At 46.5% G+C, this 288358-nt stretch overlaps 1 protein-coding gene across 2 annotated transcripts; it reads right to left on the reverse strand.

The window, feature by feature from the left end:
* Positions 1 to 45887: 45887 nt before the first annotated feature.
* On the reverse strand, positions 45888 to 235568 carry CHODL (chondrolectin). Of its 2 annotated transcripts, XM_075333063.1 has the most exons (7): positions 235121 to 235568; positions 96515 to 96827; positions 74755 to 74912; positions 62535 to 62582; positions 55756 to 55839; positions 55291 to 55393; positions 45888 to 46074 (listed from the first exon to the last, which is right to left on the reverse strand). In XM_075333063.1, the coding sequence occupies exons 1-7, from the start codon at positions 235209 to 235211 to the stop codon at positions 45990 to 45992; spliced, it is 882 nt and encodes a 293-aa protein (XP_075189178.1). In that variant the 5' UTR covers positions 235212 to 235568; the 3' UTR covers positions 45888 to 45989. The 2 variants fall into 2 exon arrangements, with proteins under 2 accessions (XP_075189178.1, XP_075189179.1); XM_075333064.1 differs by lacking the exon at positions 62535 to 62582 and having other exon boundaries at positions 235121 to 235539.
* Between the last annotated feature and the right edge of the window lie 52790 nt (positions 235569 to 288358).

Genomic DNA, 288358 nt, shown 5'->3' on the forward strand with positions numbered 1-288358 from the left:
GAGAGGTTCCCTTTAAATATCCGGTTGATGCAGATCCCATCTATTATGAGAATTGGGCTCGCTTAGCGCCTTGTCAGGATTGGTCAATCTTTTATTTGTATAGGAGCTTTGACAACTGACGAGAGTGCTGGTTCCGTGGCATATCCCATATGGTATAAATGTCCTTTAAAAGTCTGACATAAGTGTGCAAGATATTATCCAGCCATACTAATAGACTCTCAAGGGAATTTAGTGGAAAATAGGCTTCTTTATATTAAGTTATGTTATGTCTATCAGAGTCCATAGACAAGGTGGACAAGGAACCACTGAGAATGTAGGAAGACTTCAACATCAGTGCTTGAAAAAGTATTAATATCCCTTGAGCTCTTTCACCTTTTTTCACAGTACATCCACAAACTTAAAGATATTTTATTGGGATTCTAATGGATATACCAACACTACGCTGAGGACCAGAAAAAATTCCCATAAAAAAATAACCTTTACTATATCATTTAAAAAAGTATAAAATTTACCAAAAAGTTTAACACTCACCCTAAAGGCTACTTTACACACTGCAATATCGGTCCCGATATCGCTAGTGTGGGTACCCGCCCCCATCTGTTGCGCGACACGGGCAAATCGCTGCCCGTGTCGCACAACAGCCGTCACACATACATACCTGTCCGGCAACGTCGCTGTGACGGGCGAACCGCCTCCTTTCTAAGGGGGCGGTCCGTGCGGCGTCACAGCGACGTCACTGAACCGCCGCCCAATAGCAGTGGAGGGGCGGAGCTGAGCGGGACGTAACATCCCGCCCACCTCCTTCCTTCCTCATAGCTTCCTCGTTCCTGCAGCGTCACACGCAGCGATGTGTGCTGCCGCAGGAACGAGGAACAACCTCGTTACTGCTGCAGTAACGAGATTTGAGAATGGACCCCCATGTCGCCGATTAGTGATTTTGCACGTTTTTGCAACGATGCAAAATCGCTTATCAGTGTCACACGCAACGGCATCGCTAATGCGGCCGGATGTGCGTCACGAATTCCGTGACCCCAACGACTCCGCATTAGCGATGTCGCAGCGTGTAAAGCCCGCTTAATAGTGTAAGGGCAACAAAACAGGTAAATACCAAAAGGAGAGAGGGAGACTATCCCTCATCTACCCCTAATCCTTGCCATACCTATAAATGGAGAGTATGACGCCCTAGGGCTGTGGCGCCCCCATTCACCGACGGGAGACAATAGAGTAACCCTAGATTGCCCTACACTGCACTAATAGTGTAGATTGTCAACATAATAGTATGACTTATCTGGCAGAGGTGCATCAGATCCTCATGATCAGACGTCGACTCGATGCGTTTCTCCCTGTTAACTTCACAGGGTTCATCAGGGGACAGCTACAGATAATTTCCAGGACTAAAGATACCACATCTATTTTAATTCACGTTTGGTGCACATATTAGTGTAGTGTAGGGCAATCTAGAGTTACTCTAGGGTGTCCCGTCGGTGAATGGGGGCGCCACAACCCTAGGGTGTCATACCCTCCATTGATAGGTAGGGCAAAGATTAGGGTAAGTGAGGGATAGTCTCCCACCCTCCTTTTTGTATTTACCTATTTTGTTGCCCTTACTTTATTAGGGGGAGTGTTACACTTTTTGGTAAATTTTATACCTTTTAAAATCATATTAAAGGTTATGTTTTATGGGAATTTTTTCTTTTGGTCCTTATCATATTGGTTCCCTGTAAAATTAGCTGCGGCTTTTGTCTACTCTTGTAATAACTAATTGTGAAGTGTAAAGGAAATAATACATGGATTTCTAAATATTTTTAAAAATTTAAATTTGAAAATTGTATTAAGCCCCTCTGAGTTAATACTTATGTAGGACCACCTGTCGCTGTGATTACTGCTGCAAGTCTTTTGGGAATGTCTCCAATAGCTTTGTAGATCTAGAGGATGAAATTTTCGCCCATTCTTCTTTAGAAAATCGCTCTAGCTCTGTGAGATTGGATAGAGAACGTCTTTGAACAGCAATTTCCAAGTCTTACAGAGAGGCATGAGTGAACCCAAACAGTAAAGTATGGTATTCTTACCGGACACTGGCTGTCCAGGGTTCAAACTTATAAAAAAGTCCCTGTCTGAGTTTGTAGTTCGAGTGCTGTTCGAATGCTAATAAAGTTTGTTGAAAGTCTGCATCACAGCCAATCAACAAGCATTATTGCATGTGGAAGACGAATGTACATGTCGCGGGTGGAGGAGGGGACGCTGCGCTCTCCCACTGCTCGGGTCCGGCTGCCGCTGCTGCTGCGGCCTGCTGCTGCTGCTCGGTGGCTCGAGCGATGGGCCGGATCCCGGGGACTCGAGCGGCGCTCCTCGCCCGTGAGTGAAAGGGGTTTGGTTTTTGGGATAGTTTATTGTCCGTGACGCCACCCACGGTTGTGGTGATTGTAGGAACACCACCGCTGCTCTGTATGGGAATCCCGGGAGCGGTGACAGGGAGCAGCAAAGTTGTTAGTTCTCCCCTCCGTGGGTAGGGGGTGGTTGTCCCGGGGACCAGTGTTGAGTTGTAGGATGAGGGATGGCGAGGCCGGTGCAGGGCTTGGTGGGGTGCAGGGACAGCGTTGTGCCTCACGTCACTGTGGTACTCACTCAGCCTGAGACGGTGACACAGTTCTCGGTAAAACACACGGCTGGAAAGACGGTTCCCATGGACGGCTGCTGTTGCTTTTCCCCGGTAGTTGACGGTGACGGTCCCTTTTCCCGCACCTACGTTTATGTTGGTAGCGATGGGTTCCCACCGGTAACCCGCTCCCCAGCTTGGATATGTGCCGGAGGAGCCCCTCTTTGCCCGCAGGCGCTGGCCCTGAGAAACTGGTGCCTTGGCGGTGGCGGTGTCTCTCTCTAACGGTTGGACTGTTGCCTTCAATCGGGACTTGGTTGTTGGGAGACCCAGAGGTCCCCTTCACTGACGGATTTGGCAAATTCACGGTGACTCCTAGCCTTGCCGGGATCCGAAAGGCCCCTGCCAATGGTGCTGGCTTCTATTCGTATACCGCTCCGGTACCGCCGGGCCACCACCCGTCCCCGGTCCTTTTGGCAACCTCCAAGTAGCCTCTCCTGCAGACAGTCACCACCGTCTGCTGACCTTGCTGTTCTCAGTCCGGGGCACACACCCGGACCAACTTCAGGCTCTCTCAACTGTCACTTTCTCTGTCACTACTCACACTGTCCTCCTTCTCCTTCCTCTCTTGTTCCTCTACCACTTCACTGTTTACTCCTTCACTTCCCTAGCTGAACTCGACTGCCTGGTTTTTCCCGCCTCCAGGGCTGTGAACTCCTCGGTGGGCGGAGCCAACCGCCTGGCCCACCCCCTGGTGTGGAAATCAGCCCCTGGAGGAAGGCAACAAGGATTTGTGTAGCTTTGGTGTACCTATCCGGGGTGTAGGGTGTGATGGTGTTATGACCTGTGACCCCTGGCTTGCCCAGGGCGTCACATACACTTCTGTGAACAATATTGATAAAAAAAATAGACAAAAATTGATTTGGATTCACGCCTATTTTTGATAAACAGCGTAGATAAAGCAGACAGCTGTAGGCTGCAACTCTCAGCTGTCTACTTTACCTTACAGGTTATTAAAAATAGAGAGGATCGCACTCCATTTTTTTAAAGTTATTTATTTAAATAACATTAAAAAGTGACATGGGGTTCTCTCTATTTTTGATAATCTAGTAAGGTAAAGCAGACAGGTGGGGACTGGTATTATCAGACTGGGAAGGTCCATGGTTACTGGACCCTTTTCCAGCCTGCAGCCATTCAATATAAATCTTGAAAGTTCTGACATAATCAAAAGTATAATGTCCCACGAGATCCATCGATTATTATGGAGCTAGTGACAGAATCCCTTAAATTGCTATATAACAAAGTATTACTTAAAGATCAAAAATGCTGCGGAGTATGTTGGAGCTATAACAATAATTTATTATTGAGGCCATTGAGGTCTTACGCAGGGCAGATCAAAGTATTACAATGCGCCTACGCAGGACCTCAATACCATCACGTGTGCATGACGTAGGACGCATCATGCACCCCGACTTCAGAAGAAGAAGGACAAAGATGGGTGAAAGGAGGCACCGGCACCGGAGAATGGAGCCACCCATCTGACCAGTCTACACCGCGCCGACCGTTTAGGTATGTATTATAAAGTCATTGTTATGTTCTACACAGCGGCCTGGGCTCTTATAGACAGTATGTTAGAATGCTGTATATAAGAGCCCTGTGGTGGTGGCCGCAGCTTAGAGGCCCCAAATCTGGTGACATGTTCCCTTTAATAACTAAAAAAAATTGCAAAAGGGAAAACAATTCCCTTTAAAGGAAATCTTGACTGTTTAGTGAATAAATGTGTTTCTTTTCTTTTCATTTCTTATTAATGACCTGTAGATTAATCCCTTGTAATCTGGGAACTAAATCCTGGGTAGTCAGTATAAATAGGGCACGTTTTTCTCGAGTAGGTGAAAAAAGTGTTTTTTCTTTTTTCTTTAAACTTGTGCAGGTTATTATGATTGCACTTATCTTCATTTTACAGTCTACAAAGTCTGCTGATAATGTCTTTTTATTGATATTCTGAGCCATAGACATACATCACGTATAATCTTCATGGCTCATTATAGTTTTCCAATGTGTCCATACACAGGATGGCTGTCATTGGTTTTTAAAAAGGTTGTGCAGAAAAAAGAAAGATTAAAACATCAGATTAGAGAGCTCTGGACACAAGGATGTGGTTAACGCTTTACTAATTTTGCAATAATGATACCAAGGATTCGCTTAACAACATCTTGTAAAACCAATCTAATAAATCAATGACAACTAATAAACAGAGAAAATAGTCAGTGAAGTTATAAAATGACCAGAACTCTGTAGACTAGAGCTGTTCAACGAGTCTTTGATAGTGGAAACCAAACCAAATCAACTTTCTGTCTTTCTCTGGATCAATACAATCTGTCTAATCTTAAGGGTACTTTACACGCTGGGATATTAGTACCGATATCGCTAGCGAGCGTACCCACCCCCGTCGGTTGTGCGTCACGGGCAAATAGCTGCATGTGGCGCACAACATTGCTAACACCCGTCACACTGACTTACCTTCCCTGTGACGTCGCTCTGGCCGGCAATCCGCTTCCTTTCTAAGGGGGCGGTTCGTGCGGCGTCACAGCGACGTCACACGGCAGCCATCCAATAGCAGAGGAGGGGCGGAGATGAGTGGCCGAAACATGCCGCCCACCTCCTTCCTTCCTCCTTGGCAGCGGCCACAGGTAAGGAGATGTTCGTCATTCCTGCAGTGTCACACATAGCGATGCGTGCTGCCGCAGGAACGAGGAACAACATTGCTACTTACCAGACAACGATTTTTGGTAAATGAGCAACCTCTCATATACCAACAACTTTTGTCTCTTTTGTGATCGTTTAAGGTCGCTCCTGCCTGTCACATGCTGCGATGTCGCTAATGACGCCGGATTTGTGTCACAAACACTGTGACCCCCAACGATATATCGTTAGCGATGTCCCAGCATGTAAATGGCCCTTTACTTTTAATCATGTCTTCAGTGCACCAGGTTCCCTTTCATTGTTACCCAATCTCTCTGCCACTGCTTAAAGGGAACCTGTCATCAAGTTTTCCCAATATAAAGTACAGCCAGCACCTTTAAGCCGTCTTTTATAGCATTCCAGTATGCTGTATAAATGCCTACAAGACTAGGCGCTAAAAAAGACCTTTTATTATCTCACAAATGGTGGGTCTGGTCTAGTGTGCATCTCTGGTTTTGATCCTCTATACTTACGATTGTCACGTGACGTCCGGCTTTGTGTGAATGATGCATCTTATGTCTGTAAGGGGGTGTAAGGCTCTGGCCACCCCAGACCTGCAAATCTTTCATGCATAGGGTGTACTGTGATGTTATATATTGGTGAAATGTGTGTGCGGCCACTAGTTGGCCATGTTGGGGTGGCAGCTCCTCCTGGTACTCAGGGCTAGAGTGAATTAATGACAGGGAGGAGTCCAGCTAACAAAAGGGAGAGGGACACATGAAGAGGCAGGAGAGTCACATTAGGCTGACCCGCTGGGTCGAATCTTGGTGCCGGACCCGTGGGGCCCTAGTGAAAGTGGGCTGTTAACCACGTCCCAAGTAAGGGAAGTCCAGATGACCTAGATGGTGGTCAACACCTGACAGATATTCAACGAACCCCCTTAATAAGCGGAAGATCAGTGGGCTCCCATGGCAGGAGTAGGCCCTGACAAACTGGATGCAGAGGAGTGCTGTCCCTAAAGAGTCCCATCCTAGCTTATAGCCGAAAATCCCTATGGGTGGGATGACAGGATATTGAGAGGACTATTTGAGTCTGCTTGACAGAGTGAAAATGAGAGAGGGGATGAGGGGCTCAGAGGCCCAAATAGCAGGGAAGTGGCTGACCGGTAAATTTAGAGTGACTCTGGTGGCTATCAATAACCCCGTCGGGGGACCGGAGTGTACAGCAAAGAATTATGGCAAATTACTTGTGTGACCCCAGTAACTAAGGAAGGATGTACTCGCCGAAGGCGTGATGGAAGATGTGATTATGTTTTGTACATTAAAGAACAGTTGCTGGTTAGACAGAACTGTGTCTCTGTGTGGTGCTTGAAGGTACTGGGACCTGCAGCAACTGGCATCTGGGAAGCGGTCATGAAGAGAGAACAAGTCATATCTCAGGGCTGCGCTGTGGCGGAAGAGCAGAATCTGTTGCGACAACCCCGGCACCCGAATGTGCCTTTAATACGTCATGCACACAGTGTCCCCCATCGCACTCCTGCGCAGGTACACCTCTCTTTGCCCTGTCGAGGGCAGAGCAAAGTATGGTAGTGCACTTGCAGCAGGAAAGGCCGATGAGCACCGATGGCCACCAGCTATAGTGAGTAGAGTTGAGCGCGGTTCGAGGTTCTCCAGTTCGCGGCTCGAGTGATTTTGGGGGCTGTTCTAGATAGATAGATGTTCTTTTTGCTAAAGCTCGATAGTTCTAGATACGTTTGAGAACGGTTCTAGCAGCAAAAAGACCAGCTAATTACTAGCTGGCTTTCTGCTGTAATAGTGTAAGTCACTCTGTGACTCACACTATTATGACATTTCAGTGTATAGTGTGCGGGAACAGCGCATTCAGATCACTGCTGTATGGATAATCCATTTTTTTTTTTTTCCTTGTCTTCCTTCCCTAAGCGCGCGCGTGTAGTGGGGCGGGCCAGCATGTCAGTCAATCCCAGACACACACACAGCTAAGTGGACTTTTAGCCAGAGAAGCAACGGCATGTGTGATAGGATGTCCATGTCACATGTCCCTGCATTATAAAAATGGACATATTCCTCCAGCACGCCATTATCTGCCTTCTGAGTCCTTGGTGTCAGTCACCGCTGACGCAGCTCCTGTCTCCGATACTGCTGTGTACGCGCTATACACAGCGCTGTACAGAATAGGGATAGCACTTTCTATCAGTCCTTTTAAGGGCTAATACCGGCAGGGTCAGAGCCATAGGTGATAGTCAGGTCCGTGAAAACAGATTTTAACAGCTACACAAGATGACAGCGTCTGTGTAGCTAAGGTCAGGGATTTCCTCGCTGCATTTCCCCATTAGGAGGGATAGAAAGGCAGGCTTCCTTTCCTCTACCCAGACCCACAACCCTGCCACTGTACCCTCCTGCCCTTTGCACACTCAAACTCATTGTTACTAAGCCATTATACTAGCAAACACTGAGTGAACTTAGTGGCATCCTAAACGTGGCTGTTGGACTTCTGTATTGTCCCACTAGTTCAAAGATATTTGCAGCACGTCTGCCTGCATTGCACACTCAAACTCATTATTACTAAGCCATTATACTAGCAAACACTGAGTGAACTTAGTGGCATCCTAAACGTGGCTGTTGGACTTTTGTATTGTCCCACTAGTTCAAAGATATTTGCAGCACCTCTGCCTGCATTGCACACTGAAACTCATTGTTACTAAGCCATTATACTAGCAAACACTGCTGCCAGTTTAAGGGCCGTAGATGCATTGTCAGGGATAATTATTGTTGTTTATTCTGCTGTTAATAAAGCCAGACCACCGCTGAAATCTACACCACCTCTCAATTTTTACTACCACATTTTAAGTGCACAATCTTGTCGCTACCAAAATGAGTGGCAAAATGACAGATGCTGGTGGAAAGGGGAAGAGGCGTGTGGGAAAAGGAAAAAAAGGGTTTGTCCGTGGGGAAGGTGGCAAAGCTCCATTAACATCTGCTGAAGATAGACCATCTTCCAGCAAAAGTAAGATGTCTACTACTTACCGTGGACAATCCGATGTGCTCCCTTTTTTACGGACACGAACAACTGGAACAAAGGTAGATGGCCAAAAAAGGAAAATGCTTGAATGGATCTCAAGTGGTCCAACAAGTGCCCTCTCCGCCACCTCAACTACCGCATCCAAAAAACACCAGTCCTCTCAGTTGTCATCCCAATCAAACTTGCTTTCTCCCAGCTCTGAAGTCTCCATCCGCCCTGCACAGTATGGTGGAACTGAGATGGCTGAGTCTGCAGAGCTGTTCAGTCACACTATAGCCTGGGAATCAGAGGTCTGCTCCCAAGCTACAGTGAGTACAGACCAGGAAATGGTCTGCAGTGATGCCCAGAACCTTTGTGACTGATTCAGGCCGTGAGGACCAAGTTTCTGAGCATAATGTTGACTCTTTTTCACCAACTGTAACACCTGTGGTTATAGACAATGAGGAACATACAGATGACGATGAGACGCAGATACCAGATTGGGATGACAACTTAAATATTCGGTCAGGGCAAGAAGAGGCTCGGTCTGAGGGTGAGGGGAGTGCAAACACAACAATTGATGAGGAAGTTCTAGATCCCACCTACTGTCAACCCAACGTCAGGCACTCGAGGAGGTCAACAGAGGCGGTGGAGGAGGATGCAACTGACGACGAAGTTACCTTGCGCCTTCCTGGACAGAGTAGGAGTACTGGCAGCACGTCTACAACTGCATCCTCAGCCACCACTCTACCTCTGAGCACTAGTCGGGGTGGATCAGCAGGTCGCATGCCCTCTAAGCCTTGCCTAGCCTGGTCCTTTTTTGACATAGCAAAAGATCGCCCAAATTATGTGATCTGTAAAATTTGTCATGATTCTGTTAGTAGAGGTCAAAACCTCAGCAGTTTGACAACTTCTTCCATGAATCGTCACATGAATAAATATCATATGTCCCGGTGGGAAGCTCACCGTGCTGTAATGCGGCCTAGCGGAGCGAACCATCCACCGCCTGCCCCTTCTAGTGCATCCGCGCGCTCTTCATCTTCTAGGACTGTGGGGACAGCTGTCACACCTGGTTTTCCATGCACAACTTCTACCACTGTAACCGCAACAGGCAGTTTGCTTGGTAGGTCGTCAGTTGGTTTGGAAGGGGAAACAAGTACGTGTGTACAGCTCTCTCAGACATCGATAGCACCAACGTTGGATGAAGGCGACATCATGTCTCCACCTGCACTTTCCTCACAAAGCTGCATTTTTCCAGGGACACCCTACTCAACACCATCTACACACAGCAGCCAGATCTCTGTCCCTCAGATATGGACAAATAAAAGGCCATTTCCTGTGACCCATGACAAAGCTAAGAGGTTGACTTTATCCCTCTGTAAGCTCTTGGCTACCGAAATGCTGCCTTTCCGCCTGGTGGACACACAGGATTTTAGAGACTTTATGTCTGTCGCTGTGCCCCAGTACCAGATGCCCAGTCGCCACTACTTCTCTAAGAAAGGTGTGCCCGCGCTACACCAGCATGTCGCACACAACATCACCGCTTCCTTGATAAACTCTGTGTGTGAACGGGTGCATTTCACCACCGATACTTGGACCAGTAAGCATGGACAGGGACGTTACATGTCGCTGACTGGGCACTGGGTAACTATGGTGATAGATGGTGAAGGGTCTGCTGCACAAGTCTTGCCGTCCCCACGACTTGTGTGTCAATCCTCTGTCTGTCCATGTTCCGCCACTGCTTCTGCCTCCTCCACCTAATCTGGGTCCTCCACCTCCGCCCCAAGCCTGCCTGGTCAGGCCACCAGTGTTCGCACTGTGCAGAAGGAATCACGCACCCCTCATTACTATGCTGGCAGCAGAGCGCAACGGCATCAGGCGGTCTTTAGCTTGACATGTCTTGGAAATAGGAGTCACACAGCGGCCGAGTTGTGGGCAGCTCTGGAGACTGAGTTTAATAAATGGTTGTCTCCACTCAACCTGCAGCCTGGTAAGGCCGTGTGCGACAATGCTGCAAACCTGGGTGCGGCCCTTCACCTGGGCAAGGTGACACACGTGCCTTGTATGGCTCACGTGTTGAACCTTGTTGTCCAGCAATTTTTAAACACACTATCCCGGCCTAGATGGCCTTCTGAAGAGGGCACAAAAACTGTCTGCTCACTTCCGCCGTTCAACCGCCGCAGCTGAGCGACTTGCATCGCTCCAGAAGTCTTTCGGCCTGCCGGGTCATCGCCTGAAATCCGATGTGCCGACACGCTGGAATTCGACTCTCCACATGTTACAGTGACTGTGGCAGCACCGCCGAGCTCTGGTGCAATACGTCATGACGTATAGCCTGGGCCAACGAGATGCAGAGGTGGGGCAGATCACCCTGATGGAGTGGTCTCAGATCAAGGACCTATGCACCCTTCTGCACAGTTTCGACATGGCGACGAATATGTTTAGCGCTGACAATGCCATTATCAGCATGACAATTCCAGTCATTTACATGCTGGAGCGCATGCTCAACACTATTCGGAGTCAGGGGGTGAGACAACAGGAAGGGGAGGAACTACAGGAGGATTCATATGCGCAAGACACAACAACATCTCCAAGGTCCAGACGTTCATCATCACCAACGCGGCAGGCATGGGACCATGGGGGACAGGGATCAACAAGGGCGCATGGTAGCAGGCGAAATGTTGAGGAAGGGGCAGGAGAACATGAAGAAATGGAGGACGAACTGTCCATGGACATGGAAGACTCAGCGGATGAGGGAGACCTTGGTCAAATTTCAGTTGAAAGAGGTTGGGGGGAGATGTCAGAGGAAGAAAGAACGGTTAGCACCTCTATGCCACAAACACAGCGTGGACTTGGTCCACATGGCTGCGCAAGACACATGAGCGCCTTCTTGCTGCACTACCTCCAACATGACCCTCGTATTGTCAAAATTAGAAGTGATGATGACTACTGGCTTGCCACACTATTAGATCCCCGGTACAAGTCCAAATTTTGTGACATAATTCCAGCCATAGAAAGGGACGCACGTATGCAGGAGTATCAGCAGAAGCTGTTACTCGATCTTAGCTCGGCTTTTCCACCAAACAACCATGCAGGTGCAGGAAGTGAATATCCAGTTGTAACTTGACAAACATGGGACAGTCTCGTCATCTTCAACAGTGTACCCGTACCAGTAGCACCGTATCTGGTGCTGGTAACAGCAATTTTATTGAATCTTTTCATAATTTTTTTAGACCGTCCTTTGCAAGGCCACCAGAGACAACAAGTCTGACACATAGTCAACGTCTGGAGAGGATGATACAGGAGTATCTCCAAATGAACATTGATGCCATGACTTTGCAAATGGAGCCTTGCTCATTTTGGGCTTCAAATCTTGAAAAATGGCCAGAGGTCTCCAGTTACACCTTGGAGATTTTGTCGTGTCCAGCTGCCAGCGTTGTCTCTGAACGTGTCTTCAGTGCTGCTGGGTGTGTGCTGACAGAGAAGCGCACGCGTCTGTTCAGTGACAATGTGGACAGACTGACTTTCATCAAAATGAACAAGTCATGGATCCACAAGGAATTTACTACCCCTGTGTCATCCTGGGGAGAGTAAATGCTTGTGGATTTGGAATGTGCTTGATGCAAATCAAAACATCCTGTTTGCAACTAGGGCACAAGTGCTGCCACTGATGGGGTGTCTGTGTGGCCCAATTTTTGGAAAAAAATGGAGACTCCGCTTGGAGTAACCCTTGCTTACATTGTTTTTAAAAATGATCCAAGATGAACAAGTCATGGTTCAGCAAATACTTTATGTACCTACCCCGGTGTCATCCTGGGGACGGTTAATTATGGCGTATTTTTGAATGTGCTTGATGCAAATCTAGCTGTGAAGTGTACAACTGGGGCCCAACTGCTGCCACTGAAGGGGTGGGTGTGTGTGGGGCCCAATTTTTGGAAAAAATGGAGACTCCGCTTGGAGTAACCCTTGCTTGCTGTGTTTTTTAAAAGGAGCCAAGATGAACAGAGCTGGGATCAGGAAAGACTTTGCTACCTACCCTGGTGTCATCCTGGGGACGGTTAAGGATGGCGTATTTTTGAATGTGCTTGATGCAAATCTAGCTGTGAAGTATACAACTGGGGCACAAGTGCTGCCACTGAAGGGGTGGGTGTCTGTGTGGCCCAATTTTTGGAAAAAAGGGAGACTACGCTTGGAGTCACCTTGCGGTGTTTTACATGATTTTAGAAGGGCGTGCCATGCCTATATCTGTGTTTCCTCCTCTTTTTCCTTCTCCAGCTCTTTTGTTTTCGCATGAGTATATGTCCTTGTCACTTTCCGATGTGTTTGTGTTGTGTTGTGAGTTGTTTGTCACCTTTTGGACACCTTTGAGGGTGTTTTCTAGGTGTTTTTATGTGTTTGTGAATGCCTGCCATTGTTTCCTATGCGGCTCGAGTTCGGTTCGTCGAGCATTCAACGAACTGAACTCGAACGGGACCTCCGTTCGATGAACCAAACTCGAGCCGAACCACGACCGATTCGCTCATCTCTAATAGCAAGCACATTCTCTTTACGGTGCTTTTCTCTTACATCGGCAGAGCAGAGAGAAGTGCACCTGCCAGGAGCACGATGGAGGACACTGTGTGGATGACATAGGATGCGTCATCAACACCAAGCAGGGAAAGAGTATGGCGACTATATTTGAAGAGAAGATCCAAGATCAAGATCAGACACTCCCATCAGAATGGATCACATCGGCTGTGGGTATAAAATAAAAGGTCTTTTTTGTGCCTTGTAGGACTAGGAAGATATGAGGTCATGGGTTGTATTAATCACCTAGGCAGGTTAACAATGCTAATTTTTTCATTTACAATAGTCCTTATGCTCCTCCAGTCAACGGATATTAACAATAGTTCTTAGGTGTATTAAAAATGTATTTTTATTTCCACAAGTCCATCTAAGACATAGTAGCCCTGATGCATTTCCGGCGCAAAATAGCGCCTTTAATCATAGGAATCATCCTTTGATTAAGGGTGCTCTTTTGCACCGGACACGCATCAGGGCTAATATGTTTGGATGGACTTGTATCTCATGTTGAAATAAAGAAGAAATTTTAAAATACATTTTTGGATGTGCCAATCCTCATTTCCCTGCATTTCAGTCCACCTGGCGGACTTTTCCATCGCAGGACTCCATGAATGCATGGCGACTCATATTGTTGGGCGTGTTCAGCTTTCCTCTGTCTCCCGTTTTGCACTAATAGTCCTTAGGATAGTTCCTCAAATCCACATGACAGATATCACCACCATAGCATGTGTATCCAGCTCCAATCTCTATAGTCCATTCATGGGTACCAAGAACTTGCCAAAGCAACAGATCCTCGCCTCTCCACATCACAGCACTAATTGACTAACCAAGCATGTGGCTCACTCTTCACCTATCCTGGGATCAGTCCCCTGGTGTTTGAAGAGGTGATTATGTGACGCCCTGGCAAAACCAGGTAGTCACAAATAGGCCCTTGCACAACACCGTTCCCTCATTAGGAAACACACAGCCAACCAGCAGTGCAGGAAAAGGATAAAGACCACCAGCCGGGTGGGGGACCAGAACGCAACCGGCCGCGGCACCGGCCACCATGGTTTACCAAAGACTTGTATGTGTTTCTAACTGTGAGTACACCAGCACCCCCTGCGGTTGCCATTACCTGCACGCACAAACCGGGTCCCGGGGCCACCATCCCTGCCCACGGAGGGGTTAACAACTTGCTGCACAACATCTCCCCTGGGTGCCCTGTAGCAGCAGCAGTGGTGTCCCACCTCACCACACACCGTGGGTGGCGTCACGAACTTAATACGGCCCAGCCCGTACATATACGTTTATTCGGCGTGTCCGCGAGACCCCCGGGTCCAGAGACCCTCGAGCCACCTCCCCTGAAGGCCCGGACCCGAGCAGCGCTGGCTGCTGGCACGGGGATAGCACACCCCGAAACTTGGCGTCACAAACAGGATACTTACCCATCCACTTAACTTGTGGAATTGCGCCTTGTATTGGACAGTCAGCGGTGATCCATTGCTAAATATTCAGAAATCGCCATTTTGGTCTCCATTTTGGCGCGAAAAACTACAGCTCAGCATCTTCTTCCCCGAGAAAATGGCGCAAAAGCCGAAGCCCCGCCCCCTGGGAACGCGGCCGGAAAGCGAGCCCGGAAGTCGCAAAATAAAACTTACAGGCTTGAAAAGGAAGTGCCAGCAAAATACCAAGGGGGGGGGGGGGTGGATGAAGATTCTGCAGCATGTGACCGAGCAGATAAAGGGCAGGGACTCCAGGACCCTGCCACCCTTTTTGTTCCTGGATACCATCAGAGCAACATGGCCGACCCGTCTGGCAAGCCCGGAGTGCTGGAGCCCGTGCCCGAAACAGCGGCCTGGGTAGAAGCCCAGACGGAACGCATGTGCCGCCGGATCCAGGTGCAGGCGCGCTATATCTTGCAGCTATGGACGGCCAAGAGGGCGGAGCTTGCTGCAGCCGTGCAAGCTCGAGAAGTGGAGGCAACCTTGGAGGAGCGGGAAAGTGAGCCATGCACCTATGTCCCTCGGGGTCGGCCGACCAGGCTGAGGGTCCCGGCCTGCCCCTGCCCGCCACGCTGCCTCTCTCACCGCCCGCACCTGCCGCTGACACCCCACTCGGACCGCTGACACCAACACCAGCAGCGGTGCTCGTCCCGTCGGCCCGCGAGGACCCACCCGAGAAAGCCGCCAGCAGCCAGCCAGTCACTACCCTGGCACCCATACCGGCTCCACTGCAGACCAGCATCCGGAAGGTGCCCTGTCTCACTTTGGACCCACTACCGACCCCGGAAGAGGCCGCGCTTCAGATGACAATGGCCCCGGCAGTCCACCCGGCCAATGCGGAGGTGGTTTCCAACCGGAAGCCAGCACAGCGGGCAACGCTGACCGCTCCCAGGTTCCAGGCCTCTGCTGAGGCGCCGCGGGGTTGCAGCTGCCAAGCAGCCGAGCAGGCCAAGACACAGCAGGGTCCCTCGTTTCCAAAGGTGTCGGTCGTAGCCGGCACGGAGGGACTCCGGCAGGGCCCTACCCCCGCGCAGAGTAAACCGGAGCAGGCCACAGACGCTCCATACTGGGAGCGGCAGCAGCGCCAGCTGGGCAGGGAAATAGCCGCACGTGAGAAGAGGAAGGCGGAGGTCCTGTCCTGGACCCACACCGAGAAGGACAACCTGCAAAATGCTACCTTCCGGGTGAGGGGCCCGACATATGAAGGCGAAGTCTGGCACTTTGACCCCCGGAGAGGATGGGGGTTCATATACGAGCCGAGCATGGAGGCGGAGATATTTGTATCTCGGAGGGATCTATACCCGCACCTGCCCGTCGGCCATCCTGACCGGGACCTGGAGCCCGGGGAGCTGGTCACCTACACATGGCACTGCGGCCAGAAGGGGGGGGGCTTTGCCCTGGATGTTAGAAGAAGGATGACCATGGGAGCCCAGCTGCACGTCCACCCCTCTCCGCCACTCTCCAGTCCCGAATATGAAGAATGTTAAGCAGTGGTAGTGGTTCCCGGCTACCCACAGTTCAGTTCCCCGTTGGGATAGTGTGTCTTTAAAATTTCCTGCTTTATAAGTTAAAACAAAGACAATGGCTGAGAACTTGCAGGCCAACCCATAAACTTTTGGGCCTTGTAAATAACCCCCGATCTACCTTCTCACCAAGCCGCAGTCTCCGGAGAGGCTGATTGAAGGATGGGCCTGCGGTAGAGTAGGCCGAGGCCCAGTCACCATTGGGACCGGTGACTATCCTCCGGGTCAGGGATCCCCTGGACGTGGGGCCCTTGAAAAGGACTGCCGGGTAAGGAACTTTTTACCCGGCCCGTTTGGGCAACACCCGGACCTATCCTGGACTTGGGCAAGGGGTGCCAACCTGTGTTTTAGTGGTGGCACCAGAGATAGGTTGTTTTGGGTGGGTGAGGTGGGAAGGACCCAGTCCGTCCCGTTCCGGTTGTTTTATATGTGCAAAGTTTACGTAATATGCCTCCCGTAAGAAACACAAAAATATTCTTGAAATGTAAATATGTTATTCTATTTGTTAAATGTTTTACCCGTTTTATCTCTTTGCAGTTAAAATAAACCGGTGGTGGTCGGACAGCCCGCGGATGGTCTGTGTTTAACAAAGGGGGAGTGTGACGCCCTGGCAAAACCAGGTAGTCACATATAGGCCCCTGCACAACACCGTTCCCTCATTAGGAAACACACAGCCAACCAGAAAACCCTAGTCACCCCCCCTTAGGGAAAGATAGACACCAGTGGGCGTGACCAGGTGGTTGGAACACGCCCACCCAGGGGTCTAGACAGCCCGGGGCGGGAAAACAAGGAGAAAGTGTTTAGAGTTCAAGCTGGAGAGGAGTGTGGGCTGGAGCTAGGGGTAGCTCCAGCAGTGAAGTCCAAGTTGAACGATACCAGGGTAGGAGCCCTGGTGTCACTGGTTACGAGGCAGACGGTGGTCTCTGTCAGCAGGAGATGGGAAGACGTCTCGGCAGAACCGAGGTGGACTGGGATAGGGTTGTAGCCCGCCGGTACCGACACGGGGAACCGACCTGGAAACCATAGCACAAAGGGGGGTACTCGGACCCTGAAACCAGAAACAAGCGGACTGGTTAATTAACCGATTGAGGCCAGGACTAGAGGTTCTGTCCCACCCAAAGTCCCTCATAGAAGACAACAGCCCACCGATAAGGGATAAGGAGGTCACCGCTAGGGCCCAAAGATCCCACGGGCCAGCGTCTGTGGGCACGGCTCCTTAGGCCACATCCAGCCGGGAGCGGACTCCTACGTTTTATACTAGGAAGTCATTTCTACTTAAAAGCAGTGCAGGAAAAGGATAGAGACTGGAACTGCAACAACACCCCACACCCCAGTTAGGCATATCAGTCACACACAAATCCTTGTTGCCTCCCTCCTGGGGCTGATGTCCACACCAGGTGGGGTGGAGCCAGGCGGTTGGCCCCACCCACTGAATAGTTCACAGTCCTGGAGGCGGGAAAGGAAGTCGGAGTGTAGTTAGGGAGAGTAAAAGTGAAGGAGTGAAGTGGTAGTGGAGCAGACTGACCGTCACCTAAGAGCAAGGTTGGCAGACGGTGGTGACCGTCTGCAGGCGAGGCCGATTGACGTACAACCGTAAGGACCGGGGACGGGCGGTGGCCCGCCGGTACCGGACCGGGGAGCGAAGAGAAGCCAGCACCATTCAGCAGGGCCTACGGACCCCGACCAGGCTTGGAATTGCCGTTAAACTGGTCAAATCCGACAGCGACGGGAACCTCCGGGGTTTCCCAGCAGCAAAGACCCGACTGAAGGCAACCGCTCAACCGTGAAGGGAAATACAGCTACCGCCACAGCTAGAGTTCCCAGGGCCAGAGCCTGCAGGCAAAAAGGGGCTCCTCTGGCAAGATACACCGCTGGGGAGTGGGTTACCCATGGGAAGCCATCGGAGCCGAAGACACATTACAGGTGCAGGGAGAGACAGTCACCGCCAACCTACCGGGAGTGAACATCGCAGCCGGCTGCGGGACCTGTCCATCCAGCCGTTTGTTTTATCAGAGACTCCGTCTGCGTCATTGGCTGAGTGAGTACTACCGTGCCGCCTGGCACTGCGCTGCCCTCCCGCGACCCTGCACCTCACCAAACCCCGCTATCCATCTTTCAGTCACCATCACCGGGCCCCGGGACCCCCAAAACCCCCCTACCCACGGAGGGGAGAGAACCATCTCGGCTGCTCCCTGTCATTGCTCCCGGGATCCCCGTCCAGAGCAGCGGTGGTTTCCCAACTTCACCACAACCGTGGGTGGCGTCACGGACAAAATCCCCAAACCAAACCACCCCCTTTTCACTCACGGGCGAGGAGCGCCGCTCGAGTCCCCGGATCCGGCCCACCGCTCGAGCCACCGAGCAGCAGGAGCGCCGGACCCGAGCGTTAGCGAGCGCAGCGCCCCGCCGCCCGCGACAAGACCACCAGCCGGGTGGGGGACCAGAACGCAACCGGCCGCGGCACCGGCCACCATCACCTTTGTTTACCAGAGACTTGTGTGTCTTTCTAACTCTGAGTACACCAGCACCCCCTGCGGTCGCCATCCCCTGCACGCACCAACCGGGTCCCGGGGCCACCATCCCTGCCCACGGAGGGGTTAACAATTTGCTGCACAACATCTCCCCCGAGTGTCCCGTAACAGCAGCAGTGCTGTCCCACCTCACCACACACACCGTGGGTGGCGTCACGAACTTAATACAGCCCAGCCCGTACATACATGTCCCCCCATTTATTCGGCGTGTCCGCGAGACCTCCGGGTCCGGAAACCCTCGAGCCACCTGCCCTGAAGGCCCGGAGCCAAGCAGTACCGGCTGCTGGCATGGGGGCGGCACAATTACATCCAACCCCTTAAACAAGGGAGGGAGAAGGTTCTAGCATCCCAGTCCTGCACACAGAAGCAATGATGCACAAGCCCTCCATCAGGTGCAGGATAATGAATCCTATTGGCCTGATAACATTAGTGTCTATGGAGGCCAACTAGTATGACGTAGTGTTAAAACCCCTTCCCCCTTCTAATTCTGTACAGACAAGTAACCTTAAACTGACAAGCAAGAAAATCTCTAATAAAACCCCTCAATACAATCAACATAATCTGTTCTCTGTGCTGGAAATAGTCCAATAGTCTTTACTTCATGACCAGCTCCTCATAGGATCATACATTCAGCTACTAAAATGCTGTAACAGAGGGCTTAAAAGTGTTGGCTGTAGTTAATTTTGGGAAAACTTGGTGATAGGTTACCTTTAACTTTATTCAGTCATCCAATCAACTCTGAATCTGGCTGCCAATGATGTTAGTCATAAAACAAAGATTCAGTCATGTAAAAAATGCTGTAGTGGATCCTCTCTCCACAAGACCGGGCTAGGAAGCAATCTCTGCCTTCCCACTGGTTCTGTCATGTCTCCTCTCTAGTTGGTTGTGTGATGCTATCTGACTCCTAAATTGAAGACTGAGCCCTTCTAGTCTTTTTTTCTGCTTAAATACCTAAGTTTTGCTAGATATGGGGAAGTACCAAGTGAATGGCGAAAGGGAAGAAAAGGGATACCCTGTGTCTAGGGAAGGGGGAGATGGTAACCCCTGACCAAGCCTACCACTGGGCCCTGGCTTCCCTCATTGCCCTAGATAGGTTTCACACCTATGTGCTGAGCTGGATACCTAGCCTTAGGATAATCATGATCTGTGCCCTAGGTAGAGAGCGGATGGGATGAGCTCCTAGTCAACCCCTCTTGGTGCTAAAGGACATTCAGGGATAACATACAAGGGAAAGCAACAAACAACCTATATCCAGTTGACTCAGGGAGACGAACTGCAACAACCACCAAGATTGTCCAGATGTATGCAAAACGACTGCTTGCACTGATGACTTGATAAAAATATATGAATTATCACCAGCCCCGAGTAATATGAAGATATGAAGTGAAGGTATATCAAGACACAAGGGAAGTGCTGAGTAACAGCAGCTGACAAGCTAAGGAACTGCGCAGGATCCTAAAGGGAAAGGGATGAAAACTAAACAGAAATAGTAGAAGGTCAGGGAGCCTGATGCTGTGACCTTCTATTGCCAGACACCATAGGACTGTCTGTCACTGGTGACACACTTGAAACAAAACCTTAATTTGATTTCCTTGGCTTACCTTTAGGAGACTTCACCCCATCTGTTCCATGCACAAATGTCCTGTTGCTACATCTCTTATAAGTTGTGCATTTGTCTCAGTAACACATTTGTAAACCTGCCTGAAGAAGGAGCCTTGTGCTCTCAAAGCTACAAATATATATTTTTTCTGTTTAGCCAACAAAAGTATCACTCCTAGAATACTTTTGTCATTTTTGAGCATGAAAATTACTCAGTTACAGTGGAAAGCAATTAGTATCTTTGAAGGTGATGTAGTGTTTCACTATTAGAGTCATAACTTGATATGACAAGATATTATCGGAAATTCTCTATAGCGCTGAAAAGATGTAGGTTTTCCCAGAAGAAATAGTTAAATAACATCTTCTATATCTGGATAATAAGCCTCTTCTGGTTTCCCACGTTTCTTGCAATACTTAATCTAAGCCTAAAATGTAACACTGAAAGCAAAAGCTAAAATCCTGAGCACGGCTGGCTTATCCAGAATCAATACTCCTCCAGTTTACACTCTCCCAGGAACAAGAAACTCCCCATAAAGTTAACAGAGTTTAAGGGAAGATGGACAAGAAAAGCACGACTGACATAACTAATATAATCATAGAATCCAGCACAAAACAGCCGATACTGACGAGTGTACACACGGATAACTGACCAGCACTGATGTACCGCGTGATGGCGTGACCAGTACTCATGAGTTTTGTTTACAGCATTTATTATTTGGTCATCCATTAAGATATAACTGTCACGCTTTTGCTGAATGTTGCTTACCTAAGGGACAGACAAATCACAGAAAAAACGATCAAAGGGGAGTAACCCGAAAATATAAAATCACAGAAAAAAAAATACTTAAATTTTTTTTTCCGTTAAACTTTTATTGAATATCAATATATTGAAAGATGAAGTGAGTCGGGGAGAAGAGTGTTCAGAAAAATATAAAATACCCTAAGGGTCTAAAGTACAATAAAAAAATATAGTCTAGTGGTCCAGCCAGCAGTATATCCCAGCAAATGGTGGGAAAGGCTTATATCGCTCTACCAGTCAACTTTACAAATGATGATACATCAATTTTTTAACATTCATTGCAGAAACATTTTTAATACACAATTATTATCATCCAGATCCAATAATTAACCATGCATTGAAAAAGAGACTTATAAAAATTGTAAATTTATAGATAGATTTGGCATATATCTCTCAAATACAGAAACTTGAACTATATGTATTATTGGTAGGACAGTGTAAGAAGATATAATTATAGAGTACTGTAGTAGGATAAAATAAACACACAATATTCTTTTTATGTCAAAAAAAGCATAAAAAAGTTAGCCCCCAGAAATATTACCCAACGCGTTTCGCCTCCTTGGGTGGAGGTTCATCAGGGGTATAAATATTACATATGTTCCATAGTGTATCACACGTTGTAATATATCAGTTTAGATTCTCATTCTTCAAATAAAGATATTTTTACAATGTAATAGAATTCATCAGTGGGACCTTTTTTCCATTCATAAATATAGCCTCACTGATGAAATATTTCACAACAGAGGGCTCTCAGCCCATAACCTATAGAATGAAAAAGAGAAAAATATTCTCACATATATAGAAAATTCTCTTATGCCACTTACAAAATTCTCCATAAGACCCGCAACACACATCCGTTTTTTTGTACGTGTGCGGTACGTATTTGCACATACCAGAGACACGTACACACGGAGACCCATGTTATTCAATGGTATATGGCGCACGCACGTAAAATCACACGGAACGTGTGTCCGTGTCGTAAGTACGTGTGTGCGCTTTTCTACACGGACGACATGTCCGTTTTTTGCCGGCAACACGCAGGCATGGACCCGCTTTAGTCTATGGGTCCGTGCCTGCACGGACCGCACATGGAGTATGTCCGTGTTCAGCACGTATCGTCCGTGTCCGTTTTTCATCACAAAATCTGCAACACTTGTTTCCAATCTATCAGGTCAATAGAAAGCAAACAACAACACCAGGATCTCATGATGAATGATTAAAATCGCTAATTGGGTAAGAATGCGGGCCTTTAAAAACGGACAGCACACGGACTGCACACGTACGTATTTTATGTCAATACGGACATTCCACACGTGCACACGGCTCGCATACGCCATCACACGGATGCCATACGTACCGGAGAAACGCCCCTAAAAAACGGAACACGGACCCGAAAAACGGACCGTAAGACACGTACTTTTTTTTGCGGAAGTGTGTTTTAGGCCTTAGGTGTATAAGGACCTCGGTATATAACAAGAAACTGTTACTCACAGGTCAGTAAACCCTTCAATGGTTAATCAGTTTTTATAAATCTATTCAGGAAAAACATTCCTGTGACCTAAAAAAAGGGAAATCATAAGACCCTTTTTAAATACAACAGTAGAGAAAAGAAGAGAGGGGTGGGGGGAGGGGAGGACCAGCCACCATAGAATGCCTCTAATGAGAAGTATAAAAAATACCTCAGATACTTTAATTGACATTACAACCGTTTAACACAAACCACAATCAACTTACTGCATGTTTCATCAGAAGTCAGTCTGCTTCTTATATTGATAACAAGAGACAAAAGGGGGATGAAGGGTTTAAATAACCACAGAAGTCCCCTGAAAGAAATATAAATGAAATGGACTAGATCAACCTCACAAAAAGATAATACTTTGTTGTATAGCATTGCAAAGTTGTTCCAGAGATTTACACTACATACCTTCTGCTGATTGTAAGGATGTAAGGCTGTGGATGAAAGTCCTCCTCTCCTGTCAGAAATCAGCCATGGTCTGGTGTTTCCACCATGCATGCAGGCTCCTTTTATACCAAAGACTCCTCCCCCTTGTTAAAGGCCCATGCTCCTCCCTAAGTGTCTTAGCAATCTCCATATCTATTCCAAGGCTGTGATTCCTTTCTAAGTTTAATACCACATTGCATTTCTCAACTGTGATGTGTGGACATAGTAGTTTGTGTGAATCGCTGCGGAACGCACGCCCGCAGTTCAACCACTCACCTTCTAGGATACTGAAAGGGAGAGGTGATTGGTGATAGCGTGCGTTACGCCGTGGAACGCACGTTACAGGAAAAAGGGAGGTGGCCAAATGAAAGAGGCGGTAAATACTGGTTGAGTGCGTTCCATTGTGGAACGTACATTATAGGAAACAGGGAGGTGGCCAAATAAAAAAAAAAAAAAAAGAAACGGTATGAATAGTAGTTGCATGAGCTCTGCGTTTCAAAGCAGAGCGCACGCTTCAGTAAGAAACAGAGAGGTTGTGAAGCCCCACAAGTGCTGTGTCGGTGCATTACCTTCAGGGACTCCACTCGGCTGGATCTTGTCACAGGTAGGAAATCTTCTATTTGTCGTGACGCCACTCCCAGTATTGCGGTCAGTGGGGACCGCCACTGCAGGTTAAGGGACGCCTGGGGCTGATGGTGGGTGCAGTCGGGTGTAGTAGCCTCCTGAGAGTGAGGCAAGCCCCAGGGCCCTGTGTAGGTGTGTGGAACCACAAGGCGCAGAATAACTCCACACAAGCAGATTGTCTTTCAGGGGTTTTACTCACGTCAGATGGCAGGGTGAGTAACCCGGGCGTAGCTGGGATGAACCAGGCTGGAACCAGGTATCCTTCAGGCTGACTTCTGATGGTGACTACCAACTCGCCTTCCTTAGCCCTTAGTGGTTTGGGGTGACCCCGACTTTTAGTCCCTATGGGGGTCACCCAGGGAAGTTGCTGAAGCCTCTCTCCCCTTCGTTTGCCGTTTGCTTGTTGCCTGGGCCAGATCACTCCAGCTACTTGCCTCCTGTGAACTGTGGGCCCTAACTGTGGCTACGTGGCTGCGGCTTTTAGGTGTTGTGGTGTGGGCTTTGAGGGCCCCACACCGGCAGGTTTAGCAGGGAAAGGTGGATCTATCCCCGCTCCGGGATCTGCCGCCCGTTTGGGCCTGGTTTTCCCTAGCAGTCTCCTTACTTCCCACTCTGTGCTCTCTCTCTAGCTGGAGATGGGTTTCGGGTAGCACTCCTAGGTGACCGTTCTCCCCCGTCGGTAGTCACTGCGCGGACGCTGTCAGACTGCAACAGCCCCAGGGGTAGGGTCTGCTCCCTTCGGAGCTCCCTGGACTCTGCACTAAACCGGCTCACTGCTCCTCCTCTCCTGTTCTTGCCTACGCCACCTAGCAACCAGGCTCTCTTACCACACCCCTTGAGTGGAGATGGAGGCTTTTGGCCCCCTCCACTATTCCAGTGGAGGTGAAGGCTTTTCCCCCTCCTGGGATCCCCAGGGGTCCTCTCAAAGGTACATGTGTGAGACCTGGTCACTATGCGCCTGTGTAGTCACACCTCGGTCAGCCTTCTGGATTACCTGTATTGTACTGTCCCCAGCATGGGTGCAGTACTCAGTGGTGCCTGACCAGGTCAGGGGCGCCACATTCCCCCTTAGTTATCACCAGCACGTCCTCGGGCTGCAAGACAACATTTTAAAATGCATAAAACATTAAAACATGTAAAACATTTAAAAGCACCAGGTACCATACATCACCACCCTCCACCCACAAGTCCGTTAACCCACCCAAAACCCTTTCACGTTGGCCGCGCCTTCAGCCACTTCTGGCAGGATGTAGAGGCGGCTTTCATGGGCTGGTGGTTTCAGGGTATACCTGGCCTGGTGGATCCGCGCCTTCAGCCTCTTCTGGCAGGATGTAGAGGCGGCCTCCACAGTTGGTGCTGACCAGGTACCCTCTTTGTGGTGGAGAGCCAGGCCCCATAAACAGGCATGCTCTCTGGTTGCAGGTGAGCCAAGGCCCTATATACGGACGTGCTCCCTGGTTGCAGACGAGCCAAGCCCCTAAACAGGCTGACTCTGGTGGTGGTGGTGCCCTCTGGTGTAACTATTTACACTGCGAGAGTTTGTGGCTATAGCCAGTTCATAGCCTTAAGGTTTATTTCTCACATGAGTTTATGTGGGCACATACTTAAACTTTAAAACGTTGCAAAACAAACTTTTTCAAACTGGTAACTTCTATGCTTCTTTCTGTACTTTATGTGGATTCCTCCTCACCAGGGCTTGGGCCTGTAGGGCTGCGGCACCTGTTGCTTCCTTGACCTTTTTCTTCATCTGTTGTAGTCTCGTCAGTAGGTCCTTTGTCTTTTCTTTCTTTATCGCTGTCTTTCCTTTCTTCTTCTGTTTCTTTAGGGCATGGCATTACATCTAGAGCATACCAGCCTCTTTCGCCTTGATGCATGGTAAACTGCACTGTGTCTCCCATTCTCAGGTTCCTTCCAGGATGTCCTCTGGGCAGGTGGGCTCTGACGTCTCGTCTATTGACAAAAATGCCCTCTTTCATACCTGGTGCCACTATAAAGCCATATCCGCTCTTCAAATTAAAGTCTTCCACAACTCCTCTACAAAGGGGTCCTCTGACCTGTGCTTTGGCTCTTCTCAGGAACCGTTTTTCTTCTAGGTCTCTGGCCGTGACTTCTCTCTGCTCTGGGGATGGCGGTGCAGGGAAAGACTGGGTTCTGCTACGGCGCCGTGTCTTGCGGACTGGATTCTGCGAGGTACAGCTTACAAGCTCCCAGGTGAGGCTTTGGGGCAGATCTTCCTCAGCAGAAGGTGTCAGGTCTTCTTCATCCCAGCGGGAATATGGCAACATCTCCGGCTCTGGGCATGGATCCACTGCTGGTGGCTCCTGAGTCAGCTCCTCAGCTTCCTGGCCTCCCCTCCCCCTTAGTTCTTCTGAGCACTCCTTTGGTGGCAGTGCTGGGGATGGACTTTCATCAGCAGGCCCAGGCGGGGGACTCTTTGGCGTGGTTGCTGCAGGGGTTGCCGGAATCCTCTTGGGGGTGTGCGGAGGGAGCATGTACTGATCCACCATTTCCTGTGGGAACTTGGCCTCCATGTCAGCCTTCAGCTGCCAGTACGCGGGGTCCTCCCCCAGCGTGGGCTTCCTAGCAGGGACCTCCTTGGACTGGGGAGCGGTGTCTGCTCTGGCCTTGCAGGCCGGGGAAAATGGTGATGCAATCTCTTGGCGGGCCGCGCCTGTCATGGCGGCGGCCTGGATCGGCGTCGCTGCAGCGATCGGAGCTTGGCGGGCCGCACCGGACGTGGCTGCGGCCTGGTTCAGCACCTCACTTGCGGCGCGGACGAGCGTTGCTGCTGCGGTGGGGTCTCAGCGGGCCGGGCCTAGCATGGCGGCGGCCTGGGTCAGCGTCACACCTGCAGCGCGGATGAGGGTCGCGGTTCTTTACGGGCCGGGCAGGGCATCGCTGCGGCGGCCGGGGCCTGGCGGGCCGCACCTGGCGTGGTTGCGGCCTGGCTCAGCGTCGCCGCGCCGGGCGCCTCTTCAGGGACCGCGGGCGTGGCAGCAGGGGTCGGGGCATCCGGGCTGGCCGGGGCATCACTGGACTCACCCATCGTTGGCAGCATCGGGATCTGAGTCGTCACCGCCCGATCTGGCACTCGGCGCGCGGCTCTCCCCTCATAGGCCTGAACCGCCGCGGTCATCCACAGAAACTCCGTCCGTCCCTCTCTGATCAGCCTTCCGACCCTGGCCTCCAGTTGATCGCAGAACTCAGCAAGCTCCCGACACCACCAGGCAGCGGAGCCTGGCTCTGGGTCTCTGCCTTCAGACGCCATTTTCGCTAATAGCAAGCTGCTGGCTTCTTTTCCGTTCCGCCGTCTCTGGACGCTTCCGCTCTCTTCACTTGCGAGGTCAGAACTCTGCAGGGGATCTCTGGGTAGCCACACCTCTTCGTGGGCGGTAACTTCTCCCAGCGCGGGCTGCTGTTGTTTTTCGGCGCGCTTTTCATGGTGGCAATATGGCGGCGCTTCCAATTTTTCAAGCGGACCGCCCAGGCACATGGTCACCTGTCTGAACAGGTCTAGTCCTTATCCTGTTCGTGACGCCAGATGTGAAGCCCCACAAGTGCTGTGTCGGTGCATTACCTTCAGGGACTCCACTCGGCTGGATCTTGTCACAGGTAGGAAATCTTCTATTTGTCGTGACGCCACTCCCAGTATTGCGGTCAGTGGGGACCGCCACTGCAGGTTAAGGGACGCCTGGGGCTGATGGTGGGTGCAGTCGGGTGTAGTAGCCTCCTGAGAGTGAGGCAAGCCCCAGGGCCCTGTGTAGGTGTGTGGAACCACAAGGCGCAGAATAACTCCACACAAGCAGATTGTCTTTCAGGGGTTTTACTCACGTCAGATGGCAGGGTGAGTAACCCGGGCGTAGCTGGGATGAACCAGGCTGGAACCAGGTATCCTTCAGGCTGACTTCTGATGGTGACTACCAACTCGCCTTCCTTAGCCCTTAGTGGTTTGGGGTGACCCCGACTTTTAGTCCCTATGGGGGTCACCCAGGGAAGTTGCTGAAGCCTCTCTCCCCTTCGTTTGCCGTTTGCTTGTTGCCTGGGCCAGATCACTCCAGCTACTTGCCTCCTGTGAACTGTGGGCCCTAACTGTGGCTACGTGGCTGCGGCTTTTAGGTGTTGTGGTGTGGGCTTTGAGGGCCCCACACCGGCAGGTTTAGCAGGGAAAGGTGGATCTATCCCCGCTCCGGGATCTGCCGCCCGTTTGGGCCTGGTTCTCCCTAGCAGTCTCCTTACTTCCCACTCTGTGCTCTCTCTCTAGCTGGAGATGGGTTTCGGGTAGCACTCCTAGGTGACCGTTCTCCCCCGTCGGTAGTCACTGCGCGGACGCTGTCAGACTGCAACAGCCCCAGGGGTAGGGTCTGCTCCCTTCGGAGCTCCCTGGACTCTGCACTAAACCGGCTCACTGCTCCTCCTCTCCTGTTCTTGCCTACGCCACCTAGCAACCAGGCTCTCTTACCACACCCCTTGAGTGGAGATGGAGGCTTTTGGCCCCCTCCACTATTCCAGTGGAGGTGAAGGCTTTTCCCCCTCCTGGGATCCCCAGGGGTCCTCTCAAAGGTACATGTGTGAGACCTGGTCACTATGCGCCTGTGTAGTCACACCTCGGTCAGCCTTCTGGATTACCTGTATTGTACTGTCCCCAGCATGGGTGCAGTACTCAGTGGTGCCTGACCAGGTCAGGGGCGCCACAAGGTGACCGTGTACTAAATAAATAGAAATGTGCGTGTTATCCACAATGGAGCGCCCGCCACAAAAAACATTGCGGTCGTGCGCGCGCATGAGAGAGGAAAAAAAAAAAAAATGGTCAGCAGGATAAACCAGAAAAGCAACCTAGCCTCAACCTACATTAAAACAAACCCCTTTCCAGTAGGAAGCATACTGGAGTACTAGGGGTGCAAGAAATACACACCCCCTGTGGTAACTCCGCCTATCAACCTGCCATGCGTTAGAGAAACCATAATTTGAAGGGAAACCTCGAAAAAGGGGAGGAAAGAAGAGGGACCGGGAGACAAGGGGAGAAAGGTTTGAATTATTCGGAGAATTAAACAAGTGGCAGAAAAAGGTTAGAGACTTAATTAAACATTTTAACGACTATAATTTTTGGACCTCAAAATTCTAGGGACCAAAAGGGTATAAATCTCTGATATTTCATCCAAAATGAATGGATAAAAATAATTGTCTAGCCTAAATTCTACATCCTAGAACAATGGGCTTAGTAACGACAGATTTATTAATTATCATAGGTCCACAGGAACAGTGGTGCATCTAAAGGAAGTACTAAAGAAAGTCTTTTCAGACCAGAAAATGTTTTTTATGTATAAAGGTTATCGATTTATCTTTCAGTACAAGACTATAGGGAACAAAATAAATGGTGCCCTCAACTCGCCAAAGGAAGGTTAGAAAAGTAGATAAACCTATAAAAACAAGAAAAAGAGATTTGCTCATTGAGCCCCAAGGGACTCACTGTATTGAGGCGATAGATCCATTTTGCTTCTTTCTGCAAAATTTGTTTATCCCAATCTCCTCCTCTTATAGAGGGGTCAATCACTTCCATGACAGAAAAGCTAAAGCAATCCAGATTTTCAGCATTTGCCTTATGTATGTGCCTGGCAATCGGGGTGTCTCTTTCATTACGGATGTCCCCCACATGATCTCCAATCCGTCTCCTTAGTTCTCTCTTTGTTTTTCCTATATATTCTAGCCTACAGGTACATTTGAAGATATACACAACACCGCTAGTCTTGCAGTTAGCAAAATGTCGCATCGTGAAAGTTTTTTTTATAACTTCACTAAAAAAAAGTTTTGGACACATTGATATATCGGCAAAAACTACATTTACCACATCGAAAAGTACCCTGTTCTCTCTTATTGAGCCATGTTCCTAAGGGTCTAGAGATCACATATTCGCTATGCACCAACTGATCTTTAAAGCTTCTACCCCTCCGATATGTGATTTTAGGTTCTGGTGGTAAAAGATCCCCAAGGTCTGGATCTAATTTAAGGACCCTCCAATGTTTTTTGAGAATATTTCGTATTGCAAAGGAGTGGCTGTCATATTTGCCAATTATGCGAAATTCTGTACTATCTTCTTTTCGTTTAGGAACTAGGAGACTGTTCCTTGGAGTTTGGATCGCATTATTAAATGCTTGATTTAAAACATGTGGGGGATAGCCTGTATCCAAAAAACGACTTTTAAGTTGTCCTGCCTGATGTTAAAAAGTCCGGTCATCTGAACAATTTCGACTCACTCTTAAATATTGTCCTTTTGGTATCCCTGATTTTTGACTGTGAGGATGGAAGCTGTCCCAATGTAGGAGATTGTTAGTGGCTGTCGGTTTTCGGAAAGTAGAAGTGACCAGATTGCCCTTACAACCTCTATTTATGGTCACATCTAAAAAATTAATTTCATTTTTCTGAAATTCTGAAGTGAAACGTAATCCCAGCTCATTGATGTTAATCTCTCTCATGAAACGGTTGAAAAGACTTTCAGTTCCCGCCCACAGAACCAGGACGTCGTCTATGTAGCGCCCCCAAAAAAGTATATGGGGGTCCACCAGGGTGCGTCCTCATCATTCTTGAAGATGACCGTGTCCTCCCACCAACCCAGGGTTAAATTTGCATGTGTGGGGGCTACAGCACTCCCCATAGCGGTACCCCTGAGTTGGTGGTAGAACTTCCCCTTGTACAGGAAATAATTATGCTTTAGAATGAATTCTAGCAACTGTTATACGAACTTATTATGTTTCAGACAGTTGATATCACGACTCTCCAGATAAAAATTGACAGCTTCCAGCCCCACAATGTGTGGGATACTGCTATAGAGGGCTTCTACGTCTATGGATGCTAAATTTACATCATCCTCTAGCGTGAGCCCATTCAGTTTACACAAGAGATCCATTGTGTCCCTCAGATATGAAGGTAGGGACACAACGAAATCTCTCAGGACCTTGTCTAAATATATGCTACAGTTTTGAGTCAAGGAGTTGATTCCAGAAACTATGGGACGTCCTTTTAATGGACTAAGGCCCTTGTGAACTTTAGGCAATCTATAAAGTGTGGGTGTAACCGGATATTTAATCTTCATAAAATCCCTTTCATTTTTTGAAATGATGTTACCTAGAAACGCCATGTCCACAATGCCTTCCAATTGTTTTCTATAGTCAAGTAGGGGATCGCTATGGAGAAAAGAATAGGTGGTGGTATCTCTTAAAATGGTCTCACACATGAGGGTATATAACTCATGATTTAAAATCACTAGGTTTCCCCCCTTGTCTGAGGGTTTGAAAATTAGGTCCTTATTTTGGCCAAGATTGTCCAGGGTTTCTCTCTCTTCCATATTCAAATTTTTGGCATAACTGCCCAGATTAGATCCTAAATTCTTTAAATCCTCTCTTACCAGATTAGTAAAGATATCAATACAGTTTGTGTCCATCGGAGGCGGCATACATGTGCTGGTTAGCCTGAGATCTGTAAAGGGTCCTGTACCTGGGGATTTCTCATTTTCTTCTAAGAGACAGACCTCACATTACACATGAAGGACAGGTAGAGAGTGACAGACCAAACACTATATATGGAGGACATATAGAGAATATCAGACCCTGCCCTATACATGGAGGACAGACAGTTACAGATCACACACTACGCATGTAGGACAGGTCAGTAATAACAGACAACACATTTCATATCAAGAACAGGAAAAGAACAACAGACCTAAAACTAAACTAGGAAAGCAGGTTTAAAGTAACAGGCTCCACACTACACAACTACACATGGAGAACAAACAGAGAGTAATAGGCACGATGTTATACATGGATGGCAGGTGAAGAGTGATAGATCCCACACTACATATAGAGGGCAGGTAGAGATCTTGTTCTTCACATAGAGGTTATATTGTAGGTAACAGACGGAGGCAAAGCGCTTTGCAGAAGGAGAAGACTAGCTCATCATAGAATGTGCATGTGTGGCGCCCCTGAGGCTTCAGTCGCTACAGGGTACTGCACCTCACTTAAGGTGCGGTACTCATCCTGGATTCAAAGGAGGTCAGTACCGGTTCCACCACACACCAACTCATACACACAACCAGGTTGGCCTCCCCACTGGGGACCGGCTAGGGTTGGGTCTTAAGGCAGTCGCAGTCACTAAACATGGGGGGCTGACACCCACTAGCGACAGGGAACCGGGGGAGGGATAGCCACCAGGAGGAGTTAGGAGCAACACAACAGTTAGTGAGTTCTCAGGAGAGGAACAGAGCAGTCGAGTTTTACCAGTGGCTCTGGTGGGACGCAGTAGTCAATACGATCACCAATTGGTGAGCTTCCTTGCTTCCTCTGCACCGGCGCAGAGCAGGGTGCAGAATCTTGGGTGGATCATACTTCAGGTTGTCCACCAAAATATGAAGGCCAGGGGAATTGCATGTCCCTCTGGCCCTCACAGTTCCCGGAGCACAGTGCTACATAGGGTCAGGGGTCATGTTCCAAGGCAGGCCTCATAACAGACACGCGGCACCTGCATACGGGACAGGAGTAAACACTTTTCAAGAATCGGGGTCCTCAAGAAGCTTCAGGCCATGGGGATCCACCTAAAAAGGCGCAAGGAGTAAGGGCCCACTGTCCACGGTGCCGTTTTGACCTCCAACGGGTCCAGGGTCGACTGGGGCCCATCACGGCGGTGACTAGCATCTCCCGGGTAAAACCAGGACTGTGAGTAAAAGAAGCCTTGTGCCCGCAGAGACTGTGCCCACCTGTCCTTGCTGGCGCTCTGCGCTTTTGCACTTGCCATTACTACTCGCCTCATCATCCTCCCCAAGGCCCACTCTACCTGTGGGGAGCAGAAAATATGTAACTGCTACTACCATCAGCCCTGGAGGACAGCGACAGCAGAACGGCTAATTCTCTGGCCGCGTACCGCAGGTGGCGTCACGAAACAAATCTCCATTATCATCCCCCCTTCTATATTGTACACCTCGGGGCCACGAAACCGGGCAAAAGGGCCACCTGTGACATCCCTAGACTCGACATCATCAGGCCTGGCGACGAGTATTTAACCCCTTACCCCATGGCTGCTACACGTCATAATATGATGCATGAAATGGTACATTTTTACTTAGAGGATAAGGAGAATACAGTGGACCAGAAAGCCAGTGAGGAGGAAGACAAGAAACTGTGGATGCACCCAATTAAGATGGTATAAGGAAGTAAGATACTCCAATTTTGTAGATTATAGCATGAGATAGTCGGGAAATGCCAGAGACCTTGCAAGGTAACCGATGCTATTGGGGCCCATGATGCTCAGAGTTCTTTCTGGATTCCTGTCCCACAGTTAAAGCCTGTTGGGCCATGTGGGCCTGAAAACATTTCAGATGAGTGTCACGCACGTGACTAACAGGGTTTAACAAAATACCCACGAACCCCCAGTAGGAGTAACTACACACAGGGTACACAGTGGACACGGTACAATGGAGGTCCCTGGCACTAGGGAGAGGGTAGCGAGGAAACCACCTACACTCAACTGTGACTGAGCCCTGCACTCCGTGACGTCCTATACGGGTCCTTTCAACCTATCGAGCACGTTCCTAAGCCCTCGCTTGCCCTAAACTCACTCTAGCTAGTGAGCAGGTCGACGAGATCGCTAGTCTCGCCACTACAGTACAGAAGCAACGATAGGAAAACAGACAGGGGAAATAGACTTGAAAAGGGAAAACACGCCAGACAGTTTCAGTGCAGCTGACACCACCACTGCACACAACACGAAAAACATCTTCCACAGCAGGCTCCTTCCAAAGTGGACAACATAGAAATGAGGATTTAGTTTCTATAAGGGGTACTTTGCACGCTACGACATCGCTAGCCGATTGTAGCGATGCCGAGCGCAATAGTCCCCGCCCCGTCCCAGATGCGATATCTTGTGATAGCTGCCATAGCGAACATTATCGCTACAGCAGCTTCACACGCACTTACCTGCCGGCGACCCACCTTTTTCCTAAGGGGGCGGATCGTGCGACAGCGACGTCACATGGCAGGCAGCCAATAGAAGCGGAGGGGCGGAGATGAGCGGGATGTAAACATCCCGTCCACATCCTTCCTTCCTCATTGCAGGCGGGACGCAGGTAAGGAGATGTTCCTCACTCCTGCGGCTTCATACACAGCGATGTGTGCTGCCGCAGAAACGAGGAACAACATCGTACCTGTCGCTGCAGCGAAATTATGGAAATGACCAACACTACACAGATCACCGATTTTCGACGCTTTTGCGATCGTTTATCGGTGCTTCTAGGCTTTACACGTTGCGACGTCATTACCGGCGCCGGATGTGCGTTACTTTCGATTTGACCCCGACGGCATCGCAGTAGCGATGTCGCAACGTGCAAAGTACCCCTAAGAGGTATCAGCTGCTCAAGCACATGATCTTAACTAGTGAAGGGAAGTAAGCTCAAAGAGCTGCACCTGAGATTGAAAACTACAGCTAGCAGCCTGGCAGGAAAGAGTGCTTAACCCTTACAGCACCACTATCAAAAAGTTGGTATTCAAGTTAACACCAGTGGATCTGCCAACAGCAAGGCGCTGTGACCTTCTGGTACTGGACTCACCCGAGGTCTTCCCCGGGCGGGACACACTCATTACAGTGTGACTGTGCCAAATTATATTTTAACGCCATTTTCTGCTGACTTGGAGAACTGATATGTTGGCGCGTTCTTCTCCCTTAACAAAGACTGTTTTAGTTAAGGACTAAGTGCATCTATAGGAACTATATTCTATATTTAAGGACTGTGTTTTTATGCAAGAAATGCAATTTACAACTGAAATGGACTGCGTCGTGTATTCAAGGGCTGTGCTACAGACTTTGTCTTAGTATAAAAGACTGTCTATAGTATCAGTAATGTTTAGGGTGTATTTTATGCTTTATTTTAAACCAAAAAAAAAAAAAAAAGAGTATGAGAAAGTTATATAATATATTTGCATTCTGTTGCTATGGCGTTACCAAGGACGGCAGCCGTTAAAGAGTCGAGGTGTTTAAAGCAATGAAAGATCAGGACCCCCTGAAGGGATTTCATTTACTTCCTAATGCTTGTAGATTGCTGCATGGTATATAGTTATCACATGGCACTGATGTAAAGTATGGTGATTTTATGCTTTGGTTTACTGGGATCCATTTATGTGAGATTTATGTGAGAATAGACGGCTGGTCAGGGAAGAGTTACCGCTGGCCAGATAGATGGAGTGGAGTCAAAATGGAAAATGTTTCCAGTTAGTGAGTTATTGCAGTGTAAATTGTACTGTACATACAGTAGGCTGTAACTGCAGTACTGTACATGTTTCCTATGCCGGACATTGAACCATGAGGTTTTGGCACCATCTACTGATCATTGTTGATAGCTAAGGCATGATACAAAGTATGTAGAAGATTCTGGAAGAAGAGGAGTGGTTTAGAGTACAAATAGGCTCCTATATACTGTTAGGGTATGTGCCCACGTCAGGACCCGGTACGTCCCTAACACAGTGGGTCCTGACCTTCAGGGCCGCGAGTTTCCTCCGTAGGAGACTGAAGCTACTTGTGGCCATGATCCGGGCTCAGGCAGCAAAAACTTGACATGCAGCGGCTCGGGAAGCCGCACTGCATGTCAATTTTTGCTGTGGGAAAAACAAGCACAATGGGCATGGGATTTCAAGAAATCCCATCCACTGTGCATGTACTGTACAATGCAGCATTTTGGACACATTTTGTGTCCAAAACGCTGTGAATCCTGATCATGAGTGTACCGCCCCGCGCTCGGCCGTAGCCGAGCCGCTCGGATCTGGGCTCGTTTGGTGGGTGGCTCGAGTGCCTCCGGACCCGCAGGTCACGTCGCTCTGAAAGGGGTTTGGTGCTACGTGTAGAGACTTCGGTGGGGAGGTTCACGGCCGAGGCCGTGGCATTTAGGGATGTAAGTTCGTGATGCCACCAACGGGTTGTGGTGAATGTGGACACCGTTAACTAGGCTCCCGGGGACGATGTTATGCAGCTTGGTGTTGACCCCTCCGTGGGCAGGGGGTGATGGTCCCGGGGCCCAGTGATTTGTGAGGTGCAGGCATGATGGTGTGGTGAGGTGCGCGGCCCGAGGGCACTGTTGTACTCACTATGACAGATACACCGGAGTCTCTGGTAAACCAAAAAGGATGTTGGTCGGTGCCCGCAGCCGGCTGTGCTGTGCTCCTTTCTCAGGTTTGTGGTTCCCGCCTTTCTCCTGCACCTCTTTAGTAGAATTTGACCGCCTATGCTTCAGCAATGGCAGTCCGCTCCCCGGCTTGATGTGTGTCGGGGAACCCGTTTGCCCGCAGGTGCTGGCCCGTGGGATTTCTCTGCCTGGGCGGTGGCTTTCTATCCCCCTCGATGGGCTGTTGCTGTCTTTCGGGTCTTGGGACGGGAAAGGACCTAAGGTCCAGACCTCAATCAGTGAATTTGACGTGGTCCAGTGGCTTCTGGACTTCGTTCTGGGTCTGAGTACCCCTCCTGTTGCTCCGGTTTCCAGTTGGCTCCCCGTTTCAATTCCGGCGGGCCACTACCATGTCCTGGTCCCTTACGGTTCCACCAGCCATCTTCCCGGTTCCTACAGGCGGCAACCACCATCTGCCTCCTTGCCAGAGGTGAATGGGCTCCAACCCAGACACCTGGTGTTAGACTGTGGCAGACCTGGAACCAGGTGTGCACTTGAACTCCACTCCACTTCACTTCACTGTACAGACTAGACTTTTCTGTTCTTCCTGCCTCAGGGCTTGTAAACTCCTCGGTGGGCGTGGCCAACTACCTGGCTCTGCCCCCTGGTGTGAACATCAAACCTGGAGGGAGGTGACAAGGGTTTTGTAGGTTAGCTGCTGTCACCTTATTAGGGGCTGGTGTTTGTGCAGGGGGTCTACCCGTGACTACCTGGCTAGTCCAGGGCGTCACATGAGCACGTACCCTTACAGTTCAGTTGGGTATCGAGAGCTATAGTGAGAAGAAGTGAGGACCTGAGAATATAAGCCATAGATAGGGTGTAAGTAAAATAAAGGAGAAGAGAGGTAGCATAAAGTAACTGATTGGGAAGTGCCAGTCTCAATCTAGACATGGCAGGAAAACCTTTTAAGCCCTGGGGTGAGGAACAGAGAGAAAGGGGAACTCAGCTGTAGCTGGTACCTCCAGGAGCCCAGGAAGGTATATATGTGGGTTTGCAGGGACCCTGAGACAGCGAAGGCAAAGTTTTGAGGTTGAGGCAACGTGTAGGCTGGACCTAGGTTGTGTTAGTAAAGAAATACTGGACTTACCAGGCCAGGGCATGGTTACTGCGCAAAACGGGACCATGGACAGAGAGAAGATAGTGTATGAAGGAGAGGCCAAGTAATCTATGCCATGTATATGTGTTGCCACTTGTAAGGGGCACGTTGCACACTACGACATCGCAAGCCGATGCTGCGATACCGTGTGCGATAGTCCCCGCCCTCGTCGCAGCTGCGATATCATGGTGATTGCTGCTGTAGCGAACATTATCGCTACGGCAGCTTCACATGCACTCACCTGCCCTGCGACGTCACTCTGGCCGGAGAACCACCTCCTTATTAAGGGGGCGGGTCGTGAGGCGTCATAGCGACATCACACGGCAGGTGACCAATACAAGCAGAGGGGCGGAGATGAGCGGGACGTAAACATCCCGCCCACCTCCTTCCTTTTGCATAGCCGGCCAGGACGCAGGTAGGAGCTGTTCCTCGCTCCTGCGGCTTCACATACAGCGATGTGTGCTGCCGCAGGAAGGAGGAACAACATCGTAACATCGGTCTTTCCCAATTAATGGAAATGACCGACGCTATACCAATGATACGATTATGATGCTTTTGCGCTCGTTAATCGTATCATTAAGGATTTACACACTACGATGTCGTCAGCGACACCGGAAGTGCGTCACTTTCGATTTGACCCCACCGACATCACACCTGCGATGTCGTAGTGTGCAAAGGGCCCCTAACTGTTATTGTCTCTGTTCAATACAGAAGATGTGATTTACAAGTCACAGACCTACACCAGCCAATTCTTAAATGAGTACCTGATCTATTTACTATGTTACAGATACAAAAGTATTTGGGGTCATTTTTCTTATAGTGGCAAAATCCATTTAAATGTCCTGTTGATCAGTTCATGTTTGGCTAGAGGCTGACTATCGCCTTTGCTGATTTGCCAGGACTTTTTATACTTCTGTCTTACTGTAGGCTACAGTCAGTTATCTTACTGTAATGCCAATGTCGGCATCCCTGTGCTTTCATGCCCCTCTCCCCCAGTGGAGGCACCGTCCTTCTCATCTTCCTAACTGCCCAGCGGTGACTACCCCATCCTCGGTCCATGCTGCTGTCTCCCAGAGCCTGCACACACCACACAGGCCTCCTGGGACTGCCCTTTTCTTATAGAATCAGTGCGCCCTGACCAGGAAGTGCCTGTCTGGTCAGCTGTGAGGCTTAAGGTATTTAAGGCACCTTCCCCTAAAGCAGCGCCGGACTGGGACTAAAATTCAGCCCTGGCATTTGGGGGTGGAAAGGCCCACTTTTTGCGTGGTAAATGTGTAATATCTTTGTGCACTTGTATATGTGAGTACTGTATGGCATTATGTGAGCACTGTATGGCATTATGTGAGCACTGTATGGCACTATGTGAGCACTGTATGGCACTATGTCAAACTGTATGGCACTGTGTGAGCACTGTATGGCACTATGTGACACTGTATGGCCCTATGTGAGCACTGTATTATGGCGCTATGTGACACTGTATGGCATTATGTGAGTACTGTATAGCACTATGTGACACTGTATGGCGCTATGTGACACTGTATGGCGCTATGTGAGTACTGTATGGCACTATGTGACACTGTATGGCGCTATGTGACACTGTACGGCTCTATATGACACTGTATGACACTATGTGACACTGTATGTGTTAGGGCCAGGTGGACGGGCAGACCCAGGAGGTGGATCCACTGGGCCGAACACCTCACTGAAGGCAAGGGGTCCGGTAGCCGGAGCACTACAGGTAGCAGGACAGTCCGTTCAAAAGAGTGGAGTGGAGAAGTCCCTGGGACCACGGAGTCACCGAAGGTAGTCCGGGTGACGGAGCTCAGGTTCGGAGGCTGAGATGTTGTCAGGCAGAGTCCGGAACCGACGGAGCGAGAAGACGGGTCACCACAGGGATCAGAGATGGTATGGACTGACGGGATGGCAGACAGTCACCGTTCAGGGTTCGGGAATCGTCAGGACCGGATGGCGAGGCAGGAGCGGCTCTAGGAGAGAGATAGGTAAGTATACCGCAAGACACAAAGATACCTGACTCCTAGCTTAGGAAAACACGAAGAACAGGCCCCACCTACTTGGACATTAAACCCCTTTATACCCTGTACCTGTGTGTTCAATATCCTGTCAGTGGACGCTGGCCCTTTAAGAGAGGGTCAATGACCGCGCGCGCGCCCTAATGCGCATGCGCGAGGCCCGGGTGCCAGAAGCCAGAGCAGGGAGCGGTGAACAGGAGGCAGGAGAGCCGGGCTGGGGCCGAGTTGCCGACGGGCGCTGGGAGCGGGGACCGGAGGCGATGGAGCAGGAAGGCTGTGGAGCGGGGGACCGGGAAGCCTGGCACGGGAGCGGCGGAGCGCGACCTGAGAGCGGGGAAGCGTGGCAGGGGAGCCGGTAAGCAAGGCAGGGGAGCCGGGGAGCCTAGCAGGGGAGCCGGGGAGCGTGACAGTATGGCGCTATGTGACACTGTATGGCACTATGTGAGCACTGTATGGCACTATGTGACACTGTATGGCACTATGTGAGTACTGTATGGCACTATGAGTACTGTATGGCATTATGTGAGAACTATATGGCACTATGTGAAACTGCATGGCACTATGTCACACTGTATGGCGCTATGTGACACTGTATGGCTCTATATGACACTGTATGACGCTATGTGACACTGTATGGTGCTATGTGACACTGTATGGCGCTATGTGAGTACTGTATGGCGCTATGTGACACTGTATGGCTCTATATGACACTGTATGACGCTATGTGACACTGTATGGTGCTATGTGACACTGTATGGCACTATGTGAGTACTGTATGGCACTATGAGTACTGTATGGCATTATGTGAGTACTGTTTGGCACTATGTGAGTACTGTATGGCACTATGTGAGCACTGTATGGCACTATGTGAGTACTGTATGTGACTCGCCCACCCCAGGGCTTTGGGACACCCGGTGTCGGGCCGGACTTGTCCAGGTATGGTCAGTGGTGGTGGGGCCCGACTCCGTGACCCTGGCGGGGTCAACTAATATGGCAGTTGTGGGGGTGGTAACTTTGATTAAAGTTTGTGGGAATATTCGTGACGCCACCTGTGGATTGCGGCTATGGAGCCGCCGCTGCTGGATAGGGCCTCCGGGGCTGATGTAATGGCAGCTGGGATGGTTTTGCTCCCCACAGGTGGAGCGGTACCCCGGGGCAACCGTTGGTGCTTATTAAAGTCTATGGTGCTGTGGAAATGGTGCGGTGCAGGGCGAAATAAAGGAGGCAACACCAGAGGGTGCAGTTTCAAAGTCTTTTTCCCACTGTTCAGTTGCTGCAGACAACCAGTTGCCCACTGGTGTGCTGGGATCTCCTGTCAGGGACCTCCGCCGATCCCGGGTAGTTCCTAATGTAAATGCCGATGCACCCTTGGTTGTGTCTCCTTCCTAGACTGGCTTCAAAGCCTTGACCTTTCTAGATAAACTCGTCTCGGCCTCCACCATAGGGTCTGGTCAAGAAGGCTTGCCTGGATGGAATCTTGCCCTCTTCCCAGGGGTTCTACGGTGGGTTGTGGCCCTGGGCGCTTGCAACCACCCTGGGCCTTCGGTGTTTACTTTTGGAAATGTCTTTCTTTCCTTGGTTTCTAGAGACCGTCCCTGGATGCAGCCTGATCCCTCCACCCGATGTTCCAGTGGAACAGGCCACAAGCTTGAAAGCCTTTCAGTGGCCCTGGAATCCTTTCTTTTAAGTCTGTGGTGTCACCTGGGCCTAGCCGGGCCCCAGGGTCTCTACCAGGAAGCTTCACTTTCTGTCACTTTTCGGAGGTATCAACCTCTCTCTCTTTCCAACTCCTCACTCTCCACGTCTAACTCTCTTCACCAACTCTGTCTTAATTTAATTGAACTTCCTGCTCCTACTCTAACTTTATGTTGGCTCCTCCCACTCTCCCTGTTGCTAGGCCCCAACCTAGTGATATCACACTAATTAGTCCTCGATTAATGACTCCGCACCCCCCCCCACACACACACACACACACACAATACAATACACCCCCATTACCCTCACACACACACACACACACGCACAATACAATGCACACTCCATTACCCCTACACACACACACACACACACAATACAATGCACCCCCATTACCCTCACACACACACACACACACACACACAAAATACAATGCACGCTGCATTACCACCTTCCCACACACACACACACACACAATACAATACATGCTCCATTACCCCTCCCCACCAAACACACACAATACAATAAAATGCACTCTCCATTACCCCCTCCCCACACACACAATACAATCCACCCCCATTATCCCTCCCCCCACACACACAATACAATGCACGCTCCATTACCCCTCCCCCCCACACACACAATACAATCCACCCGCATTATCCTCACACACATACGATACAATGAACCCCCATTACGCTCACACACACACACACACAATACAATGCATGCTCCATTACTCACTCCCCACACGCATAATACAATGCACCCCCATTACCACCTCCCCACAAACACACACACAATACAATGTACCCCCCATTACCCTTCCCCACACACAAACACACACAATACAATGCACGCTTAATTACCCCCTCCCTACACACACAATACAATGCACCCCCCATTACCCCCTCCACCCACACACACACACACACACACAATACAATGCACCCCCCATTACCCATACCCCACACACAATACAATGCACCCCCCATTACCCTCTCCCCACACACACAATACAATGCACTCCCATTACCCCTCCCCCACACACAATAGAATGCACCCTCCATTACCCCCTCTTCAGACATAATACAATGCACCCCCCATCACCTTGTCCCCAGACATAATACAATGTACCCCCCAATCACCCCTTACACACACAAATTACACTGCCCCATCACTACACATTCCTGTCTCCCCCTCCCTCAGAATACAGTTCTCCCCCTCTGCCTGTCACAAAGCTGTGTTCCTTTACAAATGTTCCCCATTATGTGTCCTCAGCCCCTCCCCACTCATCCCCATTAATTACACCTGTCTCTTCGGCTCCTCCATGGAGCGCTTAGCACTTACTGATGTATCCTGTGTGGCGCCCGCAGCACTGTGATGACGTCAGCAAGGTGCTGATCTCATCACGTTGCTGCACGTCGGGGGCGGGGCCCAGTCCCGGCGCGCTGTTCAAATGTATTTACGTCTGAAAGATGCAAATATATTTCAATAGGAACGGAAGGAGGAAGCTGCGGTCACCAGCACAGCCACCGCCGCGCTCCTCAGCAGTGTGCACGCCGGGCACAGCACACTATCATACAGCAGGGCCGGCACAGAGCAGCGCGCTGCCTCATGCTTCTGCTGCAGCTAGTGTACCCAGCATGCACACACTACTGAGGAGCGCTGCGGCCACAGCAGATACAGAGGCCCTCTACAGGCACTGGCTCACTATAGGGACCGGCCCATCTGGCATTTGTCAGAATTGCCCTATGATCAGTCCAGGCCTGCCCTAAAGGGAAGTGCTTGGGCAACGAGTTAGATATGTTTCTAGTTCTCAGGTCTTCAGTGCTGCTGTCGCTGTTACTGTACTATATTCTGTTGCTGATTTGTGTTTGTGTCGCGGGCGGCGGGGCACTGCGCTCGCTAGCACTCGGGTCCGGCGCAGCGGCTGCTGCTCAGTGGCTCGAGCGGTGGGCCGGATCCGGGGACTCGAGCGGCGCTCCTCGTCCGTGAGTGAAAAGGGGGTAGTTTGTTTGGGGATTTAGTCCGTGATGCCACCCACGGGTTGTGGTGAAGATGAGCACCACCGCTGCTGATGACGGGGATCCCGGGAGCGGAGGTAGGGAGCAGCTGGGATGTTGTTTTCCCCCTCCGTGGGTAGGGGTTGGTGGTCCCGGATGGCACGGGTGTACTCACTTAGCAATAGATGCACAAAGTCTCCGGTAAACCAAACGGCTTGGTAGACGGGTCCCGCAGCCGGCTGCAGTGTCTCTCCCCGGACAGGTGATGGTGGCTGTCTTTCCCTGCACCTTTGTGTACTGTGTTGACTCCAATGGCTTCCCAACGGTAGTCCGCTCCCCGGTGTATAGATACCGGAGGAGCCCTTTTGCTCGCAGGCGCTGGCCCTTGGATCTCTAGCCTGTGGCGGTGGCTGTATATCCTCTCTGGGTGGACGGTTGCCTTCAATCGGGAATTGGTTGTTAGGGAACCCCGGGGGTTCCTGTCACATTCGGATTTGACTATTGACGGCGGCTCCAAGCCTGGTCTGGTTCCGATGGCCCTGCCTGTGTGCTTAGCTTCACTCCATTCCCCGGTCCGGTACCGGTGGGCCACCGCCCAGCCCCGCTCCTTACGGCTCTGTGGAGTTCCACCAACTCCTGCAGATGGCCACCACCGTCTGCCAACCTTGCTCTCAGTGCCTGGGTTCCAACCCAGACACTCGCAGAACGTGACCTCTCACTTTCACCTCCTGAACTGAACTCCTCCAAACTCTAACTCCAACTGACTGCTTTTTCCGCCTCCAGGCCTGTGAACTCCTTGGTGGGTGGGGCCAACCGCCTGGCTCCGCCCCACCTGGTGTGGACATCAGACCCTGGAGGGACGCAACAAGGGTTTTGTGTCTGACTAATGTTACTGTCCGGGGGTGGGGGTGTGTGTGTGTTTTGTCTGTGGCTACCTGGCTAGTCCAGGGCGCCACATTTGTGTTTCAGTGCACTTTTAATCCGCTACTGCCGCAAGCGTCCACACTGACCTGTTACCACATTACCCGTTGCCGCAAGCATCCACACCGGACGCCTACACGATACCCGCTGCCATAAGAATCCACATCGGCTGCTGGAACAGCATCCATACATCCATCCTTCCCAGCCAAATCCATGACACCAGATGCTATTGCCATTCCTATCTTTAGAGACTGTCTGTGCACATACCCAGGGGGGCCAGCCATCGCAGCATCGGTCTTCCAGACTGGCACCTGGTCTCACACCTGCAGTACAACAACCTCACCATTAGAGGCTCTGGGGAAAACCAGGTGTGGTTCCATAGTCAAGACTCTTCGTTTTCTGTGTGCTGTGGCTCAGTGGGTCAGCTAACCCCTTGCTTGCCCGGCGAGCATAACATAACCACTTGCACGAGGCAGTATGGAGGATGCGGGACGTGACTAAGACACAAAGTGAAAACTCCTTCATAAATTTATCAGTTTAAATTGCAACATTAGATGATATAGAACCAAAAAAAGGAGGACATTTATGAAGGAGGTGAAGAGATTATTTTGTGTTTGGTGCTTATTGTCTTTAGTTGGTAGGTTGTTTTTTTTTTGTTGTTTTTAGGCATCCTCCCAGCCATGCAAAACAGCAGCCACAGTGGAGGTCTTTCGTAGTCAAATATAAGCAAAAGTGAGTTTGCACTATCTTTCACATGCACCATCTTCATGCAGGTGTTCCCAAAGCTTTATGTGGTTAAATAGAGGGAAAAACAAAGCATTGCTGTTCATATTTCATTTTTACTCTGTTCACATTTCAGTAAAAATGATTTGGAAAGTTTATAGTTTGCCCCTTAGTATTCAACAAAATGGAGGACAGTGATCATAAAAGAGAAATTCATAAAAAATTTGATTACAAAAGAAAACCGCTACTGATGGGACATTTATGGGGATGACCTTTTAGCTCACACAATGGGGAATCAGTGAGCCAAATATTCTTAATCACGAGCGTACTGAGGCTCAGTGTGCAGCACAATACAAAGGCAACAACTGGAATGGTATAGAAGGAAGGCCCTGGTGAGGGAGAGGAGAGAATGGACATCTACTGCAAGTCACCTGAGTTTCTGCACCCGGCGCTCCCTAATACCCCTAAACAGGTCCTTTCCCCTGTCGCCGCCACGTGCCTAGGCCCTCGCTTGCTCTAAACTCACCTTAGCTAGTAAGAAGGCCAGTGAGAACACTAATCTCACCACTACAATAATATAACACTAGGTAAAGGAGACAGACAGAGGGAAAATAGACACAAAAAGGAAAACACTCCAAGTTCCTCCTAAACACTACAGCTGCAATAGTCATGACTCATCAGCTTCTTCCAGAGACAGGCTCCTTCCAAAGTGGTCAGCATAAAAATGAAATTCTATAACCGGCATCAGATGGTAGGACATGTGAATTTTTATAGCAAAGGTGAGTGGTGACAAAAGAGGTTTAGGTTACAAAGGACAGCCAAACAGGAAAGAGATTGTAACTCTTACAGCACTAAAAGAAAGTAGATTCACACCATGCAAGTTATAGACCTGTGCCTAAGAAGACATTCTGACCTTTTGGTCCCAAATTCGTCAGACACACAATCAACAAATATACTGAAATTCTGTGCCCATGATGTTATTGTAGGGAATGAAGACTTTGAAGCCTGAGTCCCTCCATGTAAAAAGACACTGGATACACAAATACTAATAATTAGAATACAAAATTCAGGATATTTATGTTCCATCCTATCCAAGTTATGGAAAACATCCAAAACAGACATTTCTTTGGCATGGCTCTGTGGTCCAGTTCCCGGAATAATCTCGGCAAAATTTGGACCAAATATATACATGGCACTTAGCAGATGGGGACAATGTTACAGATTTTGAATGAGCACATCCAGGAGCTTCTTGTTACATAACTGTCCAAATAATTCATTTTTACATCCTCGAACACCCCTTTAAGATTAGGTAACAGATTGATATATTCTGAGCTGAGATTAAGTAGGACCACAGTGCTCCTATCCATTATGAATCATTATATGGAGGTGAAAGCAGTCAGTCTTGTATGCATGTATGTATATACTGTATACATATGTATATTGGTGTAGAGGAGAAAGATTAACATGCAGACACAGGTTTGTATCAAATCTTTATGCAAAGATAATTTAGTGCTATTTTGTACAATACACATTCATAGCAATAGACTTTAATGTTCATCAAAAAGTACAATACAGAAGGAACAGGATAATAAAATCAACCATTCTCATTGCAAACAGTGTCAAACCTACAGAATATTTCTCCATACAAATTGAAAGACGAATCGTCCGTTTCCTCGGCTGCATGGTAATTGAAGATTTCCAACCAGCAAAATAAGCATCGGCCTCTTTATTCTAAACGTAGCAAGACTCGGATTCCGGATTATTTAGCGTTCAAACAGGAGTATTACAAAAGTGTTCTTAAAATGTGCCTCTAGGGGGAGCCATTAGTTGTTCTCTCAGAACAAAATACTGATGCTGCTGAGATAGCAAGTCATTCCAAGCAGATGCTTCAAAGTTTAGTGGTCCACAAAATACAAAGGTGAGACTTTTTTCTTGCATTGCGGAGGTAGGAGTCATTGTTTTTGTTAAACTTCCATGGTCGTATCGCTCCTGGGGGCTTTGGAAATCCACAGGGTAGATTGAGTTGGACTGGTCTTTGAACGTTCTTTGCTAGAGGTCAGAAACACAATATAGAGAGAGAACGTATGACAGGATGATAGTGAGTATGCGGGAGGTGCTGGAGACAAAGCAGTAAATTACTGTTATCTTCCTCTGTGGATGTAACAAGGAACATGGATTAATTAAAGGGAACCTAACAGCTGATACATGCCGCTCAATCTACGGCTGTATGATCTCAGCCATGTATGTTTGGCTCTGCAATGCCTCGGAACAGAGCGACACAGGAGACTAGTCATACAGGTGGATCCTGGTGGATTCTCCTCGCCAACTGCTCTGGATTGACAGGTCTCACCCTATACCTGCACGCAGTGAGAGATCTGTCACTCCGGGGTAGCGGGCGGGGAGAAGCCACCAGGGACCCGCCTGTCCAACTGTGCTACAGCGCGGTCTCAGACCAAGGCAACTGTTAAACTAGGATCTTCTCAGAGCCAAACATACCTAATACGTCCTACCTGTAGCCCGGGTGCCATGAATCACCTGTCAGGTCCATACTGGAGATGAAGTCAGGGTGCATATGAATAGATCTTATTGTTAAGCTATTTCCTTCCTAGAATTTCCAGTTTCCTTCTGTTCTTTAGTGAAATATTGCAAGTCTCTGTGGTCTTACAGGAATATATTTGGAGAGGAGAGATAGTATAGAAAACTAGAAGATTGACAGATAGACGGCATTGATGTTGAAATAGATGACAGATGGATGGACAGGGTAATAGAAAGATAGATTGATGGATAAATAGATAGACACCAACAAAGATAGATAGATAGATAGACGGACAGATAGATAGATAGATAGATAGATAGATAGATAGATAGATAGATAGATAGATAATACAGTTGAAACCAGAAGTTTCACTAGTGTTTTTCTGACATGAAATCAGAATAAATCTTTCCTGTTTTAGGTCAATTAGGAACCAAAATTATTTCTATTTGCCAAATGCCAGAATAATGAGAGAGGAAGATTGTTTTAAGGCATTTTTATTACTTTCTGCAAAGTCAAAAGATTACATACACTAAGGCGGGCTTTACACGTTGCGACATTGCTAGCATATGCTAGCAATGTCCAGCGCGATAGCACCCGCCCCCGTCGTACATGCGATATGTGGTGATTGCTGCCGAAGCGAACATTATCGCTACAGCAGCTTCACACGCACATACCTGCTCGTCGACGTCGCTGTGACCGGCGAACAATCCCTCCTTCAAGGGGGAGGTGTGTTCGGCGTCACAGCGATGTCATCGCGACATCACTAATCAGCCGGCCAATAGAAGCGGAGGGGCGGATATGAGCTGGACATAACATCCCACCCACCTTCTCCCTTCCGCATTGCCGTCGGGACGCAGGTAAGGAGATGTTTGTTGCTCCTGCGGGTTTACACACAGCGATGTGTGGAGCTGCAGGAACGACAAACATCATCGTACCTGCGGTCGAACCGACATTATGGAAATGAACGACGTGACACAGATCAGCGATATTGTACACTTCTGTGCTCATTCATCGTCGCACCTAGAATTTACACGTTGCGATGTCGCTATCGGCGCCGGATGTGCGGCACTAACGAAGTGACCCCCATGATATATCGGTAGTGATGTCGCAACGTGTAAAGCCACCCTAAGAGTACTATGCCTCTAAATAATATGGGATAGCCCATATGATGATGTCATGTCTTTGGAAGCTTCTAATAGGTTCACTGACAACATCTGAGTTAATTAGAGACATAGCTGTGGATGTATTTTACTGAACACCTGAATCACACTGCTTCTTTGTGTACCATCATGGGAAAGTCAAAAGAAAGTAGCCAAAATCTAAGGAAGAGAATTTTGGAGTTGCACAAGTCTGGTTCATACTTGGCAGCAATATTCAGATACTTGAAAGTGCCTCGTTCATCTGTACAAACAATTATACGCAAGTACATACAATATGGGAGTGTCCAGCCATCATACCGCTCAGGAAGGAGATGGGTTCTGTGTACTAGAGATGAACGTGCTTTGGTCAGACATGTGCATATCAACCCAAGAACAAAAGCAAAAGACCTTGTGAAGATGCTGGTGGAAGCTCATAAGATTTTATCATTATCCACAGTGAAACGAGTACTGTATAAACATGGGCTGAAAGATCACTCTGCCAGAAGAAGCCATTACTCCAAAAGAAAAATAAAGCTAGATTAATGTTTTCAAATGCACACAGGAACTAAGACCTTAAGATATTTTAGAGACATATCCTGTGGTCTGACGAAACTTAAATTTGAACTGTTTAGCCATAATGACCATCATTACATTTTGAAGGAAAAAGGGAGAAGCTTTGAAGCCGAAGAACATCCCAACTGTGAAACACGGGGGCGGCAGCATCATGTTGTGGGGTTGCTTTGCTGCAGGAGGGACTGGTGCACTTCACAAAATAGATGGCATCATGAGGAAAGAATATTATGTGGCGAGCAACATCTCAAGACATTAGCCAGGAACTTAAAGCTTTGGTGGAAATGGGTCTTTCAAATGGAAAATGACCCGAAGCATAGTGCCAAACTGGTTACAAAGTGGCTTAAGGGTAACAAAGCAATGTTTCGAAGCGGCCATCACAAAGCCCTGATCTCAATCCTATTAAAACTTTATGGGCAAAGCTGAAAAGGTCGGTGCAAGCAAGGCGACCTACAAACATGGCTCAGGTACACCAGTTCTGTCAAGAGGAATGGGCCCAAATTTCTACCAACAATTGAGAGAAGCTTGTGGAAGGAGATCCAAAACGTTTGACCCAAGTCATACAGTGTAAGGGCAATGGTACCAAATACTAATGAAATGTATGTAAACTTTTGACTTTGCAGAAAGTAATAAAAATGCCTCAAAGCATTGTCTTTCTCTCTCTCATTATTCTGGCATTTGGCAAATATAAATAATTTTTGTTCCTAATTGACTTAAAACGGGAAAGGTTTATTCTGATTTCATGTCAGATAGTGAGAAAAACATGCAGATGTGTCTTTGGATCTTTTTAGATATTGTATGTAAACTTCTGGTTTCAACTATAGATAGAAGGATAGATAGATAGATAGATAGATAGATAGATGGATAGATAGATAAATAGATAGATAGATAGAAGGATAGATAGATAAATAGAGGGACAGATAGAGGGATAGATAGATAGATAGATAGAAGGATAGATAGATAGATAGATAGATAGATAGATAGATAGATAGATAGATAGATAGATAGAGGGATAGATAGATAGATAAATAGATAGATAGATAGATAGATAGAGGGATAGATAAATAGATAGATAGATAGATAGATAGATAGATAGAAGGATAGATAGATAAATAGAGGGACAGATAGAGGGATAGATAGATAGATAGATAGAAGGATAGATAGATAGATAGATAGATAGATAGATAGATAGATAGATAGATAGAAGGATAGATAGATAGATAGATAGATAGATAGATAGATAGATAGATAGATAGAAGGATAGATAGATAGATAGATAGATAGATAGAAGGATAGATAGATAGATAGATAGATAGATAGATAGATAGATAGATAGAGGGATAGATAGATAGATAAATAGATAGATAGATAGATAGATAGAGGGATAGATAAATAGATAGATAGATAGATAGATAGATAGATGGATAGATAGATAGATAGATAGATAGATAGATAGATAGATAGATAGATAAATAGATAGATAGCTAGCTACATACATACAACAAAAAAAGGCCTGGCAGCACTTCCAATAGTGTGAACAGGTGTGCATCTGTTCATAATGCATAATATTTACAAAAAAAGAACAGAATGTCGAATAAATTATGGTGCCCTTGAGTTTGGGTCAATGCTTTTTGTTATTTTCCAGAATTTCGAGGGGTTTAAACTATATTGTGGTTGCACTAGAAATTTTATTTTAGTTTATACAGTATATTATATTCGAACAAGGGATAACAGGACACTAATTTAAGATGCCAAGACTTTTGGGGAATTTGATGCACAAATAGTGAAGACAGTTTCCAAAACTTCTCCACAATTTCAGGGGTAAGGAGGGGGGAGAAGAGAAAAAAAGTGGAACTAAACACTATAATGGCAGAACTTAAAACCAGTAATACTCTAGAAAATAGTTTTTTGAGGCGTTTAGCATATTAGAATGACCATCTTCATATCTGCCCAGTAGCCACGTCACAGCAACCTCATTATGCTAAGTCCTACTCTTCCTTTCTGCCTCTGACTGGGTTTAAAAAAAACGTGACATTAGCTGCTGTGCAGGTATTAATATGGCCATTCTATTATGCTGGACACCTCAAAAAACTTTTTTCTATATTGTTATTTTCTAGATTGGAATATAATTCAATCAGAACAGCTTGCACCTGTTCACACTTACTTTATTCTGTTTGGAGGTGCAAGTCAGTGGGGTTTTTTTTATAGATCAATAGAAAGATAGATAGATAGATAGATAGATAGATAGATAGATAGATAGATAGATAGATAGCTTGTAATGGGCATTTTGACACTCAGATGGGCTCGACTTGTTTACCCAGTAAAAGGAAAATCAGCGGGGAACACAAGCATTTTTCCAGAAGATCTTCATCACTTGCTCACTCTTCACTAATAGATACCGTGTTTCCCCGAAAATGAGATATGGTCTTATATTATTTTTTGCTCTAAAAGATGCACTAGGGCTTATTTTCAGGGGATGTTTTATATAGTCTAAATTCTTTTATTGATGTCTGCCTTCTTTGATGAGGAGTCCTGCTGTATTCTTTAACTCTTAGCTGTTTGGACACTTCCTTATGGAACCGCAACTAGGGCTTATTTTTGGAATAAGGTTTATATGGTAAACATACTCCAAAAAGCCAAAAAAAAAAAATCATACTAGGGCTTATTTTTGGAATAAGGTTTATATGTTAAGCATACTGCAAAAATCCCAAAACATCATACTAAGGCTTATTTTTGGAGAAGGGCTTATGCGTTAAAGAAGTGGTTCACCCATTTTCATTATTTGCTACATCAATATAACCTTGAGAAACATTGTTTCTCTCAAATACCTTATGAGCAGCACTATTGTGGAGCGCTCTTCCCCATCACATGACCTCCGGACTCCGTGCCCTTGGGTGTAATTCCTGTTCACCCGACATCACCTCAGCCGGCCCCAGTCTCCGTGAGTCACTGGGCTGTTGCCGGTGTTTCACCAGTCGACAAAGCCCAGCCTGCATCCTGCCATTGAAAGAGGAAGGAGCAGGGAGATGCCGGGCTGTCACGCAGAGCGCACAAGCAGGATTATTTATGAAGCATATGCCAAAAGCCCAAAAATTCATATAAAGGGCTTATTTTTAGAGTAGGTGTTAAGCATATGTTAAGCATACTCCAAAAAGCCCAAAAAATCATACTAGTGCTTATTTTTAAGTAGGGCTTATATGTGTCTTCGTAAGTGACTGGGCTGTGGGCAGTATTTCACCACTCAGCATAGAGACTGTGGCCCGCCTCAGTTGACGTGACATCACCGGATCCGGGGGTCAAGCGATGGGAGTGAGCGACTTACAATAGCACCGCTCACAGGCACTATTGGCAACATAAGGTATTTGAGAGAAACATTGTTTCTCAACATAATATCGATGTGGCCATTAATAAAAAGGGGTGATCCACCCCTTTAAGAATACACCAAAAAGCCCAAAACATCATACTAGGGCTTATTTTTGGAGTAGGGTTTATATGTTAAGCATACGCCAAAAAGCCCAAAACATCATACTAGGGCTTATTTTTTGAGTAGGACTTATTTGTTAAACATACACCAAAAAGCCCAAAACATCATACTAGGGCTTATTTTTGGAGTAGGGTTTATTTGTTAAACATACACCAAAAAGCCCAAAACATCATACTAGGGCTTATTGTTGGAGTAGGGCTTATATGTTAAGCATACACCAAAAAGCTCCAAAAAAAAAATCATACTAGGGTTTATTTTCGGGGCAGGTCATATTTTTGGGGAAACAGGGTAGATACAGTCATATGAAAAAGTTTGGGCTCCCCTATTAATGTTAACCTTTTTTCTTTATAACAATGTGGGTTTTTGCAGCAGCTATTTCAGTTTCATATATCTAATAACTGATGGACTGAGTAATATTTCTGGATTGAAATGAGGTTTATTGTACTAACAGAAAATGTGCAATCCGCATGTAAATTAAATTTGACTGGTGCAAAAGTTTGGGCACCTCAACATAAATGACATTAATATTTTGTAGATCCTCCTTTTGCAAAAATAACAGCCTCTAGTCGCTCCCTGTAGCTTTTAATGAGTTCCTGGATCCTGGATGAAGGTATATTTGACCATTCCTGTTTACAAAACCATTCCAGTTCAGTTAAGTTTAATGGTCACCGAGCATGGACAGCACGCTTCAAATCATAGTTACATAGTTACATAGTTACTTAGGTTGAAAAAAGCCCTAGGTCCATCTAGTTCAACCTTCCTCCACCAGTTCTACATTTAGTCACTAAGTCATTTATAACCAACAATGTTGTGTACTGAGGAAATCATCCAGCCCTTTTTTGAAAGCTGTTATAGTATCTGCCATTACTACCTCTTGTGGTCGGCATTCCACAATCTGACTGCTCTAACTGTAAAGAACCCTTTCCTATTTAGGTGTAGGAATCGCTTTTCTTCCACTCGCAGTGAGTGCCCCCTGGTCCTTAGTACTGTCTTTGGAAGAAATAAGTCATGTGCCAGTCCTTTATATTGACCACACATGTATTTATACATATAAATGAGATCTCCTCTGAGACGTCTTTTTTCTAAGCTAAACATATCTAACTTTTTCAACCTGTCATCATATGGGAGGCCTTCCATTCCTTGTAATAGTCTAGTTGCCCGCCTTTGAACTGACTCTAACTTCTGAATGTCCTTTTTAAAATCTGGAGCCCAAAACTGGATCCCGTATTCCAGATGTGGCCTTACAAGTGATTTATAGAGGGGTAACAATACGTTGGGATCACGGGATCTAATCTCTCTTTTTATACACCCTAAAATCTTGTTTGCTTTAGCAGCTGCTGCTTGACATTGAGTGCTGCTGCTCAGCTTATTTGTAATGAGAATACCCAAGTCCTTCTGTTCTGTAGTCCCGAGTTTACTTCCATTTAATGTATACGCAGTTATAGGATTACTCCGTCCTAGGTGCATTACTTTACATTTATCAACATTAAATCTCATTTGCCAAGTATCTGCCCATTCTGACATCTTATCCAGATCTTTTTGTAATATTGTACTATCCAGGTCAGTTTTTAATATCCTACATAGTTTGGTGTCATCGGCAAAGACTGACACTGTACTATCAATCCCATCCACAAGGTCATTAATAAAGAGAGTAAAAAGAATCGGTCCAAGCACAGATCCCTGCGGCACCCCACTGCGGACTATAGCCCATTTAGAGAATGTACCATTTATGACTACTCTTTGTTTCCTATCTTTTAGCCAATTCCTTACCCAGTTGCATATAGATTCCCCTAGTCCTTGCTTCTGGAGCTTTAGTATAAGGCTATTATGTGGTACAGTATCAAATGCCTTTGCAAAGTCCAAATAAATCACATCAGCTGCATTACCAATATCCAGGTTTGAACTTACCCCCTCATAGAACCCCAACAGGTTGGTTAGACACGACTTATCTTTCATGAATCCATGCTGTTTGTCAGTTATCATATTATTTTATTATTATTATCATCCCACAGATGTTCAATGATATTCAGGTCTGGGGACTGGGATGGCCATTCCAGAACATTGTAATTGTTCCTCTGCATGAAAGCCTGAGTAGTTTTGGATCATTGTCTTGCTGAAATATCCATCCCCTGCGTAACTTCAACTTTGTCACTAATTCTTGCACATTATTGTCAAGAATCTGCTGATACTGAGTTGAATCCATGCGACCCTCAACTTTAACAAGATTCCCGGTGCTGGCATTTGCCACACAGCCCCAAAGCATGATGGAACCTCCACCAAATTTTACTGTGGGTAGCAAGTGCTTTTCTTGAAATGCCGTGATTTTTTGCCTCCATGCATAACGCCTTTATGTATGACCAAACAACTCAATCTTTGTTTCATCAGTCCACATGACCTTCTTACAAAATGTAACTGGCTTGTCCAAATGTGCTTTTGCATACCTCAGGCGACTCTGTTTGTGGCGTGCTTGCAGAAACGGCTTCTTTCGCATCACTCTCCCATACAGCTTCTTCTTATGCAAAGTGCGCTGAATTGTTGACCGATGCACATTGACATCATCTGCAGCAAGATGATGCTGCAGGTCTTTGGAGGTGGTCTGTGGATTGTCCTTGACTGTTCTCACCATTCTTCTTCTCTGCCTTTCTGATATTTTTTTTGGCCTGCCACTTCTGGGTGTAACAAGAACTGTACCTGTGTTCTTCCATTTCCTTACCATGTTCCTCACAGTGGAAACTGACAGTTTAAATCTCTGAGACAACTTTTTGTATCCTTCCCCTGAACAACTATATAGAATAATCTTTGTTTTCAGATCATTTGAGAGTTGTTTTGAGGAGCCCATTATGCCACTCTTCATAGGAGATTCAAATAGGAGAGCAACTTGCAAGTGGCCACCTTAAATACCTTTTCTCATGATTGGATACACCTGCCTATGAAGTTCAAAGCTCAATGAGGTTGCAAAACCAAGTTAGTTCTTTAGTAAGTCAGTAAAAAGTAGTTAGGAGTGTTCAAATCAAGGAATTGATAAGGGTGCCCATACTTTTGCACCGGTCAAATTTTGTTTAAATGCGGATTGCACATTTTCTGTTAGTACAATAAACCTCATTTCAATCCAGAAATATTACTGAGTCCATCAGTTATTAGATATATGAAACTGAAATAGCTGTTGCAAAAACCCAAATTGTTATAAAGAAAAAAGGTTAACATTAATAGGGGTGCCCAAACTTTTTCATATGACTGTAGATAAATAGATAGCGACCCTTATATTTCCTGTACTTTTTGGTACCACAAAGAATGTCTTTGTTTTGCTCAGTTTCCTTCTACAATAATAATCATAATATATCATCTTAAATATATCTATTTTTGCATTGCCCATCGCCTCCGGTACAAATCCTCCATCTTATGGTCAACGGTCCAAATGTATAATCTCTGCCTTTATCCCAATTATCTGATTCCTCTTTACATTGAGCTGGAACAGCTACAATTCCACTCGGGGACTGATTTACACAGAGTAACATTTGTGCAGCGACACTTTGTACCTTTTATTTAGCATTTGGAAACAGCAGGTCCCGAACGCCACCAGTATCAGCAGCAGCAGTGGTATGGTGGGTATAATAACATAGATTAGGTTTGGCATAATTCCTAGAAGATGAAGAGAAAGAAGAAAGCAAAACAGAAAAAAAAATATTAATAATCCACCTTCCCACTCAATTGTTCCACGCAGCAGTTTGCGGCACATATCTAATGTTCTCTGCTTAAACAGCAATATAATTATATTTATTCCAGCCTTTAAAAGTATTGATAATTAATAAATGATCAGCCGCTATCACAGCCTTAATTACTGCTCTGAGATACAGCGCACGCCGCTGCTTTTCTTCAGCCTGACAACTATATTATGGGAATATTTACTGCATGCTGCTGCTGTTATTGGAAAATGAAGTAAGCATTTCGCCCACACAAATGAATTTTAGCTGAGCTGTTTCGACTTAATGGAAACAAATCACCTGTTTCTGCCATGGATACATGAGAGGAGTCCTCCGGCTTGCTTGTAGCGAAAGTTATATCGGTGGTCACAGGAGACATCGGGTCTGGAGGTCACAAATAAAGTAAATTATCATGGTTATTGGTAGTCGTATTAGTATTATTAGTGGTCACATTATTTGTGTGTGTGTATATATATATATATATATATATATATATATATATATATTATATATATATATATATATATATATATATATATATATATACGCACACACACACACACACACACACACACACACACACACACACACAAATGTAGTCAATCTTCTCTATATACACAAGTTATTTTGTGATTTGCAAGGAAATGATTGAAGCTGGGTCTTCTTCGTGGTCCAGATGCTGCAAAGGTCAAAAATCATTACAGCTTGGGGCTGCCAATTGGCGTTCAATTTTGAGCTTCAATGCGATACTATTGAATACTGCATGCAGTGGATATAAGCAACATCGCCAGGAATCAGCCTAATGCCAGCTTTACACTGCCACATTTCCTGAGGCATATATGCCTAAAATACTGTTGGGTCAGGTCAGAAGACCCTCATCCAGTCCGGAAATTACAATCCATGTGACCAATGAAATAGGGAAGTGCGAAGCCGGAAAAGCATACTAAGCAGAAGCATCAATTGAAATGATAGGGTGCCATAGCAAAAGAGGCTGCGCATACTACTATCCACCCTGTCTTTCTGATCTAATATTGGACTTATTCAATTATTCACCATGTGTTCCCTATTTAATACTGGAGATACCAGATGTGCTGAGATAAGAAGAAGCTGTTCACATTGCTGTTTGCCCTGTCTCTTAGATCTAATGCAGAACATATCAGGACTGCTGTAAGAAGAGGCTGCTCACACTGCTGTTGCCCTGTCTCTCTGGTTTAAAGCAAGAAATATGTCAAGCTGCCACCAGGGGGAGCTGGAGCTCTGCAGCAGAACACACAACACGGAGCAACAAGAACCAGCAAGTGGATGCACAGTGTCTATTGAGCTGGATCACCTCTTTTTCTTACTTCGTACATTGCCTCACAGCACAGCTGGGGAGCAGAGCTGCGGGGCATGCGAAGAATGGTCAGGCAGGCTGCGTCAAACACAGTACGGGCAGAAGGAGGATTGGAGGAACAAGCAGAAGCGGAGTCGAGGTCAGGCCGAGGTTAGTACCAGAGGAAGCAACCGAGTGGGGAGGTAGGTGAGGGGACAGAGGAATGGAGGGACGGCAAGGGACGGAACACAGACGGGGTACAGGGGCACAGGAGCAGATGGATCAGGATAACAATTACAGGACCATCAATCACAGGCAAAGCAGCGCTAAGCTTATAGCCGGCGCTGGTTCACCGGAGATGTCAGTTATTAAAGCATGCAACCTCCGGAAGTGAGGCCTGGGAGAAGGCTCCACCCTCTAGCCATGTGGATGGAGAGGTAAAACCGTGACAAAATATCAGGACGGCTGGGGTAAGAAGAGGCTGCTCACACTGCTGTCCACCCTGCCTGATCTAATACTGGAGATAACAGCGATGTCCTAGTAAAAAGACTGCTCAAACTGCTGTCTAGCTGATCTAATACAGGAGATATCAGGAGTGTTCAGGTAAGAAAAGGCTGTTCACATTGCCATCCACGTAGTCTTTTTGAATGGTGAGCTGCTGCTACCTGCAGGTCACAGTAGTGGAGTTTCCTTCTACATACACTCACAACCACATGTTGTATTATCATTCTAGAGCAGTTTACTCTTAGTGTAAGAAGATGGTGTCAATTTTAATGTAACATAATCATTACTCCTTGAAAGAAAATATAAAAATGTACAACAAGGAATCTGGTGTAAGTTAAAAACACCAAGTCAGACCTTTTGCAAGACATCAATGAAAGTACTATATTGTCTAACGTAATAAAGGAGGATATATGTTTAATATGTAAATAAAAAATTACTTCCCTGTTACACACATGTCTCATGAAAGCAGAGCTCGGCTCACTTTCCTAGTGGCTGCCTCTCTTTGCTGTGCCCCACAATGGGTGTTATGTGTTGCCCGGCATGTTTCAGAGACATTGTGTCCCTATTCCCCTTATATTACAGTTACAGATACACCAGTGTGTTAGTATTGAAACTCTCAATTGCTCCACCATCCAGTCACACTGTGCAGTTGAAGTGAGTGGGCAGGGAGGCCTCCGGCTGTGTAGTCGTGGCAGCACTGTATTCACGGCACATCCCTGGCTTCATCACTTCTTCAATGCAGGGACAGTGTGTGTCAATATCTTCATCGGCCGATGCATAAAGAGTCTTCAGGCAAAAGTTAAGATGCAATAAAACCGACATTTATTCACACAGGAAAAACAACACTCCGGTCAGCAGAATCCGGCAGAATTGGTGGAGCTGGGGACAACCTGCCCAATCGCGCCCTCTGGTGGGGATATGCCCTAGATACTCCTCTTCTCCGGGCTCCCACTCTCCGGTCAAGCACACACTGGAACCCACACCAGCGGAATAGACCCTGAGGTTGCGTCCACCTCCTTATCTCCGGTGTCCCCTGATGTTCCGCTCACACACTCACATCTGCCGCTCAAGATGTTCCCTGTCTGCTGTCCCGGATCCTTCTGCTCACACACACACACTGACTCCCCCTAGATAACCGGCAGACTCCTCCTCCCCGGTGGCAACAGCCGTCCCACCCGGCCACTAGGGGGTGCCCTAACACATCACATAAAATATTAAAACATTTTTAATAATAACATTTCCGGGTCTTTCAGTAGGGGGTTATGGCCACCCACTACACAGTCATCTCGCAATACTCCTGTGATTCCTGTGTACTTTCAGTGCTGCTGGTTTATCCTCTGTTAGCCACATAATAGATTAACCTATTGTCATCAGGATGCCTAACAAATAATAATAATAATAATAATAATCTTTATTTCAATAGCGCTGCGGAATATGTTGGCACTATAGAAATAAAGATTATTATTATATTATTATTTGTTATGCATCCTGATGAGAATAGGTTAATGGATAGAGGTAAGCAGATGGCAATCGATTTCAGTACTGCACTGTCATACACTGTGTTATGTTTATTCAGTGTTCTATGGTTTTCTCTCCATATCCCCATTGCAAAGTTGTGAGCTTTCATGTCCTCTCACTATCCAGATTCTTTAAAGATGAGATGATCTCTTGAGATTTTAATTTACCAAATCTTGTGGATTTTATGAGGAAATTGATTCAAATCAAAGTTATTCTCTGTGATTTCAATGTTCAACGCTATGATCTAGGGTCTCTCCAAACCGCACAGTTAAAAAAAAAAATGTAAGGAAAAAAATGTAACTCAAGACAATGATCATCTTTCTGGCTGTCACGCTAAGTACAGGGAAGTATGAAGCGAAAGGGAAGGTAAGGGAAACTCTGTGTCTAGGGAAAGGAAAGATTGTGATTCCCGTACCAAACCTTCTGCTGGTCACTGGGGTCCCTCACCACCCTAGATAGGTTCTGCACTTATACGTCGAGCCGAATACCTGACCCTTGGTATCCTTAGTGCTGGGTCCTAAATAGGGAACGGGTGGGATGAGCTCTTCATCAACCCCACTAAACACGAGAAAAGACACAAGGAGGACACACAGGGGGAAAACATGAACTACTTATCTACAGATGACTCAGGTTCAGCAAAGATTTTAGCAACGATACCACCTGGCTGCCGTGGGCAGCTGGGGGGATCCGCACACATGTCAGCTCATTTGTCCAGCTTACATGTGTGCCTAGCATGATGAGCAGATCTGCGATTTGCCCATACCTGTTAACCCCTTAAATGTTGCTGTCAAAATGTGAAAGCGCCAGTATAATCACGGTCGCGGGTAAGGTTTACTCACCGCTCAACACCGGAAGTAATGAGACGTGATCATGTGGATTCGATGGTTGTCATGTTAGCACAGGGTCATGTGATGACTCCTGTAGCTCACATGACTCACTTCTTGTTTCACCCGGCCGAGAGCTGTGTGAAACAGGAGATGAGCATATCTGGTGTTCACAGTTGTGTAGCTGTGATCATCAGACATGAATGAGCGATAAGACTGCTGATCCTTATAGTCCCCTAGGCAAACTAGTAAAATAAGCAAAAAATAAAGTTTTGAAAAATTTAAAAAAATAAAAAAACCTAAAAGTTTGAATCACCCCCCTTTCACCCCATTGAAAACTAATGGGTTAAAAAATAAAAAAATATACACGCATTTGTAATCACCGCATTCAGAAATGCCCAATCTATGAAAATATAAAATCAATTAATCAGATTGGTAAACGACGTAGTGCCAAAAAATGTCCATATGCCAAATTAAGTTTTTGGTTGTGGCAAATTTTGTGCAAAATGCAATAACCGGCGATCAAAATGTAGCATCTGCGCAAAAGTGATACCAATAAAAATGTCAACTGGAGACGCAAAAAATAAGCTGTCATTAAGATCCAGATCCCAAAAAATGAGAACACTATAGGTTGTGGAAAATGGCGCAAAACGTGTGCCACAACTGGATTTTTTTTAACCCCTTAGATAAAAGTAAACCTGTACATGTTTGGTGTCTACGAACTTGCACCAACCTGAAGCATCATATGGTTATATCAGTTGTACCATATAGTGAACACAGTGAAAAAAATTCTCAAACAGAAAGCGGAAAATTGACCAGTCGTGAAGGGGTTAAGCACCAAGAGAATGCTGATGATCAGCGTGGAAGGAGAGCTCCTGCTGAGTTTAGAAGGGGAAGAGATGAATCCAGCAGGACAGCTACCTATACCAATGAATACTGACAGTAAGAACAATGGAAAGTCAGAGAGCATTCTGTGCAGCCAAACGCTGTGACCTTCTATGGTCAGAAACCATATGACTGTCTCTCACCCATGATGGCCAACCCTGCTGCTTGCTGCCCACTGGTTTTCCAATAATCTTCTTTCACTATATTTCCAGTCTTCACCCTAGAATGTGACTTATAGGTACGACCAGGCCTCGGCCATCCCTACGTGCCATTTCAACGTTGGGCACATTGTGACCTCATGACATGCAGTGACGTCTGAGGCTTGAGCCCAGAAATCCTATCCAAGAGAGAAGATACCAGAAACGTTGTGAACAGTGGTGGAAAGAAGAGCTGCTGATAACCAAACGCCATATTTTGTGACCTTTTGCCAGCACTCCACAGTTCCGCAAAATAGTTTTCAGCTGGCTGACATTTTGCTGAATTTATACAAAAGGAATTAAAAAACTCTGTATTCTGGAGACTAGCGATGTTTGTAAAATGTAAGTAGATTTTTAAATTCCACTTGAATAAATTCTCACATCTGTAAGAATAACAAAAAAATAGCTGCTGCATTCCCTGTTTCTGCTTTTATTTAGGCTATGATAGTCCCTCGGAGTAGCTGTGATATACCATTGTCATGCCATGCTCCACTCTGCATGCACTTGGTGGCACAGCGGCGTCAGACTATGTTCCCACTACGGAGTCTGACAAGCAACCCGATGCTTTAGAGTTGTTCAGCCAGAGTCAGGCATTGGCTGATTCAGGTTCACTGGTCTTCAGCCCTACAAGAGTTAATTCCTGCAGACTGGTGAGCAGGACCTAGGATCTCAGGTTGCTAATTGCCATGTGCAGCTGTATCCTTCCTATTTAAGGTACTGGTTTCTTCCAGTATGTGTCGATAATAGCTTTAGCATTCAACATAGCGCCAACGATTCCTGTCTTAGTGGTGATACAGTTCATGGTGATCTGTACTTGCTATTTTGTTTGGTGAGGAAGTTGTCCTGTTTTGTATTTACTTCCTTCCTTTTTCTTTCTTCCCATGTAAACATATTGTCTCTACTTTGTGTTTGAGTGCAGTGTGTACGAGTTTTTGTTCTCCCTTATCCGTGTAGTTTCTGTGGGGTTTTGTTACTGTGTTTACAGCCCGCTCCAGGGGTGTGGGAAAGGGGGAGTAAAATCATGGCCCGGACAGGAGACAGGGTCACACTTGGGGCTCGGACCTGGCTACTTTTAACCCTACCTCTGAGATAAGTGACAGTGCAGCGCCTCGAGTCTGAGGGCCAGCCTAGGAGCCCCGTTCTGTCATTTCATACCCTGTAACAACCATGTATTATAATAGCTGCAAGGCATTTTATGAAAGCCCACAAAACCACACTTGAGCACAAGTGAGGCTTCTTCGACTGATCCTTTGATTTGTGTAACATGGCAACAGCCATTTTTATGATAATTCGCGGTAATCGAATTGCAAGATGCTCGAATTCAAAGGGTGTTGTGAATTAAAATTCGACTAAATTCAATTCACATTAAAATTGGTTTGCTCATCTCTAGCATGAACCATTTTCACATATGAGCCCCCTCATCGCAACTGAGTTGCCAAAACGCTCCAGGAAAGGAAGGTAACACTGCATAGTCTACTGTATTTCCTTGCCTTCAGTTGGCACTTAATAAGCTAGTTAAGGAACATGTTATAGATATCTAATGTTTTGTACATATGTACATTTTTTTTACATTTCCGTTCCCTAGGTTCAGACTATATAATCAAGATGTAAAAAAATAAAACCTGGATTCACTGTCACATTACATGAAGGCTGGAAATGAAATTACAGCAAACCAGAAGGGAACATTTCAAAACCATGCACAATTATTATTACGCTCTATGAGATTACTTCTCCATCTTTATATTCGGCCATAAATACGTCCATAATAATTAAGTTATCCTCTTGCCCAGTGAATCACGGGATACTTGCTGTATAACTGGAAGGCTTTTAGTTTCTTACCATAATCTGGCTCTGCTCTGTCTCCTAATTCTTTCTCTAGGATATTTTCTGTTAAAGGAAAGAGAATCGCCCAAGAAGGTGTAGAATCTCCGTTAGCTCCGTATAACAAGCACTCATTTTTCTTATATTTAGTGTGTCATAACAAATAAACTGGATTACAATGAACATGCTAAGAGATTAAATAACTGCTCGGACAGGGACTGAGCTTGTACTGCAGGCATTGCAGACCTGGTACTGGATTGTGCCACTAAATATGTATTAGGGCCCAGATTATCAGTGTTATTTAAAAAAATAAAGTTTGAGATTTAACAAAAAAAATATGCATTTAAGAAGTTGGAAATAATGGAAGTTGGGCAAAATTTAACAAAATAGATTAGAGCTAAACTGTGACTCCTCGGAGGCTGGGCTTACAACTGCACTCGTATTTCTTTTTCTCTAATCTGTCATAGCTACAAAAGACAAAACTAACGGCAGAGAGAGATATGTTACATGAAACGCACCAACGCTCCATGATCAAAGCCATACATAATTTAAGGGTCCATTGAATTTTTATTTTATCCATCATTCACTACATAAAAGAAAGATTCTCATGCAAAGAAACCTGTGCACACCCATAAATACGCTAAAAACATATCTAATATATATATATATATATATATATATATATATATATATATATATATATACACATATATGTATTTTGCAAATTTATTTAATCAAAAAATACCAAATGAGACACTTTGATTAAACACAATTAAAGGGGTTGCCCACTACTCGGATTGCCCCTTCTCAAAATCTGTGTTTCCCCTTCCCAAGTAAAATAGCAACTAAAGATGAGCGAATCTGAGGTTCGATGTTTGAGTTCGGGTTTGGAAACCAACTACCAAAAAAACAAGGTACGAGTTCGAAGTTCGAGTGAGTTACGAGCGCAAACCACTCAAGTGAGCAGCTGTACACCCTACTCCAAAAATAAGCCCTAGTTAGTCAGTGCCTCTAGTGCTAACTTATGTCATGTGTCGCTAGGTTATGTCACTAATATTACGGAGACATAACCTAATGCTGAAGGCACTGGAATAGGCATAATGTAGCTCCCAAATTGTCCTGCTACTTCCTCCCACTATGGCAGGGTAAAATCTGCTCACCCGCTCCCGAGTCCCGCCTCCTGGCCGCAACTGCGCTATGATGTTTACTTGGTTGTTGCTCACAAGTCCCACCTCACGAGTGCTGCCTCCTGAGTCCCACCTCTATGGTGTAGGCTTGGCTGCTGCTCCAGGGTCCCACCTCCTAACTCCCGAGTGCTACCTCTTGGATCTCACTTCCCGACCATCCCTGCTTGCTCCCGCACAAGCAGCCATGTGTGACATCACAACCATTGTTCCCAAGTCCCGCTCCCTGCTCCCACCTTCTGCCCCCTGCCGGCCACTTTGAGAAGAAGAATGCTACTACCACATAAAGTGTTTTGAGAGTGCCAGTAAGTGTTACCATCAGAAACACTGATACTTCACCAGTAATTGTGACTAAGTTAGGGTTAAGGTTACTAACCCTAAAGCTGGCCATACACCATCAAGCAGAAACTGGCCATACACCTTCAAGGTAAATTGAAGCATAAATGTATGATTGTTATTCATGGGAAAAAATAAGCCCTAGCCCTTTTTTTGGAAACAAAAATAATATTAGACCCTGTATTATTTTTGGAAAAGCACGGTATGTGAACAGATGCTTTACTAACGGATCCATTGCCCTTAGACACCAATTGTGCTTTAACGGATCAGTTAGCGATCCATATTTGGATCTACATAAGAAGAGTTCTGCACCCAGGATTTTTCGTCCGTCCAAAACAATGGATGGCTAATGGATTGCACGGAATGGATGACAAGTTTTGAGCAAACTGTTAACGGATCAATTTTTGCATTTTCCAATCAGGTGCAAAAACGAAATTGATTACAGGATATGTGAACATAGTCTTGCATTGTTTTCTAGTGTTGGAAGCCTAAAAAACATAATTCTGTAGATTAGATTGTTTTCCTCTTTACCAATCTCGACAATTAATTTTAGAATCTATTATATGTACACTGTTTTTTTTTATTCCTTCATTTTTAATGGTGGTAAAAGGATTGTGATATGAATGTTTATATTTTTTATATTTCTTATATTTTTCTAAACATTTGTATCACTTTTTCCTGTATGTGTTAGTTCCTTTATGGGACGTGTATGTTTGATCCTCCAATCTCTGGTACCATATAAAGCATTAGCAAACTATAGCTTTATATAGCAAATTCACAGTCTCCCACAGCTATTGCCTAAAGTGATGGCACCTTTGAAATTTTTCCAGAAAATGAAGTATATCTTCCAGAAAATTATTGCAATTACACATGTTTAGTTATACACCTTAATTTCCTTTGTGTGTATTCGAAGTAGACAAAATAAAAATAAGATAAAAGGCAAATTGGACATAATGTCCCACACAAGCACTAAAATGGGCTGGACAAAATTGTTGGCACCTTTTCAAAATTGTGGGCAACTATGATGTTCGTTCAAACTCATCAGTGGTAAGCAAAAGGTGTGGGCAATATGAAAATCACACCTGAAACCACATAAAAAGGGAAGAAGTTAACTCAATCTTTGCATTGTGTGTCTGTGTTTCAATTGTGCTGACACATTTGGCTATGACTATATAAAGAGCTGGCAGAAGCCAATATTCATTGGCGGGAGTCTTCAACAGACCCCTGGCCATCATACCTACCCATTGGTACTCAGCAATTGCTTCACAGTGGCACCGATGGTCACTTAGAGTGATGGGTCTCCCAGGAGGTGAGCTGCAAATGCTCCTGTCAGAGAATAACAGCTGCAGGTGGAGCACCGATCGATGTACAGCTGTTAGAGCCAGATGATGGCTGAATATCACAGCCATCATCTGCTGGCAAAGATATGGACTTGGTTCCTGAGTCTGCAACAAAGTGAAGAAGCCTGCAAATGATGATACATCTTTACATTTTTTCTGTAGTGTGCGACTCTGTGCGCAATAGCAGAAATGCTACTAGTAGTATTTCTGGCTTAATAAAAGCTGGCAATTTTTATCAGTTTGACGTGGGGGTCCCATATCCCTACCCTCACTCATATCTATATGGCTGATTCAAACTGTTGTGAAAATGCTAAAAGTCATATTTTTAGAGTGGTGGAGGGCACGAGGCAGACAGTGGTAGTAGTCACAGTTGCAGGGGACAACAGGCCGCAGCACAGCCTGTCGTTAACCCCTCACCTCCCCGTCGCTGCACCACACACAGGAGAACTCAACAACCGTTCAGGTGACACCACTTCCTCGCTTTCAGTAAATAAAGTCCTGACAAGATTTCTTCTCTCAAAAATGCAAACTTTATTTTACTTCAGTTTCTGCTTTACTTCGGTCCGCATTTCGCCGGCACCGGTATTCATCCCATAGGAGATCCTCCTACTCCTTCTTCTCAAACACAATTTAGCAGCTGTCCATATACCAGGCACCTGGGTTCTATCTGACACCTCTAGGCCTCTCATTCCTCCACTACACTTCAGACTGGCACCAACCGGTTTATATTGTCCATTGAGCCACTTTTCTCCACCCACAGGGGACATTAATGCATGAGAAGGACTGCAACGACAGGGCTCCCCCATCCATGCCCAGGCCATCCAGCCATACCCTACTCCTTGAGGGCAAACTGACCTTTTGTAAACAGAGGAAATCATTGAGTGTTACGAGCCAGGTAATATGGACGCCAGACCCCCGATTGTCAGGACTTAACCCCTCTTCTTGGGGATGCAGTTAGATAATCCAGAATGAATCCCGTGTGTCATGGCCATAGGGGTGACCCTTAGGGTCAGAATCTTAGGAATGGGCTGTTCACACTATTTCTCCACTGGGACTCTCCTATCCCCTTTCCATTGTCTATCCCTCACATATCCCCCACTCTCCTCCTCCTGTTACTCTCTCCCTGCCCACCCAGGTGCCAGGACAACCATGCTGCTACACTGCCACCTGGTGGCGATTCTACACAATGCATTACATTTTACAATTGTTACATAGACCATCAGTGTGCCGACTATAAATGCAGGGGTGGGCCTAACCCTAAACCCCATTAGCACAACTCCCTATCTTGCAAAATGCTTGCAACTTGCAAAGATTTTGCTACAGTTTTCTGGCATAAAAGCTTTGAAGAATCAGCCCCTGTGTGTCAGTTTAGTTATATTAGATATATATATATATATATATCTATATATATAATTGCCTTATTCTGTCTGTCTGTCTGTCTTGCTCCAAAATTGTGTCCTTACGGTGACACAAAGCTGATTGGCCGCTGGGCTCGCCATGGCCCCGCCCCCCCCCGCACGGATTGGCCGCTTGCCCAGGCTGCGCCCCCACACGAATTGGCCGGCTGCTCGCCCAGGCTCCGCCCCCCCACAGATTGGCCTCTCGCCCCGGCACCCTGCAGGCATTGGCAACTCGGCCACGCCCCGCCCCCCTCACGCAATGCACGCTAGCTCTGGCCCCGCCCCCCCATGCATTCCCCGAACCGACACGGTCACGGAGCCACGACTACCAGGTGAGTACTGTACCCCTGGGAGCCCACATCAGCGTACGCCGCCAAACCAGCCGACACATACCCTCGCATTGCTGGGGCTGGCCGGCGTATGCTGGTGTGGGCTCCCGTGCGAGCGGGGGACGAGATACGCTGGTAACCATGGTAGCATAGTTACCAGCGCATCAAGGTCCTGCAGCGGCGGAACATACACACACGCACACACATAACAGCACACACACACACATACACACACACATCAGATCACACTCACTCTCACACACACCTCACATCGCATCCACACATCAAGGTCCTGCAGCGGCGGAACATACACACACGCACACACATAACAGCACACACACACACATACACATCAGATCACACTCACTCTCACACACACCTCACACACACATCACATCGCATCCACATACTCACAACATCCTTGGATATCGCTTGCTTCTCGGCGGCGATACTGTGCTGTGAGCTTCCAGGACCTGCCGGAGGATCACATGGCCAGAAGCATGTGATATCTCCGGATGTTGTGAGTATGAGCGCGTATGTGCAATATCGTCAATGTGTGTGTGCGTGAGTGTATGCGATTGGGTGTGTGTGAGTGTATGTGATCGGGGGTGTGTGTGAGTGTATGCGATCGGGGGTGTGTGTGGGTGTGTGTGAGTGTTTGCGATCGGATCTGTGAGTGTCGGCAGAGGAGCACGGCGTGCTGGAGGAGGCTGGGAGGAGAGAGGCTGATCCTGGGGAAGGCTGGGATGGGGAGGCTGAGAGAAGAGAGGCTGATGCTGGGGGAGGCTGAGGCTGGGGTAGGCTGGGAGGAGAGAGGCTGGTGCTGGGGACCGAAAAGGCTCATGCTGGGAGGAGAGAGGCTGATGCTGGGGGGGCTGAGGCTGGGGTAGGCTGGGAGGAGAGAGGCTGATGCTGGGAGGAGAGAGGCTGATGCTGGGAGGAGAGAGGCTGATGCTGGGTGAGGCTGAGGCTGGGGTAGGCTGGGAGGAGAGAGGCTGATGCTGGGAAGAGAGAGGCTGATGCTGGGAGGAGAGAGTCTGATGCTGGGGGAGGCTGAGGCTGGGGGAGGCTGAGGCTGGGGTAGGCTGGGAGGAGAGAGGCTGATGCTGGGGACAGAAAAGGCTGATGCTGGGAGGAGAGAGGCTGATGCTGGGAGGAGAGAGGCTGATGCTGGGGGAGGCTGAGGCTGGGGTAGGCTGGGAGGAGAGAGGCTGATGCTGGAATGAGAGAGGCTGATGCTGGGAGGAGAGAGGCTGATGCTAGGGACAGAAAAGGCTGATGCTGGGAGGAGAGAGGCTGATGCTGGGGACAGAAAAGGCTGATGCTGGGAGGAGAGAGGCTGATGCTGGGATGAGAGAGGCTGATGCTGGGATGAGAGAGGCTGATGCTGGGATGAGAGAGGCTGATGCTGCGGGCAGAGAGGCTGATGCTGGGGACAGAGAGGCTGATGCTGGGATGAGAGAGGCTGATGCTGCGGGTAGAGAGGCTGATGCTGGGAGGAGAGAGGCTGATGCTGCGGGCAGAGAGGCTGATGCTGCGGGTAGAGAGGCTGATGCTGGTGCAGCATGGGGGATGGAGCACGATGGGGGGTGCGCAGCATGGGGGATGGAGCACGTTTGGGAGTGCGCAGCATGGCGGATGGAGCACGTTTGGGAGTGCGCAGCATGGCGGATGGACCACGTTTGGGAGTGCGCAGCATGGCGGATGGAGCACGTTTGGGAGTGCGCAGCATGGCGGATGGAGCACGTTTGGGAGTGCGCAGCATGGCGGATGGAGCACGTTTGGGAGTGCGCAGCATGGCGGATGGAGCACGTTTGGGAGTGCGCAGCATGGCGGATGGAGCACGTTTGGGAGTGCGCAGCATGGCGGATGGAGCACGTTTGGGAGTGCGCAGCATGGCGGATGGAGCACGTTTGGGAGTGCGCAGTATGGGGGATGCAGCACGATGGGGAGTGCGGAGTATGGCGGATGGAGCACGTTTGGGAGTGCGCAGCATGGCGGATGGAGCACGTTTGGGAGTGCGCAGCATGGCGGATGGAGCACGTTTGGGAGTGCGCAGCATGGCGGATGCAGCACGTTTGGGAGTGCGCAGCATGGCGGATGGAGCACGTTTGGGAGTGCGCAGCATGGCGGATGGAGCACGTTTGGGAGTGCGCAGCATGGGAGATGGAGCACGATGGGGGGTGCGCAGCATAGGGGATGGAGCACGATGGGGAGTGCGCAGCATGGCGGATGGAGCACGTTTGGGAGTGCGCAGCATGGCGGATGGAGCACGTTTGGGAGTGCGCAACATGGGAGATGGAGCACGATGGGGGGTGCGCAGCATAGGGGATGGAGCACGATAGGGAGTGCGCTGCATGGGGGATGGAGCACGATGGGGAGTGCACTGCATGGGGGATGGAGCACGATGGGAAGTGCACACCTCCCCCCAACACACACACACACGCGCGCACTGCACAACACACCACACACACACACTGGGAACCACAAACAACTGCCCTACACAGACACACACACACAGACAACGCTGCACACACACAACACCCAACACACAAACACCGCGGCACACACAAATATACGCACATACCGCACAACACACACATTGCACAAAACATACCTCCCCCCAAAACACACCACACACACACACAAACCGCGCAACACACACACTCAACGCTACAGACACACAGCGCTCCACAAACAACGCAACACACGCAACACACATACAACACCGCTCTCACCCCCCGCCACACCCAGACAACACCCAGAACATGTACAGCGCCCTACACAAACACTTGGTAACTACACACAACAACATCTATATATATATATATATATATATATATATATAACAAAAATCATACATGAACTACACAATACGTACATTCTAGAATACCCGATGCGTAGAATCGGGCCACCTTCTAGTATATATATATATATATATATATATATATATATATACATATTGGTGAAGAAGCACGGCTGGGGTGGACACTGACACCTTGGGGCCCCTGTGTGGATTATGTATACTGTGTCTGTGTATATATCTTGCATAGTCTCTTCTCATCATGTACATTACAGTCCCTTATTACATTGTGCCCTCTTTTGTTATGTACAACATCGTCCCTTACATATCATTTTCTGTTATTATTTTTGCTATTTATTGTGCCTGTCTTTATTTCATAATGTCCTCTCTTGTTAGCTTCTTTTCTAATGGAGGAGCTGATGGACTGTTCCTCTGGTCAGATTCTCCTCCATCAGTAATCATTTTATATCAAACAAGAGAGAATTATGTAACAAGGCGCTGTATAGAACAAGAGCTGATGCTACAGAACTAGAAGGAATCCACTACCACGTCCTTGCCCTTTAGCAGCTCCACAGCCAGCACCACCATAGCCATGGCCCCTATTTGATGTTTTCCTCATTATATGACCACCAAAATAAGGCAGATTAATAGATGGCTGTATGCTGAGTTCTCTCCCAGACCCTTTTCAAACAGTGGAAGCAACGAAATTACATTTTATCCAGGTAATAAGTCCAAAAAAAGGAGCCACAGTATACACAGAGCTTTTCTGGAACTGTAGCCATATCAAGTGCTGAATAGGGGCCACAAAGGGCGTGCTTCAATAAAGTTAAATATAATTGTTTTTCACAGAGTGAACCTGTATTAGGGTGTCCAGTGCCCTACCGCCCCCGAATATGTATAGTGACTCGGTTTATTTTAACATACTGTATTTGTACATGCTTGTGTTTTACTGTATTGTATTTTGCACGTGTTGCCCTGTGTAATTTGGCTGGTTGCTACTAGGTGTCACTGAGTCCCTGGTCCCCTAGTGTGAGGGAATGCATAGGGAGTGACAGGCCGGCAGGGTATAAGTGAGGGAGGACGGTCCCCTGCTCAAGAGGAGATATAGGGCAGAAGTTTCCGGATACAGGCAGATGGGAAGATGGAGAGACAGGGAGTAGTGACAAGAAAAAGGACCTGCAGGGTTGGATAAATAAGAGTGGAGTGGGTGGTGTGAAGGCAGAAGAAAGAAGGAAAAAAAGCAAGAAAGGAGAATGCAGTGGAGTGTGAGCTCTTCTTCAGCGAGACAAAATTCCAGTATGGAGAGAGAGAAGCAAGCAGGTGTCCCTTGGTCTGAAAAGAAGAGGATAAATCACCCCTTGGTTGCCGTAACTGCAGGGCCGGGCTCGGTACAGGAAACAATGTATGTAAATGTCTATGATGAAAAACCTGCCTTTAAGAAATGGAAACGGTCAGCAAATCAATTGTTCAATAAAGTTCGGAGAGTTTTATCTGGTTGGTGGACTCGTTTATGACATTACGGTGTGTAAGGCTGATTGTAGTGAACGGGATGCTGAGAAGCCGGATAGAGGCCCAGACATGTAGCTGCAGACAGGTACAACCTCCACACACACTCCACACACCACTCTGCCCCCCGTGTCTGTACTGTGCCGGGGTGGGTTGAGGACCACAACCCTCGCCCATGACTATCCCTCCCTGGCACTTTACAAACCGACAAACAATGTGGCACAGTCAACACATAGAGCCTTTTGAGAGTGTATGCCACACTGGAACCTACACTGTGCCTCACACCAACAGCGTCCTATCCCTGCGCTAGATAAAAATGGCTGCGCGCCTCATGGTCCGGCCTTTATACAGCCCGGATCACGTGGTACAAATATGTTCCCCACCATTAATATACTTTTTGCCACACACCATTCAAAATATAAATGGATAAGCCAGCACTGTGCCCAACATTAACTATAGTTTCTGCCGCCCTATAAATATAAACTAATCAATCTATTTGTGACTCCACTCCCAATTCACTTGAACGCTATGTGCACCCATTGAGTTTTTCCTTCATTTTTTTGTTGCGAAAAATACATAGCTTTACAGTACAAACAAAGTGAGCTTCCTGAAAACTCATGCACACGTTGCTTATTTTTGTAGGGAGAAAATACCTTATAAAGTGTGTTGTACGCAGTTTTTTTCCTACCAATACATCAGGATTTACAACAGCATATTCTGCTGCAGATCCTGAACATGCGCATATAGCTTTAGTACCTGTCCTGTATCCCCCCCTTCAACACACACATATTGTACATTCATTAGAAGTCCCTGATAGCATCATTATGAATTAAGGGGTGTGAAAAGACACAATAAGGGCCTTATAATGAATTGTGGGGTGGGAGAGGATGCTATCATGTACTTAACAAAATTTAGACCTGGATTTTCCACCTAACTGTAAGTCACTTGTATGGAGCCTTGTAGGGGTTTAGATCCTTCAAAAACACATGAATTTGCCCCTGTATACTGTAGTGATGTACCCCATCCTGGTCTTTTCCGGTTATAACGTCCCCCATCCTATAATAAAGTTTCCCTGACTGTATTCCTGGTATAATGTCCCTTATCCCAAGCCATTTCCTGATATAATGTTCCCCATTCTGGGCCCTTTGCAGTAATAATGTGTCTCATACTGGGCTCCTTCCTGGGATAGTGTCGCCCCACCTGAGATCCTTCGTGGTATAATATGCTCTATTCTGGTCTCCTTCCTCGTATAATGTGCCCCGTTATGGGCTCATCCCTTGTATAATGTGCCCCATTCTGGTATAATGTGCCCCATCCTAGCCACCTTCTTGATATAATATGCCCCATCTTGGTATAATGTCCATCATCCTGGGTGCATCCCTGGTATATTGTGCCCCATTCTTGTCACCTTCATGGTATAATGTGTCCCTTCCTGGTTTAATATGTCCCATTTTGGTCACCTTCCTGGTATAATGACTCCATTCTTGTATAATGTGCCCCATCCAGGGTCCATCCCTGGCACAATGTGCCCCATCCTGGGCCCATCCCTTGCATAATGTGCCCCATCCTGGTTCATCCCTGACATAATGTGCCCCATTTCAACCACTCACCTTCCTCAAAGCCCATGCCACTAGGCATCCTCTTCTACTGCCTGCACAGGAGCCAGCAGATGACGTTGACGTGCAAGCAACATGAGTGCATGACCTCATTGTCATGCACATCAGTCATGGGCATGTTGATGTCAACTGACAGAATCTGATTAACACATGTGGAATGAAATACTTAACAAAAAAGTGTGAAACAACTGAAAATATGTCTTATATTCTAGGTTCTTCAAAGTAGCCACCTTTTGCTTTCATTACTGCTTTGCACACTCTTGGCATTCTCTTGATGAGCTGCAAGAGGTAGTCACCGGAAATGGTTTTCCAACAGTCTTGAAGGAGTTCCCAGAGATGCTTAGCACTTGTTGGCCCTTTTGCTTCACTCTGTGGTCCAGCTCACCCCAAACCATCTCGATTGGGTTCAGGTCTGGTGACTGTGGAGGCCAGGTCATCTGGCGTAGCACCCCATCACTCTCCTTCTTAGTCAAATAGCCCTTACACAGCCTGGAGGTGTGTTTGGGGTCATTGTCCTGTTTAAAAATAAATGATGGTCCATCTAAATGCAAACCGGATGGAATAGCATGACGCTGTAAGATGCTGTGGTAGCCATGCTGGTTCTCTATGCCTTCAATTTTGAATAAATCCCCAACAGTGTCACCAGCAAAGCACCCCCCCACCATCACACCTCCTCCTCCATGCTTCACGATGGGAACCCGGCATGCAGAGTCCATCCGTTCACCTTTTCTGCACCGCACAAAGACACGGTGGTTGGATCCAACGATCTCAAATTTGGACTCATCAGACCAAAGCACATATTTCCACTGGTCTAATGTCCATTCCTTGTGTTCTTTAGCTCAAACAAGTCTCTTCTGCTTGTTGCCTGTCCTTAGCAGTGGTTTCCCAGCAGCTATTTTACCATGAAGGCCTGCTGCACAAAGTCTCCTCTTAACAATTGTTCTAGAGATGTGTCTGCTGCTAGAACTCTGTGTGGCATTGACCTGGTCTCTAATCTGAGCTGCTGTTAACCTGCGATTTCTGAGGCTGGTGACTCGGATAAACTCATCTTCCGCAGCATAGGTGACTCTTGGTCTTCCTTTCCTGGGGCGGTCCTCATGTGAGCCAGTTTCTTTGTAGTGTTTGATGGTTTTTGCCTCTGCACTTGGGGACACTTTCAAAGTTTTCCCAATTTTTTGGACTGACCTTAATTTCTTAAAGTAATGATGGCCACTCGTTTTTCTTTACTTAGCTGCTTTTTTCTTGCCATAATTAAAAATTCTTACAGTCTATTCAGTGGGACTATAAGCTGTGTATCCACCAGACTTCTGCACAATACAACTGATGGTCCCAACCCCATTTATAAGGCAAGAAATCCCACTTATTAAACCTGACAGGGCACACCTGTGAAGTGAAAAACATTTCTGGTGACTACCTCTTAAAGCTCATCAAGAGAATGCCAAGAGTGTGCAAAGCAGTAATCAAAGCAAAAGGTGGCTACTTTGAAGAACCTAGAATATAAGACCCATTTTCAGTCGTTTCAAAATTTTTTGTTAAGTATTTAATTCCACATGTGTTAATTCATAGTTTTGATGCCCTCAATGTGAATCTACAATTTTCAGAGTCATGAAAATAAAGAAAACTCTTTGAATGAGAAGGTGTGTCCAAACTTTTGGTCAGAACTGTATATAAAACATTAATATAATCTATAGTAAAAATAAGGTCAACAATATAAATTCACTTACCAGGGGGGTATTTACATATAAAATTGTGCTTCATATTACACCGGTCATCATTCCACTGGTAGAGATAGGGGCCTCCAATACCAGGATTTGCTGTTGGTTGATGGTACATGACGACGCATGCTTCACTACCACAGGATGGTTCATCCGCATACCAGTTCCTGCCAATATACATGAAGACTTCAATCCATTTGTGTCATCAGAAACCAACATGCAATTAATAGATAACACATTATACACTATTCACAGTAGGTGCAAGTCACAGCTTACCTCCTCTCCTTTCATGCACAATGACCTCTACAGAACAGAACAGAATCAAACATTTTGGCAATAATACCAACAAATAAGAAATATTGTCGTATTTAAAGTAGATGTTGTATGGGAAAAACTGATGTGATAATGAATTCTAAACCCCTTCAGTATAAAGCAATATAAGTAGAATACATTGTAAAGGCAAGTTCCCACAGTGTACATGGGACCGTACCCTTATAGGAATCATTCAGCAGATTTTTGCTACACTGTGTACAGAATTATTAGGCAAATGAGTATTTTGATGACATGATGCTTTTTATACATGTTGTCCTACTTCAAGCTTTATAGGCTTGCGGGCCAACTACCAATTAAGTAAATCAGGTGATGTGCATCTCTGTAATGAGGAGGGGTGCGGTGTAATGACATGAACACCCTATATAAGGTGTGCTGAATTATTAGGCAACTTCCTTTCCTTTGGCAAAATGGGTCAGAAGAGAGATTTGACGGGCTCTGAAAAGTCCAAATTGTGAGATGTCTTGCAGAGGGATGCAGCAGTCTTGAAATTGCCAAACTTTTGAAGCCTGATCACCAAACAATCAAGTGTTTCATGGCAAATAGCCAAAAGGGTCACAAGAAGCGTGTTGGGCAAAAAAGGCGCAAAATAACTGCCCATGAATTGAGTAAAATCAAGCGTGAAGCTGCCAAGATGCTATTTGCCACCAGTTTGGCCATATTTCAGAGCTGCAACGTTACTGGAGTATCAAAAAGCACAAGGTGTGTCATACTCAGGGACATAAAATACAAAAAAATACAAAAAAACAGTTTGCACTCTGATAATGCTAAAGTATGGAAACCATGAATATGTGAACATGGACCTGCATTACTGCTAAGGAAAATCTGAGAAAAATGAGATATTTAGCATATATAAATGGCCATTTGTATATCTGCCCAGTTGCCCCTTCACGGCATATCTCGTAACTGGGTCCCTGACGCTATGCTGAAGCCTCTCTCTAGGTTAAAAACCTCCTGTGTATGGGCAAGTAGGAACCTGCTATATAGGATAAGATTACCTGTGGCAACTGGGGGAAGGGTGCACCTAGAGAGAGGCTTCAGCATAGCGTCAGGGACCCAGTTACGAGATATGCCGTGAAGGGGCAACTGGGCAGATATACAAATGGCCATTTATATATGCTAAATATCTCATTTTTCTCAGATTTTCCTTAGCAGTAATGCAGGTCCATGTTCACATATTCATGGTTTCCATACTTTAGCATTATCAGAGTGCAAACTGTTTTTTTGTATTTTATGTCATGTTCAGTTATGCACCTGTTCACACGTCAGGTCGAGGAGTGCAGTCAGTCTTTTATGTCTATATGAAGAGGGTCATACCTAGAGATGAGCGAACTGGTCCCGATTCGGCTCGAGGCGGTTCGCCGAACGGAGGTCCCGTTCGAGTTCAGTTCGTCGAACGTTCGACGAACCGAACTCGAACGTATAGGCTATAATGGGAGGCAATAACAAACACATAAAAATGCATGTTAAATGTACACAAACAGTTAATAAACATTGCCATAACACTTACCGGTCCCCGCGATCCCTTCTGCACTCTGTCTCCTGCCGCTATTCCATCCGATGATCGCTGAATCCTCCCGGCGACCGGCACTGCCAGCAGAGATGCAGGACCTATCGTGACGTCAAAATAGCCATGTGACCAGTCACGTGGCTATTATCTCATTGGCTACAGACTGGTCACATGACTATGACACGTCATGTAGGACCTGCGAGTGCATCTCTCCGGTACACGGTGCACATATGTGTATCGCCGTGTACCGGCGACATGCTCTACCACACGGTCGACTCCCCGTTCCGTTAGGGACTGGCTGACACAGCCGGTCATTAACGGAGATCACCGTTGCCATAGCAACACAGTTAGCGGTGACGTCACCGCTAACCGCGGCTCCGAGAGCACCATTGCTATGGTAACGCGTCTGTCAGCGGTACCGCTGTTACCGCTGACAGCCAGCACTGTTCACTCACGGAGTGAAGGCTGCACGATTGTAGTGAGCATTGTAGTGAGGATGAGGTTCCCCAGCCCCAAGTGATGAGCTGGTGAACCTCATCCTTCCTCACTACAATCGTCACTACTACTACACTAGAAAGAAGACAGAAGAGCAGGATCGTGGAGGGCTGACAGGGGGTAATAAAGATGGCGTCTCTAAGTGTGTCTGTGTATTTATTTCTATTAAAGTATTTTTTCTCTGTGTGGTGTTTTTTTTTAACCCTTTATTGGAGATTCTTAATGGCCGGGTCAAACGTGCCTGACATTAAGAATCTCTGGCTTAATACTGGCTAGTAAAACAAAGCCAGTATTAACTCATGATTACCCAACAAGCCACCCGGCTCCAGGGCTGTTGGAAGAGTTGGATACAGCGCCAGATGATGGCGCTTCTATGAGAGCGCCATTTTCTGGGACGGCTGCGAACTGAAATCCGCAGCAGAGGCGCCCAGAAACCTCGGGTTAGCCTGTGCTGCGGATTCCAATCCCCAGCTGCCTAGTTGTACCCGGCTGGACACAAAAATGGGGCGAAGCCCACGTCATTTGTTTTTTAATTATTTCATGAAATAAGTGAAATAATTAAAAAAAAACGGGTTTCCCTATATTTTTGGTTCCCAGCCGGGTACAAATAGGCAACTGGGGGTTGGAGGCAGCCCGTGGCTGCCTGCTGTACCTGGCTAGCATACAAAAATATGGCAAAGCCCACGTCATTTTTTTGGTGGGCAAAAAAATTCTGCATACAGTCCTGGATGGAGTATGCTGAGCCTTGTAGTTCTGCAGCTGCTGTCTGCTCTTCTCCAGACAGACAGCAGCTGCAGAACTACAAGGCTCAGCGTACTCCATCCAGGACTGTATGCAGAAGTTTTTTGCCCCCTGAAAAAATTATGTGGGCTTCGCCATATTTTTGTATGCTAGCCAGGTACAGCAGGCAGGTACGGCTGCCCCCAACCCCCAGTTGCCTATTTGTACCCGGCTGAGAACCAAAAATAAAGGGAAGCCCTTTTTTTATTATTTCATGAATTTCACAACTAGGCAGCTGGGGATTGGAATCCGCAGCACAGGTTGGCCTGAGCTTTCTGGGCCCCACTGCTGCGAATTGCAGTCTGCAGCCGCCTCAGAAAATGGCATTTTCATAGAAGCGCCATCTTCTGGCACTGTATCCAACTCTTCCAGCACCTGCCTGCTATACCTGGCTAGCATACAAAAATATGGCGAAGCTCATGTCCTTTTTTTGTAGTTTTTTGGCAAAAAAAATAAAAAATGCTTCCCTGGATTTTCCATTGCCATTGAAGGTAACATCAAGCAGTGGGGGTTAGCAGCCAGTAGCTGCTTGGATTACCCTTAGCTAGCAATACAAAAAATGCAGCAGGAGCCCATATATATTTTTTTTAATTATTTATTTAAATAACTAAAAACAAAATGGGCTTCCCTGTATTTTGATTGCTGGACATCACAGTGCTGTAAAAATAAATCTTTAAAAAAATGACGTAGCGCTCCGCGGTATTTTTGATTCTCAGCGCAGATAAAGCAGACAGCTATGGGTTGCCACCCCCATCTGCCTGCCGTTACCTTGGTTGGCAATCAAAATACAGGGAAGCCCATTAATTTTTTCTATTTAAAAAATAGTTAAAAAAAAAAATGATGTTGGGTCCCCCCATTTTTGATAGCCAGCTAGGGTAAAGCAGACGGCTGTAGCCTGAAAACCACAGCTGGCAGCTTTACCGTGGTTGGGGATCCAATGTGGAGGTCCCCTCAGGCTCTTTTTTATAATTATTTTATAAATATTAATAATTACACAATAAAAGTAGGGTCCCCCCCAAATTGGATCACCAGCCAAGGTAAAGCAGACAGCTGTGGTCTGGTATTCTCAGGGTGGGAAGGTCCATAGTTATTGGGCCTTCACAGCCTAAAAATAGCAGGCCGCAGGCACCCCAGACGTGGCGCATCCACTAGATGCGCCAATCCTGGCGCTTCACCCCAGCTCATCCCGTGCCCTGGTGCAGTGGCAAACGGGGTAATAAATCGGGTTGATACTAGCTGTAAAGTCACCTGAGATCAAGCCCAGCAGTTTGTGATGTCATGGCGTCTATTAGATACCCAACATCATAAACTGTCAGTACTAACAAAAAAAAAAAAAAATCGACAAAAGAAATGTATTTGAAAAAACAGTCCCCAAAACATTTCCTCTTTCACCAATTTATTGTAAGAAAAAAAATAAAGGGGTCCCACGACGACTCTGGACCGTCTAGAATATGGGGGGGAGACACTCAGGGAACGTATCCCCCATTTTCTAGGAGTGCGGACCCTTCATGTGAGGAGTGTGGGTGCAATGAATCTGCACTCACTCTTCTCGGGTCCACAGCAGCAGAGTCCATGTCGTAATGGTTGCTACCAAAGCTGCAATGCCCTGCTCATGAGGTAAGGGCATGCCTAATCAAGAGAACTATTGTAGAGGAAGCTCTGCTCACTGGTATATAGGTGCTCAGAGGAAATAATAGATAAAATTAGTGATTAACCTCGGCACTCTAAATCTCCCAGACTAAGTCAGTAAGTCACAACGGATAGTAATGCAAAATCACTCTTTATTGGTCGGTATTAAGAAAAAAAAATTTTCATAAGCATATATGTTTTTGTCCAAAACAAGTTACAAATGACGTTTCGGCCTGAGCCTTCGTCAGATTGGACTTATCTGCATGTAATCATGAAAAATGACAATAATCAGTATCACATAAGAGTGAGAGAACAATAACATAAACTCGAACAATGTAGAGGTACAATTGGGATGCAGCAAAAAAACTGCAACACAGCAAGGAATGAAACACATGATACAAATGTCATAATACAGTACAAGGACAATATAGTAATGACAAATATGGGGTCAGAGTAGGCTTAGACAGCTCTGGTACGAAAGAGATGTCAATCATAAAGTAACATGTGCAGTAGGTGTAGAGCTACAGTATACATGGCAGAGCTAATGGGTAGACCGACCATAGAAAAAGTAGAGAAAAAGTGGAGAAAAAATGTAGAAAAAGTGGAGAAAAAGTGGAGAAAAAGTGGAGAATAAGTGGAGAAAAAAAGGAGAAAAAAATGGAGAAAAAGTGGAGGAAAAAGTGGAGAAAAAGTGGAGAAAAAGTGGAGAAAAAGTGGAGAAAAAGTGGAGAATAAGTGGAGAAAAAATGGAGAAAAAATGTAGAAAAAGTGGAGAAAAAGTGGAGAAAAAGTGGAGAATAAGTAGAGAATAAGTGGAGAAAAAGTGGAGAAAAAATGGAGAAAAAGTGGAGAAAAAGTGGAGAAAAAGTGGAGAAAAAGTGGAGAAAAAATGTAGAAAAAAATGGAGAAAAAGTGGAGAAAAAGTGGAGAAAAAATGTAGAAAAAGTGGGGAAAAAGTGGAGAAAAAATGTAGAAAAAGTGGAGAAAAAGTGGAGAAAAAGTGGAGAAAAAGTGGAGAAAAAGTGGAGAAAAAATGTAGAAAAAAATGGAGAAAAAGTGGAGAAAAAGTGGAGAAAAAATGTAGAAAAAGTGGGGAAAAAGTGGAGAAAAAATGTAGAAAAAGTGGAGAAAAAGTGGAGAAAAAGTGGAGAAAAAGTGGAGAAAAAGTGGAGAAAAAAATGGAGAAAAAGTGGAGAAAAAGTGGAGAAAAAATGTAGAAAAAGTGGAGAAAAAGTGGAGAAAAAATGTAGAAAAAGTGGAGAAAAAGTGGAGAAAAAGTGGAGAATAAGTGGAGAAAAAATGGAGAAAAAAATGGAGAAAAAGTGGAGAAAAAGTGGAGAAGAAGTGGAGAAAAAATGGAGAAAAAAATGGAGAAAAAGTGGAGAAAAAGTGGAGAAAAAGTGGAGTAAAAATGTAGAAAAAGTGGAGAAAAAATGTAGAAAAAGTGGAGAAAAAGTGGAGAAAAAGTGGAGAAAAAGTGGAGAAAAAGTGGAGAATAAGTGGAGAAAAAAATGGAGAAAAAGTGGAGAAAAAGTGGAGGAAAAAGTGGAGAATAAGTGGAGAAAAAGTGGAGAAAAAATGTAGAAAAAGTGGAGAAAAAGTGGAGAAAAAGTGGAGAATAAGTGGAGAAAAAGTGGAGAAAAAGTGGAGAAAAAGTGGAGAATAAGTGGAGAAAAAGTGGAGAAAAAATGTAGAAAAAGTGGAGAAAAAGTGGAGAATAAGTGGAGAATAAGTGGAGAAAAAGTGGAGAAAAAGTGGAGAAAAAGTGGAGAAAAAGTGGAGAAAAAATGTAGAAAAAAATGGAGAAAAAGTGGAGAAAAAGTGGAGAAAAAATGTAGAAAAAGTGGAGAAAAAGTGGAGAAAAAGTGGAGAATAAGTGGAGAATAAGTGGAGAATAAGTGGAGAAAAAGTGGAGAAAAAGTGGAGAAAAAGTGGAGAAAAAGTGGAGAAAAAATGGAGAAAAAAATGGAGAAAAAGTGGAGCAAAAGTGGAGAAAAAATTTAGAAAAAGTGGAGAAAAAGTGGAGAAAAAATGTAGAAAAAGTGGAGAAAAAGTGGAGAAAAAGTGGAGAAAAAGTGGAGAATAAGTGGAGAAAAAATGGAGAAAAAAATGGAGAAAAAGTGGAGAAAAAGTGGAGGAAAAAGTGGAGAATAAGTGGAGAATAAGTGGAGAAAAAGTGGAGAAAAAGTGGAGAAAAAGTGGAGAAAAAGTGGAGAATAAGTGGAGAAAAAATGGAGAAAAAAATGGAGAAAAAGTGGAGAAAAAGTGGAGAAAAAGTGGAGAAAAAGTGGAGAATAAGTGGAGAAAAAATGGAGAAAAAAATGGAGAAAAGGTGGAGAAAAAGTGAAGGAAAAAGTGGAGAATAAGTGGAGAAAAAGTGAAGAATAAGTGGAGAAAAAGTGGAGAATAAGTGGAGGAAAAAGTGGAGAATAAGTGGAGAAAAAGTGGAGAATAAGTGGAGAAAAAGTGGAGAATAAGTGGAGAAAAAGTGGAGAAAAAGTGGAGAATAAGTGGAGAAAAAATGGAGATAAAAATGGAGAAAAAGTGGAGAAAAAGTGGAGGAAAAAGTGGAGAATAAGTGGAGAAAAAGTGGAGAAAAAATGTAGAAAAAGTGGAGAAAAAGTGGAGAAAAAGTGGAGAATAAGTGGAGAATAAGTGGAGAAAAAGTGGAGAAAAAGTGGAGAAAAAGTGGAGAAAAAATGTAGAAAAAAATGGAGAAAAAGTGGAGAAAAAGTGGAGAAAAAATGTAGAAAAAGTGGAGAAAAAAATGGAGAAAAAGTGGAGAATAAGTGGAGAATAAGTGGAGAAAAAGTGGAGAAAAAGTGGAGAAAAAGTGGAGAAAAAGTGGAGAATAAGTGGAGAATAAGTGGAGAAAAAATGGAGAATAAGTGGAGAAAAAATGGAGAAAAAAATGGAGAAAAAGTGGAGAATAAGTGGAGAATAAGTGGAGAAAAAGTGGAGAAAAAGTGGAGAAAAAGTGGAGAAAAAATGTAGAAAAAAATGGAGAAAAAGTGGAGAAAAAGTGGAGAAAAAATGTAGAAAAAGTGGAGAAAAAAATGGAGAAAAAGTGGAGAATAAGTGGAGAATAAGTGGAGAAAAAGTGGAGAAAAAGTGGAGAAAAAGTGGAGAAAAAGTGGAGAATAAGTGGAGAATAAGTGGAGAAAAAATGGAGAATAAGTGGAGAAAAAATGGAGAAAAAAATGGAGAAAAAGTGGAGAATAAGTGGAGAATAAGTGGAGAAAAAGTGGAGAAAAAAATGGAGAAAAAGTGGAGAAAAAGTGGAGCATCCTTTGGTGCCTTTCATGTGACACTAAGGGGTGCTTAGCTTTGTATTTAGCCAAAAAAAAATGAAAAAAAAAAATGACGTAGGATTCCCCCTAGTTTTGTAGCCAGCTAGGGTAAAGCAGACGGCTGCAGCCTGCAGACCACAGCTGGCAACCTCACCTTGGCTGGTAATCCAAAACTGAGGGCACCCCACGCTGTTATTTTAAATTAAATAAATAATTTAAAAAAAAAAACACGTAGGGGTCCCCCCAAAATTGGATCACCAGCCAAGGTAAAGCAGACAGCTGGGGCCTGATATTCTCAGACTAGGGAGGTCCATGGTTATTGGACTCTCCCCAGCCTAAAAATAGCAGGCCGCAGCCGCCCCAGAAGTGGCGCATCCATTAGATGCGCCAATCCTGGTGCTTCGCCCCAGCTCATCCCGCGCCCTGGTGCGGTGGCAAACGGGGTAATATATGGGGTTAATACCAGATGTGTAAGTCACCTGGCATCAAGCCCTGGGGTTGGTGAGGTCAGGCGTCTATCAGATACCCGACATCACCAACCCAGTCAGTAATAAAAAAAAATAGACGACAAACACATTTTTATTTGAAAAAACACTCCCCAAAACATTCCCTCTTTAACCAATTTATTAGAAAAAAAAACAAATCCAGGTCTGGTGTAATCCAAGGGGTTGCCATGACGATCCACACTGTCCCAGTCAATGAAGAGCAGGATGTTCCCCATTGGCTGGGAGAGCAGTGCAGTGACCTGAGCTAACATCAATGGGTCAGCCCAGGTCACTGCAGGGGGATGACAAGTGCTGCTGTCAGGAGCGAGGTACATTACCTGCGCTGATCTCCAGCACTGCCAACAGCCCCTGTCACTGAGTTCAATGACCGGAGCCTTCACACCAAGTCTCGCGAGAGGCCCGTGACGTCACCGCTAGTCAGTCTCGGGTCGGAAGCGAGAGGTGGTGTGACAAGCGGCGGCCATGGAGGACAGTGACAGCGCTGAGGTCGGGATGGCGGGACTTCATCACCGCAGGTAAGCCGAACGGGACCATGTGTGCAGAGTGTGTGTGTGTGTGTGTGTGTGTGTGTGTGTGTATGTATGTGTACAATACATGCCGCGGGCAGGAGGGGGAGGAGTGAGCTGAGCGGGGAAGTGTGGGCTTCCTGCACGTAACTAGGATAAACATCGGGTTACTAACTAAAGCGCTTTGCTTGGATACCCGATGTTTATCTTGGTTACCAGCTTGTGGCAGGCTGCCAGCGATGGCTCCTGCACACTGTAGCTGTAAAAAGCCCTGCTTTTTGCTGCTAGAACCGTTCTCGAACGTTTCTAGAACTATCGAGCTTTTGCAAAAAAGCTCGAGTTCTAGTTCGATCTAGAACACCCCCAAAAATCACTCGAGCCTCGAACTGGAGAACCACGAACCGCGAACCGCGCTCAACTCTAGTCATACCTTCTGACCGTGTACCCTTCCCCCAGTTGTCACAGGTAATCTTATCCTATATAGCAGGTTCCTACTTGCCCATACACAGGAGGTTTTTAACCTAGAGAGAGGCTTCAGCATAGCGTCAGGGACCCAGTTACGAGATATGCCGTGAAGGGGCAACTGGGCAGATATACAAATGGCCATTTATATATGCTAAATATCTCATTTTTCTCAGATTTTCCTTAGCAGTAATGCAGGTCCATATTCACATATTCATGGTTTCCATACTTTAGCATTATCAGAGTGCAAACTGTTTTTTTGTATTTTATGTCATGTTCAGTTATGCACCTGTTCACACGTCAGGTCGAGGAGTGCAGTCAGTCTTTTATGTCTATACTCAGGGACATGGCCAAGGTAAGGAAGGCTGAAAAACAGCCACCTTTGAACAAGAAACATAAGATAAAAATGATAAAGACTGGGCCAAGAAATATTTTAAGACTGATTTTTCAAAGCTTTTATGGACTGATGAAATGAGAGTGACTCTTGATGGGCCAGATGGATGGGCCAGAGGCTGGATCAGTAAAGGGCAGAGAGCTCAACTCCGACTCAGACGCTAGCAAGGTGGAGGTGGGCACTGGTATGGGCTGGTATCATCAAAGATGAACTTGTGGGACCTTTTCAGGTTGAGGATGGAGTGAAGCTCAACTCGCAGACCTGGCTGCTGCATGAAATGTTGATCGTAAACAGATCAAGCGACTGACAGAATCTATGGATGGTAGGCTGTTGAGTGTCATCATAAAGAAAGGTGGCTATATTGGTCACTAATTTTTTGGAGTTTTGTTTTTGCATATCAGAAATGTTTATTTCTAAATGTTGTGCAGTTATATTGGTTTACCTGGTGAAAATAAACAAGTGAGATGGGAATATATTTGGTTTTTATTAAGTTGCCTAATAATTTTGCACAGTAATAGTTACCTGCACAAACAGATATCCTCCTAAGATAGCCAAATCTAAAAAAAAAACACTCCAACTTCCAAAAATATTAAGCGTTGATATTTATGAGTCTTTTGGGTTGATTGAGAACATAGTTCTTGATCAATAATAAAAAAAAATTCTCTAAAATACAACTTGCCTAATAATTCTGCACACAGTGTATTTGGATTGATGTCAGATGAGAATTCACAGCTGTCATGAAGCCTAGGGACTAGTAATGGAGAGACATCTATCAGACACTCCTATTACTACCTCGGTAATTGTACAATTAGAATAGTTTATTTGAATAAAGACTCCTGCACGCTCCATTGTTCACCAATTTATTAATTAAAAAAAAATCCTCGAAGGTCCGACGTAATCCAATAGTGTAATGTCCCACATTGTTCATCAAATCCTATTGAGCCTCGTTCTGAGAACGAAGCTCCATAGGTCACGCCAGGTCAGCAGCAGGCATGGAAATTCTGAAGACAGAGTAGCACCGGGCTTATGATGACCCATGCCAGAGACCCAAGTATCAGATGCCGGCACATGAAAAATGTTGGCATTGTTGAAATATGTGTTAATCTGCATACTTTGTGCCTTCCAGGGTGCATAGTCAGGGATGACCATGCTGAACGTGGGGAGAGATATAGCGAGGTGTCAGATTCCTGCCCCTGAAGACACAAGCATAATGGTGTAACTATTGCATAAAGTGATAAGAATATTTAATTGAATTATGTATATACTGTATAGCAGTGTTATGATTGCTCATATAGACAGTACATGCATATATTAATACACATTATTAAAGGAATTTCTTAGATGTTCATTACAATAGGATTGGGCAGAGCAGGAGATGTAAATTTCACTCTTCCACTTAATTGGAAAACTATATATGAATTTGTCTGCCAACTCCAAATCTGACATGAAATCTTAAGGGCCCGTTAAACGCTACGATATATCTAACGATATGTCATCGTAGTCATGTCGTTAGTGACGCACATCCGGCATCGTTTGACATATCGTAGCGTGTGATAGCTACGTGCGACTGTGAACAAGCAAAAACACTCACCTTATCATTGCTCGTTGACACGTCGCTCATTTTCAAAATATTGTTCAATTTCCTGGAAGCAGGTTGTTCGTCGCTCCCGAGGCTGCACACATTGCTCCGTGTGACACCCCGGGAGCGACGAACACAGCTTACCTGCGTCCCGCCGGCAAAGCGGAAGAAGGTGGGCGGGATGTTATGTCCCGCTCATCTCTGCCCCTCCGCTATTATTGGCCGGCCGCTGTGTGACGTCGCGGTGACGCCGAACGTCCCTCCCCCTTCAGGAAGAGGATGTTCGCCGCCCACAGCGAGGTCGTTCGGGAGGTAAGTACGTGTGACAGGGGTTATCAACTTTGTGCGACACGGGCAACAAATTGCCCGTGCCGCACAAACGATGTTGGCGGGTGCGATCGCGAGAAATTGTAACGTGTAAAGCGGCCGTTAGTCTTCACCAGCAGATGGCGGACAGTCTTACATATAGATGAGAGGGATGGGATGAGGGCAGTTTTGACGAGAAGGTGTCAGAAAATGTCCTATTTTTTTTAAATCAGGTGTTTGTGTTACATCAATCAAAAAAAGGCGCATCCCCGGCAAAGAAAACGTCCATAGAAACTTGAAATAAAGTTAAAATTTCATTTTATTCCACTAATCGTTAAAAAAAAAAAGGGGAAGAAGGAATAAAACATAACTCCTCCGATCTACGCGTTTCAGACGTGGTCATCCTTAGTCACGATCATGACTAAGGACGTCTGCATCTGAAACGCGTAGATCGTTTTCTGTGCTGGGGATGCGCCTTTTTTAATATTGACTAACAGCCGTCTTGACCCACAAGCACCGTCCGGATTTTCCTTCCAGAAATGACTACATGCTGGTGAGCTGATTCACATCTTTGTTTGTGTTACATGTATGTTTTAAAAAGAAGTTGTTGATTCTTTTTCATAGCATGATTATAAAACATCAAAAATGGTAATTTTGTCATTGGCCACTGGGTTATTTTAGATTTATACTTACAAACTAACAATGGCTTACTGGTACAGAAGGGAAAGGGTGCTGCCCAGGTGGGCTAACAGTCTACCAACTAATGGAGAAAGGTACAGTACATTGGGGCATGGCAGTAGCTCCGGCTGTGGTGAGGTGATTGCTGGCTTTGATTGAGATTTTTCAAGTTCTGTCTGAAGATTCCAAATGTTTGAAAGAATGAGACATTCTGTAACAATCTTCCAGAAGATGGGGGATCCTTGGGAGAAGTTTTGAAACTGAATGAGTGGGAAAGCAAAGAAGGAGGTCTTGAGAAGACAAGAGATTGCAAGTGGGAAGATATCGGGAGATTAGTTTGGACGTATACTGTGTGTCCACCCATATCCTGTCCACCGCCATTAACGAGAACAGCGGCAGCTATAGGCATAGAAGTGGTGTCTAGGGATAGTAAAGTATCCATGCGCTACTCAATGAAACCACCTATAGTGCCACCTGGTGGAAAACAACAGAGTTAGCATTCTTATCTCAAAAACGGAACGAGATAGAGAAAAAATGTGAATTATAAAGTTGTAGGGCATCATCAATTCAATATGAATCGACACCTTGCATACAGAAATGCTATAATTAGAAAGTATAAAACTCACAAGGCTGCGGACGTAAAGTGATACCTCATGGAGACCTTCCTACAAGTCATTGGGTATGGTGGCTGCATGTAGTGGCCTCTACGCTCACCTGACCTGACCCCATTGGACTTCTTTCTGTGAGGTCACATCAAACAGCAGGTGTATGCGACCCCTCCACCAACATTGCAGGACCTACGACGACGTATCACAGATGCTTGTGCAAACGTGTCACTTACCATATTGCACAACGTGCAGCAAGATACAGTATGCTGTCCAGAGTCCAGATGTGCATTGCAGCAGACGGTGGCCACTTTGAGCATCAAAGTTAAATGAGCGCCATATGCGTGACCAGCATTCAATGTTTTGGGGGGGTCATGGGTTTCCTATCATAGCATTTCTGTATGCAAGGTGTTGATTCCTATTGAATTGATGATGCCCTACAATTTTTTAAGTCACTTTTCTTTATCTCGTTTTGTTTTCGAAATAAAAATGCTAACTCCGTTGTTTTCCACTAGGTGGCGCTATAGGTGGTTTCATTGCGTAACGAATGGCTACTTTACTATACCTAGACACCACTTCTATGCCTATAGCTGCCGCCGTTCTCAAGTTAATGGCAGTGGACAGGATATGGGTGGACACACTGTATACTGTAATATATGTATGCAGGGATGGCCGAACGTATTGACACCCATGAAATTGTTCCAGAAAATAAAGTATTTCTCCCAGAAAATTATTGCAGTTACACGTTTTGTTATGCATGTTATACACAAAAGTAGTCGGATTCAGCTAGTTTGTTTTTAATAATATGATGTCATAAAACTAACAGAAAAGAGAAAAATTAACTGGGTAGAAGGGCAAAATGAGAACATGTAAGCACAAAGTGCTATATAATATGATGATTTCACTATAAAACCCCTTCACGCCATGGCCATTTTCCATTTTTTTCTTTTTCATTTTTTTTCCTCCCCTTTGTCCAAGAGCCATAACTTTTTTATTTTTTCAATTTATATTGCCATATGATGGCTTGTTTTTTTTGCGGGACAAATTGTACTTTTGAATGACACCATTCATTTTACCAAATAGTGTATTGGAAAATGTGAAAAGTGTGGTGAAACTGCAAAAAAATGTAATGTCACAATTGTTTTCCTTGTTTTTAATATTTACCATGTTGACTACATGGTAATACTAACCTGGCAGTATAATTCTCCAGGTCAGTACAAGTACATAGCTATCAAAAAATGTATATTTTTTCTTTTTTTATTTCAGTGGTGGAAAAAAATTCGGAAGGTTTTCAGAAAAAAAAAAGTTTGCTTTTGTCACCAGAGACTGAGACCCAGAAAGTTTTCATTTTTCTCGATCTGGTGCTCCGTGATGGCTTTTTTTTGCTGACTTTTTTACTGATATTTTAGAGTAGATATGATGCTTTGATTGCCTCTTATTGCATTGTATTGCAATATTGTGTTGGCAGAAAAAAGTAATTCAGAATTTTCTTTTTTTTGCTAAGTTATTTACTGGATTAATTTATCTAATTAATTTATTTTATATTTTGATAGATTGGACATTTCTGAACATCGCGATACCAAATAGATGTGTTTTTTTTATGTATTTCTTTATTTTACAAGCTGTAGTACCCGGCATTGCCCGGGATAGTAACTAAGTATCTCTCTGTTTCTCTCCCACTCTCTGTCTGTCTCCCTCTCTGTCTGTCTCCCTTTCTGTCTCCCTCTTTATCTTTGTTTGTCTCTATCCCTGTCCCTCTATCTCTCTGTTTCTGTGTCTATCTCTGTCTGTCTCTCTGTATCACTCTCTCTCTCTGTCTTGCTCTCTCTCTGTTTCTGTCTGTCTCTGTCTCTCTCCCTGTGTGCCTCTCTCTGTGTGTCTCTCTCTCTATTTCTCTGTCTCTATCTCTCTCTGTGTCTGTCTCTCTTTCGTCTGTCTCTCCCTGTCTGCCTCTCTGTCTTTGTTCCTCGCTCTCTCTCTCTCTGTGTCTCTTGCTCTGTATCTCCCTTTATCTCCCTGTCTCTCTCTGTCTGTCTCTCTCTGTCTGTCTCTCTCTGTCTGTCTCTCTCTGTCTCTATCTCTCTCTGTCTCTATCTCTGTCTGTCTCTATCTCTGTCTGTCTCTATCTCTGTCTGTCTCTATCTCTGTCTGTCTCTATCTCTGTCTTTGTCCGTCTCTGTCTTTGTCCGTCTCTGTCTTTGTCCGTCTCTGTCTTTGTCCGTCTCTGTCTTTGTCCGTCTCTGTCTTTGTCCGTCTCTGTCTTTGTCCGTCTCTGTCTTTGTCCGTCTCTGTCTTTGTCCGTCTCTGTCTTTGTCCGTCTCTGTCTTTGTCCGTCTCTGTCTTTGTCCGTCTCTCCAAATGAAATCATATTCCCTCAAACATCAGCTTCTTATACTAAGAATGTCCTTTGTTGCCTATAGCAACCAATCACAGCTCTTATTAATGACCTGTAGCTCCCAGCTCTATTGAGCTTTTTGGCAAATAACTGAGCAGGGTTAAATTTTCCCCTTAAAACATAGTCTATGACGTTCCCTGAGTCACATGAGGTGTGCAAAATTTCGTGATTGCAAATGTGATGGTGCGGATTCCTTTAGCACACATACATATATACTTACATACACACACACACACTCAGCTTTATACATTAGATTTTCAATGGAGCAAAAGGGGGGCAATTTGAACGTTTGTTTTTCTTTTTTTTTCTTTCATATTTCTAAATAAACTTTTTTTTCACTTTTTATTGCGTTTACTAGTCCAATTGCTTGAGCTATACAGAGCATTGCATCAGCGTCAGCATCAATACTGCTCTGTAAATGTGGCACCCCTGACCTGGTCAGGCGCCACTGGGTACTGCACCCATGCTGGGGCAGTACCTCCAGGTAATCCTAAGGGCTAGAATGAGGTGTGTATGCACAGACACATAGCAACCAGGTCCCCCACACCTTAGAGGGGACCCTTGGGCAGACCCAAGAGGGGGCGTTCTTCCACATCTCATCTAGGGGTGTAGGGGAGGGGCTGGAAGCTAAGGTGGCAGTGGCTGTCAGGAAAGTAGGAGGAGTTAGCCAGTCTGATAGTGGAGAAGCGCAGAAGAGGTGGCAGAGAGAGAAGCAGCAGAAAGAGGGTTGCTGAAGGAGAGAGACGTGCGCTGACACGCTAGTTAGACCCTGCACATGTAGCAGCCATTAGCGGGGGAGAACGGTTACCAGTAGTGGACAGAAAGACGCTGAGGAAGTCAGCTGGTCATGTACGGAGACTCCTGGTGACTAGGCACACACGGGGAACAGGTCCCTAGAGTAGATATCCATTTAATTGGTCTGCTAAACCTGCCAGTGGGGTCGGGACCACAAGTCCCACATCAACCAACTAGAGTCTGAGCATCAGCTGCAATGAGGGGGCCCATAAGGAGGATCGAGCCTGGAGCCATCTTCCTTGGTCCACGCTGCCAGCAAACGGGCCAAAAAGGGGAGAAAAGGCAGCAGCGACTTCCCTGGATGAATCCCACGGTACTTCAAGTCAGGGGTTATCCGAAACAAGAAGTGCTAGGAAGGCGAGTTAACGGTTACCCTTAGACCAGCCTGAAGGATACCTGGTTCCACCTGGTTTATCTCAGCATTGCCCGGGTTACCTCACAAAAACATCTGAAAGTGAGTAAACGAGTTGAGAGACACTTTGGACTGTGACTGAGTTATTCTGGAACCTGTTTTTCTACACACCCGAGCCCCTGGGGCCAGCCTCACTCACGGGAGTCCATATCACCAGACTGCAGATTCCATCAGCCCCAGATGCTCGTTAATCCTGCAGTGGCGGTCACCCATAACCCTGACCGCAAACCGTGAGTGACGTCACGACTCCCATGTAAATAAACCTGACATACCTGTGGCCAGAAGTACCAACAAGAGGAGACCGCGCGGCGTCCCTGCAGGTGGATAGATGTCCCTGGGAGCGGTGGGCGACACATATGGAGAAACCCATGATCTTCTATGAATGTGGTGCTCAGCCGGCGTTCACTGTAAGATTGTCATGACAGACACAGGAGGTCACCAGCTGACCCCTGTCTGTCATGACAACCCATCGATGCCCCGTAAACACGTCACAGGGCCGCTGTTGGGCGCTCCCCGCCGACACGTTTTAAATCCAGCTGTTTAGCCACGAGCAGATCTCTGATCCATCCATGGCAATCTATAGCAGCAAATAATATGAGTTACCGCAAATTCAGAGTATACATATAGCTGATCGATACATACTTCGAGCTAATATGGAAACCTGGGTGAAAACAGTCTATGAAATAATCTCCAGGTCCCATTCATTTCTCCTTTACTGCTCGTATCCAAATTTTAAAATTAAGAACATTTATTTGTTAAATTGTTCTAAAAATAAGTGGATAATGGCTGAATGAGGCAGCAGGAATCTTCCTCCCATCTCCGCAGTTGTTTGAATTTCTTAATAACTTGTTATAATAAACTCAATTAAGTTATTATGGAACAATGAATGCACTAATTGACCTCGTAAAAGCAGATCTGTCAGCTTATGTGCTGCGCTATGTAAGAGCAGCAAATTACAGATACAGGTCTGAAGTCTTAGAAGACATAAAAATGAATGTTATGCCGTAAATATCCGAAGGTGTGACAGATTGTGATAAAATACAGTGGACTCATAGGTATGGACCCAATGTATTCATAAAAATAAACCCTCCACCTCCTCCCGCCCCTCTCTGTGGTGGCCCAGAGTAATCATAAGGAAGGAACCTCCGCCTCCTCCCGCCCCTCTCTGTGGTGGCCCAGAGTAATCATAAGGAAGAAACCTCCGCCTCCTCCCGCACCTCTCTATGGTGGCCCAGAGTAATCATAAGGAAGGTACCTCCGCCTCCTCCCGCACCTCTCTCGCAGCCCAGTGTAATGATAAGGAGGGAACCTCTGACTCCTCTCACCACTCTCTGTGGCTGCTCAGTCTATTAATAAGGAAGGAACCTCCACCTCCAAATCCTCTCTGTGGTGGCCCAGTGTATTCATAAGGATGGAACCTCGACCTCCTCCCGCCCCTCTCTGTGGTGGCCCAGTGTATTCATAAGGAGGGAATGTCCGTCTCCTCCCCCTCTTCTCTGTGGCAGCCCAGTGTATTCATAAGAAGGGAACCTCCACCTCCCGCCCCTGTCTGTGGCGGCCCAGTGTATTCATAAGGAGGGAACCTTCGCCTCCACCTGCGCCGCTCTGTGGTGGCCCAGTGTATTCATAAGAAAGTGTGCCGCCCCCGTAGAAGCAGCTGAGCTGCTCTGATCTGGGTTCGCTGTGGCTTGAGGGTCTCCAGACCCGGGGGTTGTACGGCCACTGAAATGAAAGGGAGATATTTACAGGGGAGTGGATGTATCGTTTGTGACACCACCCGTGGTGTACGGTAATTTAGGGAGTACCGCCGCTTCTGTTGGGAATACCCGGGGTGATGAATTGGGGCAGCAAGGTGTCGTAACCTTCCACAGGTAGAGGGATTCCCCGGGATTCAGTGTAGGGGTGCCGTGGGGTGCAGGGATCACTCTTGTACTCACTTAGTTCATAAGCAGTCGCTGACAACCGGGTAAACCAAGTCTCTGGGTACCGCTGCTGCTGAGGGGAGCTCGTCCAGGTCCCGTCCCCAATAGTGTTGCCTGGTGATCCGTGACCTGCCTTCTGGCACTAAGTTTGACTTAAACTTAGTGGCCCAGTAGTATGGAAATAGCCGGGCCCAGCTTCCCACTATGGCTAAGTGTGGGAGCTTGCTCTCAGGGCTCACATTTGGGATTTTCTGGACCGTTTTGGATTGGAAAGTCCTATCCCCCTCGTTGCGCAAATGCCCCGATTCTGGAGCAAGTGGGAAAAAATCATAAAGGCTCCGTTGTCCTCAGGTGAATTGTCGGGTTGCCTGAAGCTACTCCTCGACCTAGAGTCCATGTACCCCGTCGTGCCTTCGGTCCCAGACCGGTGACAGTGCTAGGCTGCCAGCTTTCCTCCTCGACAAGTCCAGGCACCTTGCCAAAATCCCCATGCGACCGGGGGTCCGACTCCTCTAGGCCCAGACCACCGTCTGCTACCTAGACAGTTCTTCCAGGAGCCACCGCTCCTGACCTCCTCTGACCTCCTCACAGCTCGAGGGCTACTTGCCAACTCTCTCTCAACTCACAGACTGACTACAATCCTCACCTCCTCTCCGTGACCCCCCAGGTGGGCAACTCTATTCCACTTTAGCCGTCTACTGGTGTGTCTGGTGGGTGTGGTGCAGGGTGTATCTAGGATTTGATTTGCTTTTGGAGGCAACACCATTTAGATAGGGACCCAGAACAAAGAGGGAGGCAGAATACTGCATGGAAGGGCAGCTTGTGCAGTACCCTGTGATGACCTGATTGTTCAGGGGCGTCACAAAAGGAACCTCTCTGTGGTAGCCCAGTGTATTCATAAGGAGGGAACCTCTACCTCCTTCTGCCCCTCTCTGAGGCAGCCCAGTGTATTTATAATGAGGGAACCTCTGCCTTCTCCCGCCCCTCTCTGTGGCGGTCCAGTGTATTTATAAGGACGGAACCTCAACCTCCTCCCGCCCCTCTCTGTGGTGGTTGACATGACCAGCCATTCAATGGCCTAAGAAATGGTAGAGCTTTACCCTCATGGATAAACTAAACTTACTACTTTGAGTCCTCTGAATTTTGTTAGTGCTTATATCTGCCATATGGCACCATTTTTATGCAGAGATTTGACTACAAGGAGGGAGGAATAGCAATTAGTCATTCAATTTTGTGACAAATCAGATTTATTACAAATTTCCCCCAAATTTTGGCTTTTGGCGGATCCAAAATTGTCAAAATTGGATTTACTTTGCGGGATTTTTGCTGGAAGGATAACATAAAAACAAATACTCACCTGTCTTAGGTCCTCACCTGACTCCTTACAACACCTCTGCAACAACTCCTGGTCTTCTACGTAATTTACTGCTCAAAAATGCCATTGTCGAGACCCACATGGAAGGCATTACACATCAGTGACTGAGCTGTACAAGGACCAAACACCTGTGCAGAGGACTGGCAGGTACAAAGAGCCAGGTAAGTCTAAAATTTTTTAACCCCTTCTCTCTGATTATTATGGTTTGCTGTTTGGAAAGATTTCAGACCATAATAACGACACCTGAAGCTCTTACAATTAGGACTTAAAGGGTATCTATCGCTAGGATCAAGCCTTCTAAGCCATCTTTATGGGCATGTTGGTCATAGAAAGTTGGCCAAAATGAAACCTTAATCTCTTTGATCTGATGTCTTATTCCAGATAAATCCATTTTTTTTCTTAAGAGGTAAATGAGCTGTTAAGATCAATGGGCCCCACACGGATCTCACTGAGTCAGGAGCTTATTTTAATGAAAAGGAGCATTACTTGTGTGAAACATGTAATGACTGAGAGTCTGCTTTACTTATTTCACTGCAGAGCTGTGTGTGATTATATCTAAACAATACAGCAGAGCTGAACTTTGTCTGATTGCTAACATATTTGCAGCAGTAGTGGTACTCTTATAGTTGTACTCTCATATTACTTCAGCTTCCATATTACAGGTAGACAGTACAGGTAGTACAGCAGAGCTGACAGCTCTGTTGGAGGACAACTGTTTTGTAATGAGACAAAATTTAACTCTGCAGTGCTGCATTAGTTGAAATCACACATAGCGGAAAGCACTTTGAAAGGACAACTGCAGGCGTGTTTGTAATATGACAAAGTTCTGTTCTTTTGTATTGTGCTGGTTATAAACACACACAACTCTGCAGTGAGATCAGCAGAGAAGACTGTCAGTCATTACATGTCTCACACTGATAATGCCACCTTTCATTCAAAATAACATCTGGAGGCCGATTCTTAAGGGTGCTTTACATGCTGCGACATCGCTAACGATATATCTTCAGGGTCACGGTGTTTGTGACGCACATCCAGCATCGTTAGCGACATCGCAGCGTGTGACTGCTAGGAGCGATGATCAACGATTGCAAAAACGTCAAAAATTGTTGATCGTTGACACGTCGCTCCTTTTCATAATATCGTTGGTGCATGCCGCTGGTTGTTCGTCGTTCCTGCAGCATCACACATCGCTATGTGTGACACCGCAGGAACGACGAACATCTCCTTACCTTTGTCGACCGGTAGTGAGGAAGGAAGGAGGTGGACGGGATATTCATCTCAGCCCCTCTGCTTCTATTGGACGGCTGCCGTGTGACGTCACTGTGACGCCAAACGAACTGCCCCCTTAGAAAGGAGGCGGTTCGCCGGCCACAGCAACGTCGCAGGGAAGGTAAGTACGTGTGACAGTTGTAAGCGATGTTGTGCGCCATGGGCAGCGATTTGCCCGTGTCGCACAACAGACGGGAGCGGGTACGCTCGCTAGCGATATCGATAGCGATATCGCAGCATGTAAAGTGCCTTTAGGGAAATCCATATTCAAACCATAGATTTTAACAGCTCATTTACATATTGAAAAAAATGTAGATTTCACTAGAAGAAATCGGATCGCAGATCTAAAGGTATCATTTTTTCAGCTTTCTAGGAACTGCTTGCCCATGTAGACAGTTTAGGAGGGTTCATAGATTCCCTTTAAACTGCCCGAAACAAAAATTGGGAAGTTCTCTCATCTCTAGTAAAGACCTGTAGATATTATATGATATGCACCCTGACCTAGTTTACTGTATGAGGTGCACTGATTACCTGAACCGGGAGGTGCTTCCGTCATCCCACCTATAAAGGTCTGGGCAAGCACCAGATGAAGCCATGGAATCTCGGTTCCTTGAGAGTCCAATCCAGAAATCCCCATCAGATTTTCCGGAACCTGAATTTGTGAGATTTTGTAGCATTCTTTCGATGAGTTTTTGTTCTGCTTCACTTTCAATGCTCAGAAGATGGCCTCCTTCCCCTTCGCAAACCTCTCGTGCCTGATGATAGCCAACCCGTGCTGTCAAGTCTTGGAAATAAGCAATTTTGTAACATGGATGTTTATAATCTGCATAACAAACCTTCCGACCTGTAATAAAAGATAACTCAGTTACAATAATTGTGGATCACATTTAACATGTATTTGACTATGGTAATTGATACTTCTGTACATTTTAATTTGCTTCCCCACATGTCACATATATTTTATGTTGATTCTGTATTTTATCTACTAGACATTTAAAAAGACAGTTAAGGTAGAATAGGCTTGTTTAATATTGGTTATATTGGGGTTAATTAGATCTCTCAGACCTTTTAAATTTGGATCAAGACATTTTTAAATCTCAGCTCCTCAGTGTCCCTCCTCCTTGCTGAGAACTCACATTGCTCAGTATAAGCTGCAGCCATGAATTAGGCTGGGTGGGCAGTGATTAAATATTCTCTGATTCATGAGCTATTTAATTCTTTAGCTGAACTCATAAAATGTGATTATTATTTTTTCTATCAGCATTATACAGCAATTCTGATTCCATTTTTCAAAACAATTTGTGATATTTATTTAATAATATTAGTATGCAGTTTGTATTGTAAAATCTGGCGTGGCAGATACAATGTAACTATTGAAAATACCAACATTTTTGGAGTAATATAACACAACACTTGCAGGATAAGAAAAGTAAGCTGAGAAAGGAGATAGACCATATCTACTTGAATATTATATTCTGATACTTATTAAACGTAACCATTACTCTTCGGAAAAAAAAGGGGCAATGGTCATTCTCTTTTGAGCCTTTGACAGAGTATTAATTTTAATTATCCTCCCCCCACCAGTAGGTGCATCATAATTATTAACATGTGTGCCATAAAATCCAACAGTGATGAATGGTAATTATGATCATTGGTAAAATGCCAGACTAATGGCTGAGGCAGAATACTTTATATCACCACCAGTTTTCATTCACGCCTGGATTCCTGGCTCTAAGGCCCCTTTCACACGTCAGTGATTCTGGGATGTTTGTGCTTTTTTTAAAACGTACCAGAATCACTGACATACGCAGACCCATTATAATGAATGGGTCTGCTCACACGTCAGTGATTTTTCACTGCACGTGTCTCCGTGCGGCGTACCCGCGTGTGCATGATTGCCGCACGGAGACATGTCCATTTTTTTCTGGCATCACTGATGTTCCACGAACCACGCAGTGGTGTGGTCCGTGAAACACGTGCCAGAAAAAAACGTGCATTTAAAATAATAAACATTTTTACTCACCCGGCGTCCAGCGATGTCCTCTGCAGCCCGTCCTCCCTGCTGCTTCTAAGCCGGCTGATTACTGTCGCGCATATTCATTATGCGCGACACAGCCGACCCGGAAGCAGCTGCTGCAGGAGTCACCGCTGGCCGGATGCTGCACCGCGGGAGGATTCAGCACCATGGAGAGCGGGAGCGGGTGCAGGTGAGTTGATTTCTAAGTGCAATCACGGGCCACGGAGAACGGAGCCCGGATTGCACTTAGACAACCCACGTGTGCCGTGATTTTCGGCACACGCAGGGACATGTGCGTGTTTTACACGCCAGTGAAAAACGTCTGTGTTTTTCACTGACGTGTGAAACGGGCCTAAATATTTCACTAAAAGATCACTAATCACCACACACAACCGTATATATATATATATATATATATATATATATATATATATATATATATATATATATATATATATATACATACACATACACACACACACACACATATATATAGATAGGCATGTGTTTGCTCCCACAAGCCTGGCTCTCAACTGAGACACACCCTGCTGTGCTCGGCCTGATTTAAACTAAAATACTGGACATGAGGATTGCTACAAAACCTGGACTGGGAGGAGGGATCTGTCTCCCTGTTACCCTTTGTGCTATACTCCCCGTAATAGCTATAGCAAACTCAGAGGGTTTCCAGACACATTCTGGGGGACACATAGCGGTCTTCAAATATTACCCCTGTCACTGCCTCACAATATATATATATATATATATATATATATATATATATATATATATATATATATATACATATATATATATATATGGATAATTTAAAAAAAAAAATGTTGACTATGTTGTAACATGGACCAAACAAATTTAATATATAAAGCTGAGTGTATCTGTGTGTGTGTCTATATATGTGTATGTGTGTGTGTGTGTGTGTGTGTGTGTGTGTGTGTGTGTGTCTATATATCTGTATGTGTGTGTGTGTGTGTGTGTGTGTGTGTGTATGTCCATTAATGGAATCTGCACCGTCTCATTTACAATCACAAAATTTTGCACAGCCTCCTCATTTGACATAGGGAACGTCATAGACTATATTTAGACAGGAAAATTTAACTCCTCGCTTTACAGTTATTCATACAAAAACCTGCTTACAGTAAAGTCAAAGGAGCTGGGAACGGATCTGTTTTTATAGACTCTTATTATGGACAGAGAAAGACACACAGCAAAACCCAAGCAAACAGAAGAGACATACAGACAGGAAGAGACACGCACACAGAAAGAGACACGCACACAGAAAGAGACACAGAAAGAAAGACCACAGAAAGACAAACACAGAAAGACACACACAGAAAGACACACACAGAAAGACACACACAGAAAGGCACACAGAAAGAGACATACAGAAAGAGACACACAGAAAGAGACACACACAGACAGTAAGAGACACGCAGACAGACAGTGGCACATACACAGAAAGAGACACACAGAAACTGTTTGGATGGTTGAGGTAATATATTGACTGTTTTGACCATTATCCTGGATATTTATCAGGGGGCCTGTAGCAACCAATCACAGCTCTGCTTCTATTTTGTTACCGGTCAAGGAGCTCTGATTGGTTGCTATAGGCAACAAACAACATTGTTAGTATAGGACAGCTTATTCGAGTTAATATGATTTTGGTGGTGACGCCTTGTCAGTTAGTGACTTTTATGCACAAAATAATTTTTATTTTGTTATAGCTAAGAATAGTTATTATCCCGGGCAACACTGGGTAATACAGCTAGTAGATAGTCTAAACTTAGGAGGCAAGCTATCATTTATTCTTGTGTGTATTACAACTTTTGGAAAGGATACTTTTTTTTGGCTTTTCATCACATGTATCAAGTTTTTGCACTTTTTTTTTTACTTGTTTCATACTGTTTCTATCAGTTTAAATTCATGTCTAAAAAGATGGGTGTAGTTTCACCGGAGTGACTCGTTTGCTTTTTCACTTTTTGAATTGTGCCAGAACTGTAAACAGCGGATCATTAAGGTGCCGGGTCTCACCAATCTGATATAGATGACATATCTAGTAAATTGGTCATCAATATCATTAGTAGAGTTGAGCGCGGTTCGCGGTTCGCGGTTCTCCAGTTCTAGGCTCGAGTGATTTTGGGGCCTGTTCTAGATCGAACTAGAACTCGAGCTTTTTGCAAAAGCTCGATAGTTCTAGAAACGTTCGAGAACGGTTCTAGCAGCAAAAAAACAGCTAATTCCTAGCTGGCTTTCCGCTGTAATAGTGTAAGTCACTCTGTGACTCACACAATTATGACATTTCAGTATATAGTGTGGGTGAACAGCGCCTTCAGATCACTGCTGTTTGTATAATGGCGATCGCCATTTTTTTTTTTTCCTTGTCTTCCTTCCCTAAGCGCGCGCGTCTTGTGGGGCGGGCCAGCATGTCAGCCAATCCCAGACACACACACAGCTAAGTGGACTTTTAGCCAGAGAAGCAACGGCATGTGTGATAGGATGTCCATGTCACATGTCCCTGCATTATAAAAACGAGTATCTGGCCGTCCGGACGCCATTATCTCTTCTGCGTCCTTGGTGTCAGACATCACTGGCGCAGCTCCGTCCTGAGTCCCATCGCTGATACAGCTGTATGCGCTCCATACACAGCGCTGGACAGCTTAGGGATAGCACTTTCCATCAGTCCTTTTAAGGGCTCGTACCGGCAGGGTCAGAGCCATAGGTGGCAGGTCCTGAAAACAGCGACAGCGTCTGTGTAGCAAAGGTCAGGGATTTCGTCGCTGCATTTCCCCATTAGGAGGGAATAGAAAGGCAGGCTTCCATTCCTCTACCCAGAGCCCCACAATCCTGGCACTGTACCCTCCTGTCCTCTGCACACTCCAACTCATTATAACTAAGCCATTATACTAGCAAACACTGAGTGTACCTAGTGGCATCCTAAACGTGGCTATTGGACTTTTGTCTAGTCCCACTAGTGCAAAGACATTTGCAGCACCTCTGCCTGCATTGCACACTCCAACTCATTATAACTAAGCCATTATACTAGCAAACACTCAGTGTACCTAGTGGCATCCTAAACGTGGCTATTGTACTTTTGTCTAGTCACACTAGTGCAAAGACATTTGCAGCACCTCTGCCTGCATTGCACACTCCAACTCATTATAACTAAGCCATTATACTAGCAAACACTCAGTGTACCTAGTGGCATCCTAAACGTGGCTATTGGACTTTTGTCTACTCACACTAGTGCAAAGACATTTGCAGCACCTCTGCCTGCATTGCACACTCCAACTCATTATAACTAAGCCATTATACTAGCAAACACTCAGTGTACCTAGTGGCATCCTAAACGTGGCTATTGGACTTTGCTATAGTCACACTAGTGCAAAGACATTTGCAGCACCTCTGCCTGCATTGCACACTCCAACTCATTATAACTAAGCCATTATACTAGCAATTTTTGCTGCCAGTTTAAGGGCCGTAGTTGCATTGTCAGGGATATTTATTCTTTATTATTCTGCTGTTAATAAAGATAGACCACCGCTGCAATCTACACCACCTCTCAATTTTTACTACCACATTTTCAGTGCACAATCTTGTCGCAATGAACATGAGTGGCAAAATGACAGATGCTGGTGGAAAGGGGAAGAGGCGTGGTGGAAAAGGAAAAAAAGGGTTTGTCCGTGGGGAAGGTGGCAAAGCTCCATTATCATCTACTGAAGATAGACCATCTACCAGCAAAAGTAAGATGTCTACTACTTACCGTGGACAATCCGATGTGCTCCCTTTTTTACGGACACGAACAACAGGAACAAAGGTAGATGATGGCCAAAAAAGGAAAATGCTTGAATGGATCTCAAGTGGTCCAACAAGTGCCCTCTCAGCCACTTCAAGTACTGCATCCAAAAAACACCAGTCCTCTGAGTTGTCATCCCAATCAAACTTGCTTTCTCCCAGCTCTGAAGTCTCCATCAGCCCTGCACAGTATGGTGGAACTGAGATGGCTGAGTCTGCAGAGCTGTTCAGTCACACTATAGCCTGGGAATCAGAGGTCTGCTCCCAAGCTACAGTGAGTACAGAACAGGAAATGGTCTGCAGTGATGCCCAGAACCTTTGTGACTCTGATTCAGGCCGTGAGGACCAAGTTTCTGAGCATAATGTTGACCCTTTGTCACAAACTGTAACACCTGTGGTTATAGACAATGAGGAACATACTGATGAAGATGAGACGCAGATACCCGATTGGGATGACAACTTAAATATTCGGTCAGGGCAAGAAGAGGCTCGGTCTGAGGGGGAGGGGAGTGCAAACACAACAATTGATGATGAAGTTCTAGATCCCACCTACTGTCAACCCACAGTCAGGCACTCGAGGAGGTCAACAGAGGTGGTGGAGGAGGATGCAACTGATGACGAAGTTACCTTGCGCCTTCCTGGACACAGTCGGAGTACTGGTAGCACGTCTACAACTGCATCCTCAGCCACCACTCTGCCTCTGAGCATTATTCGGGGTGGATCAACAGGTCGCATGGCGTCTAAGCCTTGCCTAGCCTGGTCCTTTTTTGACATAGAAAAAGATCGCCCAAATTATGTGATCTGTAAAATTTATCATGGTTCTCTTAGTAGAGGTCAAAACCTCAGCAGTTTGACAACTTCTTCCATGAATCGTCACATGAATAAATATCATATGGCCCGGTGGGAAGCTCACCGTGCTGCAATGCGGCCTAGTGGAGCGAACCATCCACCGCCTGCCCCTTCCAGTGCATCCGCGCGCTCGTCATCTTCTAGGACTGTGGGGACATCTGTCACACCTGTTTTTCCACCCACATCTTCCACCACTGTAACCGCAACAGGCAGTTTGCTTGGTAGGTCGTCAGTTGGTTTGGAAGGGGAAACAAGTGAGTGTGTACAGCTCTCTCAGACATCGATAGCACCAACATTGGATGAAGGCAACATCATGTCTCCGCCTGCACTTTCCTCACAAACCTGCATTTTTCCAGGGACACCCTACTCAACACCGTCTACACACAGCAGCCAGATCTCTGTCCCTCAGATGTGGTCAAATAAAAGGCCACTTCCTGCGACCCATGACAAAGCTAAGAGGTTGACTCTATCCTTCTGTAAGCTGTTGGCTACCGAAATGCTGCCTTTCCGCCTAGTGGACACACAGGATTTTAGAGACCTTATGTCTGTCGCTGTGCCCCAGTACCAGATGCCTAGTCGCCACTACTTCTCTAAGAAAGGTGTGCCCGCGCTACACCAGCATGTCGCACACAACATCACCGCTTCCTTGAAAAACTCTGTGTGTGAACGGGTGCATTTCACCACCGATACTTGGACCAGTATGCATGGACAGGGACGTTACATGTCGCTGACTGGGCACTGGGTAACTATGGTGATAGATGGTGAAGGGTCTGCTGCACAAGTCTTGCCGTCCCCACGACTTGTGTGTCAATCCTCTGTCTGTCCAAGTTCCGCCACTGCTTCTGCATCCTCCACCTCATCTGGGTCCTCCACCTCCGCCCCAAGCCTGCCTGGTCAGGCCACCAGCGTTCTCACTGCGCAGAAGGAATCACGCACCCCTCATTACTATGCTGGCAGCAGAGCGCAACGGCATCAGGCGGTCTTTAGCTTGACATGTCTTGGGAATAAGAGTCACACAGCTGAGGAGTTGTGGTCAGCTCTGCGGTCCGAGTTTAATAAATGGCTGTCTCCACTCAACCTGCAGCCTGGTAAGGCCGTGTGCGACAATGCTGCAAACCTGGGTGCGGCCCTTCGCCTGGGCAAGGTGACACACGTACCTTGTATGGCTCACGTGTTGAACCTTGTCGTCCAGCAATTTTTAACACACTATCCCGGCCTAGATGGCCTTCTGAACAGGGCACGAAAACTGTCTGCTCATTCCGCCGTTCAAGTGCCGCAGCTGAGCGACTTGCATCGCTCCAGAAGTCTTTCGGCCTGCCGGTTCATCGCCTGAAATGCGATGTGGCGACACGCTGGAATTCAACTCTCCACATGTTACAGCGACTGTGGCAGCACCGCCGAGCCCTGGTGCAATATGTCATGACGTACAGCCTGGGCCAACGAGATGCAGAGGTGGGGCAGATCACCCTGATGGAGTGGTCTCAGATCAAGGACCTATGCACCCTTCTGCACAGTTTCGACATGGCGACGAATATGTTTAGCGCTGACAATGCCATTATCAGCATGACGATTCCAGTCATTTACATGCTGGAGCACACGCTAAACACTATTCGGAGTCAGGGGGTGGGACAACAGGAAGGGGATGAACTACAGGAGGATTCATATGCGCAAGACACAACAACATCACCAAGGTCCAGACGTTCATCATCACCAAGGCGCCAGGCATGGGACCATGGGGGACAGGGATCAACAAGGGCGCATGGTAGCAGGCGAGATGTTGAGGAAGGTGCAGGAGAACATGAAGAAATGGAGGACGAACTGTCGATGGACATGGAAGACTCAGCAGATGAGGGAGACCTTGGTCAAATTTCAGTTGAAAGAGGTTGGGGGGAGATGTCAGAGGAAGAAAGAACGGGTAGCACCTCTATGCCACAAACACAGCGTGGACTTGGTCCGCATGGCTGCGCAAGACACATGAGTGCCTTCTTGTTGCACTACCTCCAACATGACCCTCGTATTGTCAAAATTAGAAGTGATGATGACTACTGGCTTGCCACACTATTAGATCCCCGGTACAAGTCCAAATTTTGTGACATAATTCCAGCCATAGAAAGGGACGCACGTATGCAGGAGTATCAGCAGAAGCTGTTACTCGATCTTAGATCGGCTTTTCCACCAAACAACCGTGCAGGTGCAGGGAGTGAATCTCCCAGTTGTAACTTGACAAACATGGGACGGTCTCGTCATCTTCAACAGTCTACCCGTACCAGTAGGACCGTATCTGGTGCTGGTAACAGCAATTTTATTGAATCTTTTCATAATTTTTTTAGACCCTCCTTTGCAAGGCCACCAGAGACAACAAGTCTGACACATAGTCAACGGCTGGAGAGGATGATACAGGAGTATCTACAAATGAACATCGATGCCATGACTTTGCAAATGGAGCCTTGCTCATTTTGGGCTTCAAATCTAGCAAAATGGCCAGAGCTATCCAGCTACGCCTTGGAGATTTTGTCGTGTCCAGCTGCCAGCGTTGTCTCTGAACGTGTCTTCAGTGCTGCTGGGTGTGTGCTGACAGATAAGCGCACGCGTCTGTCCAGTGACAATGTGGACAGACTAACGTTCATCAAAATGAACAAGTCATGGATCCAGAAGGAATTTACTACCCCTGTGTCATCCTGGGGAGAGTAAATGCTTGTGGATTTGGAATGTGCTTGATGCAAATCTAGCTGTGAAGTGTACAACTGGGGCACAACTGCTGCCACAGAAGGGGTGGGTGTGTGTGGGGCCCAATTTTTGGAAAAAAGGGAGACTCCGCTTGGAGTAACCCTTGCTTACATTGTTTTTAAAAGAAGCCAAGATGAACAGAGCTGGGATCAGGAAAGACTTTGCTACCTACCCTGGTGTCAACTTTCAGTTGAAAGAGGTTGGGGGGAGATGTCAGAGGAAGAAAGAACGGGTAGCACCTCTATGCCACAAACACAGCGTGGACTTGGTCCGCATGGCTGCGCAAGACACATGAGTGCCTTCTTGTTGCACTACCTCCAACATGACCCTCGTATTGTCAAAATTAGAAGTGATGATGACTACTGGCTTGCCACACTATTAGATCCCCGGTACAAGTCCAAATTTTGTGACATAATTCCAGCCATAGAAAGGGACGCACGTATGCAGGAGTATCAGCAGAAGCTGTTACTCGATCTTAGATCGGCTTTTCCACCAAACAACCATGCAGGTGCAGGGAGTGAATCTCCCAGTTGTAACTTGACAAACATGGGACAGTCTCGTCATCTTCAACAGTCTACCCGTACCAGTAGGACCGTATCTGGTGCTGGTAACAGCAATTTTATGGAATCTTTTCATAATTTTTTTAGACCCTCCTTTGCAAGGCCACCAGAGACAACAAGTCTGACACATAGTCAACGGCTGGAGAGGATGATACAGGAGTATCTCCAAATGAACATCGATGCCATTACTTTGCAAATGGAGCCTTGCTCATTTTGGGCTTCAAATCTAGCAAAATGGCCAGAGCTATCCAGCTACGCCTTGGAGATTTTGTCGTGTCCAGCTGCCAGCGTTGTCTCTGAATGTGTCTTCAGTGCTGCTGGGTGTGTGCTGACAGATAAGCGCACGCGTCTGTCCAGTGACAATGTGGACAGACTGACGTTCATCAAAATGAACAAGTCATGGATCCAGAAGGAATTTACTACCCCTGTGTCATCCTGGGGAGAGTAAATGCTTGTGGATTTGGAATGTGCTTGATGCAAATCTAGCTGTGAAGTGTACAACTGGGGCACAACTGCTGCCACAGAAGGGGTGGGTGTGTGTGGGGCCCAATTTTTGGAAAAAAAGGGAGACTCCGCTTGGAGTAACCCTTGCTTACATTGTTTTTAAAAGAAGCCAAGATGAACAGAGCTGGGATCAGGAAAGACTTTGCTACCTACCCTGGTGTCAACCTGGGGACGGTTAATTATGGTGTATTTTTGAATGTGCTTGATGCAAATCTAGCTGTGAAGTGTACAACTGGGGCACAACTGCTGCCACTGAAGGGGTGGGTGTGTATGGGGCCCAATTTTTGGAAAAAAGGGAGACTCCGCTTGGAGTAACCCTTGCTTACATTGTTTTTAAAAGAAGCCAAGATGAACAGAGCTGGGATCAGGAAAGACTTTGCTACCTACCCCGGTGTCATCCTGGGGACGGTTAATTATGGCGTATTTTTGAATGTGCTTGATGCAAATCAAAACATCATGTTTGCAACTAGGGCACAAGTGCTGCCACTGATGGGGTGTCTGTGTGGCCCAATTTTTGGAAAAAAGGGAGACTCCGCTTGGAGTAACCCTTGCTTGCTGTGTTTTTTAAAAATGATCCAAGATGAACAGAGCTGGGGTCAGGAAAGACTTTGCTACCTACCCCGGTGTCATCCTGGGGACGGTTAAGAATGGCGTATTTTTGATTGTGCTTGATGCAAATCTAGCTGTGAAGTGTACAACTGGGGCACAACTGCTGCCACTGAATGGGTGGGTGTGTGTGGGGCACAATTTTTGGAAAAAAAGGGAGACTCCGCTTGGAGTAACCCTTGCTTGCTGTGTTTTTTAAAAATGATCCAAGATGAACAGAGCTGGGGTCAGGAAAGACTTTGCTACCTACCCCGGTGTCATCCTGGGGACGGTTAAGAATGGCGTACTTTTGAATGTGCTTGATGCAAATCTAGCTGTGAAGTGTACAACTGGGGCACAACTGCTGCCACTGAATGGGTGGGTGTGTGCGGGGCCCAATTTTTGGAAAAAAAGGGAGACTACGCTTGGAGTCACCTTGCGGTGTTTTACATGATTTTAGAAGGGGCGTGCCATGCCTATATCTGTGTGTCCTCCTCTTTTTCCTTGTCCAGCTGTTTTGTTTTCGCATGAGTATATGTCCTTGTCACTTTCCCATGTGTTTGTGAGTTGTTTGTCACCTTTTGGACACCTTTGAGGGTGTTTTCTAGGTGTTTTTATGTGTTTGTGATTGCCTGCCATTGTTTCCTATGCAGTTCGAGTTCGGTTCGTCGAACGTTCGACGAGCCGAACTCGAACGGGACCTCCGTTCGGCGAACCGACCTCGAGCCGAACCGGGACCGGTTCGCTCATTTCTAATCATTAGGCTAGACAACCCTTTTTATGAGTGAGGTAAAACATGTTTTTAAAAAGGTTAACAAATGTTCCCATATGTCAGCACTCCATTGAGCATACATTTCTTTTCATGCAAAAACGGTAGAAAAATTTGGTCTGGTCAGCATCCTCCCCCCAAAACAACCTAAAACGTCATTTATTGCACATATAAGTCTATAAAATCTTTCCCAATTCTCATGCTCCACAAGTTAACTACTTTTTAAACTTCTCTTCATCAGCATTCTGCCAGTACTATGGGTGCAGCAATTTCTAATCCCTCATTTCCCATTATGCATTGTTTCAGACATTTTTTTTCTGCCCCGAATTGAAAGTCTGCCTTTGGTATATGCCTGTCTTTCTGCTCCTACCTTCCTATCAGACTGCATAAAAAGTCTTCTCCATGCTTTATGGTATCCGTTAGTGTCTCAGCATCAACTTGTGTGAGTGTGGAGGTGACACCTGCAGTGTTGCCTCCTGTCCACCAGAGGGGTGCCTGCACAGACTGGACAAATGACTTTGTGGTCAGGTACAGGACAGTGTCTGGATCAGGCTTGCAGAATGCAGATGAGTGGTGAACAACTGGGCGCGTGAGAAGTGTTAATGACACATCAGGAAAGAGAGCATTGGTTGCTGTACTGAGAACTGACTCCAGAAGAATCCTTGGGTGTTGGTGGCACAAAACCGCTTTGCTGAATCCAATCCTGTGTTGACTTTTTCCGGATGGTTGTTAGACACCAAAGATACAGATACACCATTTGAATCTACTAAAGATAGAGATACTACATTTGAATCTACCAAAAATACTGTACATAAATTCTGTTAGAATCTACCAGTACTCTCCCTTCGGTCTGATATTCCTGTACCAGAGGAGTGGAACTGTAAGTACTGAGCTCAGGCCCCGCGCAGATATTATTGGTGGTAAGTGTGCACACATCTGTTAGCTTTTGGTGCCAAATTAGTTTAGATAGACTGCAGGCATTTATAAGGACTGAACTTGCTCACACGTAAAACTGCAGTTACTGGTACAGTGTGGCATCCAGGTAGCCTGTTACAGAGTGTGGGGTTCAGGGGAAGAGGAGGTTAGGATTATAGATTGTAAGTAGGGTGATTGAATACCTCAAATATTTGGCTTTTGCAAATATTTGCCGAATAGGTCGCCGCTATTCGACTATTAACGAACATTCAATCAGCAATGTAAATCTATGGGAAACCCAAATAACAACTATTTATAACTATTCGGGCTTCCCATAGACTTTCATTGTGCATCGAATATTCGCATAGTGGCGACCTATTCGTTGGATATTCGCGAAGCCGAATATTTGAGGCATTCGATCATCCCTAATTGTAAATCATTGTGTTGACCCATTGACAGGTCCTTCCGTACATCCAGAAATCCTGGGTAGTAATTGTGTCCTTCTACTAGGCAGAGCACCTTTCACATAAATTTGTCCCAAGATCTCCAGATACATTGGAAAGTGTTGCTGAGGCAGCATGGTGGTCCTTGTCTTTGTTGGCCGGTTGTATGTTTTATTTTATCAGTGATAATCTCTATTAATTACTTTGCGTTACTTTTCCAAACCAATTTAATCAAAAAAACCTAGTTCCCTGACATTTTTCTGGTCTCGTTCCTGAACTGCGACCCCCTGTATTCTCTAAGTAACCTCTCTGGTTCACATGCCGTCGATTTTCATCTGAGATCAGCAGCAGAGAGATAAGGGCCCCGATTCATCATTGTCTTTGCTCCTGTTTTTTGTCTAGTTTTGTGGCTTTTTACTGCTTGCACCTACTTTATTATTCTATCTACGCCCTTTATGAAGTCTATTTTTTATGAGTCGACTTTTGTGGGCTGACTTTAGCTTCCACATTTTTTTATGATTCATCAAAAGTGACTTTTTTTTTAAAAAAAAAGTCTTAAAATGTGGTGAACTCCATTCCAGTCTTCCTACCCCCTTCCCCCAGTGTTTTTTTTTCTTTAAGTACACCAGTATTTTTGCACCATTTTGTGAAATGTGCAACTTCTAGCTCTAAAGGCCCCGTCACACACAGAGATAAATCTTTGGCAGATCTGTGGTTGCAGTGAAGTCATGGACATATTGTTCCATTTGTACACAGCCACAAACCTGGCACTGATTGTCCACAATTTCACTGCAACCACAGATCTACCACAGATCTGCCACAGATTTATCTCTGTGTGTGACAGGGCCTTAAAACGTTGTAATGAGGATTCAAAAACAGAAAAAAATACCATTTTTTACTTTACTTCAATTTCATAAATTGTGTTTGCAATTCTAAAGAGTTTGGCAGCAAAAGCAACAACTAATACTGAAAATGAGGAATTAGGGACACAGAGACATCCTTACTTCTGGTAATCCATCATGGTGACTCAACAACTAGAGACAGGTTACAGTTAAGATCAGGAGAAGAGAGAGAAAGATGTGACGCCCTGGACTAGCCAGGTAGTCACAGATAGACCCCCGCACTACAACTGTCCCCCAATAAGGTGTCATCAGCCAAACTTTAAACCCTAGTCACCTCTCTCATTGCTTGATGGACACACCAGGCGGCGGAGCCAGGCAGTTGGCCACGCCCACTGAGGAGTCCAGAGAGCCTGAGGCAAGAAATCAGTTAAGTGTGTGTTTTAGGGAGTCAGTAAGTTGACAGGAGTAAAGGAGAGTGGAAGCAGGCCTGTGCCCAGGTCTGCAGCAGTCTGACACGTGCCAGGGTTGGAGCCCTGGTACCTTGGCTAGGAGGCAAACGGTGGCCTTAGCCTGCAGGAGCCGGGAAGACAGCTTGGTGGAACCGTGGTGGACCGGGACAGGATAGTGGCCTGCCGGTACCGACCCGGGGAACCAACTCGGAAACCGGAGCACAAAAGGGGGTACTCAGACCCTGAAATGAGGTCCAGAATCCACTGGACTGAGTTAATTAACTGATTGCGGTCTGGACTATAGGTCCTTTCCCACCCAAGTCCCGACTGAAGACAACAGCCCACCGAGGGGGATAGAAAGCCACCGCACAGGCAGAAAGATCCCACGGGCCAGCGTCTGCGGGCAAAAGGGCTCTCCCGACATCTACCAAGCCTGGGAGTGGACTCCTGATGCTGAAGCACAGGCAGCCCAAGTACACAACATGGTGCAGGAGAAAGGCCAAGACCACCGTACCGGGTGGGGGACCAGAGGCAGCTGGCTGCGGCACCGACCACCATCAATTTGGTTTACCAGAGACTTGTGTGGCTTGTGACCTCTTGGCCCCACAACAACCTGAAGGTACAGCCACATATCAGGGACCCGGAGCCGCTACCAGCAGAGCGGCACCTGAGAAGTCCCGCACAGCTTACCATATGGGTAACGGGTAGTATCACAAGTCCCAGCAGAGAGGGCCTCCATTTGACTAATGCAGCGGGGTCCTGTAGGAGAGAAAAAGAGCATAGAGAGAAGGCCTCAATACTCACCTGGCCAGGGAGGTACCCCACCAATTGCTTTGAGGCCAACCGAATCGCTATCATCATCTATACCGGTCTCGCAGGACTTCACCGGTTGTTGTAGAGTAAAAGGAAGGAGGTAAATAAACTGCTGTCTTTGTCAGTTATTGTCCGTAACCCGACCCTGCACCCTGAAGTCCACTGGGTTCCCAAAATAGACGTTCCAACGGTTGCCCCGGGGTCCCGCTCCACCTGTGGGGAGCAAGAACACCTCAGCTGCCCATCACCACCCGCCCCAGGGAACATGCAGCGCAGCGGCGGCCCACATAGCCGCAAAACCACAGGTGGCGTCACAAACTTTTTTTTATTGTTAATATAACTCCCATCATCATCCCCTTTATTTATTAAAAGATAACCCCAGGGTCACGGAGCTGGACCCCGCTATCGCTGACATACCCAGACTAGTCCATCCCAGTTCTGAGTACCCCGGCCCTGGAGTTGAGCGTGTCACATTTTATGACAGGCAGTGGAGAAAAAGTAACACAAAAAGGAGACAACTACATACCTCCCATCTTTTACAAAACAGAATGGATACAACAATGTGCCGTGGAAAATTTTGATAACGCCCCCTGAACACACCCCTAAGCACACCCATTTGCCTTTTTTTTATCCCGGTAGGAGATGTCTGAGGGGCGATGGAGGTGAAGGACATTCAGCAGATTTGCAGCAGAGACTGCAGGACGTAGACCTAAATCTGGACTCTCCTGCTGTGTCAGATATGGTTGGGAGAAGAGAGGAGTTGATTGATTCATGGGACTCCTTTACAGGTCAATGATACCTGGCGGCTGGATGAGAGGACCATGAATCATTTACCTTCTGTTGTCCTCACTGGAGCTTTTGATCAGTCAGAGCCATTCCCCCTGAAATAAATGGATATTGAAACACACTGCTATATAAATGTATCTCTATGTATCTGTATAATCTGTCTGTGGATTAAGAAACTGAAATTCAGCTCCAAGTATAGAACATTGTCAGTGCAGACTGTAACTCATAGCTATTGCTACTGCCTGAAATGATACAGGTTGTAGGTTAAGTTTCCAGGGAGATCAAATAGGTCCATGTTATTTGCTGATTTGCAATGTTTATTTTTGAAAAGTGCATTAAATATATACTTATTGTAATTGCTTTTGCTTATTTTTTTAGTAATTTTATATGAAGAAAAAAATCTGACTTTTATTTCCCCTCTAGAATACAGGGACATAGACATGCACTGGTATATACAGATGTATCTCTATGCACCAGTATAATCTGTCTGTGATTTCAGACCCAGAAAGTCACGAGTGTGTCACGGGTGACAAACAGTCATGTGGTTTCTGGCAATAGAAGGTCACAGTGTTTGGCTGTGCAAAATACTACTTGTCTTTATCTTGTTCCTGCTGTTATTATTCCTGCTGGATTTATCTCTCTCCCTCTTTTGGACCCAACAGGAGCTCGCCTTCCACTCAGCTGCTGACCATCAGTATTCTATTGGTGCTTAAATACTCCCTTCTTCCCTGGACTTGTGCTGATGATAATATTCAGTTTATCCAAGCTCTGGTTGCAAGCAGGTGGCTTGCTCTCATCTGTAGTATCAGTGCTGAAGCTTTGTTGAGTCGGATAAGTAGTTCATGCTTTTTCCCCGTGTGTCTTCCTTTAGCGTTTAGTGGGGTTGATGAATAGCTCATCCCACTCATTGCCTATTTAGGGTCCAGTACTAGGAATACCTAGGGTCAGCTATCCGACTCGATGCATATGCGCCGAGCCTATCTAGAGTGGTGAAGGACCCTAGGGTCCAGCAGTAGGTTTGGTCAGGTGTCACGATCACTCCCTTACCTTGACTATGGGATCCCTTCCCTTACCTTTCGCCACTCACTTGGTACTTCATCAAACCTAGCATGACACAGAAATGCAGATTCAAATACAGAATATCCTCACAGTATTGCCAGTGCAGGCTGTGGCTCGTAGCTTTAGCTGCTGCCTGCAATCATACATGTTGTGGGTTTGATTCTTGGTGAGACCACAGCACAAGTTAAGAGGATCATTGTTTAACTAATCCAAGACTTCTCCTGAGCATCCCCAGTCTTCTGGAACTCGCTGCCTCAACACGTCAGACTATCTGCTACCCTTGGAAGCTTCAAAAGGAACCTGAAAACCCATCTGTTCAGAAAAGTCTATAATCTACAATGACCTCACTGCTTCACTATCGTGCGGAGCCGCCGCCCGACCACCGAGCGGGGCTGCCGCCCGACCAATCTACACCCCACCTACTGTCTCCTCCCCAAAATCCTATAGATTGTAAGCCCGCAAGGGTAGGGCCCTCCCTCTGTACTAGTCTGTCTACTGTAACTTGTGTATGTATTCTGTATGTAACCCCTTCTCATGTACAGCACTATGGAATTAATGGTGCCCTATAAATAAATAATAATAATAAATAATAATAACTAATGTAAATGTGAGCATAGAGGAGCTACGGAGAGATGGTGATGTCGAAAGAAGACATCACACGGGGAGAGGAAGTGGGAGCCAGAACAAAGCCCTGATGTGCCGGGACAATGGGACTACTCCTTCAAATAGGGACAGTCCTGATGAATCCAGGATGATTGGAAGCTATTCAACTAATGGCAGGCACTTTGAAGAGAGACAATACAGATTTCAAATAAAGTGATTTGCAGATTTTGTGTCTTTATATTCACTGACCATTTCAATTTCTTAACTGCACTACATTGAAAATCTACAATAAAATATTACAAAAATAGTGCTGGAAATCATATAGCGGATATATTATTATGCTTTGCAATATTATCCATGCACCACTTTCATTGTGTCTTCCATGAAGAGCTGAGCGCACCTTGTACCGGCCTGTTTAAAGATTTCATGCCTCATTTATATAAAGCTCAATTATGGAAATAGCGGCGATGAAAAATTAAAGTTGAGCTTTTTTCACTTTTACGCTAAAGATCATTGTCCGTCCGTGCATAACATTTCTTTACTGTCAGAATTACTTTAGCCAATAAAGCGAGAAAAGATCTCTAGTGTCTTATCAAATATAAATGGTTTAGCTTCTGGAAGTACACCAAACCACTATGTGGTCTAGAGAGAAATACACTGCAAAATGAGATCCGAAAACAATGGAAGCCGTCGAACGCTGCACAAATCAATTAGAATTATACAGTTCCTTGTGGAAATCCAATTCACTGCAGCACTGACACGCTGATAATTCCGTTATACTGTGTGCCAAATACGTATGGACAAGGCTTCACATCTACTTGACATAATATTTAAAAGGTAATGCAATAATTGTGGTAGGAAAAAAAAAAGATATTTTCATGTACCGTAGTACCTTCTGGATAGCAGCCTATGATTTGCCACTATGATAAAGGGGCAGTCTGTTTTACAAAAGTGATTTTTATCTAATATATAGAGCTGAATGTGTATGTGTGTTTGTGTGTGTGTGTGTGTGTGTATGTCCGGGATTGGCATCTGCACCGTCGCAGCTACAGCCACAAAATTTTGCACACTCACACGTCTGGACCCCGAGAGCGTCATAGGTTATGTTTTGAGGGGAAATTTTAAATTTTAACCCCGCACTTTACAGTTATTCGCCAAAAAACCTGCCTCCATTAAAGCGAATAGAGCTGGGAGCCACAGTGCAGCCAGAACTTCAGAAGAATGCGCAGCCACGCCCTTATAGGGAATGTTGGCATGTCACAATGCAGCCAGGGAAAGAGACAGACACAGACAGGGAAAGAGGCAGACACAGACAGAGTAAGAAACAGACATAGACAGGGTAAGAGACAGACACAAAGAGACAGACACAGACAAAGAGAAAGACTGACAGGGAAAGAGACATACATAGACACAGAGACAGACACAGGGAAACAGACAGACAGGGAAAGAAAGAGAAAGAGACAGACAGGGTAAGAGACAGACAAAGAGACAGACACAGGGAAAGAGACAGAGGGAAAGAGGGAAAAAGACAGACAGGGAAAGAGAGGGAAAGAGACAGACAGGGAAAGTGACAGGGATAGATAGACAGACAGGGAAAGAGATAGATAGACAGACAGGTAAAGAGATTGAGACAGACGGAGAAAGAGACAAAGACAGTCAGAGACAGACAGGGAAAGAGACAGACAGACAAAGAGATAGAGAGAGAGACAGAGAGATATATACAGAGGGGGAGACAGACAGAGAATGGGAGAGAAACAGAGAGACAGTTACTATCCCGGGCGTTAATACATTCTATTTATACATTCTGTGCCGGGAATGTTAATACATTCTATTTTGTTAACAACAGTTATTAACCCGGGCGAAGCCGGGTAGTACAGCTAGTACCTTCTGGATAGCAGCCTGTGATTCGCCATTATGATAAAAGGGGCAGTCTGTTTTACAAAAGTGATTTTTATAATTAACTATAAGGGAAATCTAAAAGGTTTTTACAAGTGTATAACACAAATCCCTATAAAAGATATCTTTATTAAATATAGTTAAAATCACCCAAGTGAAATAATCCACAAACTCAAATGTGAAACAAAAACAAAGGGATAATATAAAATGATAGAACAAGGGTAGCCGACAGTATAATATGTAATATGATTGATATATACAGAGGTCAAAATGTAGTCACGATTTCCAAAAGATAAATATCCAACCTCTAGTGACCCTAATGAGTCAGTACGTCTGACCCCTGCCTACCAATGGAGGGTATGACACCCTAACTTAGCTGTTCCTCATCGGCTCACCCTCGTTCTCCCTATAAATACCCTACCATGCAATTATGTTATGCATATAGATTCTATACTATTGTCATAGTAGACACACAGTATATAGATAAAAATGATTTAAAGTACTTCCCTTAAATGCATGCGATGTGCACGGCCTCGACGCGTTTCCCCGCCTGTTATCGGATCATCAGGAGGCTCAGGGAACAAAAAGATGAAGGAAAGTTCCGATAGCATATCTCGTTAGCGATGTCGTTGCATGTAAAGCTGCCTTATCTGAACTTAAAAGGGGTTGTCCACTAGTAAGACGCCTTCACATTCCGCATGTTTCCTCCTATTCAAACAAAAAATCTGCGGCTTCCACTCACTTCTTCAATGCTCCTGCGTCCGAATGTGGAAGAGAGATGCTGGCGGTGATTGGTTGTGGGGCTCAAGTGATGTCACAACCACAAGTGAGCCCCGGGAAAGCAAGCTCCTAACACTATGCCCACCACTAGAGGTGAGTAGAGGTTTTTATATTTTAATATGGGGAAATATGTGTCATCAGTAGAGGTTGTCCTAGTATCGAAAACCCATTTAAACATGTCCAGGACGCAGCTTTAAGGTGGTGGGTCTGGCTTTTCTTTAAGGGAATCTGTTTTTTCCCATATAAACTGTGGCCACCAACAGTAAACCCCTATATACAGCATTCTACAACACTGTATATAAGTGCCCAAGCTGATCTGTATAACATATAAAGAATCTAGGTGTATATTAAGGTCTGGTGCGTCTTAGAGTCCAAAAAATCTGGTATATATATTCTTTTTTTTTAATAAATATATTATATACACTACAGTTCAAAAGTTTAGGGTCACTTAGATATTTCCATATTTTTTAAATAAAAGAACGGTGTGTACTGCTCCCTTCAGAGGAGAGCACAAACAGGCTCTAACCAGAATAGAAAGAGAAGGGTGAGGCCCCGCTGCACAACTGAGCAACAAGACAAGTACATTAGAGTCTCTAGCTTGAGAAATCTATGCCTCACAGGTCCTCAACTGGCAGCTTCATTAAATAGTACCTGCAAAATGTCAGTGTCAATGTCTACAGTGAAGACTAGAGGTGACTCCAGGATACTGGCCTTCAGGGCAGAGTGGCAAAGAAAGAGCCATATCTGAGACTGGCTAATAAAAGGAAAAGATTAATATGGGCAAAAGAACACAGACATTGGACAGAGGAAGATTGAAAAAAATGTTATGGACAGATGAATTGAAGTTTGAGGTGTTTGGATCACACAGAAGAACATTTGTGAGATGCAGAACTACTGAAAAGATGCTGGAGGAGTGCCTGACGCCATCTGTCAAGCATGGTGGAGGTAATGTGATGGTCTGGGTTTGCTTTGGTGCTGGTAAAGTGGGAGATTTGTACAATGTAAAAGGGATTTTGAATAAGGAAGGCTATCACTCCATTTTGCAACGCCATGCCATACCCTGTGGACAGCACTTGATTGGAGCCAATTTCATCCTACAACAGGACAATGACCCAAAGCACACCTCCAAATTATGTATGAACTATTTAGGGAAGAAGCCGGCAGCTGGTATTTTATCTGTAATGGAGTGGCCAGCCCAGTCACCAGATCTCAACCCTATTGAGCTGTTGTGGGAGCAGCTTGATCGTATAGTACGCAAAACGTGCCCATCAAGCCAATCCAACTTGTGGGAAGGGGGAAGCATGAGGTGAAATATCTCCAGATTACCTGCGCAAATTAACAGCTAGAATGCCAAAGGTCTGCAAAGCTGGAATTGCTGCAAAGTACCATTCTGTGACGAAAGCAGAGTTTGAAGGAGAGAATTATTATTTCAAGTAAAAATCATTATTTCCAACCTCGTCACTGTCTGGACGATATTTTCCATACATTATGCAACTCATTTGATAAATAAAAGTATGATTTTTCATGGAAAAGACAAAATTGTCTGGGTGACCCCAAATTTTTGAACTGTAGTGTAGATATACACATACCAGCTGCAGTTTCCCAGGAGTTGCCCGTGATAGTAACTAAGTCTCTCTCTCTCTGTTTCACTCCATCTCTCCCACTTTCCCTTTCTCCCACTCTCTCTGTACCTCTCTCCTACTCTCCCTCTCACCACCGAAATCACATTAACTGACACATAAGCTTCTTATACTAAGAATGTCCTTCATTGCTTATACTAACCAACCAGAGCTCCTACTAATAACCTGTAGCAATACAGAAGCAGAGCTGTGATTGGTTGCTATAGGCCACCTGATAAATATCCAGGCTACCTGTCAAAACAGCAATATATTACCTCACACATCAAAACACGCTAGGGTTTACACGCTACGATATGATTAATGAATTATCGTCGGGGTCACGGTGTTTGTGACGCACATCCGGCATCATTAACGAGATCGCAGTGTGTGACACTTATGAGCGACCTTAAATGATCACAAAAGCGGTCAAAAATAGTTTGCCGCGGAGAGGTCATCCTGAAACAAAAAATCGTTCTCTGCTTATTAGCGATGTTGTTCGTCGCTCCTGCGGCAGTGCACATCGCTATGTGTGACACCTCAGGAGCGAGGAACATCTCCTTCACCGGCAATGCAGAAGGAAGGAGGTGGGCGGGATGTTATGTCCGCTCATCTCCTCCCCTCCGCTTCTATTGGACGGCTGCCGTGTGACGTCGCTGTGATGCCGCATGAACCGCCCCCTTAGAAAGGAGACGGATCGCCGGCCAGAGCGAAGTCGCAGAGCAGGTATGTGCGTGTGACGCTGCTGTAGCGATAATGTTAGCTACGGCAGCGATCACCGCATATTGGCCGTACGACGGGGGCGGGTACTATGCTAGCAATGTTGCAGAGTGTAAAGCCTGCTTTAAAGTTTTTTTGGCAAATAACTGAAGTGCGGGGTTAAAATTTCCTCTGAAAACATAGTCTATGACGTTCCCTGAGTCAAATGAGGCGTCTGTGCAAAATTTTGTGATTGAAAATGTGATGGTGCGGATTCTTTTAGCAGATATACACACACACATACATACATATACACACACACATACGTACATATACACACACATACGTACATATACACACACATACATACATACATACATACACACACGTACATACATATACACACACATACATATACACACACATACATATACACACACACATACGTACATATATACACACATACATACATACACACACACACACACACACATATACACACACACATACATACATATACACACACATACATACATATGCACACACACATACATATACACACACATACATATACACACACATACATATACACACACATACGTACATATATACACACATACATACATATACACACACACATACATATGCATACACACACACACACATACATATACACACATACATACATACATATACACACATACATATGTACATATACACACACACACATACATACATATACACACACACATATGTACATATACACACACATACATACTTACTCTCAGCTATATATAATATATACACACATATCCTGTATATACCAGAATAGGTGGGAGAGCTCTAGAATTTGTTTCCACTACATTGGATATAGCCATAGGGAAAATATCCCTGTATAGAGGCAGGTCATGTGGATTCACTATTAAAAGTAATGGTGGTGAACGAGTTTTGCCTCTCACAATACCATTTAACAATACATTTAATACAAAGCAGAGGCATTTTATTGAGTGTATTCCCCATAGATTGATGGCTCAGGCTGCACCGCTCATCATTATCTGCAGACAGTCCAGGAATGAGTGATGCCGCAGTGATTCAGCATCGGATGGCTCAAACAGCTAACTAGATGCATTTAATTACATTATATTAGGGCTTAATGACAACAGTAATAAATAACCATCCCGGAAGAGCGTCTATATTACATTGGCTTCACGTTTAATACTGCGGCATTATTTTTGGATGATGATATCAGCAGGTATTATATCTTTTATAGGCAGCAGAATGTTAAATTATCACTTTTCTCTTTTAATTTATCCTTAAAGGAGAATTCCACCCTTTTACTCCATAAATAGCTACTATTCAGCCACATTTATAGGAATGCTCCGGATTCTAAAAAGTTACTTGTCATATAATATTGGACAGTTTCAGCCATCAGGGAGGGTCTGAACATACATTAGTTAGATATAAACAGATACAGAGAGCAGGACCTGACATGTCCATGCACTTCCCATACAGTTTATTGATTTAAAAAAGATCCATTTCTTATTAGCTAAAGGGAATCATGGTGATCAATCTCAATCCATACTGCTTACATTCATGTAAATCTTTGAAAAATAAGCCAATCTATACCTTTATTCATAAAATCTCCATTACTGAAAAATCCTCATTTCAATCCTAATGCAAATGAGGCTACAGTGGTCTTTGAGAAATCGGAGCACTTACCGGGTCTGTGCGTTCCTGGATCTTTCCCCCACCTAGAGTCACCTTCTTCAGCTAGAAGTGGTTTGTGAATTGCCAGTCAAGCAGAAGCCGAGGCCCTGAAGTGCTCCGATCACGCCCAGAGCACTTCAGCTTCATTTGCATCTAGATTAAAGCATCCAATTTGTGTTATGAAGTAGCAGGTTTTATAGATCAAGGTTTAGATTGGCTTACCTTTAAAGGGAACCTGTCAGCAGAAATTTTGCACTAAACCTAAAAGATTCCCCTTCTGCAGCTCGTGGACTGCATTCTAGCGAGGTTCCTGTTATTATTGTGCCCCCTTTTAGACCAGGCAGAGGGGAAAGCGCGGGCACAAGATTATGGGCGGGAACTTGCTTATGAAAATCACAGCACCGCCCATAATCTCACGCCTGCGCAACATGTCACCAGCGGTGACACTCTGCACAGTGCACAGTCCCACTAGAGTGGCACGGCGCATGCGCGAGACCTCCGGCGCACTGGGCGGCGTCCTGAGGTATGAAATTGAGCGATGGGGGACGGCGTAAAGCAGCAGGAGGCAGAATATCGGACAACAGGCAGCCCGCCCCCGTGTACGATTAACAAGATTTGCAAACAAAAAGGTACCACTTTATAAAGTATTTATTTTGATCTAAAAGGGGGCACAATAATAACAGGAACCTTGCTAGAATGCAGCCCAGGAGCTGCAGAAGGGGAATCTTTTAGGTTTAGTGCAAATTTCTGCTGACAGGTTCCCTTTAAAATAGTCACATGAAAATATAAGCCCTTCGAAGGGGAACTGATTCGGGACCGATTCCTTAATTTCTCCAGTGTTGTCACTTTTAGAAAAATGAACACTTCTACTTTTTAAATTACCTTAGGCCGGAGGAACCTGTCAGGTCCAGTATGCACCCAAAACCACAAGCAGTTCTGGGTGTATATTGCTAATCCCTGCCTAACTGTCCCTGTATCTAGTAGCATAGATAAAGAGATCTTTAGAAAAAGTATTTCTAAAGATTCAATATGATATGCTAATGAGCCGAGGGACTAGTCACAATGGCGTTAGTTCCCTTGGCTACCCAGCCCTCTTAGCATGTAACCACGTCCCTGTGGGTGTGCTAACAATATAATGAATGTGCAGCGTCCGAGGCAAGGTCGCACTCACCTCTCTGCTGCCATCATGTCCGACACTGGATTTCGGCTCAGTGTGCATGATGCCGGACTTCCGGTCATGCGCACTACACCAGTTTGACGCCAGGACATGTACACAAGCTTCAAAATGTGTATGACCAGACGAAATCCAGCATCTGGCGCGGTGGCAGCAGAAAGGTGAGAGCGACCATGACTTTGATGCTGCGCATTCATTAGCATGTTAGTACACCCACAGGGGCATTATCATGTCCCCACCGGAGTCCGCTCCTGCGACTTCTGCTCAGGTGACGCAGTGTTCCCACCATGGATAGTTCTGGTGATGGGAGAGGAGTTGGTGCCCATGGCTCTGCTGAGCACCGGCTCCGCTCAACCACTAAGCTGGAACCTGCAGTAGGACTGGCTGACTGTAGGTGGCGTGTGTCTGTGGCGCCCCTGACCTAGTCAGGCACCACAGAGTATTGCACCCATGCGGGGACAATGCCTCCAGGTAATCTCCAAAGGCCAGGATGAGGTGCACACACAAACACATAGTGACCAGGTCTCCCACATCACTAGAGGGGACCCTTGGGTAGCCAGTAGGGGTTAACTTTCAATTCCCAGCAAGGGGTGTGCTCCGAGGCTGGTTGCTAGGAAGCAGGGCAGAGAGGAAGTGAGGGAAGTCGGGAGCTGGAGGTTGAGGTGTGTGGAAGGGAGCAGAGGGGCTCTCGTGTAAGACAGGTCCTGAGGAGTGCAGTAGCTGAAAGGGCACCGTGGGTCGGCCTGAAAGACATCCAGAGAGAGGGGTGGCTGAGTACGGAGACCCTGGTATCCGAGCACGCAAGGGGAAACAGATCCCCAGTACGGGCAGCAAATCATCCAGAGCTGCTTAACCTACAGGTGGGGGGGGTACTTCATGCCCTCACCACGACTACACAGAGCTCGAGCCAAGCAGCAATCATCAGGCCCATAAGGGGACAGGGCCAGAAGCCATCCCACCAAGGCCACGCTGCCGGCAGACGGGCCAGAGAGAGGGGAGCAGGGTAGTAACAGCTTCCCTGGAGGAGTCCTACCACGCTTCAGGCAAGGGATCCTCCCAAACAGAAAGAGTGCAAGGAGGGCGAGTGGACAGCTACCCTCAGAACGGCCTCCTGGAATTCCTGGTTCCACCTGGTTATCACAGTGTCGCCCGGGCATCTCACCGTGACCTCTAAACAGTGAGTAAACACGTTAAAAGACTACTTGGACTGTGTGTGAGTCATTCTGCGACCTGTGGTCCCACACACATACACAGGGGCCTGGGGCTTGCCTCACTCTCAGGAGGCTATTATACTGACTGCACCCACCATCAGCCTCAGGCATCCCTTAACCTGCAGTGGTGGTCCTCACTGACCGCAATTCTGAGAGTGGCGTCACGGCAAATCCCAAAACGAAGGTTCCCTACCTGTGACCCGACCGTTCCGTCCCGTGGAGTCCCTAGGGGTAGTACCCTGCTGCACCGCACCTGAAGGGCTCCACAGATCTGGCGTCACGAACAGGATTTGGACTAGACCTGTTCAGACAGGTGACCGTGTGCCTCAGAGGTCCGACCGCAAAAATTGAACCGCCGCCATATTGCCATCTTCAAAAGCGCGCGCTGCAGCCCGCGCAAGGGAGAAGAGCACCGCCCACGAAGAGGTGTGGCCGCCCCAGAATCCCCACAATTCAGAGAGCGTACTGACCCCGGAAGTGGAAAGGGAGCGCGCAGATTTTTTTGAAGAAAAATGGACGCTGCAGGAGGTAATGCCCCTGGTCAGGGCGACGCAGCCCAAGCGATGCCAGCCCCCGTCGCGCTGGACGCAGCAGCGCCTGGTGCCGGTGCCGCGGTCGCAGCTGCGCCGGCCGAAATCTCCCCCATAATGCCAGTTTCCTTACTGTATGTCCCAGGAGCGCAATGGCTGCCCCAATACGCCGGTAAAATAGACACGCTGACCGGGTTTAAGAAGAAGATCAACACCCTGCTAGACATGCACGCGATGACTGGTAAGCAGAGGGCCGCTGTGGTGCTGGGACAATTGACTGGAGCCGCAGAATTGGAAGCTGAGTCCTGGACCAATGATGACCGGGGCTCTGTTGAGACCATCTTTGCCAAACTAGCAGCTGCTTTTGAACACCGCACAGAGGGAGAGCTGAGGACGGACTTCTATAACTGCCGTCAGAAGCCCCAAGATAGTATAAGAGACTATGCCCTCAGGCTGCAGGCTGCACTACGGGCTCTCAAGCTGGTGGACCCTGTCAGTGATCAGGAAGGAAACCGGATGATGAAGGAACAATTCTTGCGGGGCCTGCGCTCTCCTGAGGATGGGAAGCAGATGAAGCTGTGGTCCCTGGAACACCCTGACGTGGACTTTGCCATTCTGAAAGACAGGGCAGTGAAAGCACTCCAACCTCCTGTGGACACAGACCCCGTCGCACCAGCATGGCCTGCCAGTTCCACGGCTGCAGGAGCGGAATCCTCCTCGCAGGCCCTGATAACTGCAAAAGGACTCAACACGCCAGCAGAGACCATAAATACACTATCCTCCCAGGTGCAACAGCTCACTAAGGACGTCGCACAAATCCTGAAAGCAATGCAGTTGCCCTCAGACACCAAAGTCCCTCATCGGATCCTGCTAGCTGACAGCCCAGAGGACGTCCCGTGGATGCGGAGGAGAAGAGGTCCTACAACCCGAGGCAGGAGCAGTGATCGCTATGACTCATCTGGACAACCCATCTGTCGTCGTTGCCAGGAGGCAGGTCACTATGCAAGGGCTTGCCCTTTAAACGAGCCAAACCTGGGGCCGAGGGCCAGTCCTCAGGATTAAGAAGATCAGGCCCAGGTCGCTGCCGTGATCAGTACGTGGGTGGACGTCCTGTCCTGTCCATCGTCCTGGATGGGATCCCTACCCCGGCATTATTGGACACCGGCTCTCAGGGAACCACGATCCCGTATGTCCTTTATCGTAGGTTTTGGTCGGACGACGAACTCCGACCCCCGGACCCCTCCCTCACCATCTATGCTGCCAACGGACAACCTATAGGCCAGATTGGAGTCAAAGAGGTAACCATAAAGGTGGGAAGGCAGGAAATGAAGGGACAAGGACTGATTGTTGTGGACACTGATATTAGAGAAAGGAACCCGCAAATGATTTTAGGCACTAATGTCATAGAAAATTGCCTAGGGGAAGTGTTGTTGTTGCTTCACCAGATTGTTGAAGGTGCTGAGGGCGGGTCGCAAAGAGCCTTGCAAAAGGAGATCCGAATCATTCTGAGGAAGCAACAGGTAAAACAGACTGGCGGTGAGATTGGTAGTGTACGGGTGATGGATGCTAACCCCATTGTGATACCCCCACGGAGTGAAATGATGATGTGGTGTAGAGCAGCGGTAGGTCTCAGAGGACAAGATTACCAGGCTGTACTAGAGCCCACTCATTCAGACCACTGGCCCACGATTCTGACAGCCAGGGGGGTAGTTGATGTACACAAGGGACGAGTGCCTGTACGAGTGTTGAACTGTGGGGAGGAGGAAGCCAGACTACCAAGGTACGCTACCATAGCCAAACTGTTTACATGCTCAGATGACGCCATAACACCTGTAGGTCCCCTGACACAAGCTGACTCAACAGAGGACGAGACCTCCCAAAAGCAGTTAGAGGACTGGTGCCAGAAACTACACGTGGGGACTGACTCTACACCCGTCTACCAGAAACATGGGGTTTACAGGGTCGTGCAGGAATACGAGCAGGTCTTTAGTAAGAACCCACTAGACTTTGGTAGGATCAAAGGGGTGCAACATCACATACCCACAGGCAGTCATCCTCCCATTAAGGAAAGACATAGGCCTATTCCACCAGCCCATTACCAGCGCACAAAGGACATGCTGAAGGACATGAAGGAGGCAGGAGTCATAAGGGACAGTTGCAGCCCCTGGGCGGCTCCCCTGGTCCTGGTGAGAAAGAAGGATGGCACGATGAGGATGTGTGTGGATTACAGACGGATAAATCAGATAACACACAAGGATGCCTACCCTTTGCCAAGGATAGAGGAATCCCTCGCTGCCTTAAAAACCTCCAACTACTTTTCTACCCTAGATCTTACTAGTGGCTACTGGCAAGTATCTGTAGCAGAGGAAGTTCGGGAGAAGACGGCCTTCACCACCCCAATGGGCCTCTGTGAGTTCAACAGCATGCCATTTGGACTCTGCAATGCCCCCGGGACCTTCCAGAGGCTTATGGAATGCTGCCTAGGGCACCTCAACTTTGAGACCGTCCTGCTCTACCTGGATGATGTCATCGTGTACTCCAAGACCTACGAGGACCACCTGAAACACCTGGCTGAAGTCTTTGAAGCGCTATCCCGATATGGAATGAAGCTGAAACCATCCAAGTGCCATTTACTGAAGCCAAAGGTCCAGTACCTAGGTCACGTGGTCAGTGCAGAAGGAGTAGCACCGGACCCAGAGAAGGTCACAGTCATCCAGGAATGGCCCACACCTACTACCGTTCGGGAGGTACGTCAGTTCCTTGGCTTGGTAGGCTACTACAGAAGGTTCATCAAGGGCTACACGAAAATGGCAGCGCCTTTGCAAGAGCTCCTGGTAGGCCACCCAAAGAAGAAAGGAAAGATCTCCGGCCCGCCATTTCACTGGGGAGAAGCAGAAGAACACTCCTTCAGACAAATGAAAGGGGCCTTGACGGGTGAAGAGATCCTAGCCTACCCTGACTACGGTCTGCCATTCGTACTGTACACAGATGCCAGTAATGTGGGACTGGGAGCAGTGCTTTCACAGGTGCAGGGAGGCAAAGAGCGTGTGATTGCTTACGCCAGCAGGAAGCTCAGGCCTACTGAAAGAAACCCAGAAAATTATAGCTCATTTAAGCTAGAGTTCCTGGCCATGGTATGGGCGATCACAGAGTGGTTCAAACACTACCTGGCAGCCACCAAATTCACTGTCTTCACGGACAACAACCCCCTGACCCACTTGGATACTGCTAAGGTGGGTGCCATGGAGCAGCGTTGGGTAGCCCGACTGGCGAATTATGACTTTACTGTCAAGTATCGAGCTGGCCGCAAGAACGGCAACGCAGATGCTCTGTCCAGGATGCCTCACCTAGCAGACGAGGGTGAAGATGTAGATGATCTTGAAGAGATTGAGCTGCCAGCGTTCCATCGCCATGGAGCAAAACAGTGTCGGCAGTTGCGTGCCAACCGCCAAGAGGTGACCCTGAACCCACTACCTCACTACAACTGGTAGGAGACCCAGGAAAATGATCCAGCGATAGGCTTGGTAAAGAAATTGATCAACCAGCCTGGCGCCAGCCTTGACAAAGGAGCCCCACCTGAGGCACAGTACCTTTTAAAGGAGAGGGGTCGATTATTCATCTATCAAGACAAACTTTACAGGAGCATCATTGACCCGAGGACGCATGAGAAGGTGTGGCAAGTGATTGTACCACAGAAGGATACGAGGATGGTGCTAGAAGCCTATCACAATGGTGCAGGCCACTTTGGTTGGAAGAAACTGGAGGCCCTACTTAAAGTAAGATTCTACTGGGTGGGCATGAGATCTGCCCTAGAGAAGTGGTGTCGAAACTGCGGGCCCTGCAATCTTAGAAGAAAAGACCAGCCCAGCCAGAGAGCACCACTCCAGCCAATCCAAACTAAACGGCCCCTGGAGATCGTGGCCCTGGACCATGTAAAGTTGGCACCCAGCAGACAAGGCTACAACTACGCTCTCACTATGGTTGACCACTACTCCAGATTCCTGGTGGTAGTACCAGTCAAGGACTTGACCGGTCAGACTGCAGCCAAAGCGTTCCAGACACATTTCTGTCGACCACATGGCTATCCAGACCAAGTGCTCACTGACCAAGGACCAGCCTTTGAAGCTGAAGTGTTTAAGGAGTTTTGTAACCTTTACGGCTGCAAGAAGATCCGTACCACGCCTTACCATCCTCAGACCAATGGTATGTGTGAGAAAATGAACCACATCATTCTCGACCTTCTGAAGACTCTCCCATTAGAAGAACGAAGTCGGTGGCCGGAAAAACTGCCCGATCTAGTGGACATGTATAACAACATCCCTGTGAGTTCCACGAACTGCACACCGGCATACCTGATGAGGGCCAGACCAGGGAGATTGCCAGTAGATCTGGAAATGGGAGTTGAGACCCCTGAAGACCATCAACAAGGTGCTGATTGGGATTCCAACCGCCAAGCCCAATACAAGAAAGTACAAGAGTGTGTGGAGCGAAGCCTGACTCAGCAGCGTGAGAAACAAGAAAAGGCCTACAATCGAAAAGCACCTGCTGTTCCTTTGATGCCAGGAGATATAGTTCTCAAGAGAAAGAGAAGACATCATAAACTTGACAATCACTGGGAAGAAGAACCCTATACTGTGTTACCATCGACGCTTAGCAATGAAAAGACATGCCGTATCAGCAAGGATGGAGGAAAAACAACAGCTGTCGTTTCCAGAGATCGCTTAAAGAAATGTCCTGAACAACTAAGAACCCCTGAAGAAAGTCCCAACCCTTTGCCAGTTCAAGAACCAAAAGAAAAGATGATCCATACTGTACTTGGAGATTTTCCAGCAAGTTGGCCTCAATACAATGGAGCAGTAGTTATTCCGGTTATTACATTCCCTCAATCTGGAGAAGTAAGAGACCCAGAAGAACCTGTTCAGAACCTGGAAGAGCCAAATGTAGCTGAAGCAGAAGACCATGCACTGGTATCAATACCTAGTACACCTATTATTCACATTGAGACACATACATCGGGTGGGAGGATACAACCTCAGACAGGTGACAGTATAGTACTGCGTAGGTCAACCCGCAGCAACTTTGGTCAGCTCCCATTACGCTATAGAGAAAGTACAGTTTAGTTCAAAGTGACGGTATGAAATGTAATGTTTAACCTGTTTACAGTTAAGTAAGGTTTAAGTGAAATGTGCCCATAAGGACTATTGTGAGACCTCTTTAAAATGTTTTCTTTGCACTAGTTCACGTGCACTTTAAAAAAAAAAATGGACCACCGGTTATGAACTGGCTTAAACCACAAACTTTTGCATTGTAAAAAGTTGCCTCCTTGGTATCAACCACAGAGTCTGCCTGTTAGGGGGCATGGCTCTGCACCAACAATGGGGCACGCCTGTTTATGGGGCCTGCCCTCCAACACTCGGAAGCGGGTACACCTGTTTATGGGGCCTACCTTACACCACTCTCCTCAGGAGAGGAAGATTGGAGGAAAGGTCTGGGGAATGTGATGGCCCAGCCCTGGTCACCAAAAGGACCGGCGACCTACCTCCTGGAGGTTTTTGGGTGGGGTTCGGACATGTGGGTGGTTGGTGGTGGAATGGTACCTGGTATGTTTAAATGTAAATAATTGCCTCTGTGTGGGAAAAGTTTGTATTTACATTTTTTTTCTTTTCTCTTGTCTTTGCAGCCCGAGGACGTGCTGATGATAACTAAGGGGGAATGTGGCGCCCCTGACCTGGTCAGGCACCACAGAGTATTGCACCCATGCGGGGACAATGCCTCCAGGTAATCTCCAAAGGCCAGGATGAGGTGCACACACAAACACATAGTGACCAGGTCTCCCACATCACTAGAGGGGGCCCTTGGGTAGCCAGTAGGGGTTAACTTTCAATTCCCAGCAAGGGGTGTGCTCCGAGGCTGGTTGCTAGGAAGCAGGGCAGAGAGGAAGTGAGGGAAGTCGGGAGCTGGAGGTTGAGGTGTGTGGAAGGGAGCAGAGGGGCTCTCGTGTAAGACAGGTCCTGAGGAGTGCAGTAGCTGAAAGCGGGGGAGAAAGGGCACCGTGGGTCGGCCTGAAAGACATCCAGAGAGAGGGGTGGCTGAGTACGGAGACCCTGGTATCCGAGCACGCAAGGGGAAACAGATCCCCAGTACGGGCAGCAAATCATCCAGAGCTGCTTAACCTACAGGTGGGGGGGGTACTTCATGCCCTCACCACGACTACACAGAGCTCGAGCCAAGCAGCAATCATCAGGCCCATAAGGGGACAGGGCCAGAAGCCATCCCACCAAGGCCACGCTGCCGGCAGACGGGCCAGAGAGAGGGGAGCAGGGTAGTAACAGCTTCCCTGGAGGAGTCCTACCACGCTTCAGGCAAGGGATCCTCCCAAACAGAAAGAGTGCAAGGAGGGCGAGTGGACAGCTACCCTCAGAACGGCCTCCTGGAATTCCTGGTTCCACCTGGTTATCACAGTGTCGCCCGGGCATCTCACCGTGACCTCTAAACAGTGAGTAAACACGTTAAAAGACTACTTGGACTGTGTGTGAGTCATTCTGCGACCTGTGGTCCCACACACATACACAGGGGCCTGGGGCTTGCCTCACTCTCAGGAGGCTATTATACTGACTGCACCCACCATCAGCCTCAGGCATCCCTTAACCTGCAGTGGTGGTCCTCACTGACCGCAATTCTGAGAGTGGCGTCACGGCAAATCCCAAAACGAAGGTTCCCTACCTGTGACCCGACCGTTCCGTCCCGTGGAGTCCCTAAGGGTAGTACCCTGCTGCACCGCACCTGAAGGGCTCCACATGTCTTCCAGCTGAAGTTGCCATCATTCACCTGCAGCCAATGGGAAGACATCACACCCTTCTAATTCCCCCTCCTGTCTGCTGGCCATTGCCAAATATAGTTTGTATTCCTGGTTCCTGTGCTGTTTGTATTTTGATTCCTGTGCGCTGACCTTGCTTGTGTTCTGACTACCCTTCTGCCTGTCGTTTATGTACCTCGCTGCCCCATCCGGATTTGACCTCTGCTTCGTTTGCTGATTACGTCCTTGCCTGCCGATTCTGTCCCTGTTCTGCAAATCCTGCCTGTCGACTTCTCTCATCGGACTGCAGCCTTCCACAGGTAGTGATCTCCAGGGCCCTGTGTAATTCCAAATCCCTGTATAGGGGTTAAAGGGTTTCAGGGTTCTAGGGGTCCTGCTTGGTGAGGGGCTTCCCTCTAGCCTGTCCATTACAGCCCATCTGAGTCTGTGAATCCAGGCAGGCGTTACAGTTGTGCTTACATGCAAAGGGGGCCAACTAGCCAAGGGAACTAATGCCCTTGTGACTAGTCCCTGGCCTCATTAGCATATCATAGAGTATCTTTAGAAATACTTTATCTAAAGATCTCTTTATTTATGCTACTAAATACAGGGACGGTTAGGCAGGGATTAACAATATGTACCCAGAACTGCTCGTGGTTCTGGGGGCACACAAGACCTGACAGGTTCCCTTTAATTACCTACCACAGGTACAATGTTGTCTCTCCATTGCTGCTATATGGTATTTTTTGACATGTTGTAATATCAAGGTTATGAGCAGGTTACATAACCACTGCAGCCCATCACTAGGTGTATCAGTCTTGTGCCAATTGCATGAATATCACAACTGAGCTCATTATACTGTGCACATTTCAGTGTAAGGCCGGAGTCACACTTGCAAGAGACTCGCGCGAGTCTCGCATCGCATCACCCGGCACGGCCTCACACTCTCCGGACAGGAGCGGGTCAGCTGCATAGAAATACATTCAGCTGAGACGCTCCTGTCAGGAGAGTGTGCGGCCGTGCCGGGCTATGCAATGCGAGACTCGCGCGAGTCTCTTGCAAGTGTGAATCTGGCCTTAGGCATCTCATGCCCCTTATGTGCAATACACAGAGGTCTACATGAGCCCAGCTATGTATCTGAAGCCTAAAAAAGGACCTTTCAGCAAATTTTTAATGTTGAACTGGACACACATTATGCAATAGGAGTTCCAGAGCAGAATAAACCTTTTTTTCTTTATTTTTGGCCTCTCCGTTGCTGAAATATTAGCGATCAAAGTATTTAGCATCTAAATAGTTAATTTTTTTGTAAGTCAAAGTGGGCGTTACCAGAGAGATTTCACTGGGGTGTGAACGTCTTCTTTCTGAGCTATTAGCACTATGAAAGAAGAGCAACCAGTAGGGTTTATAATGAAACTCAACTCTGCGCCCTGCCTTCCCCCACACTGACTGAGATGAGAGCGGAAAGCTATCAGTTATTCACACCCAGGTCTGCTGTGCCCCAGCACGTCATCACTCTGCAGTACAGACAACAGGTTGTTAAAGGGAATTTGTCAGCAAGTTTTTAACTATGTCAGCATGCTGCAAGGGTTAAAATGGAGAATTCAGGGATGCCTGTCTTGTCAAGATTGGATCTGTTGTTTTTTTTGCTATGTTTATTTAAGCAGCAGCACCCTTATCATTGCTACTACAATGTCACATGCACAGCAGTCCAGCATGCCCCCTCCTCTGATTGATACTGTACGGCCAATATATTATCTCTATTGATAGCCTGGTGTGGGCAGGGACAGCTCTCTAAGCTCTGCTACATGGCTATATCTAAAAATGCAGATTGTGTCAAAGCGGCTGCACCCAGTAATCTAAGTGATACAGCATTGGATTCAGGATCTCTGTGCCTACATCATTCTATTATCAGATGAGGTAGCAAAAACCTGCTGACAGATTCCCTTTAATACAAGTCTCACACTGAACCTACTCTAAGCTATTCGTTCCCCAGTGTATTGCAGCTTATGATAGGTCACAAAGAGGAAGAAATACACGCCCCAGTGAAATCTCTCTGGTAATGTCTACTTGGGCTAACAAAAATAACTGCTTAGGTGCCAGACACTTTGATTGCTAATATCTTTGCAATAGAGAGGCAACAATTTAAAAAAAATGCACACATTTTATTCTATTGTGCAGCGGCTGTAACACCTTGTATCCAGCTCAACATGGAAAATTTGGTGAAAGGTTCTCCTTAGGCTGCTTTCACACTACGTTTATTTAACATGCGTCCTGAACGTTTTTTTGCTGCAAAAGCGGATCCTGCTTTTACAGCAAAAAACGCATGCAAACGCATGTCTTACTTTGCAGGATCCTGTCACTGGATGTTTAGGGGCGGGCATTGGAGTCATGTGATCGGGAGTGAGGGGAACTAAACGTGCCAGACTGGGAGCCGGCATCTGACAGCTGCAGACGCTCGTAACCAAGGTAAACATCGGGCTTGGATACCCAATATTTATCTTGGTTACGAGTGTCTGCAGCTGCTAGGAGCAGGGCTGCCTGCACACGTAACCAACGTAAACATCGGGTAACTAAGAGAAGTGGTTACCCGATATTTACCTTGGTTACGAGTGTCCGCAGCTCTCAGGTGGGAGAGAGGGAGGAGAGGAAGGGGGAAAGACAGATAGAGAGAGAGAGAGGGTGAGGGAGGGAGGAGGAGAGAGAGACAGATCACGCGAGACTGGTTCTGGGCATGCTCAGTACAAAAGCAGGATCCTGTTACAACGCAACTCAACGCATTCTGCTAGGCAGGATCCAGCGCTCATTGACATGCATTGCAGCTCGCGGCGCAATGTGAAGGATCCTGTGAGATGCGTTATTTTGACAAAGGTAAAAAACGCTACAAGTAGCGTTTTTGAAACATGTTAAAATAACGCAAAAGTACGGATCCTGTGTCTAACGCACGCAAACGCAGGTGGACGCGAGTCAATTGCAAATGCATTGAAGTGAAAACGCATTTGCACTGGATCCGTTTTTCCGCTAAAAAAACCTTATGGACGGATGTTAAATAAACGTAGTGTGAAACCAGCCTTAAAGGAACACTTGAGACAAGAGTGATATATTGTATTGAGCATGTGGATGCTGCCCATGACTGAGAAATTAAAGGAACAGAAAGTAGAAAGATAAACTCATCCTCCAGACTCTATATTAGATATATCAGACTATATGCATTTACCAAAAGCATTGTGAAAGACACCAGACCAGCTAGGAAAGGGTCACTGACTGCAGAGGTTGTGTTCAGTCCCTTTTAAATAAGGATGGTCCACTGTAAATCCCGCAGCCCTTATGAGATAAGCTTTATTTTTATATAGGGCACCATATTCCACAGCGCTTTACATACATCAGCAACACTGTCCCCATTGGGGCTCACAATCTAGAGTCCCTATCTGTATGTCTTTGGAGTGTGGGAGGAAATAGAGTACCCGGAGGAAACCCACGCAAACACAGGGAGGACATACAAACTCCTTACAGATAGTCTCCTTGGTGGGATTTGAACCCAGCACCCCAGCGCTGCAAAGACTAAAGTGATAACAACTGAGCCACCATACAGTGCTCACCACTGAGCCACCATACAACGCTAACCACTAAGCCACCGTACAGTGCTAACCACTAAATGATCATACAATGCTAACCACTGAGCCACCATACAGTGCTCACCACTAAGTCATCATACAATGCTCACCACTGAGCTATCATAGAGTGCTAACCACTGAGCCACCATACGGTGCTAACCACTGAGCCACCATACAGTGCTAACCACCGACCCTCCATACAGTGCTTACCACTGAGTCACTATACAATGCTCACCACTGAGCCACCATACAGTGCTAACCACTAAGTCATCTAACAATGCTCACCACTGAGTCACCATAGAGTGCTAACCACTGAGCCACCATATGGTGCTAACCACTGAGCCACCATACAGTGCTAGCCACTGAGCCACCATACAGTGCTCGCCACTGAGTCACTATACAATGCTGACCACTGAGCCACAACACAGTGCTAACCACTAAGTCATCATACAATGCTCACCACTGAGCTACCATAGAGTGCTAACCACTGAGCCATACAGTGCTAACCACTGAGCCACCATACAGTGCTAACCACCGACCCTCCATACAGTGCTCACCACTGAGTCGCTATACAATGCTCACCACTGAGCCACCCTAGAGTGCTAACCACTGAGCCACCATATGGTGCTAACCACTGAGCCACCATACAGTGCTAGCCACTGAGCCACCATACAGTGCTCACCACTGAGTCACTATACAATGCTGACCACTGAGCCACGACACAGTACTAACCACTAAGTCATCATACAATGCTCACCACTGAGCCACCATAGAGTGCTAATTACTGAGCCACCATATGGTGCTAACCACTGAGCCACCATACAGTGCTAGCCACTGAGCCACCATACAGTGCTCGCCACTGAGTCACTATACAATGCTGACCACTGAGCCACAACACAGTGCTAACCACTAAGTCATCATACAATGCTCACCACTGAGCTACCATAGAGTGCTAACCACTGAGCCATACAGTGCTAACCACTGAGCCACCATACAGTGCTAACCACCGACCCTCCATACAGTGCTCACAACTGAGTCGCTATACAATGCTCACCACTGAGCCACCCTAGAGTGCTAACCACTGAGCCACCATATGGTGCTAACCACTGAGCCACCATACAGTGCTAGCCACTGAGCCACCATACAGTGCTCACCACTGAGTCACTATACAATGCTGACCACTGAGCCACGACACAGTACTAACCACTAAGTCATCATACAATGCTCACCACTGAGCCACCATAGAGTGCTAATTACTGAGCCACCATATGGTGCTAACCACTGAGCCACTATACAGTGCTAACTACTGAGCCAACATACAGTGCTCACCACTGAGTCACTATACAATGCTGACCACTGAGCCACGACACAGTGCTAACCACTAAGTCATCATACAATGCTCACCACTGAGCCACCATAGAGTGCTAATTACTGAGCCACCATATGGTGCTAACCACTGAGCCACTTTACAGTGCTAACCACTGAGCCAACATACAGTGCTCATCACTGAGTCACTATACAATGCTCACCACTGAGCCACTATACAATGCTCACCACTGAGCCACCACACGGTGCTAACCACTGAGTCACCATACAGTGCTAACTACTGAGCCACTGTGCCACCATACTGGAATAGTACTAGATGTTCGGTATGAATAACCTGCACCTGAATATTTAGTATTCGCTCATCACTATTAAAAATTAAGATGTTTCACCCCAATAATGACTCCAAACCGCTGTCTTTTAGGGGTCTTTCTTCTGTCTTTCTGTCCATTGCTTGTTGTCGAGTGTAATCCATCTCTAGATGCAGGAAAACAGAGATGGATTATAGGAAGTTAGAACAGATAATTGTTTTCTGCCTGTCAATGTCACAATAAATAAACTCTCTGTTCATAGCAGACAAGCTGTTCGATAGCGGCAGCAGTACTTTATATTGGGTAATAAAGGAAGCTCAAGCACCTAAAGTGCTGGCAGAATACTACCAAAGCAAGATTACCAAAAAAAAAAGAGGAGGATTGCAAGTATGAGAGTATGACAATAGAGACAATTCATCAAAAGCATTTTTTCTTTATTGTGTGGGGTTAAGGCAGAAAAACTCTGCTTCAACTTAAGCAATTTAAAGGAAAAAAATCTCTGCCACATTTGTAGTTTATAATCCAAATCTGAGTTATGGATATAATTGTATTTAAAGCAGGCGGCCATGTATATCTTGTAGGATACGCATTAGATTTATGGATGGAGGGGCCATCGGGACTCATCACTTTAATAGGTATTGTGTACAACCGAAAGGGGAAAAGCCCTGTAAAAAAAATGCAGTTTATTTAGGCAGAGTTGTTAATCTCAGCCTGTGAGTAGAGATGAGCGAACCGGTCCCGGTTCGGCTCGAGGCGGTTCGCCGAACGGGGGGTCTGGCTCGAGTTCGGCTCGTCGAACGTTCGACGAACCGAACTCGAGCCCATAGGAAACAATGGCAGGCAATCACAAACACAGTAAAACACCTAGAAAACACCCTGAAAGGTGTCCAAAAGGTGACAAACAACTCACAACATAACACAAACACATGGGAAAGTGACAAGGACATATACTCATGTGAAAACAAAACAGCTGGACAAGGAAAAAGAGGGAGACACACAGATATATGAGTATATGCAAAGAAACATCGATTCCATTATTGTGCAACTTGAGCCCTGCTCATTTTAGGCTTCCAATCTGGATAAATTGCCTGAGCTCGCCACGTACGCCTTGAGGATCTTGTCGTGTCCTGCAGCCAGCGTTCTCTCGGAACCTGTCTTCAGTGCTGCTGGGGGTCTGCTGGCAGATAAGCACACGTGTCTGTCCACTGACAATGTGGACCTGGCTCTCAGAGGACTTTTCTTCCCCTGGGTCAGCCAGGGGAGGCGAAAGGCACGCGTATTTTTGAGAGTGCTTCATGCAAAGCATCTTTTTCTTTGTCAAAAGGGGGGCTCAACCGATGCCAGTCAAGTGGGGTGTGTGTGGCCCAGTTAGTGGCAACGAGGGAGACTGTGGTTGGAGTCCCCTCGCTGTGTCTCTAAAAGAACCAAGATGAACAAGTCATGGCTCTCAGAGGACTTTTCTTCCCCTGGGTCAGCCAGGGGACGGGAAAGGCACGCGTATTTTTGAGAGTGCTTCATGCAAAGCATCTTTTTCTTTTTCAAAAGGGGGCTCAACCGATGCCAGTCAAGTGGGGTGTGTGTGGCCCAGTTAGTGGCAACGAGGGAGACTGTGGTTGGAGTCCCCTCGCTGTGTCTCTAAAAGAACCAAGATGAACAAGTCATGGCTCTCAGAGGACTTTTCTTCCCCTGGGTCAGCCAGGGGACGGGAAAGGCACGCGTATTTTTGAGAGTGCTTCATGCAAAGCATCTTTTTCTTTTTCAAAAGGGGGCTCAACCGATGCCAGTCAAGTGGGGTGTGTGTGGCCCAGTTAGTGGCAACGAGGGAGACTGTGGTTGGAGTCCCCTCGCTGTGTCTCTAAAAGAACCAAGATGAACAAGTCATGGCTCTCAGAGGACTTTTCTTCCCCTGGGTCAGCCAGGGGACGGGAAAGGCACGCGTATTTTTGAGAGTGCTTCATGCAAAGCATCTTTTTCTTTTTCAAAAGGGGGCTCAACCGATGCCAGTCAAGTGGGGTGTGTGTGGCCCAGTTAGTGGCAACGAGGGAGACTGTGGTTGGAGTCCCCTCGCTGTGTCTCTAAAAGAACCAAGATGAACAAGTCATGGCTCTCAGAGGACTTTTCTTCCCCTGGGTCAGCCAGGGGACGGGAAAGGCACGCGTATTTTTGAGAGTGCTTCATGCAAAGCATCTTTTTCTTTGTCAAAAGGGGGGGTCAACCGATGCCAGTCAAGTGGGGTGTGTGTGGCCCAGTTAGTGGCAACGAGGGAGACTGTGGTTGGAGTCCCCTCGCTGTGTCTCTAAAAGAACCAAGATGAACAAGTCATGGCTCTCAGAGGACTTTTCTTCCCCTGGGTCAGCCAGGGGACGGGAAAGGCACGCGTATTTTTGAGAGTGCTTCATGCAAAGCATCTTTTTCTTTGTCAAAAGGGGGGGTCAACCGATGCCAGTCAAGTGGGGTGTGTGTGGCCCAGTTAGTGGCAACGAGGGAGACTGTGGTTGGAGTCCCCTCGCTGTGTCTCTAAAAGAACCAAGATGAACAAGTCATGGCTCTCAGAGGACTTTTCTTCCCCTGGGTCAGCCAGGGGACGGGAAAGGCACGCGTATTTTTGAGAGTGCTTCATGCAAAGCATCTTTTTCTTTTTCAAAAGGGGGCTCAACCGATGCCAGTCAAGTGGGGTGTGTGTGGCCCAGTTAGTGGCAACGAGGGAGACTGTGGTTGGAGTCCCCTCGCTGTGTCTCTAAAAGAACCAAGATGAACAAGTCATGGCTCTCAGAGGACTTTTCTTCCCCTGGGTCAGCCAGGGGACGGGAAAGGCACGCGTATTTTTGAGAGTGCTTCATGAAAAGCATCTTTTTCTTTGTCAAAAGGGGGGGTCAACCGATGCCAGTCAAGTGGGGTGTGTGTGGCCCAGTTAGTGGCAACGAGGGAGACTGTGGTTGGAGTCCCCTCGCTGTGTCTCTAAAAGAACCAAGATGAACAAGTCATGGCTCTCAGAGGACTTTTCTTCCCCTGGGTCAGCCAGGGGACGGGAAAGGCACGCGTATTTTTGAGAGTGCTTCATGCAAAGCATCTTTTTCTTTGTCAAAAGGGGGGGTCAACCGATGCCAGTCAAGTGGGGTGTGTGTGGCCCAGTTAGTGGCAACGAGGGAGACTGTGGTTGGAGTCCCCTCGCTGTGTCTCTAAAAGAACCAAGATGAACAAGTCATGGCTCTCAGAGGACTTTTCTTCCCCTGGGTCAGCCAGGGGACGGGAAAGGCACGCGTATTTTTGAGAGTGCTTCATGCAAAGCATCTTTTTCTTTTTCAAAAGGGGGCTCAACCGATGCCAGTCAAGTGGGGTGTGTGTGGCCCAGTTAGTGGCAACGAGGGAGACTGTGGTTGGAGTCCCCTCGCTGTGTCTCTAAAAGAACCAAGATGAACAAGTCATGGCTCTCAGAGGACTTTTCTTCCCCTGGGTCAGCCAGGGGACGGGAAAGGCACGCGTATTTTTGAGAGTGCTTCATGCAAAGCATCTTTTTCTTTGTCAAAAGGGGGGGTCAACCGATGCCAGTCAAGTGGGGTGTGTGTGGCCCAGTTAGTGGCAACGAGGGAGACTGTGGTTGGAGTCCCCTCGCTGTGTCTCTAAAAGAACCAAGATGAACAAGTCATGGCTCTCAGAGGACTTTTCTTCCCCTGGGTCAGCCAGGGGACGGGAAAGGCACGCGTATTTTTGAGAGTGCTTCATGCAAAGCATCTTTTTCTTTGTCAAAAGGGGGGGTCAACCGATGCCAGTCAAGTGGGGTGTGTGTGGCCCAGTTAGTGGCAACGAGGGAGACTGTGGTTGGAGTCCCCTCGCTGTGTCTCTAAAAGAACCAAGATGAACAAGTCATGGCTCTCAGAGGACTTTTCTTCCCCTGGGTCAGCCAGGGGACGGGAAAGGCACGCGTATTTTTGAGAGTGCTTCATGCAAAGCATCTTTTTCTTTTTCAAAAGGGGGCTCAACCGATGCCAGTCAAGTGGGGTGTGTGTGGCCCAGTTAGTGGCAACGAGGGAGACTGTGGTTGGAGTCCCCTCGCTGTGTTTTACATGCTTTTAGAAGGGCATGAAATGGCTTGGAGGTTGACTTTCATCATATGCAAACTGTTGGCTACCAAAATGCTGCCTTTCCAACAACTGTGGTTATAGGCAATGAGGAACATACTGATGAAGATGAGACGCAGATACCCGATTGGGATGACAACTTAAATATTCGGTCAGGGCAAGAAGAAACTCGGTCTGAGGGGTAGGGGAGTGCAAACACAACAATTGATGATTAAGTTCTAGATCACACCTACTGTCAACCCACAGTCAGACACTCGAGGAGGTCAACAGAGGCGGTGGAGGAGGATGCAACCGACGTCGAAGTAACCTGGCGCCTTCCTGGACACAGTCGGAGCACTGGTAGCACGTCTACAACTGCATCCTCAGCCACCACTCTGCCTCTGAGCATTATTCGGGGTGGATCAACAGGTCGCATGGCCTCTAAGCCTTGCCTAGCCAGGTCCTTTTTTGACATAGAAAAAGATCGCCCAAATTATGTGATCTGTAAAATTTGTCATGGTTCTCTTAGTAGAGGTCAAAACCTCAGCAGTTTGACAACTTCTTCCATGAATCGTCACATGAATAAATATCATATGGCCCGATGGGAAGCTCACCGTGCTGCAATGCGGCCTAGCGGAGCGAACCATCCACCGCCTGCCCCTTCCAGTGCATCCGCGCGCTCGTCATCTTCTAGGACTGTGGGGACAGCTGTCACACCTGTTTTTCCACCCACAACTTCCACCACTGTAACCGCAACAGGCAGTTTGCTTGGTAGGTCGTCAGTTGGTTTGGAAGGGGAAACAAGTGAGTGTGTACAGCTCTCTCAGACATCGATAGCACCAACTTTGGATGAAGGCAACATCATGTCTCCGCCTGCACTTTCCTCACAAAGCTGCATTTTTCCAGGGACACCCGACTCAACACCGTCTACACACAGCAGCCAGATCTCTGTCCCTCAGATGTGGTCAAATAAAAGGCCACTTCCTGCGACCCATGACAAAGCGAAGAGGTTGACTCTATCCCTCTGTAAGCTGTTGACTACAGAAATGCTGCCTTTCCGCCTAGTGGACACACAGGATTTTAGAGACCTTATGTCTGTCGCTGTGCCCCAGTACCAGATGCCTAGTCGCCACTACTTCTCTAAGAAAGGTGTGCCCGCGCTACACCAGCATGTCGCACACAACATCACCGCTTCCTTGAGAAACTCTGTGTGTGAACGGGTGCATTTCACCACCGATACTTGGACCAGTAAGCATGGACAGGGACGTTACATGTCGCTGACTGGCCACTGGGTAACTATGGTGATAGATGGTGAAGGGTCTGCTGCACAAGTCTTGCCGTCCCCACGACTTGTGTGTCAATCCTCTGTCTGTCCAAGTTCCGCCACTGCTTCTGCATCCTCCACCTCATCTGGGTCCTCCACCTCCGCCCCAAGCCTGCCTGGTCAGGCCACCAGCGTTCTCACTGCGCAGAAGGAATCACGCACCCCTCATTACTATGCTGGTAGCAGAGCGCAACGGCATCAGGCGGTCTTTAGCTTGACATGTCTTTGAAATAGGAGTCACACAGCGACTGAGTTGTGGGCAGCTCTGGAGACTGATTTTGATAAATGGTTGTCTCCACTCAACCTGCAGCCTGGTAAGGCCGTGTGCGACAATGCTGCAAACCTGGGTGCGGCCCTTCGCCTGGGCAAGGTGACACACGTGCCTTGTATGGCTCACGTGTTTAACCTTGTTGTCCAGCAATTTTTAACACACTATCCCGGCCTAGATGGCCTTCTGACCAGGGCACGGAAACTGTCTGCAGTGCTCACTTCCGCCGTTCAACCGCCGCACCTGAGCGACTTGCATCGCTCCAGAAGTCTTTCGGCCTGCCGGTTCATCGCCTGAAATGCGATGTGGCGACACGCTGGAATTCAACTCTCCACATGTTACAGCGACTGTGGCAGCACCGGCGAGCCCTGGTGCAATACGTCATGATGTATAGCCTGGGCCAACGAGATGCAGAAGTGGGGCAGATCACCCTGATGGAGTGATCTCAGATCAAGGACCTATGCACCCTTCTGCACAGTTTCGACATGGCGACGAATATGTTTAGCGCTGACAATGCCATTATCAGCATGACGATTACAGTCATTTACATGCTGGAGCACACGCTAAACACTATTCGTAGTCAGGGGGTGGGACAACAGGAAGGGGAGGAACTACAGGAGGATTCATATGCGCAAGACACAACAACATCACCAAGGTCCAGACGTTCATCATCACCAACGCGGCAGGCATGGGACCATGGGGGACAGGGATCAACAAGGGCGCATGGTAGCAGGTGAGATGTTGAGGAAGGTGCAGGAGGACATGAAGATATGGAGGACGAACTGTCCATGGACATGGAAGACTCAGCAGATGAGGGGGACCTTGGTCAAATTTCAGTTGAAAGAGGTTGGGGGGAGATGACAGAGGAAGAAAGAACGGTTAGCACCTCTATGCCACAAACACAGCGTGGACTTGGTGCGCATGGCTGCGCAAGACACATGAGTGCCTTCTTGTTGCACTACCTCCAACATGACCCTCGTATTGTCAAAATTAGAAGTGATGATGACTACTGGCTTGCCACACTATTAGATCCCCGGGACAAGTCCAAATTTTGTGACATAATTCCACCCATAGAAAGGGACGCACGTATGCAGGAGTATCAGCAGAAGCTGTTACTCGATCTTAGCTCGGCTTTTCCACCAAACAACCGTGCAGGTGAAGGGAGTGATTCTCCCAGTTGTAACTTGACAAACATGGGACGGCCTCGTCATCTTCAACAGTCTACCCGTACCAGTAGGACCGTATCTGGTGCTGGTAACAGCAATTTTATGGAATCTTTTCATCATTTTTTTAGACCCTCCTTTGCAAGGCCACCAGAGACAACAAGTCTGACACATAGTCAACGGATGGAGAGGATGATACAGGAGTATCTCCAAATGAACATCGATGCAATGACTTTGCAAATGGAGCCTTGCTCCTTTTGTGCTTCAAATCTAGAAAAATGTCAAGAGCTCTCCAGTTACGCCTCGAAGATTTTGTCGTGTCCAGCTGCCAGCGTTGTCTCTGAACGTGTCTTCAGTGCTGCTGGGTGTGTGCTGACAGATAAGCGCACGCGTCTGTCCAGTGACAATGTGGACAGACTGACGTTCATCAAAATGAACAAGTCATGGATCCAGAAGGAATTTACTACCCCTGTGTCATCCTGGGGAGAGTAAATGCTTGTGGATTTGGAATGTGCTTGATGCAAATCAAAACATCCTGTTTGCAACTAGGGCACAAGTGCTGCCACTGATAAGGTGTCTGTGTGGGGCCCAATTTTTGGAAAAAAAGGGAGACTCCGCTTGGAGTAACCCTTGCTTGCTGTGTTTTTTAAAAATGATACAAGATGAACAGATCTGAAGGCAAGATGAAGCCAACATCATGTCTCCGCCTGCACTTTTCTCACAAACCTGCATTTTTCCAGGGACACCCTACTCAACACCGTCTACAGACAGCAGCCAGATCTCTGTCCCTCAGATGTGGTCAAATAAAAGGCCACTTACTGCGACCCATGACAAAGCTAAGTGGTTGACTCTATCCCTCTGTAAGCTGTTGGCTACCGAAATGCTGCCTTTACGCGTAGTGGACACACAGGATTTTACAGACCTTATGTCTGTCGCTGTGCCCCAGTACCAGATGCCCAATCACCACTGCTTCTCCAAGAAAAGCATGCCCGCGCTACACCGGCATGTCGCACACAACATCACCACTTCCTTGAGAAAATCTGTGTGCGACAGGGTGCATTTCAACACAGATACTTGGACCAGTAAGCATAGACAGGGTCATTACATGTCACTGACTGGGCACTGGCAAACTATGGTGAGAGATGGAGAAGGGTCTGCTGTACAAGTCTTGCCGTCCCCACGAGTTGTTTCAATCCTTGTTCTGTATGTAGAAGTTAATACACTGCTTCTGCCTCTTCAACCTCGTGTGGGTCCTCTACCTTTGCGCAATCCCTGTGTGGTCAGGCCACCCTTCCTTGCAACTGCGCACAAGGACTACCACACACCTCCTTACTATGCTGGCAGCAGAGCTCAATGCCATCAGGCGGTCAAAGTTTTACTTTGAAATGTATGGGAAATGTGAGTCACACCGCTATTACAGAGAATAGTAGTCAGGCAGGGTCAAAACATTAATTGAGGAACAGGAACAGAATGGGACGGCCAGGACTTAATCAGAAAACAAGCAGAGGTGAAATGCGTATCGGCCAACAAGGTACATAAACAGCAAGCAGGAAAAGTAGTCAGGTAACAAGCACACAAAATCATAAAACTGAACTGGGGGTAAAATTAACCAGAGGTTCATAGCTATGTCTGGCAGTGGTCTGCAGACAGGATGGGCATAAAAAAGGGTGTGGTGTCTTCCCATTGGTTGTAGCTGAATGATGGTATTTCATCTGTGAGATACCCACCAGCTACATTCAGCCAGAGATTCTGCATCTGTCAAGGTAATGCAGCCCAGTGGGTGAGCATAACCTGCGTCCACCTGCGCCGCTGGCATCGACTACTCTCCCATCATCAGCACTATTCATGAAAGGAACACGTTGTCACCTGGCGACCGGAGTACAAATTGACGGAGCGGACTCCGTTGGTGACTTAACAGCCGTGTGCGGCAATGATGCAAACCTGGCTGCGGGCCATCCTCAGGGCAATGTGACACACGTGCCTTTTATGGCTCACGTGTTGAACCTAATTCTCCAGCAATTTTTAAAACACCATCACGGCCTACATGGCCTTGTGCAGCGGGCACGCTCGCTATGTGCTCACTTCCATCGTGCGCACACAGCAGCTCAACAACTTTCATCACTCCGGAAGTCTTAGGGTCTGGCAGTTAAACGCCGGAAATGCGATGTTCCGACACGCAGGAATTGGAATCTGCACATGTTGCAGCGTGTGTGGCAGCACCGCAGAGCCCTGCTGAAATACGGTAAGACATATAGCCTGGGATAAGTTGATCCAGAGGTGGTGCAGATCACGCTGCTGGAGTGGTGTCAGATCAAGGACCTATGCACCCTGCTACACAGTTTTGAAATGTCGACGAAGATGTTTAGCACTGGCAATGTCATTCTCAGCGTGACAATTCTGGTCATCTACATGATGGAGCACACTGTAATTATTATTCGGAGTCAGGTGTTGGGACAAGAGGAAGGGGAGGAAGTACAGGAGGAGTCATATGCGGAAGGGATAACAAGATCTACGAGGTCCAGATGGTCAGCGGCACCTATGCGGCAGTCATGGTGAGGGAGAGGGATTAACAAGGGCGCATAGTATCAGCAAAAAGTGTTGATGAAAGTGCAGGAGCCCATGAAGAAATGGAGGACGAACTGGCGATGGGCATGGAAGACTCAGCAGATGAGTGAGAGCTTGCTCACATTTCGGTTGTGCGAGGTTGTGGGTAGAGGGCAGAGGAAGGATGCACGATTCTCACCTCTCTGCCACCAACACACCAAGGACTTGGTCCTCCTGGATGCACAAGACACATGAGCGCCTTCTTGCTGCACTACCTACATGACCCTCGGATTGTATGAATTTGAAGTAATCCTGAATACTGGGTTGCCACACTGTTAGATCCCCGGTACAAGACAAAATTTGGCGAACTAATTCCTGCCATAGAAATAGACGCACGTATACAGGAGTATCTGCAGAATGTGGTACGCAATCTTAGATCTACTTTTCCACTAAACACCAGTGCTGCACAGAGTGAATCTCAACACTTTGTCATGGATAGGAGGAAATGGTCTTTTACTTGTCCACATCGGAGGGACCGAGGGATGGCTGCTGTGCTGAGATGGCGTTGAGTACGGTGTCCCTGCACAGTTGCACTTTTGGTCATATCCCAAAATGAGTTGAAAAAGGACAGATGCTGTTGGAAAGGGGAACAGGTGTGTTGGAAAGGGGAAAAAAATTTTGGTCCGTGGATTTGGTGGTTAAACAACTGTAACATTTGCTGAAGAAACAACATCTGTTACAGTGGGACTGGCAGATTTGGATAAAGTGGTATATAATCTGTGACCGCTATATAACAAAAATTAATAAGAAAAGAAAGAGAAAGGTATATATCACCTTCAGCAGTCAGTGTCCACCGTGCTCCCAGTTGGAAAAGGAGAGGTTGGCAACTTGAAGGTTTGGTGGAGGATACAGAGCTGTGTGGCTATGAAACTAATAGTAGCCTGAACCGAGTTAGACGCCATTCGGATCTGGAGACTGTGAGCCCTGTTAGCGTCACAGGGTCCACATGCCCACCCAGCCCAGGAACTCCCTGTTAACAACACAGGGGCCATTGAGTACGCTGACCGTGTGCGTAGGGGCCACACCTGTGGACAGCAGGCGCATCAGCAGCAGCAGGCCTGTTAATGCCACTGGGCTGCACAAGCAGGACTGTTAGGACAGGAGCTGGTCTTAACCGTTCTGCGTTACCAACTGTGGTGGTGGCCTGCATCCACCACCCTATCCCTGCCTACCTCTGGCCTAAAGCCGCAATGGGTTCAACACATGGAGGTGTGCTCTTTCGGAGCATAATAGAAGACTGCGCACCTCCTTGTTGGCTCCAGCCCCTTTTATAACCTGGGTCCGCCCCAAACCAGGGTGAACCACAATGCACCTCCTGGAGACAAAAGCAGAGTGACACGTCATGAGTGGCATAACTAGCGTCCTATTTGGAAACGCAACTTCAATGATGACCTCATGGCTGCCATGACCCAAACACCTCACCAGTCATCGTCTGACCATCAATAATGCGGTGACAAGTCATAGGTGTGGGCCTCTGCAAGCCATTTGGGAGGACACCTGATGCCCTGTGGTCTATATGGGACCCCCACATCAGGGCCAGGGCCAAAGAGTTCATTACCGGACCTAGTCTCTGATGCAGGAAGTGCCTGAGCATGCTCAGTAGCATGAAATACAGTCTCTGAAAAAAGACTATCAGCTTTAGCATGGTGTCTAGGCACAAAACAGGACTTAGACCCGGCACAGAATGCAAGCACCTGTGCAAAGAGGCTTTTCACACTTAGTGTGGGAGCATGCGCTGTATCCCGAAATGAAGACTTAGCGTCAGGAATGGCACAGTCAGGCTGAGCATACTCACTAGGCGAAACACTGTAATTATGCTGCAGCTGGGGTACATCGGCACACGCATGCGCACTAGCTGCCTCTCCACACTTAGACGTGGAGGGGAAATTTGTCTTGGAGATGCTGTCTATGAACAGAAGGAAAAGCTAAAGGAAGCCTGACTTTCTATCCCTCCGAATTATGAAATGCAGCAATGAATTCCATGAGTTTGCTATAACATTAGCGTAGCTAAATGTGCATGAGGGTGTGATGTAGAGGTGCTAGAAATAGCTTGTCACCAGTGGGGCACTAATGGAATACAACAGCCAGTTCTATGATGCCACAAAATGGCAGTATTTTGTGCTATCATTATAGCTTATTAAAAACAGAGCACGAGGTTGTCATGCAGAGGTGCTGCACATAGATTTGCAGTAGTGTGAATAGACAAAAGTACAATAGCCACGTTTAGGATACAACTAGGTACAGTGAGTGTTTGCTAGTATAATGGCTGAGTTTAAAAAAGTTTGAGTGTGCAATGCAGGCAGATGTCCTGCAAATATCGTTCCAATACTGTGAATTGACAAAAGTACAATAGCCACGTTTAGGATACAACTAGGTACAGTGAGTGTTTGCTAGTATAATGGCTGAGTTTAAAAAAGTTTGAGTGTGCAATGCAGGCAGACGTGCTGCAAATAACGTTCCAATACTGTGAATAGACAAAAGTACAATAGCCACGTTTAGGATACAACTAGGTACACTGAGTGTTTGCTACTATAAATGGCTGAGTTTAAAAAAGTTTGAGTGTGCAATGCAGGCAGACGTGCTGCAAATAACGTTCCAATACTGTGAATAGACAAAAGTACAATAGCCACGTTTAGGATACAACTAGGTACACTGAGTGTTTGCTACTATAAATGGCTGAGTTTAAAAAAGTTTGAGTGTGCAATGCAGGCAGACGTGCTGCAAATAACGTTCCAATACTGTGAATTGACAAAAGTACAATAGCCACGTTTAGGATACAACTAGGTACAGTGAGTGTTTGCTAGTATAATGGCTGAGTTTAAAAAAGTTTGAGTGTGCAATGCAGGCAGACGTGCTGCAAATAACGTTCCAATACTGTGAATTGACAAAAGTACAATAGCCACGTTTAGGATACAACTAGGTACAGTGAGTGTTTGCTAGTATAATGGCTGAGTTTAAAAAAGTTTGAGTGTGCAATGCAGGCAGACGTGCTGCAAATAACGTTCCAATACTGTGAATTGACAAAAGTACAATAGCCACGTTTAGGATACAACTAGGTACAGTGAGTGTTTGCTAGTATAATGGCTGAGTTTAAAAAAGTTAGAGTGTGCAATGCAGGCAGACGTGCTGCAAATAACGTTCCAATACTGTGAATAGACAAAAGTACAATAGCCACGTTTAGGATACAACTAGGTACACTGAGTGTTTGCTACTATAAATGGCTGAGTTTAAAAAAGTTTGAGTGTGCAATGCAGGCAGACGTGCTGCAAATAACGTTCCAATACTGTGAATTGACAAAAGTACAATAGCCACGTTTAGGATACAACTAGGTACACTGAGTGTTTGCTACTATAAATGGCTGAGTTTAAAAAAGTTTGAGTGTGCAATGCAGGCAGACGTGCTGCAAATAACGTTCCAATACTGTGAATTGACAAAAGTACAATAGCCACGTTTAGGATACAACTAGGTACAGTGAGTGTTTGCTAGTATAATGGCTGAGTTTAAAAAAGTTAGAGTGTGCAATGCAGGCAGACGTGCTGCAAATATCGTTCCAATACTGTGAATAGACAAAAGTAAAATAGCCACGTTTAGGATACAACTAGGTACACTGAGTGTTTGCTAGTATAATGGCTGAGTTTAAAAAAGTTAGAGTGTGCAATGCAGGCAGACGTGCTGCAAATAACGTTCCAATACTGTGAATAGACAAAAGTACAATAGCCACGTTTAGGATACAACTAGGTACACTGAGTGTTTGCTACTATAAATGGCTGAGTTTAAAAAAGTTTGAGTGTGCAATGCAGGCAGACGTGCTGCAAATAACGTTCCAATACTGTGAATTGACAAAAGTACAATAGCCACGTTTAGGATACAACTAGGTACAGTGAGTGTTTGCTAGTATAATGGCTGAGTTTAAAAAAGTTTGAGTGTGCAATGCAGGCAGACGTGCTGCAAATAACGTTCCAATACTGTGAATTGACAAAAGTACAATAGCCACGTTTAGGATACAACTAGGTACAGTGAGTGTTTGCTAGTATAATGGCTGAGTTTAAAAAAGTTTGAGTGTGCAATGCAGGCAGACGTGCTGCAAATAACGTTCCAATACTGTGAATTGACAAAAGTACAATAGCCACGTTTAGGATACAACTAGGTACAGTGAGTGTTTGCTAGTATAATGGCTGAGTTTAAAAAAGTTAGAGTGTGCAATGCAGGCAGACGTGCTGCAAATATCGTTCCAATACTGTGAATAGACAAAAGTAAAATAGCCACGTTTAGGATACAACTAGGTACACTGAGTGTTTGCTAGTATAATGGCTGAGTTTAAAAAAGTTAGAGTGTGCAATGCAGGCAGACGTGCTGCAAATAACGTTCCAATACTGTGAATAGACAAAAGTACAATAGCCACGTTTAGGATACAACTAGGTACACTGAGTGTTTGCTAGTATAATGGCTGAGTTTAAAAAAGTTTGAGTGTGCAATGCAGGCAGACGTGCTGCAAATAACGTTCCAATACTGTGAATTGACAAAAGTACAATAGCCACGTTTAGGATACAACTAGGTACACTGAGTGTTTGCTACTATAAATGGCTGAGTTTAAAAAAGTTTGAGTGTGCAATGCAGGCAGACGTGCTGCAAATAACGTTCCAATACTGTGAATTGACAAAAGTACAATAGCCACGTTTAGGATACAACTAGGTACAGTGAGTGTTTGCTAGTATAATGGCTGAGTTTAAAAAAGTTAGAGTGTGCAATGCAGGCAGACGTGCTGCAAATATCGTTCCAATACTGTGAATAGACAAAAGTAAAATAGCCACGTTTAGGATACAACTAGGTACACTGAGTGTTTGCTAGTATAATGGCTGAGTTTAAAAAAGTTAGAGTGTGCAATGCAGGCAGACGTGCTGCAAATAACGTTCCAATACTGTGAATAGACAAAAGTACAATAGCCACGTTTAGGATACAACTAGGTACACTGAGTGTTTGCTACTATAAATGGCTGAGTTTAAAAAAGTTTGAGTGTGCAATGCAGGCAGACGTGCTGCAAATAACGTTCCAATACTGTGAATTGACAAAAGTACAATAGCCACGTTTAGGATACAACTAGGTACAGTGAGTGTTTGCTAGTATAATGGCTGAGTTTAAAAAAGTTTGAGTGTGCAATGCAGGCAGACGTGCTGCAAATATCGTTCCAATACTGTGAATAGACAAAAGTAAAATAGCCACGTTTAGGATACAACTAGGTACAGTGAGTGTTTGCTAGTATAATGGCTGAGTTTAAAAAAGTTTGAGTGTGCAATGCAGGCAGACGTGCTGCAAATAACGTTCCAATACTGTGAATTGACAAAAGTACAATAGCCACGTTTAGGATACAACTAGGTACAGTGAGTGTTTGCTAGTATAATGGCTGAGTTTAAAAAAGTTAGAGTGTGCAATGCAGGCAGACGTGCTGCAAATATCGTTCCAATACTGTGAATAGACAAAAGTAAAATAGCCACGTTTAGGATACAACTAGGTACACTGAGTGTTTGCTACTATAAATGGCTGAGTTTAAAAAAGTTTGAGTGTGCAATGCAGGCAGACGTGCTGCAAATAACGTTCCAATACTGTGAATTGACAAAAGTACAATAGCCACGTTTAGGATACAACTAGGTACACTGAGTGTTTGCTAGTATAATGGCTGAGTTTAAAAAAGTTAGAGTGTGCAATGCAGGCAGACGTGCTGCAAATAACGTTCCAATACTGTGAATAGACAAAAGTACAATAGCCACGTTTAGGATACAACTAGGTACACTGAGTGTTTGCTACTATAAATGGCTGAGTTTAAAAAAGTTTGAGTGTGCAATGCAGGCAGACGTGCTGCAAATAACGTTCCAATACTGTGAATTGACAAAAGTACAATAGCCACGTTTAGGATACAACTAGGTACAGTGAGTGTTTGCTAGTATAATGGCTGAGTTTAAAAAAGTTTGAGTGTGCAATGCAGGCAGACGTGCTGCAAATAACGTTCCAATACTGTGAATTGACAAAAGTACAATAGCCACGTTTAGGATACAACTAGGTACACTGAGTGTTTGCTACTATAAATGGCTGAGTTTAAAAAAGTTTGAGTGTGCAATGCAGGCAGACGTGCTGCAAATAACGTTCCAATACTGTGAATTGACAAAAGTACAATAGCCACGTTTAGGATACAACTAGGTACAGTGAGTGTTTGCTAGTATAATGGCTGAGTTTAAAAAAGTTAGAGTGTGCAATGCAGGCAGACGTGCTGCAAATATCGTTCCAATACTGTGAATAGACAAAAGTAAAATAGCCACGTTTAGGATACAACTAGGTACACTGAGTGTTTGCTAGTATAATGGCTGAGTTTAAAAAAGTTAGAGTGTGCAATGCAGGCAGACGTGCTGCAAATAACGTTCCAATACTGTGAATAGACAAAAGTACAATAGCCACGTTTAGGATACAACTAGGTACACTGAGTGTTTGCTACTATAAATGGCTGAGTTTAAAAAAGTTTGAGTGTGCAATGCAGGCAGACGTGCTGCAAATAACGTTCCAATACTGTGAATTGACAAAAGTACAATAGCCACGTTTAGGATACAACTAGGTACAGTGAGTGTTTGCTAGTATAATGGCTGAGTTTAAAAAAGTTTGAGTGTGCAATGCAGGCAGACGTGCTGCAAATAACGTTCCAATACTGTGAATTGACAAAAGTACAATAGCCACGTTTAGGATACAACTAGGTACAGTGAGTGTTTGCTAGTATAATGGCTGAGTTTAAAAAAGTTTGAGTGTGCAATGCAGGCAGACGTGCTGCAAATAACGTTCCAATACTGTGAATTGACAAAAGTACAATAGCCACGTTTAGGATACAACTAGGTACAGTGAGTGTTTGCTAGTATAATGGCTGAGTTTAAAAAAGTTAGAGTGTGCAATGCAGGCAGACGTGCTGCAAATATCGTTCCAATACTGTGAATAGACAAAAGTAAAATAGCCACGTTTAGGATACAACTAGGTACACTGAGTGTTTGCTAGTATAATGGCTGAGTTTAAAAAAGTTTGAGTGTGCAATGCAGGCAGACGTGCTGCAAATAACGTTCCAATACTGTGAATTGACAAAAGTACAATAGCCACGTTTAGGATACAACTAGGTACACTGAGTGTTTGCTACTATAAATGGCTGAGTTTAAAAAAGTTTGAGTGTGCAATGCAGGCAGACGTGCTGCAAATAACGTTCCAATACTGTGAATTGACAAAAGTACAATAGCCACGTTTAGGATACAACTAGGTACAGTGAGTGTTTGCTAGTATAATGGCTGAGTTTAAAAAAGTTAGAGTGTGCAATGCAGGCAGACGTGCTGCAAATATCGTTCCAATACTGTGAATAGACAAAAGTAAAATAGCCACGTTTAGGATACAACTAGGTACACTGAGTGTTTGCTAGTATAATGGCTGAGTTTAAAAAAGTTAGAGTGTGCAATGCAGGCAGACGTGCTGCAAATAACGTTCCAATACTGTGAATAGACAAAAGTACAATAGCCACGTTTAGGATACAACTAGGTACACTGAGTGTTTGCTACTATAAATGGCTGAGTTTAAAAAAGTTTGAGTGTGCAATGCAGGCAGACGTGCTGCAAATAACGTTCCAATACTGTGAATTGACAAAAGTACAATAGCCACGTTTAGGATACAACTAGGTACAGTGAGTGTTTGCTAGTATAATGGCTGAGTTTAAAAAAGTTTGAGTGTGCAATGCAGGCAGACGTGCTGCAAATATCGTTCCAATACTGTGAATAGACAAAAGTAAAATAGCCACGTTTAGGATACAACTAGGTACAGTGAGTGTTTGCTACTATAATGGCTGAGTTTAAAAAAGTTTGAGTGTGCAATGCAGGCAGACGTGCTGCAAATAACGTTCCAATACTGTGAATTGACAAAAGTACAATAGCCACGTTTAGGATACAACTAGGTACAGTGAGTGTTTGCTAGTATAATGGCTGAGTTTAAAAAAGTTAGAGTGTGCAATGCAGGCAGACGTGCTGCAAATATCGTTCCAATACTGTGAATAGACAAAAGTAAAATAGCCACGTTTAGGATACAACTAGGTACACTGAGTGTTTGCTAGTATAATGGCTGAGTTTAAAAAAGTTAGAGTGTGCAATGCAGGCAGACGTGCTGCAAATAACGTTCCAATACTGTGAATAGACAAAAGTACAATAGCCACGTTTAGGATACAACTAGGTACACTGAGTGTTTGCTACTATAAATGGCTGAGTTTAAAAAAGTTTGAGTGTGCAATGCAGGCAGACGTGCTGCAAATAACGTTCCAATACTGTGAATTGACAAAAGTACAATAGCCACGTTTAGGATACAACTAGGTACACTGAGTGTTTGCTACTATAAATGGCTGAGTTTAAAAAAGTTTGAGTGTGCAATGCAGGCAGACGTGCTGCAAATAACGTTCCAATACTGTGAATTGACAAAAGTACAATAGCCACGTTTAGGATACAACTAGGTACACTGAGTGTTTGCTAGTATAATGGCTGAGTTTAAAAAAGTTAGAGTGTGCAATGCAGGCAGACGTGCTGCAAATATCGTTCCAATACTGTGAATAGACAAAAGTACAATAGCCACGTTTAGGATACAACTAGGTACACTGAGTGTTTGCTACTATAAATGGCTGAGTTTAAAAAAGTTTGAGTGTGCAATGCAGGCAGACGTGCTGCAAATAACGTTCCAATACTGTGAATTGACAAAAGTACAATAGCCACGTTTAGGATACAACTAGGTACACTGAGTGTTTGCTACTATAAATGGCTGAGTTTAAAAAAGTTAGAGTGTGCAATGCAGGCAGACGTGCTGCAAATATCGTTCCAATACTGTGAATAGACAAAAGTACAATAGCCACGTTTAGGATACAACTAGGTACACTGAGTGTTTGCTAGTATAATGGCTTAGTAACAATGAGTTGTAGTGTGCAATGCAGGCAGACGTGCTCTGCAAATGTCTTTGCACTAGTGGGACTATAGCAAAGTCCAATAGCCACGTTTAGGATGCCACTAGGTACACTGAGTGTTTGCTAGTAAAATTGCTTAGTTTAAAAAAGTTGGAGTGTGCAATGCAGGCAGATGTGCTCTGCTAATATCTTTGCACTAGTGGGACTATAGCAAAGTCCAATAGCCACGTATAGGATGCCACTAGGTACACTGAGTGTTTGCTAGTATAATGGCTTAGTTAAAATGAGTTTGAGTGTGCAATGCAGGCAGACGCGCTATGCAAATGTCTTTGCACTAGTGGGACTATAGCAAAGTCCAATAGCCACGTATAGGATGCCACTAGGTACACTGAGTGTTTGCTAGTATAATGGCTTGGTTTTAATGAGTTGGAGTGTGCAATGCAGGCAGACGCGCTCTGCAAATGTCTTTGCACTAGTGGGACTATAGCAAAGTCCAATAGCCACGTATAGGATGCCACTAGGTACACTGAGTGTTTGCTAGTATAATGGCTTGGTTAGAATGAGTTGTAGTGTGCAATGCAGGCAGATGTGCTCTGCTAATGTCTTTGCACTAGTGGGACTATAGCAAAGTCCAATAGCCACGTATAGGATGCCACTAGGTACACTGAGTGTTTGCTAGTATAATGGCTTAGTTAAAATGAGTTTGAGTGTGCAATGCAGGCAGACGCGCTATGCAAATGTCTTTGCACTAGTGGGACTATAGCAAAGTCCAATAGCCACGTATAGGATGCCACTAGGTACACTGAGTGTTTGCTAGTATAATGGCTTGGTTAGAATGAGTTGTAGTGTGCAATGCAGGCAGATGTGCTCTGCTAATGTCTTTGCACTAGTGGGACTATAGCAAAGTCCAATAGCCACGTATAGGATGCCACTAGGTACACTGAGTGTTTGCTAGTATAATGGCTTAGTTAAAATGAGTTTGAGTGTGCAATGCCGGCAGACGCGCTATGCAAATGTCTTTGCACTAGTGGGACTATAGCAAAGTCCAATAGCCACGTATAGGATGCCACTAGGTACACTGAGTGTTTGCTAGTATAATGGCTTGGTTTTAATGAGTTGGAGTGTGCAATGCAGGCAGACGCGCTCTGCAAATGTCTTTGCACTAGTGGGACTATAGCAAAGTCCAATAGCCACGTATAGGATGCCACTAGGTACACTGAGTGTTTGCTAGTATAATGGCTTGGTTAGAATGAGTTGTAGTGTGCAATGCAGGCAGACGCGCTCTGCAAATGTCTTTGCACTAGTGGGACTATAGCAAAGTCCAATAGCCACGTATAGGATGCCACTAGGTACACTGAGTGTTTGCTAGTATAATGGCTTGGTTAGAATGAGTTGTAGTGTGCAATGCAGGCAGACGCGCTCTGCAAATGTCTTTGCACTAGTGGGACTATAGCAAAGTCCAATAGCCACGTATAGGATGCCACTAGGTACACTGAGTGTTTGCTAGTATAATGGCTTAGTTATCAGTTGGAGTGTGCAGAGGACAAGAGGGTACAGTGGCAGGATTGTGGTGCTCTGGGTAGAGGAATGGAAGCCTGCCTTTCTATTCCCTCCTAATGGTGAAATGCAGGTAGGAAATCCCTGACCTGGGCTACACAGACGCTGTTGCTGTTTGCAGGACCTGTCACCTATGGCTCTCTGACCCTGCCGGTTGGAGCCCTTAAAAGGACTGCTATAAAGTGCTCTCCCTAAGCTGTCTAACGCTGTGTATGCAGCGCATACAGCTGTATCGGCTATAGGACTCAGGAAGACGGAGCTGCGACAGTGATGTCTGACACCAAAGACGCAGAAGGCAGATAATGGCGTCCGTGAAGAAAATGTCCGGTTTTATAATGCAGGGACATGTGACATGCAGATCCTATCACACATGCCGTTGCTTCTCTGGCTCAAAGTCCACTTAGCTGTGTGTGTGTCTGGGATTGGCTGACATGCTGGCCCGCCCCACAAGACGCGCGCGCTTAGGGAAGGAAGACAAGAAAAAAAAAAAAAAAAAATGGCGATCGCCATTATAGAAACAGCAGTGATCTGAAGGCGCTGTTCACGCACACTATACACTGAAATGTGATAATAGTTTGATTCACAGAGTGACTTACACTATTACAGCAGAAACCAAGCTATGATTTAGCTGTTTTTTGGCTGCTAGAACCGTTCTCGAACGTTTCTAGAACTACCGAGCTTTTGCAAAAAGCTCGAGTTCTAGTTCGATCTAGAACATGCCCCAAAATCACTCGAGCCGCGAACTGGAGAACCACGAACCACGAACCGCGCTCAACTCTACCTGTGAGTACAGGACTTCCAGTCTTCCATAAATCCAACTGCCAAGAACATGACGCAAGACAGATGCGACAGGTCCAGGAATGAAGCTGTTCCCTCAGCACTTCTTTTGCCAATTATTGCTAATATGACCAGAATAATTATGAGCTTCTGTATTTCTGCAAATGAAACTGTGCGTCCGTCGCCAAATCTCTCTATCTGGGAAAGATCTTCAATGTGTTATATGACAAAGGCTTCGGAGCCAAGAGTCTTAGTCATGGCAGTTTTACAGTAGCTTTTAAGTGGAAAAGATGTCCATATCGTTGGCGTCTGCCCCATACTGTATATTAAACATTGATCTTCCAAAATGGATCCTTTTCGGTAATTACTACACTTTTATCCTAGCCGGCCGTAAATATAATTCTGCATTACATTAATTATACATCTTTTCTGTTTACTCATTGCCATGGATTTTATGACTCTGCTCATTTGTGACACACAGCTCACCAAAGGCTACTGCGTAGGAAACATGGAGGTCCATCACGCTCCACAGTAGCGGGGGGGGTACGTTGTAAAATAAATGATTCCAGCTGATAGCTAAGCCTTTTTAAGGTTAGTCTGTACATTAGCTCATGAAATTTAATGCATAACACTACATTAATATAGGATTGAGCGCAGCTGTGACTAATCGCCTCCGAAAAAAAAAGTTAATGGAGGTTTCAGAGGAGAATTTACATAAATGGAAATCCAAAATGTGTTGGAAGTAAAGAAGTTAGATTAAAAACAGGAGGAGGCAGGTGGGAAAGAAAAAAAGCATAAAATGAACGGAATTGTGTCAACATGAAAGGTCAATTACAAGGAACGAGAAGTGGAATGAGGCTTTACGTACGTAATTGAAATGATTCGTCCACGTGATGTATTTTAAGGTGTCACTCAACGGTGGTCTTTGAATACACTTCAATGTACATTTAATTTCAATTGACTTACAAAGGGTTTCAAACAGCAAATACAATGCAGCAAAGAAAAAAGTAACATTTAGCTCCTAGATTTTTAGATAAAGACGCCAAAGAGTTTTTTTTTTTCCCTTGAAACCCTACGGGACATAAAACAATTCATAATCCAAAGTAAACTTTGAGGTTGGACATGATACCATTGTCAAGCACGGAGTAGGAGAAGTCCATATGCACCGCGTAACACGTATTCAGATCGACTGGTGTCTGATGCGCTACAAAAAACACCATAAACAAAGGGGGACGCACAGGACACTTTAACAAATGGTGGACTCTGCTGATAGGGAGCGGGGTGAGAGGACAGCCCCTGAACTGACCTCAAGCTGTACCTGAGCTCCATAGCATCCCTATATGGGATGTTTCAACTCATCGTCAACCCGGATATCTAATCCCTCACTAGCCTTGCAACCACCTTGGCTAGTGAGATGGCCAGCGGGATACACTAGTCTCCCCGCTGCACTAATAAACATGGAAAGGAAGGAAACACAGACAGGGGGATCATCAGAAGGATACAAACACCAAAATCCATGGCTGCAGTCAGACTCCAACACAGCAGATAAAGGGGCACATGACATTAGCCTAGAAGCTCCTTCCACCAAAATGGCCAGAGTAGAATGAATTCTATCAACGGCAAAGATAGCTGGGAAAAGGCACTACTTAAAGTTTTCTTCATTTTACAGATAATATTGTTGATATTTAAATTTTGTAAACAAAAACATTATAATTTGATTTCTTAAATATGTTGGGAATTATATGACTTTTTTAAAAAAACAGCTGCCAATGTTATTAAAACAAGCAAACAACAGTACTCACCTTGGCAATTTAGTGCTAAGCATCTAGTGGTCCTTCTGGTCTTTGTGTTGAAGTAACATGGCTTATTACTGGCATTAAAGCCTCCTTCACACATCCGGGCAAAACATGAACATTTTGCATGGTCCTCCGTGGTGAAGGTACATATGTGTGTACGTATCCGTGTGGGTATTTTACGTGTGTAACATCCAGATAGCACGTGGACAGCATGAGCTGGTATACTTACCTGTCTCCAGCACTGCTGTCTCCGGCGCTGCTGTTATTTCCGGGTCTGCGGTGAGTGCAGTGAATATGAAATGAGCATAATGAGCGAGCCCGGAAGCAACAGCAGAGATAAAGACAGCAGCGCAACTTAATTTAAGCAAATTCCTTTCTGCTTCTGGCTTTAACCGGCGTTCCCACCTCTGTGTACATCAGAAACTGAAAACAAAGCTTGGCTCCCTGCAACGGAGAGCTGGGATTTCAGAAAGCAAAAAGGCAGCTGGCTAAACGTACCTGCTTAACTTCCAGAAGGAACTTCCCAAAATCCTTGGAAAGTGATAGCAGTGACATAACACTGGATATCTGATATCTCTTGGTTATAACTTTGTTGTCTATACACCTGTTTTGGATATTAGTTTAGCAACTTGGAAGACAATGAGGACCCTTGACATGTGTTGCAATTTTTCATATTTTTGGACAAAATAATGACAATCAACTGTATTTTATACATTTTTTTTCTCCTTTTTTGCACAAATATTTCACTTTCATGCAAAATACAGCCAGGCCCTTTAGTCTTGGGTGAACTGGAATGTCTGTCCTGTGTGGTACTCTTAAATAGTGCTGGGCAGCCCGTCTGCTGTAATAATATCAGCGTCATCAATAGGCTTTAAGCCAGACACTGTGCATCGCACATACCTGGCACAGTATGCAAACCTCAACCAAGTGTATTTATATTAGGAAGCCATCCAATTGGTAGGATGTGAGTTTCATCAGTATTTTGCACCTGTGTTGTCCCCACTTTTATAATGGGGTCTGCGGTATCCTGCCAGTGCATTGGTAATGACCTGGTGTTGGTAGGGATGCTTTCTTTTTCTGTTCTATTTTTTTTTTTTAAGAGGGGTACCACCAATGGTGGCAGACCACGTGGCCGCTATCGGGCATGTGAGTCAGGGGGGCCCGGTGCCAGAGATACAGTTGAAAGCAATTATTAGGTATTGGAATGCTCTCTGTCATCATTCTCCTGCTGTGTTTGTGCTTTGACATCTCTGCATAGCAGAGTGTTATGACGTCACTACTGTGTGCCACTGATCTGAGATGTGCAGAGCTGCACCATATTATATGGGGGCTGCATAATACTATATGGAGGTTGCATAACACTATATGGAGGAATATGAGGGCTGCATAATTATATGGGGACTGCATACTACTATATGGGAGCTGCATACTACCATATGGGGGCTGTATAATACTATACAGAGGAATATGGGGGCTGCATACCACTATATGGGAGCTACATACTACCATATGGGGGCTGTATAATACTATACGGAGGAATATGGAGGCTGCATAATACTATATGGGGGCTGCATACTAGTATATGGAGGAATATAGGGGCTGCATAATTTTATATCGAGAAATGTGGGGGCTATGTTATATTATATGGAGAAATATGGGGTGTGCATTATATTATATGGAGGAATATGGGGTGTGCATTATATTATATAAACAATTGAAGAAAGAAAAGGATTAATCTCCTGTGCTGCCAAACCAGTCAAAATGATGTAGATAAAATATGATTTATTGGTCAAAGCATATCAAAGCTATCAGAGGCTTCTTCATCAGGATAAGCTAACAATAGTAGCAGCATCAGATTACCTGTAGTTTGCTTTTCAACATCTTTCATTAGGTTTTGGGATTTTTTTGTGCTTTTTTTTTATCTTTCATGATCTGGCACTGATACTTACACAACTATTTCCTATTTTCTGTTTTATGCTTCACATATACTGTAGTTATTACATTTTCTTACTTGATTTTATTTGATAGAATTCGTATTAGCGGTAAATTCATGTTGATATGTTTAGTATTGCCTTCTACAGAGGTCTGCCTTGCAATCCTAATAGAATTTATGACTAATTACCCGGGATCTGATCCATACTACTCCAGTAATTGGGTTTTCTAGTTCCTATTAGTCAAATTCATTTATCCAATTTTTCAGAAGAGTTTATGATTGGCTACCTACCTTTCTTAAAACCAGCTGTTTGTTTGGAATATTTTATTGTCGATACAGCAAGTTATTGAATTACAATCCTCTACAGTGACAGCAAAATTTGAACATAAATAGAAAACAATATAAAACTAAAAAAGCATGGAAGCAATCGAAACTGTAGAATATGATTGCAAATTGTGATGAAAATCATAAAGATATTTTGCTATGCAATGACTGAACCACTACGTGATGAAGATCTGGAAATGTTGATGTGGAATACAAAGAATGCTAATCATGGAAGGAATTTGGAGTATCAAGATCTTAAAAGGGGTTGTCCACTACTTTAAATCGATTGGCTAAAGCCCGTTTTACACGTGTCGATATGTCGTGCGATCGCATTTGTGATCGCAACTGCCCCAATCATTTGTGCGGTACGGGCAATTTGTTGCCCGTGTCGCACAAAGTCGTAATCCCCCGTCACACGTACTTACCTTCCAAATGACCTCGCTGTGGGCAGCGAACATCCTCTTCCTGAAGGGGGAGGGATGTTAGGCGTCACAGCGACGTCACACAGCGTCCGGCCAATAAAAGCGGAGGGGCGGAGATGAGCGGGACATAACATCCCGCACACCTTCTTTCTTCCGCATTGCCGGCGGGACGCAGGTAAGCTGCAGTTCATCGTTCCCAGGGTGTCACACGGAGCGATGTGTGCTGCCCCGGGAACGATGAACAACCGGCGCAAAGAAGGACGTTCGATTTTTGGAAAATGAGCGACGTGTCAACGAGCAACGATAAGGTGAGTATTTTTGCTCGATCACAGACGCTCGTAGCTGTCACACACTACGATATGTCAAACGATGCCAGATGTGCGTCACTTACGACGTGACCCCGACGACATATCGTTAGATATATCATAGCATGTAACGTGCCCTTAAAAAGGGAACCTGTCATGTCCCAGGTCATCGATATTAAGATAAGTCTTCAATAGCTGACTGACACTCAATACCACCATCAATGGAAGATATACCGTAGGTGCGCTGTGCTGCTCCGTGATTGTGCATCTCTGGCTGCCACCAACATAAAAAGTAGCTGGTCGGTGGGGCCCAGGAGTTGCACCACCACCAATCATACATTGATGACCTATCTTAAAGGGAATCTGTCACGTCCTATATGCGTTCTGACCTACAATCAGGAGCATGTGTGGCCTAATAACCTCTTCCTACCCATCCCTATGTTGTAATAGTGTGTAATATGAATGTAAAAAAACCCTTCTATTGCTTACATGTTCCCTATGTAAATAGGATAGGGTCTAGTCCCCTGGGCGTCGCATCGCCCCATGGGCGTTTTCATAATTTCCGTGGTATCGCGCCCCTGTGGGTATGATGCCATGGATTTACATGAGTGACGTCACCGTCAGCTCCTTCAGATCCCGCGCGTGCATGTGTGGAGCCCTGGCCTAGCCAGGTCGTCACAGATAACACACAAACACCCTACCCCCATTAGACAGGGACATCAGCCAAACAAAAACCCTTGTTGCCTCCCTCCAGTGTCTGATGTCCACACCAGGTGGGGCAGAGCCAAGCAGTTGGCCCCACCCACCGAGGAGTTCACAGGCCTGGAGGCGGGAAAAGTGACAGAACAGTTGAGGAGGTTGAAGTGTGAGGAGTGAACACTTGGGTGTCTGGGTTTGTGGCCCAGGCACTGACAGCAGGGTTGGCAGACGGTGGTGGCCGTCTACAGGAGTGGTGGAGCAACGCGAACCGTGGGACCGGGGTCGGGCGTTGGCCCGCCGGTACCGGCCGGGGAGCGAAGTGATACCAGCACACACAGGCAGGGCCATCGGACCCCGACCAGGCTTGGAGCCGCCGACAATAGTCAGATCCGAATGTGACTGGAACCCCAGGGGTTTCACAACAGCAAAATTCCCGATTGAAGGCAACAGCCCACACCGTGAGGGTATACAGCTACCGCCTAAGGCTAGAGACCCAAGGGCTAGCGCCTGCGGGCAAACGGGCTCCTCCGGTACCCATATACCGGGGAGCGGACTACCGTTGGGAATCCATAGTAGTCAGAAGGGGAACATCAAGGTGCGGGGAAAGACAGCCGCCATCACCTGTCCAGGGAGAGACACTGCAGCCGGCTGCGGGACCCGTCCATCCAGCCGTTTGGTTTACCGAGGACTTTGTACCTTTCTTGCTGAGTGAGTACACCCGTGCCATCCGGCACCGCGCCGCGCTGTCTCTGCAACCCTGCACATCATCGACCCTGCCTCCCCGTCACATCATCGGGCCCCGGGACCACCGACCCCTACCCACGGAGGGGGAAAACAACATCCCAGCTGCTCCCTACCATCGGTCCCGGGATTCCCGTCACCAGCAGCGGTGGTGCCCATCTTCACCACGACCCGTGGGTGGCGTCACGTACTAAATCCCCCAAACCAACCACCCCTTTCACTCATGGGCAAAGAGCGCCGCTCGAGTCCCTGGATCCAGCCCACCGCTCGAGCCACCGAGCAGCCATCGCAGCAGCGCCATACCGAGCGTTAGCGAGCGCAGCGCAGCGGCGTCCTCCCCGCCCGCGACACATGCTTCCCATTCCCACAGCCTTGTTATCCGGGTGCTTACTTATCAGCTTCAGACGCGCTCTACGCATGATCAGAAGACTCCGACCATGCGCAGAGTGCGTCTGAAGCCAACAAGCAAGCACCCAGATAACAAGGTTACAAGATTGGTCGCACGCGCGGGATCTGCGGGAGCTGACAGTGACGTCGCTCAAGTAAATCCATGGTATCATGCCCACAGGGGTGTGATATCATGGAAAGCATGCAAGCGCCCACAGGGCGATGTGATGCCCAGTGGACTAGAGCCTATCCTATTTATATAGGGAACATGTAAGGAATAAAAGTTTTTTTTATTTACACAGGGGTGTTGGAAGGGATGGGTAGGAAGGGGTTATTAGGCCACAGATCACACTGCTTGTAAATCAGAATGCATAGGGGACCTGACAGGTTCCCTTTAAGATAGATCATCAATGTATGATTGGTGGAGGTGCAACTCCCGGGCCCCACTGACCAGCTACTCTCTGTGTTGTCGGCAGCCAGAAATGCACAATCATGGAGCAGCATCGAGCAGCTACGGAATATCTTCCATTGATGGTGGCATTGAGTGTCAGGTCAGCTATTGAAGACTTATCTTAATATCGCTGACCTTTCAGACCTGTCATCAATATTATATGACCAAATTCTTTGAGGCACCACTCCATTTGCTTTTTTTCTACACTGGAGTGCTGCTTTTAATCCAGCGTCCTTGTCTCAATAGCTATACTCACCCTCCAGTGTTTTTGTGCCGCCCCCACGTTAGCAGTCGGGCTGCTCGGATGCGGACCCGCAGTGGATCGAGGGATTCTCCGGACCCGGAGGTCGCGCGGACACTCAAATAAAAGGGGACGTATATGTACAAGGATTGCTGGTAATACTTTGTGACGCCACCCACGGTGTGTGGTGAGATGTGGCACCACCACTGCTGTCGGGGGGCACCCGGGGGCGATGGGATGGCGGCTGGATGTTAACCCCTCCGTTGGTAGGGATAGATGCCCCGGGGCTTGGTGTCCAGGATACAAGGAGCGTTGAGGCTGGAGGCGGCGCACCGGGCCAGGGAGTATTCGTGTACTCACTATTGAATGGATGCACACGAGTCTGTTAGTAAACCAAGGTGTCAGTGGCTGGCTGCCGCGTCCTGGTGTACTCGCGTCCCACACCCGACTGGTGTCCCGATGTCCCTTCCTCCTTGACTTTGTAATTTTTCTCTGTCTGGAACAACTTCGCCTGGAATGGGGAAGACCGCTCCCGGTATCTTGGTTGGGAGACGTGCCCGCAAAAACTGACCCTTGGGATTTTAGTGGGTGAATTCGGATACCCTATCCCCCGCGGTGGGCTGCCGTTTCGCTCTATCTGGGCTCACTTCTGGAAAAAGGCCTGCAACCTTGCTCCCGGCCTGGTGAATTAGAGAAGTGGATTGCAACCGTCTTCTAACTAGGGTCCAGATACTGGCCTGTGCACGGTTTCTGGACCAGATCTCCACGGTCGGTACCGGTGGGCTCCAACACTGCCTCAGTCCACTCTGGATCTCCCGCAACCGTAATCCTGTCTCCTTTGGACACGGTCCACTGCTTGCCACCTAGCCAATATACCATTGCCACCACCCTGTCTACGCTTCACTAGGCTCAGCTCTCTGCTGACAGTCTGCCACTGTCACTCTCTCCACTCCACTTCAAACTGACTCCAACTAAAGACTGACTGATTCCCGCCCCCAGATCCTCAAGACCCCTAGGTGGGTGCTCCCAATCGGACTAGTCCTGCCCACCGGTGTGTCCTTCTTATGCGGACTTCACACGGTACGATCTATCGTGCGATCGCATGAGCGATCGCACCCGCCCCCGTCGTTTGTGCGTCATGGGCAAATCGCTGCCCGTGTCGCACAAAGTCGTTTAACCCCCGTCACACGTACTTACGTGCTGAGCGATGTCGCTGTGGGCGGCGAACATCCACTTCGTGAAGGGGGTGGGGCGGCGTCACACAGCGGCCGGCCAATGAAAATGAGCCAATGGAAATGAGGGGGACGTAAACATCCTGCCCACCTCCTTCCTTCCGCATTGCCGGCGGGTAATTTGCACAACACTGTATTTTGATGACCATAGCAACCAATTATTACTCAATTTCCATTTTGTTTTGCATTCTAGAAATATGAAAGCTGTGCTGAGATTGGTTGCAAAGGGCAACAAAGTCAATTGAAAGCTGTGCTGAGATTGGTTGCTATGGGCAACAAAGTCAATTTTTTAGTCAATGATTGCTGGCTCCCATAGAAAAAATGGCCCATGAGCTAGGTACCAGCAGATCTGTTTCAGGCAGAAACCAAGCTAATAGAAGAATTCTATTTAGCGTGCGGTGCAAATTGAGCGCATTTTGACTGCAGGATAGAAGGCAGAGTGCTGTAATAAACCTCTTCTGTCTTCTCAGGGCACGCTCAGCACTAAGCAGTGTGAGCTCAGCAGGTCATGCTGCAAGCGCTATTCTTGGAAGGGCGGGACACTTGGCTAACGGGACAGCAGGATAGAGACCCAAATCCAGGACTGTCCCTCTGGATCGTTGGGAGAGTTACAGAGTTCAGTGGCATCTTTAGAGCGGCTTTGCACACTACAACATCGCAGGTGCGATGTCGGTGGGGTCAAATCGAAAGTGACGCACATCCGGCGTCACTTGCGATGTCGTAGTGTGTAAAACCTTTTTGATACGATGAACGAGCGCAAAAGCGTCGTTATCATATCATCGGTGTAGTCTCCGACATTTCCATAATGCCGGTGCAGCGACAGGTACGATGTTGTTTCTCATTCCTGCAGCAGCACACATCGCTGTGTGTGAAGCCGCAGGAGCGAGGAACATCTCCTTACCTGCGTCCCGGCTGCTAAGAGAAGGAAGGAGGTGGGCGGGATGTTTACGTCCCGCTCATCTCCGCCCCTCCGCTCCTATTGGCTGCCTGCCGCGTGACGACGTCGCAGGTCAGGTGAGTGCGTGTGAAGCTGCCGTAGCGATAATATTCGCTACGGCAGCTATCACAAGATATCGCTGCTGCGACGGGGGCGGGGACTAACGCGCTCGACTTCGCAGTATCGGCTTGCGATGTCGCAGCGTGCAAAGTGCCCCTTAGACTGTCCACATCCACTTTGCTTGGACAGTAAAACATAGCAGAATTTCTTTGCCAAAAAAGTAGCAGAAAAAATTTAGCATTTACGCTACATGTGAACACAGACTAAATGTCCAAAGTGGAAGTGATTTCATGAAATCTCCGCCCGCTGTGCTCCTAAAGACGCTTGTGAACTGTGCGATTTTAATGTGTTTTTCTCTTTGGGCTTCTATGTGGAGGCTGCACAAAAACGCAAGCAAAAAAAGTGGGTTTGCATTTTAACGAGGTCATTGCAAAATCAAAGTTTTCTGTAGTATTAAAATGCATTAATAAGGCGAATCCACATATACAACAAACGTGTGAAATATTGGGGAAAAGGTATAAGAAATGCAGCAAACACAATATTCACAGATTTTTACTGTGTTGTCTGGTGCAGGCACCTGGAGAAAAAAAACCTCAGCATTTGCGCCACATGTGAACACGGCCTCAGAGTTAAATTTTTAATAATTTTTATAGGTTTAAGGCCCGTTTCATACGTCAGTGAAAAACACAGACGTTCTTCACTGATGTGTAAAACACGCACATGTCCCTCCGTGTTCCGTGATTCATGGCACACGTGGGTTGTACATGTGCAATCCGTGATCCGTGATTGCATATGGACATTACTCACCTGCCTTCACTACTGCTGTCCATGTTGCTGATCTCCTCGGGTCTCCAGCGTCCGCCCACCGCTCTCTGCACCTACTTCCTGGTCGGGTTTTCCTGCTCTCATGAATATTCATGAGACAGGCAGAAACTGCCGAGAGCAGAGGCTGCAGAGCGAATCACAGGCAAGGTAAGTTGAAAATATTTAATATTTAATATGTCCGTGATTTTCTGGTACATGTTTCACTGATCACACACGGATCACACCATAGTGTGGTCCGTGGGTCATCAGTGATGCCAGAAAAAAACTGACTTGTCTCCGTGCAGAATCACGGCCAAGGGTGCACGCTGCACGGAGACACGTTCAGTGAAAAATCACTGATGTGTGAGCAGACCCATTGATTATAATGGGTCTGCGTATGTCAGTGATTCTGGTACGTATAAAAAAAAGCACAAACGTACCAGAATCACTGACGTGTGAAAGGGGTCTAATGGAGAAAAAAAATGTTTTTACATCATTTGCTGATCCCCATAAATAATCTGATTGCTGTGTTGTGCAAGTCGTTACGATTACAGGAACACCAAATATGTCCATTTTATTTGCTGATTTGTAATATTTATTGTTTTTAAAAAATGTGCATTAAAAATGACATTATTCTATTGTTTTTTTATTACTTTTGAGTAATTTTAGGCTATGTACACATGCTTAATATTTGGTTGCAGAAAACGCACCGAATCTGCATCTCTTGGCAAAAAACACTTTTTCAGTGCCTTTTTGAAGCGTTTTTTAATCTTTTTTGCATGCATTTTTCATGCATTTGGGGTGAAAAAACGCAAGCAGAAACGCTGAAAGAATTGACATGCTGCAGTTTTTTTTTTCTGCTGCAAATCTGCAAGAGAAAAAAAGCAACATGTGCTCAAAACTTCAGGATTCTCATTTATTTTGCTGAAATAAAGATTTGCATGCAGTTTTGTGACAAAACTGCAGTCAAAAACACATTAACAAAAGGCAATAAAAATGCACTGTGTGCACATAACCCTATTCTCCCTCTATAATATGTGATGCCCTGGAAAAACCAGGGTGTCACAGAGCCTCCAAAAATCCAGCAAAGTGCAGGCCATTCTCCTCTTTGGCAACCTGATCCCACACCAGTGCAGCAGGACAGACCCCCCCCCCCCCCAGGCTGGAGCATAGTGAGTTTGGAGTGTGAAGAGAGCAGACCAGGAGAGGATAGCTCCTGGCTGCTATAAGGAAGGGAAGTGTGAGGAAGGGGCCCGAGGTGGCCGGGGCAGGGTAGTGGCCCGCCGGCATCAAGGGGTGACCCGGATCACTGCAGGGGGAGTGGGCTCCCCGTTCCCGACTGAGGAAGGAGAAAGAAGCGTCTGGCTGCAAAACAAGAACAGGATCCTTCTGTACTGTGTGTGGGACCCTAAACACCCTCCGCACCGAAGGCTGTGGACTCCGGCAGTTTCTAGTTTACCATTGACTCTGTGTGGTTTACTTGTGAGTACAACAGTGCCATCCGGCACCGCACCGCGCTGCCCCTGCAACCCTGCACCCCGGCCTTCCTGCCTGCCTGTATCACCATCCAGGCCCCGGGATCACCAAACCCTACCCTCGGAGGGGGAACCAACATCCTAGCTGCTCCCTGCCATCGCTCCCGGGATCCCGGTCATCAGCAGCGGTGGTGCCCATTATCACCACGACCCGTGGGTGGCGTCATGAACTATCTCCCAAAACAAACCACCCCCTTTTCACTCGTGGGTGAGGAGCACTGCTCGAGTCCTCGGGTCCAGCCCACTGCTCGAGCCACCGAGCAGCAGCAGCCCCTGACCCGAGCATAGCGAGCGCGGCCCCTCCGCCCGCGACAACTTGGTGTCTGAACAGGATAGAACCAATCTACCTACCGGTAGAAGTGCACCTTGCAGTCCCCGCCGGCGGCGTCCAGCCGAAAAATTTGAAGTTTCGCCATCTTGGGCGCGAAGATTTCCCCGAGCAGGTAGGGCGCAAAAGTGAAGCCCCGCCCCCAGAAGGAGTAAGTGCTGTAAAGAACCAAGGGGGGACGGGTGCAGGTGTGCCCGATGTAACCGAAGGGATAAAGAGCAGGGACGCCAGGACTCTGCACCCGTCTGGTTCCTGGAAGCAGTAGCCGCAACTCCGATGAAATCCCACCCGGCTCCGGCAGTCCGCCCGGCCGCAACGGTGATGACGTCGGCTCCGGCAGTCCGCCCGGCCGCAACGGTGATGACGTCGGCTCCGGCAGTCCGCCCGGCCGCAACGGTGATGACGTCGGCTCCGGCAGTCCGCCCGGCCGCAGCGGTGATGACGTCGGCTCCGGCAGTCTGCCCGGCCGCAACGGTGATAATGTCAGCCCCGGCAGTCCGCCCGGCCGCAGCGGAGGCGACACCCGATTGGAAGTCTGCCCCAGATGCGGTGCCAGCCGCTCCCAGGTACCCCGTTCCAAGCTGTGGAGCAGCCGGAGTGCACCTGCAGAGAGGAGCAGGCCAGTGAGAGATGGAGCCCTCGGCAGTTAGCAAGGCCGGTTGCAGCCGGTGCCGAGGGCATCCAAGCAGGCCTGGCTCGTACGCAGGAGGCTGAGCACGGGACCCATGCCCCGTGCCCCGTACCGGGAGCGGCGGCGGCAACAGTGACGGTAGTAGAACATGGACGGCTTTCCCACAAGTTAAAAAGTTGACTGTTTTATGGACTGTCACCCCTGTTGAACGTCCTCAAATTCAGGAGGAGGCCATCTGCACCGCAGGTGTGGGGTGGCAGAACAGTTTAACGTTTTAGTAAACATACCTCCCGATGTGGGAAGATGTATAGTTGTAATGTGTGCACTTTCTTTTTCCCGTTACAATAAATGTCGGTGCCCAGACATCCCGAGGATGGGCTGTGTTTTACCAAGGGGGTGTGTGACGCCGTGGCAAAACCAGGGTGTCACAGAGCCTGCAAAAATCCAGCAAAGTGCAGGCCATTCTTCTCCTTGGTAACCTGATCCCACACCAGTGCAGCAGGACAGACACCCCCCCCAGTGTAAGAGCTAAATAGAGCAGGAGGGGAGTAGCTGGAGCATAGTGAGTTTGGAGTGTGAAGAGAGCAGACCAGGAGAGGATAGCTCCTGGCTGCTATAAGGAAGGGAAGTGTGAGGAAGGGGCCCGAGGTGGCCGGGGCAGGGTAGTGGCCCGCCGGCATCAAGGGGTGACCCGGATCACTGCAGGGGGAGTGGGCTCCCCGTTCCCGACTGAGGAAGGAGAAAGAAGCGTCTGGCTGCAAAACAAGAACAGGATCCTGCTGTACTGCGTGTGGGACCCTAAACACCCTCCGCACCGAAGGCTGTGGACTCCGGCAGTTTCTAGTTTACCAGTGACTCTGTGTAGTTTACTTGTGAGTACAACAGTGCCATCCGGCACCACGCCGCGCTGCCCCTGCAACCTTGCACCCCGACCTTCCTGCCTCCCCGTTTCACCATCCGGGCCCCAGGATCACCAACCCCTACCCACGGAGGGGGAACCAACATCCTAGCTGCTCCCTGCCATCGCTCCCGGGATCCCCGTCATCAGCAGCAGTGGTGCCCATTATCACCACGACCCGTGGGTGGCGTCACGAACTATCTCCCAAAACAAACCACCCCCTTTTCACTCGTGGGCGAGGAGCGCTGCTCGAGTCCCCGGGCACGGCCCACCGTTCGAGCCACCGAGCAGCAGCAGCCCCGGACCCGAGCGTAGCGAGCGCGGCCCCTCTGCCCGCGACAAATACAGGACATACAGATAAAGCTGCACTGCTCTGTACAGTGTATGTCCAGTGTAAGCTGCCTGTTAAGTCAGAGGCTGTACTGCAGCTTCAAGAATACTAAATTATTGCTATGATATCACCAGAGTCTGTGGTACAAGCCTTAGTTCATGTTGAAGGTTGTTGGCTCGAGTCCTGGGGAAGGGGGTGTAAGACAAAATGGTAATTATTTCTCATTATTTTATAATAGTTTTATAGGGACAAAAAAAAAATAGGACATTTTCTTCTCCTCTAGGGACAAGGAGATATATTTACATAAGCTTCTTCTGTGTTCCCTGCCTGTAATACAGGTCAAGATTACCAAACCTCCTTTACCTCTCAGTCAAGGCAGTGGCTCAATGGTAGAGCTGCTGCCTATAGATGAATTCTTGTCCCAGGAAAGCCAGAGCAGAGAATTATTAATTTAATGTATGCACTGATTTGCTAGTGCCACCGCTCTCAAGATGAGGAGCTATGAAGCAGAGAGGTGAAAGGATGCCGGGACAAGAGCAGTGACCGCCAGAACAGTGGCACTGAGCCCTCACATTGGGAGAGTCCCATTGAATCTGGGATGGTATGGAGATAGCCGCGGGTAGTTGTTAGTGGTGAAATTCTATGTATACAGAGGAGGGGGTGGAACTCTAGCTCCACCCATCATAGAATCTCATCGATTACATCTCCTATCTCAGCAATGGGAATGTCTTCACTACATACAGGTTTTACCTCAGAATTGAGAATTTTGATAACGACTAGAGCTGAGCGATGTTCGAGGTTCGCCAATTTCATGTTCGAGTGATTTTGGGGGTGCACAAGATCGAACTTGAACTCGAGCTTTTTGCTAAAAGCACGACAGTTCGAGTTACGTTCGAGAACAGTTCGATCACCATAAACGTGGCTTCTCACAGTAAGGCTATGTGCACACGTTGCTATCTGCATGCGTCCTGCGTCCCCAGCACAATCCCTCTCCCTTTCTTACCTACCGATCACGGGTGTCTTGCTCCACGTCTGTCACAAATCTGTGGCGTCTTTTCCTCTTTAGAAAATGGCTGCCGCTTCATTAGTCAATTAGTTATTCCGTGCTTTCCCCGCCCACCGGTGCCCATGATTGGTTGCAGTCAAACACGTCCTAAAGCTGAGTGACAGCTGTCTCACTGCAACCAATCACAGCCGCCGGCAGGTGGGTCTATATCGTGCAGTAAAATAAATAAATACATAATTAAAAAAAAAAAAAAATGCGGTTCCCCTATATTTGATACCAGACAGGATAAAGCCGCACGGCTGGAGGATGGTATTGTCCGGATGGAGAGCGCCATGGTATGGGGAGCCCTCCAGCCTAACAATATCACCCAGCAGCCGCCCGGAATAGCCACATCCATTAGATGTGACAGTCCCTGGGGACTCTACCCAGCTCATCCCGTATTGCCCTGGTGCGGTGGCAATCGAGGTAATAAGAGGTTAATCATGCCAGGCGTCTCCCCAAGACACCTTCTATGATCAACCTGAAAGTGAAAGTAAATATATACACACACAACGAAAAATCCTTTATTAGGAATAAAAGACAAAAAAAAACACCCTGCTTCACCCCTTTATTAATCCCCAAATACCCCTCCAGGTCCGACATAATCCACACGACATTGTAAGCTCTGCTCCCTGAAGATGCAGCAGCACCGTAGAACACCATCGCGCTGTATCAGGTCCACGTAGCAATGAAGTGAATCATGCTGTTAGCAGAGACTTCAGTCAGCACTGCAGGCTTCAAAATTACAAAATCTGCCTACCTTTATCAATAGAGGCAATAGTTCAGTGGAGAGAGAGCTCGCCTATGAAGCATTAGGTTGCGAGTTCTAGTTTTGGCCGTCCTGGTGAAGAATTTAATTTTTTTTTATTTTTAATTATATCGTGCAGTAAAATAAATAAATAAATAAATAAATTAATAAAAAAAATGTATAATTATAATTTAATTATGCACTGAGGGGGAGGAGCCGGACATCAGCTGTGAGCCGCGGGACACACCTCTAAAATCGGAGCAGTTCACGGAATGCGGCTACATTGCTCTTTCCTCTCTCTTTCTCTCTTTCTTTTTTTCTCTCTCTCTCTCCCTCTCTTTCTCTCTCTCCCCTTTCTCTCTCTCCATTCTCTCTCTCTTTTCTCTCTCTCCATTCTCTCTCTTTTCTCTCTCTCCATTCTCTCTCCATTCTCTCTCTCTCTTTTCTCTCTCTCTCCATTCTCTCTCTCCATTCTCTCTCTCTCATTTCCCTCTCTTTCTTTCTCTTTCTCTCGCTCTCTTCTTTCTCTCTTTCTCTCTCCTCTCTCTCTTCTCTCTTTCTCTCTCTCTCCTCTCTATCTTCTCTCTCTTCTTTCTCTCTCTCTCTTTCTCAGACCTGGCGGTGATCAGCTGATGCGGTCACCTGACGGAATCAGCTGACACTATAAGTCGAGCGGTGTGGCCGTCTTCTTATCGCCCGGCCAGCTAAACTATCAGCTGATGCCGTCGGACAGGAGTCTGCACTGAAGTGTATAGCTTTTTGGGGTTTTTTTGCACTGATGCATCAGCTGATTGTATAAAAGCCGTTTATACAATCAGCTGCTGTGTCATGTGATTTAGGCCCTTGAACCTGACACATCATCTGATCGCTTTGCTTTCCAGCAAACCGATCAGATAATATTGGATTTGGATTGGACAGCACGGGACCCTTGACCCAAGATTACTGCAGAGGGGGGTTCTTTATTTCAATAAAGATGGAGTCACTAATTGTGTTGTGTTATATTTATAATAAAAATATTTTTCTGTGTGTTGTGGTTTTTTTATCGGTACTAGAAATTCATGTTGGCCATGTATAATATTGGCGTGACACCATGAATTTCGGGCTTAGGGCCAGTTGATAATATACAGCTATCCCCAACCCCATTATTACCCAGCGAGCCACCCGTCACCAGGGCAGCTGGAAGAGTTGGATACAGCGCCAGAAAATGGCGCTTCTATGAAAGCGCCATTTTCTGGGGCAGCCTGCAGCCTGGTGCAGCTTGCAATTCGCAGCAGAGGGGCCCAGAAAGCTCAGGCCAACCTGTGCTGTGGATTCCAATCCCCAGCTGCCTAGCTGTACCTGGCTGGACACAAAAATATGGCGAAGCCCACGTGATTTGTTTTTTAATTATTTCATGAAATAAGTGAAGTCATTAAAAAAAAACAGGCTTCCCTATATTTTTGGTTCCCAGCCAGGTACAAATAGGCAGCTGGGAGTTGGGGGCAGCCCGTAGGTGCCTGCTGTACCTGCCTAGCGTACAAAAATATGAAGAAGCCCACGTCATTTGTTTTTTTAATATTTCATGAAATTCATGAAATAATTAATAAAAAAAGGGCTTCCCTATATTTTTGGTTCCCAGCCGGGTACAAGTAGGCAGCTGGGTGTTGGGGGCAGCCCGTAGGTGCCTGCTGTACCTGGCTAGCATACAAAAACATGGCGAAGCCCACATAATTTTTTTTGGGGGGGGGCAAAAAACTCCTGCATACAGTCCTGGATGGAGTATGCTGAGCCTTGTAGTTCTGCAGCTGCTGTCTGTCTGTATGGAGGAGAGCAGACAGCAGCTGCAGAACTACAAGGCTCAGCATACTCCGTCCAGGACTGTATGCAGGAGTTTTTTGCCCACCAAAAAAATGACGTGGGCTTTGCCATGTTTTTGTATGCTAGCCAGGTACAGCAGGCACCTACGGGCTGCCCCCAACCCCCAACTGCCTATTTGTACCCGGCTGGGAACCAAAAATATAGGGAAGCACGTTTTTTTAATTATTTCATTTATTTCATGAAATATTTAAACAAATGACGTGGGCATCGCCATATGTTTGTGTCCAGCCAGGTGCAACTAGGCAGCTGGGGATTGGAATCCTCAGCACAGGTTGGCCTGAGCTTTCTGGGTCCCTCTGCTGTAAATTGCAATCCACAGCCGCCCCAGAAAATGGCGCTTTCATAGAAGTGCCATCATCTGGCACTGTATCCAACTCTTCCAGCAGCCCTGAAGCCGGGTGGCTTACTGGGTAATTATGAGTTAATACTAGCTTTGTTTTACTAGCTAGTATTAAGCCAGATATTCTTAATGTCAGGCAAGTTTGACCTAGCCATTAAGAATCTCCAATAAAGGGTTAAAAAAAAAGACACCACACAGAGAAAAAATACTTTACTAGAAATAAATACACAGACACACTTAGAGACTCCATCTTTATTACCCCCTGTCAGCCCTCCATGATCCATGGTCTTCTGTCTTCTTTCTCCTTCAACCCATGCAGCTCTGCTACATCAGACAGCACTGCATGGGAGGAAGGACACTGCTGCTTCCCGTGCAGTCTCTCCGTGAGGGAGAAGAAGCTGCTGGTTGTAAGCGGTGACGTTACCGCTGACAGGCACATTGCTATAGCAACGGTGATCTCTGTTATTGACCGGCTGTGGCAGCCGGTGAATAACGGAACGGGGAAGCAGAACGGGGAGTCGACCGTGTGCCAGAGCATCTCGCTGGTACACGGGAATGCACAAACGTGCACCGCGTGCCGGAGAGATGCAATGACAGGCCTAGCATGATGTCTAGCCATGTGACCAAGTCTTTAGCCAATGAGATAATAGACACGTGACTGGTCACATGCTATTTTTGACGTCACGGAAGGTCCTATCATCAGTGCTGGTTACCGGGAAAATGCAGCAATTATCGGAAGGAAAAGCGGCGGGAAACAGAGTGCAGGACGCATTGCGGGGACAGGTAAGTGTTATGGCAATGTTTATTAACTGTATGTGTACATTTATAATGTGTTTTTATGTGTTTGTGTTTGCCTGCCATTGGTTTCAATGGGGCTCGAGAGGTTTGTCGATCGGCTTGTTGAACCGAACTCGAACGCGGCCTCCGTTCAACGAACTGAACCGAACTCGAGCCTCTAGAGGCTCGCTCATCTCTAATAACAATGACTAATCAATTCTAACAGAGAAAGAAACAAATTTGTCTGATTGGATACATTACAAAACTGCTTATTCTCATGCGCACTATTGATTTAGGAAATAAAAATTAAAACACAGTTACTCTTTTCTATTTACTGGTATGTGTAATATCATAGTAAGTTTGGAGTATCTTTTTTGGTACGACTGTATTTTACTGCTCGTTTGGTAATTTATGAATTTATTGGCGGTTATCAGAAGATATATCTATTTATATCCTGACTCTGTCCAGTCAGTGCTGACCCTGTAGTGATACACCCTTTAACAAGAGGAAAGTTAACACCAAGCTGTGAATTAATTTGTACATTTCCATGAGGAGTATCTGTGATTACCGGGGTCCTGTCAGGTATAAGGCGACTCCCAGTGAGTGTCACAATATACAGGGTGCACCGGACCCTGGCGCTAAGGTGAGGGGAGTGGGGTCACCTCCCAACACTCACCTGAGGCATATCCTTGCACTCCATAACGTCTCTAGAGGTCCTTCCCCCGTGCACCGATCATATGCCTAGGCCCCTCACTAGCCCTAAACTTCACCCTGGCTAGTGCAGGCCAGTGAGACACTAATCTGGCTACTACCATAAGAAAACACAAGGTAGGAAAGACAAACAGGGAAGAAAGAGACAACAAATAAAACTCCAGCAGGAACTTCTTCGCTGCAACTGAAGCGACACCTCAGTTTTCACCAGAGACTGATGCCTGATGCCAAGTGGACAGCAAAGGTATGAGTGACTCGCCCACCCCAGGGCCTTAGGTGACTCGGTGTTGGGCCGGACTAGTCCGGGATAGTCAGCGGTGGCGGGGCCCGACTCCGTGACCCTGGTGGAGTCAGTTAAAATGTCGGTATTGGGGAGATGATGATAATGTTTATATGAATATTCATGACGCTATCTGTGGTAATTTGCAGCTATAGAGCCGCAGCTGCTGGAAGGGACCTCCGGGGCTGATGTTATGGCAGCTGAGGTGTTTCTTGCTCTCCACAAGTAGAGCGGATACCCCGGGGCAACCTTTGGGTGCTTGGTAAAGTCTATGGTGTTTAATGTTAATGAGGTGCAGGATAAACCAGACGACACAGGTCTGGCAGTTAAGATATTTTACTCACTGTTCAGTCTCAGTGCTGCAGTTGACCGGTTACCCACAGTATGCCAGGATCCGCTGTCAGGGGCCGCCGCCGATCCCGGATAGGTCAAGGGTCAGTCCCGGTGTACCCCTTTTGTGTGTGTCCTTTTCTGTCTGGCTTCCTAGCCTTTGACTGTTTTAGCTGGTCTCCGGCCTCCACCACAGGGCCTGTACAAAGGGGGCTGACCGCAGTCGTATCTTGCCCTCTTCACCGGGAATCTGTGGCGGGAAGTGGCCCTGGGCGCTTGCAACGATCTCCCAGGCCTTCGGTTGTACTTTTGAGGAATTGTCTTTCTTCCCTCTGTCTAGAGACCATCCCTGAATGCAGCCAGATTCCTCCACCCGATGTTGTCAGTGGAACAGGTCACGGGACAATTGCCCTTCCGTGGCCCTGGAATCCTTTACTCCTTTCTTTCAGTGTCACCAGGGCCTAACCAGACCCCAGGATATCCACCAGGAACCTCCTTCTGCCACTGTCCTTTCTGTCTGCTGTCCTCTCCTGACAGCCCACCTCCTCACTCCTCTACTCCTTCTGTCAGACTCCCTAACTTGAACTTCCTAGTTCCATTTTTCTAGTCTCTCTTTCTGACTCCTCCCACACACCCACTGACTAGGCCCCACCCACACCATTGGGACCAGTGATGGGACTTACGGCCCCATGACTACATCTTTGGGGGTTGCTGCCACTATTCCTGACCCGGTGTATGTCTACCAATTGTTGTTTGCAAGTTTCGTCTGTGCACCGGGAGTTGACCCCATTCTTACCCGGGATGGGATACCACACCTCTGGCTGAGGTGCAATATCTTCTGTGGCGACGGAAGCTTCAGGGGCGCCACATGAGCTATAGCCGACATAGGGAGGTGCGAGGAGTGAGTGTATATATAGCTTAAGGGGGTGGCTGCAGCTGAAGTTACAATTACTTGTTAGATCACTGGAGGGTAGAAAGGAACGTTAACCCCTTCAGTACTGGATGAAATTAATTGCGCTCAACTCAAGGTAAATGCCGAGCGAGCACGAAAGTGGATCTGTGATCCACAATACGGTGTGACCTTCTGATTCCAGATCCCCCCCGTGATCACATCAGGCCGTGACATACTCATGTCAGTAACAGAGGAGCTGTACAGTGAAATGTTCTTAAATAGTGCACTCTTTAAGGCGGGCTTCACATCAGCAGTATTCTGCCGCAATGCCGGATCCGGCACAAATGCGTTTCACTTCAATGCATTTTCTATGGACTCGCGGCAAGTTCCGGTCACATGCGGTTGTGTATGACGCACGCAACTGCATGTGACCGGAACTTGTAGCAAGTTCATAGGAAATGCATTGAAGTGAAACGCATTTGTGCCAAATCCGGCATTGGGGCAGAATACCGCTGATGTGAAGCCCACCAATACTGATTCTTTTAGGAATACAATTATTAAGACAGCCATTTCAGGAGAGGTGACAGATCTTCTTAAACACTAAGTTAAACACCTGAGATTTACATGTAAAATCCTATAATGTATCTCCAAGCTGCCTTATATATTTTAATTGTATATTAACCCCGGGTTGCAATTTTTTAATGTAGTCCATATCATTCTAAAAAAACTGAAATAATTGAGGACCTCTTAAGTAAAACATACAGGATGGAATTTAATAAATTAAGACTAACTGCAAAACATTTTTCAGGTAGAAAGCTTATAAATCAATGTAAAAGCTTAGCGCATTGACAAAGCCAAAGCTGGCAGCCCTGATGGCTTCACCAATCATTCTTATTATTTCCACCACTGACAAAATAGATATGGCAGCAATTCAGTGAAGTGCTCTGTAGCCAAAAAGGTCTGCACCTACCAAAGGGAACATTCAGTACAATACCCGAGGTTATTGGTAGATTCGGTGGTGCAGGATGATTGGTGGTCGGGAAGGAGGGCAAAGGAGCTTGTTCCGGGCGCCAAATTGTAATGAAGTGCAAAATTTTGCCTAACTAATGCAAATTGATATTTCTGCACATTAATTACTTTTTTTCCTCTAAATGGAACAGATAATGTGCGTAAATTGGAACAAAGCCTTATTATAGCTACATCATAATGTTCTGAAAATGCAATACATGTGCTTTAAGATTAAGGTGCTCAACACCGGATTTGTAGAGGGAACTAAAGAAGTGTTAACAGGTTAGGAGGCACTCAATACTTACCCTGATGCTGGAAATCAATACCAAGCTACCAGGTATATGAGCTAGTTCGTGGTATATGTAGGAATCACAGGGCCCCATAGTAAATGTTCTAATTTAGCTAACACAGAATGAGGGACCCTACAGCCCCCCATACAGAAGGAGGACCCCCACACAACTCCCACATAAAACGAGGGCTGGCCCCAAAGCCCTCTACTCAGCATGCATACCCCCACAGCCCCTCATACAGTATTAGGGCTCCTATAGCCCCTCACACATTTTAATAGCCCCAACAACTCCCCACAATTCTACAATCAGTATGATGGCCCTGAAACGGGGAGCCGGGGGTGCCTCGGGTCCTGTAGTCGTGGCCCTGGTTGTCAGGCTTACCCCTGGCTCCGCCGTCTCTATCGGGACAGGAGATGACACGGTGGGGCAGAGTGTGGTGGTGCAACGGTCGTCCGACGTACAAACACTCTTCAGACGTGTTTCAGTGAAATCAGAAAGCATTTTTATTTTTCACAGCTTCTTCACACAACCGGCAGATATGCAGATATAGATGGCTGTACACTTCTTTAGCTGGGGGAAACCTGCCCTTGACGTCCTCTCCAGTGGGGATGTGCCCGGCTACTCTGCTTCACCCGGCTCCCACTATGGCTACCCACAGACCGGACCCACACCGGTCTGCTTCGCACTTGAGATTCCGCCCGCTCCTTTACTCTCCGGCTTCTCCTTTATCCAGCTCCCACACTCTGCCCCTGCTGTGCTTCCACTCTCCCGTCCCGGACACAACTGCCTTCTAACTCCCACTTTTTCTCCACATCTTTTTCTCTCCCTCCCCTTTAACTTGCCGGCTCCTCCTACCACTTGCTTCTATGAGACAGCCGTCCCACCCGGCCACTAGGGGGTACCCTAACCCAATATACATACAATAAAAACATTTTTATTCAACAGCATCAACATTCCGGGCTCCTTTGTAAGGGGTCTGCCCACCCCCTACATACCTCCCCTCTTAAAGCCTGAGCCTCCCGGCAAGGCACAACCCTAAAACACATTTAAAAAAAACTAAACAAAGTCATTTTAGTAGAACGACAACCATGCGTACCCTAGGGCAGCCAACGGGGTACGCCAGTCCAGCGCCCGGAGTTCCTCCTGGAAGCTCCCGGTCTTAGTCGTGCCCGGAGGCCGTCGGCAGGCACTCCCGGTCTTAGTGGAGCTTCTGCCCGGAGGCTTTTGCAGCACTCCCGGTCTTAGACGTTTAGACGGCAGGAACACACAGCGGCACACAAAAAAAATCTTCTTTAACGACGCGGAGGGAGCCCCTGGCTCAGTCCAGCAGCAGGCTCTCCCCAGGCTCAGTAGCTTAAACGGTGATAAACAACAAAACTTCTTCCGGTTCAAAACAACGCCGGTCTCCAAACAAGCCGATCAGGACACTTCACTCTGGGTGCAAAGCCCGTTTCCATTCAGCTCATTGGGCCCTCACATAGTCCGACAAGGACTGACCGGGCAGCCGGTGCAGTCTCTGGAAGGGCTCATAACCGACGGTGGGCTCCAGTGCCTTGGTCTCCTCAACCCCCGATGGGGGTGACGGGGTCACTGCACGAGGCGGCTGAGGTATGTCCATGACAATTACCGGATGGGTGGTTATGTTTTGGTTAATAGCCAGCACCGCCGGGGTTCCCTTCTCCGGGTCCGCGGTCGGTCTGGGCTGAACTTCCGGGGCTACGGCCAGTGTGCGTCTCGGGTGAGAGCGCTCAGCACCTAGTGCCGGTCTTGGCTGCGCCCGCCGCCGATACTGGCATTGCTCCCACTCCAGTTCTTGCTGCCATTGAGCAGCCTCTTGCGTAGTAGGCATCCGGGTTACTCCGACTGCAAAGAGTCCCCGGCATCCCACCTCTCGCATAAACCGGACCTTTTCCCCCGGATATAACATGTGCAGGCGCTGGGGTAGGCCTTCAATGTCCAGGTTCAATCTGTTATAAAAGTAGTCATCGCCGGTCTCTTCATCCTTGATGAAGCCGTACCCCTCCTTCTGATTAAACTTCACCACAATTCCTGTGGTGCACTGCTGCTCGAACTCCTCACTCCGGGAACCAGCCATCATTTCCCGGGCCACGGTCTCGGCAAGCAGTCGCTCCTGTACCGGGTCCGGTTCTGGTGACGGGGACTTCCGTTGAGGTAGAGGTGACGGCTGTACTGGGTCCCAAAAGAAGCCCCAATTGTCCCTTTCTAGCTTCCGGGCGTGTTCTTCTTCCGGAGCCGGGACTGGAACGGGTGTCGAGGGTCTCACCGCGACGGGCGGGGGTGTCTCCAGGTATGGGGTTCCCAAGAGCCGGTTTCCTGACGGCAGCTGAGCGGTGTATGTCGCTCTGACCTCAGTCGTGGTCTCTCCGGTCACAGCGTCCCACGTCGTCACCCAGGTCACTTTGGTGGCCCGTCCCGGTCCTCCGGGTACAGCCGGCAAGTGAGAGGGAAATCCCTCCGCAGACGCAGCCGCAATCTGCTTCTGGTAGCTTCTCTCCAGACCAGGCGCAACCAATGCATCGTGTTGTCCCTCGGGGTTCTCCATCTTGCCTGTAGCACAAGTCACTCGTAAGGGCGTCAGGGTCGGTGGAGATGCTGGAGGAAGTGGAGGCGGGCTTACTTTTCCCGCTCTTGGGTATACTCCACCCCCAGTCTCACACAACAGGTCGACCCCTCCGCGGCGGTTCTTCTTTTTCTCTGAAACACCGCCCACTTCACATATCTTCATTCGTGCCCTGGGACCGCCTCCTCCCCTCTTTGGGCGGAGTACTCCGAACTTCTTTTTCGGCACCGGCCAGCCCCAGGCTCTTCTTTTGGCGCCAACTTTTCGCGCGCTTTCTGTGTCCTTGAAGACGACGGCCATCTTGCCGCCATCTTGTGCCCGGTCCAACGCTTCAGGCACTTCTTTTTCTTCCCACCATGGGATCGGGACTCTTCTCCAATAATCCGGATCCTGTGCCCTAGGCACCACTTGATCTCCATCTTCTTGACCTGGGACCCCTTGCATAAAGTTCGGATCCTGCCGACTACGCCACTTGAAACGGGGAGCCAGGGGTGCCTCGGGTCCTGTAGTCGTGGCCCTGGTTGTCAGGCTTACCCCTGGCTCCGCCGTCTCTATCGGGACAGGAGATGACACGGTGGGGCAGAGTGTGGTGGTGCAACGGTTGTCCGACGTACAAACACTCTTCAGACGTGTTTCAGTGAAATCAGAGCATTTTTATTTTTCACAGCTTCTTCACACAACCGGCAGATATGCAGATATAGATGGCTGTACACTTCTTTAGCTGGGGGAAACCTGCCCTTGACGTCCTCTCCAGTGGGGATGTGCCCGGCTACTCTGCTTCACCCGGCTCCCACTATGGCTACCCACAGACCGGACCCACACCGGTCTGCTTCGCACTTGAGATTCCAACCGCTCCTTTACTCTCCGGCTTCTCCTTTATCCAGCTCCCACACTCTGCCCCTGCTCTGCTTCCACTCTCCCATCCCGGACACAACTGCCTTTTAACTCCCACTTTTTCTCCACATCTTTTTCTCTCCCTCCCCTTTAACTTGCCGGCTCCTCCTACCACTTGCTTCTATGAGACAGCCGTCCCACCCGGCCACTAGGGGGTACCCTAACCCAATATACATACAATAAAAACATTTTTATTCAACAGCATCAACATTCCGGGCTCCTTTGTAAGGGGTCTGCCCACCCCCTACAGCCCCCCCAGTCCACCACTCAATATGTTGACCCTCCCAGTCCACCACTCAGTTTAAGGACACCCACAGCTACACAGTATGAGGACTACCACAGCCCCCTACACAGAATGAGGACTCTAACAGCACACCACTTAATATGAGGGCCCCTAGTCAGTATGGGAGTCATAACAGTCCCAAACTCAGAGAAGGAGGGACCCCACACAGAATGAGGATCCAGACAACTCCCACACAGAATGAGGGCCGGCCTCAAAGCCCTCTACTCAGCATGCATAACCCCATAGCCCCTCATACAGTATAAGGGCTTCTACAGCCCCTCACACATTTTAATAGCCCCAAAAACTCCCCACAATTTTCCATTCAGTATGATGGCTCTCCAGTCCACCACTCAGTATGATGATCCCCCCCAGTCCACCACTCAGTTTAAGGACATCTACAGCTACACAGTATGAGGACTACCACAACCCCCTACACAGAATGAGGACTCTCATAGCACACCACTTAGTATGAGGGTCCCTAGTCAGTATGGGAGCCATAACAATCCCAAACTCAGTGTGAGGACCCATGGAAGCGCCTTGTCGGCGTGAAACGACTGTCGTCCGTTGAGCTCTCCCCCACCGCACCCCCTCCCTTGTTGTTACTTGTTCATGTTACCTCATTTTCAACAATAAATCTTGGACTGAAGGCTGAGTACCCGTGACTTCTACCTTTTTTGGAACAAGCTAAATGATGAATTGCTCATCTTAAGGCTCCCTGATCCACTATTTTACTCAAAAGTGTCTACATGTCGACTAGAAGAGGGGGCCTGGTGCAGAGCCATGGGCCATAATAGCAGCTGCCTAGGCTGCCGCTATGGACAGTATGCCCTTGGAGCTAGTATTAAATTAATAAATGTAACCTGTTAGAATTCCATGTCCTGCAAAATATTAGAGGTAAAAAACTAGAATGTATCTAATGGATATGTAGGGACCTTCTGGTGGTTGCTCCTTAAATTGAGTCTTGAGACTGGGTATGTGGATGGAATTCTCATGTGTGGCTTTGGTGCAGCTAGAAGATGGAAACTAATGGTCAGCATGCATGTGTGTGACTCAAAGCTCCTGGGCCCCAATGCAAAATGTGCAATAGATCCATCTCTTTGGGCTTACTTAGATGATTGTATAATTGGTCTGAGTGAGGCACAGACCACACATGGAGCACACAGACCCAGTATAGCTAGTGTGCCAGTGCACATGGCCAATTTTCTACATTGACCGATAGTCTGGGTGGAAAAACTCACAACATGCACTACTTTGGTCCATTTTATGAACCAGACAAATGAATGATTGATTGCTCTCAGTGAAAGAAACTAAATGATAATCTTGTAGTTGTGATACTTTTTAATGGCCAAAATAAAATAAATGATGTTACAAAACAAGCTTTCGAGACTTCTCAGGTCCCTTCATCGGGCATGGTTGGTAGAAAAATGCATGAATTTCAAAGTAAGCTTGTGTACCCATTTGCAATGCAGATAGGCATACAGAGCTATACTACAAGCCAGTCATGTTCGAAATATTCTGGCTCAATTTTTAATTCCGCCATATGGACCCAGCCATGCACAGGACCCCAGGTGGAATGGAACTTCTGCAACTCTTAACACTAGAAGTCCCAGAAATTTCAAGCTCCCTGGGTTCCAAAGGTACAAATGTTAAATGACCCCTCTCTGGGACTTCTAGTGTTAAAGGTACAGTACATGGAACCACTCAATGAAAAGCCCCAAAAATTCTGGCCATCTGAACAATATAACATCAAACTTTACATCAGAATAAAGATCAAATTACAAAGTCTCCCCTTTTCGGGTATGTGCACAAAGAATTGATTTTTAGTTGTTTGGTAAAATAAATAAAATTACAGGAAAATATATTTGCGATATCTTATGCTGTGTGTACATATGTGTGTATACATACAGTACAGACCAAATGTTTGGACACACCTTCTCATTCAAAGAGTTTTCTTTATTTTCATGACTCTGAAAATTGTAGATTCACATTGAAAGCATCAAAACTATGAATTAACACATATGTTTTTAGACTAAGCAGGAGAGTGATGGGGTGCTACGCCAGATGACCTGGCCTCCACACTCACCAGTCCTGAACCCAATCTAGATGGTTTGGGGTGAGCTGGACCGCAGAGTGAAGGCAAAAGGGCCAACAAGTGCTAAGCATCTCTGGGAACTGATTCAAGACTGTTGGAAAACCATTTCCGGTGACTACCTCTTGAAGCTCATCAAGAGAATGCCAAGAATGTGCAAAGCAGTAATCAGCAAAAGGTGGCTACTTTGAAGAACCTAGAATATAAGACATATTTTCAGTTGTTTCACACTTTTTTGTTAAGTATTTCATTCCACATGTTTTAATTCATAGTTTTGATGCCTTCAATGTGAATCTACAATTTTCAGAGTCATGAAAATAAAAAAAACTCTTTGAATGAGAAGGTGTGTCCAAACTTTTGGTCTATACTGTATGTATGTAATGTGTAAAGTACTTGGTTGCATATTGTGTGTAAATGTGAATAATGTATACGTCTATTTTCTATACGTGTGTGTGCCATGTACACTGTATGTGTGCCTACTGTATATATGAAAATATCTATGTATGTATTCCATATCTGTATTATATAAATACAGTGTGTCCACCCATATCCTGTCCACCGTTATTAACCTGAGAACGATGGCAGCTATAGGTGTACCGCCCCGGTGCTCGGCCGGCTGCCGAGCCATTCGGATCCGTGCTCGTCGGTGGGTGGCTCAAGCTCCTCACGGAGCCGGGGGGTCACGTCGCTCTGAAAGGGAGTTGCTGGCGCTACGTGAGGGGTGGTGTTTGGTGGACAGGTCCACGGCTGGGGCCGCGGTTGTTTGGGGATTAAGTTCGTGACGCCACCCACAGGTTGTGGTGAATGGATGGACACCACCGCTGCCGTTGACTAGGCTCCCGGGGACGGTGTTACGCAGCTTGGTGTTGACCCCTCCGTGGGTAGGGGGAATGATGGTCCCGGGGTCCCGAGGGAGGTACTGAGGCGGGGGAATGGATGCGTGCTGGCGTGTCGGTGCGGTGCGGCACAGTGCGCGGCCTGAAGGCACTGTTGTACTCACTATTACAAACACGCTGGAGTCTCTGGTAAACCAAACAAGATGGTGGACGGTGCCCGCAGCCGACTGCGCTTTTCCCCTTTTCAGGTTGGTGGTTTTCGCCTTTCTCCTGCACCTCACTTTTGTAGAAATGATGACTCCTATGCCTGAACAATGGTAGTCCGCTCCCTAGCCTGATGTGTGGCGGTAGAGCCCATGTGCCCACAGACGCTGGCCCGTGGGGTCTCAATGCCTGGGCGGTGGCTTTCTACCCCTATTGTTGGGCTGTTGTCTTCAGTTGGGTGGGAAATGGCCTAAAGTCCAGTCCTCAATCAGTTGATTCGACTCGGTCCAGTTGTTTCTGGGCCTCGTACTGGGTCTGAGTACCCCTCCTGGTGCTCTGGTTTCCAATCGGTTCCTCGGTTCGGTACCGGCGGGCCACTACCCAGTCCCGGTCTCTTACGGTTCCACCGGCTGTAATCCCAGCTCCTGCAGACGGCCACCACCATCTGCCTCCTTGCCACGGTACCAGGGCTACAACCCCGGCACCGGTCACTGTTAATGCTGCAAACCTGACACCTCAGGCCTGCTGCGCTTGAACTTGACTCTCCACTTCACCGTCACAACTCAACTTCAGCTCACTAACACACTGCTCCCCACCGGGAACTGCACTGTTTTTCCTGCCTCAGAGCCTGTGTACTCCTTGGTGGGCGGGGCCAACCGCCTGGCTCCGCCCCCTGGTGTGAACATCAAACCCGGAGGGAGGTGACAAGGGTTTTGTAGGTTGGCTGCTGTCACCTTATTAAGAGGGGGAGGTGTTTGTGTAAGGGCCTACCTGTGACTACCTGGCTAGTCCAGGGCGTCACAGAGGCATAGAAGTAGTGTCTAGTATAGAAAAGTAGCCATGCGCTACACAATGAAACCACCTATAGCGCCACCTGGTGGAAAACAACGGAGTTAGCATTCTTGTATCGAAAACGGAACGAGATAGAGAAAAAAAAAGTGAATTACAAAGTTGTAGGGCATCATCAATTCAATACGAATCGACACCTTGCATACAAAAATGCTATGATTAGAATGTGTAAAAATCACAAGGCTGCGGATGTGAAGCGATACCTCATGGAGACCTTCCTACAAGTCATTGGGTATGGTGGCTGTGTGAAGTGGCTTCCACGCTCACCTGACCTGACCCCATTGGACTTCTTTCTGTGAGGTCACATCAAACAGCAGGTGTATGCGACCCCTCCACCAACACTGCGGGACCTAGGACGACGTATCACAGATGCTTGTGCAAACGTGTCACCTACCATATTGCACAACGTGCAGCAAGATACAGTATGCTGTCCAGAGTCCAGATGTGCATTGCAGCTGAGGTGGTCACTTTGAGCATCAAAGTTAAATGAGCGCATTATGCGTAACCAGCATTCAATGTTTTGGGGGGGTCATGGGTTTCATATCATAGCATTTCTGTATGCAAGGTGTCGATTCGTATTGAATTGATGATGCCCTACAACTTTGTAATTCACCTTTTTTATCTCGTTCCGTTTTCAAGATAAAAATGCTAACTCCGTTGTTTTCTACCCGGTGGCGCTATAGGTGGTTTCATTGCGTAGCGCATAGCTACTTTACTATACCTAGACACCACTTCTATGCCTATAGCTGCCTAGCTGCCGCCATTCTCAAGGTATGGCGGTGGACAGGATATGGGTGGACATACTGTAAATATATATATATATATACACACACACACACACACACACACACACACACACAGTGCCTTGCAAAAGTATCGGTTCCCTTGAATTTTTCAACCTTTTCCCACATTCCAGGCTTCAAACATAAAGATAAAAGTGTTAATGTTATGGTGAAGAATCAACAAGTTTGACACAATTGTGAAGTTGCACGAAATTTATTGCTTATTTTCAACTTTTTTACGAAAAATAAATATCTGAAAATTGGGGCGTGCAACATTATTCATCACCTTTACTTTCAGTGCAGCAAACTAACTACAGAAGTTTATTGAGGATGTCTGAATGATCCAATGTTGAGCTAAATGACTGATGATGATAAATATAAGCCACCTGTGTGTAATCAAGTCTCCGTGTAAATGCACCTGCTCTGTGATAGTCTCAGTGTTCTGTTTAAAGCACAGAGAGCATCATGAAGACCAAGGAACACAACAGGCAGGTCCGTGATACTGTTGTGAAGAAATTTAAAGCCGGATTTGGTTACAAAAAGATTTCCAAAACCTTAAACATCCCACGGAGCACTGTGCAAGCGATAATATTGAAATGGAAGGAGTTTCATACCACTGCAAATCTACCAAGACCCGGCCGCCCATCCAAACTTTCATCTCAAACAAGGAGAAGACTGATCAGAGATGCAGCCAAGAGGCCCATGATCCCTCTGGATAAACTGCAGAGATCTACAGCTGAGGTGGGAGAGTCTGTCCATAGGACAACAATCAGTCGTACACTGCACAAATCTGGCCTTTATGGTAGAGTGGCAAGAAGAAAGCCATTTCTCAAAGATATCCATAAAAAGTGTAGTTTAAAGTTTGCCACAAGCCACCTGGGAGATACACCAACCATGTGGAAGAAGGTGCTCTGGTTAGATGAAACCAAAATCAAACTATTTGGGCACAATGCCAAATGTTATGTTTGGCGTAAAAGCAACACAGCTCATCACCCTGAACACACAATCCCCACTGTCAAACATGATGGTGGCAGCATCATGGTTTGGGCCTGCTTTGCTTCAGCAGGGACAGGGAAGATGGTTAAAATTGATGGGAAGATGGATGGAGCCAAATACAGGACCATTCTTGAAGAAAACCTGTTGGAGTCTGCAAGAGAACTGAGACTGGGACGGAGATTTGTTTTCCAACAAGACAATGATCTCAAACATAAAGCAAAATTTACAATGGAAAGGTTCATAAATAAACGTATCCAGGTGTTAGAATGGCCAAGTCAAAGTCCAGACCTAAATCCAATCGAGAATCTGTGGAAAGAGCTGAAAACTGCTGTTTACAAACGCTCTCCATCCAACCTCACTCAGCTCGAGCTATTTGCAAAGGAAGAATGGGCAAGAATTTCAGTCTCTCGATGTGCAAAACTGATAGAGACATACTCCAAGCAACTTGCAGCTGTAATCGCAGCAAGAGGTGGCGCTACAAAGTATTCACTTAAAGGGGATGAATAATATTGCACGCCCCAATTTTCAGTTATTCATTTTTTAAAAAAGTTTAAAATAAGCAATACATTTCTTTCAACTTCACAATTGTGAAGCCTGAAATGTGGGAAAAGGTTGAAAAATTCAAGGAGGCTGAATACTTTTGCAAGACACTGTATATAATACAAATATGGAATACATACATAGATATTTTCATATACACAGTAGGCACACATACACTGTACATGGCACACACACATATAGAAAAAGAAAAGGCTGAAAAATTCAAGAGAGCCGAATACTTTCACAAGGCACTGTATATATAAGCAACTGTTTTTCCAGGATAACCTTGTATGCGGCTTGATTCATACGTCCTTCTTCGCAAAGTTTAATCTGCTCAATTTTTAGAGTAAAGCGGGCTTTACACGCTGCGACATCGCTAGCGATGTCGCGAGCGATAGCACTCGCCCACGTCGGTGGCACGTCACAGGGTGATCGCTGCCGTAGCGAACAATATCACTACGGCAGTGTCACATGCAATTACCTCTTCACCGACGTCGCTGTGGCCGCTGAACAATCTCTCCTTTAAGGGGGAGGTTCGTTCGGCGTCACAGCGGCATCACTAAGCGGCCGCCTAGAAGCGGATGGGTGGAGATGAGCGGGCGGAACATCCCGCCCACCTACTTCCTTCCTTAATGCGGGCGGCCACAGGTACGGTGATGTTCCTCGTTCCTGCGGTGTCACACAAAGCGATGTGTGCTGCCGCAGGAACGACAAACAACCTGCGTCCTGCAACAGCAACGATAATTGGGATTAGAACGACGTGTCAACGATCAACGATTAGGTGAGTAATTTTGATCGTTAACGGTCGTTCGTGCATTTCACGCGCAAGAACGTCGCTAATGAGGCCGGATGTGCATCACGAATTCCATGATCCCAACGACATCTCGTTAGCAATGTTGTTGTGTGTAAAGCCCCCTTAAGGTAATCTTCTCTGATGAGTCTAATTTTCAGCTTTGTCCAACACCTGGTCGTCTAATGGTTAGACGGAGATCTGGAGAGCCGTAAAAGACACAGTGTCTTGCACCCACTGTGAAATTTGGTGGAGGATCGGTGATGATCTGGGGATGCTTCAGCAAGGCTGGAATTGTATAAAGGATGTATAAATCAATATGCATACAAGGTTATCCTGGAAAAACAGTTGCTTCCTTCTGCTCAGGCAATGTTCCCCAACTCTGAGGACTGTTTTTTCCAGCAGGACAATGCACCATGCCACACAGCTAGGTCAATCAATGTGTGGATGAAGGACCACCACATCAAAACCTATGGCCAGCCCAATCTCCAGACCTGAACCCCATTGAAAACCTCTGGAATGTAATCAAGAGGAAGATGGATAGTCACAAGCCATCAAACAAAGAAGAACTGCTTACATTTGTGCACCAGGAGTGGCATAAGGTCACCAAAAAGCAGTGGGAAAGACTGGTGGAAAGCATGCCAAGACGCATGAAAGCTGGGATTAAAAATCATGGTTATTCCACAAAATATTGATTTCTGAACTGTTCCTGAGGTAAATCATTATTAGATAAATCCAAAGGAGAAAGAAAGTCGCACTCCAGATGATCACCATATCACTCCGTCTTTATTGCAGGGGAAACATGAGGGTACAAGCGGTGGGGAGGGTGAGACAAGCCATACAATGCCGGACGACGGCGTGCCGTTTCGCTAGAACTTAGCTTCCACGGGTCCAGTGAACCCGTGAAAGCTAAGTTCTAGCGAAACGGCACGCCGTCGTCCGACGTTGTATGGCTTGTCTCCCCCTCCCCACCGCTTGTACCCTCATGTTTCCCCTGCAATAAAGACGGAGTGATATGGTGATCATCTGGAGTGCGAATTTCTTTCTCCTTTGGATTTATCTTGGTCTTCACCGCAAGTCTGCACCATGATCCCCTCCATGGCTCAGCAGGGCTCAAGTAGCTGAACGTGTAGTAACACGCGGAGTAGGTGGTGCACCGGGACTCTTACATCTTTCATTTAAATCATTATTAGTATTGTTGTTTCTAAATAATTATAAACTTGTTTTCTTTGCATTATTTGAGGGCTGAAAGCAATGCATTTTTTTGTTATTTTGACCATTTCTCATTTTCAGAAAATAAATATGTGGCGCCCCTGAGGCTTCCGTCGCCACAGAGGTACTGCCCCTCAGCCAGAGGTGTGGTATTCCATCCCGGGTAAGGAGGGGGTCATCTACCGGTTCACAGACAAAACCCTGCACACACCAATTGGTAGGTCATACACCGGGTCAGGGTTTAAGGCAGGCACCCCATTAATGCTGAGAGTAGCGACCAGTATACCTGATTATGGGTCCTTAAGTCCCATTCACTGGCCCATGAGGGGGTGAAGCCTACCAGGAAGGGGTGTGGGAGGAGTCAGCGAGTAGAAAGGGGAACCAGTCAATTCAAGTTCGAGTAGTCAGTCAGAAGGAGTCGAGGAGTGAGGAGGTGGGCTGTCAGGAGAGGGACAGCGGAAAGGAAAGACCAGAGCGGAAGGAGGTTTCTGGTGGAGATCCTGGGGTCTTGCTAGGCCCAGGTGACACCGATCGAAGGGATTCCAGGGTGCCACGGAAGTACGAACGTCCCGTGGACCTGTTCCACTAGAGTACCGGGTGGAGGGATCCGGCTGCAACACAGGGATGGTCCCTAGGCTGAAAGACGAAAGACATTACTTTTAGCGAAACCGACGGCCCGGGGGATTGCTGTAGGCACTCGAGGCCACAAACTGCCAGAGATCACCTGCAAGGGGAAGCAATAGAAGACCTAGGTCAGCCACCCTTTGGACAAGCTCGGTGGTGGAGGTGCAGGACAGCCTAGTTCAGTTCAGCGCTAGTGAGACAGCCAGACAGGACACATTGAGGGGTGCACCGGTACTGACCCTTGAACTATCTGGGATCGGCAAAGGTCCCTTACAGCGGATCCTGGCATACCGTGGGTAACCGGTCAGCTGCAGCATTGAAACTTAACAGTGAGTAAACATCTTAACTGCAAGCCAGTGTTGTCTGCTTTATCCTGCACCTCATCAACAAACACCATAGACTTTACCAAAGGTTGCCCCGGGGTACCCGCTCTACCTGTGGAGAGCAAGAAACACCTCAGCTGCCATAACATCAGCCCCGGAGGTCCCTTCCAGCAGCTGCGGCTCAATAGCTGCAATTTACCACAGGTGGCGTCACGAATCTTATATAAACTTTATTACCGTCTCCCCCATACCGCCACAATAATTGACTCCACCAGGGTCACGGAGTCGGGCCCCGCCACCGCTGACTACCCCGGACTAGTCCGGCCCGACACCGAGTCACCTAAGGCCCTTGGGTGGGCGAGTCAAATACAAAATATATTGCTTGGAAATTCAGAGACATTGTCAGTAGTTTATAGAATAAAAGAACAATTTACATTTCACTCAAAAATATAAAGAGAAAATTCAGAAAGAGTGACAATTTTGCAGAGGTCCCTTCATTTTTGCCAGAGCTGTATATACAGTATGTTGGGAGAGCCCTTTGCCTTTGCCAGTGTCTGTCTGTTGGTGTTTGATCTGTCCGGCTAGAACGACAGGTATTTGGGCCACACTATGTGGAAACAGAGGGAGGTATTTCGTATGTAGATAGCTGTGTGAACAGTATACATCACAGATCTCACCTACATTAGCAGGCGGGAATTCAAGTGAATTGAAGGCAAAATTCAGTTTCCACAGTGTCCACTAAACAATGTACACAACTCTGGTGTTCTGCTCGATATATTGCTCTCATCCAGCTGATGGCAGAGTAGATATCAACGGATTGGCGAGGATGTCAGATATGGAACCAATCTCATATTGATAACTTATTCCCATGATAAATCATCAATATGGGAGGTTTAGACATTCCCATTAATCTTTCAGTATATTTTTAGCATATGGGAGAAACTCAGAGTACTAGAAATAGACACAAACATGGGGAGAACATACAAACTACATGTAGATGTTCGGTCTGACTCTAATCTAGTCTTTTACTAGGCATTGCCCCCACTAGCCAGATTCCTACTCCACACTGAAGAGGGGCAAATACCCCGAAACGGCTGTCTGTGGATGGATACCATGTTTGGTATAGGTGGTCTCCTTGACTGGAGACTGCCCTTCCCGTGGTTGTTCCTTCCCGGTGAAAGACCTGGCTAGTTTCCTGCCACCGTTGAGAAACATGTGATGGTGTCTCCGCGGCTTTCTCATTTGCATACTTCCCAGGGGGCTTTGCTCTAGAATCACTGCGTTGAGAAACACGTGATGGTGTCTCCGCAGTGGATATGTTGATCTCCCTAAGGTCAACAATGCTTGCTTAAGTAGTCTTTTACTAGGCATTGCCCCCACTAGCCAGATTCCTACTCCACACTGATGAGGGGCAAATACCCCGAAACGGCTGTCTGTGGATGGATACCATGTTTGGTATATGTGGTCTCCTTGACTGGAGACTGCTCTTCCCGTGGTTGTTCCTTCCCGGTGAAAGACCTGGCTAGTTTCCTGCCAGCGTTGAGAAACATGTGATGGTGTCTCCGCGGCTTTCTCATTTGCATACTTCCCAGGGGGCTTTGCTCTAGAATCACTGCATTGAGAAACACGTGATGGTGTCTCCGCAGTGGATATGTTGATCTCCCTAAGGTCAACAATGCTTGCTTAAGTAGTCTTTTACTAGGCATTGCCCCCACTAGCCAGATTCCTACTCCACACTGATGAGGGGCAAATACCCCGAAACGGCTGTCTGTGGATGGATACCATGTTTGGTATAGGTGGTCTCCTTGACTGGAGACTGCCCTTCCCGTGGTTGTTCCTTCCCGGTGAAAGACCTGGCTAGTTTCCTGCCAGCGTTGAGAAACATGTGATGGTGTCTCCGCGGCTTTCTCATTTGCATACTTCCCAGGGGGCTTTGCTCTAGAATCACTGCGTTGAGAAACACGTGATGGTGTCTCCGCAGTGGATATGTTGATCTCCCTAAGGTCAACAATGCTTGCTTAAGTAGTCTTTTACTAGGCATTGCCCCCACTAGCCAGATTCCTACTCCACACTGATGAGGGGCAAATACCCCGAAACGGCTGTCTGTGGATGGATACCATGTTTGGTATAGGTGGTCTCCTTGACTGGAGACTGCCCTTCCCGTGGTTGTTCCTTCCCGGTGAAAGACCTGGCTAGTTTCCTGCCAGCGTTGAGAAACATGTGATGGTGTCTCCGCGGCTTTCTCATTTGCATACTTCCCAGGGGGCTTTGCTCTAGAATCACTGCGTTGAGAAACACGTGATGGTGTCTCCGCAGTGGATATGTTGATCTCCCTAAGGTCAACAATGCTTGCTTAAGTAGTCTTTTACTAGGCATTGCCCCCACTAGCCAGATTCCTACTCCACACTGATGAGGGGCAAATACCCCGAAACGGCTGTCTGTGGATGGATACCATGTTTGGTATAGGTGGTCTCCTTGACTGGAGACTGCCCTTCCCGTGGTTGTTCCTTCCCGGTGAAAGACCTGGCTAGTTTCCTGCCAGCGTTGAGAAACATGTGATGGTGTCTCCGCGGCTTTCTCATTTGCATACTTCCCAGGGGGCTTTGCTCTAGAATCACTGCGTTGAGAAACACGTGATGGTGTCTCCGCAGTGGATATGTTGATCTCCCTAAGGTCAACAATGCTTGCTTAAGTAGTCTTTTACTAGGCATTGCCCCCACTAGCCAGATTCCTACTCCACACTGATGAGGGGCAAATACCCCGAAACGGCTGTCTGTGGATGGATACCATGTTTGGTATAGGTGGTCTCCTTGACTGGAGACTGCCCTTCCCGTGGTTGTTCCTTCCCGGTGAAAGACCTGGCTAGTTTCCTGCCAGCGTTGAGAAACATGTGATGGTGTCTCCGCGGCTTTCTCATTTGCATACTTCCCAGGGGGCTTTGCTCTAGAATCACTGCGTTGAGAAACACGTGATGGTGTCTCCGCAGTGGATATGTTGATCTCCCTAAGGTCAACAATGCTTGCTTAAAAAGACCAACTTCTTGGCAGTGTTAGAATCCATAAAGTAATCTGAAAACGCAATAATCAGTTTGATGGTTCCACTGGCGGACACAGACAGAAGAGACTCCTTTTCGGGTACAGTATATGAGTGCTTTGCAGTCCAATAGTTCCTCATAGTGAAGCGTTCCACCTACTTTGGAGGTAGTAATGGGTCTCCTTACCTCCTGGGCTCCTGTGCCAATGATTTGTCAATTCCTGGTTAGAGTCCACTAGGATATCAATGAAGCCAATAATTAGTTTGATGGTTCCACTGGTGGACACAGACAGAAGAGGCCCCTGTGCATGAAACAGTATATGAGCCTCTTGTAGTTCCATAGCTCATCATAATGAAGAGTTCCACCTGCTTTGGAGGTAGTAATGGGTCATCTTACCTCCTGGGCCCTTCTGCCAGTGATATGGCTTCCCCTGGGTAGAATCCTTTAGCATATCAGTGAACCCAATCATTTATTTGATGGTCTCACTGGTGGAGACAGACAGAAGAGGCCCCTGTGCATGGAAAAGAATATGGATCTCTTGCAGTCCATGAGTTCCTCATACGGTAGTGAAGAGTTCCATTTGCTTTGGAGGTGATAATGGGTTGCTTTATTTCCGGGGTCTCTGTGCCAATGATATGTCTGCCCCTGGTTAGAATCCATCAGGATATCAGTGAACCCCAATAATCAGTTTCATGGTTCCAGTGGTGGACACAGACAGAAGAGGCCTATGTGCAGGTACAGTATATGGCCCCCTTGCAGTCCAATAGTTCCTCATAGTGAAGAGTTCCACCTGCTTTGGAGGTAGTAATGGGTCGTCTTACCTCATGGGCCCCTCTGCCAGTGATATGTCCACCCCTGGGTAGAATCCATTAGGATATCAGTGAACCCAATAATCTGATTGATGGTCTCACTGGTGGACACAGACAGAAGAGGTCTATGGGCATGGTAAAGTATATGGGCCCCTTGCAGTCCAATAGTTCTTCATAGTGAAGAGTTCCATTTGCTTTGGAGGTGATATTGGGTTATCTTACCTCCGGGGCACATGTGCCAATGATATGTCCATCCCTGGTTAGAATCCATTATATTAAGGGATATAAGGTAACCCAATAATCAGTTTGATGGTCTCGGTGGTGGACCCAGACAGAAGAGGCCCCTGTGCAAGTACAGTATATGGGCTCCTTGCAGTCCAATAGTTCCTCATAGTAAAGAGTTCCACCTATTTTGGAGATGGCAATGGGCCGCCTTACTTCCTGGACCCCTCTGTCAATGATATGTACATCGCTGGTTAGAATCCATTAGGAACCCAATTATCAGTTTGATGGTCTCGCTGATGGACACAGGAGAGACCCCTGTGCATGGAACAGTATATGGGCCTTTTGCAATCCAATAGTTCCTCATAGTAAAGAGTTCCACCTACTTTGGAGATGGTAATGGGCCGCCTTACCTCCTGGGCCCCTGTGAAGGTAGACTATATGGGCCCCTTGCAGTCCAATAGCTCCTCATTAAGAAGAGTTCCACCTACTTTGCAGGTGGTATTGGGCCGCCTTACCTCCTGGGCCCCTGTGACAATGATATGTCCACCTCTAGATGGTCTCTAAAGACCACAATTCAGTATGAAGGTGTGCCACCCTCGATGATGTTGCTTGTTGATCTGTGACCTTACTCCTGGCACTAAGTTCTCTCTTCTTGTGGTCCCGGTAGCATAAAACTAGTTGAGTCCCGCTCCCCAGTGTGGCTAACTGTGGGAGCTTGCTCTCAGGATTCATGCTTAGGATTTTCTGGACCATTTTGGTGGAAAAAGATATCCCCCTCGTTGCGCTAGTACCCCGATTTTGGAGTGGGTGGAGAGCGGATCTTGTAGGCTCCGTTCTCGTCGGGTAAATTGTCAGGTTGCCTGAAGCTACTCCCTGACCTAGGGTTCACATACCCTGTCGTGCCCTGGTCCCAGCCCGGTGATGGTATAAGGCCACCGGCTGTCCTTCTCGACAGTTCTGTGCCCTTGTCATGATCCCCTGCGACCGGGTTCCAGCTCCTACTAAGGCCCGGACCAACGTCTGCCACCTTGTTGCTTCCAAGGAGCCCAGTTCCTGACCTCCTCTCTCCTTCACTTCCTACACTTCACTGACATACTCCTGACACTCCTGACCTCCCCTTAACCAACCTCCCAAATGGGTGACCCTATTGCACTCATGCCGTCCACTGGTGTGTCTGGTGGGTGTGGTGCAGAGTGTACCTAGGACTTTTATTGACTGATGTTGGCAACATCATGTAGTTGGGGACCCATAACCAAGAAGGAGGTGGATACTGCACGGGAGGGCAGATTGTGCAATGCCCTGTGATGACCCGATAGTCCAGGAACGTCGCAAAGGCACTACAGTACATGTATGCATCAAAAGAGGCACTGTCCAAATGTAGGACAGTAACAATGACTGTGTCTTGTTTGGGAAACACTGCATTACAGCGGCTGCTTCCAATTTCGTAATCCAGAAGTGAAAGGATTAGCAATCGTTCATATAAATAGCAGCCGACGTAAAAAAAAAACAGAATGCAGTAAACAGCAGTCATTAAGGTATAATGGCTATGATTAATACACTGGTCGTTAAATGGCGAGTAACAAGATTAGCTTGCATCTTTCCTGCCCAATATATACTTAAAGTAATTGCATCTCTACAAAGTGCATTATCATCACTTCTCATTCTTTATGAAGTCATGGGAGAGCGCTGCAGTGGAGGCAGAAGAATACAGCAGATTTGCATTACCACCCTACAGCTGTCTACGGGAGGCAGAAAATGTTGATCTGCTACTACCAGATTTATTCTATGTGTTATTAAAAAAGGTAATGAATGCCACTTGTACCGTCCACCCCTCCCCCCTCCCAAAACCGGCAAAATAATCTCTGCTACTAAACGGAGCTGAAATCATAAGTGGATTTGACTTGGATGTGCTGAATGCTCCATCTGTAGCCGCAGGAGTTAATGCGATGCTGTTTATTCAGTCGCAATACCCAGGTGTTGGTATCTGAAATAACCTACATGGAGAGGAAAGATATATTCATGTGCGCAAATATTACTCATCACAGGGATGGATATTATGAAAAATGCAGAGATGCCGAATGTCATGAACAGAAATGTGTGGTTCTCAGATCCAATTTTCAGATTACCCGGCTTGTTGGAACATATGGGAGCTGCTTGTTTACTACGGAGGTTCTGTTTTTTTTGGGATTTTATTGTAAGTAATAAATGTATTGGTTCATGTCGGGTGAATTATGTACAAAGTGGTTGTTTCTAGCAAATAATTAAAAAAAAAAATCAGCATTTGGAAAGAAGTTTAGATTCCATCAAAGTCACTAATCTGGATGGCACCAATGTGGAGATCCTCCAAGTTCCCTTCATTTAACCCACTGTTTTTGTGGTGTATCCGTTTGTAATGTAAAAAAATGTATTTAAATAGATGTTGTTATATTTATATAGGATATAGTGGGGAAAGAGTGTGTAAAATTGGAACCCACTTGACATACGTGTGTGCACATGTCACGCTACGGGCATGGCAAGTGACTTCAGACTGACCGAATAAGCAACTAAAACAAAACCACAAACCGAGGGGAACACAATACAACAAAGGTCCCTGCCGCTAGGGAGAGGGGTGAGCGGGCACCTCCTGAATACACCTCAAGCTGACTCCTGAGCTCCCTAGCATCCCTATACAGGTTTTTTCAACCTGTCGATGAGCAGGATACCTTGGGCCCTCAGCTGGTCCTAATCTCACCCTGGCTAGTGAGTAGGCCGATGAGTTCAATAGACTAACCATTACAATACGGAAACACCAGGGGAGGCAAACAAACAGAGGAAATACCGCAACACAAAAGGATAAAAGGTCAGCTTCTTGGAATGCTCTAATAGAGCTCCTTCCACTAAGCGGGCAAGTATACAAATGAGTTTGTATCTTCAGCAGAGATTGCTGGGTAACACTTCTATTTAAACCTGAATGGCATGACTACAAATCTACTGCAGCTGAAGTACTCAGCTAGAGACTGCTGGAGAAGCTGTCAGCACCAAAACTGACATTAACACATTAAGCATCATAGGAAACGAAACCACGTTTAACCGTGGATAACAAGATGGAGATGAGAAGCTGCAGTCCGGACGCTGTCATTAGTCTCTAAAAACAGGGAGATGACTGTGACCATCACAGTACATATCCGTTTTTTATAGGATTAAAAAAAAAATCAGTCTACAACATGGAAGGCGGATACAAACTTACTGTCATATATTTGCATTAGTTTTTTCCTTTGTTTTGTTTTTTATGTTTTTTTTCTACTGAACATTCCTCTTATATGCTATTAAAAAGAGAACAATGCAAGGTAAATATTAAAAAGGGATAAGGAATGAACGCGCTTTAAGATGTATCTGTCAGGGCTGTCTCTCTGCATTATGAGACTAGTAACAGATTTAGGACTTGAGAGTTATTTTTCATTCTTGACTCTCAATATTAAAAGGTGTTTTCCCTTCCTTTGGCAGTCGTAGGGTTAACGTCACTTTGCTTTCCAGAAGCTTCTAACTCCTGGGGAGGTGTTTCCAGTTTTGGACCACTTCCAGTCCCTTTATATACCCTCTGCTACCAACAGAGGGTGCTGGTTATTCTCTTTTCCATGTGTATGCTCAGCCTGAAGGTGGGAGGAGCTGCCAATACTATCTGTTCAAGTTGCTGTGAAGGCTACAGACTTAATGCTGACTGCAGCAGTTTTTGTAATGTTTTCCCCCTGTCTGTATGCCATCTCTAGTGTGTTGTTTCAGGGCAACAGTGGGGTTAGCGTCCCTTACCTGCCCACTCCCTAGCTAGGGTCACTCAGGGATTTCGGTTCTGGCTCGGCCACAGGTGAGGAACCTGTATAGGGCCTGGATAGGAGTGTAGGGTACAGCGGCAGGTAAGTGGAGGTGTCCATCTTCCCCCTCACTAGCCCTAGGGCCCTCCATTGTGAAAGTGTCCCCGGTGTATCCCTTGTTTGTCGTGGTGTAACCCTTGTTGCTGTGTGTTTTGGTTCACACCGGACCTTCCCCAGGCCACACTGTGACAGTATCCATTTGCATTAGTTTTACAAGGAATAATTTTATTTGTTCACAATATAAAAACGTGAGACTGCTAAAAATTTGAAAAACGGGATGTGAAAAAAAAAAAAGTTGACGAGAAGGTCTAGATGATAGGAAGGGAAAAAAAATGAAATTGAGACGCACCTCCTGACAAAATGAAATAAATGTCTAAGTGTGTACAGCTGTAACCGCATTGCTATCATACACAAACAGATGACACAGCAATATGAGCACGCTGGAGGACTGTGAACACTGAAGACAGAAATGTGTATCTGCATTACTTCCAGGCTCAGACTGGCCCACAGGAGGAAAGGAGAATCCTCAGGTGGGCCTCTCTGAAGTACTAAGTCACTTATCCCCCAACATAATCAGTAGTTGGCACAATACACTTTTTTAAGTATTTGGAGATATAGAAAGATCTAATTATTCATTTTACAAACTACCCCGTAAATTATTACAAGGAAACATAGGTAAATTTGTGAATGTAATATTTTCATGTAGTTGATCAGTGGACCCCCAGAGTCAATGTTACTGGTGGGCTCCCACCGTCCCAGTCTGACACTGATTACGGCTATAAACTGCACTTTCTTTTAGTTATTCCTTTTTTATTTATTTTACAGATTCACTCCTCTTTTCTTATAAACCACACAGTGAAGAGGCCATTCCAATCTTTGCTATGACCTGCCACTCACACATCACCCTGATAGGGCTCTCTTAGGTTGACATATCTGCACTGTAGCTAAATGCTGTTCAGTGCTCCTGTGACAATCAATCCTGAATAGGAAGAAAACTGATGGCCTGGCAGTCTCCACATAGTCTTCTGTGGATAGTACTACATACACACATGGTCACTTGTCTTAGCCCTTCACGACTAAGCAGGCATTCAAGAATGGCTTCCAGCAGCTCAGCAGTCAATGGTATGCCACCAGGTGTGGGACACGGTGATAAAAGCTCTGGACCTTTAAACAAATAAGCCCTCTCACTAATTCCCCACCCAACAATTGACATCTGCATATCTAAGACATGAGCCCTTGATGCTGAAATTTGACTTTGCTCTACAAATCTTTGAGCCTAAAATCTGGGAACCGGACTGACATTAGATGCCATCTAGAGTAGACTCATAGATTGTTAGATTTCGAGCAGGTCCCTGACTCCTCTTGTTTGAATTGTTGCCATGTGTCACAACTGGCCATGGCCACAACTCCTGGGGACGCAGACTGCAATTCAGCTTTAACGTGTATACAGAGGCAAATACAGCATTAACCCTGGAGGGTCTGGAGCACAAACTCATTCTATGAGTCCACTCACAAGACACATGCATTATTCACTTTAAGGATCTTCCTGCACTTCTATACAGGCGATTGATTTTCCCTAACTGGCCAGGAAGGACAGGATATTCCTACCCTGAACTCCACTGTGGAGGGAACAGGAAAAACCTCACCGTATTGCCATTTTTTTGGGATTTCTGGACGAACGTCTTTATACATATGCCTATGAGTAAGGAGGCTACTGCCTGATAATCATTAAAGAAACCAAAAAAACACTTTTCATCATAGTAATTTAGCGAATAATGTGATCAAGGTCCTGGAGGACCGAAACGTTATTGTCGCAAAATTGTCGCAAGTGTCACATGTTTTTCAATTGTTGCTATCTTGCCTTCAGTATTAAAAATCTATTAGCATTGAGAAAAAGAGTTATATCTTTATTCATTCTTGCCCATTGAGAGTGCAGTGTTATATTTATGTATGATTTTTCAGGGATTTTTTGATCCTCTTACACTAGCACCTCCCCCATACTTCTTATTCTAAGTGTGTGCACACTATTTTCTTATTTTTTGATACTCAGGGGTACCATATTATTATTATTGTTTTATCAGAATAGCGCTGCCAACCAGTGAAGAGAACTGAGCTGAACAGCCACTTTATGACCAGATATCAAATTCAATTACAAGAAAAAAATTTAGCAGAGTGTTCTCTCTTATTTTGTAATACATCATCCATACTCTTTCCTTATTATGTATATTACCGAGCCATATTATATAGATTCCTCACTATTTATGTATAGTGTTATCCCTTATTACATAGTGTCCTTACTTGTATAATGCCCTTCCTTATTATAATATTCATTATTTGACCATCATAATGTGCCGCCCCCACGTCGGTAGCAGCCGGGCTGCTCGGATCTGGACCCGCAGTGTGGCTCGAGGGATTCTCCAGACCCAGGGGTCACGCGGACACTCCAAATAAAAGAGGACGTATTTGTATGGGATCTGCCGTATGCAGTCTGTGACGCCACCCACGGTGTGTGGTGAAGCGTGGCACCACCACTGCTGTTGTGGGGCACCCAGGGGCAATGGGATGGCAGCTGTTTGTTGACCCCTCCGTGGGTAGGAATAGTTACCCCGAGGCCCGGTGACTCCGTGCAGGGGACGGTGATGGCAGGGGCCGGCGCGCCTGATCAGACCAGGGAGTCTCAGCTTTACTCACGATAAAATGAATTAGACAAGTCCAATGGTTAACCAAGGTGCCGGTGGCCGGGTGTATTCTGGTCCCTCACCCGGGGTGATGGTCTGTGTCTCTTTCCTCTGCACTGTGTTTTTGGTGTGGTGGACTTCCCGGTGTGGAACACGGGAGTCCGCTCCCGTTACTTCTGTTGGGAGCCTTGCCCACTGACGCTGACCCGTGGGATCTACTGGGTCCTGGCGGATGCCCTGTCCCTCTCGGGGGGTGGTTGTCTGCTTTTGGGACTTTGGTTGGGACAGGACCTCGAATCCTGCCCTCAATTGGTTAATTAGCTAGGCCGTTGGTTCCGGTCCTGGCTTCAGGGTCCAAGTACCCCCTCTGTGCACGGTTTCCCTTTCGGTTCTCCGATGTCGGTACCGGCGGCCTCCAACCCTGCCCCGGTCCACCTCGGAACTCCGGCAGCCGTCTTCCCGTCTCCTGCAGACACGGACCACCGTCTGCCACCTAGCCAGCACGCCGGGGCTCTAACCCCGACGCCTTTTCTTTCTGTCTCAGCCTTCACTTTCTCCTCCTCAACTACTCCACTCCACTCCACTTGAACTACAACTTTCAACTCTGACACTTCAACTTCAACTACTGCTTTTCCCACCCCGGGTTCTCCAGACCCCTAGGTAGGCATTCTCCATCCGCCTGGTCCCGCCCACTGGTGTGCCTTTCCTACCCTGGGGGGGGTGACTAGGATTTAGTTGGCAAGGTTTAACCCTGTGAGGGAAGGTGTTGTGTGGCGGCCTACTCTGTGTGACCACCTGGCAGCGCCAGGGCGTCACATTAACATTACCTATCACGAAATATATCACCTACCATGTGACTATCTGAAAAGCCCAGAGTCCTGTGTACTCATGACCATGGACTAGTTAATGGACCTTACTCCAATTTTTATCCCATCGTACTGATACCAGTTCTTGGCATTATAACTAGGCTAAATTGAAATTCAGCTCAATTTTCATGTGATCACAAATCAGGAGTAAGAGAATAGCTCAGAAGATACAAACATTGAGGTTAGAGCAAACTGACTCATTCACCCAGGGCCGGCTCCAGGTTTTTGTGGGCCCCGGGCGGAAGAGTCCCAGTGGGCCCCATCCACACACAGACACCGATACGAACACGTACATATACATATTTAAAGACAAACTCACAAAAATACATATAAACAGACAAATCTATACAGTCATATACACTTCGAGACACACACACACACACACAACTCTGCTACATACAGACAGACACACACAACTCTGCTACAGGCAGACAAACACACACACAACTCTGCTACATACAGGCAGACAAACACACACAACTCTGCTACATACAGACAGACAAACACAACTCTGCTACAGGCAGACAAACACACACACAACTCTGCTACATACAGGCAGACAAACACACACAACTCTGCTACATACAGACAGACAAACACACACAACTCTGCTACATACAGACAGACAAGCACACACACACACACACAAGTCTGCTGCATACAGACAGACACACACACACACACAACTCTGCTGCATATAGACAGACATACACACACACAACTCTGCTACATACAGACAAACACACACAACTCTGCTACATACAGACAAACACACACAGCTCTGCTACATACAGACAAACACACACAACTCTGCTGCTCTGTGGGGCCCGCACCCGCGGCTCGGCGGGGCCAGCACCCGCGGCTCGGCGAGGACAGCACCCGCGGCATCGGCGGGGACAGCACCCGCGGCTCGGCGGGGACAGCACCCGCGGCATCGGCGGGGACAGCACCCGCGGCATCGGCGGGGACAGCACCCGCGGCTCGGCGGGGACAGAACCGGCGGCTCAGCAGGGACAGCACCCGCGGCATCGGCGGGGACAGCACCCGCGGCATCGGCGGGGACAGCACCCGCGGCATCGGCGGGGACAGCACCCGCAGCATCGGCGGGGGGGGGATTGGCAGGGCATACATCTGGGGGGGTAGAAGCAGCTCACGGGGGCCCATAATGGGGAGGCGGGGAGGGCACTTACCCGATTAGGTCACGGTGGAGAGGGGGCCCACGCAGCGCCGGACAGAAGCTCGCCTCCTTCATCTGTGGGACTGAGAAGGTGGTAGCTCCGCCCACAGATGAAGTTCAAACCAGAATGTCTGTGCGCCTTAAAGTGACGGCGCCGCAGATTGCTGCCGAGGACTGCGGTCCCCAGAACTCGGCCGGGGGTAGCAGAACTGTAAAGGCGAGTGGGCCCCGGCCAAGGGACAGGAGAACTGACGAGGCCGAGTGGGCCCCCCCGGCTCTCCAGGGCCCCGGCATTTGCCCGGGTTTGCCGGGTGCTGACGCCGGCCCTGAATTCACCGGTAATTCATTCTGCAGCTGGATATTTACAGTGAGACACACAGGTTCCAAAAGTCAAGGAGCAACAAACTATTGGTATAAACCAAGTGCAAGAGTGATTTTTAGCTAAAAATGCATGTATTTAATTAAAAAAAACGTTTGGACCCAGACAATTATTCATTTTTGCGGTTTCGTTTTTTCGTTTAACATCTATGAGCAGCCATACCTAACTTTAGGGTTTTGGTTTTTTTACACACTCATACAAGGCCTTGTTTTTATGTGGGACCATTTCTAGTTTTGAATGACGCCATTCACTTTACTATTCAGAGCATTGAAAAATATTCAAAGTATGGTAAAAGAAGCAAAAAAAAAAAAAAGCGTTATACATACCTTGATTTTTCAGGTGAATAGTAAACCTATATACAGCTCTGGCAAAAATTAAGAGACCACTGCAAATGTTTCAGTTTTTCTGATTTTGCTCTTTATAGGTACCATATATTTTTGAGTAAAATGTAAATTGTTCTTTTATTCTATAAACTACTGACAAAGTCTCTGAATTTCCAAGCAATATATTTTGTATTTATTTTCTGAAAATGAGAAATGGTCAAAATAACAGAACAATGCACAATGCTTTCACACCTCAAATAATACAAAGAAAACAAGTTCAGAAACATTTAGAAATAACAATACTAATAATGTTTTATCTCAGGAAGAGTTCAGAAATCAATATTTTGTGGAATAACCATGATTTATAATCACAGCTTTCATGCGTCTTGGCTGCTTTCCACCAGTCTGTCACACTGCTTTTGGGTGACCTTATGCCACTCCTGGTGCAAAAATGTAAGTGGTTCTTCTTTGTTTGATGGCTTGTGACTATCCATCTTTTTGTTGATTACATTCCAAAGGTTTTCAATGGGGTTCAGGTCTGAAGATTGGGCTGGCCATGACAGGGTTTGATGTGGTGATCCTTCATCCACACATTGATTGACCTAGCTGTGTGGCATGGTGCATTGTTCTGCTGGAAAAAAATAGTCCTCAGAGTTGGGGAACATTGCCTGAGCAGAAGGAAGCAACTGTTTTTCCAGGATAACCTTGTGTACGGCTTGATTCATACGTCCTTCGCAAAGTTTAATCTGTCCAATTCCAGCCTTGCTGAAGCATCTCCAGATCATCACCGATCCTCCACCAAATTTCACAGTGGGTGCAAGACACTTTGGCTTGTACGCCTCTCCAGGTCTCCATCTAACCATTAGACGACCAGGTGTTGGGCAAAGCTGAAAATTAGACTCATCAGAGAAAATTACCTTACTCTAGAAATTGGGCAGGAATTGGGCAGATTAAACTTTGCGAAGGACGTATGAATCAAGTCAAATACAAGGTTGTCCTGGAAAAACAGTTGCTTTCTTCTGCTCAGACAATGTTCCCCAACACTGAGGACTGGTTTTTCCAGCAGTGCAATGTGCCAAAAACTGAAAATGTTGCAGTGGTCTCTTAATTCTTGCCAGAGCTGTATATTTTCCTTATAGTAAAAAGATGTACAACTTTAAAGAAAGAAAAAAATGGGGTTTAAGTAACAAGTTTTCAGAGACTTGTAAGTTTTTTAAATTTTTCTATCAATGTAATTAATTGTATGAGGGTTTGGTATTTTGATTTTTTTTTTCTCTTTGCACCCTTAACCATACGGGTTAATTAATATTATATTCTCAAATATCAGACTTTCAGTAAGTATGTTTATTTTTTTTATACTTCTTTATTTTTGAACTGGGGAAAAAGTGAATTATTTGAGCTTTACAGCAGCAATCAAAAGGGTAACAATTAGTGATGAGCGAGCATGCTTGTCACTACTCAGTACTCGCACGAGTATCGCTGTACTCGGGCTGCTCGGCGGGGACCGAGTAATCTCGCGATACTCGTGCTGTACTCGTGGTCTTCATTTCTGCATGTTGGCGCTCTTTTGAGAGCCAGCCCTCATGCAGGGATTGGCTGGCAGACCACTGCAATGCCACAGCCCTGTTAGTTGTGGAATTGCAGTGATTGGCCGGCCTGCACAGCGTGACCGAGCCTTTATATCGGCCGGCGCGCTGTGCTCTGCTCACAGCTATCCAGACAGTGAGTGCAGGGAGAGTGTCGCTGATTCAGGGAAAGCTTTGCGGCCCTTTATAGTTAGTTCCGGAGCAGGGCTGCAAACAGTGTGACCAGAAGTCCTTCTCAGGACTATTCTAGTTGTATACAGGCAGGCAGGGTATAGCCAGGTCGGAGTACAGTAGCAGAGTCCTTCTCAGGACTATTGTTGCTATATACAGGCAGGGTATAGCCAGGTCGGAATACAGGCTAGTGACCAGAAGAGTCCTTGTCAGGACTATTGTAGCAGTATACAGGCAGGCAGGCAGGCAGGGTAGTGGTGACCGTATACCAGCCTTCATCATATCTGGGGCTGGTGTACACAGTGTAAAACAGTCCAGATAGTGTCAGACTTCTCAGTAATTGTCGCTCCTAAAAACCAGTTAGGTTCTTATTGCGTCCGTGCTTGCATTTAAAAACAGCACGTGTGTGGCAGTCGGTGGCAGGGTACAGGTGCGCGTTTTGCACAAACTATTATATAACGCACAAGTCTAGTGTATAATACACGTCAGTCAGCAGTGTCTGATAGTGTCAGACTTCTCAGTAATTGTCGCTCCTAAAAACCAGTTAGGTTCTTATTGCGTCCGTGCTTGCATTTAAAAACAGCACGTGTGTGGCAGTCGGTGGCAGGGTACAGGTGCGCGTTTTGCACAAACTATTATATAACGCACAAGTCTAGTGTATAATACACGTCAGTCAGCAGTGTCTGATAGTGTCAGACTTCTCAGTAATTGTCGCTCCTAAAAACCAGTTAGGTTCTTATTGCGTCCGTGCTTGCATTTAAAAACAGCACGTGTGTGGCAGTCGGTGGCAGGGTACAGGTGCGCGTTTTTCACAAACTATTATATAACGCACAAGTCTAGTGTATAATACACGTCAGTCAGCAGTGTCTGATAGTGTCAGACTTCTCAGTAATTGTCGCTCCTAAAAACCAGTTAGGTTCTTATTGCGTCCGTGCTTGCATTTAAAAACAGCACGTGTGTGGCAGTCGGTGGCAGCGTACAGGTGCGCGTTTTGCACAAACTATTATATAACGCACAAGTCTAGTGTATAATACACGTCAGTCAGCAGTGTCTGATAGTGTCAGACTTCTCAGTAATTGTCGCTCCTAAAAACCAGTTAGGTTCTTATTGCGTCCGTGCTTGCATTTAAAAACAGCACGTGTGTGGCAGTCGGTGGCAGGGTACAGGTGCGCGTTTTGCACAAACTATTATATAACGCACAAGTCTAGTGTATAATACACGTCAGTCAGCAGTGTCTGATAGTGTCAGACTTCTCAGTAATTGTCGCTCCTAAAAACCAGTTAGGTTCTTATTGCGTCCGTGCTTGCATTTAAAAACAGCACGTGTGTGGCAGTCGGTGGCAGGGTACAGGTGCGCGTTTTGCACAAACTATTATATAACGCACAAGTCTAGTGTATAATACACGTCAGTCAGCAGTGTCTGATAGTGTCAGACTTCTCAGTAATTGTCGCTCCTAAAAACCAGTTAGGTTCTTATTGCGTCCGTGCTTGCATTTAAAAACAGCACGTGTGTGGCAGTCGGTGGCAGCGTACAGGTGCGCGTTTTGCACAAACTATTATATAACGCACAAGTCTAGTGTATAATACACGTCAGTCAGCAGTGTCTGATAGTGTCAGACTTCTCAGTAATTGTCGCTCCTAAAAACCAGTTAGGTTCTTATTGCGTCCGTGCTTGCATTTAAAAACAGCACGTGTGTGGCAGTCGGTGGCAGCGTACAGGTGCGCGTTTTGCACAAACTATTATATAACGCACAAGTCTAGTGTATAATACACGTCAGTCAGCAGTGTCTGATAGTGTCAGACTTCTCAGTAATTGTCGCTCCTAAAAACCAGTTAGGTTCTTATTGCGTCCGTGCTTGCATTTAAAAACAGCACGTGTGTGGCAGTCGGTGGCAGCGTACAGGTGCGCGTTTTGCACAAACTATTATATAACGCACAAGTCTAGTGTATAATACACGTCAGTCAGCAGTGTCTGATAGTGTCAGACTTCTCAGTAATTGTCGCTCCTAAAAACCAGTTAGGTTCTTATTGCGTCCGTGCTTGCATTTAAAAACAGCACGTGTGTGGCAGTCGGTGGCAGCGTACAGGTGCGCGTTTTGCACAAACTATTATATAACGCACAAGTCTAGTGTATAATACACGTCAGTCAGCAGTGTCTGATAGTGTCAGACTTCTCAGTAATTGTCGCTCCTAAAAACCAGTTAGGTTCTTATTGCGTCCGTGCTTGCATTTAAAAACAGCACGTGTGTGGCAGTCGGTGGCAGCGTACAGGTGCGCGTTTTGCACAAACTATTATATAACGCACAAGTCTAGTGTATAATACACGTCAGTCAGCAGTGTCTGATAGTGTCAGACTTCTCAGTAATTGTCGCTCCTAAAAACCAGTTAGGTTCTTATTGCGTCCGTGCTTGCATTTAAAAACAGCACGTGTGTGGCAGTCGGTGGCAGCGTCAGGCTCCATATTGTCCCTGGATAGAGACGTGCATGATGGCCTGTAAACATGAAGTGCCCATTGTAAGGAAGTGGGTCTATTGTAGTATAGCCCTTAGGCAGGGCAGCCAAAAATTGGGAGGCTCCATATTGTCCCTGGATAGAGACGTGCATGATGGCCTGTAAACATGAAGTGCCCATTGGAAGGAAGTGGGTCTATTGTAGTATAGCCCTTAGGCAGGGCAGCCAAAAATTGGGAGGCTCCACATTGTCCCTGGATAGAGATGTGCATGAGGGCCTCAAAACATTGTTCCCATTGCAAAGGAGCGGGTCTCCTGTCGTTGTAATGCCCATTCAGAAAGAATGGGCGAAAAAATTTACCACTGGGGGTATACCTGAAACAACGGCTTAACTATTGTAACGGTCACCATGATGGCGCATGAGGAGAAGGAGGAGCAGTCCAGCGATTAGCCAAAGTCCAGAAGTGTGTTACCATGGGTGAGTGGAGGTACATGGCAAATTCCCGTTACAAACTTTAAATTCCGCTGTAATTTGCTGTTGGTGTGTGTGGTGAAGTCTGGCCAAATCCAACCCTTGTTCATCTTGATCAGAGTCAGCCTGTCAGCATTTACAGTTGACAGGCGGGTGCGTTTATCTGTAATGATTCCACCTGCGGCACTAAAAACACGCTCTGACAAAACGCTAGCGGCAGGGCAGGCCAGGACTTCCAAGGCGTAGAGAGCCAATTCATGCCACGTGTCCAGCTTGGATACACATTAATTGTAAGGCACAGAGGAATGTCGGAGTACAGTTGTTTGATCTGCAAGGTACTCCTTGAGCATCTGGGCAAACTTAGGATTTCTTGTGGCACTACCCCTCACCTCAGGGGCTGTGGTATGTGAGGGGCTGAGAAAACTGTCCCACATCTTAAAGACTGTTCCCCTACCTCTGGCGGATTGGACTTGTGCCCCTCTCGGCTGTACGCCTTGGTTGTCCACTGATTCCTGACCTATGCCGCTAGCGTTTTGTGAGGGGAATGCTTTGCCTACTTCCGTGACTATGGCCTTCTGGAACTGCTGCATTTTGCCTGACCTCTCCGCCTCGGGAATAAGAGACATAAAGTTGTCCTTTTAGCGTGGGTCTAACAGTGTTACCAACCAGTAATAATTGTCGGCCAAGATGTTCTTAACGCGAGGGTCACGAGACAGGCAGCTTACCATAAAGTCAGCCATGTGTGCCAGACTCTTAACAGCCATCACTTCAGTATCCTGACCAACACGATGACTGAACATGCTGTCCTCCACATCCTCATCATCTACCCTGTCCTCTGGCCAGCCACGCTGAACCGAGGATATGACTGCATGTCATATCCTCAATTTGGCCAGAGAGTTGCTCCATGTCTTCATCCTCCTCCTCGTCATAGTCCTCCACTGCACGTTGTGATGAGACGAGGCTGGGCTGTGTGTTATCATCACCCACACCCACTACTGTTTCTTGCTCAAACTCATCGCGCTCCGCCTGCAATGCATCATGGTTGTTTTTTGAGCAGAGACCATTTTAGAAGGCAGAGAAGCGGTATGGTGACGCTAATAATGTCGTCATCGCCGCTCACCATCTTGGTGGAGTCCTCAAAGTTTTGGCGGATGGTGCATAGGTCGGACATCCCTCTCCACTCCTCAGGTGTTATGTGTGGAGTTTGACCCATTTCCCGACGGCTTAGGTGATGCAGGTACTCAACAACTGTCCTCTTCTGCTCACATATCCTGACCAACATGTGCAGAGTTGAATTCCAAAGCGTGGGGACATCACACACCAGTCTGTGTGCCGGAAGATGCAAACGGCGTCTTAAGCCGGCAAGGCCGGCTGAAGCAGTAGGTGACTTTCGAAAATGTGCAGACAGGCGGCGAACTTTTATCAGCAGATCAGACAGCTCTGAGTATGACTTTAGAAACCGCTGAACCACGAGGTTGAGCACATGGGCCACGCATGGAACATGTGTCAGCTGGCCTCGCCTCAAAGCCGCCACCAGGTTCCGGCCATTGTCACACACGACCTTTCCTGGCTTTAGGTTCAGAGTTGTGAGCTAGTGATCTGCCTGCTGTTTCAGAGCTGTCCACACCTCTTCTGCATTGTGGGGTTTGTCACCTATGCAGATTAGCTTCAGCACTGCCTGTTGCCGCTTCGCCGAGGCAGTGCTGCAGTGCTTCTGTGTCGCCCTGGACAAGCCAGGGGCCACAGAGCACAACACTTAAACACCCCACACTCCCTGCAGGCATATCATAGTCAAAACACAAAATCCTAGTTGCCTTCCCCAGGGGCTGTTGTCCACACCAGAGTGTGGAGCCAGGCGGTTGGTCTCCACCCACCGAGGAGGAGGGAAAACACAGGCAGTGAGAGTTAAGCTAAGGAAGTGGAAGGAGGAAAGTAGTAGAGAGGAGAAAAGTGACAGCAAAGAGCCTGAAGTTGGTCCGGGTGTGTGGACCGGACAGGACAGCAAGGTTGGCAGGATGTGGTGACCGTCTGCAGTTGAGGCCGATTGGAGTCTGCCGTAAGGACCGTGGACGGGTGGTGACCCGGCCGTACCGGACCGGTATACAAAGAGAAGCCAGCACCATTGGCAGAGGACTTTCGGATCCCGGCAAGGCTTGGTGTCGCCGTGAATTTGCCAAATCCGTTAGTGAAGGGAACCTCAGGGTTTCCAAACAGCCAAGTCCAGATAGAAGGCAACCGTACAACCGTGAAGGGGAGACACCGCCACCGCCAAGGGCAACCGTCTCCCAGGGCCAGCGCCTGTGGGCAAAAGGGGCTCCTCCGGCCCATATCCAGGTCGGGGAGCGGGTTACCGTTGGGAAACCATCACTACCAACACTTAACTTAGGTGCAGGGAGAGACAGTCATCACTAACCTGCAGGGAGGAACAACCGCAGCCGTCCGAGTGACCCGTCCATCCAGCCACTTGTTTTACCATGAACTGTGTCATCATCATTGGGCTGAGTGAGTACCTCCATGCCGTGCGGCACAGCGCTGCCCCTGCGACCCTGCACCTCATCAGGCCCCGCAACCCGCCTGTCATCCATCTCTACCCCATCACCAGGCCCCGGGACAACCAACCCCCCTACCCACGGAGGGGAGAAATAACAACAAAGCTGCTCCCTGTCACAGGCTCCCGGGATCCCCGTCCAGAGCAGCGGTGGTGTCCACACAATCACCACAACCGTGGGTGGCGTCACGGACAATATCCCCAAAACCCAAACCACCCCTTTTCACTCACGGGCGAGTAGCGCCGCTCGAGTCCCCGGGATCCAGCCATCGCTCGAGCCAACGAGCGATAGCAGCAGCCGTAGAGCAGCGTCAGCCGGACCCGAGCAGTGGGAGAGCGCACCGTCCCCTCCTCCGCCCGCGACACTTCCAGCTTGGGACTGGTGTGGAGGGTAAAGTGGATGAGGATGCGCAGGAGGAGGAGGAGGCTGAGGAGCATGACATTCCGGAGCTGTAGAGTGTGTGTGAAACCCTGACTGAGGTAGGGCCTGCAAAACTTGGTGTGTGAAGGACGTGTTCCGTCCCTCGCTCAGACTGGGTCCCAGCTTGCACAATATTAACCCAGTGTGACGTCAACGAGATGTAGCGGCCTTGCCCACATGCACTTGTCCACGTGTCTGTGGTTAGGTGGACTTTGGCTGAAACAGCGTTGTTCAGGGCACGTGTGATGTTTTGTGACACGTGGTGGTTATGCAATGCGGGGACGGCACACCGGGAGAAATAGTGGCGGCTGTGGACCGAGTAACGTGGGACAGCTGCCACCATCAGGTCGCGGAATGCTTCTGTCTCAACCAGCCTAAAAGGCAACATTTCCAGCGCAAGCAGTCGCGAAATGTTAGGATTTAGAACTGTGGCATGTGGGGTGTTGGCAGTGTATTTGCGCCTGCGTTCAAAGGTTTGCTGAATGGATAACTGAACGTTGCGCTGGGACAAGGACGTGCTTGATGATGGTGTTCTTTCTGCGTAGGCAACTGCAGGTGCAGGAGTGGAGGAGGCTTGTTCGCAGGCAGCATGGACAGGGGATTGGCTCGCACGCACAACCAGCGAAGACGTAGCAGTGACATCAGCAAGCACTGCTCCTCGACTCTGTTGTACTTCCCACAAAGTCGGGTGCTTGGCTGACATGTGCCTGATCATGCTGGTGGTGGTCAGGCTGCTAGTTTTGGTACCCCTGCTGATGCTGGCATGGCAGGTGTTGCAAATGGCCTTTTTAGAATCATCTGGAGCCAACTTAAAAAACTGCCAGTGTCAGAGTTCCGGGTTTTCCAGTTTTCTTTTGAAAGAGCTTGCCCTTTGTTAACATGGAGTTTTCTGTTCTGTTGCCCTACTTCCTGTCCATCTGTTTAAAAGCCGCCCCTAAAGCTTAGTCCAGTGCCTGAGTATACTGCTTCCTGTGTGCTCCTGCCCTGCTGCTTTTGGTTCCTGATTGTTATTCGGATCCTCTTGGAAAACAACCGACACCGACTCTGGACTTCATCTGGTATCATCTAGCTGTGCCCGGACTCCGTTTGCCGTCTTTGGTCGGCACTTCTGCCCGGTTCCTTCCGTTTAATACCACTCTGGACTCACATCACGTACGGACATTTTTGGACTTACCTATTGCCCTTTTGTGTCCCGGCTGCTGCGCATTTAGGGCTTCTGGGGTGATTGCCAGACAGTCCCTGTATAGGGGTTCGCTCTTGGTGGTCTCCCTGGGGGAGTCCGATGCGCGGTCCCGGGAATTCCCTTTCGCTCCGTCCCTGGAAGGTATTTCCTGTATTTATGTTCTACTGTGTTTTTGTTCCGTTTATGTACATATTTGCTGGTTGCATATTATAAACGTCTTGCACCAAGAACTCGTCTCTGGTTGTCATTGCCCTAACGCAATCGAAATCCTCAATACATACAATAGTATTACAGCCAGACTCGGGAAGACCTAACATTTGTACAGGCACCTTGTGTCGTGTTGTTCCGGGGAACAGTTGCCTGACGTCTGCCTGGGGCCACCACTCTGCTTCTTACTGCCTGTTGGGATGCTACGCCTCCCTCCCCCTGTGCACTGCTGTCCTCGCTCTGCATATCCTCCTGCCAGGTTGGGTCAGTTACTGGATCATCCACCACGTCGTCTTCCTCTTCCGCACCCTGCACCTCCTCCTGACTTCCTGACAATTGTGTCTCATCATCGTCCACCCCTTGTTGAGACACGTTGCCAACTTCGTGAGAACGTGGCTGCTCAAATATTTGGGCATCTGTACATACAATCTCGTCATGGCCCACTTCAACAGGAGCTGGCGAGAGGCCAGAATTTGTGAATGGAAACGTGAACGAACAGCTCTTCCGAGTGTACAAGTGTGGGATCAGTAATGTCCGTGGACGTGTACTCGGCCTGGTGGTAGGAAGGAGGATCAGGTTCTGAAATGTGCGGTGCAGTATCACGGCTACTGACACTTGACCGTGTGGAAGACAGAGTGTTTGTGGTGGTGCCAATCTGACTAGAAGCATTATCCGCTATCCAACTAACAACCTGTTGACACTGGTCTTGGTTCAAGAGCGGTGTACTGCTGCGGTCCCCAAGAATTTGGGACAGGACGTGCGAGCGACTAGATGTGGCCCTTTGTTGTGGCGAAATTAGAGCTTGCACACAACCTCGGTCTCTGCCTGCACCACCATCACGTCCACTTCCTTGTTCGTTGACAACGCCCTTGCGCATTTTGCAATGCTGTGCTGATGTGTATTATTCACTAGACTTGTGCGTTATATCCAAGTTTTTGCAAAACTCACACAAATGCAGCGGAAAGCTGCCACCAACAGGCACACACGTGCGTTTTTTAAATGCAAGCACGGAGGCTCTAAGAACCTAACAGGTCTCTATCCAGGGACAACGTGGAGCCTCCCAATTTTTGGCTGCCCTGCCTAAGGGCTATAGTATAATACACCCACTTCCTTCCAATGGGCACTTCAGGTTTACAGGCCCTCATGCACGTCTCTATCCAGGGACAACGTGGAGCCTCCCAATTTTTGGCTGCCCTGCCTAAGGGCTATACTACAATACACCCACTTCCTTCCAATGGGCACTTCAGGTTTACAGGCCCTCATGCACGTCTCTATCCAGGGACAACGTGGAGCCTCCCAATTTTTGGCTGCCCTGCCTAAGGGCTATACTACAATAGACCCACTTCCTTCCAATGGGCACTTCAGGTTTACAGGCCCTCATGCACGTCTCTATCCAGGGACAACGTGGAGCCTCCCAATTTTTGGCTGCCCTGCCTAAGGGCTATACTACAATAGACCCACTTCCTTCCAATGGGCACTTCAGGTTTACAGGCCCTCATGCACGTCTCTATCCAGGGACAACGTGGAGCCTCCCAATTTTTGGCTGCCCTGCCTAAGGGCTATACTATAATACACCCACTTCCTTCCAATGGGCACTTCAGGTTTACAGGCCCTCATGCACGTCTCTATCCAGGGACAACGTGGAGCCTCCCAATTTTTGGCTGCCCTGCCTAAGGGCTATACTACAATAGACCCACTTCCTTCCAATGGGCACTTCAGGTTTACAGGCCCTCATGCACGTCTGTATGCAGGGGCATTGGTGAACCTCACAATTTTGGACTGCCCTGGCAAAGGAAAATACTACAAAGACTCACTTCCTCAAAATGGGCACATTAGACTCAAGAGGCCTTCATGTACGTCTCTTCTCAGGGACATCGGAGTGCCACACAATGTTTTCACGTAAAATCTTTCATGTATTAATCTCAAAAAGTAACATACACCAGCTCTATCTCACTATTGCGTATGTGCCCTTAACATTTCTGCCATGAAAAATCATTTTGGGGTCATTTTGGAAGGTTTTCTGGTGAGTCCGTAAAAATGGCGTAAAACGCGGACAAAATTGTTCACAGCTGTGACTTTTCAGTGATAAATGCTTCAAGGGGTCTTCCCCATGCTGTTGCCATGTCATTTGAGCACTCTTCTGAGACTTTTGTGACATTTTTAGGGTTTCTCCATGCTGCCGGGGGGTCATTTCACAAAAATACTCGGGTCTCCCATAGGATAACATTGGGCTCGTTGCTCGGCCCGAGTACACGAGTATCTTGGGAGGCTCGGCCCGAGCTTCGAGCACCCGAGCTTTTTAGTACTCGCTCATCACTAGTAACAATGTTTTCAACCTTTGACTTTCAGGCTCCATATCTCACCAATCAGATGCATGTTTGAGTGACAGACACCCTTCATTTTATAGACAATAATCTTGGCTTTCTCATACATAAATTTGACTTGCAGCTATTTAGCATATGATTAGTTATGCAGATTCTTGTCATGTCACTGCAATTGTTACCGTTTTGCTCCTAGTGTTTGAATTTTTTTTTCTTCCTGTATACTACAAATTACAACCTGTTCTCACATTCCCTAATAATGCATTTTAATGGGTTGATTTTAAAGCAAAAGGTCACTGGTTTGAATCGAGGAGAATCGAAGAAGCTTTTCAAAGAAATGAGAAACAGCATCATCCAGCTCATTGACAACGGTCTCTCAGCCAAGAAAATTTCCAAACTGCATCATGTAAGTGCCGTGACAATAGGAAGAATATGAAATGAAGTCCATCCATTCAGACCCTAGAGGTGGACATCCATGCAAAATATCAGTCATAAAGTTTGATTATCACAATGTCTAATCATCTTGGAAATCTCATACATAAATTTGACTTGTAACTATTTAGCATATGATTAGATATGCAGATTGTTGTCATGTCACTGCATTGTTACTGTTTTGCTCCTAAACATCTAATTTAAATTTTCATTATCTTGTTAGTATTTTGTAAATCCATTTGGCTTTCAACATTGCCTGAATCCTTCCAGTCATGTTCTCGATCAGATTCAAGCATGTCTTTACTGAAATCTGATCCCAGGTCTCTTCTTCACGTCCCCAATGTTGGTGCAAACTGGTTGACGCACTTGTGTATGTACAGTATACAGCTTTTCTTCATCTCTACCGAAAACTGGTTGATTGAGTTGAGGTCTGAAGACTGTGGTGCCAATCCAGCAGGTCTTCTTCAGTGTCATTGAACCATTTTGTCGCCAATGCCAACATGTTATGCCAGACCTGATAGACATTGTGATGATCAAACTTGTTGACTCTGATATTTTGTGTGGATGTCCACCTCTAGGCTTCTGAATGAGTGGACGGACTTCATTTCATATTCTTCCTCCTGTCATGGCACTCACATGATGCAGTTTGGAAATTTTCTTAGCTGAGAGACCGTTGTCGAATAGCTGGATGATGCTGTTTCTCATTTCTTTGAAAAAATTTTCATGGCTGCTCCTCGATTCCAACCAGTGACCTTTTGCTTTAATATCAACCTATTAAAATGCTGAGTTATTAGGCAATGTGAGAGCAAGTTGAAATTTGTAGTATACAGGAGAAAAAAAAATTCAAACATTAGGAGCAAAACAGTAACAATGCAGTGACATGAGAAGAATTGGCATAACTAAACACATGTTAAGTAGCAGCAAACAAAATTTATGTATGAGATATCCAAGATGATTGTCTATAAAATGAAGGTAGTCTCAAGCTCAAAGCGGCAGTGGATGGTAAATTATGGAGCCTTAAATTCAAAAGTTCAAAAGCATGGTTACCCTTTTGGTTGTCACTGTATAAATAATGTTTTCCTTCTCTTGTTCAATATTCCGCAAAGCTGGACAATAACATTTTGGTGTAAGAAAAAGCAGGAAGTGATAACTATTTTGATAAAGGAGACAATGGTGCCTAACCGAGGAAGAATAACCAAGGGGGTCAAATGCAGAGAGGGAAGTCAGTTATGGATATGAAGAGAAGTTAGACTAGAAAAGTAGGAATTTAAGTATTGTCATAGAGTGAAGTGACAACTCCAAAAATGATAATCCGCTAGACATTGAAGCACAGTATTAGGCTGGTTTCAGATGTCCGTGTTTCATGTACATGTGACATCCGTTTTTTAACACAGATGCTACACATATCCATGTTATTCTATGGTGTTTCTCACATGGCTCTGTGACCCCTCGTGGCCCGGCACGCATACACGGAGACATGTCTGTTTTTTCTACGGCAGCACGGGTGTCATACGGATCGCACACTGATGTGATCTGTGTGACATCAGTGTGACACGTACCGGAAAAAACACGGGTCTCTGAAATAAAAAGGTTTTTCTATATTCACCTGTATCCAGCGTTGTTTTCTTCGGCTCTGCTGCCTCCTGCTTCTGATCCCTGCTCATTATCACCATTGATTATTCACTGCACTGAGGACATGGAAGCCGGAGCATCGCGGGGACAGCGTCGAGGACTGCACTGCCGAGGACAGCACCAGAGACAGCATCGCGGGGGCAGGTGACTATTCACAAAGCAAGCAGTGTGTGTGTGCAGTGACGGTCAGGAGCTCATTGGAGTTCCTAATAAACTCTGATGAACCCTTGAAGCCACTGTGGTGATACCCGCTGTAGTGGGGATGTCATCAGAGTTCATTGGGAAATCTGGTGACCTCCTGGACGTCACTACACACACACACTGTTTGCTTTGTGAATACTCATCAGTCCCGGCGGTGCTGTCCCTGCGATGCTCCGGCTTCCAGCTCCTGTGCAGTGAATAATCAATGAATGTAATGAGCAAGGTTCAGGAGCGGGAGGCAGCGAAGCCGAAGAAAACAGCATTGGATACAGGGGAATATAGAAAATATTTTTATTTCAAAGACTCGAGTTTTCTCCGGTACGTGTCATACGTATGCAAACACAGATGTCACACGTGTGACACACGTATGACCATAACCATGCGTGTGGCTTGTACCTGATTAAACACGGACGTCTGAAACCGGCCTAAAGGGTGCTTTACATGCTGCGACATTGCTAGCGATCGCTAGCGATGTCGAGCGCGATAGCACCCGCCCCCGTCGTTTTTGCGATATTTGGTGCTCGCTGCCGTAGCGAACATTATCGCTACGGCAGCATCACACGCACATACCTTGTCAGCGATGTTGTTGTGACCGCCGAACAATCCCTCCCTCAAGGGGGAGGTGCGTTCAGCGTCATAGCGACGTCACTGCGGCGTCACTAAGCGGCCGGCCAATAGAAGCGGAGGGGCGGAGATGAGCGGGACGTAACATCCCGACCACCTCCTTCCTTCCACATTGCTGGTGGACGCAGCTAAGGAGATGTTCGTCATTCCTGCGGTGTCACACATAGTGATGTGTGATGCCGCAGGAACGACGAACAACATCGTACCTGTAGCAGCAGCGATATTAAGGAAAGGAGCGACGTGTCAACGATCCCCGTTTTTGAACGATTTTGCGATCGTTGATCATCGCTCCTTGGTGTCACATGCTGCGATGTCGCTACCGGCGCCGGATGTGCGGCACTAACGACGTGACCCCGACGATATATCGGTAGCGATGTCGCAGCGTGTAACTGGCCCTTTAGGCTGATCTGGTTGCTTAGATGGAGGAGAGGACCTGAACAAATCAGATACATGTTGGTCAGAAGAAAAATGGTAGAATGCAAACCTGAGATACTATAGCATATTGAGAATAGGAGATTGTAACCCATTGGCAGACACAAGCAGAAAAGGGTCCCTGTGCAAGGACTGTAAATGGGCAAAATGGAGGTAAAAATGGGCCCCCTCAGGTTGTGCAAATGATATGTCCACCTATAAGAGAGATCACTTCCGGCTCACCACAGCAGCCAGCAGTGATTATCCCGACATGACTTAGGAGGTACCACTATGTCTTCAATCGTGAAGGGGTTAAAAAAAAGCATCATGTTTACCTAGTATCTGTATATTCTGCTGAACTGTTGCTGTAATTTATTATACTAAAGCTTTCTATGGAAAAAAAAAAGTTCAATCAATTTCTTGAGTGGGGTGAACCCTGTGAGGTAAATGGCCTATGGCCATCCATTTGGGCTGTTACATAAGTGAAAGATGAGGGCTGGGAATGGGAGCAGAAGGAAAGGTCATATCCCAGTGTTCTGACCCCAGGGAGGTGCTAAAATATATTTTTTAATTATGTTATCATTTTCTTCTCTAAAGGGTGCTTTACACGCTGCGACATTGCTAGTGATTGCTAGCGATGTCGAGCGCGATAGCACCCACCCCCGTCGTCCGTGCAACATTTGTTGATCGCTGCCATGGCGAACATTATCGCTACGGCAGCGTCACACGCACATACCTTGTCAGCTGTGACCGCCGTACAATCCCTCCCTCAAGGGGGAGGTGTGTTTGGCGTCATAGCAACGTCACTGTCATAGCAACGTCACTGCAGCGTCACTAAGCGGCCAGCCAATAGAAGTGGAGGGGCGGAGATGAGCGGGACGTAACATCCCGCCCACCTCCTTCCTTCCGCATTGCCGGTGGACGGAGGTAAGGTGATGTTCGTCGCTCCTGCGGTGTCACACATAGCGATGTGTGCTGCCGCAGGAACAACGAACAACATCATACCGGTGGCTGCAGCGATATTAAGGAAATGAGCGACGTGTCAACGATCACCGTTTTTGAACGATTTTGTGCTCGTTGATCGTCGCTCATTTGTGTCACACGCTGCGATGTCGCTACCGGCGCCGGATGTGCGTCACTAACGATGTGACCCCGACGATATATCGGTAGCGATATCACAGCGTGTAAAGTACCCTTAACAGTGCAGTCTCCAGTATCCCTAATACAAGTCAATTGGGAATAAAACGGATCTGGCGCCGGATCCGTTTTATCCGCATCTCGCCGTATTGTGCCTGATGGCAAAAAACTGATATGTGAAAGTAGACTAAGACCTCACAGCTCACAGTGCACGTCAGATCAAATTAGAATCATGAGGTCAAAGGAACTCAGAGACAGAATTGTGGAAAGGCACAGATCTGGCCAAGGTTACAAAACAATTTCTACAGTACTCAAGTTTCTAAAAGCACAGTGGCCTGCATAATCCTTAAATGGAAGAAGTTTGGGACCACCAGAACTCTTCCTAGACCTGGCCGTCCAACCAAACTGAGCAATCGTGGGAGAAGAGTCTTGGTGAGAGAGGTAAAGAAGAACCCCAAGATCACTGTGACTGAGCTCCAGAGATGCAGTAGGGAGATGGGAGAAAATTCCACAAAGTCAACTATCACTACAACCCTCCACCAGTCGGGCCTTTGTGGCAGAGTGAGCCGAAGGAAGCCTCTCCTCAGTACAAGACATATGAAAGCGCACACAGAGTTTGCAAAAAAAAACACATGAAGGATTCCCAGACTATGAGAAATAAAATTCTCTGGTCTGATGAGACGAAGATAGACCTTTTTGGTGATGATTCCAAGTGGTATGTGTGGAGAAAACCAAGCACTGCTTATCATCTGCCCAATACAATCCCAACAGTGAAACATGGTGGTGGCAGCATTATGCTATGGGGTGTTTTTCAGCTGCAGGGACAGGACGACTGGTTGCAATTGAAGGAAAGATGAATGTGGCCAAGTACAGAGATATCCTGGAAGAAAAACTCTTCCCGAGCACTCTGGACCTCAGACTCGGATGAAGGTTCACCTTCCAACAAGACAATGACCCTAAGCACACAGCTAAAATAACAAAGGAGTGACTTCAGAACAACTCTGTGACCATTCTTGACTGGCCCAGCCGGAGCCCATATTGAGAATCTCGAGAGAGACCTAAAAATGGCTGTCCACCATCCAACCTGATGGAACTGAAGAGTATCTGCAAGGAAGAATGGCAGAGGATCCCAAAATCCAGGTGTGAAAAACTTATTGCATCATTCCCAGGAAGACTCATGGCTGTACTAGCTCAAAAGAGTGCTACTACTCAATACTGAGCAAAGGGTCTGAATACTTATGACCATGTGATATTTCAGTTTTTCTTGATTAATAAATTTGCAAAAATTTCTACATTTCTGATTTTTTTTTCTGTCAAGATGGGGGATGGGGAGCAGAGTGTACATTATTGAGGAAAAAAAAGAACTTTTTTGAATTTACCAAATGGCTGCAAAGAACACAGAGAGTGAAAAATTTAGAGGGGTCTGAATACTTTCCGTACCCACTGTATGTGTATGTGTGCGCGTATATATATATATATATAATATATATATATATATACAGTTAGGTCCAGAAATATTTGGACAGTGACACAAGTTTTGTTATTTTAGCTGTTTACAAAAACATGTTCAGAAATGCAATTATATATATAATATGGGCTGAAAGTGCACACTCCCAGCTGCAATATGAGAGTTTTCACATCCAAATCGGAGAAAGGGTTTAGGAATCATAGCTCTGTAATGCATAGCCTCCTCTTTTTCAAGGGACCAAAAGTAATTGGACAAGGGACTCTAAAGGCTGCAATTAACTCTGAAGGCGTCTCCCTCGTTAACCTGTAATCAATGAAGTAGTTAAAAGGTCTGGGGTTGATTACAGGTGTGTGGTTTTGCATTTGGAAGCTGTTGCTGTGACCAGACAACATGCGGTCTAAGGAACTCTCAATTGAGGTGAAGCAGAACATCCTGAGGCTGAAAAAAAGAAAAAATCCATCAGAGAGATAGCAGACATGCTTGGAGTAGCAAAATCAACAGTCGGGTACATTCTGAGAAAAAAGGAATTGACTGGTGAGCTTGGGAACTCAAAAAGGCCTGGGCGTCCACGGATGACAACAGTGGTGGATGATCGCCGCATACTTTCTTTGGTGAAGAAGAACCCGTTCACAACATCAACTGAAGTCCAGAACACTCTCAGTGAAGTAGTTGTATCTGTCTCTAAGTCAACAGTAAAGAGAAGACTCCATGAAAGTAAATACAAAGGGTTCACATCTAGAAGCAAACCATTCATCAATTCCAAAAATAGACAGGCCAGAGTTAAATTTGCTGAAAAACACCTCATGAAGCCAGCTCAGTTCTGGAAAAGTATTCTATGGACAGATGAGACAAAGATCAACCTGTACCAGAATGATGGGAAGAAAAAAGTTTGGAAAAGAAAGGGAACGGCACATGATCCAAGGCACACCACATCCTCTGTAAAACATGGTGGAGGCAACGTGATGGCATGGGCATGCATGGCTTTCAATGGCACTGGGTCACTTGTGTTTATTGATGACATAACAGCAGACAAGAGTAGCCGGATGAATTCTGAAGTGTACCGGGATATACTTTCAGCCCAGATTCAGCCAAATGCCGCAAAGTTGATCGGATGGCGCTTCATTGTACAGATGGACAATGACCCCAAGCATACAGCCAAAGCTACTCAGTAGTTCATGAGTGCAAAAAAGTGGAACATTCTGCAATGGCCAAGTCAATCACCAGATCTTAACCCAATTGAGCATGCATTTCACTTGCTCAAATCCAGACTTAAGACGGAAAGACCCACAAACAAGCAAGACCTGAAGGCTGCGGCTGTAAAGGCCTGGCAAAGCATTAAGAAGGAGGAAACCCAGCGTTTGGTGATGTCCATGGGTTCCAGACTTAAGGCAGTGATTGCCTCCAAAGGTTTCGCAACAAAATATTGAAAATAAAAATATTTTGTTTGGGTTTGGTTTATTTGTCCAATTACTTTTGACCTCCTAAAATGGGGAGTGTTTGTAAAGAAATGTGACAATTCCTACAATTTCTATCAGATATTTTTGTTCAAACCTTCAAATTAAACGTTACAATCTGCACTTGAATTCTGTTGTAGAGGTTTCATTTCAAATCCAATGTGGTGGCATGCAGAGCCCAACTCGCGAAAATTGTGTCACTGGCCAAATATTTCTGGACCTAACTGTATATACATATTATATATATATATATATATATATATATATATTTACAGCATAAGTATTGAACAAAGGGAAGAGTTGACCCATTACGGATAACCCACCTATTTGTACCTCTCAAGCTAAATGTTTGATGACCAAGAAAGAGGTTGGAATATTGGAGTAAGAGGAAAGGAAGACAACTGGTTGCTCTCTGCATTACCATCTGTGAGATAATATTTCTGTAACGTCTTTGGACTTTAAAGGGATTTTGCTGGAAAAATAAGTTATTCCGTGTCCACAGGAAAGGGGATAATTTGCTGATCGCTGGGGTCTGACCACAGTGACTCCCAGTGATGCAGAAACTGGAGCTTTGAAGCCCCGGGAACGGGTTCAGCAGCCTCATCTTGAAAGAAACAAAAAGGTATGAATGCTTGAAACTGTCAGATATAACAGAGAAATGCTCTCCACAGTCGATAGAAATTGAATGAGGGAAAGCCAAGTATTAGTGATGAGCGGGCACTACCAGGCTCGGTATTCGTAACTAGTGATGACTCAGCATTACCATGCTCGGGTCCTCAGTACTCGTAACTAGTGATGAGCGGGCACTACATTGCTCGGTACTGGTATCTAGTGATGAGCGAGCACTACCATGCTCAGGTGCTCAGTACTCGTAACTAGTGATGAGCGGGCACTACATTGCTCGGTACTGGTATCTAGTGATGAGTGAGCACTACCATGCTCAGGTGCTCAGTACTCGTAACTAGTGATGAGCGGGCACTACCATGCTCGGGTGCTCAGTAGTCGTAACTAGTGATGAGCGAGCACTACCATGCTCGGGTGCTCAGTACTCGTAACTAGTAGTGAGCAAGCACTACCATGCTCGGGTGCTCTGTACTCGTAACTAGTAGTGAGCAAGCACTACCATGCTCGGATGCTCTGTACTCGTAACTAGTGATGAGTGAGCACTACCATGCTCGGGTGCTCAGTACTCGTAACTAGTGATGACTCAGCACTATCATGCTCGGGTGCTCTGTACTCGTAGCTAGTGATGAGCGGGCACTACCATGCTCGGGTGCTCTGTACTCGTAGCTAGTGATGAGTGGGCACTACCATGCTCGGGTGCTCGGTACTCGTAACTAGTGATGAGCGGGCACTACCATGCTCGGGTGCTCAGTACTCGTAACTAGTGATGAGCAAGCACTACCATGCTCGGGTGCTCAGTACTCGTAACTAGTAGTGAGCAAGCACTACCATGCTCAGGTGCTCAGTACTTGTAACTAGTGATGAGCGGGCACTACCATGCTCGGATGCTCTGTACTCGTAACTAGTGATGAGCGGGCACTAACATCCTCGGGTGCTCAGTACTCGTAACTAGTGATGAGCGAGCACTACCATGCTCGGGTGCTCTGTACTCGTAGCTAGTGATGAGCGGGCACTAACATCCTCGGGTGCTCAGTACTGGTAACTAGTGATGAGCGAGCACTACCATGCTCGGGTGCTCTGTACTCGTAGCTAGTGATGAGCGGGCACTACCATGCTCGGGTGTTCGGTACTTGTAACTAGTGATGAGTGAGCACTACCATGCTCGGGTGTTCAGTACTCGTAACTAGTGATGAGCGGGCACTACCATGCTCGGGTGTTCGGTACTTGTAACTAGTGATGAGTGAGCACTACCATGCTCGGGTGTTCGGTACTCGTAACTAGTGATGAGCAGTCACTACCATGCTCGGGTGCTCAGTACTTGTAACTAGTGATGAGCGGGCACTACCATGCTCGGGTGTTCAGTACTGGTAACTAGTGATGAGCGGGCACTACCATGCTCGGGTGTTCGGTACTTGTAACTAGTGATGAGTGAGCACTACCATGCTCGGGTGTTCGGTACTCGTAACTAGTGATGAGCAGTCACTACCATGCTCGGGTGCTCAGTACTTGTAACTAGTTCCAGTAAGATTTAACAAGTCGCTTTACTCCACCTGTAAAGACACAAGGCTTCTCAAAATGCGAAAACACAACCTGCAGCCATTTATTGGCCGATACCGGAAATGTGCGACTATAGAAATAGCAGCAGAATGCATTTTCTCGCAGTCCTTAGTCATTTGGCTGCATTTTCCAGTGGATCTGCAGAATGGAGATTTTGGTAAATTGCCCCACTCTCCACACCCACGAAACTTAAAATAATAACTGTCTGATGCTTCCAGCGCCCGGCTCGTACCTCTACATTATGCAGAGCCGCATGAACTTGCCAAATCTGCTTTAAAATTGGACCTGACATCGCTTGACAGTTCTGCTGTTTTCTGCAGTTTATTAGCACATTGCATCTCATCATCCATCCCATCTACAGATGGAGCAGAGCTGAATTTCATTTTAACTCTTTGAAAGTAAATAGTTTATGTGTGATAATAGATCATTAAACCCAGAACCAGTGTTGCAAAGTAACAGTGCTAACCACCGAGCCACCACATTGCCCACTGTGCAGTGATACCCACTCAGTCACCATGCTGCCCACTGTACAATGCTAACCACTGAGCCACTGTGCTGCCCACTGTACAACACTAACCACCTAGCTACTATGCTGCTCACTGTACAGTGATACCCACTCAGCCACCATGCTGCCCACTGTACAGTGCTAACTACTGAGCCACCATGCTGCCCACTGTACAGTGCTAACTACTGAGCCACCATGCTGCCCACTGTACAGTGCTAACTACTGAGCCACCATGCTCTCAGCTGAGCGCCCGGCCGCTGGCATGTGAGAGCTCTCAGCTGAGTGCCCGGCCGCCGGCATGTGAGAGGTCTCAGCTGAGCGCCCGGCAGCCTGCATGTGAGACCTCTCAGCTGAGCGCCCGGCAGCCTGCATGTGAGACCTCTCAGCTGAGCGCCCGGCAGCCTGCATGTGAGACCTCTCAGCTGAGCGCCCGGCAGCCTGCATGTGAGAGCTCTCAGCTGAGCGCCCGGCCGCCGGCATGTGAGACCTCTCAGCTGAGCGCCCGGCAGCCTGCATGTGAGAGCTCTCAGCTGAGCGCCCGGCAGCCTGCATGTGAGAGCTCTCAGCTGAGCGCCCGGCAGCCTGCATGTGAGAGCTCTCAGCTGAGCGCCCGGCCGCCGGCATGTGAGAGCTCTCAGCTAAGCGCCCGGCCGCCGGCATGTGAGAGCTCTCAGCTGAGCGCCCGGCAGCCTGCATGTGAGAGCTCTCAGCTGAGCGCCCGGCAGCCGGCATGTGAGAGCTCTCAGCTAAGCGCCCGGCCGCCGGCATGTGAGAGCTCTCAGCTGAGCGCCCGGCAGCCTGCATGTGAGAGCTCTCAGCTGAGCGCCCGGCAGCCGGCATGTGAGAGCTCTCAGCTGAGCGCCCGGCAGCCGGCATGTGAGAGCTCTCAGCTGAGCGCCCGGCAGCTGGCATGTGAGAGTGATCAGCTGAGCGCCCGGCCGCCGGGTGATCAACTGATTGTTCACAATAGTCTGCTGCTGGTAAAACTGTAAAGAAGAAAAAAAAATAAAAAAAAATATCCATTGCATCCGTCACACAACGCAATGCTACAGATGCCGTTCAACGCAAGTGTGACACTAGCCTAACACATATGCAGTCACGGCCATGCGCAGGTTCTGACCAATCCATAGAGAAGTCATTAGTTTCTGGACAATTTTGCTTTCTGCAGTTTGTTGATATTTACAAACGTTCTCGAAAATACAGTAAAAAGTTTATAAATAGTGCTGAGCGAATAGTAAATATTTAGGTTTGGATTATTTGTACTGAATACCCAGTACTATTCCAGTATTAAGCCATGTGCGCACTAGAAAGTGAATTTTTCTTAAGGAAAATCCAGACCCTCTTAACCCCTTAACGACCCTTGACGTACTGGGTACGTCATGGTGACATGGTGCTAAACGACCCATGACGTACCCAGTACGTCATGGCGAAATCGCGGTCCTGGAGCCACCGGGGAGTGCAATTTGTTTAATTAAACAGTAGATTCGGGAAGAAGGGTACCTCTGCCTGACCTCAGGAGGGGTGGTGCCTCCACCCCGAACCTACAGAGGCTGTGATTGGCTGACGAACGCCGCTCAGCCAGTTACAGTCACTGTAATGTTCCAGCCATTGAAAATGGCTGGAACATTGAAATCCAGCCCTGATCAGTGCTGCTGTAGCACTGGCCATTGGCTGGAGCTGGGTGATCTGTGCTTCACCCGCCCCCAGCTCTGATTGGAGAGACCGGTCTTGTGACCCATCTCTCCAATCACCGTGGATCTGGTGCCGGTGACCTGTGTCCGTCCCTGAAAGCCGAGTAGAGCGGTCTCTGCGGGTGCCCATTGGTAAATTGCTCCCTGTCCCCGATCGCCCTGCCAGCCCTGCCGCTGTCTCCGATCGCCCCGCCCGCCAGCGCCAGCCCCGCCGCTGTCTCCGATCACCCCGCCCGCCAGCGCCAGCCCCGCTGCTGTCTCCGATCGCCCCGCCAGCCAGCCCCAGCTCCGCCGCTGTTTCCGATCGCCCCGTCTGCCACCGCCAGCCCCGCCGCTGTCTCCGATCGCCCCGCCCGCCAGCGCCAGCCCCACCGCTGTCTCCGATCGCCCCGCCAGCCAGCCCCAGCCCCGCTGCTGTCTCCGATCGCCCCGACCGCCACCGCCCGCTCCACCGCAGCTCCGATCGCCACCGCCAGCCCCGCCGCTGTCTCAGATCGCCCCGCCACTGCTCCTGATCAACCGCTGTCCCCGATCGCCCCACCCGCCACTGTCCCCGCCGCCACGTTCGCCACTGTCCCTGCCGCCACGTTCGCCACTGTCCCCGCCGCCGTCACACCCACCTTTTTCAGCCGCTGCTGCCCCCGAATCGGCCCCCACTGTTCCCGATCGGCCGCCGCCGCCTCCTTCATCGGCTGCCCCTTCTCCATCGCCACTACACCTCCTCCCCCTCCATGTCATGTACTGCAAGCCACCTTCCCCCCACATGTGCTGCAAGCCACCCTCCCCCCACATGTGCTGCAAGCCACACTCCCCCCTCCATGTTCTGCGGGGCCCCCCTCCCCCCGGGGCCCCCCCTGCTCCATGTGCCATCTCTCTCTCCCATCAGACTCTTCCCCCTCCCCGATCTGCTGCCTGCTCTCTCCCATCCTCTTCATCTACTGCCCCCTCTCACACTCCTCAATCTGTTGCCTCCTTCATCGGCTGCCTCTTCTGTCTGCTGTGATCCTGCTGCCTAGATCCATCCTGTAAGGTAGGTATCCCCATCTCACCTCCCTCCCCCCCAACCTCCGCCACTCCTCCATCCGCTGCGCCATTTCCCATCATCCATCCGCTGCGCCCTTTCCCATCCTCTGCCGCTCCTCCATTCGCTGCGCCCTTTCCATTCTTCCATCCGCTGCGCCCTTTCTCATCTGCCGCCCCGCCCTCTCGCATCACATTATCCAGCGCAGTTGCTCGCTTCCAGACTGGAGTGGATGATGCGATGCGAGACTCGTGCATTGCTCTCACATTTGGCACTGGTCTTAGTGGCTTTTTTTTTTATTCATTTTTTTTTACTGATGTCTGTATTTTTTATTTCACCAAACTAATTTTTTTGTATGGGGGGGGGCTAGTTTTCAAAATGGGATCACATGTGGGGGTGATCCATTGTTTAGGCACCTCAGGGGGTCTCCAAATGCAACATGGCGTCTGCTAATAATTCCAATCAATTTTGCTGTGAAATGGTGCTCCTTCTCTTCTGAGCCCCGCCGTACGCCCAAACAATTGATTTCCACCACATATGAGGTACCTGTGTACTCAGGAGAAATTGCACAATACATTTTATGGTGCATTTTTCCCTGATACCCTTGTGAAAAAAAAGCTACCTGTTTGAAAAAACAAGTTTGTGGTAAAAAAAAGAATAAAATATTTTCACGGCTGAACATTACAAACGTTTGTGAAGCCTCCAGGGGTTCAAAGTGCTCACTAAACAGCTAGATATATTCCATGAGGGGTCTAGTTTCCAAAATGGGGTCAATTGTGGGGAGCTCCATTGTTTAGGCACTTCAGGGGGGTCTCCAAACGCAACATGACGTCCGCTAATAATTCCAACCAATTTTGCTGTGAAATGGCGCTCCTTGCCTTCCGAGTCCTGCCGTGTGCCCAAACATTTGATTTCCACCACATATGAGGTATCTGCGTACTCAGGAGAAAATGCACAATACATTTTATGGTGCATTTTTTCCTGATACCCTTGTGATAAAAAAAGCTACCTGGTTGAAGCAACAGTTTTGTGGTAAAAAAAATTTTTTTCTTTTCACGGCTCAACGTTATAAACTTCTGTGAAGCCCCCAGGGGTTCAAAGTGCACATCAGACATCTAGAAAAATTATTTGAGGGCTCTAGTTTCCAAAATGGGGTCAATTGTGGGGAAGCTCCATTGTTTAGGCACCTCAGGGGGGTCTCCAAACGCAACATGGCATCCGCTAATAATTCCAACCAATTTTGCTGTGAAATGGCGCTCCTTGCCTTCCGAGTCCTGCTGTGTACCCAAACATTTGATTTCCACCACATATGGAGGTATCTGCGTACTCAGGAGAAAATGCACAATACATTTTATGGTGCATTGTTTCCTGATACCCTTGTGATAAAAAAAAAAGCTACCTGGTTGAAGCAACAGTTTTGTGGTAAAAAAAAAAAAATTATAAACTTCTGTGAAGCCCCCAGGGGTTCAAAGTGCACATCAAACATCTAGAAAAAATATTTGAGGGCTCTAATTTCCAAAATCGGGTCACGTATGGGGGAGCTCCATTGTTTAGGCACCTCAGGGAGTCTTCAAACCCGACATGGCGTCCGCTAATGAGTGCAGCTAATTTTGCACTCAAAAATTCAAATGACGCTCCTTGCCTTCCGAGTCCTGCCGTGTGCCCAAACATTTGATTTCCACCACATATGGGGTATCTGCGTACTCAGGAGAAAATGTACGAAACATTTTATGATGCATTTTTCCTGATACCCTTGTGACAATACTAATTTTTATGGCTAAAGTAAGATTTTTGTGTTAAAAAAGTAAAATTACTACATTGCTTTGGTTGCTGTGAAGCTCCTAAAGGGTTAATAAACTTCTTGGATGTGGTTTTGAGCAGAGTGAGGGGTGCAGATTTTAGAAAATACTTTTGGGTATTTTCTGTCGCCTAGGATTCTCAAATCACTCCAAATGTGATGTGGTACCCAAAAATTTTTTTTTTGTAAATTTTGTTGGAAAAATGAGAAATTGCTGATGAACTTTGAACCCTTCTAACTTCCTAACAGAATTTTTTTTTTTTTCAAAATTTGCGCTGGTGTAAAGCAGACAAGTAGGAAATGTTATTTCGTAACTATTTTGTGTGACATATCTCTCAGATTTATGGGCATAATATTTAAAATTTTGAAAATTGCGAAATTTTCGCCAAATTTCTGAAATTTTCACAAATAAACGCAAAACATATTGGCCTAAATTTACCACTGACATGAAGTACAATATGTCACGAAAAAACAATGTCAGAATCGCCAGGATCCGTTGAAGTGTTCCAGAGTTATAACCTGTCAAAGTGACACTGGTCAAAATTGCAAAAAATGGCCGGGTCTTTAAGGTGAAAACAGGCTGGGGGCTGAAGGGGTTAAAGAATCCCGCACCCACGTTAAAAAACCGCACCAAAACCGCAACAAAATCCACATGCGGTTTTACCGTGGTTTGCCACGGATTTTGTGCAGATTTACCACAGATTTTCCGCAGGTTGGTCCCTGCGGATTTTTACCATTATCTATGGCAAAAACAGCAGGTACCTGTGGAAAAGAAGTGACATGCTCATTAATTTCGCAGCGGTAAATCCGCGGGTATAAAAAAACGCAGTGTGCGCACAGCATTTCTTAAAATACATAGGATTTGCTGGGGAATGACTGCAGCAATGTTAGACATATTTTCTGCAGCAAATCCACGGCAAAATCCACAGCGTGCGCGCATAGCCGAAGTCACAAATAACGACCCTAATGCAAGTCAATGAGGGAACTTGAGCAATTTTCTGGGAAATCTTCAAGAAAAATTCTGGGTTCCCCATTGACTTTCATTAGGTTCATTATTCATGACGAATACTGGAATAGTTCTAGGTACAATAGTCCGAACCCAAATATTTACTATTTGCCCATCACTATTTATAAACTATACAAAGTAACTAGTGATGGGCAAATAGTAACTATTAGGGCTCGTGCGCACGTTGCGTAATTGCATGCATTTACGCTGCGTATAGCACTGCAGTGTAAATGCATGCGTCCTGCATCCCCTGCACAATCTATGAAGATTGTGCATGATACGTGAGCACGTTGCTTTTATGAACACAGTGATTTGGGTGCTAAAATTTTGACCCAAATCCGTGCGTTCTTAAAATGAGCATGTCAATTAATTTGCGCGCTATGGATTTTTTTTTACAGAAAAACTGCATCCATTATGCAGTGTTTCTGCAGCAATTTGACGTGCACATGAGCTGTCAAATCGCTGCAGAATATTCAGCAGTTACGTGCGCATGAGCCCTTAAAGGGAACCTGTCACCACTTTTTTTGGCTATAAGCTGCGGCCACCATCACCGGGCTTTTATATACAGCATTCTAACATGTTGTATATATAAGAGCCCAGGCCGCTGTGACTACATAAAAAACACTTTATAATACTTACCTAACGGTCACGCTGCGGTGGAATTGGGTAACGGAGGCATCTCCGTTGTCCGGCGCAGGCTCGTTCGGCCATCTTCATCCTCCTTCTTCTGAAGCCGCGGTGCATGACACGTCCGACGTCATCCACACTCGCCGGCATTCAGGCCCTGAGCAGAGCAGATCAAAGTATTGTAGTGCGCCTGCGCAGGACCGGCGAGTGTGTATGACATAGACGCGTCATGCACACACGCTTCAGAAAGAGGAGGATGAAGATGGCCAAAAGAGGCAGCGCCGGCACCGGACAACTCCCAATTCCACTGCAGCGCGACCGTTAGGTGAGTATTATAAAGTGTTTTTTATGTAGTCACAGCGGCCTGGGCTCTTATATACAGCATGTTAGAATGCTGTATATAAGAGCCCTGTGGTGGTGGCCGCAGCTTATAAGCCCCAAATCTGCTGACAGGTTCCCTTTAATGTTTGGATGATGTTTACCAAATACCCAGTATTATTCCAGTTTTTGTCATGGCAAGAAAAATGCTCGGGTTCCCCATTGACTTGCATCAGGTTCGTTATTTGTGACCAATACTGGAACAGAACTTTGGGACTTGTTCCGAAACACATATTTACTATTCGCTCATCACCATTTTTAGACTATAGAATGTAATTAGAGATGTGTGAATAGTAACTATTCGTGTTCGGATGAGGTTTACCGAATGGCGAGTACTATTCTAGTATTCGTCAAGACAAGAAAAATACTCGGGTTCCCCATTGACTTGCATAACGATCGTTCTTCGTGACCAATATCAGAATAGAACATTAGGATTCGTTTTGAAAATTCCAAACACGAAAATTTACTATTCACTCATCTCCATTTATAAACTATAGAATGTAATTAGAGATGTGTGAATAGTAACTTCTTGTGTTCGGATAATTCTTACCAAATATTCGTCACGACAAGAAAAATGCTCGGGTTCCCCATTGACTTGCATTAGGATCGTTATTGACCAATACTGGAATACAACTTTGGGATTCGTTTTGAAAATTCACGAATATTTACTATTCACTCATCTCTATTTATATACTATAGACTGTAACTAGAGATGTGTGAATAGTAACTATTCATGTTCGGATGATGTTTCCCAAATACGAAGTACTATTCTAGTATTCGTCACGACAAGAAAAATGCTCTGGTTCCCCATTGACTGGCATCAGGATGATAATTTGTGACGAATTCTGGAATAGAACTTTGGGATTTGTTTTAAAAATTCCAAACACGAAAATTTACTATTCACTCATCTCTATTTATAAAATATAGAATGGAATTAGAGATGGGTGAATAGTAACTTTTCGTGTTCGGATAATTCTTACCAAATATTCGTCACGACAAGAAAAATGCTCGGGTTCCCCATTGACTTGCATTAGGTTCATTATTCGTGATGAATTCAGGAATACAACTTTGGGATGTTTCCAAAATTCCGAACAAAAATACAGTGGAACCTTGGGTAAGAGTAACTTGGTTTGAGAGCGTTTTGCAAGACAAGTAAAGCTTTACAAAAATGTGTAACTTGGTTTAAGATCAGTGATTTGCAATAAGAGCAAATCCTCACCGTGCACACGTCTGGCTCTGTCCTTTCACCACGCTCTGACTCGCTCTGGAGGTAACTTTCTATACATATGTACTGTATACACTATAGCATTGTACAGTACAGTGTATACTATATAGCATGTCTATCAATTTGTATTTGTGGATATAGTATTGTACCTTCTTTCTGCTAACCAGCACAGCACATTGCTTGTATTGTATCTCTCACACACCAACAATTCTATTGTAAGCTAAAGTGAAGTTTAATTTGTTTTATGTTTTTTACTGTACATTATTTTGTATTAGTGACTGTAATAATTTTATATGAATACAGTACATTATTGTGTATTACTGTAATAAATTTGTATAAATACAGTATTTGTGGAACGAATTGTCTGCGTTTCAATTATTTCCTATGGGGAAATTTGCTTTGATTTAAGAGTAACTTGGTTTAAGAGCACACTCCCGGAACCAATTATGCTCGTAATCCAAGGTTCCACTGTATTTACAATTCCCCTATCACTAAAAGTAACTCTATAAACTCTAGATTATGAGCCCCAATGGGGACGGTACTGCCAATGTATATAAAGCGCTGTGGAATTAATAGCGCTATTATTATTATTATTATTTATTTATAGAGCACCATTGATTCCATGGTGCTGTACATGAGAAGGGGGTTACATACAGAATACATATACAAGTTACAATAGACAGACTGGTATGAAGGGAAGAGGGCTCTGCCCTTGCGGAATTACATTCTATAGGTAACACTATATAAATGAATACAATTATTATTATTTATTTATAGAGCACCATTGATTCCATGGTGCTGTACATGAGAAGGGGGTTACATACAGAATACATACACAAGTTACAATAGACAGACTGGTACAGAGGGAAGAGGGCTCTGCCCTTGCGGAATTACATTCTTTATAGGTAACGCTATATAAATGAATAAAATTATTATTATTATTATTAATAAACACAGACACTCCTGGATCCTGAATGTAGCACTTTCCCAGCTGCAGAAAAGTATCTGGAAACATTGTAACATGAGGACCTGTGGTTATTCTGTTACATGGGGATAAAAGTTATGTCCAGAGATGACATAGAACCTTGGAATTTAGCATGAATATCAATGTTTTGCATAGGACTGCAGGTAATCTTACACACATATCACACATATATAAAGTTATAGAACATAAGTTAAACATAAAGAGCATCCTACAGATCCCAGTACACATGCTGGCACATTACTTACCACTCACTACACGAGTGTCTGAGCAGCTGTGCCCCCAGAGGATGGCACTGAGCAGCACCAGGAATGTGTTTGAGTAAAGCACTGGGTGCATGATGATCACACAGAGGTCCAGGAATAATAATAAAAAAATAATGTCTCTGTATACAGGAGTGAAGGCACAGGGAGAGGTGGCAGAGATGTGAGTGCAGTGGTGCTGGCAGGGCTGGCAGTGCTCACATCCCCTGTGCCTGGCAGCCTGGGTTCACTTGCTGTTTGAAGTCATGTTGAGCTCAGCCTGTTCTCTAATGAGCAAAGCTTGTGAGAGTCTGAAGTCTTCTGCAGTAACCAGCTCCATCCCAGAGCTATTGATTTCTGTCCCCTCCATCCTGCTGCAGCCAATCCCAAGGCTTTCGCTTTATGTAATAGACCAGGAGCAGGTCATAGCAAACCATAGATTTGGCACTGAAAGGCAGAAGCACGATGTCTGAGCTGTAGTTCTCCTACAGAATGATGTCCTGGAATCATTTTACTCCATTACATGGATGCGGAGAAACTAGATAAGGCTGAGTTCACATGTCCAGTAATCATCCATTAGAACGAATAGAGCAGCAATCTGTTGGCAAAAAAGTTGCGCAAAGAGAACTTTCTTGTCCATTCTTATATAACTGAATTCAGCTGGATCTGTTTTTTGTTTTTTTGTAAAGGGAACCTGTCAGGTCCAATATGCACCCAGAACCAGGAGCAGTTCTAGGTGTATATTGCTAATCCCTGCCTAACTGTTCCTGTGTACATGTGGCTCCCCTGACCCGGTCAGGCACCGCTGAGTACTGCACCCATGCTGGGACAGTACTTCCAGGTAATCCTAAGGGTCCGACCGCACTTTGGTTTTTACCTGTTTTTTACCTGCTTTTTGCTGCTTTTTCAACTGCAGCGTTTAATGCCAAAATGGTTGTGTTCTGCTTTTCAAGCAAAGTCTATGGGAATTTGGGTTTCTTGTCCGCACTTTGCAGTTCAAACTGCAGCCTTTTTGTGGCAGAAATTTGGTCAAAAACTCAGCTTTGCAGTGCAAAACCCAAATGGCAAAAACAATCGACATGTCAATTATTTTGTCAGGTATTTAATAATGGACAGAAAAAGTTGTGTCTGCAGAACTTTTTTGCAATCCAATTGTTGCGGGATCCATTCACTTGGATGACTTCTGGACATGTGAACAAAGCCAAAAGGCTGCTTTACATGCAACGACATCACTAATGCGATGTCGTTGGGGTCACAGAATTCGTGACGCACATCCAATCTCGTTAGCGACGTCGTTGCGTGTGACACGTACGAGCGACCGCTAACGATCAAAAATACTCACCTTATCGCTGATCGTTGACACGCTGTCCATTTCCCAAATATCATTCCTGTTGCAGGACGCAGGTTGTTCAACGTTCCTGTGGCAGCACACATCGCTACGTGTGACACTGCAGGAACAAGGAACCACATCGTACCTGCGGCCACCCGCAATGAGGAAGGAGGTGGGCAGGATGTTTGTCCCGCTCATCTCCGCCCCTCCGCTTCTATTGGGCGGCTGCTTAGTGACATTGCTGTGATGCCGAACGTCCGTCCCCCTTAGAAAGGAGGCGGTTCGCCAGTCACAGCGACATCGCTAGGCAAGCCCATGTGACGGGTCCGAGTGATGTTGTGCGCCACAGGCAGCGATTTGCCCGTGACGCACAACTGACGGGGGTGGGTGGGGCTAGTGAGATCGCTGTGTGTAAAGCGGCCTTTAGTTGTGAAGCTTATTCTGTTGACAGTTATGGCAAAGCCACAGGATCAAAGATGGATGTGTTATATGTGAAACCTGTGCAAAAAAAAGATGCAATCCTACTACCATAGTTTACTTACATGTAAGCCCGGGGTCAGATGGATGAAGATTCTCTCATGCAAAAGAATTGGATGAAATATGCTAATGACACTCTGCTCAAACTCTGCTGTGCGCATGAACCGATTGTCATTTACTGTGATCCAATTCACTCACATGTGAGAATAGGAGCACAGGTGAGGAGAAGGTGGAGAACTTAATATCTCCATCTTTTCCATTTTTTGTCTCGGCATATATTGGATGACATCCAAGTGCAATCCGATGTTTTATGTGTGCGTATGCTGCGTTCTGTGCAGTGTGGAAAAGAACGCACCCTCTGGCAGAGCGAACAACTGTAATACACACACTCAGACTTATATGGGTGTGCACTATATGCTGCCAATCACAACTGCAGAGGAATACGCCAGGTGATGTGGGAGCAGAGGAAGGTGAGTAGAATTGTTTTTATGCAATAGAAGCAGAATGGGAAATGTATATACCAGGAACAGGCCCAGGATGGGGACATATTTACCAGGATGGGTTACATCTACCAGTATGAGCTCAGGTTGGGAACATATATACCAAGATGGTGGCTATACATATCAGGAAGGGTCCCTGGATGGGGACATATATACAAGAATGAGGGACATACAGTATATATCAGAAAGGGCCCAGGATGGGAGACAAATATACCAGGATGAGGGACATATATGCCAGGATGGGGGACATATATACCAGGATGGGGGACATATATAGCAGGATGGAGCACATAAATACCTGGACGGGGGGCATATATACCAGGATGGGCCCAGAATTTGAGACATACATACCTGAATAGTAGACATATATATATATCAGGATGGGGGACATATTTACCATAAAGGGCCTATGGATGGTGGACATATACAGCAGGATGGGAGTATATATACCAGGATGGACATAGGATAGGAGGCATATATATCAAGATAAGGGACATATTTACCAGGAAAGGGTCCAGGATGGGATACATATACAACAGAATGGATGACATATATACCAGGATGAGGGACATATTTACCAGGATGCTGGATATATATACCAGGATGGGGGACATATATATCAGGATGGAGCACATAAATACCTGGATGGGGGGCATATATACCAGGATGGGCCCAGAATTTGAGACATACATACCTGAATGGTAGACATATATATCAGGATGGGGGACATATTTACCATAAAGGGTCTATGGATGGTGGACATATACAACAGGATGGGAGTATATATACCAGGATGAACATAGGATAGGAGGCATATATATCAAGATAAGGGACATATTTACCAGGAAAGGGTCCAGGATGGGATACATATACAACAGAATGGATGACATATATACCAGGATGAGGGACATATTTACCAGGATGCTGGATATATATACCAGGATGGGGGACATATATATCAGGATGGAACACATAAATACCTGGATGGGGGGCATATATACCAGGATGGGCCCAGAATTTGAGACATACATACCTGAATGGTAGACATATATATCAGGATGGGGGACATATTTACCATAAAGGGTCTATGGATGGTGGACATATACAACAGGATGGGAGTATATATACCAGGATGGACATAGGATAGGAGGAATATATATCAAGATAAGGGACATATTTACCAGGAAAGGGTCCAGGATGCGAGACATATACAGTCATGGCCAAAAGTTTTGAAAATGCTACAAATATTAATTTTTACAAAGTCTACTGCTTAAGTTTTTTTAATGGCAATTTGCATATACTCCAGAATGTCATAAAGAGTGATCAGCTTAACAGCAATTACTTGCAAAGTCAATATTGGTTAATAAAATGAACTTTAACCCCCAAAACACATTTCAACATCATTGCATTCCTGCCTTAAAAGGAGCAGCTAACATTGTTTTAGTGATTGTTCCATTAACACAGGTGTGGGTGTTGATGAGGACAGGGCTGGCGATCAATCAGTCATGATTAAGTAAGAATGACACCACTGGACACTTTAAAAGGAGGCTGGTGCTTGGAATCATTGCTTCTCTTCAGTTAACTATGGTTATCTCTAAAGAAACACGTGCAGCCATCATTGCTCTGCACAAAAATGGCCTAACAGGGAAGAGTATCGCAGCTACAAAGATTGCACCTCAGTCAACAATCTATCGCATCATCAAGAACTTCAAGGAAAGAGCTTCCATTGTTGCCAAAAAGGCTCCAGGGCGCCAAAGAAGGACCAGCAAATGCCAGGACCGTATCTTAAAACTGTTTCAGCTGTGGGATCGGACTACCAGCAGTGCCGAGCTAGCTCAGCAATGGCAGCAGGCTGGTGTGAGTGCTTCTGCACGCACTGTGAGGCGGAGACTGCTTGAGCAAGGCCTGGTTTCAAGGAGGGCAGCAAAGAAGCCACTTCTCTCCAGAAAAAACATCAGGGACCGACTGATATTCTGCAAAAGGTACAGGGAGTGGACTGCTGAGGACTGGGGTAAAGTCATTTTCTCAGATGAATCCCCTTTTCGATTGTTTGGGACATCTGGAAAACAGCTTATTAGGAGAAGAAGAGGTGAGCGCTAGCACCAATCTTGTCTCATGCCAACTGTTAAGCATCCTGAAACGATTCATGTGTGGGGTTGCTTCTTAGCCAAGGGAATCGGCTCACTCACAGTCTTGCTTAAAAACACAGCCATGAATAAAGAATGGTACCAGAATGTCCTCCAAGAGCAACTTCTCCCAACTGTCCAAGAGCAGTTTGGCGCCCAACAATGCCTTTTCCAGCATGATGGAGCACCTTGCCATAAAGCAAAGGTGATCACTAAATGGTTCATGGAACAAAACATAGAGATTTTGGGTCCATGGCCTGGAAACTCCCCAGATCTTAATCCCATTGAGAACTTGTGGGCAATCATCAAGAGACGGGTGGACAAACAAAAAACAACAAATTCTGGCAAAATGCAAGCATTGCTTATGCAAGAATGGACAGCTATCAGTCAGGATTTGGTCCAGAAGTTGATTGAGAGCATGCCAGGGAGAATTGCAGAGGTTCTGAAGAAGAAGGGTCAACACTGCAAATATTGACTTGCTGCATTAACTCATTCTAACTGTCAATATAACCTTTTGGTACTCATAATATGATTGCAATTATATTTCTGTATGTGATGTAAACATCAGACAAACACAATTAAAAACCAGAGGGGCAACAGATCATGTGAAAATATAATTTTGGTGTCATTCTCAAACCTTTTGGCCATGACTGTACAGCAGAATGGATGACATATATACCAGGATGAGGGACATATTCACCAGGATGGTGGATACATATATATACCAGGATGGGGGACATATATATCAGGACGGGGGACATATTTACCAAGAAGGGACCCAGATTGCCTCAAGGCCCATCAGGCTCTAATTATGCCACTGGTCTTAATAAATCGGCCCCTATATGTCATAGCTGACTAGTCAGCACAAGTCAAGGTCTGGCTGCATCATCACAATAATGGATGTTTTAAAATCCTTTGTAAGGCCTCTTGGGGTCTTATTTTCTCAGCTGTCTAGTCCAGGGCAGAACCGGCTTCTCCCCACTGCTTCACATTAAATGAAAGGTCTCTTGCTATTTGTGTATTCAGTATAAAAGAACAAATAGAGTAATTGGTGTTATAACAGGCAACAGTCAGATCAGTTTTTCCTTTAGCTATGGGATTTTAGAAGAAAATAAATAATGTAATAGCTTTAAAAATCAGTCCACCAGTAAAACCTATGAAGAAATTGCAAATTAATGTGCCATGTATTTTTTTTAAGCATGTTTTCTTAAAACTCTTGTCCCGATTTATCAACACTGGCACATTACATGCTAGCCTTAATAGAAAAAAGGAACGCCAAGTTGATGCGCAAAATTAAGAGGTGTGCGCCTTATAATAATTATGGCAAAGTCTTATAACTGCTGAGTCATCACCAGAAATGTACCGTCACCAGGGTCTGATGTACATTTCTGGCACCATTTACACCAGTTTTGTGGTATAAATTTTGATGACTTTGGTGGGAACGTTTCACCTTGTCCCACCACAACTCTGCCCCTTTTAGTGGAGCTCTCTGGGCCAAAAGTCGTAAAAACAAGAGAAGGATGGAAGGAAGGAAACAAGAGAAGTATGGAAGGAAAAAAACGAGAAGGAAGGGAAGGAACAACAGAAGGAAACAAGGGAAGGAAGGAAACATGGAAAGGAAGGAAAACAAGAAAAGGATGTAAGGAAGGAAACAAGGAAGGAAACAAGAGAAGGAAGAACGTAAACAGGAAAGGAAACAAGGAAGGGAACAAGAGAAGGAAGAAAGGAAGCAGGAAAGGAAACAAGGAAGGGAACAAGAGAAGGAAGGAAGGAAACAAGAGAAGAAAGGAAACAAGGAAGGAATGAAACAAGGAAGGAAGGGAGCGAGAGCGAAGGAAGGAAAAAGGAAGGATGAGAGGAAGGAAACAAGAGAAGGAAGGAAGGAAACAAGAAGAAAGGACACAAGGAAGGAAGGAAACAAGGAAGGAACGGAACGAGAGCGAAGGAAGGAAACAAGAAGGATGAGAGGAAGGAAACAAGAGAAGGAAGGAAACGAGAAGAAAGGACACAAGAAAGGAAGGAAATGAGGAAGGAAACAAGAGAAGAAAGAATGTAAACAAGAAAGGAAACAAGGAAGGGAACAATAGAAGGAAGGAAGGAAACAAGAGAAGAAAAGACACTAAGAAGGATGGAAACAAGGAAGGAAGTAAATGAGAGCGAATGAAGGAAACAAGAAGAATGGGAGGAAGGAAAGAAGAGAAGATTGACGGAAGGGAAGGAAGGATGGGAGGAAGGAATCAAGAGAAGCATGAAGGAAGGAAATGAAAGTAAGATGGAAGAAAGGAAAGAAGAGAAGGATGAAAAAAGAAGAAAGGAGAGACAAATCAATGAGAGAGAAAGGAATGAAGGAGAAAAAAAAGAAGGAAAGTAAAAGAAGAAAGGTAGAAATAAATAAGGTGGGAGAAATGAAGGTAGGAAAAAATAAAGAAGAAACCAGCTCTTGTCTCCCTCCTATATATTTTTGTATATTAGCGGTGATTTCTCTGCGTGCTTCTGTGCCTACCCTGTCCATTATCAGTAAATGAATAGGCACTCTTTCATCTTGCAAGTGGTCAGAGGCTTTTCTCTGCTTTCAGACATAAGCACTTGTGCGGACTGAAATGCTAACCCAGTAGAAATTGAAACCAAATTCCAGTCAGGTTGATTGATAATCAAATCAGGGTCAAAGGAGCAATTTAACATCTTTGCTAAAGAAGTGAGATTGAAGGAAGGGTGGAAGGGTGTGCTGAAGACAGGTCAGCAGCTTTCTGCAGAGAACGCTCCTACCAGAAAGATCTCATATGCAGTAATGCTAGAAAAGGCGTAACTGCTATTGAAAGTTTACACGTAGCTAAATAGTTGATAAATAAGCAAATTAATACTGCAATAATAATACACTGACAAGCAAAAGGGTAACGATGTTTTGAACTTTTAACTTTCAGGCTCCATATCTCACTATCCACTACAGCTTTGAGCGAGAAACTACCTTCATTTTATAGACAACCATCTTGGCTATGTCAATTATAAATTTTACATCCAGCTATATAGCATATGATTAGTTATGCAGATTCTTGTCATGACACTGCATTGTTACTGTTTTGCTCCTAAAAATCTAAATTAAAATTTTATTATTTTCTTGGTATTTTGTAGATCCACCTTTGGATTTTAACACTACAAATTAAAACCTGTCCTCACATTCCCTAATAGCTCTGTGTGTTATTATGTTTACTCCCAAGCAAAAGGTCACTGGTTTGAATTAAGGAGCAGCCATAACATTTTCACATGAAAAGAGAAACAGCATCATCCAGCTCATAGATAGCAAAGAAAATTGCCAAACTGCATCATGTGAGTGCCATGATAATAGGTAATGAAGTCCGTCCATCCATTCAAAAACCAAACCAAACCTTGTTACCCTTTTGCTCTTCAGCGTATAATCCCAGACAAACTGTATGTTGTGAATAGAGCTCTATGTGGCCATATCATCACTTCAAGGACTTCTTTATGTTCTGTGAAAAATACATCTTAATGACATTAACTGCATCTACAATCGTCATAGTTTCCCATTTCTTACTACTTTCTCAGAAAGACTTAAAGAGCACATCTTAAAACTCCATTTAGCTTTGAAATATTTGCCTGACAAAGATGTTCCCGGCACATCTTGTTTTATTAATTGGTAAAAATAAACTAATAACACTTCTACTTTTGAAAGCATTCTTATTGTGCAGAATATATATATATATATATATATATATATATATATATATATGTATATATATATATATATATATATATATATATATATATATATATATATACACATGTGACATTTCAGTCACTGAATGTGATGTGGTTTACATTCATGAGGACAACTCTCTTTGTTATACATACCTGCCATTCACAATATAGCTGGTCACCATGTTACACTATAATATATATATATATATATATATATATATATATACAGTTAAGTCCAGAAATATTTGGACAGTGACACAATTTTCGCGAGTTGGGCTCTGCATGCCACCACATTGGATTTGAAATGAAACCTCTACAACAGAATTCAAGTGCAGATTGTAACGTTTAATTTGAAGGTTTGAACAAAAATATCTGATAGAAATTGTAGGAATTGTACACATTTCTTTACAAACACTCCACATTTTAGGAGGTCAAAAGTAATTGGACAAATAAACCAAACCCAAACAAAATATTTTTATTTTCAATATTTTGTTGCGAATCCTTTGGAGGCAATCACTGCCTTAAGTCTGGAACCCATGGACATTACCAAACGCTGGGTTTCCTCCTTCTTAATGCTTTACCAGGCCTTTACAGCCGCAGCCTTCAGGTCTTGCTTGTTGGTGGGTCTTTCCGTCTTAAGTCTGGATTTGAGCAAGTGAAATGCATGCTCAATTGGGTTAAGATCTGGTGATTGACTTGGCCATTGCAGAATGTTCCACTTTTTTGCACTCATAAACTCCTGGGTAGCTTTGGCTGTATGCTTGGGGTCATTGTCCATCTGTACTATGAAGCGCCGTCCAATCAACTTTGCGGCATTTGGCTGAATCTGGGCTGAAAGTATATCCCGGTACACTTCAGAATTCATCCGGCTACTCTTGTCTGCTGTTATGTCATCAATAAACACAAGTGACCCAGTGCCATTGAAAGCCATGCATGCCCATGCCATCACGTTGCCTCCACCATGTTTTACAGAGGATGTGGTGTGCCTTGGATCATGTGCCATTCCCTTTCTTCTCCAAACTTTTTTCTTCCCATCATTCTGGTACAGGTTGATCTTTGTCTCATCTGTCTATAGAATACTTTTCCAGAACTGAGCTGGCTTCATGAGGTGTTTTTCAGCAAATTTAACTCTGGCCTGTCTATTTTTGGAATTGATGAATGGTTTGCATCTAGATGTGAACCCTTTGTATTTACTTTCATGGAGTCTTCTCTTTACTGTTGACTTAGAGACAGATACACCTACTTCACTGAGAGTGTTCTGGACTTCAGTTGATGTTGTGAACGGGTTCTTCTTCACCAAAGAAAGTATGCGGCGATCATCCACCACTGTTGTCATCCGTGGACGCCCAGGCCTTTTTGAGTTCCCAAGCTCACCAGTCAATTCCTTTTTTCTCAGAATGTACCCGACTGTTGATTTTGCTACTCCAAGCATGTCTGCTATCTCTCTGATGGATTTTTTCTTTTATTTCAGCCTCAGGATGTTCTGCTTCACCTCAATTGAGAGTTCCTTAGACTGCATGTTGTCTGGTCACAGCAACAGCTTCCAAATGCAAAACCACACACCTGTAATCAACCCCAGACCTTTTAACTACTTCATTGATTACAGGTTAACGAGGGAGACGCCTTCAGAGTTAATTGCAGCCCTTAGAGTCCCTTGTCCAATTACTTTTGGTCCCTTGAAAAAGAGTAGGCTATGCATTACAGAGCTATGATTCCTAAACCCTTTCTCCGATTTGGATGTGAAAACTCTCATATTGCAGCTGGGAGTGTGCACTTTCAGCCCATATTATATATATAATTGTATTTCTGAACATGTTTTTGTAAACAGCTAAAATAACAAAACTTGTGTCACTGTCCAAATATTTCTGGACCTAACTGTATATATATATATATATATATATATATACTAGTTGTAGTACCCGGGCGATGCCCAGGATAGTAACTGTCTGCCAGTCTCTGTCTGTCTGTCTCTCTGTCTGTCTCTTTCCTTGTCTGTCTGTGTCTATGTCTCTGTCTGTCTGTTTCTATCTCTCTGTCTGTATTTGTATCAGTCTATCTGTCTCCATCTCTGTATCTGTCTGTATCTCTCTATCTCTGTGTCTGTCTCTATGTGTGTGTGTGTCTTTCTGTCTGTCTCTTTCCCCGTCTGTCTCTTTCCCCGTCAGTCTCTTTACAGGGCTGTCTCTTTCCAGGGCTGTCTCTTTTCCCGTCTGTCTCTTTGCCCGGCTGTCTCTTTGCCCGGCTGTCTCTTTCCAGGGCTGTCTCTTTCCAGGGCTGTCTCTTTCCAGGGCTTTCAATTTCCCCATCTGTCTCTTTCCTCATCTGTCTCTTTGCACGTCAGTCTCTTTGCGCGTCTGTCTCTTTGCGCGTCTGTCGCTTTGGGCGTCTGTCGCTTTGGGCGTCTGTCTCTTTCCAAGTCTGTCTCTTTGCCCGTCTATCTATTTGCCCATCTGTCTCTTTGCTCATCTGTCTCTTTCCCCGTCTCTTTCCACATCTGTCTCTGTCTGTCTCTGTCTCTCTTTCTTTCCCTGTCTGTTTCTGTCTGTCTCTGTCTCTTTCTATCTCTTTATCCGTCTCCCCACCGACATCATATTATTACCTCACACATAAGCTTCTTTTACTAACAGTTTATTTTGTTCCTATAGCAACCACTGACAGCTGCTATTAATAGCTTGTAGCTCCTACCTCCATTCAATTTAATGGAGGCAGGATTTTTGGAGAGTAACTGTAAAGTGCGGGGTTAAATTTTCCCACCCAAACATAGTCTATGGCATTCCCTGAGTCACATGGAGTGTCTGTGCAAAATTTTGTGATTGTAAATGCGACGGTGCGGATTCCTTTAGCGGACAGACACACATACATACATACACACATACACTCAGCTTTATAAATATATATATATATATATATATATATATATATACATATATATATATATATATATATATATATATATATATATATATATATATATATATATATTTATATATATATATTATATAATGCACGTCGCTAAGGATTAGCCATGAATATATACAATTGGTGAGATAAGTGCTGAACATGTCACCAATATTCTAAATACAGTTCTAAAGGTGCTATTGAGCTGAATTTATCACCAGATGTCGGTAACAGACCATCCAATCCACACAGGCAAACAAATTAAAAGTCAAACAGTAGATGTCAATAAATAATGTGTAGTAATGATAAATGACACAGCCAAATCATATCACATGAAGAAAGAGATGAAAAGTCATGACACTAGTTGAAATCTATCAGTAAATGGAAAGCAATCCTGCCACTTCGTGAAAAAATAGTATCAGCTGATTCATTTGATTGCCTATAAAAAGGAGTCTTATTACCAAGGTGCCACACAAGAAACATCTCATGATAGGTAAAAACAGTGAGCTGTCTTAAGACCTTTCCAACCCTATTGTTGCAAAACTTACTAATAGCATTGATTACTAAAGATTTGATAAGCTACCAAAGGCTCAAGTGAGCAATGATAGGGCCATAATCCAGAAGTGCAAAACATATCATTTCACCGTGAACTGCCCACGAGCAGGTGCTCCCCACAAGATTTCAGACAAAGGAGTGAAAAGAATTATCACATGACTTATGCAAGAGACAAGAACCATCCCTAGAGAGTTACAGAAAGATCTGGAATCAGCAGCTACAATTGTTTCAAAGAAAATAATAAGTAATGCACTCAACCTCCATGGCCTGTATGCACGCTCACCATAGAAGACTATTGCTGAAAAAAAAGCATGACCAAGCGTGTTTATTAGTGATGAGCAAATATACTTGACACTATGTGTTAATCGCAAGAATATTACGGTATTCACGATATTCGTTACTCGACAAGTATTTTGGTATTCACCTCGTGAGTTTCAAGTCCCCTCCCATCATGTTTGACGCCTGATTTTCAGCCACTACACATGCAGGGATTGCCTGCCACTCACGGTAATGCTGTAGCCATCTTTTATACTGGAATTGCTGTGATTGGGAGGCACAGTGAAAAAAAATGACGTGCGGTCATTAAAGCAGGAGAATTACACTGACAGCTGATCCGTAGCTATCACACTTCTTCCGGGTCCGATTATTAACGTTCATGAATATGCACTGCTTCCCCCACCCATTCTCTGTAACACTGTAGATGCAGATAAACCAGACAGCTACAGGCTGCAGTCCTCAGCTGTGCACGTTATTTTGACTGTGTATCAAAATACAAAGACCCCATGCATTTTTTTTAAATTATTTAAATAAATAATAATAATAATGTGGCGCGGTCCACCTCAATTTTGATACTCAGCCAAGATAAAGTGGACAGCTAGGGACTGGTATCCTCAGGTATTCTCGTTAATCCAGCATTGAGTTTAATGACTTCACCTGAGGTGAGGTCACTGAGTTCAATGAGCTCACCTCAAGTCAGTTCACCTGAGGTCACAGCTGGGGTACCATTGGAACCCCAGCTGTGACATTAGGTAAACTCACTGATATCACAACTTTCACAGCTGCGGTTCCGTCAGTGTGTCACTGACACCGCAGTGTGCGGTCACATTTCCCAAGATGTAGCAGAGCCAGGATCATCATGGGACGTTGTGTCTGTGGATTACATTAGGCCTACAGGGGTATTTTGGGAGTTAAATTAATGATAGAGGGGTTTTTTTTTGTAAAGGATTTATCTCTGTGTATTGTATTTATTTTATGAAAAAATAACAGCTGTCCTCAGCCATTTACATTACCCTGATTGCCACCGCACTAGCGAAATCGGGATGAGCCTGGTAAAGCACCGGAATTGGCGCATCTAAAGGATATGACAGTTCTGGGACAGCTGTGGGCTGCTATTTTTAGGCTGGGTTGGAGGGCCCAACAACTATGGACCCACATAGCCTGGAAATACCAGCTCCCAGCTGTCCGACTTATATTGGCTGGGTAACAAAATTGTGGGGTACCGCATGCTGGTTTATTATTTTTTTTTTATTTAAGTAATTTAAAAAAAGCGCATTAGGGTCCCTCGTATTTTGATACACAGCCAAGATAATGCATACAGCTGAGGGCTGTAGCCTGTAGCTGTCTGGTTTATCTGCGCTGCGTATCAATACACGGGACCCTATGACATTTTTTCCAAATATTTATTTATTTTTACACTCTGCTTCTTGACCAAGATAGCTAGTTTGATGGCAACCAATCACAGAAGCTGGAACAAAGGATGGGTGGGGTAAGCTGGACCACAACCAATTACATACACTGTTACAAAGTGTGGGCAGGGAAAGCAGTGCATATTCATGAACTTTAATGAACTGACCAGGAAGCAATGTGACAGCCGTGCGGGAAACTAAGTATTCTCATGCTTTAATTCCCATAATAATCTGAGAACATTATTCCCAGCGACCAACTGTGAGTCAGAAATGCATCCAGGCATCTTCCCCATGCTGTATCAATTCAGCTTCAACATTTTTCTATCCATTGCAGCATTTTGACGGCCCGAACACACCTTCTTCCAAGGTCCTCTAGACAATTATTAGAGTTTCCCATTGACTTGCATTGGGTTTGTTATTCTGTATGAATGCAAGAATAATAGAAATAATTTGTCCCAAAGAATCTTAACCCAAATATTTTAGTATTCGCTCATCTCTACCATTTATTGTTTGCTCAACAGTATTTACACAAGCCTGTGAAATACTGGTCAGATGAGACCAAAATTTAACTCTTTGGATGCCATAATACACACCATGTTTGGAGGCCAAAAGGCAAATCACCCCAAAACATCATGGCAACAGTGAAGTTTGGAAGTGGGAACATCATGGCATGGGGCTGTATTACAGCATATGGCACTGACAAACTTCATATAATTAAAGGAAGGATGAAAGGAAAAATATACCTAGACATTTGTGATAAAAAAAAACTGCTGCCAATTACCAGGATGATGAAGATGACATGAGGGTGGACAATTCAGGAAGACAATGATCCCAAACACACAGCCAAGGAAACTCTCAATAGGTTTCAGAGAAAGAAAATAAAGCTACTAGCATGGCCGAACCGATCACATGACCTAAATCCAATAGAAAATGTATGGAACGAACTAAAGCTCAGAGTTCATACAAGAAACCAATGGGACCTTAAGGATTTGAAGAGTGTTTGTGTGGAAGAATGGGCTAAAATCACACCTAAGCAATGCATGTCCTTAGTTTCTCTATTCAGGAGGTGTCTTGACATTGTCATCACCAACAAAGGCTTTTGAACGGTATTAAATAGATTTCAGTAAGTGTATTCAATACTTTTTCCCTGTGTCATTTCTCACTATTATACATAAATTTCTCCCTGTGTCATTTCTCATTATTACACTAAATGTATGGATATCTATGTTTGATTTCTCACCTTTGAAATATATTTACTTGGAAAATTGGTGATGCGTGCAATAATTATTTCAACCACTGTACATATATACACATACATGGACAAAAAATGTTGGTCCCTCTGTTAAAGTAAGAAAAACCCACCTTGATTGCTGAAATAACGTGTAACTGGCAACAGGAATTTTCAATTCAAATTTACTCAATATCAACAAATGAAAATCAGACATTGCTTTTCAATTTTATTTTAACAGAAAAATAAAGATAAAATAATGACAATGGCCTGGACAAGAATAATGGCACTCTCAGCCTAACATTTTGTTGCACAACCTTTTGAGGCAATAACTATGTGAAGCCCCACAGGTGTTGTGTTGGTGCAATACCTTCAGGGACTCCACGTGGATGGAACAGTCTGGTCACAGGTAGGGAACCTTCTTTAGGATTTTCGTGATGCCACTCTCGGTATTGCGGTCAGGGTGACCGCCACTGCAAATTAAGGGGTGCCTACGGCTGATGGTGGGTGCAGTCAGATGTAGTGGCCTCCCGAGAGTGAGGCGAGCCCCAGGGCCTTGTGTAGGTGTGTGGAACCACAGGTCGCAAAATGACTCAGGCACAGTCCAAACAGTCTTTTAGGGTTTTACTCACAGTAGATGGCAGGTGAGTAACCCGGGCGTAGCTGGGATGAACCAGGCTGGAACCAGGTATCCTTCTGGCTGGCTGATGAGGGTGACTACCAACTCGCCTTCCTTAGCCCTGTGTTTTTGTGGTGACCCCCGACTTGAAGTCCCTATGGGGGTCACCCAGGGAAGTTACTGCTGCCTGTTCTCCCCTCGTTTCGGCCCGTTTGCTTGTAGCCTGGACCAGGTCACTCCGGCTGCTTGCCTCCTGCGAACTATGGGCCCTCTCTGTGCTATGTGGCTGTGGACTCTGTGGTGGTATGGTGTGGGTCTGAAGAACCCCCACCGGCAGATTTGGCAGAAGAAAGGTGAATATATCTCTGCACTGGGACCTGTTACCCTTGGAGGCCTGGTACCTCCCTTGCAGTCCCCTTACTCTGCCACCCCTTTGCTCTCTCTAGACTTGGGTGGATTTCGGGTGGCACTACCAGGTGACCGATCTCCCCCGTCGGTAGTCACTGCGCGTACGTTGTCAGATTGTGACAGACTCCAGGGTCTGCTGCATGTGACTGCTCTCCCTGAGCTGCACTCACTAACTCGGCTCACTTGTGGGTCCTGCACGTCTGCTCTCTCTGAACTCCACTTCAGACTCCTCACTCCTCTCTACTTCCTCTCCCCACTGTGCCTGCCTACGCAACCTAGCAACCAGGCTCTCTACCACACCCCTTGAGTGGACATGGAGGCCACGCCCCCTCCTGGATTCCCCAGGGGTCCTACCAAAGGTAGATGTGTGAGACCTGATTACTATGCGCCTGTGTAGTCACACCTCGGTGAGCCTTCTGGATTACCTGTATTGTACTGCCCCCAGCACTGGTGCAGTACTCAGTGGTGCCTGACCAGGTCAGGGGCGCCACAACTACAGATAAATTATTTATATAACTCTGCAAGAGACTTCTAACCCTGACCATAGAATTTGTGGTCCAGTCCTTGTGTGAAGGTGCCTTCACCAGACTGCAGGATTCAGCTCCTTCTACAGATGTTCAATAGAATTTAGGTCAAGGCTCATTGATGGTCTTTCAGAACAGTCCAATGCTTTGATCTTGGCCCTTTTTGATTTTTTTTAGCTGTGTATTTTGAGTTATTACACTGTTGGAGAAACAGTGACCTACAACCCAGATGAAACTCTCTGACATTGGGCAGCACAATTTGCTACAAAATGACTTGACAGTCTTGAGTAAACCTGAAGTTCGGTGTTCTTACCGAACATGGACTTTTAAAAAAAAAAAACAGTTTTCAAGTTTGCAGTGCTCGTGTACACTCAGTGCTCAGCCCAGTGTGAGCTGCTTGTAGTGTTTGATCGGCTCACACTGGGGGTAACAAGAGCGTGATCAGATGCAGTGTGCATCAGAAAAAAAAAAAAGGAAGATGACCATCCACCCTCCACTGGAAGTGTAATGTCTATTAGTGATAGGCGATCCCTCCGATGTTCGGGATCGGGAGCCTCGCCCGAACATTTTGTAAAGATCGAGATTGGGATCGAGAACGCGAACTTGTGTCCGGACACTGAACTCGGGCTTTACAGTTATCGGATGGGGCGGGGAGGCTGTGAAATAAAGAATATGGTTAATAATAAACATTGTCATTATACTTACAGGTCCCGTGACGCGTCCTGCAGACTCTGTCTCCCGACCGCTTCTGCTTCCGCGTCTGATCATAGATGTGCCCACAAGTAACCACCAGGGCATTTTTTTTTCCGGGAGAGTGTGCTGCCAGTCAAAGTTCAGTTTACGGGACCTTCGATGACGTCATAGCCATGTGACTAGTCTGTAAGCCAATGTCTGTACAACATTAATATCAGACTTGTCACATGGCTATGATGTCACGGAAGGTCCTTTTAGTCAGTGGTGCTTACCGGGGGGCACAGCAATGATCGGACATGGAAGCAGAAGCGGCCGGGAAACAGAGTCTGCATGATGCATCACGGGACCTGTAAGTATGATCATAATGTTTTTTAATAATGTTTTTTTTTACAGCCCCTTGCACGCGAACTGAACCCAAGCTGTAACACGAGCTTCACAGGAAAGCTCGTGTCCGGGATCATATATATGACCACTATGTGTTCAGTACGAACCCCAAACTTTACAGCTTGGGATCGCCCATCACTACTGGCTATGGCTTGGTGTATGTGGGCAGAGACCCTAACTGTCCAATTAGTAACTTCCATTGAATTCAGGTCAAGTCCGGACCCAGAACCAAACTTTATCTAAAGTCCGGCACAACCCACCAAACCGAATTTCAACAGTTCCACTCATCTCTAGTCTTGAGATTTCATTATGTGACACTCTGGCAAAACCAGGTAGTCACACATAGGTCCCCGCACAATGCACTGCCCCGCGGGCTCGGCTGTGACCGCCAAGCTGCTCGGATCCGTGCTCGTACTGCGGGTGGTGGCTTGAGCCTCTCACAGACCTGGGGGTCACGTCGCTCTGCAAGGGAGTTGGCGCTACAAGCGGGGAATTGGGTGAGGAGTTCCACGGCCGGGGCCGCGGTGGTTTGGTTTGGGATGTAAGTTCGTGATACCACCCACGGGTTGTGGTGATTGTAGACACCACCGCTGCGGTGAAGGTATGGGGGACTCCCGGGAGCGGTGTAATGGCGCAGCTAGGTGTTGACCCCTCCGTGGGTAGGGGGCCCGGATGGCGAGGGCCGGGGTGCAGGGAGAAGTGTTGCAGTGCAGTGTAGTGCGCGGCCCGAAGGCACTGGTGTACTCACTATGAGACAAGACACCGGAGTCTCTGGTAAACCAAACGGAGTGATGAACGTGGCCCGCAGCCGGCTGCAACTTCTCCCAGAGTAGGTTGTTGGTTTACGCATTTCTCCTGCACCTCTGTGTGTAAATGTTTGACTCCTATGCCTAGACACCGGTAGTCCGCTCCCCGACTTGTATATGCCGAAGGAGCCCGTTTGCCCACAGACGCTAGCCCTTTGGGTCTCTATGCCTTGGCGGTGGCTTTACCCTGTATGGTTGGGCTGTTGTCTTCTAACGGGACTTGTGTGGGATAGGTCCTTAAGTCCAGTCCGCAATCAGTTGATTCGACTCGGCCCTGTTGGTTCAGGGCTTTGTACTGGGTCTGAGTACCCCTCCGGGTGCTCCTGTTTCCAATCGGTTCCCTGGTTCGGTACCGGCGGGCCACCGCCTGACCCCGGTCCCTATGGTTCCACCGGCTGTAATCCCAGCTCCTGCAGGCGGCCATCACCGTCTGCCTCCTTGCCAATGGTGACTGGGCTCCGACCCAGCCACCCAGTAGTCTCTTGGCAGACCTGGACACAGGACTGCCCATGAACTTGACTGCTCTACACTTGTACTTGAACTAGACTGTGTGTTTTCCCGCCTCCAGGCCTGTGAACTCCTCGGTGGGTGGAGCCAACCACCTGGCTCCGCCCCCTGGTGTGGACATCAAACCTGGAGGGTGGTGGCAAGGTTTTTAGTTTGACTGGTGTCACCTAACCGGGAGGGGGTGTGGTGTTGTGTGTGACTACCTGGGATGACCTGACTAGTCCAGGGCGTCACAGCAACACCTTCCCTCACCTAGGTGACATACAGCCGACCTGAAACCCTAGTCACCCCCATTAGGGCATGATAGGCACACCAGTGGGTGGGACCAGGCTGTTAGGAAACACCCATCTAGGGGTCTAGACAGCCCAGGGCGGGAAAACAAGTAGATTAAGCTGCAGTTCAAGTGGAGAGGAGTGTGGGCTGGAGCTAGGTGTAGCTCCAGCAGAGGAAGTTCAAGTTGAACGGTGCCAGGGTCGGAGCCCTGGTAGCTTGGCTAGGTGGCAGACGGTGGTCTCCGTCAGCAGGAGACAAGAATATGGCTCGGCAGATCCGAGGAGGACCGGAGAAGGGTTGGAGCCCACCGGTACCGACACCGGAGACCCGACCGGAAACCGTGCACAGAGGGGGTATTCGGACCCTGAAGCCAGGACCGAAACCAGCGGCCTAGCTAATTCACCGATTGAGGGCAGAATTACAGGTCCTGTCCCAACCAAAGTCCCAAAAGCAGACAACCACCCACAGAGAGGGATAGGGCAACCGCCAGGGCCCATAGATCCCATGGGTCAGCGTCAGCGTGCACGGCTCCTTAGGCACACAGAAAGACAGGACTCCTGAGTTCCAAACCAGGCAACCCACAATACACAAAACAGTGCAGAGGAAAGGACAGAGACCACCAGCCCGGGTGAGCGGACGAGAGTACAACCGGCAATGGCGGCCGGCCACCAGCACCTTGGTTTACCAAAAGACTAGTGTGATTAATTCAATTGTGAGTAACCAACTATCCCCTGGTTCACCTGGGCGTGCAAGGCCCTGCCGTCGCCATACTCTGCACAGAGACACTGGGCCCCGGGGCAATCATCCCTACCCACGGAGGGGTTAACATCTGGCTGCCATTACATCTCCCCCGGGTATCCCACAACAGCAGTGGTGGTGTCCCACTTCACCACACACCATGGGTGGCGTCACAGACATTCTACAATCAATCCCGTACAAATACGGCCCCTTTTTATTCGGAGTGTCCGCGCGACCCCGGGTCCGGGGAACCCCTCGAGCCATACCAAAGGCCCCAGATCTGAGCAGCGCCGGCTGCTGGCATGAGGGCAGCACAATTATACCCTGCGAAGATTCAGACACCCTGTGCCAGATGCAGCAAAGCAGCCCCAGAACATTACTGAGCCTCCTTCAATGTTCCTAGTAGATACAATTTTATTTTCTTTGTATGGTTCAATTGTGAACGTAGAGCTGATGTGCCTTGCTAAAAATCCCAAAATAGTCAAGAATTGTGCTCTGCTCCTTCATCATGCTGCTGTCAGACTTCAAAACAAAAATATGCTCACAGATTTCTTTAATTTCTTTGCAATGTGGACTGGACTGTTCATATTATTAGTATTGAATTGATGTGCGAATGTGCTTGCCACTGCTCGATACTCGAAAGAGTATCAGGGTGTTTGTTCACACTTGGTACTTGATCAAGTACCGTGCTCAAGTGCTATGCTCGATACCCTACAACGCATATTTCATGGCTGTTGGACAGCCAATCAACATTATATTGTTGCTCAAACCTAAAACAAAAAGTCCTTTTTGGAGCTAAATACTGTCAAATACTGTCCTTTCTTGAAGTAACATCCCTGTTACTTGCAGTCACTGTAGGGATAGCTGCTGAAGTAGGGATAGTTTGGGATTAGAGCTGGATTTTAATCTATGACAGCATAGTGTGTTACTAATGGTAATGTCACACGGAGATTTTCACAAACATCGTCAACTGTTATGGTGGCAGCGGGTTCTGTTCACACTCCAGATTCTGACACTCTGCCTGATAACTCCTCTGGTATCTGTGATCGACGCAGGCAGACTCTGGCATTGGCCTGATGAGTGCTAATTCATAGGCAGGCTAGAAGGAGTTAATCTCTGCTAGTCTGCTTGTTAGTCTTCGTTGATCACCTTCTGTGGGGGAGTCAATCACATCATTTCCCCTACTGTATATGCTGGCTGGATTCTTCCACCTATGCCAGCTATAGTTTATCTTAGTTGGTCTCAGGAGGTGTGGTTATCAAGACTATGTGGTGTGATACTGTTGCTGTGTGCGGTTGTGGAGTTAACTGTTGTTACCTTTTTGTTTTTCTCCTGAGTCGCTCATTGGCTATTCCTGTTTGTGTGCAGTGTGTAAGAAGTTTGGTTTTTCCTTGTTTGTCCTTATCTGTTTACCTTCTCATGCCTGCCCCTTCCCTCCCTGGTGACAAAGCGGAATTAGAGTAGTATTTCTCAGGGGCATAGAAAGCCATGGGACTCCAGTGTCTCCACCATTAGGTGCAATCCAGAGATGGGGGATAGCCTAGGGTCCCCTAGCATAATGGACAACATAGTAGCCCCCTGTCCCACGCTATCCTGAAGTAAGATTGTGACTGGTAATCTGTAAACAGGGAAACTGTGGTCCAAGCTATTTTCAGGTCATTATAAAACCTTAAAATTGTTCCTCAAGGGAAGAAGTCCAGAAGAACTCCTAAGTGGTATGGATGGAAATCAAGAGCAGGGACATACAAGAAGGCAGACAATGAAGTAAATATGATATATTTATTGCAAACATACATAAATAACAAACTGGAGCAAAAAAATAGTGAGACAAGTAGCTGATACAGCCACTCAGACACAAGAATAGAAAAAATAGTGTAAGAGTGCCTGGCCAATTAAAAACTGACCCTGAGAAAACGGGAGTGACGGATATCAAAAAGTGAGTTTCAAAGGCCTTATAATGTTAAATACATTTACAGTAAAAGGACAAAACTGCATTACCTGATAAATTGTGCATATAAATTATCTTAATATAATTATGTGGCGCCCCTGCAGCTTCAGGCGCCACAAGGTACTGCACCTCACCTATATATATAGTATAGAATATAGTATTCACTACGGCAGCGATCACCAAATATCGCAAGAACGACGGGTGCGGGTGCTATCGCGCACGACATCGCTTGCTATCGCTGGTGATGTTGCAGCGTGTAAAGCACCCTTTACTCCATGAGGCGAAATCTTGCATTTAGGATTTCTTATAATTGCACCAACAGGTGATGCCTTCTCACCAAGCTGTTTGCCTTTCCTGTAGCCCATCCCAGCCTTGTGCAACTCTACAATTTGTCCCTGGTGTCCATAGACAGCTCTATGGTCTTGGCCCTGGTGTAGATGTTGGAGTGTGATTGATTGAGTGTGTGAACAGGTGTCTTTTATACAGGTAATGAGCTCAAACAGGTGCAATTAATACAGGTAATAAGTGCAAAGTAGGAGCTTCTAAAAGAAAAAATAACAGGTCTGTGAGGGTCAGAATCCTTGCTGGTTGGTAGGTGATCAAATATTTATTTTACGCAATAAAATGAAAATTATTTTTTTAAAAATCATACACTGTTATTTTCTAGATTTTGTGGAGACGGACTATGTCACTGTTCAAGTACACCTAACTTAAAAATTAGAAACCTCTTCTTTCCTTGTAGGTGGGAAAACTTGCAAAATCGGCAGTGTATCAGTCACGGTCATCTCTGTTGTAGAGTTTAGTGACAGGTTCTGGGTCTGAGACTCACTTTGCCTTGTGAGAGTCTGCAGATTAAATGCATTCCCTTTTCTTTTGGAGGAGAGGGTTAATGTTAGTGTAATGCCTGATTGGATCCACAGACTCAGACTGGCTGTAAGTGAAGTCTAGAGAAAAGCCGCTCACAAAGCAGGACCCCAAGAACTCTGCAACCCTTTAACCCCTATACAGGGATTTGGAATTACACAGAGCTCCAGAGATCACTACCTGTGGTAGGCTGTAGTCCGTGGTCATCAGACAGGGTCAAAAACCAGGAGATGCAAAACAGGAACAGAATCGGCAGGCAAGGGCATAGTGAGGAGACAAAGCAGAGGTCAAATCCGGAACTGGCAGCAAGGTACAAAAACGACAGGCAGGAGGGTAGTCAAAAAACAAGCAAAGGTCAGCGCACAGGAATCACAATACAAACAGCACATGAGCCAGGAGTACAGAACTATCTCTGGCAGTGGTCATGTGACAGGAGGGGGAATAAGAAGGGTGTAGTGTCTTCCCATTGGCTGCAGGTGAATGTTGGCAACTTCAGCTGGAAGACACAAGCCACCTACAGTCAGCCAGTGGTACTGCAGGTTCCAGGGAAACCCAGCCTAGTGGATGAGCGGAGCCTGTGCTCCGCAGAGCCACGGGCACCGACTCCTCTCCCATCACCAGCACTATCCATGGTGGGAACATGGCGTCGTCTGGCGATTGGAGCAGAAGTCGCAGGAGCAGACTCCGGTGGGGACGTGACAGTTAGCTTCTGACTCCTGGTCAGGTGTTTCTGGTTTGGACCACTCCTGGGTCTTACATATACCTTCTGCTTCCAGCAGGGGGTGCCAGTTATTTTTATTCATTAGGAAGCTTGGTCAGGAGGAGATAGGAGCTGGAGAAACCCTCTCTTTGTTCTGCTTTTTGGGCTGCAGCATAGGTGTTGGCTGCAGCATTTCGTGGTGTGCTGGTTGTACCAGTTGGAAGTTTCCCAGTAGTCTGTTATATTCCTCCCTTTTATGTTGTTTTCCCTTCTGCAGTCTTAGTGGCTTCTTTGTGTGTGGTTGCCATGTATACGAGTTGTCGTTGTCCTCTGTTCGTGTCTGGATGTGGGGGTTGGTGTTTATAGGCACAGCTCAACCCTTGGGTGAAGGTGGGGAAGAGTAATTACATCACGGCTAGGACAAGAGTCAGGGCCAGGTTGGGGGCCTTGACCTCCCTACCTACAAAGGCACCACTCGGTGTGAGGGTGAGAGCAGGGTCCCCAGCATACCTGGGAACCCATGACAGTATACTTCACTTGTCTCAAAAAAAAAACCCAATGAGGTGCTTGGTTATGCACAGGAAACAATGCTTAATGACTTCTTCGGTGTTTAGTCTGGTCCACCACTTGTACGAGGACAGCCATGCCGATGATCGAAGTACCAAATATTCATGGTTCTAATTTAAGAAATACTACACCAGAAAAGGAAATTGAGGTAATATTAGCAGGGTCTGACTACTGAAATGTCCATAAAAATGACACATATGTTTATAGTCATGTCGACATGCAAAATACATCTATAAAAAAATAAGGATCAATTCATGTAATATACTGCAGCATTTAGGCCAACAGCTGGACAGCTCTTATAAGGCATAAAACATCCATGCTCGGACTCCTATTATACAGATTCTAGATTACAGGTAATGAAATAAGATATGCTGAATCATTTCCAGATAGCTTGATCTGGAAAACAGATCTGTGCCTGCAATAAAACTGATAGTGGTGGAGGTCGGTGATGAGGCGTAACGGATATTGAAGCTATTTCTTTCTGACAAGCACCATGATATACAAATCTCACTGCTATACTTCTCATATTGTAAAATTATATCCAGTTTGGTCCCTTTCACACATCAGTTTTTTCCCATCAGTCACAATCGGTCAAATGATGCCGCTGGATCCGTTTTTTTTTCTCATTGACTTGTATAAGCAACGGATTACGACGGATGGCCTCACATTTCATCCGTCGATGGATCCGCCAAAAAATGTTTGTCCATTGGACGGAGACGACGTCCACAGTAACGTTTTTGTGTACGTCAAAAAAACAGACAGCGATGGATCTGTCGCCGTTCGTTGTTTGGTAGAATGGAAGCCTATGGGCGCAGGATCCATCGTAATCTGTCAAATGACGGAATTTGGTGACGGATTCCTTTTTTTTAACTGAGTATGCTCCAATTTATTATTTAGCCCCGAGCTAGTTGGATCCATCAAAAATCGGATTTGTCGCATCAGTTTAGCCACAATCTGCGACGAATCCGTCGATCCGTCGAGAAAACGGACTGTGACTGATAGCAAAAATTTGATGTGTGAAAGGGGCCTAACATAATATGTTCCCAATCCCAATACAAAAGGGGTTTTTAATTTTATAACAATATATTTATAATTTATAACAATAAAGCTTAAAGAGAATCTGTCAAATACTGATTAAACCAAGTATATGTTCTCCATGCATCATGGTGGGGCAAACATTTAGGTGCACCTTGCCACCTGCTTGTTTTCTATCTATGTCCGCATTTATCTGTATCCATGAAGCCAAAAAAGAGGGGAGGGTGAAGAAAAAGGGGAAAACAAGTAAGTGGGAGGGTGCACATAAATGTTTGTCCACATTATGATGCCCCACGATTGAGCTTGGTTTGCACAGTCATTCTGTCCTGACAGAGTCCCTTTAACTACGACATACAAAATACACTTAAAGCAAACCTGTCTCCAGATTTGGTGACTATAAGCTGCGGCCACCACTAGTGGGCTCTTATATACAGCAGTCTAACATACTGTATATAAGAGCCCAGGCCGCTGTTTAGAATGTAAAAATGACTTTATAATACTCACCTACAGTATGGAGCGTTTCGGTGCAGACTGGTCGGATGGGTGTGTCCATTCTCCAGTACCGGCACCTCCTCTTTCGGCCATTTTTGTCGTCCTTCTTCTGAAGCCAGTGTGCATGACGCATCCTACATCAGGCCATCATTGAGGTCCTGCGCAGGGGTACTTTGATCTACCCTGAGTAGGGCAGATCAAAATATTGTAGTCCGCTTGTGCAGGACCTCAATGCCGGTCTGTGTGGTATTATCAGCATGGTTTTTGCACCCCCAGCCTAAAAATACAAGCCCACAGCTGTGTAGAATTATCACATCCATTAAATGCAACAATGTTGGTGCGTTATCCGGCTCATCCCAATTGCCCTGTTGCGGTGGCAATCGGGGTAATATAATGAGTTAATGACAGGCGTGATTTAACAGCTGCCATCAAGCCCTAGATTAGTAATGGGGGTGTCTATGAGACCCCTCTACTACTAACCTTTTAAGTGAAAAGAAATTAAATATAACTACTGAAAACCACTGACCTCCTACGGCAACTTCTGAGATTGGTGAAATCCTGGCAGTCAATCCTTTGAGTTCCCTCATTCCTTCACTTCTCTGATGACATTATTTTGTAGAAATAACTTTACTTTTAGACTCTGTTCACATTCGGTTTTAGGAGCAATGACAACATTTTTGGTTTCGATTTCCAATGGATACTAGTATAATGACACGTAATGATAAATCATATTAACCGCATAGAGGCTCGCAATGCACTAGTATTTTTGATAGCAAAAAATGGCATGAAATACATCGCTTTTATCTATGAGCAATTATAAAATATTAACGTGGAGCTGCACTTTCAGGACACTTTTCAGAAAAAGGTGTATACACATATACATCAGGAATAACAATGTTTCTGTCAATTCTGTCTATTTCTAGCAGCCTTTCCTTCACTGCAATCCTCTGCACTTACTCCATGTGCCTTTCTGCTTATTCTGTCCTCCAGCTTTCCCTCTCGACAGAGATTCAGAGGCAGCAGGTGTAGTTTGATCTCTCACTGCATACAGATTTGTAGACAGATTTGAGCATATTGAATGGTCAGTGCTGGAGACAAAAAGTCACTAATAAGTTGGAAAGGGATTTACAATAAGATGTATTACAAAGTTTCTCATCTTCTCTTGTACTATTAAGTTTTGAAAAAAAACCACATATAATAACTTTTCAACATTAAATTACTTTTCAAAATGTTTAATAAAATATATTTTCATAAAAAACGTGACTTTTCCTAGGAGTCCAGATACACTGTTGTTTACCTAATCCCACACTCGGGAGCAATGAAAATGCTATTTATTTTAGTATTTAATCTTCTCGTGCCATCTAAGATTAAAGAGCTCTGCAGCCAAGTTACAAAGATAACAGCCCAAGCTTTCCATTCCCTATTTACAATAATATAACACTGGCAAGCAACCAGGACTACTGTTTGTCACTCCACATAACCCTTAGAGCTCCAGTGCTTTTAAAGAATTCTGCACAAACAAGGGGGCTGCTTAGGAGGGGTTACACATGTTGGGAATCTAAGTGTTTTTAAGTGGTGTGAAGTAGCGACCACCTATATGGTAAATGGTCACTATGTATCGCAGTGGAGGAGATCCTCTGCAATGTAAAACCTGAAAATGTTTAGTATGGGATTTGTAGTTCCACAAGTCTTGTTAATTGCATTATGGGCCAAGTGTACGAGTTGTCAGAGTGCTGGGCAGCTCTGGCTATTCATATCTCCACCCATGGGTGTGTCTGGTCTGATACAGTATATGAGACTGTGTCACGCTCTCCGGGTCCCCTGCTCTGCTCCCCGGCTCACCTGCTACGCTCCCCGGCTTCCCTGCTTCACTCCCCGGCTCCTCTGTCAGACATCCCCCGCTCCACGGTCTCCAGCCTCCATCACCTGCTGTCCCCAGGCGGCCCGGTCCCCGCTCCCGGCGCCCGTCGGCAGCCCTGCTCCAGGCCGGCTCCCCTGCTTCCTATACACCGCTCCCTGCCCTGGCTTCTGGCACCCGGGCCTCGCGCATGCGCATTAGGGCACGCGCGCGGTCATTGACCCTCTCTTAAAGGGCCAGCGTCCACTGACAGGAAATTGAACACACAGGTACAGGGTATAAAGGGATTTATTGTCCAAGTGGGCGGGGCCTGTTCTTCGTGTTTCCTAAGGTAGGAGTCAGGTCTCCTTGTGTCTCTGTGATATACTTACCTATCTCTCTTCTAGAGCCGCTCCTGCCTCGCCATCCGGTCCTGCCGATTCCCGAACCCCGAACGCTGACTATCTGCCATCCCGTCAGTCCGTACCATCTCTGATCCCTGTGGTGACCCGTCCTCTCGCTCCATCGGTTCCGGACTCTGCCTGACAACATCTTGGCCTCCGAACCTGAGCTCCGTCACCCGGACTACCATCAGTGACTCCGTGGTCCCAGGGACTTCTCCATTCCACTCTTTTGCACGGACTGTCCTGCTACCCGTAGTGCTCCGGCTACCGGACCCCTTGCCTTCATTAAGGTGTTCGGCCCAGTGGATCCACCTCCTGGGTCTGCCTGTCCACCTGGCCCTAACAGACTGTTTGTTTGGTCACTTGGTCTCTGTTTGCTTGGAAGCAGTTCACTTCCTGGGGGAACCCTGATTCCAGACCATGTGGGTTTAGAGCCAGCTGCAGACGTTCCCTGGAGACACACTGGCTAGGAGGACAGCTGTATGGAGCCTGTGGTCGCTCTGTGTTTAGGAAGCTGGAGTCCTTCTGAGGAATCTGGAATGGCAGGAGTCAGTGACTGGATCAAGTCACAGTAACTAGTTGGTTATCCCAGTGAATCCATCTTCCTAAGGGGCACTTTGCACACTACAACATCGCAGGTGCGATGTCGGTGGGGTCAAATTGAAAGTGACGCACATCCGGCGTTGCACGCGATATCGTAGTGTGTAAATCCTTTTTGATACGATTAACGAGTGCAAAATCGTCGTAATCGTATCAACGGTGTAGCGTTGGTCATTTCCATAATTTGGAAATGACCGATCTTACGATGTTGTTCCTCGTTCCTGTGGCAGCACACATTGCTGTGTGTGAAACCGCAGGAGCGAGGAACATCTCCTTACCTGCATCCTGAGGCTCACGCCTGCAATGCGAAAGGAAGGAGGTGGGCGGGATGTTTACGTCCCGCTCATCTCCGCCCCTCCGCTTCTATTGGCCGCCTGCCGTGTGATGTCGCTATGACGCAGCATGACCCGCCCCCTTAATAAGGAGGCGGGTCGCCGGCCAGCGCGATGTCACAGGGCAGGTGAGTACATGTATCATAGTATCATAGTTTTTAAGGTTGAAGGGAGACTCTAAGGCGGGCTTTGCACGCTGCGACATCGGTAACAATGTGTTACCGATGCTGCAGAGATAGTCCCGCCCCCATCGCACGTGCAATATCTAGTGAAAGCTGCCGTAGCGTTTATTATCGCTACGGCAGTTTCACACGCACATACCTGCCGTGCGATGTCCCTCTGGCCGGCGACCCGCCTCCTTCCTAAGGGGGCGGGTCGTGCGGCGTCACAGCGACGTCACACGGCAGGCAGCCAATTGAAGTGGAGGGGTGGAGATGAGCAGGATGTAAACATCCCTCCCACCTCCGTCCTTCTCATTGCAGCCGGGGGCAGGTAAGGTGAAGTTCCTCGCTCCTGCGGCTTTACACACAGCGATGTGTGCTGCCGCAGGAACGAGGAAGAACATCGTACCTGTCGCTGCACCGGCATTATGGAAATGTTGGAGGCTGCAGCGATGATACGATAACGACGCTTTTGCGCTCGTTCATCGTATCAAAAAGGATTTGCACGTTGCGATATCGACTGCGACGCCGGATGTGCGTCACTTTCGATTTGACCCCATCGACATCGCACGTGCAATGTCGCAACATGCAAAGCCGCCCTAAGTCCATCTAGTTCAACTCGTAGCCTAACATGTTGATCCAGAGGAAGGCAAAAAAAACCCAATGTGGCAAACAAGTTCCAATGGGGAAAAAATGTCCTTCTTGACTCCACATCCGGCAATCAGACTAGTTCCCTGGATCAATACCCTGTCATAAAATCTAATATACATAACTGGTAATATTAAATTTTTCAAGAAAGGCATCCAGGCTCTGCTTAAATGTTAGTAGTGAATCACTCATTACAACACCATGCGGAGAGTTCCATAGTCTCACTGCTCGTACAGTAAAGAATCCTCGTCTGTGATTATGATTAAACCTTCTTTCCTCAAGACGTAGCGGATGCCCCCGTGTTCCAGTCGCAGGCCTAGGTGTAAAAAGATCTTTGGAAAGGTCTCTGTACTGTCCCCTCATATATTTATACATTGTGATTAGATCCCCCCTAAGCCTTCGTTTTTCCAAACTAAATAACCCCAAGTTTAATAACCTGTCTTGGTGTTGCATTCCCCCCATTCCTCTAATAATCTTGGTCGCTCTTCTCTGCACCCTCTCCAGTTCAGCTATGTCCTTCTTATATATCGATGACCAGAATTGTACACAGTATTCTAAGTGCGGTCACACTAGTGACTTGTACAGAGGTAGAACTATATTTTTTTCATGAACACTTATACCTCTTTTAATACATCCCATTATTTTATTAGCCCTGGCAGCAGCTGCCTGACACTGTCCACTAAAGTGAAGTTTACCATCCACCCATACACCCAAGTCTTTTTCTGTGTCTGTTTTACCCAGTGTTCTACAATTAAGTACATAATCATAAATGTTATTTCCTCTACCCAAGTGCATGACCTTACATTTATCTACATTAAACTTCAATTGCCACTTCTCAGCCCAATCCTCCAATTTACATAAATCTCCCTGTAATATAAAATTATCCTCCTCTGTATTGATTACCCTGCAGAGTTTAGTATCATCTGCAAATATTGAAATTCTACTCCGCATGCCCCCAACAAGGTCATTTATAAATATGTTGAAAAGAAGCTGGCCCAATACTGACCCCTGTGGTACCCCACTATGAACTGAGACCCAGTCCGAGTACGTACCATTAATAACCACCCTTTGTTTCCTATCACAGCCAGTTTTTAACCCACTTACATATATTTTCCCCTATCCCCATTATTCTCATTTTATGTACCAACCTTGTGTGTGGCACCGTATCAAAAGCTTTTGAAAAGTCCATATACACAACATCCACTGCATTTCCCTGGTCAAGGCTTGAACTTACCTCTTCATAGAAGCTGATCAAATTAGTTTGACAGGATCGATCCCTCATAAACCCATGTTGATACTCTGTCATAAGGTTATTTTTCTTGAGATACTCCAGTATAGCATCTCTCAAGAAACCCTCAAGGATTTTACTAACCGTAGAGGTTAAACTTACCGGCCTATAATTTCCCGGCTCAGTTTTTGTCCCCTTTTTGAATATTGGCACCACATTTGCTATGCGCCAGTCCTGCGGTACCGACCTTGTTATTAAGGAATCTGAGAAGATTAAAAATAATGGTCTATCTATCACAGAACTCAATACCTGTAGTACTCTGGGGTGTATGCCATCCGGGCCCGGAGATTTGTCAACCTTAGTGATTTCGAGGCAGCGGCGTACTTCCTGCTGGGTTAAGCAGGTAATATTCAAGGGTGAATTTATGGTATCACTGGTCATGTCATCTGCCATGGCATTTTCTTGTATAAAAACCGTAGAAAAAAAGTCATTCAGCAGGTTGGCTTTACCCTCATCCCCTCCACCATTTCACCAAGACTATTTTTAAGGGGGCCAACACTATCGCTTTTCAGTTTTTTACTGTTTATGTAGTTAAAGAATATTTTAGGATTATTTTTACTTTCGCAATGAGTCTCTCTGTCTCAAACTTAGCTAACTTAATTTGCTTTTTACATATTTTATTTAATTTTCTATAATTATATAATGCCTCATCACTACCTACCCTCTTTAATTCTTTTAAGGCTTTCTGTTTTTCTTTTATTGCTTCCCTTACAGCTCTATTTAGCCATAGGGGTTTCCTCCTATTTCTAGCATGTTTGTTCCCATAGGGTATATTTTCTGCACAAGCCCTATTCAGGATGCTCATAAAAGTCTCCCATATGCTTTATGTACTTTTATTACTTAGTACATCATCCCAGTTTATTGCACTAAGATCATCTCTCAACCGTTTAAAAGTTGCTTTCCTGTAGTTGTGTCCTTGTAGCCCCTCTACTAGACATCTTACTAAAGAATACATGAAAACTTATTATTTTGTTATCACTAAATGTGATCACTAAATGTTCGCTATGCCAACTATCACCATGATATCGCAGCTGCAACGGGGGTGGGGACTATCGTGCTCGGCATCGCTAGCATCGGCTTGCGATGTCGCAGTGTGCAAAGTGCCCCTTAGTGTCCGTTGGAGCCTTTCACAAGCTCCAAAAAGGTAACCTCACAAAAGAGGGTTGTGTACTGACCAAGGTCAGTGAGTGGACAGTTTTACACTTCCACTGGGATACTGCTGTGAGGAATTGTATCGAGCCGTGCGGGCGTACCCATAGATGAACTGGACTGTATGCCATATACATTTCTGTAAGCCAAAGGAAGGCTCATGTTTTGTGTTTCTTTGAAGCCGCAAGAAGTCCTTTGTTATGTTGCTGCAATGCTGGTTTGTGTGTGAATAAACCAATTTGACTGTTTAAATAGAAAACTGTTCAGCCAAGTGAGTGTCACTCATTTCATTCAGTCAGTGCAGCCTTACAGTGGTTACCACTTAGATTACTAGCAAAAATGAAATACTCAAGGGAAGTGTAGAGTTGTGTTGACTAGTGGTGCAGACAGTGTCAAATGATTGTCACTTCTCTTTGCAGCAGCTCAGTGTATGCACATTGCTGCTTATTCAGAGCTCAGCAGTCAATGATTTTGTCATTTACTGTTGTGCTCTGCATAGGCAGCAACCAAAACAACAAAGCTCAGTATAATAAAGTCCGCTTTGTCTTCTTGGTTGCTATATATGTAAAACACAGAAGGATATGACAAACTCATTTTGGCTGCTGCACTTTGCAAAAGTAGTGATTGAGATGACAGAAGGAGAACAAAAGATGCATTGAACTTGACTGAATAGTATTGTCTTCATTCACCAGTAAGAGCTGCTGTTATGTTTTTACACGTTTTCTAACCCTAACTTTAGGGATCGGTTTTGGTTTGGCGATGCATTACAGTTTTGGCTTATGGTAAAAGTTAAGGTTAGGGCTAGGGTTGTAGATACGTTTAGCAATAGGGATAGGGCTAGGACAACATTGTTATTTAAAATAAAATAATTACAGTAAAAAGCAAACAAAATATATGCATAACTACTTACAAAAAGCAAACTACAAAATCATAGCATAAACTATTACATGAGATCTTTACTAAAAATTCAATACATGTGCAGCACTTGAGTGGTGGAAGACTTGGAGTGCTAATTGTTTATGGGTTTGATGGCCCTAAAATACTTGCTTACTCCTGGGAACTGGTAACAAGCTATGCTACTGTGCTGAGTGACAAACACCTGTCTATTAGAGTTGCCTGTCCTTATCTTTTATAGTCCGTGAAATACACTTACTGATTACCTGCACTGGCCAATGTAATGTGATAGATGGGGGCATTATTGAGGAGGCCACGCCTGATCGATATTAATCCACTCTGAGTATTCAGCAGTGTGTGAAATGGCACCACATTTTTGGGGGGCTGATCCTCACAAATCAAATCACAGATAGATCTAAATCATGGGGACCAGAAAATATCAGGAAATTTGACTCAAAGTCGATCCTCTACTTTCTCCACTATATAAATGTCTCTTTTGGCTTGACATCTGATCAAGATTTCTGTAAGTGCAAAAGGCTTTTTTGAGAATTGTTTGTTGCATTACTTAAAGAGATTGTCCCCTACTAGGACAACCCCCCTTCTGATTCCACGTTTCCACAAGGTAAAAGCTTATACTCCCCTTCCAGACCGGTGCCATTCCAGTGGTGACATGGTTTTCATTTCTGGTGCTCACGTGACGTTGAACCCCACATCCAACCAGTGCCAGCTTCTGTCTCCCTGCCTTTGGAGCAAACAAGCTATCAACAGGAAGTGAGGACTGCAGCTGTTGTTCTCTTCCTGTTGATTGCTCGTTCAGTCCAAAGGTGGGGTGACAAAAGGCGGCGCTGATTGGACGCAGGACTCACGTGACATCTTGACATCAAGTGAGCCCTGGGAATGCATTGCTGGAACCATGCTGATACTGGAGTAGAGTATAAGCTTTTTTTTATATTACCTGGGGAAAACATGTGGAATCAGAAGAGGTGGTCCTAGTAGTAGATAACCCCTTTAAGTTCCTAGTCAAAAGAGAAACTGGTGTATATTCTCTCATTTGAGAGAATCGGATGCAATTATCTAATGACACTTAGCTCAAATTCTGCTGTGAGCATGCGCCGAGTGTCATTCACTGTGACCTGATGCTCTCACATTCGAGAATCGGAGTACAGGTGCGGAGAAGGAGAGATTAATTTCTCCATCTTCTCCATTGCCTGTCTCTACGTATCCCAGACTGCAATCGGATGACATGCAGCGATTTTTCTCTCATGCCAATTTTCCATAGTTATTTGCGTATTATTTCTCAGTAATGGAGGAACAGACTGGCCAGGTAAAGATATTGTTGAACTTGTCTTTGAAAGAGCTACATGACAATGTAAATCGTTTGGGGTGTGAAAACCTAATGACAGATTCCCTTTAAAGGAGTTATCCGACATACACTCCAAAAAAAATTGTAAGCTAATCTGTGCTGTATTGTCATATAAATCACCCCTACATTGTTATTTTTTGTTTTCTAACTTTTGTTCCTCTTGAATTCACCCTTTGGCTATGTGTCCACGGTAGAATGTACCTGCGGATTTTTCTGCCTGAAAATCCGCGACTTTCGCGGCAAATCCGCACTCGCGGATTTGCCGCGGATTTGCCGTGGATTTACCGCGGATTTGCCGCGGATTTTGATGCGGATTTTTTTTTTCCCCATTCAAAGCCAAAAATCCGCACCAAATCTGCACCAAACAATTGACATGCTGCAGATTTTTCTGGATCAAAATCCGCGGCAAATCCGCAGCGGAAAAATCCGCAGCATGGGCACAGCATTTCCAAAATGCCATTGAAATGGCTTGGAAGTGCTGCTGCTGCAGATTTTCGGCAAATCCGCGGCAAATCCGCGGCAAAATCCGCGGTAAATCCGCAGCGTGGGCACATAGCCTTTATTCTCTGCAGCACCTTGTTTACTTTCAGCTCCAACAAACATGACAATTTCCTGTATTCTTGGTTGCCACACCTCAGTCAGAGCTGGCACCACCCAGCCTCAGTGTACAGGAACGCCCCCTGCCCGGCCTCAGTGTCCAGGAACGCCCCCTGCCCGGCCTCAGTGTACAGGAACGCCCCCTGCCCAGCCTCAGTGTCCAGGAACGCGCCCTGCCCGGCCTCAGTGTCCAGAAACGCCCCCTGCCCGGCCTCAGTGTACAGGAACGCCCCCTGCCCTGCCTCTGCACATTAAATGGCTGTCAGTATTCTGCCCAGCACCTGACCTCTCAGCATGTGACAGAGCAGAGATCCAGCTTCTCTCATCTGTGACACAGCAATCAGCTCACATCCCATCCACAATGGTAACAGAAAGAGTTGTTACATGTTCCTCACCCCTTATAGATAAATGAATACTGTGTAAGGCTCATGGCATGAGCGGCGGAGGCTGGTAACGAAGGTAAATATCGGGTAACCACCTTGGTTACCCGATGGTTACCTTGGTTACAGCTTACCGCAGGCTGCCAGAAGCCGGCTCCTGCTCCCTGCTCGCTTCATTTCGTCGCTCTCTCGCTGTCACACACAGCGATCTGTGCGTCACAGCGGGAGAGCGACGGGCAGCTGCGGGGCTGGCAGGGAGCAGGACACAGACTGTACGGGCAGTGATGACAAGCAGCGCTCGTCATCCCCGCGGATGCACGCACTGCAGGGTGAGAAGCAGCTTATACTGCAGAGGGGGGCAAACACTGACACGCTGCAGTGTGGTCATCCGCGGGGCTGGCGCGGGACACAGACTGATGCACATACACAGATGACCCATGATGACACAGACAGCGTGCACGGGGGGGGGGAAACAGTTCCCAGGGCGTCAGGCAGTAAACATGATAAAGTGCTGGGGCATTCAGGGCGCACGTAGCTGGGCACAGGAGGCGGGGGAGGGAGACTACGGAGTGTGTGGGAGGTTGCGGTGAGAGTACGGGGTGCTGGGCAATGTGTGGGAGGGTGCAGGGAACGGGGGCGGTTACTCCACGCACTGTACAGCCCAGCAGAGCGGTAACATGCTGTTCCAGATTTGCATGTCAACATGGCCCTGCCCATGTAGACATGAAATGACCGGAAGCAGCAAAATCGCGGCAGCAGCGGTCACATGACCACTCTGAGCCGGGGGAGAGGGGCTGACAGCAGGGCAGGTAAGTGGTCTCTATCTACTTACCTGCCCCAATGTAGCCCAATAGTGTAATAATGAAAAAAAGTCAAAAGAAGCCGGATAACCCCTTTAAGTGTTTTTCTCATCTGCTACAAACCCTGCATTGAAAGACAGTGAATGCTAAACCCATGCTGGGACCTGATTAAATTCTTAGGATCTTTAGGGTCCCAAAGTTTGTACCCCCACCTAACCGTATCCTAGGTATATGTCATCACATAATGAGATAGGAATGTTCCTTTGAGTAGGCCAAGAGTATGTGTCCCTGAGCGCATTCCTATAGATGTTCAGTGTCTTAATTCTGACTGGAGTGGTAATGTAGGCCAGGAGAAACTCTACATATGAAGGGTTGGTTATTAATATCTTCATGTCAGACAGTTTATGGTTTAAGGACAGTGTTCCATAATGGCTTAAGTGTTACATTAGCAAAAGTAAACAATAAAAGGGATTATACTAGCTGGGGCTTTCGGGACTCGCTCATAAATCATCTCTTGTTATCCCCACTCACCTTGTAATATGAGGTTAAGCATTTTCCATAGCTTCTCATACCATTTCCCATATAGCTGCCCAAATACTTACACCAAAGTGTCACAACGACTACTAAATGTTTCCGTTACTTCTTTCCATTCATTTCCTGAATAATCGCAAACAGATGTCAGAAATGTAATTGAGACAATACTGCAGTGTACAAAAGTGTAGACATCAACACGGTTTTTGGCTAAGGAATGCCCTGTAAAGCGGGTGACAGAGGTAGGAGAGACGCTACTTTCTATGAAATGTTACCTAATCAAATTCTACGTTCTTGATTCATTTAAAAAAATAAAATAAAGAACATTAATTCTTATAGGAAGAAATGTGACATATCTCTTCATGAATTTCTCATAGAGAACACAAGAGTGCTCGGGATAGGAGAGCCGAGAAATGGCTGAACGATTGGCCAAACCATTATTCAGCTGATAGCCATCTAATGTATATGGTAATCTTAACATATGTACAATAGCCAAAATTGGGTTACCGGATGTCAACTGAATGATTTCTCAGACGATCACTTTCTAAGGTGCATGGATACCTTTACTCCGTAATTTCCTGTAAAGAAGCACTGTCATGGGTGTACCCCACTCTGGGTAGACCTCTGGTGACTCTGGAATCAGAATGTCACAATGCCTTTGTATATGCAGTTCTGCTGCTTGTGTTTAAATGTATCTGCTTTATTTTACTGTTGTACTGGTTAAGTACTCTTTCCTATCTGACTATCCTTTGGAGCCTTAATCTCAGGTGCAGCTCTTTCTGACTACTTCCTTTCTCCATAAATAGTTGTGTGTCTTCCCATCTAATTACAGTTATAGAATCTCATCCTTCTTATGCTGACCACTTTGTAAGGAGCCAGTCTCTGAAAGGAGCTGAAGAGTTGTTAAAACTGCAGCTGTGATGTTTAGCTGCATTGTAGGAGCTTGGATTGTTTTCCTTTCTGCGTCCATTTTCCCTTTTCCCTTGTCTGTCTCCCTCCGCATGTTTTGTATTATTGTAGTGATGAGACTAGTGCTCTCACTGGCCGTCTCACTAGCCAGGGTGAGTTCAAGGCAAGCGAGGACCTAGGCGCGTGATCAGCAAGGGGGGAAAGGACTTGTATACGGATGTTGGGAGCGCAGGGATCAGTCTCAGGAGAGTGTAGGAGGTGACGCCGCTCCCCTCACTCATCGTTGTATCATGTTCCCAGTGTATCCTGTGTTGCAATGCTCACCAGGGTTCCCTTATACCTAGTGAAACCCCGGTAGTGACTGCGTGACAAGCACCTGCCTTCAGTGGTACAATACCTCATTGTCTATGGGGATGACCAAAAGGCAGATTTAATCAGCTAACTAATGTGTATTACCAGTCCAAGTCCATTAACCGCAGACATATCCTGTGACAAATTTATGGTGTGCACTTTTCATGTAAGACTTGTCTATTTACGTACACTAAATGTTAACACATTTGCTTAAAAGCCTAAAAACCTCAAAAGAAAATTTTAAAAAGTTGTAAAAAGTTTTAATAGTTCCATAATTACAAAATATTATAATAAAAGATGAAACAACATTTTTGAAAGTAAATAACAGATACAGTACTGATTATTATTCACGTGCTTGTAACAACCCAAATACTAAATTTAATTCTTTTTAGGGTGATTTTTAAGCATTGTAAAAAATGAAAAGTTAAAGAATGTTCTATATTTTCCAAATCATAGTCATTAACATAAATTAACCTTTATGTTTCTTTGGCCACAGCAAATATTGTTGTATGCCACCGTTACATTGCAGAATAGTGTAAGTGAATGGGTTTGCATTGTGACCCGCTTGGTACCGGGACTGTAGCAAGCCTATCACAGCATAGGAATCCAACTGATTTTGACTACTTGGGACTTTACGGTTGTGATTGAAATATCTGTGGGCTGCATTGTAACCCCATTATCTTGCATTATGCTTCAATGTAACATGCAGCGATTGTTGACCACTTGTGTCACAGAAAAAGTTGTTGTGCAGCCACAAGCTTAAAGGGGTGGTTCACTACTTAGCTTTACTAGCCACGTTGCTATGACGTCCAGAAACAAGGCTTTTTTCAAATACCCTGTCTAGTCAATTGTGACTCTTAGGCTACTTTCACACATCCGGTTTGAGCACTGTGGCTCAATCCGGCTGTGAAACCTATGCAACGGATGCGGCGAAAACACCGCATCCTTTGTATAAGTTTTTACATGCGGCCGGTCCGGTTTTTTCCGGTTGCGGCACGCTACTGAGCATGCGCAGTGGAAGAAACCACATGCGGCAGCCTGATGCGTTTTTTTCCGCATCGCGCCGCATCCGGCGTCCATAGGTATGCATTGAAAATGCACCGCAGCGGCCGGATGCGGCGCGATGCGGTGTTTTTTGCCGGAGCAAAAAACGTTGCAGGCAACGTTCCATCCGGCTGCGGCATCGGCTAAATCTGCCGCATGCGGCAAAAACCGGACCGAACGCAAGCCCATGCGGCACAATACGGCACTAATGTAAGTCTATGCAAAAAAAAACGCAACCGGCGGCAAAAAAAATGGTTGCGGTTTTTCTGCAGAGTGCCGTATTGTGCCGCAGAGCAAAAACCGGATGTGTGAAAGTAGCCTTAGCGGCGCTATTGTGGTCCACTCATCCACATCGCGTGACCCCCCCCCCCGAGCTCCATGACCTCTGAGATCCGGTGATGTCACATCAACTGCCAGTTGACCCAACATCACCGAGGCCGGCCCCAGTCTCCGTGAGTGATTGGACTGTGGGTGGAGTTTCACCACTCATCACAGCCCAGCATGTCGCATGCTCTCTCCTTCACTGCAGAGAGCCTCAAGCAAGTGGAAACGCCGCCCAAATCCCAGTCACTAAGGGAGATTGGGGCCACCTCAGTGATGTTGGGTCAGCTGGAAGTTGACGTGACACCACCGGATTTCAGATTTCATGAAGCCCGGGGGTCACGCGCTGGGAATAAGTGGACGGTAATAGCAACGCTCAGAGGCACTATTCCCAACACAAGGTACTTGAGGAAAACCTTCTTACTGAACATTAAAGCGATGTAACTAGTAAAGCTAAGTAGTGAACCACCCCTTTAAATCACACAGGGGTGCTTAAAATAAAAAAAAAATGTGTGTATATATCCACATGTAAAAATCAGTTGTGACTGTAAATGCATAAGTTGAATAATTATATTAAAGGGGTTATCACTTCATAGACATTGATTATTGGGATAAAAGATCAATTGGTCTCTGCCACTTCTCGTAGTAATCAGTACAACCAAGTGTCAGCAACTTGGTACTCCGATGCCGCAGCCCTGCTTAGCTTATTGCCATTGACTATAGTGGACTTATCTTATAACCTGCAAAGAGAGTCAAAAAGAGCTGACAGAGGACAAAGCTTTTACGCCATAACACTGATGTAAAAATGTCTACAGAAGTTGCTCAAAAATGTGGCGTCTTTTAGCGTTTTCACATCCATTTGAAGCTACTCTGCCAAAATGGGTAGACCTGGGGGGAGCTGGGATGGGCTATAGCCACCCATCAAATACAGCAAAAGTGATGGTGTTTATAACTTCAGAAATGTGACTCCATTCCCTGATTCAAGTAGTATTTCTGACAAGCGAGCACTGAAGAACTCACCACTGATAAAATGTACCAAATTCATTAAGTTCTGTGCAATTCTCCATGAATTTGGAGTATCATACTTTGTGAGCCCTTCATTATAGAACACCAGTTTTATTGAATCATCCCCAAAGTTCACCACTTCCTTAACTCCTTTTTTTCAGATCAATTTGAAATGCACATTATAATCTAGTACGGACAGAGAGAGAGACAGAGAGAGACAGAGAGAGACAAACAGAGAGATATTTCCCTTGTCATATCTTTAAACTCGCCAAAAGTTGAATATTGACTAAAAAGGCCACTTAATATGGTGGTTATGGTGGTCTCCTAAAAAAGCCACTCCTCGGCTATGTCCTTCCCGGAGGGATATCTGGCTATTTTCCATGTCGAGACTCCTAACAGAGGCTCCATGGACCTTTTTGATTTGCAAACAGAGAGATAGATAGAGAGACAGACAGATATAAAGACAGAATGACATAGAGAGAGACAGAGAAAGATGGATAGAGAGCAGAGAACCAGATAGAGAGAGACAGAGAGAGAGACAGCGAAAAAGAGAGACAGACAGAGAGGGAAAGAGAAATACAGAGAGGGAGACGCAGACAGAGATAAACACATAGAGAGGGGAAAAAAGACAGATGGAGAGAGAGATAGAGAGAGACAGAGAGAGAGACAGAGGGAGAGGAAGACAGACAGGGAGGGAGAGGAAGAGAGACAGGGAGGGAGAGGAAGACAGACAGAGGGAGAGGAAGAGAGACAGGGAGGGAGAGGAAGACAGACAGGGAGGGAGAGGAAGAGAGACAGGGAGGGAGAGGAAGACAGACAGAGGGAGAGGAAGACAGACAGAGGGAGAGGAAGACAGACAGGGAGGGAGAGGAAGACAGACAGGGAGGGAGAGGAAGAGAGACAGGGAGGGAGAGGAAGACAGACAGAGGGAGAGGAAGACAGACAGAGGGAGAGGAAGACAGACAGGGAGGGAGAGGAAGAGAGACAGGGAGGGAGTGGAAGACAGACAGAGGGAGAGGAAGAGAGACAGGGAGGGAGAGGAAGACAGACAGGTAGGGAGAGGAAGACAGACAGGGAGGGAGAGGAAGAGAGACAGGGAGGGAGAGGAAGACAGACAGGGAGGGAGAGGAAGACAGACAGGGAGGGAGAGGAAGAGAGACAGGGAGGGAGAGGAAGACAGACAGGGAGGGAAAGGAAGACAGACAGGGAGGGAGAGGAAGACAGACAGGGAGAGAGAGGAAGACAGACATGCAGGGAAAGGAAGACAGACAGGGAGGGAGAGGAAGACAGACAGGGAGGGAGAGGAAGAGAGACAGGGAGGGAAAGAAAGTGAGACAGGGAGAGAGAGGAAGACAGACATGGAGGGAAAGGAAGACAGACAGGGAGGGAGAGGAAGACAGACAGGGAGGGAGAGGAAGAGAGACAGGGAGGGAGAGGAAGAGAGACAGGGAGGGAAAGGAAGAGAGACAGGGAGGGAGAGGAAGACAGACAGGGATGGAGAGGAAGACAGACAGGGAGGGAGAGGAAGACAGACAGGGAGGGAGAGAAAGACAGACAGACAGGGAGGAAGAGGAAGACAGACAGGGAGGGAGAGGAAGACAGACGGGGAGGGAGAGGGAGACAGATAGACAGGGAGGGAGAGGGAGACAGAGAGGGAGGGAGAGGAAGACAGGCAGGGAGGGAGAGGAAGACAGATAGGGAGGGAGAGGAAGACAGACAGACAGGGAGGGAGAGGGAGACAGACAGGGAGGGAGAGGGAGACAGACAGACAGGGAGGGAGAGGGAGACAGACAGGGAGGGAGAGGGAGACAGACAGGGAGGGAGAGGGAGACAGACAGACAGGGAGGGAGAGGGAGACAGACAGACAGGGAGGGAGAGGGAGACAGACAGACAGGGAGGGAGACAGACAGGGAGGGAGGGAGAGGGAGACAGGCAGGGAGGGAGACAGACAGGGAGGGAGAGGGAGACAGACAGGGAGGGAGGGAGAGGGAGACAGGCAGGGAGGGAGACAGACAGGGAGGGAGACAGACTGGGAAGGAGAGAGACAGGGACCGAGAGTGAGAATGGGAAAGAGGGAGAGTGGGAGAGAAACAGGGAGACACAGTTACTATTCCGGGCAAAGCCGGGTACTACAGCTAGTCCATATATATATATAAATGGAACTTGGGTAAAAATTACCATTTCAGAACAAGCCTCCTGTCCATTGTGGCAATCGGCAAGTGGTTGTGTGTGTTTCGGTCAATGCTCCATCTATCTTCCGTTTTTATAAATATGAGAAGCGTCAAACAAAATGGTCTTAATGTGATTAAATGGAACATATTGTTCTGCCGGAGGGGTATTCAGCGCTTTGTAATTTATGAGCTCTACAATCTAAAAATATAATTATAGTCTGTCACTAATTTTCTGATATTAAACCCTCTCAGATACGAACACTACAGCAGTGAGTGATTGTATCTTCAGATGCCGCAATCTCTCGCCTCCATCTTCTATAAATTTAAGAATACAGTAGATTCGGATAGAAAATGCATTAAGGAAAATTAATAAAGGCACTACGTATTAGATTATCTGGAAACTCTTTTTTTTCTGTCCAAGCTGATGAGTAGAGTGAAGTAATTGGCACACTAACACGGAGCTTTTAACTGTAAGTGGTTGGTTCCAGTCCGTCTGTGTATAGAACAGGCCGAATATCATTAGCATCTGACAGCTGATCAATGACCTACGTGAAATTAGTAAGTGGCCCCTTTCCAAATTTACTGAACTAGTTATCATACCAATTTAATCACTATTACAGTCTCTGCATTTTAGCCTTGAGGCCAGATTTCTAAATAGTCTAAAATAAGCTATAGTATGTCACAAAAGGTGAAGTCTCTGCTCAAGCTGCCATCATGCAGACTTCCTTTAAGTCTGTGGTCCCTGAAAAAGAAAGAGTTAAAAAAAACATAGTAATAAAGAGTCCAATAGCATCTTGTCTCTAGTGTTTGTAATTATTAACTTTTGCGTCCATAAAGTACAGCCAATGGCATAACTAGAGTCCAATAGACCCCGATGCATGATTTGAACCTGCACGTCACCCATTCTGCATGTTGGTCAGGTGTATGGGCTTTTGTAGCTTCTTAAATCCTATAAAAGCATAAGTTCTGCTGCCCATTATGTAGTAATGTCCCCATCCTGTATTAATGTTTTCCATCCTGAGCCCCTTCTTGGTATCTATTTCCCCCATCCTGAGACCTTTTTTGGTATATATGTCCCCCATCCTGTGCCCTTTCGTGGTATATATGTTGCACATCCTGGACCCCTTTCTGGGATATGTACCCCCATTCTGGACTCCTTTTTAGTATATATCTCCGCTATTCTGTCGCTGTTCTCTAACACATAACAAAAACAAAATATTCTTCTCACCTTCCTCCATTCCAATGATGCACAGTTTTTTTCTGTGGCAAGCGCAGAGGCTGGCAGCTCACATCAGCCTGATGGCTATGCATCTGTGTCTGGCACTCCGTTGTCAGCTTCTGGCCTCTGATTGGCTGGTATCGTGTATTGTGGCACAGCAACCCAGTGGGTCTAAGTACCACAATGCATTTCACCTGTATATGCATCCTTGGACAAGAACATTTATATGAATACTGGCATCGGTGGGCCACCTTCCCATACAGGCCTGGTTATGGTCATACGGGTCATTACACCCCGTACACAGCTTAGACGGAACTCTTGTATTGTAGCTTCCACTGTTATGTACTTACAGTTAGGTCCAGAAATATTTGGACAGTGACACAAGTTTTGTTATTTTAGCTGTTTACAAAAACATGTTCAGAAATACAATTATATATATATAATATGGGCTGAAAGTGCACACTCCCAGCTGCAATATGAGAGTTTTCACATCCAAATCGGAGAAAGGGTTTAGGAATCATAGCTCTGTAATGCATAGCCTCCTCTTTTTCAAGGGACCAAAAGTAATTGGACAAGGGACTCTAAGGGCTGCAATTAACTCTGAAGGCATCTCCCTCGTTAACCTGTAATCAATGAAGTAGTTAAAAGGTCTGGGGTTGATTACAGGTGTGTGGTTTTGCATTTGGAAGCTGTTGCTGTGACCAGACAACATGCGGTCTAAGGAACTCTCAATTGAGGTGAAGCAGAACATCCTGAGGCTGAAAAAAAAGAAAAAATCCATCAGAGAGATAGCAGACATGCTTGGAGTAGCAAAATCAACAGTCGGGTACATTCTGAGAAAAAAGGAATTGACTGGTGAGCTTGGGAACTCAAAAAGGCCTGGGCGTCCACGGATGACAACAGTGGTGGATGATCGCCGCATACTTTCTTTGGTGAAGAAGAACCCGTTCACAACATCAACTGAAGTCCAGAACACTCTCAGTGAAGTAGGTGTATCTGTCTCTAAGTCAACAGTAAAGAGAAGACTCCATGAAAGTAAATACAAAGGGTTCACATCTAGATGCAAACCATTCATCAATTCTAAAAATAGACAGGCCAGAGTTAAATTTGCTGAAAAACACCTCATGAAGCCAGCTCAGTTCTGGAAAAGTATTCTATGGACAGATGAGACAAAGATCAACCTGTACCAGAATGATGGGAAGAAAAAAGTTTGGAGAAGAAAGGGAACGGCACATGATCCAAGGCATACCACATCCTCTGTAAAACATGGTGGAGGCAACGTGATGGCATGGGCATGCATGGCTTTCAATGGCACTGGGTCACTTGTGTTTATTGATGACATAACGGCAGACAAGAGTAGCCGGATGAATTCTGAAGTGTACCGGGATATACTTTCAGCCCAGATTCAGCCAAATGCCGCAAAGTTGATCGGACGGCCAAAGCTACCCAGGAGTTCATGAGTGCAAAAAAGTGGAACATTCTGCAATGGCCAAGTCAATCACCAGATCTTAACCCAATTAAGCATGCATTTCATTTGCTCAAATCCAGACTTAAGATGGAAAGACCCACAAACAAGCAAGACCTGAAGGCTGCGGCTGTAAAGGCCTGGCAAAGCATTAAGAAAGAGGAAACCCAGCGTTTGGTGATGTCCATGGGTTCCAGACTTAAGGCAGTGATTGCCTCCAAAGGATTCGCAACAAAATATTGAAAATAAAAATATTTTGTTTGGGTTTGGTTTATTTGTCCAATTACTTTTGACCTCCTAAAATGTGGAGTGTTTGTAAAGAAATGTGTACAATTCCTACAATTTCTATCAGATATTTTTGTTCAAACCTTCAAATTAAACGTTACAATCTGCACTTGAATTCTGTTGTAGAGGTTTCATTTCAAATCCAATGTGGTGGCATGCAGAGCCCAACTCGCGAAAATTGTGTCACTGTCCAAATATTTCTGGACCTAACTGTAGATATTTCCTCTTTTACTTTTTCTCTCCCTATATATTGTGCCCAAATATGAAACCAAAAGATAATATTTTAGACTTCAGTAAAAAGATTTGGAAGATTTTGTGCTATAAATCTAGATCATACCACTGGACCATTGAAGTTTGAAACTGGACATCCTCTTTAAGAATTCCAATTACTCTTTAAACAAATTTACTACACTTACTAGGTGTAAGGACCTGGGCCCCGAACATATTGGGGCACATGTCTGGCAGCAGGAGCAAGACACACACGAGCACTTTGTCAATTAAACAGTCCAGGTGATTTATTCACAACCTCATAAACCACGCAGTGTAACAAGCCACAGCCACTCTCCCGCAGGACAACAATGTTTCACTGTCAGTTTAAACCGCTGAGTGTCCCTACAGTTCATTCTCTAGCATCAGCCAGTCCACATCACCTTTTCTCAGGGTGTTACCTTTCAGTCGCTTTGTAGGTTTCTATGTCTGCCTTCATCCAGGCTCGACCTCCAGGGAGACTCTCTCACTGGGCTCACTAACCAGGTCCTCAGACCAGCTTCGTTCGATGGCACCTGCTGTCAGTTCAGACCCCCAGTAGACTCTGCAGCTCCCTGGACTCTCAGAGCCCTTTGCTGTCTCAGCATGCACATGATCTCCTGACCATGTGCTTTCAGCAAGATGGCTCCCACCTACTGACAGCGATCATATGACAACACGACAGCTCCATTAAATCCCATAAGACACACCTACGTATGGGCGGTATGTGGATGGTCAATCCCGCCCATCACTTCTGACCATCCCATGAACCCAGCCCTGAATTTGTACAACAATCCTCATGAAACTACAAGTCCAAGAGAAACATTCCAGGATCAGATCGCAGAGGATTTCCGCCTCTGCAACACATACCGGCCCTTTACCACATTGCCGGTTGCATCCTTACATAGGAAAATCATTAACAGGCAAGTGGACACATAAAGATACATATAGCGTAAACATTTCCCAAAAGTGTATTATAAAATCATTAGTGTTTAGGAAAAATATTGCCCAGGAGTCTCATTCAATAGCCACATTTGTAGCCCTTTATTCGCTGGATCATAGCGCCACTAACCTTTTGCTACCTGTGGCATTCCTGGCCTGTCTTGGGATTAGTCTGCCCCTGCAATATCATGGATGTGTTGTGTTGAAATGTAATGACTAGAGATGAGCGGACTCGCACATAACCGGGACCGCCAGGTCGCTCTTAAATTTTTTTAAAAAAATTCCGGTTTTGATCCAGAATCCGGTCTCCATATAAATAAGTCTATGGGGACCAGAATTCAGATATTAAAAATGTTGGTAGAAGGGATGGGGGATGGGAGCTCACGTCCTGTACTCACCAAGGATCCGTCATGGCAGTCCACTGTTTCCCTGTTGCGCATTAACTTCCAGTGCCGCGCATTAGGCTCATTGCATATGCACTGCTTTCCTCGCCCACCGGCTGTCCTTGCATGTGTGATGCTAAAGATTATGCAATGCACTGTTAAAGTTTTTTTTTTATTGCACAGCTGGAGTGGTGCTTTAAATCTAAAGGCGGCGTTACACGCTACGACTTATCTGACGAAATGTCTTCGGGGTCACGGATTCCGTGACGCACATCCGGCATCGTTAGCGACGTCGTTGTGTGTGACACCTACGTGCGACTCCGAACGATCGCAAATAGGTTGAAAATCGTTGATCGTTGACACGTCGTTCAGTTTCAAAATATTGTTCGACGTTTGGATCGGAGCAGACTTATTGGTACTTTTGACACCCTGCCAACGACCAACAACATCAAAACGACCGCCTTGGTCAAACAATATATCGCTGATCGCTGTTGCGTCGTTTTTGAGATCGTTACGTGTGACCGCTAATAAACGACCTATGTGCGATCTCGGCAAATCGCAACTACGATCTGGGCGTGTCACATCGCTACTGAGATCGTCAGATAAATCGTAGCGTGTAAAGTGGCCTTAAGTCCCCTGACGCATGTATAATACTCACCTTCCAGTAGCCTCATCATCGCCATTAAAATGGATATTGGTGAACCCTGTTGACTTCTATGAGGCCTGTCCAGATGATTCCACCATTCTTACTGCCAGAAAAGTAATGAGCTACCACATGGTGACTTCTAGGGGAGGATAGCAGCATAATATGGACCATGGCACCATTTTTTTTTTATTTTTTTTTTTTAAGCTTCTGGGCTCCAATGGAAGACCTGCAACAGAATATGTCCGTTTTATGGTACTGGCATTTTCTTCTACGGCAGAATGACCTTTGGGCCCCTATAGGCAGAAGGACTTTGATGCATTTCAGACCCTAAAACTACTAGCAAAAAACTTCATGCCGCCGTATGAAATCAGAGACGTAATGAGATGCAGTTTAGGCCTGTAGACATCTATGGTTGCGTTATTATTGTTCTGAACAACTCAGCACGGAGATTTAAGGGGAAATTATGGGTTGCTGACCCTTAACCCATCTCTAGTCTTCACATTTCATAATTGTGTCATAACACACAGAGTCTGTGTCTAAAAAAAATAAAAGGTAAAAGTGCGGAACAAGCTTTCATCATTAGTTTGCGGATTTTAATGATTTGGAAGGTAAAAAGGTCCTACGCTAATTTCCATAAATTTTGCATCTCGTTACAGGAAACATCACATAATTATAACGTAACATTGTAAACATTATCAAACGACCATTCATGGAGAACAGGTCCGCTTCTGTTGCCATGACATGTTTTCATTAGGGTTTGCAAAATAATAGAAAGGAAGGAATTTCAGGATAATTATATTTACGTATAGGTTCTGTCTGAGGATATATCACTTATATAGAAATAATCTTCTTGCTTGTATACACACTTTAATATGCCGTAATTGCTGGAGCTTTAGGGTTTATTTGATTAGAAAATGGATTTTGTAACCGCTGTTTGTTAGGTGACTTCCTCTTGGTTGTCTGGAAAGTCTAAGCTGTCTCAGTATTAGATGATGGAGGCTGTTAGTAGGCTTCCGCCTCCGGGTATACTTTACCTTTCAAAGGTAACGTGACTTTTCCCAGCACAATATATATATATATATATATACAGTGCCTACAAGTAGTATTCAACCCCCTGCAGATTTAGCAGGTTTGATAAGATGCAAATAAGTTAGAGCCTGCAAACTTCAAACAAGAGCAGGATTTATTAACAGATGCATAAATCTTACAAACCAACAAGTTATGTTGCTCAGTTAAATTTTAATAAATTTTCAACATAAAAGTGTGGGTCAATTATTATGCAACCCCTAGGTTTAATATTTTGTGGAATAACCCTTGTTTGCAATTACAGCTAATAATCGTCTTTTATAAGACCTGATCAGGCCGGCACAGGTCTCTGGAGTTATCTTGGCCCACTCCTCCATGCAGATCTTCTCCAAGTTATCTAGGTTCTTTGGGTGTCTCATGTGGACTTTAATCTTGAGCTCCTTCCACAAGTTTTCAATTGGGTTAAGGTCAGGAGACTGACTAGGCCACTGCAACACCTTGATTTTTTCCCTCTTGAACCAGGCCTTGGTTTTCTTGGCTGTGTGCTTTGGGTCGTTGTCTTGTTGGAAGATGAAATGACGACCCATCTTAAGATCCTTGATGGAGGAGCGGAGGTTCTTGGCCAAAATCTCCAGGTAGGCCGTGCTATCCATCTTCCCATGGATGCGGACCAGATGGCCAGGCCCCTTGGCTGAGAAACAGCCCCACAGCATGATGCTGTCACCACCATGCTTGACTGTAGGGATGCTATTCTTGGGGTCGTATGCAGTGCCATCCAGTCTCCAAACGTCATGCGTGTGGTTGGCACCAAAGATCTCGATCTTGGTCTCATCAGACCAGAGAACCTTGAACCAGTCTGTCTCAGAGTCCTCCAAGTGATCATGAGCAAACTGTAGACGAGCCTTGACATGACGCTTTGAAAGTAAAGGTACCTTACGGGCTCGTCTGGAACGGAGACCATTGCGGTGGAGTACGTTACTTATGGTATTGACTGAAACCAATGTCCCCACTGCCATGAGATCTTCCCGGAGCTCCTTCCTTGTTGTCCTTGGGTTAGCCTTGACTCTTCGGACAAGCCTGGCCTCGGCACGGGTGGAAACTTTCAAAGGCTGTCCAGGCCGTGGAAGGCTAACAGTAGTTCCATAAGCCTTCCACTTCCGGATGATGCTCCCAACAGTGGAGACAGGTAGGCCCAACTCCTTGGAAAGGGTTTTGTACCCCTTGCCAGCCTTGTGACCCTCCACGATCTTGTCTCTGATGGCCTTGGAATGCTCCTTTGTCTTTCCCATGTTGACCAAGTATGAGTGCTGTTCACAAGTTTGGGGAGGGTCTTAATTAGTCAAAAAAGGCTGGAAAAAGAGATAATTAATCCAAACATGTGAAGCTCATTGTTCTTTGTGCCTGAAATACTTCTTAATACTTTAGGGGAACCAAACAGAATTCTTGTGGTTTGAGGGGTTGAATAATAAATGACCCTCTGAATAAACTTTTCATAATTTAAAAAAAAAAAAAAGAAAGAAATAACATTCTTTTTTGCTGCAGTGCATTTCACACTTCCAGGCTGATCTACAGTCCAAATGTCACAATGCCAAGTTAATTCCAAATGTGTAAACCTGCTAAATCTGCAGGGGGTTGAATACTACTTGTAGGCACTGTATGTATATGTATGTGTATGTGTCGCCCAGGGATATGGGGTACTCGGTCCCGGGTGGTGTATATCTGGGAATGTCATTTTGGTGGCCGTTGCCTGGTTCCGTGCCCTGGGCCCTTTTTGTAAAGTGGTATATTTACAGGGGATTAGAATAATGTTCACACGTGATGCCACTTGCAGTGTTGCGGCTATGTGGATGGAGCCGCCGCTGCACAATGTCCACTACTGGGGCTGGTGTTACTGGCAGCCTGGATGGTAGGCCCTCCGAAAGCAGGACCGGCCCCAGAGGGTAGGTGATGTAAAGGGTGTCGGAAGAAGGTAGTCCACACAAGAGTTCCGTTCAACTGGGTTTTTACTCACTTTTGCTGTTGGTAACTAGTTATCCGAGGCCAGCTGGTTTCACCTCCAGGTTCCCTTAGTCCCAGTGCCAGTTTAGGAATCTGGTGCCTCCTTCCCCTGCACCTGTCTCTTGTTGGTGGGTCCCCGTGGCGTAGAGCAACTGGTGGTCCCTGTCCGGTGGCTTTTCCACTGCTGTCTGCCTGACGGTAGCATGAACCCTGTGGGGTTGGAGTTCCTGGTCCTTTACCCGGTTCTCCCGTTGCTACTGAGTCTCGGAATTTTAGGGTCAGCAAGGTCCTTGATGGTGCCCTTGCTATGCAGGTGTTAACAAGCCTGCTTGGAGCTTCTGCTTAACCTAGGGTCCTGTACCTTGTCGGTGCGTATTTCCGAGAGTACGCCACTGGCAATTGCCCTCCTGGGCACCAGGTTACTGCTCACTCCAGGACAGTCCACCTCCTCATGTCCACCTTCATTCCTCACTCTCTTACTCTCTACTCTCCACAGTCCACCTTTCCCACCTGGTCAACTAGTGGACTGGACTGGCTCCACCTCTAGGCGGCCATCCATTGGTCCGACTCTAGCTGGGTACCATTGTATGGGGGATTGTTGGGGAAAACTGGGATTTTGTGAAGTGTTTGTGTGTTACCGCCACTGTGTTTCTGTGTTCCTAGTGGGTAGGTCCTGCATCCCGGTGAGTATGTGTGCCGCCCCCATGCCAGCAGCCGCCGCTGCTTGGGCCCGGACCTTCCGGTGGGTGGCTCGAGGGTCTCCGGACACGGGTGTCTTGCGGACACGCCGAATAAAAGGGGGGCGTAGATGTACGGGCTAGGCCGTAGTAAGTTCGTGACGCCACGCACGGTGTGTGGTGAGGTGGGACACCACCGCTGCTGTTATGGGGCACCCGGGGAAGATGTAGAGGCAGCTGGATGTTAACCCCTCCGTGGGTAGGGATGGTTGCCCCGGGGCCCAGAGTTTCTGTTTAGGATATAGTGATGGCAAGGGCCGGCGTGCCCGGATGTGCAGGGGAATGTCTGGTTACTCACGGTAAATGAATCACATGAGTCTTTTGGTAAACCAAGGTGCTGGTGGTCGGCCGCCATGGCCATTTGCATTCGGGTCCCCCACCCAGGCTAGTGGTCACTGTCCTTTTCCTCTGCACTTGTTTAGTGTAAGGTGGACTACCTGGTCTTGAACGCAGGAGTAAGCTCCCAGCTGGATGTGGCCTGAGGAGCCATGCCCGCAGACGCTGGCCTGTGGGACTTATGAGCCCTGGCGGTGGCCTTCTATCCCTATCGGTGGGCTGTTGTCTTCTATGAGGGACTTTGGGTGGGACAGGACCTATAATCCTGCCCTCAATCAGTTAATTAGCTAGGCCGCTGGTTTCGGTCCTGGCTTCAGGGTCCGAGTACCCCCTCCGTGCTACGGTTTCCCGGTCGCTTCCCCATGTTGGTACCGGCGGGCTACAACCCTGTCCCGGTCCACCTCTGTTCTCCCGAGCCGTCTTCCCGTCTCCTGCTGACGGAGACCACCGTCTGCCTCCTAGCCAAGGCACCAGGGCTCCAACCCTGGCACCGTTCAAATTGAACCTCCTCTGCTGGAGTTACACCTAGCTCCAGCCCACACTCCTCTCAACTTGAATTCTACTTAGAACTAAAGCTTAACTAACTTGTTTTCCCGCCCCGGGCTGTCTAGACCCCTAGGTGGGCGTGTCCCAACCACCTGGTCCCGCCCACTGGTGTGTCCATCTTTCCCTAAGTGGGGGTGACTAGGGTTTCTGGTTGGCTGTGTGTTACCTGTGTGAGGGAAGGTGTTATGCGGGGGCCTATCTATGACTACCTGGTTTTGCCAGGGCGTCACATTGGCAGTGTGGGTAATTGTGCCGGGTAGGTTTTTCTGGACATCATCCCCCACCACCACTGATTCCAAGAATGGGGCCATGAAATGCCAAATTGGAATAGAGTGGTGGAGGCGCATGAGTGCCAATATTCCACTTAATATCTATGGGAAAGCTGTTGAAAGCCAAGCATTGGAAGTATACCAAGTCTACAAATTCTATAAAGATGTAGATAGATAGATAGATATTTTGTCTGTGTTTTCACTGCACAGAGTAATATTTTACTACTGCAGAGCTTAGTGCACTCTCTAATGTTTTGCATATGGGTCACTGCAAAACCATATATTTTTCTAGAGATAGAAAATATGAAGAATAATGTGTTCCTTCTGCATTTTTCCTGGCATTGACTTCTGGCATTGATACCTTGCTTTGATTTTAAGGAGATTAAAACATAAAATGAAAACAGTATAATGCAGGAGGGGTCATAGCCCCCAAATTGCTCCATCAAATTGTTAAATCAGTACACCATTTACTATTCCCAAACACATAGCTAGATAGATAAAAGTGTAATTCTACTGCATGTTCTTTATGCACAGCCAAATGACTGGTCCAATCGGCACCAAATTTGGCATATAGGCACTTCCCATGATCTTACACCAGGTTTCAGCTCTTTAGCAGCTACAGTTATTGCCAGGGCCGTATTTGCCACTAGGCACCCGTGGTCCCGTGCCTGGGGCGGCACGTTGCGGGGGGCGGCACTTTCTGGCAGCAAAAAAAAAAAATAATATATAATTTTTTTTTACATCCCTGCCCCCCGCCCCTCCGTTACACTCGGCTGTGTTCGGGGGGGGGGGGGGTTGAGAGGGTGGAGAGGCGCACTTCTGTCTATTTAAATACATGGCGGGCGCCAAGCATAGTGAGCTGATTAACCCCGGAAGTTCCATCGCCTGCACTTCCGGGGTCAGAGGCGCGCGGGCGCTCCAATCAGCTCACTGCCCCGTGCTCCACACGCCGCGGAAGAGGACGTGTCTGAAGCTGGAGCCAGCCAGAAGAGGATGATCACCAGAGCAGGGCAGCAGGCACCGGAGCAGGTAAGGCAAAGCCTAGAATGTATGGGCACCTTACAGGTTAGTTGATGATCGTTGCGATGCCTCTTTTTGTCCACTATAATCATGCAAGGGGAGGCTGGGGGGAGAGAGGCTGAGGCTGGGGGAGGCTGGGAAAAGAGAGAGGCTGGGAAGAGAGAGAAGCTGGGGGGAGGCTGGGAAGAGAGGGAGACTGGGGGGAGGCTGGGAAGAGAGAGAGGCTGGGAAGAGAGAGAGGCTGAGGGGAGGCTGGGAAGAGAGAGGCTG

This window comes from Anomaloglossus baeobatrachus, chromosome 2 (genome assembly GCF_048569485.1).
Source record: "Anomaloglossus baeobatrachus isolate aAnoBae1 chromosome 2, aAnoBae1.hap1, whole genome shotgun sequence".
NCBI classification, from domain to species: Eukaryota; Metazoa; Chordata; class Amphibia; order Anura; family Aromobatidae; genus Anomaloglossus; species Anomaloglossus baeobatrachus.

What these genes read in the sequence shown, in the direction of transcription:
- CHODL (XM_075333063.1), bottom strand. Translation starts at nt 235,211, where the DNA reads ATGCACCCAGTGCTTTACTCAAACACATTCCTGGTGCTGCTCAGTGCC. An exon ending in CAGAGCAGAGCCAGATTATG is followed by an intron (nt 55,840 to 62,534) that starts GTAAGAAACTAA and finishes TGTGACCTCCAG; the next exon opens with ACCCGATGTCTCCTGTGACC. An exon ending in TGTATCCATGGCAGAAACAG is followed by an intron (nt 55,394 to 55,755) that starts GTGATTTGTTTC and finishes TTCATCTTCTAG; the next exon opens with GAATTATGCCAAACCTAATC.